Source organism: Argiope bruennichi, chromosome 4 (assembly GCF_947563725.1).
Source record: "Argiope bruennichi chromosome 4, qqArgBrue1.1, whole genome shotgun sequence".
Classification (NCBI taxonomy): Eukaryota; Metazoa; Arthropoda; class Arachnida; order Araneae; family Araneidae; genus Argiope; species Argiope bruennichi.
The window spans coordinates 127,257,834-127,536,551 of record NC_079154.1 but is presented as its reverse complement, the minus strand read 5'-3'; the positions used below and the strand labels follow the sequence as shown (position 1 = coordinate 127,536,551).

Sequence of the window (278,718 nt, the reverse complement as noted above, 5' to 3'; positions counted from 1 at the left end):
CACTCATGGTTGTATTTTAGTTTCTTTTTAATAAAAAAAGTTGCATTTGTTAGAATGAATGAAAAATTAGCATAACTAGGAATAAATTGAATTATGAAAATGAAACGAGTAAATTAGTTTCTTTTTTATTTTCAATTTAAAAATCATTAACAACTCTTCATTACATACTTTGCAGTATTTTCATAACTAACTTTGCATAATTATAATACTTTGATTGCAATCAATGGCTATGCAATTGCAAGAAATATTAGCAAAAATTTTTTTAACAAACTTAATAGCACATTAAGAAAAAAACTGTGTGTTATGAATTTTATCCGCAATATTGAATGGAAAAAATTCTCCTTATAATGCACAATAAAAAGCAACAAAGCAAATATTTAGTTTCTTCAAGTGAAAAAGAAATTTAAAATCTTCATTCTTAATTTTTTTTTCAAATTTAAGTTTTAATTTTCATAATTATTCAAATATTATATTTGTATTTCGTATTTATTTTCCAGACAAAAGATCTAAGAAGGTTTGTTTATCAGGTTAAAATCATTTATGTGTAAACGTTTAATCAGATTTTCTGTATACAATTCATTTGACTATAGATTCTGGAACGAGTAACAAAAAAGCTCTTAATCGACAAAAAGATCTTATAAGTAAAAAAAAAGACATTAGTTTTAAAAATTTAAATACATATTTACAGTTAATTCGACTTCTAAAAATTTATTAATTAAATCTTTTAATTTACTTTAAATACTAATACAAAAATAATACATCAAGCAATTAATAGCGATTATATAGTTGAGAAACAACAACAACAAAAAGAATTATTAACTATGGAAAACATGATCGTACAAGCAATTAGGCTGAATCTTTGCTTTGAATTGAAGAAAGTTTAAAACGAACATTTAAAATTTTTCTCAATGCTTCATAGATTATAAAGTATTTTAAATAAACATTAACAAATAACATTTCTTAATAACATTCTTAAACAACAAATGTAATAAACATTTCTTAAAACAACAAAAAAATAATTGCTCAAATTAAAAATACAAAACTTAGCATAGAAAAAACAATTTTGTTTACTTGATCGGTTTTTTTTTCGGGAACAAAGTATAAAACGAAGGAATATAAAAAAACATAAAAAACTTATGAAATAAATCTTATCCACAATCCTTTTTGCTATACACTATTATGTACCATCCCTCTGTCATAGCCCAGTGTAACACATTTCAAAAACTAATAACTTCGGTTGTTTTAGAGTAATGATTCATACTTGGAAATAAGGTCCATACAAGATTTTTTGTTTTGTTTTTTTTTTTGTTTAGTGGAATCCAAGATCTAGAAGTATCTATGGAAGTGGCATCACTTAAATCACTCACAGCTGTTCAAAATTGATGGAATTCGATTGCAAGAATCGCCTAAAGTTATACTTTTACAGCGACTTGAAGTAAAAGAATATATATACAAACTGTAATTATTTTCTAACATATTTCATATATGGGCGCACGTTGGTTTAATCAACATTAACTGCTGCAGAACGGCAGGAATTTTCCGAATAACCCAATAAAGTTTATAAGAACGTTTCAAATATTTCTGACTTGTACATGGATTTTCAAATGATACAAAAAATCTTCTTTAGGATATTCATAAACACTAACAGTTTAAATCTCAGTTAACAGTTATTACGCCTGGGTAAAACACGTGTAAATTTAAACTATACACGTGTTTTTTTTCAGTAGAATGTTATACTTGTGTCCCATTTTCCGATAAAACTTCGAATGCGAATAGACACTTCGTTTTCTCCACTGTACGAGAAATAGCATATTTAAAAAGAATAAAAAAAATTTTATTATTTTTCATGTCACATCAAAATATAAATATTTTTAATCACTGAATTTAGTTTTGTTCGTATAGATAATCCATCTAACAATGGAATATTATGGTAAAAAGTAATTATGGTATGGTAATTACAAAAGCATAATTACTTTATTGTACGCAAGTCAATCTGTTATAATTATTTTTTTATTGCTCTCAAGACAGTAATCGGCAGAGTATGGCACACAAAGTAGGAGTGGCCGATATAGGGTTTCTATCAAGTTTTCTTCAGAAGAAAAATTAGATTAAAACAATGGCCATGGTTAAAACCTGCTGATTTCTTGAAGAAAATTTTAAATAGAAATTTCGATGTACGAAAATTGCAACAAATATAAACACAAATTACAGATTTTTCATCATTTTCTTATTAAAAGCAAATAAGAACAGCTAATTTTTAAGGTATTTTAAAAAATTTATATTGCGAAGAAAATTATTTAAAAAAATCTGTAAAAAATAACTAATTTTCGAAGTTATTGATATAATGCTTATATCTTTTTTTTTGCAACTGTTTATTTCTTTTTCATTAATAACTTCAAATTAACTGAGAATATCTGTCGCAATGAAATTAATAATTTTTTTATTATTATTTTATTTATATTACTTCTTACGATCGAAATAAAAGCAAGGATTACCGAATTTTTTAAGTGAAAACTTTTGTATGATACATAGAAATTTTGTTTGATATACATGAACTATTTTTCATTGATTATAAGGATATATGTGTTATTTTACTAGTGGAAAAATGTCATCGTGATGCACTTTATCCATCATCAATTTGGAATAGCATGGTCAAACATGATTCTTGCAGTAATAAAATCTAATAATCCATTCAGCCATTACTGAAGAGGAATTAATTGACTTAAATTATGTTCATTAATTTAAAAACGATTTGTTAAATTTATTTTTTTTATTAAGATAATTCATAAAAAAAATTGAAATGCACCATGATGGATTATTAAGCAACATATTAAATACTTAAAATATTGTTTCAGACATAAATTTAATTTTATTATTTTTATAATAGTGTCAATGTCATTAAAGAATATTAAATTGAAAGAAAAAAGAAATGTTTTCAATTTTAATTGAAATTTTCAGCAATAAATTCACTTACTTTGAGAATTCTTCTATGCTTTTTTTTATTATTCGTATGGCTTTTAATGCTCTTTCAGAATTCTGATTGTTTGTATATTCTTATGCAACTTGACTTGTAGACTTGTCAATTTTAAGCCGAAATTAAAATATGATGCTTAACTATTATGAAAGTATGATAAATTGAAGGCTTGGAGGGAATTGCGTTTAGAAGAAATTTTTGCTAACAACTGTTTAAGAAAAATTAGGACAATCTTGATGTAGGTTAATTATCATAACATATTGCAACAACCTGGCATCTGACTGATCCATTTCAGAATTTGAAACATCTTTTCTAGATCTTCAAAGAAACAAAATGGAATGAATTTGCTGGGCAAAGGCAGTTCTTTATTTCTTCTTTAAATGTCAAATCCATCGAAGCGAATACCGTTTTACAATTGTTGAATAATTTAGAGTGGTCCATTCGTATATCATTACTCCATTTTCACAGGCTGCGAATCTAAATCAAATTACGCAGATACAAAAGATAGTAATAGTCGCATGTGAAATTTATTATTATTACTTTTTGTAAAATATCATGATCAGATAAACAGCTTAATTGCTTAAAAAATACAGTAAGTAGGTATTTACATTTCTTAAATAGAATTTCAACGTCTATATACAAACCCAATTTTTCCCATATAATAAATTATATTATACGGTTTAAAAATTAATGACATTATTTGTAAGCAATAGATTTCATGAGAGTGATACGTGTATAGTTTTATATCTTTATTAGTATAAAAAAATAAGGTTTAAAAATTTACCATATATTAAGCCTTCAAGTAAAATATATAAATTCAGATATCACATCAATAGCAATAAAAATCGTTCTAAAATAAACTTTTTTATTATTTCACTGAAAAGTAAATTATTCAGATTACATTTTGCAATCTTTAATTTATATTCCATAATTAAAAAAATATTACGGAATTTGCAATCACTGCTTCTGAAATTCGTCGCCATTTATTTATTTATTTATTTATTTTTTTTGTGTGAAGGCACTAGCTCGGAATAAAAAAATGTAAAGAAATCGATTATTGAAAACTTGTGATATTGTTCTGAAAATATTAAAATAGTGTATTGTGATCAAGAATACATAAATGAAACATCATTTCAAAACTTTAGCACATCAAGAAATGCGTTAAAATTCGATCGCAATTTTCCGTCAATAAAAATATGAAAGAAGATAAGTGTATGAAACAAATAATAGCTCTAATTGTCATGAAAAAAAAACATTTTAAGTTACGACTGAGAAAGCAATAGGGGAAAATTGTTTTCTTTGGAGGTTTCAGTTATAAGTTGTTACTTTTATCTTTGATTTAAACGATTGTTCTCAGTTGTTCAGAAGGATTAAAATGTACAGTATCACTGTGAAAACCTTTTAAAAACCGAAAGGGGAAACAATAATAATAATTTTAAAAAATGAAAATCACTTCACCTGATCATTGATTTCGCTATTTATAACGGTAATCTTAATATTAACAGTTGATCTTCGGTTTTTCGAGTAATTTGATTTCTTTTGGATGTATTATTAAAATGTCTTTTTTATACATTATGCCTAGTTGGATAAACTATTATTTAAATATAATCGAAATTATCATAGTATTTTAAAAAGAGATAACGCAAAAGTGTCATTTTGCCCGGATACCGGTGCAAGAAAATAATTTTTATAAACGTTGGATACATTTTTGTTCTTAGAAAATATAAAGCATTACACGAATTAATTATAATATTTAAAACTTCTTAAAAACTTTTTCTTGCATGATGTATGAAACTTTAATTCATAGTAAATTAATATAGTTAATCGGCAGGAGAGTTTCTCTCGTACTCTTTAACACGGATTTTATTCCAAAGAATATCCTGCATGGCATTAGCGTACAATAGTAAAGCAATAGTTACCTTTGGAGTGAATTTAGCATTGTTTTTCTAAATCTATCCTGTCATCCTTGGCGCGTTTATGGCTATTAATCCCTATTATGCTGTTAATAATATCCCTCGATCGAATATACTGTTTTAAACGCATTTTTAACAGACGACGGAAATTTAATTTTCAGGCAGAATTAGACTTGTTGTTACAAAATCCCATACCAAATTTGATATATTTAGGTCATGTGATAATTTGATATATTTAGGTTGCGTTTATGTTCTTTAGAAAGTACAAACTGTACACCCCTTGTTGGATTTGCTTCAACATTTGTTTGGTATCTACTCAATAGATGTTAAATTTGCGTACCGAATTTTATTTATCGAGCTCTCTTTGTTTTGAATGTATCATGTTAACTTATATTCGAACAGCCGGGCAGACAGATTTTCTCTGAGCGGACTTAGCTCAAAATTTGATAGGAACATACAAATTCGATGTAAATAATGCCACATTTCCTCTGTTTATATCAAAGCATTTTTGAGTTATCTTTATCATAGACAGATAGACGGACATTTTTCAAAGATGTGTTTTTCCAACTCAGGGAAATCTGAAGCTTGGAGATTTATCAAAATCTCAAGTTCGAATTTTCGACTATACATTCTTATACTACGTATAAGAGAAAAAAGAAAATGAATAAATAAAATTGTTTATTAACTTATTTGTTAAGCAATGAAGATTATGCCGGAAGGCCCGTTTTAATAGATTGCTTTTCGGTTCAACAGCATTTGTTAAGTCCAAAAGGCCAATTCTTTTCCCCTGAACAGATTTCATTCAAAATTTGACAGAAATCTAAAAGTTTATGTTCAACCGTCTAGCTTAAAGAATTTTTGAGTTATTTTTATCACAGACAGACAAGCACTTTCTAAAAAAATGTTTTTCCAACTCAGGAAAATCAGAAAAGTGGAGATTCGTCAAAATCTCGAGCTCGAATTTTTTGACAATTACTATACTTTCTCCTATACTACCTATACGAGAATGTAAAAAAGGGTTTTTAGAACGCCGGGAGATCTGAAAAATAGATACCTTTTTTGCGGGAAATTTGATTCTGAGCTTCTTCTTTTTTTATATGAAGAATATATTATAAATTTTACCCCTCAATCTCGTTCGTTTTCATTTATCGTGTGTATATATTTGCATACTTCCAATTAAGTTAATAAAACATATTTTTATAAACACTTTTATCGGAATGCTTAAGAGAAATTTTTTCCTATTTTTATTGAATAGTGTAAAGTTGTAAGAATATATAAAGGCACAAAATTTCCAGCCTCTGATTTATCAAGAAATATGTGTGAAACATATTACAAAATTCGACATACAACAAATAAAGTCAAGAGTGCACGAAAAGGCGTTTTTTCGAACTCAAGTAATTTAAAAGGATTCATCTAAATTAATATTTTTAATGATTGCAGCATTTTGCTTTTGAGAAAATTAAGCATCCATAGAAATCTGCACATTTCGAGGAAACTTCTACCTATCTGGACAGCAGAAGAAAAAATGTAATTTTCATAAGGAAGCCATTAAATTTTTAAACTATCACTCTAAGAAATTTCCTAGGATTATAATAAATAAACTGATTACTGTCTACCGAATGGTTCTAAAGAGAGTCATTACCTACTGATTTGAAAATGGCGTCTCTTTCCCAAAGACAGTTAAGCTATTTGAGAAAAGTTTTAAAATGCTGATTTTATTCGGTCTGGTTTGGAGGTTATTTTCGTCAACTAATTGCCTTAACCGTCATGCAACAAATGTTCGAGATGTTAACGCAAATTTAATGAGTTTAGCTTGAGTAGTAGTTTCTCTCTTTGTTGGGCACGGTTGGTCGGTTTTGGTGTGGGATTATTGGCATCCGAAAATGGGAGGCAACGCATCACTTGGTTAGACGGAGCTCCAGAAGTGATTGTAAAGAGGAAAGAAATAATCGAAAAACTATTAATATGAATAACTGAATTAAAACTCCCAACCACATGATTCTAAAAAGTTTCAGAAATTTTATAAAGTTTGATTAATTTTATGATATTCAATTTCAGAACAAATACTACTGTGATATTCTTGAAATTACGGATTGATTTCAAAAATGCTGTTTGTATCAGTGACTTTGTTATTTAAGATATTTGTTGATGTCTATGGCGCCAGAGATTTCACCAAATAAATCTGAATGCAAGCGTGCCATTCTAATTCTATTATGCGGTTTTAATTATCTGACATCTAAAATCTACTTTCTAACTCTCAAGAATCAAAGATATCATTATACGTAGAATGACATTTATTGACGAACACGAAAACCTACACGAATACTCAGATTCACTAATTAGACATTACAAATCTGAGTAACTAAGAATGAAAAAAACGTATCAACGTTCTAGAAAAACTGCGCATGCGCCGATTTCCATGGCAACCACAGCTAGAAAGGAAAAAAGGCATCTCTTAAGGCGGAACAATATTTTTGTGGTTGAAGGTTATGAATGGAAGAAAAAGGGTGATAAGTTTGTTTTATCCCTGGCTATGCTTCTTTCTAGTATTCTTACTTTTTTACATACGAACTATACAAAAAGGAAATATTGTAATCGTCAAAATGTTTGATCTCGAGATTGTGAAGGATCTCTATGTTTCAGACCTCCCAACCGTATTGTTATCATTACGTCTGTTTCTGCTTCTGTGTATACAATAATGCAAATAACAGGAGTGATTTGCCTGAAAGTTTCCAGTGGCGACCCTGAGCAAGGCGCGAATGCCTAGCATAGCATTGGCGAAAAATAGTTATGAAATTGAATTTCACATTTTCAGAGAATCTATTGAGTATATATGTATATTGAATGCCTTTTTTTTTTTTTACTTCCAAACTTTGACACGGAATTACAGATGTAGTCACAAGATCAAATCGAATCGATTGATCGATCGAATTTCATTGATTTAAGTCATTACGTTTTTGAATTCTTGCTTAGTTTAGTTATATTAACGTCCCGTTTACACTAGGGCTATTTTGGGACGGACCTCGTCGTTTTGAACCGCATTCAGATGACGAGGACGACACCTTTTCGTATGAAAAGTATGTTAAGAGAAAGTATTCTACTCGTTAAAAAATTGCATTGAGAGATTTTGATGAGCCTTCCTGTTTCGAACCTCCCTCCCTCACATTATATCTATCATTTTGTGAATAATTTAGTTAAAAAAGGCACAGATCCAAGTGAATAAAATGTGTTATATATGGTTGTTTCACCAAATTTGCAGATTTCTATCAAATTTTAAATAAATTAGTTCACGAGAAATCTGCCTATTAGTCTATTCATACCCTTGTGAACACGATAACAAAAAACACAAAAATTTACATAGATGAAATTAAGCAAACATCTATGCTAATAGTAAAGATGAATGTGCGTGTGTCTGTGTATGTGTGTTGGAGCTTTACAGGTTAGATAGTTTGACCTAGAGCGACAGATATATTTGAAGAATGAGAATGTGATTTCTTTTTGAAATTTTAATTAGTAAAAAATAAGAGAAATGTTATTGTTTTTTACCATTATAATTTCTAAAAATATTAGAAAAACAAATACATTACAAAAAATATTAGAAATATTAGCACAAAAATTAGTTTTAAATCTTCTTAAAGTTCAAAAGATTACTTTTTCAATGATACCAACATTTTTTATCGTATATTTTTTCTGTTTTTAATCAATTAAAAATCTTTTAAGAGTATTTTTTACTACAATATATACTGTTTCCATTGTTGCTACTAATATTTCATCCTCCCTTTTTTCCATTATTGATGATAAAGACATAAGCTTACAAGATTTAATTTCACGAGTAATTTTTATAAATTTTTTTTCATTTATGAATTTTTTAAAAAATTGCATCTGTATTTAAACCCTGATGCGCCTTAATGCAATAAAACTGGACGAATAAAATACATTATCTTCCTAATCACTTGAAATTTCTTTCTCATTTCAGTTCACCGAATTTTTTGTTGAATGAGGGAATTTTTATTGAATAATCTACTAAATTAATGAAAAAATTATGAAAAATATTCTGTAATATATACAAAATTTCAAATCTGAAACATTTCCCTATCTGTCCTTATATTTTAAACAAAACAAAAAAAAAATCTTTATTTTAACCAAGAAAATTCTTGTTTTAATTGAAGTTTAAATATTAAGTGCGGTAATTAGATGAGATGTAAGCAAGTTTATAGCAAATTAGGAAGATACATTGAACAACTAGAGGAATGGCATGAAGTAGTACTTAAGTAGCTTTTCATTCAATAGTATTTAAATAGTTTACAGGGCAAATAAATCTTAAATTTAAAAATACTTTGTAAAAGGAACCATCAAGAGCTAGCTAAAGAAAATGTTTGAATAAAATTGAAAAATTTAGCTATTATTCATCATGGCGAACCAAATGGTCGCCAAAGTTGACTAGTGTGTAATATTATATATGGTCTGGTCAGCAATATCATGAACCATTATTAAAACTTGAACCCAACTTTATTAAAATTCCAACCAAAATATTCACCAAGTTTTTTTTTTTCTTCTCTTTATTATGAAACAGAAAAGCGACTGCAGTATAAGAGAGTCGAGCAGGTTATGATAGTACAGGAGAAAGGCAACAGTGGAGCCAACAATACACCACTTTTGACCTTCAAATTTTAATAGCTTCACTATAATATAATAATATACCGTAGATTCTTATAGAACATCACTTTCATTTTTCTTGCATTTCATTATGAAAAACAGATTTTTAATGACATTTATTATTTTTTATTAAGTAACATTTGTAATTCATTAGAATACTTGCCTTTTTTCATAAAAACCTTACCATAACCTTTCTTTCACACTTTTTCTGAATACCATGTCTTTCTAAAAAATGCCTGGATATTATTCAAATGCCTTCAGAGAGTATCAACATATTCGAAGGAATATCAAATTTTAAATATGTCTAAAAATGGCCTGGCATTTTATGAAATGCCTGTGCATTACATATATTACCAATTCATTATTATTATTATTATATATATTACCAAAAACAAATACTTGAAATGAGAAAAAATATAATTTTCAGTAGTTTACAGAAGTAGCGTACTATTTACAATTAAAAATAACTAGTAATTCGAAACATCTAGTATCATTTCAAATAAACACATGAAACAAATTCATACTATAACCGTGGAGCAAATTCAGTTGACTATTGGCGACCATTTATAAAATTTTCAAACAGTCTTAAACACATTAAATATTATTTATTTCAGTTACTTGATATCATCAGAATTATTTTCAATCGTCTATTTGCAGCAAATAAAGAAATCATCCAAAATATCAATGAAAAAAATCGATATGGTTGAATGCTCGGTTTGATGAAGGTTAGCATTCAGAAAAACAAATTGATCCGCTTTAATAGGAAAGAATACTTTCAATATCATTGTCAACAAAAATAAATAGATTTTTTTTTCCTTTTTCTCTCTATTGTTTGTGAGGGAAATGACGCCTGCGCTATTTCTCTCTGTGTGTGTTTCTTCATTTTATTATTAGTAAAATACATTATTTATCTTGAGTGAGCTTTTTTTTAGCAGTTTTCTATTTGATGATCAAATAGACAGTTTGGTGTAAGGATCAAATATCAAATTTGAACCAAATAGCTTTACATTTTTGATTTAATAGGGTTCCTGTACATGAATAGAAAAATAAAAACTCTGCTCGCTGGAGGATATATTAGAATTTATATAAGTATTAGATTTTATATATGTAGTTCATGGTTTTGAAATGCTGCATTACAGTGTACTTGTAATGCAGTGTACAGTGTATTATGAAATGCTGCGTTACAGTGTACTTGTAATGCAGTGTACAGTGTATTATGAAATGCTGCGTTACAGGGCTTTACAGTCACAGTGTATAGTGTATTTCTCAACAGAAATTGACACTTCTGTTGAATACATTGACATAATTCTAAAAAATGATCTATCTAAAATGTAGAGATATAGAAATGAAATATTGAGGCATTGCAATAATATCATATTCTTTGAATGCGAATAATTGCTAATTACAATGCTAATAAGCGTGAGAGGTCCCCCCAAAACTTTCTCGCATACTTCTTAATAAACATACTATCCCCGCCCCTCTATATAAAGTTGTGATTGCGGTTAAGGCCTCGAATGCTTGAATGACATTGTTGAACAATAATTGCGAGATACTGATCTTTGGCGCGCATTTAGGATTTTTATTGTATTTATCGTGCGATCATTTGCGCTTTTTTTTATATTAATCCTTGTGGTTTTGCAAAAGGCACCCGAAAATCAAATTCGTATTTTAAACCCATAGTTTTGACTGATTAAAACCAAAATTAGACAGTTATAGTGGCACGATTACATATCAATTTTCATATAACTCATTTTGTGTTTTTGAGTTAACCTATTTACAGAATTATTTATAACGCATACATATAACGTACTAATGACAATAGAGATAGACAGAAAGTCTACTCTTTGATAGATTTCATTTCAGCTTGATAAATATCTACAGTTCGTGTATCAAATTTTATCCATGAAGCTTTCTACGTTTTGTATTTGTGGAGAAAAGCTTATAAGCCAGTTAACAGCTGCGCTACAGGAGCGATTGCTTTAGTTTCGTGGTCATGTTACTCGGCTGCGAACCGAAAGGTCCCAGGTTCTATCCTCTCTCAATCCGAATCGCCACATTGGTAACCTCGGACGTGATACCTTCAACCTTCGTACAGCTGTTGTGGCGCCATCTCCCCACAGCAAACCAAAGTCGTCAGATTCACTTGACGCAGCAACATAAACCCGTCAGACTCACTTGGCTGCAAGAGCAACCACTCAACCACACACGCTCGCCATAACACTTGGAGCTACTGAAATGCTCAAATGGGTACAGGCACATAAGATTCAACAGCTAATACATCACCACTTAACAGCCATATCGTTCGTCTCACCTCCGACTCACTGGAGGGAGAGTCTGGTGAATAGCTTTTAAGCAGTTAACAATTACGTTGCACGAGCAATTGCTTTCGTATTGTGGTCATGTTACTGGGTTGCGAACCATAAAGTCCCAGGTTCTATCCGCGCTCACATCACTTATCAGCCATATATTTATCGTCTTAATTTGTATTTCGATAGACGTATAGACTGATTTTTTCTAAGTGGATTTCACTCAAAACTCGATATAAATATACAAATTTGGTGTAAAGACTATATACCAAATTTCAATACGTTATTGAGTTATTTTTGTCGAGTTATTTATTATTGAGTTATTTTTGTCGAGACGAAGTGAGAAAATACCAAAAATATATTTTTCGAACTCAAAGAAGTCTAAAACGTGAATATTTGTTAAAATCTCGAGTTCGAACTTTTTGATAATTATGTGGTGAATACAATTAATTGTAACCTATGGGCCGATCCTGATCTAGTGCGACGTAACCGGAAACTAATCTCTTGCATCGTAATCTTAATCGTAAACGAATTCGTACGATACTCTCGTCACTCTAATCGTCGACATGCGATCAGGCTCAGCTCACAGGATATAAAAAGATGTATTTTAATACTAGAAAAAAAATTAACTTATTTTTGTGATTTTATTTTGGTATTGTGATTGGAGTCCGACACCCAACATGAGCATTCCAATCCCCACAATTACAATACTTTGTTTATTTTTCATATATGAGAAACTAAGAATGAAAGATTTTCCATTCATACATGTTTTAATGAGCATTGATATTAAAGTAAGTATTTTTTTTTTAAAAAACAATTGCGACTATATTTAGTGATCAAAATAAGTTCAAAGGCGTTATTTATTTCTCTTTTTTTATAAAACAAAAAAATGCGGGAAAATGATATAAAAAAAGGAAGGAAATAAATTTTCACATCGATAAAAAAAGACATCTGAATAGAGGAAATGGAATTTTTTATGATAAATCGGAAGATTTCCACTGTTAAGTTTTATTAATTCCTGCACGGAAATTTTTTTCCCTTTGAATTATGCATTTGCAAGATTTTAACTCGCTTCCATCCGAAAATTTCGCCTGCTTGAGTGAGTGGTGTTTACAGGTGTGGGTGTTTCCAACCTCTGCAAGAAAGCCATCAATCATTGTTGAGTTTTGCTGTTAATGATATGATTATCAATCATTATATTTATATCCTGGTAAAGGATATCGTTCACCTTTAATACCGTTTTTAAAGAAAAATAATTTTGAATAATTTCATTACCAAAATTTTCATTTTTTGGCCCAAAATGAAATCTTAAAAGTCTTTTAATTTCTACCAATAATAAAAATAAATGCGTGCATACCTGTGTATCTTTGTGCCTCTTCTACAAGCAGACAATTAGACTTATAGCTACTAATTTGGCGCAAATGTATTTTGGAATGTGGGAATTTGCATTTCAAAGCGGCTTTATTTGAATTTGTTAATTGAAAGTAAATGTAAAGGATATTCTTGTCGAATCAACTTATTCGCAAATGCGGTTAGTAATAATTCATAATACGTAGCGACTTTTAATGCGAATTTTCTATTTTAAAAACAAAGACATTTGATAAAGGAAAACCGGGTAAGAACCACAAAACAGACTGGACATAAAAGGGACCCCCATTTTATTCAGGGGTCTTATTTTTCTTGCAAACGCCCCCCAAAATAATGCATAAGCAAATTATTATTAAAGTCGGGTATGCACAAACATTCATGCATATGATGTAGGCTGAAAGATACCATAAAAATTTCTTTTTTACATTTGAAAAAAAATAACATCATTCACTCTAGACTTTCGAGCGTCTAGTATGAATTATAATAATTTCAACAGCGATAATTCTTTAAATACATGCTTAGTTTAGTTTAATTATAGTAACGTCCCGTTTCATAGGCGACACTAGGGTTATTTTGGGACGGACCTCATAATTTTGAACCGCGTTCAGATGACGAGGAAGACAACTGAACTGGCACCTCCTTCTTCTTCAAACTTCCACACCAGCGGGAGGATATTTGTCCCCGACGGATTTAACGTGCACCAGTTTTGCTTACACGACATTTCTTCGGTAGAATCGGGTCTCGAACCTAAAACCCTCCTGTTCCGAAGCCGAGACCTTACCACCTCGGCCGCTTATTTTATCCATATAACTGAGTGTAAATTTAATCCTATTTCTAGTGAGAAATTATTCCCTTTTAATGTTTTTATTTACGAATTAATTGTTCTGAAACTGGAAAATCCCCGAATTTTAGAAGCTTCTTAAATTTTCCCCAACTACTCTCTTTATATCTTTCATTTTTCCCTTGAAAGAAGTTGTTTTATTCAATGGAAAAATATATCAATGTTTCAATCAAGCGTAAAACTTTCCAAGTTTTCATTAAAATTTGTTTTTTAAAAGTGTCTTTTTGGTGGTCTTATCAGCTCAATCAGTCCATGACCCTAAATTGCAATGTTCAAAAGCTCTAGCACTTTTTCTGAAAGAAACATTGATTTGAGAACAACACGGCTATCATGGAGAATTTATAAACATAGTTGTATTTTAAGATAAGTAAAAAAATTATTTAGTTAACTGACTTTTTATGATATCAAGTGGCATAATGCTTTATTTTTAAGAAAAAGTACCTTAGTGGAGATTCATTACTGTTATTTTAAAATAAGTTTACTTTCTAAGGAAGAAAAATTGATTTTTATGTGTTGTTTCGCACATTTATTTTTAAAAAACTTATGCAAATAAATGAAAGATTTCGGTGTGTCATTGCTATATTGATGAAATTTGAAAATTGTATTTATATGTGTCGCAAAAATTTGAAATGACTTTTAAACAATATGCAGATATTAATAAAAATTTGTGTAAACAATTATGTCGCCCTGAAAAATTAATTTCTTTTGTTCTGATTTTCTTATATACATAGAAGAATACAGAAATAAAGTATTGTAATCATTAAAAAATTCGACCTAGAGATTTTGGAGAATATTCGAATTTCCTAAATTGTTGTCTGTCTGTAAGCATGCCATTTGAAAAACAATTGAAGCTAGATGAATGAAATGTTGTGTCTTAATACCAAACTTGTAGTTTTCTACGAAAATTTGTCGAAAGTATGTCTATTTGTCTGCCTTATTATAAGTAAACACAAAAACTACAAAAAGTAGAGTGCTGAAAATATAATTTTTTTTAGTAAATTTACCATTTATAGTATATAGATCCTTAAGAAAATTTGAGCTAAATCCGACAAGAAATTAGCCGTTTCATTTTTTGTGTACATGCATGCATGTAAACATGACAACATAAAATTGCAGGATTTAGGCGCAAAACAAGATTTGGCAAAAAGTTGGGATCAAAATTGAATTTCAATGACAAATTTTCATTTCATTCGGTCAAATAAGAGATCCAAATACATCCCGAACTGCAAAATATTCTTCTGCAGGATTCTGAAACTTAATATCTGAACACTGGTGGAGTTACACGATGTTGTCCAAAATACGTAATTTTATATGCGAGGGGAGAAAGAGGGCAGCCTATTTATTAGGAAGTAGGCGGAAAGTTTCTACGAAACCACTATCGTTGGTTTGAAAGTGAAACCGAAATAATTATGACTTTAAAAATAAAACATATTTGTGAAAAATTTGATTATTTAATAATAAAGAGAATGTTCTCACTTCAATCTTTCTTGTTTATAAATATCTCTCTAATATAGTTCTCTATAGTTTAATAGAAGTTCTTTATATCAGTTGAAGTTTAATTACTTCTTTTTGAAATTAATTTCAAATTTTAGATGAGATGATATAAAATTAGGCAAAACATAACATAATAAACAAAATGATACAAGGCTTCTAAAATAGTAATATTGCATTCCCTATCAATATTTAAAATTTAAAAATATTTTATTGAGGAAGCCATTAAAAGCAAGTTACAAAAAAAATTTAATTGAAATTATTTTTAATCAGCTGTTCGATAAAGTCGGCTGATACTTACTAACTCAGCATATCTATTGCATATTTTTGAATGAGATTTACATTTTTTTATATATATTCTTTAAATTAACAGAATAAAAATGCTGTTCTACTCTGATATGTTCGACTTAATCTCGCATAGTTTGGATATGTTTGTATTTTGATGATATTGTATTTTAATATTTTCGTTTTATATATTTTGTGTATTGTCCCAGTGTATTTTTTTATTATTTTGTATTATACTATTGTATTTGGCAACCATTTTTATTTCTGATGACATTGAATTTATCTCTTTAAGAAGGGCAACATTGTAGGTCGCACTGTTATTGTTGTAGGCATGTTTTTCTGTCTTTTTTTTATGTGTCTCCTCGTCTTAAATATGAAAATAAATTATTGTGTGTGCAAAAACTCTCGTTTTTTAGTCTAAGGCGGCTAGATACAATTTAACTTAACTCTTAACGACATGTTCTACTGAACATCGTAGAACACAAATAGAAAAGCAGCATTTTTCTAGAATTAGTAGTAATGTTTAATTTTCCGTGTGACATGGTTAAAAATAGTATAAACTTTCAATCAAATCACACGAAAATATGCAAATTAATCTAATTATATAAAAAAGATACAAAGTAAAAACATGCAATTTGAAATATTTTTTTACTTCGTTTATTTTTATATCATACCTTATCATCTGATAAAATTTTTGATGGATGTTAACTTTCTCTTTTATTTAATGAAACTCAGATGTTTTGAGTGATGCGTTCCATTTAGCACGACATTCGAAAAATGTAGGAAAATTCGAAACCGCTTCACTGCGTTAATGTATCAGCTTTGTTCGTAAGTTGCTTGAGGAACTAGGATTAGAGAGTTCTTTTTTTTTTAAATAAAAATCTTGAAGGAATTTTTTTTTCTAAAACTGGAACTCGGACATCCAAATATTAACAAGAAAAGAATTTATATTACATGTTAGTCATTTGCAGCATTTCGTGTTTTATATTGACCTTATTAATCATTTTTGACTACGGTGGTTGTAATGATAACATAAATATAACAATTATAAATAAATGTTTAATTATCTTTGAATTACACTGACATTGAAAAGTCTCGAAGAATTTTTTTTATTTATTTATCGCTTTCCTTATGATGTCAAAAGACTGGTTTTAATTTAAATTTTCTCAATTTCGACATTGACAGTTGACAAAGAATTTTATAAAAAGATTAGAAAAATTTTTACAATATTCAATATAACCATTTTTCAGAAAAAAAGAGAAAAAACTGCTCTTTATCCTTTACACTAGCAATTATGAAACATCAGATTAGTTTTCTATTTTAAAGGATATGTTTGTTTGTTTTTTTAAAAAATGGGGGAAGAAAGAGTCAGAAGATAAAAAAATTGAAATTGAAAAATTGAATTGAATAAAAAGAACATGTTTCTTTAAAAAAAAAAACTGGAGGGAAAATAGAGGTAGAAAATAAAAAAAGAGGCCGGGAATTGATACAATTTCGATTTTTCTTTTTCAAGCTAGTATTTTATTAAGTAGATTATTTTTCATTTATTATTAGATGTCCATTCAATTCAAACATTTCACGAGGGGATTTAGAACATGAAAAATAAATGAAAAATACTGAAAGGGTAAATAAAATTACAGTTATTAAGATTAAATATTGTTTAATTGATTACAATAAAACAAGATACTGTTAAAATGAAAAAAATTGCAAATGTATTTTTCGAAGCAACTAGGAAAAAGACATATGATCTAGCGCATGGTTTTATTTCAAATGTTAATAGTTTTTATTGAACTTTTGGATTATTTTTTAAGAAATATATTTCTTGTTAGGAGTATTATTTGTAAATGCGTTACAAAATCTTTTTTTTTTTAATTTTACAAAGATATTTAATTCAAGTTTTTCTCCATCTTAGCCTTTTTAGCATTACATCTTAGTCTGTTTAGCATTTTTCAATAATATTACTCATTTTTAGTAAAACAACAGTACAACTTATTTACGGTGCAGAAAGTAAGTCATATCACTGACTCTCCGACCCGCCCGAAGGCTTTCTGACTGAACGACCGGACCGCCGCAATAGCAACATTGGCGGGAACTGTAGTTGAGTCCTAAGGGCCAGCCATCACCGGCCACGCTACAACCCTTCCCGAAGGAAGTACGTCCCTTCATCGATGGAAGGAGCCAGATCTCCCACCTTTTTGTGTACCCTCCAGGGTAGCGAGATCCAACCACTATACCGGATGCATCTCATCCTCATTTTGAGGTGCCCCCCAGGAAGTTTGGTGCAGAAAGTAAATTTTAAAATGTTCCAAGGTTTAAAAAAAAATTGGAACCATATGATTTTTTTTTAAACTGACTGAAATCAAAATTTATGACAGAACAGCAATTGCAATCACAAAATCACATACCAAATTTGATATAGTTATGAAACTGCGTTTTTGAGATGACATTTACATGCTTCTGAAATTACAGACCGACAGACGGTCAGTTTCTTGTGCATCGAATTTTATCCATCCATCTCACTACCTTTTTTAGTTATCGTGTTAACTTATATTCGAACAGCCGGACGGACAGATTTTCTCAGAACGGATTTTGCTCAAAATTTAATAGTAATCTACTAATTTAGTGTAAGGACCGTAAACGAAATTTCATCCGTCTAGCTTAAAACATTTTTGAATTCCATTTGTTACCAACAGATATTTTCCAGAAATGTTTTTCGAACTCAGGGAGATATAAAACGATAAGATTCGTCAAAATTTTGAATTCCAATTTTTTGACGATTGCAATACTCTCTCTATACTTCGTATGTGAGAAAATAAAAGCATATCTTTCCTGATGAAATTATTTCCTTATTCCATCCTTCAGCCCAGAGTAAATGTAATATAGGGTAGGATTGTTTAAAATTTATGACTTAATATAAATGTTGCTAAATATTTTCGCCATATTGTTTTGAGAATTGGGTATTATTCTTCGAATTAGAATATTCACGAAACGTCCTGATACGTGATCCCTTCCTGGGGTTATTTTCGTTTCCTTACCTAAACACCCCATTTTAGAATAAGTGAGAGTAGTCTCTAAAAAAAGCGACTTGTGACCGAATAGCTTATTTCAAACGACTTAATGCAGCGGAAAAATGCAATTATGTGCCCCCAAATTTCCCTACTTGTCGATCGGGGGAAAGAAGGAAAAAAGAAGTTTCGAAGGCAATCGAGTCGAAAATCTTTCATCTGTCGTTCGTGTTGCACATTTCGAATGCGGAAATTTTTTTTTATCTCTCTCCAAAGCGGTTTTACTAATATTAATCCTTCTGTTTATGATGTTCAGACGATTTTCCTAAAGGGGAAGGTTGGGTACTGCCTTGAGGATAGTCGCGTTATCTTAAGGATCCCAAAGAGTTCGAACGCTTATAAAAAGGTAGCTACCGATCTCGAAATCATCATTCGCACTTGTCTCCCTTCTATTGGAACTACCTGTGGATTCCTTAATTTCAGTAAGTAGCGAATTTGGTTTCGAATTTAGAGATTTTATTTTTCCATTTAGCATTGCAGAATAGAGAGAGCCTTACCTACAAACTTGGATATAATTTTGTTCAGAAAAAAGAAGAAATCTTTTTAAACTGGAAGCTTGTAATGTCTAATTTGAACTTTTTTAGGATGGATTCAAAAATTAATTTCGAACTTCGGAGCAGAAAGAGTTGAAGAGTTTTGTTGCTGCTTTTCTATTATGTATTCTTCAACTAAAGATGTGACTTAGACCATAATATGCAAACTTTTTTCTTTCCGATTTATAGCAATTGTATTGTAGAAAAAGTGCTATTTTAAATAACCCAACTTTTCTGCGTCAGTTTTGAATTTTTCTGACGTTAGGCTTAATTTAAGCCATTCGATAATTATTTTTTAATTTTCAAATATCAGATTAGATATTGCGTTTTTAATTCGTAGGGGGGGAAACAGCCCTATGGATTTGCGATATTTGATTATTCTTTTCAATAAACACAACACATTAAAATATTCGTGTTAATCATTGAAAATCTCAATACATCTTGTGGAAATACCATGGCCTTGATCAGAGAATCGCAAAAACTCCATTCGACTCAGTGCAAATGCATTTTTGATTTATTTGATATAAAACCATTCTGGAAATTGTTTAAATTTTTAATTTTGATTTTTTTAGTGGAAATTTTTGTGCTTACTAAGTTAATTGTAAAATGTGGCATGTAAATTATTTAAAATAAATATTTTCGAATGTGATCAGTTTATTTTCTTCATTAGCTACATTTTTAATTCAGTCATCATAATTAATGGTATGATTTTTTATGAAGAATTTAAGCTTTTGGAATTTCTTATTTTTTATTCGATTTTACAAATATTTACATGCTTTATCAATTTTAAAAAAGTAATGTAAGAAAATATTGAAAAGTCATTAAAATCCATAACTGATTTTTAATTCTTTATATTTTATTTCGTATGTAACTCTTTACTTCAATTGCAAAACTGTATATTGTAACCATTTTCTTTATCATTTTAATCTTAAATATTGTTTGTATTTCTATTGTTCAAAATGGAAGCAAATAGATATTACATTACATTATTTTTTTAAATTCAATTTAATCATTGATCAAAATTTGGTATTTACTGAATCGATTCTTTTGGAAATTAAAGTGCATATTAATAGTATTACTTATAGGTTTTGATAATTCTTTTATTATTCATTGTATGGTATCTAAAAATAGAGTTTAGATAATAAAAGAGTAAAGCTTTGCAGTTTGTTCCTATATGTAATATATATCTGAGACATTTGTTTGATTGAAGAGGTCTTTTTATTTTCTATCTTAGGTATATGGATCCTATCATTTTTAGTATCCTAGTCCTTTGCCTTTCGATGTTTAATACAAAAATGTGGAAATATACGAGCAGTTTATTTTCACTCATTCTGCATGAATGAACGAACTTTTGCTCTAAATGCTTTCTGCTTATGAAATTATTTTAGTGAAACCATCCTTTTACATATCATCTAATTTGCAATTACTTCTGTTCAAATAAGCATCCATTTTTAAAAAAAACTTTTTGAGTCTTCAATCCATCAATTTTTAAAAAAAATTCTGATCTTATTCATGCATATACTAAAACATAGTCAATTTTCTTCAATTTCCCATATAATTTTTTTAACTGAAAAGAAAAATGAATATTAATTACTATTGTCATTAAATCAAATTTAGTTAGATATTTTAGAAAACAGAGAAAAAAAACAATATCTTTTTAAATTCTTGATTTACCGTTAAAAATCATTTTACTTAAAATAAGATGCCAATGTACATTTATAAAATACATAAAAATCGTATTTTATATATAGTTAAAATATATTTTATTATTACTTTTAACTTCTATTAATTAATCAATTTAAAATTATTTTTAATTTCAACTATTGCAAGTGAATTTCGAATTTAACACTTTTCAGACGGTTTTTAAAAGCAAGCGCATAATTTGTATTCATACAAAAAGATTATATTTTTCATTAAAATGCATAAACATTCTAAAATATTATATATTATTGAATATTTCTTTAATTTTTAAAGCTAGAAGGTAACTTTCTGTTCTACTATTTGACCTAAGTCATTTACCCTCTTTGCCCACTCTTTTCGTACCACTTTTACTATAGAAGGCTGAGACCTTAATTTTAATCAAATGCATACTGTAGTTGAAGAAACTTAAATTGCGAAATGTTCCTATTGAGCATTTATCTCACTTCGAATTTATCTTATTTCTGTCTCCCAACTGCCTGATGTTTTCTTCATATATTCCAGCTATCTGTTCTTGCCATCTTTCAATATCCTATTTCATTTCAGAGCTCCGCTTTCGTAAAATCTTAAACTCTCTTAAGATGAAGTTCTGCTTGCTTGCTCTTCTCTTGTTGGTCGGTGTGCTGGCCGTTCTGACCGGGTTGTCTTGGGGAATGCCCCACCATCACGACAATAACAGGCGAGAGGTTGTTGAGATGTTGGCAGCTGGCTTGGTTGCCAAACTGCTGTCCGAAATGCACGGATAAATCAATCCGATTCGGTGGTTGATAAAAAGTGGTAATTATGTTAGAATATTTTAAATAGTAGAATAAGTCCATCTACCCCAGCAGCACAAATATATTATAGAAAATATCAGAGAATATTGTGGAATACAGGACAATATTGTTAAGATTATAGAGCAATATTACATAATAATATACGGTATCGTTCCATATTTTCAGAAATATTGTGCTGTTTAAATATGGATCTCTATAATATTAGACTACATTCTGTTACCATTATTGCACATTTTTTAAATTAATGGCGCGAAATTAATTGCAAATGAAAAAATTAAGATTTATTAATGTGTAATTAATAATAATAAAGTATATGTAACCATCATACATTTTATTGTTGCCAAGTTCCTCTGAAATAAATAGAGACAAATTGAAATGCAACTTTAATTAATATCTGTGGCGATTGGTCAAAAAATGTTAGAGGCATGTGCTCATTTACATAAAACATTTTGAAATATTGTCTCTGACATTAAAAAATAGCAAAAGAAATATGGAGTAATCATGAAAGAACAAGACTTCTCAATCTTTATTCTTTTTTCCAATTCGACGAAATATCCCAATTTCCCAATTTTTTTTTCCCCATTCTGCTGGTTTTTAAATGAATTGTTTTATTATATTCTTTTATTTTTTTTTTTTCATTTTCTCTGTTTACAAGAATACAAATAAATGAAAAATAAAATTATTCACTGATTAGTCTTCATAATTCATAACTTTGTTTTATAATTGTAAGTTCTAATTGTAGTTAATATTGTTGGCATAATAAAAGTAACTTATTTAGATAAGCTAAATAAATAAAATTGTGCCTGCTTTTTTTAGCTTTTTTATTCTTTTTTTTTTCCTGACCCATATTAAAACGAGAAAAATCTTAGAATTCAGAATAAAATATTTATTTTAAATTAAATGACATACATATATATTTGTCAAAAAATTATGCTCCTGTTTTAAACAGAAAACTGGAATAAATCTTTTTCTTTTGTTGGATAAAAGAAAAATGTTTAATTTGTTTTTCAGAGAAATGTTGCGCTTTTAGTTGCATTTTTAAAGATATTGCTAAATTAGATAACTTCCATACAGACAGTTACTTTGTCTTATAACTCTTTTCTTTTTTTCTCTTTCTAGATTAATAAAATAACAGTGAAAATGGTGAGCTGCAAATCACTTGTTACTTTACTGCTAGTGGCCTGTCTATTGGGTACCTGCCTATCTGTGCCCCATTCCGACTATGGTGGTATGTTTGGCGGCGGTGGTGGAGGCGGAAAACACGGCGGCGGATCCCGAATTGTGGAGATGTTGGCTGCAGGACTCGTCGCCAAAATGCTGAGTGAGATGCACGGCCACCACGGTTGTCATCACCATGGCGGTTAAATCATAATCACTGGTTTTTTTTTAATACTGTTTTTATCGCCACACTTCTTGTATATAGCCAATGTATCATATCTCATATTCAGAAGCATTTGTTGTAGAACAAAATAAAATGTTTTATACATATTAGAATTTGTTGCACAACATTCTTTTTTCTTTTTTTTCGGATTTTTCTTTGAATGATTCTGAGTGCTATAAGACTTAGAAAATAGACATTTATAAAGATAAATATTGTCAAACTTGTTTAGATCGAAAACTTATAGACCACAATAAAAATACACAATTTAAAAATAAATAAAGGAAAAATTGTAGTTATTTAGCTAGAGAACTACACAAAACATTTATTTTTAATATTTAAATGTCTTAATACGTTATTAAGGATTAAAATGTAAATACTTTTAGTAATGAAATTATGAAAAATTGTAATTAAACAGTTTATAACTTTATTTTAAAACAATAATTTTAATAAGCAATTAGTTTTAGTAAACAAATAGTATAAGAGTAAAAAATGTAATAATTAAAAAAATAATTATTATTTATTGACAAAAAAAAAATAGAATTTTTGAAACGAAAACAACCATTACTTTCACACACAGGCAAAAGGAAAAACTTTTTTTAACTGAACTACTAGTTTTATTACAACTTATTTACAGTTTATATTAATAACCGTTTGCATTTTTATAAGGAAAATACTTATCTTAGAGATGACGTACAATAAATGCAAAATGAATTTTAAAGGAATTAAATGTTTTTACAATATAAACAAACAGTCTGTTAATAACAGCATCTCGTTAGATATTTTTACATTAGTTATACAGTAAAATTTCAAAATAAATAAACGAATTAATATCTAAATGTTCAAAATTTTCTTTAAGAATTAAAAATTATTAATCGCCTTTTGGATTGAATGTATTGAACTATTTTAAAGTCGTCAAGTGAATGAAGAGCAGTAAAAAATATTCACTTATGATCACTGAGCAACTACTTATGAAAGTACAAATTTAAGCCTTTTTCTATCTACAAACAATCAAGATAATTCAGGAATTAAAGTAACTTCGGCTTTCAAATCAACAGGGATAAATTCGAATTATAGACAAACGTTCACAGAATGTTAACTGTATATTTATGGGGCCATATAAAACGTTTGAATTATTCAATCCTACTGTAAAAATATATTCAATGATGTATTAATACTAACATTAAGAAACAACCAATTGCTAGAAATGAACAATGACATGAAAGCAGAGTTGTGTTCAGAATTATTTTTTCTTTCGAAAGTTTGAATTTCAGGATTTTTTTTTCTTTGAATTTACTCTATCGAGCATTGTTTTGTAAAGATTTCATTATGGTCGCCAAATTAGAATACATTTTTCAAACGATAATTTGCCAAAAGTTGCAATCCAGACAGTTTTAATTGCAGTCCTAAAAAATAAAAAGAAATTTGAATATTTCCTAAGCAATTTTTTTAATCATAAACCAAGATGGCGGACATTTCGCGCATATCAAAATTCCATCTGAAACAAATTATATCATCGTAATATTTAACTTAAATTTGAAGATACAAGTTCGGAATTTCGAAAATCATATATTTACTAATTCATTTTTTGAATTATTAGGATGAATACATTTATCGGATTTATTAGGAATCTTGTAAGATCAATTTATATAGAAAAGAAATTAATTGTATTTATAAATAGACATGCATTAAATAAACCGATTGCATTCTGGAAAAAAGTTACCCTTAAAGAAATATTTTCATCTAATTTGATAGTTTGAATACTGCAATACTTGGAGAAGCAACAACTTTTATTACTTTGATGAAACTGATAGATAAATTGTTAAATATAATTTCAATAGATGAAACGTTGTTAGACCAAGAAATCAAAAAGTGACAAATACTTGTTCAATTGTCTTAAACAGGTAGTATTCAAACTAAAAAGCAATGCGAAAATGAATGACCAAATCTTGGCGAAAAGAGTAAAATGTATCAAAATTTTGTTAATGAATTTGTTTTAAAAGTTCATTTAATTATTTGGGTAATATTATAATAAATGATTAACACTTTTTGAAAATGGATCGTCTATTATATAGAATGCAGTTCATAAAATGATATTTATTTTCTTTAAAAGATTGGACATGAAATTTGAGAGTATCTGCGTATGCACAGATGGTTTTCGTTATATCTCGTTAACTATATTTCTTAGAGACAATTGGTTTTCACCTTAGTTATCCTACGGGGCTGTAGAAGACCCACCATGGATTCATCTACTGCGCATGAGCAGATGGTTTTCGTTATATCTCGTTAACTATATTTCTTAGAGACATGGAGTTTTCACTTACAAGTACCCTGGGGGTCCTCTAAGCCCCCAAAATTTTGGAACCATTGAGCATACGCAGTACGCAGTTTGCTTAATATTGGACAAATCAATGTTTAATCGATACCATACAGTTCCTATGGGTCTCGGAATGTCGATGACGTCAACTTCCGGTCAGACCGGAAGTTGTTATATCTCGGCTTCTATGCAACGTAGAGATGAGTCCGACCCGTCAAAATACTCGTCTGAATGAATAGAGTCGAATGGCATTTTTATCGAAACTCGTGTCTCGATAGGGTTCGAGATCGGGTCTCGAAATTTACAAATTCGAGTTAAATTGCATTTGCTCGTATCGTTGATAGTACTCATCGAAATGCACGTCACGATACGACTTTCACGTTGCTGCTCGTTGGAAAATTTGAATTTTCCAACGAGGTTTTCGACCTCGTGTTTGCAAACACTCTCTTTACGACTGGCATCGATACACTCTACTCGATATCCTCTACCGAACGATACCACATTTACGTCACTTACATTGTTAGGAGCCAAGAAAAGGAAACGAGAACGGAAAAAGAGCATGGTTGGGGGGGGGGGTGAAGCTCGAAATCGCGTAGGAAATAATTAAATCGTAAATGGGGCTTCCTAAGTTTTCTCCCGATGAAGCCTTGCAACGAAAAAAAGAAAGGGAACGAAAGAACAAACAGAGGCCTGAACAAAACTTCAATCAAGCCTACAGAGACAAAACATTCAATCAACAAAAACGAATGATGAAAATTTAAAATTAGAAGCTGATCGAATTACACATGAACGTAAAATAGCTTTGCAATGGGAACGAAGAAGGAAGAAACGTATGCGGTGTGTTGCAGATTCTCAATCGCAACACTCAACTAACTTCAAACACAGAACGTGTCCATTTGGATTCTGAATCACAACCGTCAACGTTCAACGTAAAACGTCTACGTTTCGATTCTGAGTTTCAAATATTAGTTTCTAGCTTTAAGCAATTTATCGAAAAAAATGTTTTCACATGATAACTTGAAATTTCCGGTAGCAGATTTCAATTTCTTTTTTAAAATATTATTTAGAATTGTTCTTTATGCCTTTTTAAAAAAATTGTTTTAAAATACGCCTATATGTAAGTGTATCACACTAGCACAGAAATGTTCAAAAGTGTGTTGAATATTTATCTTGTTAGTTTTAAGGATTTTTGATGTGGAGTCACAATCATCGTTTCGGAAAGTATTTTTCAAGAAACGAATTACGAAGTAAAATGTTGTTTGTTTATTTTATTCTGAAAGTAAATGCAGTGCTTCGCGCATTTATTTACGTTTTTGTTTTTCTTTCCAGATTTTTATGGAAAAATTAATTTTCAACTTTTTAATGCACTAGTAAAAGCTGGTTCAGAAAAATGCTTTTAGTTTTAATTTTAAATCATTCAAGATTATGGAATCATTTAATCAATTTTCCCAAATTCGTTCTTAAATGGTGTTTAAATAGCGTCAAAATTTCATTTAAATTTGTGGATTAGCTGGCAAATAAGCTCAAAAATATAGAAAAATTAATTTACGCATTCTCATATAAAAGGAATAAAAGTACAAAGTTTCAAACTTTGTAAAGAAAGAAATCAATTAAAAATTCCATCTTTATAAATAAAAACTTAGACGCGTTAAAAAATGAATAGAAAATTTAAATATTTATATCAAACCATCTTAACATGATAAAATTTCATGTTTGATTTGTCTTTGTTAATTTTTTCAATGTTTACTCTTATTCTATTGATCTATAAGGACGTCCATCTTGAAGCAACAAAAACAGTGGCGGTTGTCGAATTAGACTGCTTCTCAGGGACACTGAACAGAGGAGGCATCTGAAAGCCAATAATAATAATAAAAAGGTGTCATTAACTTCCTTTCCAGTGCAATTAATTTATGAAAATTTCATTTCTATGCATTATAGAGTTTTATGGCAATATTAACATTATATGAGAGGGCCAGTCTCTATCTATTTCATTATGTTGACTGAATTATTTTGAAACAACCAGCATTCTGCTTAAATATTTATTAATAAATAATGAGCATTCTGCTTAAATAAAAGTCTAACAAATGTGGACCGTGCGCAGTCGTGAATCATAATAAATGATAAAAAAAAAATGTGATTTCACAGCTATTAAGCTACACACTTTGGAGCTAAATTTTCAAATATAAAGCTTCAAATAAAACGTATTTAGTTTCAAATAAAATATTAGAATAATATTAAATTAAAATGTGTCGTAATGCGAAATTAAATTCGAAAGTTATATAAGGTGTTCATTAATTATTGTCGGGGTTTCCGCACCTCATAACTTTCGAATAAAAAATATTACGCAAAAACCGATTACGTATTCGTAAATTAATATCATTAATAAAACTCTTTGAGCTGTAAAGTGTAAAGCTTGCACAATTTGCACTTTGTAGGCATTCAGCTGAAGGCGATTATGTATTCGTAAATTAGCTGAACAAATTTTGACTTTTGATAATCGTGCGGGTTCTCCGAGCCCCATATTCTACAGTTATGTTTATTCACTTTTTCTGACACATGAAAAGTGGATTCGTCACTGAAGAACCATTTCCGAAGGTAATTTTCATCATCCTCAATTCGAGTCAAAATTTGTTCAGCGAATTTACGAATACATAATCGCCTTCAGCTGAATGCCTACAAAGTGCAAATTGTGCAAGCTTTACACTTTAATATCATTAATAAAATTCTTTGAGTTGTAATTTACGAATACGCAATCGGTTTTTGCGTAATATTTTTTATTCGAAAGTTATGAGGTACGGAAACCCCGACAATAATTAATGAACACCCTGTATAAAGGACCTCATAGTAAGCACTGTATAAGGCCGCAAAATACCTAAAGGGCCATTGTACACAAGGGTTATTTTTAGATTTATCACACATTTTCAACCACAATCAGACGAGACTACGATACCTGATGCAATTTCCACCTCTCCAAGATAATGATCCCAATCAATTTAACATCCAAGAGTTCTTTGGCAGAATCCGGTTTTGAGTTCCATCAATCCCATAACAGTAGAATTATTTCGTCTTTAAAACTGTAGGTTAATCCAGTCGTAAATTCTGATTTAATGACAAAATATTTGGCCTCATTTTTATCTTTTTCTGTACAAACGCATCATTCTATCTTTATTCATTTGGTAATCATTGATTTTTTAAAATCTAATCCGGATTTTGGAATTTATAGATAAACCGCATTTCAATGACAAGTTGCTGTGTGATGATTACAAATTCTACAGCATATATAGTTGTAAATGAAATCATAACTCTATATGTAAACAATATTGCATATATAGTTGTGATTTCATTTGTATTTGTATAGACTATGAAGATACCGGACGGATTTTTGCCGGAAAAACCTATTATTATCTTTGGGAGTTGTAATTTTTAACAGCTAATGTTACAAGAGAGAGGTACAAGAACTTTAAATGTTCTAAAAACAAATAAAGTAAACCAATCTATTTTCGTCACATTTTAAGATATTTCCAGCCTATGCGGACCACAAAGATTTAAATCAAAGTTTCATTGTTTCGTTACTTATCAATAAATACTTTTCGTTTGAGTATCAACAAACAAAAATAAAATTTAAAGGAAATTCCATCATCTAGCACGAAATATCGCAGCACATTAATACTTTAAACTTGATTCGTCTGGATATTTTAAAAACATATTCTTAATTAATAGCATTTGTAATAACTGTGCAGAAAAAAAAATTAATATCTTATCAATGCCCGTAAGTACAATCCAACAGTCAAAATAACTAAAAATATTTCAGTAAAATAAGCTTAAAAATATTTCGGAAAAATGTATTAAAATTAGAAGAAAAAAAAGATAAAAAAAACAGATAAAAATTTGATACAACTAAAAGGACCTTTTTTGTAATTTTAAAGTGATGTAAAAGTGGGTGTAGTGCAAGAATTTTTCTTCACAATTATTGAGGAAAAAGGTTAAAATTTTATTTTTAATTACATTTTTGAAAAAAAATCTTTTATCTAGCTTATCTATTATGGATAATTATTTATGTATTAAAATTCAAATTTCTAGGTACAAGCATCTACAAGATGCCATGTCTAAATTTATAGTAATATACTAGCCAAAAAATGTTATCATGTCAAAAAAAAAAAAATTCCGGTAATCCTAATACACATGTGGTAGGACAGAATAGATAACAGATAAACAGATTATAAATAAACAGATAATAGATAACTTTAAACAGATAAACAGCTAAAATCTTTTATTTTACATGATTCTAAATTTTAAAAACGAATCTTACTATTTTAATCCCTTAATGCAAGGTATTTTGCAAGACGTTTTAGACTGCCTTTTACATTTTAAAACTCTTTCTGTTCACTAGTAAAACTATCCCAATATCATGCAATTCGAATATAACCGCAATATCATAAAAATAGACCGCAATTTTAACACAGGATAATATTATTTGTTTCCAAATTGAGTTAGGCATTCAAAAGCATATTTAATAGCCTCACATTTAGTAAGGGAAAGAAGTAAATAACACTAAAAAAGGGTAATATAAAAGAAATTTGCAAAATTTCAGCTAAATTACATAGCATATTCGTGGTTTCGAAAAATATAATTTTCAGTCTTTAATTTATGAAGCATATCTTCAAATAAAAAAAAAATACACACATGTTTAAATCATTTTTGCTCGCATTTTATGAGGCCAGTGAAAAACGACTGATCGTAAATTATAAGACTAAATATACCTATTTGTTCGCCAGATGACCTAAGACTCATTCGCCTGTCTTCAGTACCATATTTTCTTGTTGCTTCAGTGAATTTTATTACTGTAATTTCTCAAAGAAAAATAAGAGTACATATTATCCGAGTAAATAAGATCATGTTTCATATAAGTCCTTGGTACTCTACTGCTTTCTTGTTTATCTGTAGATGCATTCGATCAATCATAATTTTGGTAGGATTTATTCTATTTATTACTGACGTAATACTTTAATATAATAATATGGAGTCGATATAATAATATCTACTGTGTGTTCTCTATTAACTTCTGGACATGTGATTTAAAAAATCGTGAATCATTCATCGGAAAGAAAAAAAAAGAAAGGAATTGATAATATTAAAAAAGTACTGAGATATAAAGAAAGTATCTATAATAAATTGTAAAGTAAATATAAATATTCTAATTCTAAGTATAAAGATTCTAATTCTAAAGTAAATATAAAAGAAAAGTAAATATATAAGAAAAGTAAAAAGAGAATAAATACTATAATTTTATGCTGATTAATTTAGAATCATTAAAGTATAATAGGTATCAAATATTTTAGAAAATAAGCGTTAGTAATAACTATTAGAAAAATGTGTTTTCTTTCAGCTTCAAGGTCACACAATCCTTAAGATAATTATATAAAATTAATTTAGAAGTAGGCACATGCTTTTTTTATTTTCTTTACAATTCATCTTAAAGTGATTATGCAATATATTAATAAAAAATTTATAGTAAAGTATATGCAAATAATTTATTAAGAAAATACTAATATTTGAATATATAGCACAAATTATAATAATTTCAATTCAGCAGTTTTTGAAATACAGCAAAATATTCTCTATACACTGTTACTTAAATACAATTTTAATCTGTGTAGGTAAGTTAAAAAATTATTACTGGCAAAAGAAATAAGAATGAATAACAATTACATGAAAAAATTATTCATAATACCTAAAGGCATTTTATTTATTTTTTTATTTCTTCAAGTTTGCACTTACTTAATTTTTTCAGTTCCATTTTATTAAGCAAATCTAAGCATCTGAGATACTTTATTTCTCTGATCACTGTACAACGAAATGAAGTATCTTTTTTTTACAATTATTATATTTACTGACTTCAATATTTTATTTTATAAGTATTTTTCAGCAAAGTTTTTATCGTTTTATAGATTAGAAGGAAAGATAAAAAAAAACAGAAAAAGGATAACATGTTGACTTTTTTTAAGTAACTGCGTTAATCCCAATTAAGATTTTATCTTATTAGCAATTTGGTGTTAAACATTTTTTTAACATTTATTTCTCAGTTCATTTTTATTAGCTGATTTTAATTTCACTTGATAAATCAGCGTAATGAAATATTTCCTTGTGCAGGCTAAAAATTTATATTTTTTTATAATTTGATATTGAACATTTGCTATATATTTATATATTTTTATTACTATTAACATACTTTCTAATTGTATATTTTATAATTTCAAAATTATTATGATTCTCGTTTCTTTTTTTTCAGGCATCTTGAGTAAGGAAATTGAAAAGAAAGATTTGCTCTTCATCAAATTGATTACTTCCAACGTTCTGACAGTTAACTTTCTTCAAATAATAATTCGGGTACATTTAAAAACAAGGAAGGACCACCAAATTTGAATTTTTTTTCAAGCAACAAATTTTTAAATCTGGAATTAGGTTCAATATCTATTATTCAATATCTATTAATAAGTAACTCTTATCTAGATTATTCTTAGAAGTAAAGCTTGTTTCTTAACTCTTATTTAAACATGGGACCTCTTATTTAGCTTTTTAATGTTTTATTTTGAACGCAGGCATTATATTTTCAAATAAATGTCAATACATGCTATTCATTCTTATCAAATAGCAAAGGCACAATTTTAAGTTGAGTTAAGATTTATAAATAATTTAACAAGATAGAAAAAAATATTCCAGCCTAACTAGTTATTATTTAAATTAAGTTAATTTCATAACAAATTCAAATATGAAAGATTATAAAGAGTTGGATAAATATAGTTAATAACACTTTTTTGTCTACAAAATTGAGGAGAAGGATTTCTGAGTCACTAAGGGGCCACCCATAGGAATGACATATTATTTTTATATTTTTGAACATCAATTCCCTTTAATTCTGACCAAACTGTAGGAAACCTAGCAAAACATACGTTTTTATAGTTCAATTTAAAACGACCTATTTGTGAATGCAAATTTGATTCAAAATAAAAATATAATCCACACCTGTAACGTCATTTACATTACAATCTTATGTCACTTTTAAATGATAAGTATTTCAAATAAAGACTAGAGTTCCGCGTGTTTCTATTTTTATTTGAAATTAATCTTTAGATTTCTATTTTTAGAGAAATAAGTAAGTGATTAAGAGGATGATATTGAAAATTATCCATATTTGAGGATGATATTTTTTTAAAAAAAAACCTTTCTTTGAGATTGCTTACTAAGTAAATCCCGAGTCAACAAGTAACAATAACGAATTCGAACTCGTTAAACTTAAAGAGAAAAAAGTACGTTCAACCCCAATGACATGAAGTAGGAGGAGGAATTACATTCGTGGTTATTCGTCCATTAATAATCGTTTGCGGTTCGACGCTTCCATTCAGTGAAAGGGAAACTTCTCCATTTCTTATAAAAGAGTTTCTTTCTTCGTTTTGTCATTATTCTGTTAGCGAACAATCATCAGTTTGCAAACAATCCTTTTTATTATTACTGTGACCGTAAAAGGTAAGAAATCGTGGTTTCATATACTCTAAAATTAACCGCAATTCATTCTGATGTCTCAAATGTAACATAATAGAATATGAAAACATTTGCATTTTCTTATCTTTTTTATTTAATGATGTTAGTTTCTTTATATACCGTTTAAGAGGAATGATTTCTTTTAAAATATACTATTTTGCTACAAAAAAAAGTAATTTAAAGAGAACATTAATAATAAATAAAAGAATAATAAAAAAATAAAGTTAATAATAAAATAAATTTCTAAGAATAAATCTAATGAAATATTCGTAATGGAATAAATCTGAAAGAATTAATAATTTTGAGAAAAGTCATTTATGGACTATTTGGGAGGAATTATTTCTTATAAAATATGCTATTGTATTTCTTTTAAAACATGCAACAAAAAGTAAATTTAAAGAGAATTCTAAAAAGAATGAGAATAAAATGAATTTAATAATAAAATACATTTCTAAAAATAAGTCTAATAAATAATTCTAAAAAGAGTAAATCTAAAATAATTAATATTTTTTAAAAAAAATTATTTTAAATTAATTTAGAAATTGAGTAAAATCAATTTGATTAAATATACCAGAAAATACGGAGCTAACAGATTTTTAATTGTGTCTATATACCATTTATGTATAAAATAATAGCACCATATTTCTTAAAATCATTAGTAAAAAATACAAGTATTTATGTTTTGAAAATTTTATTTTTTTATTGAAATACCATTTCAATAAACTAAAGATTTGTAATTATTTCTTAAAAGTTTTTAGAATAATAATTTTCATTTATAATAAATTAAAAGCTTCCCAATTATTTGAACATTAGCTAATAACATTTAATAATTTATTTTTATCGTCGTTATTAAAAGAAGATATCATTTCGAGAAAAGAAACCTTCCATAGAGACACAAACATCTTCGCATTTTTGCTCGAATTCTGAATGCTGCACAAAGTCGTAAAAGTATCATAATGATAGCATTCTGTATTTTATGCTTTTTATGCTGATAGTCATATAATATAATTGGGTTAAATTTTTTCAGTTTTGAAAGTTTTTCCATTTTAAATTATTAGAATAATGAGAATAAAAGGTTAAACCGATCAAAAATGACTACTACCTCCAGCCCTTAATAATAATTAGGATCGGGTATAAAGGCTTAATAAGATTTACTTGTTAATTTATTTGAATTAGTTAATTTTGAGGAATAGATCTATAATTCTCGTCAACTTGATTTTAAATTTGGCCAGATTTGGTATTATTTGTGTACATTTTACGATTTTTTTTTAAATACAAATACTCTGCTACCGATATATCTTTTAATGTTGTATGAAGCAGGAAATTGTTCTTTTTTAAAGATTCTAAATAAAAAATAAATGATTTATATTACTTTTATTAAAGCAGGTTTCTTTCTAAAATGTATTTGATCATATATTCTGTGCAACATTAAAATAAATATTTTATAGTGTACTTCGAAAAAGAAAAAAAAATATTTCATCGAAAATATGAATGTCAAAGCAAATCTTGAAAGACTAAGATGCTGTTAGAAATATTCAAACCACACTGGAATTTTAATTACATTTATTCTGAATGTTTAATTTTACGTTACATTTAATATTACATTCTAATTTTTTAGGAATGTTTGCAAATTATAATGATGATAATTACTATAACTTAATAGATTTTTGTATTACTTTCAGAGCCTCATGCTTTTACAATTATAATTTGAAATAGATATATTTATCAAAGAATATTTTCTGTTTTTTAATATATTTATGAAAGCATGTTTTAAAACTTTTTTAATTTTATTACTCAGTAATTCATATTATTAATAATTGTAATATAAAATATTTTAATAATTGTTATAATAATTATAATATTTTGAAATCAGTTTTTCTCATATTCGCATCTACATTTACCCTGTCGTATGGAATCACAGTTTAACGGAAATTAATCGATTAAAAAAGGATTAGGCCTTGAAAAATATTAAAATTTAGTATCCTTATATAAATTTTGTGTCTTCGGTAATCATAAATAAATAAAATTTTATAGCAGTATAGTGTATTTAATAAAAAAAAAACAATAAAAAGTTACTCATTTACATTAAAAATGTTTTTGAACACGTTATCTATCATTCATACTGTCCATATAGAAATTTTATTATTCATTTATTTTATGCAGCATGTTGTATTTTTCTTTTTGTAATTAAAATTTTACGTTAATCATTCAAATTATCATTCGAATTCGTAATTTTCAATTATTTTATTTATTGAAATTAATTAATTTTTTGATTATGCATTATTTATTCAAACTTTTTAAATATAATCAAAATGTTTTGAACTATTTTTAGTTTAAAATTTACTTTTACTTTATTCATTTTTAGTTCTCATTTTTTAATTGGAATTTTTGTTTAAACTAGACTTCTGAAATAGGCCCGCAGACTCAAATTAAGAAAATTCTTTATTATTTTAAAAGATACATCTTGTACCAAACGTTTTTTATTTGAGAGTATCCAGTTGGTTTGCTTTTGTTCTTATTGTGTTTAACTCAAACATTCTCGATTCTAATAATACTTTATCGATCTTACTAGTATACTTTAATCATGTATTTAATATTGATTTAAACAGTTTTATAGCTTATCTCTTTCTAGACTACCCACAAAAATAATTCCTTGATACTGCCTTCTATGAGTTTCTTCTATGCCACATTATTAAATCGAATGAAAAGTAATCATTTGGAAGTAATTTTTAAAACATTAAAAAAACAACGAAAATATTGCTCTAAGCTTAAGATTCTTATAGTATCTTCTGATATAATCACCAACTTTTATCTAGGGTGATAGCAGGCATTTCGCTAGCACTCGCCATTTTAGTTTAGTTATATTAACGTCCCAGTTTAATGCAACATAATGGCTATTTAGGGGCGAACTTCGTAAAATTGAGCCGTAGTCAGATGACCAAGACGACACCTGAACTGGCACCACTGTCTGAAAACTTCCGCACTACATTAGTCGAAGGACATTTTAAAGGCATTCGATACATTTAGCGTGCACTAGAGCTTGCACGATGGTCCTTCGATAGAATCGGTTCTAAAATCTGGAATCCTGCGGTTCCGAAATCGGTACCTTTCCAATAGGTCATCGAGACCACCCAGCTGTCTGAGATAGCTGCTAATTTTCGGATTCGAAAGGCTAGTGCAGGTGTTGAGAGGGTGATAAAAATAAATCAAAAGAAAATCGCTGAGAAATAAAAAAGGTGCAGTACATATGAATGTGTTGAGAATAAATAAAATAGTGCAGTTTTTGGCTTGCTGGATTTGAAAATCAGTTCAAAAAGGTTCGTGTACAATGATGCTCTACAAAAAGAAGAATGTTTACGTCTAACATTATATCAGAAGTTGAAATCCAGAATATTGCCAGTAAATACCATCAAAGAAAACTCTTGAATTTTTTTCAGCGTTCAAAAAATTTTCTTAGAAAGTTTTTGATCTCCTAATACAATAAACTACGATAAGAATTATTATACTTCGAATTGAGTTGCATTGGTAAAGCATGCATTCTCTTTCGTTATTCGTATTATCTATTTCATTATTGATAAAGAATGCATTCTCTGTCCTTATTCAAATCGACTCAATCTTTTTATGGATAATTAACAAGTACATAAGAAATTAATAAAGGAATGCTAATTTATTCTATTAAGTGATATTTAAAAGAAAGGTTTTTTTTTCTTTTTCTAGGCCATTCCCTCTTCAGAAATGCAGTGCGGAAAACTGATCTTCGTCGCTCTCTTGGTCGCCATGCTCCTGGCAGTGGCCTTCGTGCCCGAAGCTGAGGCTCATCACCATCACAGGAGGGGTCACGGCTTGCCAGCTCTTTTGACTGCCGGAATCATCGCCAAGGTGCTCGAACACCAGCATCATGGCTGCCATCATCATCACGGTTGATGCAGCAAAAGCATTTTCTCTTAGAGTACTTGTATATAAAACATAATTGATCGCAATATAGAGGTTTCATTGTCAATAAACATTCATTTCACTTGTATGGCGAGCTTCTTATTTTTGTAAACAGTAAACTTCCATAACTATTATTACCTTTCGAATCCCAAGTCAGACTTTTTGTTTTCAGTATTTAGACGTTGCTATTTATTTAATCCTCAACTATGGTGCTGGAATAATCATCATATTGCATCATCCAAAATATACCCATGAATCAATTTACTATATCTTTAAACTATTTATGTTTAAAGTTATTCAGTAATCTAAAATTTAAAACAAAATTATCACATAATCTATAAAGATCCTATATATTACAAAGAATAAATAACTGTATCAATCAGTAGCAAATTTCCAAATCAGAAGGTGTATAAACAAAAGAATAGTTTTTTTTTTCTCTTTTATATCCAGTCGAAAATAGTTCGATAAGAACAAGTCGACAAACTTTTGCCAATTTGACGAACAAAATGAAATATCTTATCATAAATATATTTCTACTTTATTTTAAAAACCATTTATGGAAAACTAAAGCTTTTTTGGATGCATGAGGTTTAAAAAGTTATTTCCTTTTCAGAAACATGAATCAGATTATTAATGAAAGAGAAAAAATTTGAAAACAACAAGTATAATCTTAATAAGTGTTTATATGAAAATTATAGGACATATATTTTGGTAATTAAAATATATCGCATGGAGTTATTAACCTTGACAAATCGACCTTAAAAAAACGACCATAATGTGAAACTTCTGTTTAGGTACTGACGTAAAAACTTGTAAATGAAATATAATTCTTCCATTTAATCAATCAATTTTCTGATTACGACTACTATACTCCTTCGTTATTTTCATACCAGAATTCTTATCTTTCTTTTTTTTATTTCATTTTTCGCGAATAGATTCGCAACGCATATTTAAACTGAGATGAGCGTACTGAGAAAAACACAAAGAAAACATAAAAGCATATTATATTTCAGATATTTTTGACAACGACAAATATTTGTTACTTATTAGGATTTTATGATGAACATTTTTCTCAACCCCTAAACCATATCATATAGAAAATAAAAGTAAATTTTAGAATTTTTTTAAAAAAATTGGAATTTAGAATTTTAGATTGAAATAAAATAGAAATTGCAAATGTTCTTTTCAAGCATTCTCGGTTATTTTTTTCAAAACAAATTGATATCTCCAAAGGCGCCAAAGCACTTTTTGAGACATAAATTAGGTAAATGCACAAAGCTGATATAAGGTACAAAAAAACTTCATTTTTTAAGAATTAAACAATACTTTTTTCACTTTTTATATGAATCTTTTTGTAAAAGATAAGAAAATTTAATGAGACGAAGATGATGAAGCTTAATTTAATTTATGATTTTTTATTACGAATATTCGTATTTTTTTACTAATAATTAATAATATGTCAAATAACCAGTTTTTTTTTTATCACGCAGTAATTTTATCTTTTACTTATATATTTTCATTCAACTCAACTTCTTCATGTTTATAAATTTGGAATTTTCTAATTTATTCTCTTCTCATTTCTCTATGCACTATAATTTTGAGATCTTGTGCATTTATGTATTTTTGAAGATATTGCAATATTAAAACATTGTAAAATAATTAAGAAACATTCTTTTTTAATTGTAAGTTAAGAAATTAAATTAATTAAAATTTTATTCATTAATGAATGATAAATTACAAAACAGTGATAGATCAAAATTTAAAAAGAAATGTATCTTTATTTAGATAATAAAACTGTGTTTTTAAAAACCCCTTTCAATAAGGATTAAAATGATTGCATTTAAGTTGCTTTCAATCAATCGAAATTTAAATTGTGACTAATCAGCAATATTCTTATTTACTTATTATTTTATTATTCTTATCATTTATTTATTCTTATTACATTTGAATTTGAAATCGTTTCTAGAAGAAACGAAAATCAAGTTATTTCTGGAAAAAAAGGAAGACGATCATTTCTTTCCGAACGCTTGAATTATTTGTTAAAGGAATATAAGACATACAAGAACGCATCCTTATAAAAGCTTTACCTTAGGATTAAAATATCAAATAAATCACTCCTAAAATATTAAAAATAATTCATGTAAAATTTTTGACCAAATGGTCATGATCCAAACCCTTGAATTCACAATAATTCCTGAAATATATCCATAAAAAACATCAATAATTATTTTATTGTTTGGGAGTATCAAAAGTTTGTTCACTCGTTTTAACAAAGAATTCAAGAGTTGAGTAACTAAAAATAATTGACTTTTTTGTAACATGAAGAATTAAAATGATTAATCATGAATATTTCTGATTACAAACTTCATTGAAATGCTGAAGGATTAGTTGTGAACTTCAACAAAAAGTATCTGCATTTCAGACTTTGTGAAAAGTCAAGAAAACATAAAGCAGAAATTAAAAAATATTACAAATAATTTTAATTATATCATAAAATATATTATTAAAAATAAAAAGCATTAACGACATGTAGTAATTTATTTCTAAGAATAATTTTATTCTTTTTTATTTAAAACTAATTTTATTATTATTTTTAAAACAGTTTGCAGCCTAACTGATAATCTTTTATTTCCGTGCGGTGAAAGAAAAAGAAAATTATTAGAAATTTAATAAATATAAAAAAAAAATTATCTCTACAAATAATTCTTTTATGCGACTCTCAAAAAACGCCTTATTTAGCTAGAAGATTTGGCAACAACGACAAACTTGGTCACATGATTTCTCTTTTGAAACGTAAACACTCAAGTTTGGGTTTAAGCATTATTTGAACTGATAACCTCATTATTTAAATATGAATGTGTTGTGTTATCAAAAGATGAAAGAATTCGATTTGAAAATTAATCAATCAACTGAAGAAAGCTCGTTCGTGCAGAAAAAGCAGATTTTTTCAAGACTCTTAGCCTACTTGTCTATATGTGAATGTCAGAGCAAAGATGTTGAAGAGTCTTGGAACAAAAACAAAAGTTCGTGTGAACATTGATTTAATACTTGTGAGATAGCTTAGTATATAACTAGAATTTTGACCTGTTTCTCAATTAATTTTTTTAAATATCTATCAGCTATTTGCAAACATTTTAAAGGTTTTCAAGAATTGGTTATTGACAAAATAACAAACATATTGTTCATATGGAAATCAGCTATACACTATTTTCTTACATTTCGTAATTTTCTTAAATGTTTTCATTTGCCTGTTGAATTTGTCTACCCAATACTTTCATCAAACAAAAAAAATCCCTTTTTAAAGCCAAAGAAGGTGAAATTATTAAAAAGAAATTAGTGTCAGATTCTTGTCAATTCACAAAATTAAGCATTTATATAATTGTAAAATGTCAAATAAAAGTTCTTTATTTTTATAAATAAATAATTCGTTTACAGGGCAATTTTTAAATAACTTTAAAGCTCTTATTTAATTTAATATGTATTATAATAGTTTCCTTTGTTGCTTCATTCACTTTCTAAAGGCTAATAAAAATGAAGAAAATGAGCATTTTGAAGGCCAAAAACTATATTCAGTTTTACTTTGAGTTAAAAAGTTACAAGCAAATAAATTAAAACGGGTTTCTTACAATAATTGTTCTATTTATAGTAATATTCCTATTATAGCAAACGAAGCAAGCAGGATTTGTGTAATATATATGAGATGATTGCCTATGTAATCCGCTAAGGGGTTTGGAAGCAGGAGACTGTTTCTATCCTTTAATTTTTACCAGAATTCACACAGTTTTTTTTTTTTAATAAGAAAAATATTTTTAAAACTCTGTTTTTCTCTTTGCCTATTAAAGCATTTCTTTAATGTATTAAGTATTTAGCTTGCATTTATTATAAATTAGCCGCCTTTGGCGATCAGCCGGTTCGCCAATCTTAATGTTAATTAAAATTTTAATAATTAAATATTTTATGCAATTCCTACTTTGATAACTTCTTCATCAAAATATTTTAAAACTTCAAATTTTGATAGTCATATAATTTACTCATAATATTATAAAGGTCTTCAGTCATAACGTAATATGTATCTCTAAGTTTCTATTATCTCTTGTAGAATTTATGCTTTAAATTAAAGTGGAAAGGATGAATCTTATTAATATAATAATATTTTACTGAAACAAAGCATAATATAATATGATTACTGAAAACAGAGTCACTGAGCATATAAACTTTATGGGCACTAAAGAATATATATCTTAATTTATGTAATATCTCAAGAATTTGTCAACAAAATTTTCTCAGATTCATCATGAGCAGATCGATTCATTAACAATGTTTAATTTTAAATGCATCAAAAAACACTAAGAAAATAAACAGAATCGTTTAAAATAATCGGTCGAAAACAGGTTAAAATAAACTACTTAAAAAACGATATACTTAAAACTATAAGCATACAAAAAATATACAACTAACATAAATACAATTTAATTACAAAGCACACAACTAATCCGTTGAATTTGTTGTCAACAATCAGAACAGAATGCGCATGCGGGAATTTTCAACGCCAATTATGGTAACGCAAATGCGTGAATTTTCTACGCTAGTTGGGGTAACGCTATGCAGATTAGAAATTTTAAATTTCCTTTATTCTATTTTATTTTAATTCAAAAGTATTTCAGAATGAATATGAAAGACCGATTAACTAATAATGTTTAATTTTAAATGCATCAAACATTAAGAAAGTAAACAGAATCGTTTGAAATAATCGGGAAAAAATGTTAATCCTCGCCTCATTAGAGTGAGGGGGAAAAAGCAAACAAACTGAAGCCTTACTCATTTGACGGTGGGGAAAATGAAAGGATTTTTTTGGCGGGAAAGTTAGTTTTAATTAATAATTAAAATTTCAAAAAAAGGGACCCCATGTGCACATTCCCGACCTCCAAGGTATACACGTACCAAATTTGGTAGCTGTAGGTCAAATGGTCTTTTCTGTAGAGCGCCAACACACACACACACGCATTGAGCTTTATATATAAATATAGATTAAAACTCATAATCAATTTTCTCCTCAAATAATTCTAATATGTTTTGCTCACTCAAAAAGAAACATAAAAATAATATAAAACTGTCAATGAATGAACTGTCATCAGTTAAATAAGCCTTTAATGTGTGTTTTCAATAATTGTAGAAGAAAAGTTTTTTTAATTCCTTCTATTAGCTAGAAAATTTTATGACTGTGCCATTTATTCAAACAAAAATGTAATAAAAAATATATAACTTTTCAAACCTTGAACGCAAATGATACGAATTCTACCGTTGAAGTTTTATTGTACGATTATTAAAAAGAAAGGGCTCTATATATTGTGACCTATTTATTTACTTATTTAAAGAAATAATAAATTTAAAGAATATATATTTTTTATTTTAATATTTTTATATATATTTTATTAATAATAATATTTTTTAAATTTAATATTTAAGAAATTAATAAGATTTATTTTGGCTCTACTGAAATTACTTACTGTTTATTACTTATCGATCATTTACTGGAATTTTTAAAAAATTAGAAATGAATTATTAATATCGTTTTTAGCTTTAAATGTGTTGTTTTCTGTTGCTGTGGAAATGCTTCTTTGTTCAATTTTTCTCATTTCAAGATTTAAGATTAATCGAACTTTTATTCGTTTATCTGAAGTTCGAACAACATAAAAGAATTGGCCCAGTACCTCTGTACAGCAAATCTTCCATATTAAGAGCTTTACACACATGGACGCAAAAGTTGGCATTTAATTGAAAATGTATGAGGTCGGGATACAAAATAAAAAGATGGTTTGTCTCATCGCTTGAATAATAAATTTTTCCAAATCGAAACAAACTAAAAAAATTTCAAAGTAAATTATTCCAACCTATAATTGCAATAAATCCAGTGAAAAATTTATTTCCAACTATATATAAAACCCAGTGAATCTTCTTCAAAATCACATGACGCAAAATATAGCATCTAAGTAATTAGTGTAAAAAGACATCACTACGACTGATCTCAGAAGTTAAATACAGAAACCACAAATTGACAGTCCTTTTTAATTACTAAGTTGCGAAAGAGACCAACAAAAAGAAAAGATTTCTCGAAAATGACGACTGATTTAACGATTTGTTTACGTTCATTACTGACAATGGTTATGCCACCCGGAGATGCAAGATAGTGGCACAGAGGAAAGATCCTTGCAAATGGTAATGCATCAGTAGACAAAATATTATGCTTCACTTAATATAATCACACAATTTCATCTGTTTGTAAATCGATAATAATTTAAAATAATTTCGGTAAGAAGTTAAGATAATAAACTAAAATAGCTAGGGGAAAACTTGTTCACAAAGTGGAATGAATCAATAGAAAAATCGTAATGCTCTAAAACAAGTTTTTTTTAAAAATTTTTATTATCATTAATTAGAAATTTTAAAGATGTATTTTTATAAAATATCGATTTATTAAAGTTGCAATAGCAATATATATACAAATGTTTAAAATATCTAAGCTGATTACAATATGTAATAAAAATAAGGTAATTATCTAAAAGTTTTTAAAACAGTCATTTATTAGTATATTGGAAAGGAAGTTTCGATAAAGGAAATCTGTGAATCACAGACATGAAATGCGCATTAATGCTAACAAAGTGAAATGGTATTTTAATCACATGATAATACGCAATTCTGTATGACATTTTAGAATTTTCTGTTATATGATATTCGATAATAATTAGTTCCATTTTCATATAGTCTACATCATACAATGCTATACATTTTTGATGCCAAGAATTCTCCAATACATCGATGTATACATTTATTACTAACTTATCTTAACTTCTGGTAATTTATTCTTTATTTTTTCGAAATTTAAAAACGAGTCAAAATTACCCGAGTCTTTTACTATTGACTTAAAGTATCATTTTTAATATTTTGTTTGTTATAATGTAAACAGGAAATGGTATTATAAAAAACGAACTAATTAAAAAAATTACTAAATCTTTTGATATAAGTGACATAATTAACAAAAAAAATGAAGAATGCAAAATTATTTCAAACAGCAGCTCGAATGTACCAAATTCACTTCCGAAAGATGTACATATATGAATTATCTACTAAAAAACAATTCTCTTGGTCTTCTTCTTTATCTTTTTCTTCAGAGAAGGTCACCTTTTAATCATTTTGAACATTTATTAGTGTTTTTTTCGTAGTATTTAGACTATATGAATTTACATGTGTTTACTTATGTATATTTTACATATTATTTTTATTTAAAACATCTTATTTTGATCATATTTCCCCATTGTATAATTTTAATAATTGATTTTTTTTTCATTTGAATGTAAAAAATTTCGTTTTTGTTCTTTTGTTAATTTGTATCTCTGTATATATATATATTGCATTTTCATGCGCATTTGTACGTGCATCTTTCCTACTTGAAACTTTCCACCACTTTCCATTGAATATTGATTTTTTTATAAGCCTCGTGTTTTAATTGTTGGTACACAAAGTGTTTATACTTACAGCCTCAAAAAAAAAAAAAAAAATAATAATAATAATAATAATAATATGAGCCTTAGCTGCACAGCATAAAGCATGAGTTCAATAGATACGGGGTTGTAATGGATTATAAATATTAATTTATACAGGCTGCATGGTGTTTTAGATGTGGATATAAATTCATTAATTTCACAAATACTAACAAGCTTATCGGACAGTTTTAACAAAAGCATCTACTATTCGAAAAGATCGCATCAAATAAGAAATCTCTTTTCCAATGATTGATGTTAATAAATTTATAAAAAAATTATCATAAAATACTTGGTTATTGGATTTATGAAACAGTGGGATAATGAAGGCAGTAGCCACGAGCAACAGGCACTCAAGCATGGATTAAGTACTACTGAGTTAGAATAGCAAGCGATAAATATGAATTGAAAATCAATGGAATCTGCTTGAAGTAAAAATCAATAATCGTAAACGTAGTTGATGCAAAACGATTTAAAATATCTTCAGAAGATTTTCTCACGAGATAGTTTTCTAAATAAGAAGATTTATAGCCTTTTCATACTTTTTCAATGAAGTTTACCGCAATACAAGGATGTTCAAGGAATTTGGAATGAGATAGTTTTTGTAGTTGACATATTCTTTTGATTAAAATGTCTCTGGTATACATACATAAAACGGGAAAATATATTTATTATATGTATAAATAAAGAATGCAATAAAAGCTAAACAAAATAACGAAGAAAAATAAATCTTGACTAATTATAAAGAAGAATGTATGTTTGTATCTTTATGCATTAGTTCTCCCTATGGCAGACCATCTAGCAAAAAATAATCACATTTAAGAATATAGGAATGTGTAACTCGAAGCGATGTTTTAAAATTTTGAATTAGAATTTCAATAAATAAAAATGAGTCTTGAATTCGATGTTTTCTATGATAAGTTTCGAAAATATTATAATACAAAAAGGAAATTTTCAATAAATTAAAATTTAAAAAAAGTACTTTTTCTATGATACCAATTTTGTTGTTTAAAAATATTTTTATTTAAATTTAATAAACTTTCAATGACTTTTTAAGTATTTTTTGCAAAAATATTTTCATTCTTGTGAATGAAAGTATAATAATTTTCTTAGGTACTATAAATCTTTCAAACTGTTTTTTTTTTCCATTGACAATTATCATTTTATGAAAATCAGGCCTTTCCCTGATTTTTTGCTTATGTTTTTGTTCAAATTATGCTTTTAATAAAATTATTGAATAGGATGCAATTGCAGGTAATGCTTTATATCATAAGATTTTTTTAAGTTCACTTTTGTAAAAATATTTTATATTATTAGCCTTTTCATGAAATCATTTTTATTCAATAATCTTCTGATATTTACTCTATTATTTATATTACATTCTATAATAAACATAAAACTTCAATACTGAATGATTCTACTTATTGTCCTCATATCTTTAACGAATTTGCTTCACTTCAGCAGAATTGTTATTGGAGTAATTGAAGTTAATAAAAATTAAATTTCAAATTTTAAGTGAAATAACAAAAATTTAGAAAGGCGTATAGCACAATGACCAAAACTGTATGAGAAGCCTCAAATAGCTTTGCTGAACCAGCTTTTAAAACATACAAAATTTTCAGAAATTTTAATAAAACCGATAATCAAGAAGAACCAACTAAACTCAAATAGTAATGTGAATATGAGTGATTACTTAGGTCATGTGAATCATCATGTGAATATGTGCATTCGTTTTTATGCAATTTATCCTTTTCTAAAAATTACAAATGAACTCCATTAAGATATAATTCTATCATTGAATATTTATTGTTAATTCACAACCAAACATTTGTAAAAAAAAAAAAAAAAAAGATTTACTTTTTTAAATTGAAACTTTTTTAATAGATCATAGTTTAAAATTGATATTCGTATCATTTTTTATTGCAGCCATTATATATTTATGTAACCATTTTATATCAACCAATTTACATAAAAGCCTCTGTAATTCATTAGGATGTCTGTCTTAAAGAAATTCCTTTGTCTTTCAAGTAATGAGTTTCATATCACACATTTTACAATCTGACAACTTAAAACCATGAGAATTTAAAAACTGCGAAATTTTTGATTTTTAATTCTATAGCAAATAAAAAAAATTCGAAATTGAAGGTTCAATAAATTAGCGAACTTTTATTCATTTGATAATTTTTTTGACAAAATAATTTGGATTTTGATAAAAACATTTTTTTAAAAAAATATTATGTATCACAGAAACAGCAACTCTTAGGAACCACTCTATTCGTTTAAAAGATTATCTCTCTTGGTTTTTAAACCTTTAATATGGTTGTCATTCTTATTGTGGATTTTTTTGGCACAATAACCGGATCTAGCTGAGCTACGCCAATCATAAGTTTGCTTTATATGGACTGCATTAATTTAAAATTTTCCTTTTGTTGTAAAAGTCTGATAAATATGAATTTAATAGTAATTGAATGAATTATCTTTTTCTAAGCTTGCATTCAAAATAAAGAATTTTAATATGAAGCGAAAATTAGATGTTTGCTCAATGCCAAGATTCTAGGCAAAAATTTAAAAGATTAGAAAATATATCCAATATAGGTATATTCAGGAGGTAAGTTATCTATTTATTGCAAATTCCAAAGTCTCATATTTGGAAATTTTTAAGTAAACATGAACTCCAGTATACTGGGATAATACACATGAACCCCAGTATACAGGGATAGAGGGGTGATAATGTATGAATTTTAAATATTACTAAGTTAATAAGGGATCCAAATTCTATAATCAGAACGCAAAGCTAAAAATAAATGTAGAAGTTTTAAGATGAAAGACACTGAAACTAGTTAAAAAAATTACAAAAGGGTTACAAATTGGGTTCATTGAAGATTTAAAGTACTGAAATACAAGACAAATTAAACCATTCAGTACAATTGTGAAGTTAATGCTCAAAGAAAAAGGAATGCCCCTATTCCTTCACTTTAAAACAGGTTAAATTGGTACGCTATTGAATTATATGATAAAATAATGGAATTGGCTTCGATTCCATCATATTACTAAAATATCGTTTTAAATTCATGCAAGTTGAATTTCTAAAAAAATATTAAAATTAAAGAAAAATTGTATGAAAATAAAATTATTTTGATTTAAAAAAAAATTCTCAATTTTAAGATAAAGCAAAAATCACTTATGTGATACAATACTTCGGAACATACCAGAAAAACATCAAAATCGTGCTTAATTTTTTTTAAAAGAAGGCTTTCGAAAACATTTACATTGATTTTGCTCTTTCTTTTTCGAAAAATATATTTACCAAATTCCAACACGACTAGGGCAAAATTCTAGAGATATGAATAAAAATGTACACACACACACGCGCGCGCGCGCACGCACACGCTGCTTTATATACATTATTTCAGAGTATCCAACAAATTTTGAACGACTGAATCTGAATTTAAATACAAGAAATTCGAAATTTATCAGAGTTATTATTTGAGTTGCTATTCAAAAAAGAACAATGATATATTTATTAAATATTTTTAAAGTACTTTTATTAAACTAACTTTGCTGAAGAAAACCAGAATTCGCTTATTTCATTCTATTACATTTTATTACATCTTTTTTACATTAATATTCTTTTATCAGCTTCCAAATATTACTGATTTTTTTGTAATAAAATGTATAAAATAATTCTCTATAATAAATGTATAGAAACGACTGAATGAAGAGACTAGTGTTTCAAATATCTCATTTTGATAATATTATTAATACTTACACAAGAAATTTGTCTTTTTTACGAGTGTCATCTAAAAAAGTTTTTAGAAAATAAGATATAGTTTAGTCAAATTTTAATACAATTTGATACAGTTAATCTCCATTTTCAAAAAAAAGTGTTTGAATTCATTTCTTTTTTTAAAATAGTAGAGAACGTTAATATAAAAGAATATTCTTTTGCGGAAATTGTTCTTATGGAAAGGAACTATTCAATTTGAAATCGAAGATCAGTCTTCTAGAAGAATTTCTAATATCAAGCATCGTTTATTTTTCATTTCTTTAGATATTTTGCTTCTTCATGATAATTTTGTAATTTTCTTTTGCTTTTGCCTCTTTCTTCTAAACTCGATTTGGTTCTCGGGCAAAATTTCGCTCCTTAACCTATTTCGTGTCAATGTTTATAATTATTTCGAGATCAATAAAAACACAGGAAAGGAAAAAAATCCTAATTATAGTTTCCGAAAGTGCTGAAACAAATAAATCAAATCGACTTAAAATATGTTGACAGTTTTTACCTGCAAAAACTTCCTATCCGAGGTTTTAGCGGACAATAATAGATTTCTTCGAAATCTATAAAAATCCTATTCCGTTTCCGAACCTTTTAAAACGAAAGAGGAAGTCTTTCAGTTTCAAGTTTTCAGCATATCTTTGATGAAGTAGCAGAGCGTTTTATGTTAAGTTAGATTAGTTTCGAATGAATGAATAATGTTAACGATCCGGGTTCGTCACTTAAAGGGTAATTAAACAAAGCTGTTGAAACAAACGCACAATTGTTTTATTGTATATAATAACTGATATAGCGTCGCTTCGGATGAAGATATTTTTATGTTTAAGCGCATCTTTATTGCTTGAATCTGTATTAACCCATATTTTAATTATTTGGGAAAAGATTAAAAATTTATGACTATTTAATTCTTACCTCTATATTTCTTGGAAATATTTATTAATAATAAATCTAATTTTAGTTCAGTATTTAGAATTGAAAAATTGTTTATAACTTATTGATGACACGAACTTCTTTTTTGATAAGCTCGTATAATCTGGAATAATGGCGTAGTTAATTTAAATAAAAGTGGTTAATTTCAATTAACTATTTAAAATAAGTATCATTAAAAAGAACAATTTCATAATTTTGCATAACTTTATGCTTATGTAACCTTTATGCTCATGCTTCGTTCAAGATTTTGTTTTTAATAATCAAATTGTGAATGTCATTATAGCCATATTATTTTAATGGTTTTACACCTGTGCTATTTATCGTGTGTATGATTCTTCCGATTGGAATCGAGTACCATAATATTACAGACATCAAAAATTTTAGTGTCTGGGTAATCTATTCGAAACTGAATGTTGCCATTTCTGACAGACTAATTTCTCCTTTATTTATTTCTCTTGTTAAATTATCAAAATCTTTCTTCTTTACCCTTCGAAAAAGGAAGAAAATCACGAGATTAAATATTTGATGAAATGATGAAAACGATTTGAATTTAAATATAACAACTAAGCCTAGTGTTGAAAATTGTTCGAAACTATTTTTTAATTACCCGCAGAATTCAAGAAAACATTCAGGAAGTTATAAGGCATTTTAAATAGGAAATTAAAAAGAAAAAATTCATAATTTTAAAAGGATGTAGAAATTAGTTTTGTGCAGCAATATTTTCGGGAATTATATCGAGAAAATTCCAAAATCTACTTAATTTTTAATTAATTAAAATTTAAAAATACATTCCTCTTCTCCTTCCCCGTATTGTACATTCCCTTCTCCTTCACGCACAAATATAGAAACACAAATTTTGCTTTATTATTTGTAAAGATAATAATGGTTATCATATTTGAAATCAGATGTTTTCGGCTTCGTTTTACAAATGTCATACGCAAGACAGTGAAATATATTTAATATTAGATGTCAGTGGCATTCAATAAAAGTAAATAGATGCATTTCTTATTTATATCTCTAGTGTTTCTTAAAAATATACGTTTGAATAAAATACTATGAAAGTTTTATAAAATTCAAAGTGTTTTAAAAATACATATAAATAAAACTGAAAGATAGAAAGTTTCATACACAATTTTTGCTCACAAATATTGTAAAATATAAAGAAGAGTAAATGAAATTTCCATGATAATTACTTAGATGGTTAATTTTTTAGGTAATAAAAACGATCGTTTCATTGCTCAAGCAGACAATGCAGCGAGACAAACGATAGATAAATAAACCTAATTTAAGATTGTCATCACAAGCAAAAATAAATATTTTAAGAATACTATTTCTTTCTTTCACCGCTTTGATACTGAAAATTGTCTCGAAGTTGAGTCTGTTCTAAAGTTTCAAAATAAGACTACTGAAATTTAACTTTACATTTCATGCTTCATACTCTATCCTGTAAGCACAAATTTCAATTCCCATTTATAAAATTTGATTAAATTTTGTAGCATTATTTGAGTTTGTCAATAATTTATGAAGCCGGCGGAATGGTCTCCTCGAAATTTTCTCGGATACTCTCTAACAAATGAACTTGCGTTTTATTAATCCCATGCCATTGGTATATATATATATATATTTTATCCATCCAGTTCTCTTCGTTTTGTCGTTATCCTGCTAACTTATATTCGGACATTAGAACAGGCAGACTTCCTCTGGCTGGATTTCATTCAAAATTTGACAAAGACTTAAGCAAACTTTTCTCATTAACTATTATTACTACCAAAATTAATTTTGTTGCCAATTATCATAAGAATAAAAATAAAAACTATTTTGAAATACAACTGAAATAATAAACCGAACCGTAAACTATTATCTCAAATGAGACACTCTAAATAATTTGGAAAATTTCTTCAAAATAAGCATTATTGTTTCAAAATTCTTTCTTAATTTTATTCTGACAATGATTAGATTTTTCTTAAACAGCTTGTTTCAAAATTTAGGGCGAAATATCATTAGAGTACACACACACAGAGAGAGAGAGAGAGAGAGATACAAATACTTATATAGATATTACAATGTAATATGATAGTATATACAGTATAGTATGTCCGAAAGTGTATAAAAATAATTCATTTTCGAATATGTAAATGTAAATATCAGGTTCGATATTTGTTTAATTATTAATTTAAATTTTCTTTCTTTTTTTCAAGACGTTTGTAACTTTTCCCCTTAAAGAGTTTGAAAACTCTTTATTAAATATAGTACTTTTAATAAGAAATCATATCAAATTTTCTCATCAATTTAATTTTAGAAGACGGTTTTTAAAATGCTTTAAGTTGATATCGCTTCTACTTCAGGCGAGTATTAAAAGATATGAAAAATTATAATAATTTCCTGCCAAAATTATAGACTTTATTCATACACTTTATTTTTTCCTTCAGAAAATTCATCTGCATAATGTTATTAACAGCAAACATATTTTTTTTTCCTTTTTGATTAAAATATCTTGGAATAATCTGTTTAAAAAACCCTTTTAATTCTATAATCTTACTTTTTAAGCATTTCTGCCTATAAATCATAAAGATCCGTCTTGCTTCATTGCAATTAAAACTAAACATCAAGAGGTTTTTAAATCCAGATAATCTCATTTTGTCAATTTCTTTCAACTTGAGAACGATTTAAAAAAATCCATTTAATTGGAGAATTTCTTTCGTGTTTTCTTATTTTGACTTTGTATGTGAAACGTAAGAAATGAGAGATTAGTTTGTGGAATTTATATTTGAAAGATATTCCTGATTTTTCTTTCTATAATCAATAAGACATTTGATTTGCTAATATTATTTTGATTAGAATAAAATAATATAAATGAATGAATCATATTTTAAGAATTGCACTGAATTCATATTTTATCATTTTTCTTAAAAAGGAAATTTTGTTCGGAAAAAATTCATTTATGGCATGCTATATTTTTTATACAATGACTCTTAAATGTGTTCGTACACTTTTAAAATGCGAAAAAGAGCTGTAGCATAGAATTAAATTTGAATATGAAGTCCAGTTTTTGTTTCTCACTACGTATTTTTTTCATATACCTGGGTAAAAAATTCATTTTATTTAAACTAATTTTTTTTAACAAAAGTGGGAAAGCAAGAGGATTTTCGGCGTTACAAAACTGTTCGTATACCGAAATACTTTCGAATAAGTTCTTAAATAAAGTTATGTATTATTTTTATTATTTTTGCATTTTGGCGACATTTTAAAAATCGTTTGGTTTTAATCTTTCCTTTCTTAATTCTGTAGGTTCTATTAATTATTTTAAAATGACTCGTCATTGTAAAGAAACATAACCCTGCATTCGGAAAGTTATTATTTTTTATCATAAGAGTGGTAAATTAATTCAGCATATTGCTAAGTTATTCAATTTATCCAATTTTATATTATAGTATATAATAAAATACGTTAAAGAAGAAATTCAAATAAAAAATAAGGTGAACAAAGGTCGTTCAGCAAAGTTAATATGAGATTCATAGTTAAAAAAAATTGCGAAAAATCCACGTTTGAGAGCCGTAAAGAAATGTTTAACAAAATATTTTCTATTTCAATTTCACCTGAAGCTGTTTGAAGAGTACTCAGATCAGCTAAATTATATGTACATATGTTCAATCGGCAAAAAATTTTTGTCAGTGCAAAGCATATAAAACTTTCTTCTCCAAATCAATGATAAATATACTCGAAACGTTTTGGAAACATATTTTATTTGCAGATGAAAGCAAACTTAAGTTTTCAAGCTCTAATTGACATATAACTGACACATGGAGAAGAAAAAACGAAGAGCTTAATTTAAGGAATTTAATTTGAACAATAAAGCATGAAGGGGAAGATATTCTTGTGTGGGGGTGCATATTAGAATCAGAACTGAAAGTTTTTGGTATTTACCAGTTGAATAATAAATCAAACTTTTTATTAAAATATTTTAAAAGAAAATTTAAAGTTATTAGCACAAAATTTAAGAATTGGAAACAGTTTGTTTTGTCATGATAACGGCCCTAAGTGCTTTCAGCGTTTGCTTCTGATGTCTCCATAATTGCCCTCAAATTCTGAAAACACCTTTTCAGTCACCAAATTTATGTACTACAGGCAGTCGCTATAGTGCATATTTAGATGGACTGGAAATATGAAGACACAACATTAATATTAATATCAAATTAAAAATAGTAATAATGGAAAAACATTGATGGAAAAATAACAAATTAACTAGTGCACTAAAAACTGTTGTGGACGCTGCAGATTATACTACCAATTGATCGAAATACATCACTATTTATTAATATGTAAATATTTTTTTTAATGTATGAAGACGATACACTTTAAAGAAATATATAAGATATGTAAGGTTTTTTTTTTTTTTTTTTTTTCTTGAGTTTTAAATCTATTTTATTGTTTTTGTGTTTTCTTAAAATATTTATTAAAAATAAGTTTTGTTCAAAAAGAGTTTCAGATGTTATTAAACAATTTTTATTCTGAAATAATAATTTTTAGTAATGGGTAGAATAGTACATTATTAAAACTCGTATCAGAATGAAAACTTTTGGTAGCCGCTGTATAAAATGCTCAAAGCAAGAAATGCATACTTTCATATATAATGGAAAGAAAGGAAAGATAATTAAGCAGATGAAGTTTTAAAATAATTCAATTTCAGTTTTAATAAATAGAAAAGTGAACTAAGCTTTCCGTCTTTACAGAAACTGCTTCAAAGTTTCTGTGAAATTAGTAGAATTATCTTTGTTAAAAATCTAAGAATCGTAATCAAAACGCAGAATATGTATTGCCAAACAAATATATTTATACGTATAGGTTAATTAATTCTAAATTAGACTTATTAAAGTATATTTTTTCTTTGGCAATTTTTTTGCAGTGCATAGAAAAACGATAAAAACAACCAATCGAGGATTTTGCTATCTTCTTTCCGTTTCTAGGATAATGGCATAGTGATAGTCACGATTTTGAAGTCGAAAGGTCATGAAATTTGTCATAAATATAAAGTGGATGCATTCTAAATCTGTCGTGTTCAAACGTCTACTAATTCATTTGGGGTAGAATTAAAGGTAAGAGGTGTTGTCTCAAGCGTGGACTTTTTCCTTTCACAAACGTTCAAACAAAATCTGTCTGAAAATAGCCTTATTATCATGCTGATAGTTCAATAAATTAAATTTGAAAATAGCCTTATTATAGTTTAAAATTATGCTATTAGTTCAATAAATTAAATTATCTCCTTTTTACTCACTTCACCAAATTATGAATGATGTTCTAAATGTCATCTACATGCAAAGAAAATCTTAGAGAATTCATTCTAAGATTTTGAAACACCTACATATTTCAAAAAGTTAACCCACCCAAACGAAATTGAAGTTTCATCATCATCAGAATTATTTTACTTTCTCGTATTCGAAATATAACGAAAATACTGTGATCATCAAAAAATTCGAATACCAGATTTCGATAAATCCCCCACGTTTTTAGACCTCTTTGAGTTAAAAAAATTTTTTTTTTTGTAAAATGTCTGTCTGTCACAAATATAACTCAAAAATGTTTTGAGCTAGACGGATGAAATTTGGTATACGGTCTTTACACTAAATTTATAGATTTCTATCAAATTTTGAGCAAACTCCGTTCAGAGGAAGTCTGTTCGCCCGGCTGTTCGAAAACGATAACTACAGAACGAAGAGAGCAAGAATGAATGATATTCGGTGCACAAATTTAACATCTATAGTATAGACACTTACAAAATTTTGAGCCAAATCCAACTATGGGTTGACTGTCTGTCCAGTTGTACTTTCAGAAACATATAAACTCGATATCTCATAAACGCAATGACATAGATATATCAAAAATGATATGGGATTTTATGCTTGCAAAACAAATATTGTGTCAAATTTCAGTTTCTATCAGTTTAGAAAAGGGCTTCTAAAACACAAATTCAATTTTCGTACACTATTAACTTTATACAAGGGATTAATCGCCAAAAACATCGCCAAGGGTGACACGATAGATTCAGTAAAAATGCTAATGCCAAAGGTTAATATTTCATAACCATTGTTCGCCAGAGGTATTAACTGGTATAAATAACACCTGTGTTAGAGAATAGACGGGAAAGTTTTGAGCAGATCACTCCTGCAGTGTTTTTTTTTTTTTAATGGCAAACTTTATCCGAAATATATGTTATAGAAATCAAATCCCCCCACAACCATATGCTTTGTCCTTATCGCAAAAATAGTGGTTCTTAGTTACAATAGCATCTCTAATAACAAATTTTAGCGTAAGAGCATTGCCATTTGTACCTTGTCCATTTAGGTTTTTTTAAAAAAAAAAACATTCTCTTCCAAACAAGGGAACAATAACTTAACTATTTTCTTCATTAATTTACATAGACAAGTAATTAAGGTGATTGACATATAATTAATAAGAAAAAGTATATCCTTACCAGGAATAACTAACTTGGCCTATAATTACTGCTTTACACCAACCACGTGGGAAATATTTTTCAAATCAAATTCTACTAAAAACTAATTAAGGGTTAAATAAAGAAGCTTTATATTTTTTCCGAAAAAAATTGTACTGAATATTATTTGGTAATGTTGGATGCGTTCTGTTCAAACAAAGAAAAATGGTTGTAACGTGTCTTTTTGTCGCTGACGATCGAAAATTCAATAATTTTCTTTCTCCATTTTTTCCCTCTTTCAATTAGAAAGTGTTTTATAAATTATTTTGGGCAGGGCATTTCATCCGATATTTTGAAAAAAAGATTCATATTATATATAAATTTGCAAGTTTTCAGTTAGTTCCCGATATAATGCGCCATTATTTTTCAAGATCGATACGGATATAATTCTTTATATGTTCTTAACATTTTTTAAAACTTTTATCACATTACTTTAGATTTTGTATTGTTCTAATTAAACTTAACATAATTCACATAATTTTGAAAGCGTTTCTTTTATCTTAATGCTATTTTCTACAATATCTAGCTTGCTTAAACGTGACATACTTATTATTTTTGGGGTAACAATCAAAGCACTTCTAAGCATAATTAATTATTTTACTTATTACTCGTTGCGTAACGATCACAGCAATTCTAGGCTTAATTAAATAATTTTACTTATTGTTTATTGGGTAACGATCAAAGCAATTCCAGGCTTAATTAATTTATTTATTTTACTTATTATTTATTGGGTAACTATAACAGCAAGTCTTTGCTTAATTAATTTATTTATTTTACACATTTTTTTCTCAGTAACGATAAAAGAAATTCTAGGGTTAATTTATTTATTTATCTTTTCATATCGATATATATGCAATAATCCAGCAGCTTTCACTATTTGGAAAATTTGCCCGATATTTTGATAATTGCAACCATTCATGTCTTCCAGAAATATAAAGAGGATATGGTGTTCATTTAATTTTAAAGGTTATCGTCCTGATATTCTGTTTGGATAGGTGCTAAGTACATGATGTAAACTATAATAAGCATATTAATATGGATTTTAAATACATTTACTCGAATTGAGACATTTAAAGGAAGAAAGAAGGAAAATTATGAACATCAATTCAGTTAACTGCGCGATATAAATGTTGTCTTCATATATTATATCAGAGTTTTTTATGTTATTAGATATCTCCGAATATCTGGGTTGTATGTAGATCTTTTACATGCAAAATATTGATAGGGTGAGAATAATTGGAAAGTGGAGTGCTCTTTTGAGTGCTATTTTCTCCATGGGATAAAATAGGGACGATATACGTCCTTATATAAATCTCATATAATCAATGACCTAGAAAAGCAATACCTGCTACCCAGACATAATACCACATAAACAGGTATTAGGTTTTTACCTACTCATACAATTAAGATGTCATAAACGCATTAATATCTTCTCTTGATTCCGTCCCTAAGACCAGCACCTAGGGCGTCTATCTCCCTCTTTGCCTATCTCCCTATTTTACCCTACCCTTCGCTATGCCATTGTATGCTTTTTCAAATCGCAGCTTGAATTTGGATATAGTTTAGTTATATGGCTATGTTTGTAAAAGATAAATTGTACGACTAACAGTAAAATTAAAAGTATCAATTATATTAACAGCTCATGTCACAGAGGTAGATTATATTTCTGGATAAAAAAAATTAAGATGATATATAATACTCTTGTTTATATATATAATTTACTCTTAATATATCTTTACTTTTGTTTTTTGTTGTATTATAAAATTACAATATTAAATATTTCCTATGACATAAATATAGAATCTTATTTTCAAAAATGTAATGTATTTAAATTTGACTCAAATATAAAAATAAAAATGTCGTAGTGCAATTATTTAATCATATACAGATAAATATATAAAAATATATATTCTTCCATAAATATATGTAAAAAAAACTTTTCAAATATATTCTCCACTTCTTTTTAAAATATATTTAAGTTATACAAAATATTGACAAAAAAAAATTAATCCTCCCCGTGAAATTAATCTGTTTTGAAATAGGCGAGCATTTGAGAGGGGTTCAACTAACCCATGGTACATAATTCAAGGTATCCGACTAGGCTAGAAACATGAATTTGGATGAAAATTTGCATTTTTATCTTTTTGCAGTTTCAAAAAATAGGCATGTTTCTGTTTCCAGCGATATCTTTATTTTGTCTCAATGTCAATTAAAATCCAAGTTATAACAAACTATTGAAATGTGAGTAATGCTTATTTATAAGCATTCAAAAACTTTAAATGGATTTTCTGAAGAACGAGTTTTTTTTTCATAATTCTTCTTCTTCTATACGAGTATCGTCATATCTAAAAAAATAACCAAGATATATTAATGAAATTGATAATTAGTGCTCGTTATGTTATGCAGAATGAAACGAACCATGGATTTGATGTTGAAGGTTATATAAGTGGATTAATGGTTGTTTAACAAAAATATTGTTAAATTCTAATTCCAAAATTAATTTCATATATTGCCTACAAAAATTTTGTTTTTGAAAATAATTCTTAGACAGTAGTTAGTTGCACTGCAAGATATGTTACATATATAATGTTTCGAAGAAAAATTAAAGACTATAACAATTTTTTTCTCTAGAAAAATCCCAGTTTTGTAAAATAAATGCTAAAATTGATATCAGAATATGTTTTTTCTTCAAAAGCTACATATAGATTTAAATAATTTCACTTTTATTCATCATTTTATTCTTATACTAATAAAAAAGGCATTATATAAATATTAAAATATTTGTGTTTTTTTTTTTAATCTCTGAACCTAGTCGGATACCTTAATTCGAATTTTCTAACCCGAATTCCCATTCTGTCCCACCATTCGAGAACCCTAGTCCCAGCAGAAATGGAGGCCAATGCCTTTGTTATCTCTTACATCAAGAATTCAATCCGTCCAGTGAAAGAGTAACTGGTGTGAACAAGACGACAAAAGAACCCATCGACCCTTAATCCTATTACCGATTATAAATATTTCCTTTGTTTTCTTTTCTTCGTAATAAAACTATTATATTTCATTCCGTATTAAACTGCCAATTCCTGTTAAGTAGTCCTAAGCCGCCGGATTCAGTAAACGGAAAAGCAAACAGTTCCGTTCCGTTATGAACACTCTGTTTCTAAACGGTTCCGTTATTTCCTATTACTCTTTTTGGTATCTCTGGCATCAGGTGAAAGCCGTTGTTTGTTTCTTTTCAACTCTCATTTTCATCTTTTCCGTCAGAGCCGGTTGCCGTCGGCATTCTGACTCGCTTCCTTCAGAAACTATTTAAGTGTGCGGCGCTATGTGGCTGTTAAGTCAGAATTCACTGCGACAGCCAACAAAAACGTAAGCGCACAATTTCGTTTAGTTGAATTTGATTTTGATATTTATCGTTAATGATTTCAGTACCTGGATAAGTTGATTTGGTTGTTGGATATACCTTGGATATTACTTAAAAAATGAGATGTTATTGTTGGATATTATTTAAAATTTAGATACGTCTTGGTATATAGTAAAAATTAATTAATTTTCTTTTAAAAATCGTTTGATATTGATATATAACGACGTATTGGAATAGTTCAAAATTAATTAATTTTCTTTTAAAAATCGTTTGATATTGATATATAACGACGTCTTGGAATAGTTCAAAATTAATTAATTTTCTTTTAAAAATCGTTTGATATTGATATATAACGACGATTTTTAGTTGTAATTTATAGATAAATACATAATGGAAAACTTGATCTTCAAATTAATTCTAAATTCCAAAATTGCATTTTTTTTTTAGTTCTAGATTATGATATATTATAATTGAGACATTCGAAGAGCTATTAAATATTATACAAAATTAATATTTTAACTCTTCTTGGATTATTCATTAATAGCATGTATCGTCATGTAAAATTCAATAACAATAGACATCATTTGAAATAGTATCTAATTTTTCCAGAACTTATATGTATGAAATAAAAACTCTAGGCTTCAACTTAAGTAATTTGATACCACTTATTTAATTTTAATATCTTATCATAAAAAATTTAGTTATGGTTTATAACAAAATAAACACTAATTTAGTTTCACATGGACAGCATATGAATTAAAAAATTTATTTAAATTATATAAATTTTGGTTATTTATGATTTCTTGGTTATTTTTTATTGCTTTTTGATTATTGAATCATACTATTATGATTTCTTGGTTATTTTTGATCTATGCTTAATCTTATCAGAATTTTCAAATAAATAAGTTAGTAATAAATAAATAGCTTTGCTACTTCTGAACAAGATTTATTTCATGTATTCATTTGAGATATTATTTTAATTATTGTTATTTTTCATTTCTTATCTTTTAATTCTTTCCTAAAACATTCAATATCTTTATCGCATGCGCGAATCGACTATGTGTTTTGGGTCATAGTAACATTATCACACAAAATGTTTTTCATCTTGTTTTGTCAGCACTTTTGAAATGTTCCAAATAACGAAGTCCATTCACGTGACGATAACGTTACAAGACAAACAAAATTGCATATGGCGTATGACTCACATAGTTGACCGTTGCTTTCTGATATCCCGTACTTTACCCTCTTCTTAGATGCGTAATAATTTCAATATGGAGATGGTCCTGGCACGACTGATGTGTAATCATGTGAGCATGAGTAGTATTCAGAGTATACTGAGAAATGAATGCATTTACTAAATATTTTAATTTCATAAAAATAGAGTAGAGAATGTTGAAATGAAATGCTAGGTTTTAAATAGTTTGATATTAAGTAAAATGAAGTCGCTTATTATAAAGACTGAAAAATAATGCATTTTTTTAACTGAGTAGTTTTTAATTCTTCTGTTTAGAAATTAATATTACATTTGATAAAAATAGCTTGCATAAGAATATAAAAGTATTAATGGCTAAATGTTTACAGGGAATTATGGCTGTATGTTTATTAATTATTTGTATTCATTTAATTGTTTTTTTTTCTTCATCTAAAGGTGGGATTTGGTAATAGATGTTTCACTCATTTTTTTTTTCGTATGTGTATTTTGAAATTTTGTACAGTTGTGTATTTCCAATGATGATGCGTTACTTTAATATTTTCAGAAATTTATTATGTTTTAATAGATTAATTAAATTTCGATTCCATATGGGTGCTCGTAAATTTTCAATGAAAACTGATTTTAAGATTATATAATATTGATACCAATAAATAATAAAATGTATTAAAATTTGAAAAATAGAATATATTGATGTTTTTAAAAATATGCTTTTATTAGTTCATCTCTATTTTTCTACATTTTGTGATTTTTTGATAGATGGTTTTTTTTAGAGCGAAATTAAATGGTTTTGTCAAAAATAAGAACGTCAAAACACATTCTAAAAAATACTCGAAGCATTGAAAATGATACTGTAACTAAATTAATAAGTAAATTAATATTGTAACTAAATTAATTAAGTTACAATAAAAATAACAGAAAACTACAAAACGTTTCTCAAAAATTAAAATTTATTATAATAAAATTCCAATTATACCAGTAAAAGCATGATTTAAAAATTCTAATGTTTTGGCTATCACTTCGTTTTAAATATGATTTTATATTTATGAAATGCGTTTCAATATATTCTACAATTTAATACATTGTGGAAACATTATTTTTAGTTAAATCTTGATTGTTTGAGTAAGATTATTGTTAGTTAATCGTGTTTGGCCGTTATATGTCATATGTGCAGTAAAATATAAATCTTAAAATTTTATCAGCAATAAAAAACGATCGCTCTAGAGAATCACAAAGTATGGTTTAAATGTAAAATAGAAGTTTCACACAATACATAGAATAAAGAACAGGAAATATTCACAATAAATGTGTAAAATCAATTTTTCGTGAAAATGTGAAATAATTAAGTTTTTTGACTTTCTCACTAAGCTTAACAAAGTTAATTACAATAATTAAAATAAAAGTGTATGGAACTTAGTAGGAATAATATTTTAATGTCTTCGCATGTATAATTGTTTGGAAATGCCTTAACCCTAATAGCAATTAATCAAGCGAAATATGTAAAATTAAAAGTTTTAACTAAGAAATATGAATTGTCTAAATTTTTATGTATCCATTTTTTAAGCATTTTTTGTTCGTAGATTAAGTTTTTTGATGCTTCTCATTATGATTAAAACAAAATTTTATTATCATATTATCAACCAAACGAGCTTTTTTTTTCATTCCCAGGACCAAAATGTGGAACAGAAAACTTCAGAAAGCCCTCATCACGCTTTGCCTGGCAATTCTTTTCTTTAACCCCGCCGAGTCTTTACAAATCGGAGGTGGGTTAAAGGGTGGTTCCATCTCAGATCTACTTACCGTTAGTATAATTGGTCTGGCCCTAGGAGGGCTCCGGAATAGGGTAAAGCAGCATCAGTCTCATCACCATCAGCCCCAGGCCAGCGCCAACCATCAGCGCCCCATGTTCCTACCGTGGCAGGCTCCTCCTCCACCCCAGTATCCCATGATGCAGCCCACGCACGTCATCCCTTCCCTGCATCCCCAGCTTATCCAGCCTCAGCCTTTCTTTCAGGACATCTCCCCCATGTTGATGCAACTGCAAGGGGAGCAGATCTATGCACCCATGGCCACTCATCTTGCTCCTTCCGGTAAGTTAATTTGTGATGGACGCATGGAATTTTTTCTAAAATGCGTGAATCAGAGAACTCTTGTTGCAATGTCATAGCTAAGCGCAATATAACCCACCCCCTCACTCAACATCATCGGTTTAGTAAGTGTAAATGACCCTTCCCTAGTCATAATATTGTTTATTCCAACTATTTCTCACGTTTAGTCTAAAAAGTTATATGAACGCTTTAGTTTATATCCCCAAAGATTGACACCAGGAGTGTCTTTACCCTCCTTGTAACCCCCCCCCCCCTCCGGCAGCTGGGCCAGTGCTCCGTTAGAAGATTTTCTTTATGATTTATTGAATGATTCCATAGCTGACCATCCAGTTGATACACGACAGCTGATATGATTCGTAAAGCCAAAATACAAAAAATTAAAATCTCGACTATCCACATAATTCCCAAGTAATGCTAATCTATCGGGTCTCTAATCAACCTGTAGATGACAGTACTTCAGCGTTACCCACTGTAACAGGGCGTGTCAGATGGATACATGATCTACCATACAGAATTGATGGTGAAAGAGAAGTACAAATCATTTCTGTCAATTGCTAGAACACTTATGGAAGGGACGCCTTAACATTTCTCTTTTAAGAATTTTCTGTAATCCCTGAGTTTTTGTTTACTATTTATCTAAAACATCTGATCATAGGAAATGTCAAACTTGAAACTATTAAATTACTGTAAAGAGTCGAATTGAGAAATTACATTCTAAATATGAGAGCACAAAAGTATACGATAGTTTTTAAACTAAAAATAGTAAAGATTTAATTTTATATTTACAACGATTATTATAAATAATTCATAAAATATTTTAAAAAATAAGACTTAATAAGTAAATAATAAGCTATTTTATAAAAGTAATAACAATTTTAAAAGTATATATATAAGAGTGCAATTGTTATATAATATAATATATGATCTAATTATCTAATATACCATAATTATATGAATAATATGTTTATAAATAGTGTACAGTATTCTGAATGTAGAACTGTAAAGCTGTGAAATTAACTATATAATGCATAACTAAAGTATTCTAAATCCTTTTTGAAAATGAAAAAAAAAAAAAACCTTTTTGTTTTTTATTGAATATATTTTTTTATTTAAGATCATTGAGAATGCTGATGAATTGAACTACTTAAAATCCTTAAATTCGCCTCGAAAATGAAAGTATTTCTACGTTTTGACTACGAAATAATAAATTTGAATTATATATGGAATTTCACAATTATGCCAACAGGGGCCAAATAAAAATTTCGAATTAGCCTACAATTTAAAGCATGTGTACATGATGTTTTATATTATAAAAAGGGTATTGATTTCATTCAAGCAAGAATATTTTAATTTTCAAACTTGTAATTGTTTTAAATTTATTCGTTATGGAAAGCAAAAATTGATATAATGCAACAAAACTAAGTGAAAGCTTCAAGGAAATTAAAAAACTGTGACAAGAAAAATTTGAAAAATATTTCACTCGATTCACTTATTAATTTTAATACTCGAATTGATTTAATAAAATTTTGCAGGAACAATTAAACAATTAACGCAGTTGCAAGACAACCATATTTTGCATTTATTATTTATCTATTTCTGTGATAGTTTTTTTTTCCAAATATTTGTTTGAGAATATGCAAAGTGGATTGAAATTTTGCCTTTCGTTTTTCTTTGTTTATAACCTACAGCCACGTCAATTACTTTCTTTCACAGCGATAATTTGTTTTTAAATAATCCATGTGCTGTAAGGATGAGACAATTTTTAATTTGAAAGAATATTTTATATATATACGTTTTGAGAAATCGTTAGGTTATTATTCAGAAAAAAAATTCAAATCTATGTAATTTTAAATATTTCATACAAGTAAAAAAAAAAGTTCGAATTTTAATGGCAAAATTGAATTACCGAAAATCTTTCAATACTTTTCAAACAATTATTATTATTTTTTTTTTTTGGAAAAAATCCTCTAATTTTGTTATATTAACCAATAAATTTTCTACTCCAATATGATATTTTGACAAGTTTTAAGCATGAATAAATATTAAGACGATTTTTTAAATGTGTTTAATAACGAAACAAAATGCTTTTAAACAAAACAATTTTAATGCTCTCTTTCAACTGCGTGCTAGTCGCCACCTATCGAATAATATTCTAAGCATTTATATTTAAGAATGCTATTTTCATCGATAGATAGCAGCACAAGCAAAGTGAAAATTAGTTGAATAATTGTTAACTTATGTGGTGAAAATTGAAAAGGAAAATGTGTTTACACATAAATATTAATATTCACTGCCTATATTTTATTACAATAACATGCATGTTGATCATCTGAAAGATTTCTTAAAAAACTAGTTATAAAGTTCACTTCATTTGGATTATTTCACAAAATTTATTTACTTGTGGTGATGTTCATGTAGAGTGTAGTGTAAAGCATTTCATCGCTATTAGAAAAATAAACTCTTTATTACACTAACAACTATCGGAACATCGCTGCTTAGCGCACGTATACACAGAACGGGGATTCCCCGGGAGAAGTATATACATAGATTGTATTAGGGAAAGTAGATAGGTAGCACTTTAGAATGACATGAATAAAAGATGGCGCTACGATCACTACATGAGTATCCCCCTAGTGAACAAGGAGAACGACAAATGTGATAATACAAGATAATTATACGCGCATAAAAATAAAACATCACATAATACAATAAGTATAATATAGGATAATGGTTTCAATGGTAAATAGAAATTGAAGTAAATAGATGCAATAATATATGAAATACATAAAATTACAGTTACAATATATATATATATATGCATAACAATTTATATCTCAGTAATTAATCTCGTTGGAAAATGGACATGACGTCCACTACGAGTGGTAGTTGGTTTTGTCGGTAATTGTTCATTTTTAGAAGAAAGTTCACCTTGAGTTTTATGAATAGTTGCAGGTACAGAAGGTAACGAGTCATTAGATCCTGTCAACACATATGCAGGTTTGACACGGTCTATGGAAACTGTGACATTTTTATTATTAACTTTTAATACAAAAGTTTTATCTTTCCTGCTGATTACAAGGTGTGGACCAGTGTAAGGAGGTGAAAGAGGAGGTTTAACACTGTCCACTCTCAAAAATACATGAGAGCAAGTACTTAAGGATGGATGAATATAAATAGGTTTAACCGAGTGTCTAGACGTTGAGATAGGATTTATAGATTGCATTAGTGCTTTGAATTTTGATACATAAGTATCTGTTGGTACTGATAGATCTACTTTTGAGGTTAAAATGTCAGAAGGCAATCTGAGGGTTGTACCAAAGACTAATTCAGCACATGTGGCATTAATGTCCGGTTTAATTGCAGATCGAATTCCGAGTAAAACTATGGGAATAGTTTCAGTCCAGTTTGGTTGACAATGGGCTATAATAGAACTCTTAAGATCCCTGTGGAAACGTTCTACAAGTCCATTGGATTGGGGATGGCAGGACGTTGTGCGGATTCGATTTGTGCCCAAAATATTATTCAAATGTCTAAATAGATGTGAATCAAAATTTTTACCTTGATCTGTAGTTATAGTTACTGGACAACCGAAACGAGATATCCAATTATGAATTAGGGCTTTACATGTTGTTTCAGCAGTTATATCTGAAGTAGGAATAGCTTCCGGCCATCTGGTAAATCGGTCAACTATTGTCATACAATATTTATAACCATCAGATAGTGGGAGTGGTCCTATGAAATCAATGTTTATATGGGCAAATCGAGCATCTGGCAAAGCGAAAGTGCCTATAGGAGATTTTGTATGTTTTTGAATTTTAGAACGTTGGCAATTATGACAAGATTGAACAGAATTTTTAATAAATGAATTCATGTTTGGCCAAAAATAACGTTTAGTAATCAGCTTTCTTGTTGCTCGAATGCCAGGATGAGAAAGATTGTGAATATTTTCAAAAACTATTGAACGAAAAGAATTTGGAATGTACGGACGAGGTGAATTAGTAGATAAGTCACAATACAAGGTTACATCCTCTAAGGGAAAATATTGCTTTTCTATTTTGCAATTTGAAGACTTCAGATATTCTTTAAGTTCAGAATCATTTAACTGTGCAAGTGAGATGTCATTAAAATTTAAATTTTTCTTTGAAATTGAATTGATTTCAATGCGAGACAATGCATCTGCAACAATGTTTTCTGTACCCTTGACATAACGAATATCGGTAGAAAACTGGGATATGAAGTCTAGATGTCTCAGTTGACGAGGTGAGCATTTATCCGGCTTTTGCTTAAAGGATTCAGTAAGGGGTCTTTGATCAGTATAGATTGAAAATTCCCTACCTTCAAGCATGTGTCGAAATTTTTTTATGGAAGCATAAATAGCAAGAAGTTCTCTGTCGTATGTTGACCAATTAGTTTGACTTTTAGAAAGTTTCATTGAGAAGAATGCAATAGGTTCCCAAATTCCATTTGAAAGTTGATTTAAAGAGCTTCCGATAGCAAATAAGGATGCATCAGTCCACAGACTTAAAGGAGCTCCAGGAATCGGATGTTTGAGTAGGGTAGCTTCGGCAAGAGCTTTCTTAGCATTAGAAAATGCCTTATCAGCTTCCTCAGACCATTGCAGAGTAGTTTCAGATTTTTTTGCTGGCCGTGGTGATTTCTTTTTGTTAGTATGGCCTTCAAGAAACTTAATCAAAGGTGATAATATGTGAGCTGCCTTGGGAAGAAATCTGCGGTAAAAATTAAACATACCCAAAAATCTACGAAGTTGAGTAAGGGTAGTGGGTCGTGGGAATTCTTGAATTGCACTAACTCGATCAGGAATTGGAGAAATACCTTCTTTGGAAACTTTAAATCCTAAAAAATCTAGGGTAGGAACACCAAATGTACACTTAGAAGATTTAATTGTAAGTCCATAATGGTCTAATTTTGAAAAGAGAACTCTGAGATGTTGTCTATGCTCTTCGATTGATTTTGAAGCAATTAATAAATCGTCAATAAAAGCATACACACCATCTAAATCTCTAGTAACTTCATCAATAAATCTCTGAAAGGTACTTGATGCATTGCACAAACCAAATTGCATCCGAGTGCTCTCGAAGAGTCCGAATGGAGTACAAATAGCTGTTTTATGAACGTCCTCGGGAGCAATCGGAATTTGATGAAAAGCTTTTACTAAATCAATATGTGAAAAAATTGTGGTTCCATGTAGTTCGCTAGTAAAATCCAAAACACTGGGAATCGGATATTTGTCCTTTTTGGTCTGAGCATTAAGAGCTCTAAAATCACCAACAGGACGCCAATCGTCACTTCCCTTTTTCGGAACCATATGTAGTCACCATTTGTGGTGATGTTCATGTAGAGTGTAGTGTAAAGCATTTTATCGCTATTAGAAAAATAAACTCTTTATTACACTAACAACTATCGGAACATCGCTGCTTAGCGCACGTATACACAGAACGGGGATTCCCCGGGAGAAGTATATACATAGATTGTATTAGGGAAAGTAGATAGGTAGCACTTTAGAATGACATGAATAAAAGATGGCGCTACGATCACTACATACTATTATTAATTGGGAATGTAATGTCTCTTCACATCATACCTGACACAATAATTTATATTAAATAACTTTATGACCAAGCTTTACCTGGGGTACAGCAAAACTTGTCTTTCCATTAAAATTAATTTTATTCAATACGTTATAATGTATTCCACAACTTGACTTCATAAAGAAGTTTACCAATATATATTTAATATTAAGTCACAGAAAGTATTAATATCATAAATATATCAGAAATATAAATATTTGACACACTATTTTGAGTTCATTTAAATAATGATTTTATTTAAAAACTTCTAGTCATTTCCCTTATTTAATTAAATACCCTCAGAAATAATTTAATTTAAAAGCTGACAACAAATAAAGTTAATCCAAGAATCAAATATACAAAGTTAAAGCTATTTCTACTTGCCTTTTAAAGATATTCCTGGAATAAATAAATACATGTATTTTTTACTTTCTTGTATATTAAATATAGAGAAAATATTGTAATCGTTAAAAAAAATTCGAGATTTTGTCGAATCTCCGTTTTCAGTTCTCTCTAAGTTCCAAAAAACACATTTTTGGCATTATGTCTGTCTATTAATAAACACGATAACTCAAAAAATGTTTTGAACTGGACACGTAAAATTTAGTATATGGATTTATGACCAAATTTATAGATTTCTATCAATTTTTGAAAAGTGTTTAAGCGGAAGTCTGTCTGCCTTGATATTTAAGTGCCAATGAACTTGTGGCGGATTGATATGAACGAGGGTAGAACCTGGGACCTTATAGTTCGCAAGAGAGTAACATGACCATGATACAAAAGCAATTGCTCGGTTAGCGTAGCTGTTAACTGGCTTATAAGCTTTCACCACAAACTCTCCCTTCAGTGAGTCGGAGGTGAGACGAACGATATGGCTGTTGAGTGGTGATGTATTAGCTGTTGATTCTAATGCGTGCCCATTTCAGTAGCGCTAAGCGTTATTGCGAGCGTGTTTGGGCGAGTGGTTGCGTCAAGTGAGTCTGACGATTTTGCTTTGCTGCGTCAAATGAACATGACGACTTTGGTTTGCTGTGAGTAGATGGCGCCACAACAACTGTACGAAGGTTGAGGGTTTATCGTCCGAGGTCACCAATGTAGCAGATTATGATGCGCGAGGATAGAACCTGGGACCTTGTGGTTCACAGCCGAATAACAAGATCACGATACAAAAGCAATTGCTCGGGTAGTGTAGCTGTTAACTGGCTTATAAGCTTTCACCACAATAGCATTTAATACAGAGGTTCTTACCAAATTTTAAGCCCAAATCTGCCAAAGGGTTGGCTGTATGTCGGCATGTATTTTCGCATACACGTAAATGCTCATAAAGAAAACAACTCCATTCGGTATGTTGATAGTGAGACTACATCTGTAATTCAGTGACAAATTTCGGTTTCAAAAATTGACAAAAAAAAAGGGTCCAAAGAGAATATTTGCAAGATAGACACACTAAAAATTTTATATTCATGCCAAAGATTTATATTTTGTCACTTTCGTTCTTCAATACCATGTAAGGCATTCGAAACTTTATCCAAGATGCACCATTTCAGTCGGGGGGGGGATGGAGAGCATACGAGAAAGTTTTAGGAAAACCACTCCTACTGGTTGAAAATTGTCAACACAAACTGTAACGCGATTCAGATAACCATTTAAAGCAAATAAGGTAAGCAAAACAATGATAATAAAATAAAATTGGATATTTTTTAATATTTACTATTTTTAATAAATAATTGAGGAATAAAAACAAGTAAATTTTAGACAATAAAGTGATAATTCTTATAAATAAACTAATCAATTGAAAATGAATTATAAAATTTAAGTAAAAAGAAAGTATACATCATCTTGAATATAATAGTGAAAAAAAATTTTAAAAAATGAAAGGGGCACAAAATGTCTGGAATTCCCCGTGTTTTGGCCTGTGAATTGTTTACTTTTCCCTTCTTTCTCAGTGCTGTTCTGTAGCTTTCCCCAGTACCGAAAGTGGATTACTAAATTTTTATTTACTATCAAATACTTTTATCCTGAAAATTTAAAATTTAATCTTTATGACTGAAAGACGGACGTTTTCTCAAAATGTGTTTTTTGAACTCGGAGATGTCTAAAACGTGGAGATTCGTCGATATCTCGTGTTTGAATTTTTTGCTAATTACTTTACATTCTCTATACTTCGCATACGGGAAAGTAATGATTATTAACTTGTTATATCGAAATTTTATATGAAAAAGAAAGATTGTTCAGTCTTGAGATGAGTTAGTTAGGTTTCATAAAGTCGTGGAAATAACTCTGTTTGCGTAACATTTTTATATGAATATGTTGTATTTAAATATATAAAAATTAAAATTATATTGTTTAATTATTTATTTTTCTTTCAAATATTATTTCTCTAGCCATTACATTCTAATTAAATTTAGCATGTATTTATAAACAGAATCACATCCGACTTAAGTGAATCCGACATGTATGATTTTCCCCAAGTCCCGCCTATACCATAATTTTGAGGTATCACTGTATAAATATAATATTTGTGCAAGAGTTTCAATCAAAATATTACCTCAATAATTATTTTTTCACTGTGTAATAGCAAAATACCCACCTTATTAAATTTAAGAGTCACATTTTTATCTTTTTCTTTTGCAGTTCTCACTCATCAAGCTTTAGACAACCTGCACAAGTTGGATTCTTTGAACCTCCGGCTGTCGGATCAGGAATGGAAAGCGCTGGAAAGTAAAGCCATCGAAACTCTTCTGCGATATTCTCCGCAGTAGAAGAGGCCCGCACTTAATATGTATATATTTGTAAATAATTAGCTGGAAGAATCAAGTGTATATATATCTGTAAAAATGGATGAGTATCTCAAAATAAAAGGTTTTTCACTTTTTGTGAATTATTCATGTTTCTCATAAATTTTTAATTCCGACGAAATAGTAGTTATCTTCTATATATACTTATAATAAAGCTCAATGTGTGTGTGTGTGTGTGTGTGTGTGTGTGTGTGTTGGCGCTCCACAGGCCAGGTCATTTGACATACAGCTATCAAATTTGGTACATGTATACCTTAGAGGTCGGGAATGTGCACCTGGGGTCCCTTTTTTTGAAATTTTAATTAGAATTTTAATTATTAATTAAAAACTAACTTTCCCGCCAAAAAAATCTTCCATTTTCCCCACCGCCAACTTTTCCGCCAAAAAAATCTTCCATTTTCGCCACCGCCAAATGAATAAGGCTTCCGGGTTTTTTTTCTCCCAACAGTAATGAGGCTAGGGTTAGTATTTTTCGGCGGATTATTTCAAACGATTCTGTTTATTTTCTTAATGTTTGATGCATTTAAAATTAAACATTGTTAATGAATCGATCCTTCAGATTCATTCTGAAGAACTTTTGAATAAAAATAAAACAGAATAAAGGAAATTAAAAATTTCTAATCCGCATAGCGTTACCCCAACTGGCGTAAAAAAAAAATCACGTATTTGCGTTACGTAACTGGCGTTGAAAATTCACGCATGCGCTGTGTGTTCTGAATTCCGCATTGTGTTGAAGAATTATTATCAACCGATGCGGACTGGATTTAAATTTTTTTTAGGTTCGTTGCATGTTTTTGTAATTAAAATGTATTTATGTTAGTTATATATTTTTTGCATATGCTTATAGTTTTAAGTGCATCGTTTTTTAAGTAGTTTTTTTAAAACCTGTTTTAAACCGTCTATTTTAAACGATTCGTTTCATTTTCTTAGTGTTTGATGCATTTAAAAGTAAACATTGTTAATGAATCGATCTGCTCATGATGAATCTAAGAAAATTTTGTTGACAAATTCTTGAGATAATACGTAAATTGAAAAGGATATTCTTTAGTGCCCATAAAGTTTAAACGCTGAGTGACTCTATTTTCATTAATCAGATTATAAAAAAATTCTTTGTTTCAGTAAAAAATATTATTATATTAATTGCAGATTAATTCTTTCCACTTTAATTTAAAACATAAATTCTACGGGTGCTAACAGAAAATTAGAGAGATACATATTACGTTATGACTGAAGGCCTTTATAATATTATGAGTGACTTATATGACTATCAAAATTTGAAGTTTTAAAATATTTTGATGAAGAAGCTATTAAAGTAGGAATTGCATAAAATATTTAAATATAAAAATTTTAACGAGCACTAAGATTGGCGAACCGGTTGGTCGACAAATTCTTGAGATATTACATAAATTAAGAAAGATATTTTTTAGTTTCCATAAGGTTTAAATGCTCAGTGACTCTGTTTTCGTTAATCATGTTATTAAAAAAATTAACATTTATTGACGAACACGAACACACTGATATTCACCGTTACTCTGATTAGATATTATAAAATCTGAATAGATAAACATAAACGTGTAAACAGCTGTGCGCCGGTTTCTATGGCAACACAGCTGGAAAGGGAAAAGAAGTTTCCGAAGAAAATTTACGCATGCGCATTGTTCTGATTGTTGTCATGACAACCGCTTTCAACAGACGATTTAAATTATTTTTAGGTGAGTTACATGCTTTTGTAAGTAAATTGTATTTATGTTAGTTATATATTTTTTGTATATGCTTATAGTTTTAAGTACATCGTTTTTTAAGTAGTTTTTTTTAGACCTGTTTTCAAAGATTTAAATTATTTTTAGGTTAGTTGCATGCTTTTGTAATTAAATTGTTTTATGTTAGTTATATATTTTTTTGTATATGCTTATAGTTTTAAGTACATCGTTTTTTAAGTAGTTTTTTTAAACCTGTTTTAGACCGATTATTTTAAACGATTCATTTTATTTTCTTAGTGTTTAATGCATTTAAAATGAAATATTGTTCATTAATCGATCTGTTCATGATGAATCTGCGAAAATTTTGTTGACAAATTCTTGAAATATTACAAAAATTAAGAAAGATATTCTTTAGTGCCCATAAAGTTTAAACGCTCAGTGACTTTATTATCAGTAATCATATTATTAAAAAAAATGCTTTGTTTCAGTAAAAAATATTATTATATTAATTGCAGATGAATCATTTACACTTTAATTTAAAGCATAAATTCTACGAGGGGTAACAAAAAATGAGAGAGATACATATCACGTTATGACTGAAGGCCTTTATAATATTATGAGTGAATTATATGACTATCAAAATTTGAAGTTTTAAAATATTTTGCTGAAGAATCTATTAAAGTTGGAATTGCATAAAATATTTAATTATTAAAATTTTAACGAACATTAAGATTGGCGAACCGGCTGGTCGCCAAAGGCGGCTAGTAGACTATAAAAAAACATTTGAAATGAATTTAATAGATTGAATTTAATAGATTATTATTTTTTATTGTGTAAGAATAATAAATCGATATAAAAAATAAAAGCAACAAATGGCTAAAGATGAAACTGAGAAAAAATAATTATACTAAAGACTATCCCCTTTTGGAGACCAGCTAGTCCACCGAGATTAAAACTAGTTAAAATTTTCATGTAAATATTCTATGTAACTTGGTTTTGGATCTGTATTTCTTGAAATTTTTAAATTTAGATATTTATATAACTTATAATAGCATTACGCCGTTCTGTTCAGTGTACTAGACATCTCGTGAATTTTGTTTCAGCTCGAGCTAAATTTGAAATTTGAAATTTTCTTTTTGCTGAAACCAGGCATGTTTTTTTTAAAATATGAGAGAGAAAAATATTTTAACATTGACGTCTTATTTGCACTGCAGAATATTTTTTTGTAAATTAGGCAATATCTCAAATAATTATTAAATAAAAGTTCTTTTTCTGATTCATCCTCAATTTCAGTTTTTTTAAGTTTTACTTAAAAAAAATAGAAATGATGTAAATAATAATCTTTATTTTGTTTCAGTCAAAAAATGTATTTCTGAAAAACTGATGAAATCTAAATTTTATACAGCTCTTCAGTCTTCAATGGAATGGTCTTTTTCAGGAATCATATTCAATGAAATATTTTTAATACTCCAGCTTTTAAATAAAAAAATATATATTTTCTCTCTTCTGCAACAATTCTTAATCTCTCATTAATTTTTTTTAAAGCGAGCCTGAAAAGTGATATTTCTTTTTACTTGATAATTATGACAAGCATTCTTTTTTTTTTTTTTTTTTTTTTTTTTACGTGGCGGATATCATAATGTATACAATTTCATTTTTTCAAATCCATGCCTTCCAGCACGATATTTAACCTCAGAATAACTGGTACCTTCAGCGTTTCAAACGTGATTTGGAAAATCACTGTGATAATCATGGGACATTCAGTGTACCCATATTTCCGCTGAAATTCAAATTTAAATATCCAAATACCCACTAGACAATAATTTAAAGCGTTTCCAGAATATTATAAATAATTGCAGCATGCGGAAGATGAAAGTACTGTGAAAACAAATACCATGAAAATGTTTTGCCTAAGCCTAATAAATATAAAATAATGAACCACTAGTAAAAACGGAACAATAAGTCATAATTTCAATTTAAAAAAATTATTGAAAGGATTTTCTTTTTTTAACAAAATTGTTTATTCAAATTTAAATTAGATGGTATTTTCTAGAAAAATATAAGAGCAATAATTTCTTTTTGTAAAGTAGTGTATTAAGCATTTGTCCCGACGTATATAGTGATTTTAAAAATAAACAAATTAATTGTTAGATGATGTTGATCTAATCTTGCGACGTTTTGCTTTTTCGAATATGAAGTACATGAAGAAAAATACATTATAATCTTCAAAAAAATTCGGAATTTTATATTTTAACGAAATTTTATATTTCAGACTTTTCTGATTAAAAAAAACACAAGTTTGGACAATATCTGTTTGACTGACAGCATAATACCTTAAAATCTCTTTGTAAAATTGGATGAAGAGTTTAATAAATAGGATGAGCTTTGTAAATAGGATGAAAGTTTCTATGTAAACTTGACACCAAACTTCTAGATTTCTATCATATTTTGAATGAAATCCACTCGCAAAACGTTTGTGAAAGTATAAGAGAAGGCTTTAATTGCAAAATGTAAAGATCCAGATGAATAAAATTTAGTAAAAAAAAAATTTCTGAAAAAAAGAAGATTTAAAGATCGGAGGGAGCACTCACGCTAGCTTTCATTGTTTTTGATAACAGTCTGATGACTCGGCTTCCTTTACCGTGGTGAATGGTTTCCATTATGAGGCATATTTTTAACAATGTTTCAAATTTCTTTTGCTCCTACAATTCAGAGTTTAAGTTCATATTCAAGGAATGGTGAAACAAATTCTAATATTGTCTCCCCTTCTTGTGATATAATTCAACGTATAAATATATAGAAAAAAATTGGGGTTATACATAGCACAATGAACAGAACCGTGCAAGGCTTATGAAATAGTACGAGTTATGAGTTATACAGGGTGTTTATAAAGTCCCGGACCCATTTTGATGTTTAATAACTCATAAAATAATAAAGATAGATTTAAATTAATAACATAAATGGTTAAATAGACTCAAAAAGTTTCATGACCCTTGTCAATGAACTTCCACGTGTGCCCCCTTCGTCGCACGGAGAATATCAAGTCGATAGTCGATTTCACGCCAGGTAGCGACAAGCATGTCGGCATCCACAGAGCCATTTGCGCACTTTATGGCGATTAACAATGCCAGAAACATGAAAGGATGCTTCATCGGAGAACATTATGCTCTTCAGAAAATCAGCAGCATCTTCTATCCTCCTTAGCATATCTGTTGCAAAGGCCATCCTCCTAGGTCTATCGTTCGGTTCCAAAACTTGAACAATTTGAACTTTGTATGCATGCAGTCTTAATTTTTTCTTAATAACCTTGTACACCGTCGAAATTGGCATATCCAATTCTGTTGCCGCTGATCTCACAGATATTCTAGGATTGTGTAAAAATGTCTCTCTGACACGCTCAACATCAAAATCACTTGTACAAGGACGTCTGGAACGTTTCTTATCTTCGATACTTCCAATTTCTAGAAAATTCTTTTTCCACCGCAAGGTGCTGTTTTTGGATGGAGGATCTTTTTGGTAAATTCTTCTGAAATTTCTCTGTGCTTGCACTATCGATTTCATTTCTATGAACCACCATAAAATCTGTGCTTTCTCTTGTGGTGTATGCATTCTCCTTAATATCCGCTCGAATAAAACATCACATACAAAAGTACTACATAGAACAAACACATCAAAAGTAAACATAACATTGCAATAGTTGACAAAAACAAAAGAGAGAAAAATGCAATTAATAAGCAGACGATATTTAGAAAAGTACAGATATTTAGACTGGAAAATGAAATTATCTGAAATTAACCACACGCGCAGACGATATTTACAAAAGTAAAAATATTCAAACCTGAAAAGGAAAATATATGAGTTCTTTCATCAATAAATGTCATAAGTGTGTTTATATCTTTATTATTTTATGAGTTATTAAACATCAAAATGGGTCCGGGACTTTATAAACACCCTGTATTTCTATCAAAATTTCAAGCTAAAAATATATTTTGTGGGAAACCATGAAGATTGAGTTACAATAAATATTCAGTTTTACTTTTAATAACCATTATTTCAGGTGAACTAATTGGTTGCCAACAGCAGACAGCAGATGAATGAAAATTAATGCATCTTCAATATTAAATAAAAATGGCCAAAAAATAAAATCATTAAACTATTAAAAATGTAAAACTGATCCTTCTTTTAATAAATCCTTCTCCTGTGTTTTCTTTCTTTTAATAAAATTTATAATTTTATTAAAAGAAGGATTACATAATCAGCATTGCCTAGGATTGCAAAATATCCTAATATGACCTTGATTCATATACCAAGTTTATTATTTGATAAATGATTTTAGTCATTTTGTTGAATATTAAGATAACTTTAGAGTACAGAAATTTCATAAAAACTTAATATATTTTGAGAAAAGCAAATATATTGCTTTGAGTTCTAAATATTTACATACTCTGATATGGTGTTTAATTAATTCTCAATTTAAATGAAATATAATTTGGTAAAATATATTTTGAAATTCATAAATTATCTTAACTCTTTGAATAATGAAAAGCCCAAAGTGCTATTTCAAATAAATTACAAAAATCCTCAAAATAATAAAAATATCATGCAGAATTTTTTTATCTTTTTCTTTAGCTTAAACAGCCAAATAAATTGATTCCAATTTCGTTATAAAATAATTCAAGAGATTTTTGCGAATTCCATCTTAGAACACAAACATAGTGACTGTTAAAAAATATTTTAATAGCTGCTGCATTCAATAGAGAAATTCAGAAACCATTTAAAAAATTTATAGTAATTAGTTGATTAGCCATTATTGATTTGCCATACTTTTTAAATATTTTTTGTAATTTTATTTTTGTTTTTAAGCGATTGTATCTAATTAAATGGAGCAGATTGCATTGGATTAAATTGTCTACCGTACTTGTTTTACTAAGCCATTTAAAATATCAGTAGCTAATTGTTATGCAACAATATCTTTTCAAAAACTTAATCTTTATCGATGTATAGTCGGCCGAGGAATAACCATTTAATATGACATTTATTGATAGCTCAGGAAACAAAAATGACGTAATTCATCTTCATAACTCTTTGTTCTTCCCCGTCCTTTTCTTTCATAATTCTTCATTTCTTTTAAAAAGCTGACGTGTGGATAGAATAGTTAGGAAATCTTAACCGCAACATCGTTGTTTTCCTCAAATTATTGAAATTTATGAACACGCATCGTTACAAAGTTCGCTTGCAAGAATTAGAAAATAAATCTCGAGTTTAATCGTTCGTAAAAGGCAAAGACGCCCATTTTTTTAGAAAATTGACCATTTTTTTTTTCTTTTTTGCGTTATTATTATTATTATGTTTAACCTTGACCTTGTTGTTATTATTATTATGTTTAAAAAATTGAAAAACTTCTATGTAAATGGAATGCCAACAAATGAAAACTTATTTAATAGGATACGATTTAAGAATAATGATAATATTCTTCCGAGTGATAATTTAGTTTTGGTTCATTTTAGACCACAAAATTTATAGTTTCCAAAGGAAAATTTCGTTTATTTCCTTAAATCAGAAATTCTATTGTAAATTAATTGAAAGTTAAAGATTACAGCAGGTGAATGAATAGACCTTTCCTACACAATCAAAACGCAAAATATTTTCAAAGTTCGTTTTATAAAACTAGAATATATTATCCACCCTCGTTGCCCCTTTAAATACTTTCCATTTGCATAACATACTTGCCCGATTTCCTTCGTTGTGTCGTAAAACTTATCCGAAAGTCCTCATATTCATTGCTCTTCATTCATTCAAATTTTAGAATCCAATTAACCCTCAAGATAAAATAGAACTGACTCAGCCTAATGAATGCTGAGAATAATCTGTCATAATGATCCTAATATGGTCTGGAAACTTGAGGACAAGTTTTTATGAATGCTAATATATTTTTCTTTCACAATTTTTAGCTCAAAATGTACTGCCACAATCGTTTGACAAATTATGTTTCCTCATTAATTTCGTCAGAAATTATATGAACAATGAACCAGTGAAATAGAAAATAAAAATTTTTTGTTTTCATCCAGAAAATGGCGATCATTCTTGCTTCATGTTCCTGATTGAAAATTTTAGATTCGCATCAGAAAAAAAAAAGTTGATTTCTTTGGATTACAGTCCTCAAAACTTCATAATTTTCTAGAGAATCTTTTCAAGGACCAAAATTTATTTTTATAAAAATATATAAATAAAAAGGTTTTAAAAGGGAATAAAAGAAAAAAAATGCATTTCCGAAGAGGGCTAGATATGCGTACCAAACAGTCTACAACTAGCGGAAACACACGACTTTATATATTTGATTATACACTATATGATCAAAAGTATCTGGGTACTTTTGGCTTCAAACATGTTTTGGAATATCTCTAGTAAACTGAAAAATTCGCCTTTGAATTTTGACTATGTAAAAACTATTCCTATGTAAATTCCTATTTTATTTGAAGATTCGCTCTGGTGAACATTTAGGTTATCACTCAAAAATTGATGAAGAAGAAAAGTATTTTAGCTCAGTCCATTTCAGAAAGCAGATATTGATTTGAAATTCTTCAGCAATAACTTTATTTGTTGTGAGTAAAATGAACATGTATTTTTCTAAAAATAGTACATATAATAAAAGATATAAAATTTTAAAAAGCTCAAATTTTTGAGCAATTATTTTGCTTATGAAATACGCAGTTTTCAAGAAAACTATAAGAAATTTACTGAATTCCTAAACAATTTCACTTGTAAATTCATTTTCTTGTTCCTCATATAAACTACGCACAAATTAAACAATTTTTTTCCCTTAGTTTCAAAAATCCGGTAAGAAATCAGGTGTTTGAATAATGGAATTTTCGATGGAACAATGAAAACGGTTTGAACTTCTGTTCAACTATGTAGTCTATTAATGAAAATTATGTAAGAAGTATTTTTTAGAAATTTCAAACTTTAGAAAAAATTTTCAGAACAGTTGAATTGATATTATTAAAAATACTTTTAAATTTCAAAATGATGTAAAAATAAATTTTGAGCAATAAACTTTGAAGGAGTTATTATGAAAATTTGCCAAATCTCGTTGAATTTTTAATAAAATAAAATTCTAATTAAAATCTTAAAGAATCACTAACATGTACACCTAACAAAATATATCTAAGATGAACTTAACAGATCTAGGCACACACACGCACGCACGCACACACACACACACACACACACACACACGCACGCACGCACACACACACACACACACACACACACACACACACACACACACACAGTATACCGTCTAAAAGTGTGCAATTACTTTGAGTTGTTATTTGGGCTGCATTGGGGAAAAAAATAAGCAATTAAAGTATTTATTAAATACCTTTGAAGTTGTTTCATTCAATTTTGAAACACCGATCCTGTAACAAAAAAAAAATCCTTATTAATAAAGATTCCTCCTTAATTAGAATCCTTTTTTATTAGTAGAGATTGTGAAAAAATAAAGAGGAGCAGACAAATAGTTCTTTTTTTATTTAACCTCTACCTCCTAAATCAACCTCCGAAATTCTGAACTTCTGCCCTCAGAAATTCCTGTCATTGTGCTTTCATATTCGAAAAGAAGAAAAATCGAGACATTATAGCTGACTCCAAAGGAACTTGCCGTTGTTCTTTCGTCACAAATCAAGTACCATTTGTCCATTTAAGTGGCGATAAACCAAGGACAAAACCAATACACTGCTGCTTCGCCAAAAATATCCCCCATCTAAAAACAACAGCAGATCTGACACATATTTTATGTACTCGTTTTTTTAAACCAAACTTGCTTGCCTGGCAAAAGCACTTAAAACGATAAGGGGAGGTTATTAGAAAGTGTATGTGTTCCTCAAGCAGTGCTGTGGGTAGAAGGAGTTGTTTTCTCTTTCGGAAAACGATTCTTTCATCTTATGCAAACGGATCGTTTTCTCATTAACTTTGAGTGATACGGAGCTTTTGTTTTTATAAGAGAGGAAATGAGAAATATTGTAACAGATATCCCGTTCCACTAAACTTTTATGTGCTTTTAAGTTCAGATAGCATTATCTTTCATTTTAACGGAATTGGGGTCAATTCTGTGAAATATTCAATCTTTCATTTCTTGGATTAACCCTTTCTAGGGCCGTGCGAAGTATGCTTCCCACCAAATTTATAAATCTTCGTATAAATTTATGTAGGTTGGCATAAGTTCTAACAATTTTTAGAAAGACAGAAACTTAGATGTTTTATTTTATACAAAATAATGTGTCTTGATTTGATACTTAATTATTAATTAACCTAATTAATTAATCAAATTAAATTTATCTAATAAGCTAAATGAATCCCTTTTCTTATTTTAATTTCAAGCCTAAAAATATTTTAACATGATATGACTAGAAAAAAATGGCCCTTTAAACGGTTAACTCATGAATTACAAATTTTAGACAATTGGTTTTGGATTGAAAACTTCCAAAGAGCGAATTTGAAATGAACTTTCTGAAGGTTAAAATAAAGAGGTTTCGTGAACGTAATATAATCATAACAATTGTTTGTCAACAAATGAGTGTTTGAATTATGGAGGTTCTGATTGTGATAATGAATGAGTTTTCCGCATATTATTTTATATTTTTAGTGTTTTATTATTTTTTTTAAAGTCTTACAAATATATTTTTTAAAACTGAACATTAACAGAGCATAAATCATTTTACTATACGTTTGTATTTAATTTATAAGGAAAAATACGAAAATTCAAAAAAAGATTTTCAATCTTAAACGAAAGAAGGTTTTAAAAACAAGGAAATCGAAGCAATGCATAAAAACTTATATATTTTCTCAATTATTATTATTTTTTTTATTTTAAATGAAGATTGCCTAAAAAGTTTTCCTCAAAAATAGAAATCGTTTGATTTATAATCGATAAAAACAGCACAAAAACGAAGACTATTCATTATCAAATTTGAATTACAGATAAAAATACTTTTTTAATTGGATAATTTCTTCTTTTAAAAATCTAAAAAAATTATTAATAATTAACTCTTTTTTCATATTTTCTTTATATAACTGCTTTTTTTTTAAAAAAATATTTAGCGCACTGAACTTTATCTGAATTTAAATAACCAAGGGAATGAGCTTGCGTACAATTATTTATGTTGAATTATTTTGATATCAGAAATTTTAATATAGTTTTTCATTTTTCATTCTTTAATTGTCACTTAGGGGAATTGATTTCCAAAAATGACAATGTATTTTGAGTGTACATAGTAAGAAAAAGATACTTTGAAATAATAAAAAAATTAATTTAATGAAGCTTTGTTTAAACCATTTCTCTATTTCTTAAGTCATTTCTCCCGTTTTCGGAATTCAGTAAAGACTAAATACCAAGCAAATCTACTACGCTATCATTTTAACACCAAAAATATTTTATTTTAGAGATTAAAAGCCACCTGACTTTAATCCTAAAATATGCATCTATGAGAGAAATTCATAAATACAAATATGATAAACCAAGCAACTTACTATTTTAATAATTTAAGATTTGGGGTGCAATAAAAAATTGCCGATTCTGCTGTTTTGAAAGTCGAATACTTATCCAACTAGCGTAAAGATAATAAAAGGGAAAGTGATAGAAAATAATGATGAGGACATTGACGAAATAAAACTCATTAATTTTTCTATTTTAATACTCACAATTCTGATCTTTTACAGTTATCCTCTTTCATAATATCACATGTAAAATTTTTTCGTTAATATTTCGGTTCGCAATATATATAGCCATTAAATGGGAAATAATACTCTGCTTAAATTGTGTTATTATTCTCATTGGACAGCCGGTGCAAATGCCACTTTTCAATAGTCGTTTCTCATACATATGAAATACTTTTCGGTCAGTTCTCTGAACATTTTTTTATCATAGTCGCCCTCCCCCTCCCCAAAGTTTCAATCGGCTAGTAACCTATATATATCGCCAATATTGTGATAAAATCACTCAAAATTATAATATAGCTCTTAGCTGTGATCTTGGCCTAATCTTAAAATCGCCAAATAAACCACTGGATCTCTGCAAAAAGGAAATTCCATTTTCATTGATAACGAAAAATCTGATCTATTAGATAATAAAATCTGCTTGAAATCTGAATGAAATGGATCTCAATACACATACAGGTTCCATTACAAGAATCCGCATATTTTCGTTTCCTCTAATTAGAATTAATTCTGTATCACAGTAGAATAATTTGTTTTGTTTATATGCGAAAGCACATTGATAACTGACAGGATGTATTATGCTCAATCATAACATGAAAACTTAATTTTAATTATGATGATGTCGTGTCCGCGTTACCACGGAAAGGGAGTGCAGCAGTTTCTGAGGGTAAGGACCCCTGGGCATCCGAGGGCAGAAGTCTAACTTCTAGCTCATATGAAGATGAAACTCACACATTCGCTGGCACAACCCCTTTTTACGGGGGGGGGACATTCACACACCTCACACATAGAACACAGATGAAGAACAGCCATGCCCGAACCGGGATTCGAACCTGGGACGCCGAGATCAGGGGGAAGATGCGCTACCCCCGTGCAAGGACGCCGGCAGTTTTAATTATATTCTAGTTATATAAAGTCATTTATAGTTAGAGTTTAGCCTCAACAATGTACAGTCGTTTAAAATGCTCACTTTCACAGAAAATGAAACAGATTGCATTTCCATTGAGATGTTAAACACGAAAATTAATGATGCAAGTTTTTATGTTTAAAAATTGGGAATATGTTTTTGGAAATGCAACAACTATTTATATATATATTTAGCATTAACCCTATGATTTTTGTTCATTTAGATCCGATCATTTCAATCGACTGTATCAGTATAAAGCTAACATTCTTCTTTAAAAGGCTCGATTACCGTAGCATGTAATATTGTATGATATTGAAAAATATTAGCAAAATTCTACAATATTGTATATAATATAGCCACATTGCTCAGTGCCAAGAAGCATGGAAAAAGATATCCCACCAAATATATGTGTTCCTTGGGGATTTACCCCAGTTATTCTTGGGTGCTCCTTTTTTACCAGCGCAGGGGTCTCAACTTAGAAGAATTCTATCTACAATGAATGCTATTTCTATTTCGAGTAGGGACAGGGAGTGACTTTTCTTCTCAGTTTTCTCCATCGAACTGCGCAGATATTATGCAGAATCCTTCTTCGTTAGCTTTCAACAATGGAAGAAAATCATTCGATTAAGTATTGGATGAAACAATGTAAACGGTTTGAATTTCAGGGTGACAATGCAATAGAGTCGGAAATTAAGCAAGACAATATTTTTTTTAAAAAAATGCTAAAATTTAACGAAAGTTCAAAAAGCTTTTAAACTTGTATCAATAAATAGACAATTTTTAGGATTTTAAAACGGTGTAAAACTTATTTTTGTGCAATAATATTTTGAATAAATTTTGCAACAAAACACTAAATTCTTAATTAATACAAATTTTAATTAAAAATTCAAAAATATCGTTCCTATATGCTTATTCACGTTCTTCAAGGTAATAAATTTGAAAATTGTAGATCAAACGGTCTTGCCTGTAGTGTGCCAAAAAACACTCATACATTTATCCTTAATATAGATAAGCATATTTTTTTTTGTTAAGAATATCAAATGTATTTTAACGCATTAAGAATATCACTTAAAATAAACTTTTATTTCCTGTAAGCTTTGGAATCCAGTGAATGCACATATTGAATACATTTATTTTTTTCGCATCAGATTTTATGCGTTGTCGAAACTAACAGCTGACTTAATTTGATAAAATTTCCTTTTGTTATGTTACATGTACTTCAAATTTTGCACAAAAATATTAAAGCATTGGGAAATTTTTATGTTTTATTATAATCAACTAAATATTTTTTATTGATAAAAGAAATAAAGATATTTTCATACCAAGTAACAAAGAATACATTAACTAAAAGAAAAGAAAATACACGTAATTTAGTCGAAGTGATATTTAATTATAAAGGAATGACACTAATATTACTGATATATTTACTGATATTTTCGAATTTTTAAATTAGTATTCATCACTTTTCAAGAAAAGATACAAGGAAATTAATGTATGTAGTTTATATAAGCATTTTATTTTTTAAAAAGTTTTTTCTAAGTTTAATTAAAAAATACAAGCAATTTGCGATTTCAAAAACATGAACGTGTCTGGGACGATTCAGTGAAATTTTAGAAAGGCATTTACAGTTTAATAGATTCTTCAAAAGAAGAATATCAGTTCCAATTTAAATGCTAAATATGTTTTCGAAAGTGTGCCGCCTTCTTATATAAATTTATGAAAGTTCGAAACTGGTACTTTTCATGAATTTATATAAGATGGGGGGAAACAATTTTGTTTATTATCTTAATTACTTTCTCTTGAGAAATCTGAGCTTTGAATGAAGAATATAATATATATATATTTTATATTATTCGTTATATGCATTTGATAAAATATTAAAATTGATGCTTATGGCGGGAAATTTTGAAATTTAAGAGCAGAAAATGTGATTTTGCTGTGTAGCTATTGGTATTAATATTTTAGAAATGGCAATAATGGATACTTCAAGAACAACTTTTCCATTGATCTCTAAAATGTGGCGATTTAGGAATAATTTTTTTATTTATCGTATTTTTTTTACAATTTTAGTTCAGTTTTTCTATTCACACTTAATTTGAAACTGAAAATAGAATTGCAATTCTCAACATTTCTAAATTCTACTAGCAAAGTTATTTCAAAAGTAAATATGTAATTTTAAAACAATAGAGTAGTAAAATAGGCAGGCTCATACTTTTGACTGAAATTTTAAAGAAAAAAAGCCGAAAACCGTTTAATAACATTTATTCAATATATACATTTCTTATGAATAAATAAAAAAAAATTATCCATACATTTGAATGATATTCATTTTACAATATGAGAATGACTTACGAAAAAGAATGTTTGAATATCCGTTGTACCTTAATTAGATTAGATAGTTAGATTATCAAAAATGTAGAGTGTCTAGAAGAAATATGCCTTTTATTTCTTCTAGACACGATTCATATCAATTTCATTTTAACAGATGAAAAATCCGTTCGAACATCATATTCTTTGGTATGAAGTCTTCATTTCTCTGTTAAATATATACCCAGTCTTCAAGGATCATCAAAGATTTTTGAAAATTCATTCTTAACTCCACGAAAGTGGATAAAACATACCCAAATGTAATTGATGTCAACTAAAATGATTGGTGTTGACGAAAATGACTGGCATAATTGAAAATGACCAAGTGTAATTGGTGAAAAAGACGTTAATTTTTCACATTGTCAAATGATACTATGGTTCTGCCTTGACAACTTTTCTCACATGCCCATGATTAAAATCACTGCATTATTTTTTAAGAAACATATTTTGATATACTCTCAATCACACACATAATTTTCAATCGACTTTAAATTTCACATTTAATTTTGTCACCATCTGCCGACAGAAACAGGATTACTGCGAGCCCAGTTTGGAACAGTTGAAGGCACGCCGTTACTTGTTTTGCTTCTTTTGCTTCACTTGAACTGCGAGTTGAATTGAATTTACTCCTTCATACCACTGAAGGATTAGTACTGAACATACACTGAAGCACTGCGGAGAGTGCTTGTTCAATATTTATCTAGCTCCAAAGGACTCAACTTATTTAATTCAATCTTTAATAACAAAATATGTTTAATATGTATACTTTCTAAAATAAAATTAAATAAACATTAATACCATTAAGGAAAGAACAAAAGATGATAAGTGAATATACAACTGTAGTTGCTGAATTCGAGAAAAGACATCCTTTGAAATCTTAATAAGATTCGCATTTGCAATGAAGTTTGCATACTTCCATGCCTCCATCAAATGCCAGAACACCGTAACTGTCATCATGTACTGGGCGTATCTTCTAATTGCAATCGGTATACCCTCATAGACGCTCCGCCATTAATCGCGTTCAGAAGATTTATCTGAGCATAATCATCATATCTCAGAAAATATCAAAGTTCTGTCACTTCATATATTACCTCTAGAAATACATGTCCCTCTTCACTTGGCCATGCCTTACACGTCGAGTTCATCTGACTCCTTTATTAAAACTCGCCAACCTCCTGAAAGTGTGCCTGAATTCTTTGTTCTTCCATCCATATATGATAGGATTGATCGCTGATTTTCCAAAATAGAAACACACCGTGAAGGGTTTGAAGTACGCGATTTTTTCCTGGTTGACCCCATCCAGATATCTCATGGTTATAATCGTAAGATAAGGAAGGAACCCCATGAAGTTCACTCCCATTACCAGGGCCATCATTCTGGCTGTCTTTGTCTCCTGTCTGACCTTGTGGTTCCAGTCCAGCGCAACTACAGCTCTCTTTTGTCTCCAGGCAGCTTTGAAGATGATCGAATACAAGGTGGTCGTCACCGCGAACGTGAAGAGGACCAAAGACGCCACAGCGGCAAGGGCATATTCTTTAGTGTGCGCGTAATACAAGTCACATTCATTGGATGGGTTGAATCTCTCCCCTACGCCGAAAAGAGGAAGGGAACTGAGAAGCCCCATAGAAACCCACACCACCAACAGGTAGAGGGAAGCATAGCGAGTTCTCACGATACGGTGATAAGAAAGTGGGTGCACTATGGCAATGTATCTGTCTACGGCGACCCCCACCAAGCAGAGCATGGAGCACCCCGAAGCATAGATGGTAAACCAGTATCTTAGTAGGCAGCTGATGCGGTGGCAGGACACTGCAGGGAAATTGAAGTAAAACAGCACATAGTATGGGACGTTCAGACCGACCTGAAGATCGGCAGCAGCTAGGCCCAAGATGAATACACTAGTTACATTCCGCAGTCTGCGATTTCTAAAAGAAAATAATAATATGAAGCATCGAATAAGATTATCGGTATAAAAAGTAAAATCACATATTGACAAACATAATTGTCTGAACTTCGTGGTTTCATATAGATTGAGGCCTCATTTATTTGTAGTTGTTAATACCATAGTTTGACATGCATTAATTTTAAGAAATACTGTAAATTAACATGACTTGATTAATAATTTTTGTTGACCAGAATCGAAAATCTCAACAAAAGGATCAACAGTCAACAAAGTACTTAAATTTTTGGGACGCAAAATTCAATTTTAGTAGCTTGCAATTTTTAATTTGTGGATTTTTTTAGGCAGAACTTTTGTTGTCAAAGAAATTTCTTAGTTCCAAATGCCCTATTCTTTATTTGAAAACTGTGATTTACATTATTTAAATGCAACTATCAACGGAGACCAGCTTTTGGTAAGCAATTTGCTATTCAAAATTTTCTACCTGAAAGCAGATTAGCTTTTAACTATAAATGAGAATTTCAGTCATTCAAAAGGAATAGGTGTCTTAGAATAGGCATCCAGATGAAGATTGATGTGAAATATTGAATATAAAAATCATATCAATTAAACCGAATTTCCCATCTTCTCTTAAAAAACTTATAAAAAGGAATTGCAATTCTCTATAGTACAGTAATGCTATCAATTTAATTAAGAGGCAATAAAAATAATTGTCTACAGTAACAAATATTTCAATTTTAAAAGTAAGCAGATTAATTCTTTTCTCTTATGTGAAAAGAAGTATAAATAGAAATTTAAAAATCGGAATCGGAGTTGCTCTGTACTGTTTTATTGATTCAACCCTTATATAATTTTTGTTTAATCTATTGCACGATTTTAATAAAAATTTAAAACAATAAAAATTCTCATCACATTGTGATTAAATTCATTCTTTATTCCTTTTTGGATACAGGATAAAATCTAAATAATCAAACTTTCACAGAGATTGTGAAGATCTTTTCCTTAGAGATAACGTTTAAATTATTATGCGTGTGTGTATGTAGATAGTTTGGAAGGAAATTTCTTCTTCCGACAACTGAATAATAAGAATACTTATTAGGATTTTGTAAATTATCGAATACAATTTTACAGAGAGAGAAAGTATTGCAATCATCGAAAAATTCTACTCCCACGTTTTAATAAATTAGAATGTTTATAATATCTAGAATATAAGAAAAAAAACAACAGTTTTTTCAATTCTGCTTGTGTATGAACATATCATTAAAACGGAGAAGCGGAATGAGAAACGAATGAAACTTTTTAAGTGGTCTTTACGCAAAATGACAGATTTCTAACATATTTTGAATGAAAAATGTCAAAGGATTGATTGTTTGTCATTATGTATATCGATTTCTATGAGATCATGACTATATAAAAAGATTATAGGCTAAAGCAGGTGTCCCCAAACATTTGAACATTGCGATGTACTTTTTAGAAGACGAATTTATAGCGAAACTCTTCATCCTCAGTCCAATTCATTCTTTTTGAGACGAACAGCATGCGTTCTTTCTGAAAGATGTTTTAAGAGCCAAAAAGGGAGAGTTGTCAAAAAATAAGGATTTATTATTTATATATGATGAATGTTTACACAAATGAACAACTTTGAAAACAATGCGTCTGCAAATTGAATTGAGCGTTAGTGAATAAAATGAGTGTCTTATTAGGTAGGTGGAGCCTGAGTTTACCAGAGTCGCTTGTTTACGTATTGCGCGCTTTTGTCAAATTGCTGCTATGTGACGTGATAAAGATTTTAAACACACACCATATTTTTGCCATTTATAGAAATATAAATATATATATTCAAAATCTTGTCTTAATCCACTAAAATTTAGAACCTTGACTCACCAGTGGATCGTATCTCCTAATTTAGAAACCTGGAGTTGAAAGAATAAATTTTAATATTCTTTTTTTATTTAATAATTAATTGTAAATGTGCATCAAATTTTGCACTACACCAATAATATTTTGTTCTGTGTATAGGCGTAAAAACGATAATTTTAAAACTCAGCTAGCAAGCTAAAAGAATTTCTTTGCGATCTTAACTTCATTATTCAAAATATGTAAAAAAAATTTGAGTTTTTCAATTAAAGATACGAAATTCACAATGAATTATCTTTCCTTCGTTAATGAAGGTATACACAAAACTCGATAAAATTGTGGAAGAGTAAATACTGCAGCTTCTTCCTATGGAAATGGAGTTAAAAATTATTTATGAAGATTAGTTATGACAAAAACAATACAAATCTAGTTTAAGCTCTACACCCCATGTACATTTGAGCTCTGATTGTTGATTGAAATACTGATTAAGAGATTAAAGATAGATCACATCACCTGATGACAGCAGAGACGACAAGAACGTTCCCCACAATGGTGGCAACAGAGATAATGATGTCGATGAGAGCTACGATCAGGATAGTCCGGCTGAGGCGAGGTTGAAAACAGGTGTGCGAATTCGTAGCGTTTGATGACGTCAGGTTTTCGGATTCATTGTCTTCATCATTCCCTAGTGACGCATTTCGCATCTCACTGGATATTATCTGCAACACAATAGAAAGAAAAACCCCCATCAAATTGCTGTTTCTGTTTAAGCCTATTGACTCTGGCCAATATTTTGTACTATAAGGCGGCTTTAGATACTGCAACACTCCCGGAAATAAGAATTACTTTATATCGTTTGATCAAGTAATTTATTAATTTAATGCCGACGTCCTGGCATAAGGGCAGCGCGTTTATCCCGTGATCAGGGCGTCCCAGTTTGGGCATGGTTGTTCTATGTATGAATATGCCCTCCTGTAAAAAGGGGTTGTGCAAGCGAATGAGTGATGCGTGAGTGGCAAAGTCGTACTCTTGACCCTAGTTGGCGCTACTATAAAAACGAGAGACGCTCCCCCTCTGGCTTAAAATCGCTGTCTTCGTAACAGCGGGCTTGTCATGGCAAGTGACATATGAAACAACAACATCAATTTAATGGCAACTTTCTATTAGTGCAAATAATAGAAAGTTACCAAAAGTTGCTTTATAAAAAAATTTCTTGAAGAGCTCGCTGCTTTTATGCAGTTGAGATTTTTAAGCAGTTAATTATTTTGATTTTACAGAGCACTTCCCATAAAACCTATTTTTTTCATTTGGGGATTTTATTATGGCGCAAAAAAAGTTATGAAGTTAACTATGCTGAGACAAACAAAATGATAGATTCCTATTAATGCAAAAGTATAATACTTAGGTACATTGGAGATAAAGAAAGTTCATCTAAAGTACTAACATAATTTAAATAAGGGGATGAAACCTGATAAAATTTAAAAATTCAAAACGATGAGCTTCAGACGTTTGATCAAGCAAAGTTGATAGTGAAATTATAAGTGTCTGAAAACTCACCGCAGCTCAAAGAAATTTTAGAATTTTGATAGATATTTGACAATTATATATTAAACACATTAATGGTTGCCCAATCAGAATCAAATAAAGACGAGTAATGTGGTATGTTCAATGCTTAAACGAGTTAAAAAATGTTTTTTTTTTCCTGTTAGTGAGAGTCAAGGAATATTCACATAGAATTTATGCATCTCGATATATTTATTATAGAACTATAAAAATTTTTAGATACTAATAACTATAGTCAGCTTTAAAAGATGACTAGACAGCGCTGAGTGTTCAGGGTCGTCGGCGTTGGTCATCAGTGATTTCATCAAAAAAGTGCATCAAAATAAAGTCGTATATCTTGAAGATATACGAAATCCACAACATTCTGCAAATAAAATGACCATAGAATGAAACATGAGCCATAGAACAATGTAAGTTATTTTAAGAAAAGATCCGAGATTACGGCTTGAAAGAGGGAAGTTCATGTGTGCTAAATACACAAATAATAAAATGGTTACAAGGTTCCAAGAAGCTTTGCAACTTCGGCAAGGCGGCAAAAAATATTTTGAAACTAGTATTTTTTTATGATAATTCGTTTTGCTCTGAATAGTATTCTAATATTAAAAATGATGAAGCAAATTTTGGGGATATAGCTGAAAACGTTCGAAATCTTAAACGCTTTCAGAATTTTTCAATAATCTGGGCTGAAATAGCAAGCAAGCTTGAAATAGGAAATTGCTTTTGCAGTTCATCCATAAAGGAATAAAACATCATTCCGCCGGCGTCCTGGCATAGGGATAGCGCGTCTTCTCTGTGATCTGGGGGTTTCGGTTCGGGCATGGCTGTTCTTCTTCTGTGTTTTATCTGTGAGGTGTGTGAATGTGTCCCCAGTAAAAAGGTGTTGTGCAATTGAATGTGACGCCTGAAGTAGCTAAGTCGAACTCTTGGCCCCAGTTGGCGCAACTGAAAAAGCAAGAGACGCTCACTCGGCTTAAATCGCTGACAGATAACTAACTGTCAGTGGGCTTGTAAAGTGCCATAAGTCACAGAAACAAATATAATTGCATAGCATTACAAAAAATCTTCTTTGGCTACATATTTATTGTTACCATATCACGGGCTGTCCCCCTCTCCCCTCAAATAAAAGAATTGATTATTTTAATAAGATTCTGCACCGTCGCACCGATTTTATGCGAAATCCAAATTTTTTCAAACAAAAAAAGATCAGCCCGCTTTTAACACTGGATCTAAATCTTTTAGACTAGACCATTTATGATATTACAAAGGCTAAAGCAAATGTTAAATAAAAGTTTGGACAGTTTTAAAGCTTCCATGTTGTAGAAATGAGAATATTTTTCTCTTTAAATGATTCGTGTCACAATCATTTAATGAGGCGAATGAGCTATCTTCATCGATTTTCGTCTATCATCGATTTTTATGGCAACTGATTCGAAAAAAAATTATTTCATCAAAAATTTCATCTATGATGATCATTATATTATATATTTATCATTTTTGATTCATATTTAAGAAATAAAATGATCCAATTTTAATAAGCACTTTCTAAAATTATGAATTTCACTACCATTCTATTAAAACATAAACAAGGGCGGTCATTTTATGATTCAAGCTAAAAATGGTTTTTAAGATGCATTTTTGTAAGTGCATTAGAAAGCAGAATTTCTTAAATTTTAAACCTTTTCGTCTTTTTCTTAAAGAGTTTAATTTATAATTTATTTTCTTAGTTATGAAGGAATCGTCAGGTCAAATTTTTTAAAATTAACTACCACGTGAAGTCATGGAATAATAATTGAAATAAATCAATCTGTCAGTTGATTATTAAGTTCTGCAAATATTAAAAGAAAATCTGTTGTCATTGAATAAGCCAAACATACAAAAAGTGCAGCATAGAGTGCAGAACCAAACCAAAAACATGTAATACAAACAAAAGCATGCAAAAGTTATGAAAATCAGTATTTATAATATTGCTTGTAAGTACTAAAAGGTCCCGAAATTTTAGGCAAAATGTATGCTACTTGCACCATTTATTTTAATTAAAATTAAATTTAAAAATACATAAATAAATATTAATTTTAATTTATGCATTAAATAAAAATGCATAAATCTAATCTTAATGTTTTAGACTTTATGTTATACACTAAATTGGTCTTTGTGATAAATTCTGACTTCATGCTAAAATTCCAAAGCCTGATTTTAATATGTTAGCACTAAACACATTAAAAATTATTATTGGATCGTGACTTAGAAGTAATTTTACGTAAACTAGCTGCAAATCTTTTCGCGATTCGCTCTTGAAAACAATAAGAAAAGCATGTACTATAGAAAATAACAAATACCTACAATTACTTATTATCCATAGATACTGGATATTGCTTACATTAACTTTTTCTTTTTACAAATTTTTATTTAATTTGACTTATTTCATGTTCAATTTGGTTTGTCATTTTTGCTTTTTTTTACATGTGTGGTATTTGAAGTTTTGGTCAGTTCCGTGTTCCCGATCACAGAAAAATATTAAATATTTTCAGAATTTAATTATCACGAATCGATTAAAATATCGATTCTAAGAATCCATATTATTTATAACAAGATATTGCCAAATAGATCTTAAAAGTTAGAGAATAATAAATGCGAAGAAATTTCCCAAAACAAAAATATATACAAAAATATTTCTTTATCAAAATCATCACAAAATTTTAAAGGCATGAGATGCTGAAAAACTACCGAAAGGAAAGACATAATGATTATCATCAAACAGAAAATTTCGAAACTTTCCGAGAATTATTTTCCACTTTTCAAAACACTTTTATAATCGTTTTCTAAAAAAAATTTATTATTATTATATTTATCAACCTTTCTGCTCAGATTTCGACAACCTATTGAGAATACAGATAACGTCAATTTTTAATGCAAAGTTCAGCTAACGTAAGAAGTCCACATACATTTTAGTACAAAGTAATATGTAACTGATTTTACGCGAACATATTTCAATATGCAGTAAACAAATACGACTCTAGTTTTTGCTCTTCACTTCTTCTTTGTAAGATATGGCAACAGTTATTTGTTTTAATACATTAAATTAAACTAAAAGCATAGGCGATACATTAAGAATTCTTTTCCTTCATAACTTTTGAGATATATTAATTAATCGGGGAACATAGCAAAATGCCTTTGATTCTACAAAAGCTTAGTTAAAAATAAGATAAATAAAATAAAAACAAAAGGAAAAGATATTTTGCTACGCTTTAAAAGTTTCTTTTGCTTTGCATTCCGAATGAACTTTATTTACTAACAACTTCGTTATCTCTTTGTAGATTCCGGCAATAATTTGCCATCATATATCATCTATCTGCCTTTTCTTTGATAATTATAAATAGGCTCAATTTCTTTTCTTGCTTGGTTTTATGTTATTCAGAAAGGTGTTTTTTTTTTTGTTCTTTTTTCCTTACACTTACATAAGTATTAACAAAAATATTGTTAAAAATTTATTCTCTCAGTTAATGGCATAAGATAAATCCTTATTGCAAAAATGTTATAGAACATTTTTAAACTCGAAATTCAATATTGAAAAGCTGATTCTTGAGATTAGTCTTGGTGGCACTGACTTCAAGATTAATTTTTCTTCATATTACAAGATTAGATTTATATCAAAATACTGCTCACTTTTATTTGAAATGCAGATAGCTCAAGAGGTAAGTAGAAAATTTAAAATTAAAAGATGTACGTGTGTGTTGCGCCATCTAAAAATATCTTGTGCCCCACCGTTCTTTTCTGAGACTTAACTGGTGTGTCCTAAATAGAATAAAAATGTTTAATTATCTACAAATATGATGATAAATGCTCCAGTCAATGAAATGCTTTTAGACAACAATTTTTCCATCAACTTTTTTTTGATGTCAATAAACTCTTTTGGAATACTTCAGCATTAGTCAACATTTATAATTCACATCTCTGCCATTGTTATACATTATTAATGGCTGGAAAAAAAGCAATGTGCAATGTTATTTGACCCTTAAATGCCCTCAAACTAATTTTCAATCTATTAGTTCTAAATGCGTTCAGTGCATAATGCATATCATTTTTCTTTATTAGATAACTTCAAATGTAATATATAATCACTAGAAATGTCAATTTTAATTTGAAATCAACATTTATATTAACCAGTTTAAAATGCAAAATATAATGTAATAGAAAAGTTTCAAAATATCTGAAAATTCTGATATTTTTTTTCGCCCTTTTTTGAAACATTAAAATGAAGGGAAAAAATTATTGATATTACTTGTAACGAAGTATACAAAATGAAATTATTCTAATTGCCGAAATATTCTGTCTATAGATTTTGATAGAGCCTCTATAATATTTTATCTACCTAAATTTAAAAAAAAAGACATTTCTTCCGAATCTCTATCTATATATAAAGATGATAATTACCGCAAAACGTTTGATGGACAAAATTGCGCATGCAAACATAACGATAAATTTCTGCCAAATTTTGGTTGAAAAACGTCTTTGAAAATTCTATTTGTTTATCTGTTAGCCCGTGTGTGTTTGAATGTAATTCAAAACATTCATTATAGAATTTAACATTGATTGTAAAACTCAAGAGCAAGTCAGAATTCCGTAGGAGTATTTTATCGGAAACACTTGATGAACTAGAAGACATTCGAATATAATGATATAACAGGTCAGTAACGAATTTAAATGCAAAATTTTAGACTTGAGCTTTTTTCTTACATCCTCAAATTTACTGAATTTATATGACCATAAGGGTAGTCAAATTATCATTAACAACGGTGGCACATGGTTTGGCGATTCCAAGCGAAAATATTTGATCTTTCACGAGCATTTGTAAATGATGATGGAGTAAATTTTTGCTGCAAAGTCGATATGTTCATCATCTTAGCATGCTACGGTTACGTGTTCTCCGTATCCAAATAACAATGTTGGGAATGCAGCGCCTTATATCTCATCTGATAGACGTTTCTGGCCATTTTTTCCTGTTTGATTTTGGTCTCTTTTATATGTTGTTTTCCCAAAAACAGTTTGTACGTTGAAATTTATGTCAATTAGCAATTGTATGGAATATTAAATATGATTTTGTTTTGTTAAAATTAGGAAAAAAAAAGAAAAGAAAAGACACCACTGCTAACTTTTCACAAATGATTACTGAAATTTTTACTCGAACAAAAGGTACTATATCATACATTGAATCAAGTAGCAAAAGTACACCTGTATACTAACTTACTACATAAGTTCTTTCTTTGTGCAATAAATACTAAGTTTACTTCAAGAAAATTCACGAATAGTAGAAAGATTCTGAAATATATTATCTGGTATCCAGAAACACATTCACTGAAATATCTTTATATTTTCAACTATTCACATAAAAGTGAAAAATATTATCTTCTACTTTTAAGAAATAGAATAATTCCAAAAAGTAATTTCACAATTGGGAAGTAATGGAAAGTAGGCTTTTACAAAATTGTACGTATTGAAAGATTTCTCATGACGTTTCCTTTGAATTACAAAATAGAATGGAAGATTTTCTTACAACTCATTCTTTGGGTAAACTATTTCGAAAGAATTACTCGAGTATATTAGTTTTTCCTTTAAGAAGCATGGGATACAGTTGATAATTTTGTAATAAAATAGAGTTGAGCTCTTTTGCTTTTATAAAAGAAAGAGGCATTGCTTAAATGAAACCATTAGTAAACTATCAAAGAAAATACTTTTTAATTTTTTTAGTTGAGTTCGTGTGATTATATTTCTTATGCTTAGTTGTTTCATACTTGAAAAGTTACCATTATAATGCCTTTGAGACCAATGTTAAAACAATGAAATAATCGCAGAATTTCTTCCATTGTTGAAAGCTAAAGAAGAAAGATTTTGCTTAATATCTGTGTAGTTTATAAGAAAATAAAAAAAGTGAAACATCGTGAAAGTTGGAAAATAAACGAAGCGGATATCTACGTTTCTAAAACGCTACAATGTTATGGAATTGTCATCATTAGAAAAGTTCATGCACTCAACAAACAGAACTTAGCTTATACGATTAAAGTTATATAGTTTTAATATCGGATAATTTGGCGGAACCATGAATAAAAAAATATTTACCTAGAGTCCAATATTGTTGTTACTCTTGGCAGACGGGTCGCTTGAGGCGCTTAGTAAATAATAAAAAGAAGTAAGGAAAAAAGCAATATTCCTTTCATCTTCAATCTACTCAAGAAGGCGTTTAAAAGATGGAATGCTTTAGATTTCTCATTGAATCTTTAAAAGTTTTTTGCATATTTTATTTAAATGTTATTATCAGAGTAGCTGAACACATTTCAGCACGAAGTTCTGCTTGTTTTCGGTCTTTATAGATACATAATTTCATTTAAATGGCTTGAATTTCAGATCGGATACTTACCTCGAAATTGCTGACAGATATGAAAGAATCCAAATTCCAACATCCCTCGGTATTTAAAAAATAGAACCTCATTTAGTTAAAAAAAATTTCAAAAGATTTTACAAAAATTCAGTATTTTTCACTGCAAATAAGCATTATGAAAAATTTGGCTAGTTTAGCATAACCATGCTTTTCATTCTATACAAAGATAGAGATACACTGTTCGACTAATGCCAGCTATTCAAAAATTCGCAAAACATGACTCAATCAATGTTTAATTGCTTAATTAAGATGGCAACAAAATCGTATTTCCTGTCAGTCAGGCCAAAAGATTTCGACATCATTTTCGACTGTCGTTCGAATAGTCATCCGTGATGTGATCTGAGTTTCGTTTGGTGATTGTTAGGAGCATTGTAGTAGTAGAAATAGTAGTAGTAGTAGAAACTGATGACACGAAAATTTTTATATCTGCAGTCACAGTTACCTAAATAGAAATCAATATCAACTCTTTTTGGGACGAAAAAAAAATTGGACCTTTTGGATAGTTACGGTGTATTATTCCCCAGAGTTTTCACTAACTGACGATTCTGAAAAATTGTTTTTCGAAGGAAAATATTTGTCGCCGGATTTGAATGGAATGAATATACAGAGAAAAAAAATGACTTCAATGCGAAGGAAATCAGAAACAATTTTTTTTTTTTTTTTTAATATTGCAGCTTTTCTTTATACAGTTACTTTCTCGAATAGGAAACATTCAAAGCGAAAATATTGCAATTATCGAAAAATTTAATCTTGAGATTTTGGCAAATACAGTTTTAGACTTCTGTGAATCCGAAAACACAATTTTGGAGTTATTCTTTCTTTATATTGATGGACGCAATAAATAAAATAGCAACATAATTTACGGAAGAAATTTCTTATGTGGTCTTTATATCATAATTCTAAATTTCTGTCAAATTACTAAATCCACCCGTGGGAGTCACTGTTCATCAGAGTTCATAAGAATATAACTTGTGAACGCTATTATCTAGATAAATGAAATATGGCATATGAATTTATCACCCACTTGTGACAACAGTGGCCACTTGCCACTGTGTCAAATTATGGAACAAAACCATGAAAAGGTTAGATCTCTGTTAATATGCCTATTTTCGTGCTGGTGAATCTAGCCTCCCCCCCCCAAACAAAATTACTTAAATAAAGAAAATTCGGATTATAGATTTGTTATCAAAATTGTAGATCTGCTTTAAAGTTTGGTTAAACTAATCAAAGATAAGATGCCGTCTAGTTGCTTTTCTTCTGACAAAATGTGCGATGTGTAAGTAAACAAGAAAGTGTCTGGGAAAGGGGAGATGTTTACATTGATTTATTTCACAACTAGTTTAAGAAAGTGAATCCTTAAATTAATTTTCAATTAACTAATATATTCTTAAACCGGTCGTAAAATTATCTAATTAATACTTAAATTATTCTATTTCATCTCATATTTAACACTGAATAAATTAATGTTAAAGAAGGAATAAAAAAATTAGCTTTCAATAAAACATTTTTTTTTTTTTTTTTGCCAAAAATGTGGAAAATTCTCTGAAGTTTTTTATCATATTTCTCAAACTATGAATTTAGAAATTAAAATATTTTACCTAAAAAAATTAATAAAGTTATTTTTTCCATTATATAATTCAAAATTTCATTTCATTTCAAGCTGATAAAAAAAATGCAATCTAAACAAGAAAAATCTTTAGAATGATATATTACTTTTGATAATACCGCTTTTCAGATACGAAAGTCACAGTATTCATTTATTTTGTCGGCGTACCAGCAGCTTTTAAAAAGAACAGTCTTTCTTCTGAAGAATATATTAATATTTAGATATATCCAGGTAATTTTTTTAAACATATAAATTTTTGTAATAATTTTTTATTGTTTAAGGATTATAAAAGTTCTTTTAAATATGCAGGGGTTTATTGTCAGTAAATTTTCTTCTATTTAATACAGAAGCAAAAGATTTAAAGTAAACTAATGATTCCAATTATTCTTATAGATTTGAGGGGAAAAGCGATTCGCGAACAAAATCCTACAGCTTAAATATATGCAAAAATCTAGGTAACGAAAAATCTAACTTCGATTTTTATCTTCAAACAATGATAATTTGATACAGAATGTGAAAATACAAAATTAAAAAAAAATTTTTTTAGTCAATAAATTTATATGCTATAAGTGAATTTCAAGTTAAGAAAAGCTTTCTGGATTCGATTTGGTCCCAATTAATTTAGTTAGTTATAGTTCAACTGTATACAAAAAATTCTGACTTACTAAAATATTTTAAAATATTTATATTCTTAGAAAAATAAATTTTGTTTCATACATTCATATTTCCATGCTAAAAGATATTAAATAAATATTTTTTACATATTGAATACATTTTTCATTACATAGACTTGTATGCTAGAATTTTTTTTGCTAGCAGAAACAAAACATTTTTTTCGTATACATAATTTGGATTAACAAGCTGTTATGTTTTAAACAATATTTATTAAGAAATTATGCAAGACATATAAACTATGTATGAAGAAGAACTCCTGCTTCTTTTTCATCTTTTTTACTTTTTTCCAAAAATATCAATCATATGACTATTATCATATAATGCTTAACACTAATTTGAGTTTTAATCACATTCAGATTATATTTTAATTTTAAAGGAATTCTTAAGATTTTTCTTTCTTTTATATTCATTGTGGCTTAATATCTATACCGTATCGTTTTTATGCTCCATATTTTTAATTAATAAAATTATTTAACTATTTAAAATTATCAAATTCAATAAAATAATATTAAAAACACGTTTCTTTATTCAAAAAAAACTTTTTTCTTTTTATTATTTATTTTTTATTACTCTTTAATATTTTATATATCATTTTTATGAATCTTATGAGGAATTTATTTTCTGGAAATCAAAAATGAATTGACTCTATTATGAAATGAAAATATAATTAAAATCAAGTGAATAAATAACAATTATTAAGTTCCGAGAATTGTACATTAATGTATTATACATAAAAAAAACCACAACTGAAAATTCTGATACCCTTATATGCTAACATTAAAATCAGGAAGTCTTTATAAGAAAAATATAATTGAAAGATTTTCGGCAAATTTTAATTTTTAAATTTCTTTTTTGAATTCTTTTTAACATTTTTAAATAATACTTTTGTGGGTTCAAACTGCTTTTAAAGTTGTTGAAATATGTCACACGATATTGTATGGATTCTAAAATACTTTTTATATTCATTTAAATGTAATTTTTTTTACTCAAAAATAAGCATATATATTTCATTTCTTATATATAAAAAATTAATAAGCTGAATGCTTAATGCAGAGCTTTATTACACTAATTACCATAGTCTCTAACAAAAACTTAAAAAAAATCCTATAATAAATAAAAAGCACATAAACATTTTAATGCTTGAAAGTAAAATAAATGTAAATATAAAGATAAAAAATAAAAACATTTCAAGTATTCATTTGTAGATCGTTTCATTTATCATTATAAATAAAAGTTAAACTAACTTCTGAAACACTCAAGATACATTTTTGATTTTTGGATACGATTAATAGAAAGATGAGAGGAACTAAATACAATCGTACAGATATCAACATTATGTCCAAACTCTGGGCACTTAGCAAATTTATTATATATAAACTTAACTTTTTTAAATCATATGTAGCACTAAGAGACCTCTTCTCAGCAAACTATGCATCTTTTTTTTTAAGTATCTCGATTTGAATAATTTAAATGTTACAAAATCACAAGAAATTTCATATTAATATTACGGAAAAAAAAATCAATTTTGCAATTACAATTTTTCTTTTCGATTCAGATAAATAATCCCTTGTGGTCCGTAATTAATTATTTTTTTAGAGTACAAAAGAATAAAATAAAATTTGAAACTTTAAAAAATATCTTTTTAAAGAATTATTTAACATTACTAATAACTAAACAAAGCAAATGTTATCATTCATTTTTCCCCACCTGTAGATCGGCCCATGGGGTGCAAGTCACCCCTGTCCAGTTCGCAGTAGACATGTTGGAATAGAAGTGGAAGAAGATTCGCTGTCACAAAACCAAGCAAAGTTTCTCCATCTTGAGACCCGGCATAGAGCGACGGTTGTCTGACACCTGTTCGTCCCACCGGCTCTGGGGATTCTGGGAGGACCAAGAGCAGATGATGTGCGAGTGAGGAAGAGACCAATCAGAGGCCTTGTTGATTTTTTCCTACTTCTCCAGCCTCTCCCTCCCTCCATTACTATGTTGGTTCCACAGTTTACTCTTTATGATGAGCTTATGAACACTTGTTGATGAGTGGTTTGAGAGTGTAATTAAGATGAATCTAATTAACGCTGTAAGAAATTCGAGTCTGCTTTTCCTACTACCTTCACGTAATGACGTCCCTTATCACGTGTAACCATAATTGATTTTGTTGGTTTTGAGCAACAAAGAAGAATTTCACCCCAAAACCCATACAAAATATTCTATTTAACTAGCTATTGTTATCAATGCTTTTATTTTTAATATTTTTACATCATACTTATTTCTACACACATTTCTTTTATTAGAATGTTTTTAGAGAAAATAAAAACCGTAAAAAAATTTCAATATTTTTGGAATTTTTTTCCGCTTTAAAAATTATTTTTATATATGAAATGTAAAAAAAGAAATTATTTTAATTTTCAAAGAATTTGACCTCAAGATTTGAACGAATCTTGACGTTTCAGACCTTCTTGGATTTGAAAAACACATTTTTGGAATTATAATTAACTCGGCACATGATGAATCGAAAACACAGGATTTTATTCTAGGAAGATCAAATATATGGAATTTTATATTTTTTATATGGAATTTGTATCAAATTTGTAAGTTTCAATCACATTTTGAGAATCCGTATAGAGAAAATCTGTTTGCTTTAATGCTCAAATACAAATGAACTCGATTTCAAAACGAAAAGAGCTAGACAGATAAAATTTGCTAAAAAGTTTTAGCATAGTAAATGAAAACTTTTATTAAAATTTGAATCAAATCTGAGAGTTGAATTTGATTGAAGAATTTATCGTCTGTTGGCCGGTACTTTCGCAAACATGTGAAAGCATTAACTCATAAATGTAGTGACTTAAATCAATAGAATTAGGTAAGTGGTTTTCTTGTCTACAGAGTCAAATTTTGCTTACGATTGGTCAGAAGTAAAGGGATCCAAAATACATATTCACATGATAAATTCAATTGAAATGGTGATAGTTTTTTTTATAATACAAAAAATCATAAATGTATTCCAGCTAATAAAATAATTTTTTTCTCATTTTCTTTTAAATTCTATAATTTGTAATTTTCACCAAATCTATAATTCGTAACTATTGTTCTCCAATACCATGCAAGGTATTCGCGACCCTAAAGAAAGTAAGTATGTCTGTCCAATTGTATGAATACAAATGATCCTGATGGCTGTTAAACGTAAAAATTTAGATAAGTAAAATTTGATTCACATGTTTTGCATCTATATATTACAGTATAGATTGGTGTCAAATTTTGGGTTAAATCTGTCAACGAGTTCGTTATCTATTTATTTGTACTTTTTCATGCATATAAATGTGACAGCTCAAAATTTGAATGACATAAATAATTGATACGCGATTATGTTATTAAAATTTTAGATATGTGCCAAATTTTGGTTACAATTTGTTGAATAAAAAACAACTGAAATGCATATTCAATTTTCTTTACTACATTGAGAAGCAAAAATATTCCCATTTGTGGGACTCTGAAAACAAAACTCTAAATTCTCGCGGCATTCGCAGACTTTTCCAAGTTCCGAAATCATATGTTGAGGTAATAGAGGATGATTTCTTTATTTGAAAGTATGCAGTGAAGTTTCTAGGAGACCACTTCACTTCCGTTGGTTTATTCCCATACACGAAATACTAAAGATTTTAAATTGTATTCATGAAAAAACTTTGACATCGAAGGGATGAAGGATATGCACATTTCAGGACGCCATTTCTGAAATGCCTTTCTGTTATATGTATGTATGTTGTTGAGCAAGATAACTCAAAAGCATAAACACTTTGTATTAAATCTGGCATAAAATATCGCCACGACTGTAGATTTTTAGCACAATGAAATTCTCAGCTGGAAGTTTCTGCGCCCATTCAGTTGCACATGGAAACGATAATTTACTATTCTAATGAATTTACTAGTCTGTATAGATTAGGTATATCCAGAACTGCAGATCAATGAAATTTTAACCATTTGTCGGCTTTTACATTTGCTTATATGTCAAGTTATAACTTCAGAATACAATAAGCTAGAGAAACGAAAATGCTTTGTCATTAAAATTGCAGATAATTAAAATTTTTGAGCACACTCATTTAAAGGTAAGAGACTGAAAATGTGGATTCTTCATTCTATCATGATATTTGACTGAATATGTCGTGTAGAAGAACACACCAGTTGACCACTATAATCATTATGAGATTTCGATAGGTTGATCAACTGATTCGTTAAACATTATAATCATTATGAGATTCTGATACATTAAACATCATAGTCATTATGAGATTTTGATACATTAAACATCATAGTCATTATGAGATTTCGATATGTTGATCAATTGATTCGTTAAACATTATAATCATTATGAGATTTCGATACATTAAACATCATAATCATTATGAGATTTCGATACGTTGATCAATTGATTCGTTAAACATTATAATCATTATGAGATTTTGATACATTGATCAGTTGATGCGTTAAACATTATAACCATTATGAGATATTTATATGTTAATCAGATGAAAAGATTAAGACCATTAAGAGATTATCGAATATTTCATTAAGAAATTATATTCAATAACTTACATAAAATAGTAACTAAATAAAGACTTAGTCAAACCTTCTTCCTTTGCTTATGAAGCACCTGTAATATAAACGTATGTATTCGTCTTTTCTCATTCGATATTTTCTAATTTCGATACAAAGAAATCATTAGAGCTTAAGGGTGACTTAAGTCACAATAATAATTAAGTCACAATACTTCATTTCATACACACTCATTTGATTTTCGTATATACCATTACTTGTATAATACATTTATAATAGACGTTTTATAATAACCTCTCGTTTTCCTTAAAAAGTCATAAAATTAAAAATAAACGTTCTTGAATAATTTTGGAAAGAAAATGTATGAAAAAGAGAGGAAGAGAGAGAGCGTAATTCAAACCGCTAGCATGGAAATTCATAGTATTATCAGTATTGATTCATCTAGGCTGATTATTTCAATCGTTACATTCTGCGAGTAATATATCATTCAATTAAAATTATTCTGTAATAGTTCTTGAACACCTTATCAGATTTGATGCCTACCGGGTAAATATGGGATTAGACTCATTTGCATGGTAGTTGATTCTCACTTCCAGTAATGGCAATAGTATGGGGTCGAATTATCCCCTGCTCATAACGGGACATACCTCCTACGGAAGAGAATGTGGTGTAACCTGTGGCTGCACATTTAGGGTTTAACAATAGTTCCTTATCTTATTGCTGTTGGTAAGCTAATCATTTATTTAAATCCATCTACCTTTACTCGAGGCTAGTGAACTCTCATGTGGTTATCAAAATATAAAATATTTGATAATTTTTTTCATAATTTCAGTAGTAACGATTGTATTGCTTTTAGAAAAGCTGTTGCTAAATGCATTTCATTCAAAACATTGTCTTTGTATACTTCCTTGCACTAGATTTTTATTTTGTCAACCTATTTTTGTCTCTGTTTAAAAAAACGGACGATTTTAAAGTTTCAAATGAAATTCCTATGACTTTAAAGTTTAAAAATTATGCTTAACGTTCCCAAATTTCTTAATAAAAACTGCTCTTTGATTATTTAGTTAATGGATAACTGAAACTTCATGAAAATTTTGATGAGATATTGAATAGTCTTCTTGAAAATATTTTTTTTTTATCTTAATACAATTTAAGTCATTTTAATTAATGCATATAGTTATAGAAAGCTTTTAAGGCATGTCAGGGCATTTTATTCTATTTATTTTAACCACTTAAGATCGATATATAAACATTAATTTATATTAATATAAAAAGAGAACTTGTGCCCTTGTATTGCCCTTCAACAAGTCAGACCATTTGACTTAGAGTATCAAACTTTGCACATGCATACTTTGAACAGTAATAGTGTGCAACTTGGAGTAATTTTTAAGAATTTTTAAATTGGAATTTTAATGAATTAAAAATTAAGCTAAATGGTGGCGTTTTCCACTCTAACTTCGACAATAATATAATATAAAATTTATTCTTAAAACTCAAGAAATATTCCGCCCAATGTTCCTTTAGAGATCAATAATCTCTGTGAACCAGTCGATCGCTAAACTCGGCTAGTATTTAAAATAAAGTTCTTTATTTTTGAAGGAAAACCGAGACTATCCGCCCCCAACGAAATCCTGTCTCCTCGAATGTCGAAATCTTCATACAGAAAGTGGAAGGAATTCTTTTCCTTCAGTTGGCAATTACTTTAGTAACATACCCCGAATATTTTTCTTCCTTTCTTATTCATTTTCTCGACTTTTCTGTCTTTCTTTCTGACTTGCCTTTTTGGTGACACGATCTTCTTTCGTTCTATAAAGGGACAAAAAATGCAGTAACAGCTGGCTGGTTCTTTAGACATGGATTGACATCGTCGACGCATCTTAATTCACGCCACGTCTTTTCTTGTCTAAGAGTGGTTCGTGTCCTTTAATTAAATGAGTAGTGGATAATGTCCACCTGATACTGATAAAAGCTCTGAAGAAGAAAAAACATTTATTTTGTCGGTACTTATTTACATTAATCTAATTAGAAAGTAGTACAGTCCCACATATTCTTCCGAGGAATAGCTTCTTCCCATGTTAATTATTTCATAACTTAATTGTTTTATATATATATATATATATATATATATATATATATATATATATATATATATATATATATATATATATATATATACACCGTCAGCATGCTTAAATCCAGCTAACTTATTACTGGACGTGTTACAATAATGCGCATGAAAAAGTTAAACTGAAATACGGCATTAAGTAAAGCACAATTAAACAATTAAAAGCTAGTTGAAGGGACATATATGATATGACATGCCATTTAATTTATTAAGGCGGTTCATGTACACAGTGTACTGATCAGGTGGAGGCTATTAAAAACTACACTTCTTAAATATGAATCATAATTTGAAGTTACAAATATTTTTGAGAGTGATCTATAACTATTAAATTGTATTTAAGAAACTGGTTGAAACTAATTAAGATTTTGGGGGAAGAAGCTGCCACAGAATGCGGCTACTACAGAATATTGCTAGATTCAATATGTTCGATGATTTTCGAATGTTAGGGCTATGCATTTTGAAACACTTTGTATATGTTTGGCAATCTATAACAATAATAAAAGACTTACATAACCGAAAAAGTAAGCAATATTTGATGCATTATCTTTTCTTTACCAAATTAAACTACATTTATATATATAAGTAGTTGTGTTATTAAATTCTGGTATATTTAACTGTTTTAAATTCGTCTTTAAATTTAAAAGTAATTTTGAACATAAAAAAGAAATTAAATTATGAAAAAGGCTATATATATGAAACAAATAAGTACAAATACTTATCTAATATAAAACATGTAAAACGAATGAATTTTATGATAAGAGATACAGTGCTTTAAATATTATCGTCAACAATTTGAAACATACAAGTATTTTAAAACTACAGCATACAACAGAGGCATGATCTTTTTTATATCAAAATTTAAACTCAGCAGTAATTGCTATGGCATTATATACAAACAACTTTAAAACAAAATTTTGTTGAACAATGATGCATTAAAAAAATATTAGGTATTAAACTAATCTAGAAGCCAAAAGAAATAATATACTTTCAACGATGCGAAGTTTGGATGTTATATGTCGTATGCCATCAAGTTTCATGCTAAAGTTTAAAAAGAGTTTACATCTTGATTATTAATATTTCCACCAATTAATATTAGATGAAAAAGTTATTTACACAAAACCACGCAATCAGTAGAACTTATGGTATCATTAAAACAATTAACATTTCTGAAAAAAAAAAAAAAGGTGATGCAAAATCTAAGATATTTCTAATTATTTACAAATTTTATGGAAATATTTTTTCGTGTAATATTATAGATATTATTGTGTTATTTAAAATGATGACTTGTCAAACAACGTTAAAAACATTGATGCTGAACGCACGAAACTTCAGGAGAATGAATTTCTAATTAAAACTCAAGATAGAAGTCATAACTAATCTAAATAATGACATTTTTCTCCTCTACAGACGAACGCTTTAATTTATTTTACCTCTTGAAAGAGTGAAAATAACTCAAATGCTATTTTTATATTAAATGTAATTAATATAATAAGTCAAAGAAAAAATAAGATTTCAGCCATGAAATAATGTTCTTCTCCCTAAGAGAATATTGCTTCAACTGAAGTAAAAAAAAGGGATATCCACAAAAGAAATATGTTATTTTTTAATTATAATTGAATACAAGTTTTTTTTCTCTACAAACTTGCTTAAATCAAATAGCGAAAAAAGCGTACATACAATGGCGTAATAATGAAAAACTAATTAAAGTGTTTTTCATAATTTCCAGACATTAACGGAAATGAACTATTTAATTAATATTAAGTTGGGGTAAGTTCTTTTTTTCATTTGAAGAAGAGATTTTAAAGGAAAATAAAACAAAAATAATAAAAATTCATTCAATCGTACCCAACATAAATTCAGAATATATATATGTGTGTGTGATTTCTTAATTTAATTTAAATCTTAATTAAGTTAATTTTTAATCATAAATTAGCTCATATTACTTTATACTAAAATGTTCTCTGACTTCTTGATCCGAATCCTACATTTTATTTAATTACTTCTAACACGCTCTCTAAAAAAAATTGTCGATGCTTTTATTTCTCACTTACAAAGGAATAAAAGTCCCTGACACCTATGGCATAACTTTAAAGACACTTAAGATTCCCTTTTCAAAATTGAACACATGTTAAAGAAATCCCTGAAAGAATCTCCTAGTAAAAATCCCTAAGAGAAAAACTTCACTCACTTTGTTCTTGTGTCGCGATGTAGACAGTTGCGTCGTATTATCGCTCTTCCTTGTGTACAAACTATGCCTCCCGACGGAAAATTAAATGAAGTTTACACCAAAAGTGTTTCTTCTTCAACTGCTTAGATTCAAAATTATGTTACATATATATTTGATTGGTGTATACTTTGGGATGAAATTAATAATTATGTTGAATATTTATTTCTCAGTAATTGTTTTAAAAAGGGCAATGAAGTTAAATCTTTGAATAAGTGGATATTATAGAGATGAAATTAACCAATTATAAGTTTTTATCATAAATAAGTTTTTATCTCAATACATAAAACAAATTTCAAGTGGCATTTTTTTTCATATTCTGTATGCTCAAATACTTTTTTGTAGCCATTTTTCTAATATAATATATTTTAAAATGCCAAATTTATTAAAAATTAATTATAAATAACTTTTGCTATTTCTCCTAGTAACCGTTTAATGGATACTAAGGTAGAATTCTAAACTGAAAACATAACAGATTTTTTTTGTTTGTTTCTTACACATTTTCACTTTTTACTATTTCGCAGACGAAATATAGAGAAAATATTATATTCAACAAAAAATTCGTTCACAAGACTTTAACAAGACATCTTAGAAATAAAAAAAACACATTTTTGGCATTATGTCTGTGACAAATCAAAAATTCCTTTAAACTAAACGGTTGGAATAGCTAAACCCTATTTGTAGATTTCTGTTGAATTTTGAGCAAAATCTGTTCGAAAAAACTCTATCTATCCGGCTGTTCGAATATAAATTAATACAATAACTGCAAAATAAAGAGAGCTACATGGATGAAATTCGGTACACAGATCTAACATGTATAGTGTAGACAGGTATCGAATTCTGAGCCAAATCCAACATCGATTAATATTCTGTCAATCAGTACTTTCAGGAACATGTAAACACGATAATTCAAACATGTAATGACTTAAATATATTAAATTTGATGTGTGATTTTGTGACTACAAATGCAGTTCTGTGTCAAAATTTTACTTTAATTGATTGGGGAAAATGTGTCTTAAGCTGTATTTCGATTTTCGGATACTATTAACCAGATACAAGAGATAAATCGCCAAGGATCACAAGATAGATTCGATAAAAATACTAAATTCCGCCAAAGGTTAATATTTCGGAGTTATTATTCGCCAATCTCACGCAAGGCGTACTCTGCCTTACACCATGTGTTATCAGATGCAGTGGTTGGGGTGTGTTATCAATTGGTTGGGGCAGGCAGAGCAAGTGCGCTCAGAACCATTATATAAAATTGGGAAATAATTTAGTTGAATTTAATAAAAAATTCTTTTTATTATTCTTATTTTCCTGAACTAAAATAAAATTCTAATTTTTATCCCATTTCATTATTTCCATTTATTTAATTATCTTGATTGTTTCCCAAAATGAAACTATTAATAAAATTCCGTAAACAAACATTGTTTCTGCTCTGCAGGAGCGAGTCATGAACGTTTTTGAAGAAATACTTTAATAATAAATAGAAAGACTTTAATAAAATAATAATTAGCAAAGACAATTGTATCTCCATAGTATAAGCGAATCATGCGATTTATATTTGATCAACTAACTCAATTTTAACATAAATAAGCTCAGAAGATCATGCTTCTATTCACAAAAAGAAGCAAACAGATTAGTATTTTGAAAATCAGTGTAAATTGTTAAGAATTGCTCTAGCCGGCGTCCTGACAAAGGGGTAGCGCGTCTTCTCCATGATCTAGGCGACATAGGTTCGAGTCCCGGTTCGGGCATGGTTGTTCTTCATCTATTCTATCTGTGAGATGTGTGAATGTGCCCCCCTGTAAAAAGGGGTTGTGCAAGCGAATGTGATGCATGAGTAGCTTGGACGTACTCTTGGCCGTAGTTGGCGCTACTAAAACAAGAGACGCTCCCTTGGCTTGAAATCGCTAACTTCGTCGCGAGTTTGTCCATGGCAAGTGCCATTATAAACAGCAACAACAACAAGAATTGATCTGCCCTGTTACAGAAGAATGAGGAATAAATTTCATCAATAATAGAAATGCCAAACAGCGAACTTATTAACAACAGATAAAGCATTTATGTGATGTAAGAAACGTGGATAGAGTAAACATCTATTGTTTGGCTACTTTTTTGGGGTAGGAATGAATCTATTTCTTTATAAATTCGTATAAAAACAACCACAAGAGAATTCTGATTTTTTTTTCCTCCCGAAACATTAGCATTGTTCTGCTAAAACGAATCTTTCAAAACTGCTCTGAGATTCATTGATTTTGAACAAAATATACGGAATTTTTTTATATATATATAAAATTAAGTTTAAGAAAATAACTCAGAAATATAAATCAGAAATTGTAAATATTAAAAAAAAGTATAGAATACGGTTTAAAATCTTTAATGTTATAAAATATTAACTAAACTATCATTTTATAATAAAAAAATTCAAGAATTTTATTTTGAAAATAAATGAAAACAATTAAACAAGAACAAAAAATTAAACTAAGAATTCGACACTAAGCTTTAATAAATTAAAATATTTCAAATTTTTTTGGAGTTTACTGAGATTATGTTGTCGTCGAGGAGTTGGCTTGATTAATTATTGAATGTCAAACACTATGCCTATTTATTACGCCTCTAACTATGTAGGCTATGAAAATATCCTAAAACATTTATGTACACCTAACTAATATAACATGGAAAAAAATCTCATCCTGAAATAAAAGTCATCTTAAGCTTAATCTTATAGAGAGAGAATCTAATATTCGTAGGATATAAAATCATTTGCTATCCTTTTATTACATAAGAGTGAAGTAAAACTTTTGCTTTAAAATTTAATCGAGAAAAAATCTTGTTCAACGGACGAAAAATAAACTATTTAAAGGTTTAATGCGACGAGGGATTATATCTCGCAAAACATATCTAATTTTTTTAAATTGGTAAAATTGGGTAGATATTGCACAATTAAACACCCATTGAAACAATGAGTGTTTGTATTTTAATTTGGTGCAAATATTTTTGAAAATTTTAAGGTGACAAAGTTGATCACTATCTTATATTAATTCACAAGTTATTCTTAAAAGCATCCAAACTTTATTTCATTTTTGATTTTTCAAAACTAATTCAAGTGTTGACTAATTGCTTTGAGGTACATATTACCATCTAGTATACATAGTTCAAAGTATATATATGCCAAGTTTGGTGACTTTCAAATTGTAACTATATTGATAAATTTTATTGTCCCCACTTAAAATTAATATCCGATCGCCAAACTTGAATTTTTTTGGAGTCGATTTTTCGCTAAAAACTGTTTGTCTTCTGACCATCCAAAATGGCGGAATTTCGGGGAACTTTTGAAAAATTGGCATAGTTTCATCATAATAATAATTAATTCATTACAAGCAGATAAAAGATACATTTCCATTTTTAGTATTATTAATTTGATAAATTAACTTGATTAGTAAATCTCAATCTTCTCGAAAGGCATGGCAAAAAATGATCTTGATAAATTCCTAATTTTCAATATAAATTTTCTACATTTTAGGAAAAGCGCCATCTAGTTGCAAAAATTTAAACTGTTACATTTATTTATCTACTTTTTAATTTTTGAAGTTTTTCTATTGCTAATGGTCCATATAACGTATAAACCAAATTTCAATAAAGAATGTCGAACATAACGAGTTTTGCTTAAGTGTGGGTAGGCTCATTTTAAATATAACCATCCAGTATTTAATCAACAAAAAATACATAGATATTATAAATGCCGAAAATTACAAAAAGAACGAATTATAGTTAAAATATTCTTAAAAAGAAAACAAGAACATTTTCCTTATTAAAATTTTTCTCGAATTGGCGTCATTTCTTTCAAGAAATTTAAAAGTCTCGAAAATATTTCCGTTTTCCAATATTTCAAAGCATTTTTTTCTTCCTTTTCTGATGAAAATTTTAACAAGCTTATTATTTCAGCACAGAAAAAAATTTGCCATCTGGAATAATTGCAATAAAATAACTCTCTCTTTTCTACTACGGACCTAAAATAAAATGAATAAAACTAACAAAAAGTATTCATGAAATGAGATGAAAACTTAAAATTTTATATATGAAAATTGAACTGTTCGAATGTTAAAATAATTTGATTGGAACTGGATTAATTTTTTTTAAAGCAAATTTGAAAATATACCTTTTGATTGAGATAATTCACTTTTCTTCTGAAATATATACTATACAAAAGGAAATATATGATAAGCATTTCAAAATGGCATATGGATTTTTTAAATAAAATTATACTTCATCAAAAAAAAATGGATTGTTGAAAAATTCTATGTCCGAATTTCTGAAATGAATATAAAGCATTATAAAAGAGCTGTTCTACGATTTCAGATAATAGTATAATGGCCGATTTTGAGAAAAAAAGTGTAGAAAATTAAATTTAACAACAAAAAAAAATTTACTCTGTGGTGATTGTTGCCTAATGATATCAAAGTGTTTTAACAAAAAATAAACTTCACACTTAATTTTCTCCACTTTTTCCTGTAACTTATTCATTTCAATATTATTTTAAATTGAAGATCAGCACATTTAAAATATTTTTTGGTCTGTGAATTTGGACAGAAAAAAAAGTATTAACATAAACATGCTATAAGCATACTTTTGTCGAAGTATAAACATCTTTTGATAATTTTTTTTCTTCGAATAATAATTCTGACATCGATCTGAAATCAAATCATTCCATCATCAAGTTTTTTTTTTTTTTTTTTTTTTTCTGTTATCCGTATTTAAGTGGAAATGGGATTTCTACTTGTCCAAATTAAGCAAAATAATTAAAAAATTTATTTCTAAATATACTTCTGACTTAAATAAGCCATCTTAAACTTCAAGGCCACGTTTTAATGAATTTTATATATATATATCTGTAATTTCTTATATTTTCCTTGTAAGATAAGCAATCTTTTATTTAAACATGAAAAAAATCAATGTTTCAACCTTCCTAATCCCATATCCTCCTATATGATCTGTAGTCAACGTATAATTCTGTTATGTTTTGCCAATCCCCAAAGCAATGAATTCTATGAATTCAATTCCAAATTTATTCTATTCCTTATGAATTCTATTCCAAAATTATATCATTTTTTCCAGCTGTAAATACAATTCGACTGGATTATTTTCAATACCACAAATTTTATTGAACGCTTGTATATAAAGGAAACGCCTTGTCACAAGATCGTGTTTTGAACTAATTTTTAAAATATTGAATTTTAAAAAAATTACGCTGAAATAAAATTGGTATCGCTGGAAAGCTAACTTTTAATTTTAAAATGTTGCAAATATGGTTTTTGCATGATAAGACGTTGCGAAATCATTGGGAAAATATTCAAAATTTAGATTAATTTATTATAAATGTAAAAATTAGTAAAAATATTGAAAAATACTTTCTTAGTGAGAGCCTACTTCAGAAGATATAACTATATGCAGAATCTAGTATTTCCAAATATAACAGTCTGCCTTGTCTAGCTTTGCTACTCGATTTTTAACCACATGTATCACAATTTATAGAAAATTTGACCTACCAGCATCGCAATATAAAAATGAAATAAAACAGTTTTGAAATCAATAAATTATTTCTTAGTCCTAAGACATAAAACAAAACACAATTTTAGAAACATTTTTCAAATGGTGTATTCAAGAAAAAAAAAGTTTTAAAAAATCAATCAGTTAAAATCAATGTGAGAAAAATTCGGGGATTTAAGGGTCAAAATGAAAAATAATCCACTTATCGCACTGTAGTAAAAATATATTTAAACAAATTCTTTTTGATTTCTCTTATATGAAATATAGAAAAATTAGTATAATCGTCACCTATTCGAACTCCAGTGATTTTAACGATCGGCACATTTAGACTTCCCTGGGTTCGAAAAACACGTATTTGGAAAGTGTTTCCCTGCCAGTTTGTCTACGACAAAGATAGCTCTAAAATACTTTGAGCTAGACGCATGAAATTTGGTATATGGTTTACACAAAATTTGAGTATTTCTTTCAAATGTTGAGCAAACTGTACTTAGAGAAATATGAAGAAGAATTCAAATATAAATTAGACGGTAACTACAAAATAAAAAGAGCTGGATGCATAAACTTTGGTATATAGATTTAACATCTACAGTGTAGATAAATGTCAAATTTTGTTCCAAATCCAGTAAGGGGTTGATCGTCTGTCGATTTGTACTTTCAGAAGCATGTAAACACGATAGCTCAAAAATGCATTTACTTAAATAGATCAAAATTTGGGATGTGATTTTCTAATGACAATCGCAGTATCAAATTTTGATTTCAATTTATTGGGAAAAAGGCGTCTAAAACACTAATTCTCCTTTATAAGAGAATATGCGAGAAAGTTTTAGGGGGACCATTCCCGCTGATAATTAAATACTTCTCCACAAGTATGACCTTTCCAAGAATTTAAATAGAGAGGAGTTCAAAGTTTCTTTAAAACATTTAAACTGTTGTTACTGTAGTAAAAGCAGATAAAACTGATATTTTATCTAGGAATCGAGAGGGAAAAAAATCCCTTATGACACGATTATTCCGCAAATTTGCGTGCTTAGGTTTGAATCATTGAACTCCAATCCTTGTCTTGTCCATACAAAAAAAGGGTAATAAATTGCATCATTTCAGATTAGATTTGCATCGGAGTTCCCATCTATTAATTCCTGTCTACAAATGCTTGTAAAACATCACTAAATGATAGGATTTTTCCCTAGGGTACTGAACTCTGTGTCCCCCATCTGTACGAATTATTCTGTCGATTTATACGAAGAAATTTTTTTTCCTTTTTATCGTTTCCACTTCCGCATCGTTGCCATTTAAGTATACGTAATTCTGTGTAATGAGTTCGGACATGCTCCAAAAGAAAAAAAAAGAGAGATGTTTGACACTAATTACCGTGTTGGTCATCTCCTCTTCTGAATATTGATTTCTAATGAAAAAAAGTATCCTACGTTGAGTGATAACAGCTAAATTATTTCTAACAAATGCATTTCGGTTTTGAGGCTGTTTTTCCCCACTTACTTTGAACTGAAACTGTTTGTCGTAACCGATTTCACTTTCTAACAGTACGATAATTTCAATCTGTTAATTTGAAAAACTCTGGGAATAAATTCTGGTTTTTATTTGAGTGTTAGGCCTATTTTAATGCATCATTATGATTTATATAGATATAAATAAAGGTTAATTAATAGTTTTTGTTCCTTATGGAAAACAAAACTATAGAATAGATTTTCTTCAAAAATTGCACATAAATATTAGGAAATATAAAAAAACTATTCGTGCATGTGACATGATAAACAATTAAAGAAAACTCACTAAAACCTATGCTTCTATGTATAGAGATGATTATAATCTTTTTCATGTTGCCATTCCAATTGAATGAAAAATTTCAAAATATTTCAAATCATTTATTTATTTTGTTTGTTACTTTATTTATTTACTTTACTCGAATAAATTTTGTATCTTTTTAAGAATTATTAATAATTTCTGGAAAAAAATAGGTAATTTGTAGTTTTCAAGAACATAAGAGTTTTAAAAATTGCAAATTGTAATTAACACGATAAAATGTTTTTTTACACTGTAAATATATCTTGTTAGATTTTAAATTGGCAACTCCAAAAAATTATACCGAATGCTCACTTTAATCATGAGGTAACATTTAGTAAGACCATTAAAGATATATCTATACTACTAATTGCAAAGAATTTTTTATCTAATATAATTAATTGGGCAGGGCGGAATAAAAATTTAGATTTCGCGTATTTTCAACATTACATGCGTATGTTAGGAATCCCACACATGTTTTATTATGTATAATTATACATGTATGTACAAATGCTTTCAAGTAGAGAAGTAATTTAAACGATGTCTACATTATTTTTCATATCGTTCATATTGTTTCAGTAATTTAGATATTAGCAACTAGTGGACAGTTTATACGCACATTTTGTAAAAATAAATAAATGAAAAGAAAAAATATTGTATTTAAAAATGTTTCGGTAAGTTGTATTTTATTTTTATCAAAGTGAACCAAAATGATTTTTATTAAATTTTGATACGAAACTCACTTGTAATCACAAGATAACATACCAAATTTCATTTATTTAAGTCATTGCATTTTTTGAGTTATTATGTTTATAAGCATTCAAAAATAAAGACCGAAATCCGTCAATCATTTGACAGATTTAATAAAAATCTTAGTATCTATTTAGTTTTAGATTCTAAGTTTGTGTACTATTTTTTTCAACCTAACTCTTAGCGTTTTGTAGTTAACGAGTTGCATTCGAACACCCAAACAAACAAATTAATTTCCTATGAATGGATTTCTTTTGAATTTTGTCAGAAATCTAGGAATTCGGCCTTAATTCCATATACCAAATTGCACCCATCTAGCTCAAAGCGTTATTGAATTATCGTGTCTGGGAGGTATTAGGACACCGAAGAGCATATTTTCAACCTATAAAATATATATGTGTCAAATCTGGAAGATTTATGTCAAATAATTTGATCCAAAGATATATATCCACATCTCGTTATTATAAATAGAGATAAGCTGTATATTTACTGCTAAATGTATAATCAAAACATTTTACTGAGTTAACCGTTAGATTTACAGCAACTAAACTCGGCTTATAATTTTTCTTGATTATTAGATATTCAATAAAAAAAGACTATTTAAAATTATTATTAGATTTTTATTTGCAAATTAATTGAGATGTTAATGTTTTTCCTCGTTAGTTTTAAAGCGTTACCTAAAAATGATAATGACAGTACTCTCGATTTTCTCTTCGCTTTACTCTCTCACTTCATAGGTATAATAAATATAGGATTTCCTATAGGATCCTATAATAAATATAGGATAATCTAGAACAGTAAAACTTTAGATTTTAGCAAAATCTTCCTCTCGAATTTTTTGACATATTAACATTTTGCATCTGTTTGCGGAATTGAAAAATTATGCTTTAAAGTAGATAAATAAATTTTCATCTGACTATTATGGAATGAATTGATAAAAATAGTTAATACAAAATAATTCATTTTTATCGCGAGAATTTGATGAAAATATTTGCTCTTCCCTATTTACAAATTCGAAGATTTTTCACGGATTCCAGAATGTGAAAAATATTTTTCAGAATATAATTCTGAGTCTAAAATTCCGGCACTTGGTCTATATAAATAAACAAATTTTGTTGGCAACGACTTTGCTTGAGTTTGTCAAATATAAATATTCCTTCAAATAAGCACTGAACGAATCGAATAAAAAATATCAGCCAAAATGAACCAGCTCACAAGCTAAAATTGAGGTTTATTTTATTTTGCTTATAATTACAACATTTTGAATTCACTGCATTTCACTTTTTCATTTCCTCGTATTGTAAACAGAACAAATTCATTGCACATGGCAATGTAAACAAAGAGAAAGTCATCATCTAAAGATATGACTTTGAATTATTAAGGAATATCGATATTTTAGACCTCTCTAAATCCTAAAGAAACATTTTTGGAATAATAGACGTCTCTCTATAATCTGGAACAGCAATTAATCTAGTCTTCCTGTAATCTAGCTTTTCAGAACGGTTAATGGAAGGCAAGAAAGGGAAAACAAAACATTACGTTTTATATTTTGCAATGAGTTTTACATTTTGTGAATAAGCTTTTTCGCTCTCACTTGGCACCTACTTGGGCAAAATTTCGGAGAATTAGCCTTACTTAGAACTTATTCTTTTTATTCGCATAAAAAATGAAAAGTAAAAGATTTGGAAAAAAAATCCTTGTCATAAGACTTTAATATGTTTACAGCTTTAAATAAACTGATTTTTTAAATTTTTTTTTATCATAATAGTAAATCATATCACTGACTTCCCGACCCGCCTCAAAGATAAACGGATAAAAAACTGAATGAACGAACCACTGCTACAGCAGCACTGGCGGGAACTGTGGTTGAGTCCTAAGGGCCATCACCGGCCATGGTACAACACTTCCCTAAGAAAGTACGTCCCATCATCGATGGGAGGAGCCAGACCCCCACTTTTTTGTTACCCTCCAGGTTGGCGAGAACCAACCACTATGCCGGAAGTTTCTCGTCCTCAATTACGAGGTGCCCTCGAGGAGTTTATTACAATAGCAACTTTTTTTTTTTTTTTGAAATGCCTTTAAAATTGAGAAACAAAACTTTCAGATGTTTATATATATATGTGATCAATACATAATGTCATTTTTGCAATTTAAAGACTATAATTTCAATAAAATTTATTTTGGAAGTTAAATTACTGCATACAATAACTTTTTAAGGATCTCTAACCTTTAATCATCTTCCAATTAATTTATATATTATATTATTTATTCAAATCTTTTGAATGATAAACTCATGAATCGGAAACATCGAAAGAGCGCCATGATGTCCAAAACACAATTTACAGAAATAAACCCACGAAACGCCAATCGACCGAACCTATCAAGCAATCTTTATATTTGTCCCAAGGTTAAATGCAGAGGTCTTCAAAGAGTCCGTTTTATTAGTTTTTCTAGCTAACAAAAAAGGGTGTTTTCCGTTCGGAACTGTCGCCGAGAGATAAAAAAACATCGATTCAAACGCGAGAATCACCTTACCAGATATTCATTTCTTTTCGCAGCAAAAATGTTTTTCTTGTATTGATTTCTTTTGTTTGGAGTTCATCTTCTGTCAGCTGTCGAGTGTCGGAGATCAATAATGACAACGAAGCTGGAAGTAATGAATTATAATATTTAATACTTTTTGAAAATGACTTTCTTTAGCTTCGAGTTAAAAAAATATATTTTCTTTGTTCGGAATAAAAAAAAGAAAATTGTTGAATACATGAAGCACAGGTACTTTTTATTTACTCGGTTGTAGACTGAAAAATTTGAAAGTTCGTCCCTACTTCATTTGTTGATTACGTTTTCACAGTTTTCTTTTCAGAAATTTCTTAAGGCCGGGATAGCCTGGTTGGTAAAGAGCGTCGGATTCGCGTCCCTTACGTTGCGAGTTCGAACCCCGCCGGCCGAAGATTCCCCGCTTTCTTGTTGGCGTTAAATCTGTCGTGGTCACAAAGTATTCCATGTCGAGAGTAATACAACTGGGGGTACTGGATCAGGGGTGATCTTTCTCTGATTCAGGTCTAAATTACGATCTGTGGTTGAGGGAATGAAATGTGTGAATGAAGTCCGTCGCGTAAAAAGGGTTGTGACGTGTGTGTAGCTAAGTCGTTCTCTTGGCCCTAGATGGCTTATAATAGAAACAAGAGGCGCTCCCCCTCAGGCTTAAATCGGCTGTCCTCGAACAGCGGGCTTGTCCATGGCAAGTGCCATAAGAAACAACAACAGAAATGTACTGTTTTTCTTTTATAAAGCAGTGTAGTCCCCCGGAGGGCACCTCGTAATTGAAGAAGAGAAGCTTCCGGCATAGTGGCTGGTTCTCGCCATTTCTGTGGGTACCCAAAAAGGTGGGTGTCTGGTTACTCCCATCGATGACGGGATGTACTTTCTTAGGGAAGGGTTGTACCATGGCCGGTGACAGCCCTTAGGATTCAACGATAGTTCCCGACAGTGTTGCTGCTGATACGGTCCAGTCATTCAAATTATTCTGTGTGCCTTCCGGCGAGTCCGAGTAGCCAGTTTGTGATTATAGAGAAGATATTATTATCAGTAACTTCAAACCATGATGATCGGGGGGGGGGGGAAATACAACGCAGTTTTTGTCATTAAGAATATGAAAGGAAAAAAAGAGAGCAAAAGAAGATATTCACAACGATTTAACCGTTTAAAAAGCGGACTTCTCTATTTCATGTGTGAAGCTTGAGCCCAAATGAAAGGATTGTTCGGATAATAAATTAAGACAGATGAAATTGCCAGTATTACAACTCGAGAGGCATGAGAAACCCGCGCTAAGTAGGAATTAAAATAATTTCTTAACTTTGAATTGAAGTGAGCAGAAAATAATTTTATGAATTCAGTCAAAATGAAATCATTACATTATTTTGCTGCAGTTTAAATTTATTAATGAATGTTCATGAATATATTATAAATAATATATGTTTAAAAATTGTATTTCAAATCATAAAATCTCTTTCGGAAAAACTGTGTGCTGTTCATTTCTGAGAAAATTCGATGTGGTGTGGATGAAATAGATCACAATAGATTCGGTATTCAAAAAGTGATTCAGAATGTTTTAAAGTTTCGGGACCTGTGATCTACAAAATTATTAAATGATAGATTAGTTCGGTAGGAGTGAAATCATAGTGGCTAACTGATATAACATTCACGCTACGTGGAAATGTTACAGTAACACAAAATCTGTATCACATATTGTAAGACCATAAGATAGCATTTTCACAAACTTCATAAAACCGGAAAAACCGTTTTCTTAATCAGAAACAGTATTTTCATAAATCTCGCCAAATCAGAAAATAGTGTAATATGGTAGCGTGGATTATTCCAAAGAAACAGGCCGATTTTTAAACCGAATTGGTTTATTTCTTTTTTGACACAAAGGGACGATCACTACATTATACAACTTTACAAAGACTAACATTTTAAACATGAAACATTTTAAATTTTAATAAACTATTCCTTCCGGTGTTCTTTTTTCATGCACACCACATCATTACGTTCCACGCTTCATTACGCTTCTTTTTCCACGTTGCCACCCGGTTCCAACTAAATTTAGTTTCTGTCGCCATCTCACCAAAGTGTCTAGTCCTTCAGTACTTTACAATAGTATTTTCATAAATCTTATATAACTTAAAAAAAAAAAAAGAATTTTTATAAATTTAATAAAACCATGAAAAATGTTTTCAAAGCCTCATGAAAATAGAAAATAGTATTTTTATAAATCTCTTGAAACGAAAAAAAAATAGCATTTTCATTCACTTTATAAAATCAGGAATTAATATTTCCATAATTTTCTTAAAACCAGAAAATAATATTTTCATAACCTCAAGGAACTAAAAAAGTATTTCCATAAAACGTCATGAAACCAGGAAATAGTATTTTCATAAATCTTATGAAATCACAAAAGTTTATTTTCTTAAAATTCATGAAATAAGAGCATAGCATTTTCATAAACAAAGGACACCCTATATAAAAATCCACCTACGAAACTGTAATAAAATACTTTCCACCCGACAAAAAAATTAGAACAAACCATAAAACATCATTATGAGTGTAGAATAACTCAACGACAAGCGTTCTGTTGACATACAACATCTGCATTTGGACGAACGAATATCCCTAAATGAGGTTTGCGGTGTTTAATGTTTGTTTTGCTGCGATCATAAAAAGGTCTCGATGCTGAAAAGTTTTCCCCTTCACATATTAGCATTTTTACGTCATAAACGGTTATGCACCGTTTGACCAATCAACTAATGCATAGCTGCCTTTCTCCCCAGGGCTTCCCGTAAATGCCAGTGGTCAACGACGACATATTGCTTAACTTCCGGTCAATCCACGGGTGTTCGCTAATTTATGTGGCCAGGGCACGAGCTAATTTGTAGCGGGAAAGGAATCGATGAGTTTTTGTCTTTCCTCAGCATCATCGTTTGTCTTTCTATAGATAGTTTCGTAATAAACGATGAGTTTACGATGTTTCATCATTTTTGTACTCGGGGAATTCCTGCGTGGAGGCTAATCGGCCATAACAGACTCGGTTTGCGCTTGTGAATGATAAGAAATGAGTTTGGAAAATGAAATAAACGTGGGTTTTGAAATATAGTATGTTGTTCTTGTCCTTTTAAAGGATAAGCATTAATTGGTAAATACACTCTGGCTCATATGATGACAGTTTGAAGGAAAAATTAAGCGACATAATGCAAACAATAAATATTTACGTTTAACAGAGAATCTCTCATTTCTGCATTAAAAAAAGAAATGCGATGAGAAATTTCATCTTTAGACTTCTTCTATTATTTCGACCAGATGACACTTTTTATTACTTTCTCCTACACGCAATAGAGAAAAAACATAGTTATCGCCAAAAACATTTGATCTCGCGATTTTGATGAACCTTCCTGAGGCGGAAACACACATTTTTGAAAAATGTCCGTCTGTTTGTGACAGAAGGATATCTCGTCTGTTTGTGACAGAAGGATATCTGTTTGTGTTCAAGAAGGATGAAATTGATATTCAGTCTTTATAACAAATTTGTTGATTTTTAGTCAAATTTTGAGCAGGATTTGCTTAGATGAAAAATATCTGCCCGGCTGTTAGTCAAAACAAATGTGATAGTCAAAACATTTGACCTCAAGATTTTGACGAATCCAGTTTCAGATCTCCAAAAAAAAAGGGAAATTTTTTTTAATCAAAAAAATGAAATCTACGATCACAAATTTCAAGTTACCATATGTGAACATTATTATTTTTTAAGTCATTATTTGTCTTAATTAATTTAAGTCATTAACCAGTTTAAACCGGTTTGAAACAATCTCTTTCTCTTTCTCTCTCTATTATATATATGTATAGTGAGAATTTTTTTTAACTTTCATTTTCAATTTTTCTAGTTGGCAAACAATGTTTTGGTGATGGGGGAAAAAAACCCCATCGTTTTTCTAAATATCGACGCATGCGTAATCTGATAGTCTTGTGATTGTTTCAAACCAGTTTAAACATTCGCGTGCATGTAAGCAAAATAACTCAGAAAATGCAAGAACTGAGTACATTAAATTCTGTATGCTATACTGTTACTGAAATTGTAGTTCTGTGTCTAATTTTGGTTTCAATAAGTCGAAAAAAATGCGTTTTAAATGTTGTGATTTATGGCCCTTTACAAGCCCACTGACAGTTATCTGTCAACGATTTAAGCCGAGTGAACGTCTCTTGTTTTTTTCAGTAACGCCAACTAGAGCCAAGAGTAGGACTTAGCTACTTCATGTGCCACATTCGCTTGCACAACCCCTTTTTACAGAGGGGCACATTCACACACCTCACAGAGGGAACACAGGAGAAGAACAACTATCCCCGAACCGGGACTCCAACTTGGGACGCCCAGATCACGGGGAAGACACGCTACCCCTCTGCCAGGTCGCACAGGACGCTCAGAACATTCAGGTCAATTCTTTATATAACGATACATTAAACCCTCAAACACGGAAATTTTGAAAATGAAAACTTGAGCACTCACGGCGTTCTTGGCCTTTTCCAAGGTACAGAATATTTATTCGGGATGAAAGTGGTGGGGGTGTAATTCCTTTGTTAAGCACCACACGAAACATGTTGGGTGTTCACTCTTATTAGCTTACTTAGGATTCGTCGCATAATAAAATGTTGGAACATCAAAAATTCATGAACCAGTTGAAACAAAATGTGATACAGATGCTACAAATGTTGCAAAATGTCATACATACCTGATGTTAAGTAACAATTGATACAGTTGTAAATTTGACCAGAAACTTAATAGTTATTTATGAACCAAGCAATAATATGCTATATTTCATTCAACTAGCTCATCCCGTTTCTGACTTATGAAATGATGATGATGATGATGATTTCAAATGATTTCAAAAACAATTTTTTCAGATTTAGGCAATTTTTACAGATATGGATTCATTAAATAAACCAAATAGGCAATTGCCTATAGGCACCAGAGTTTTAGGGGAGCTCGAAACCTCTAGATATTGTTGGTTATTATTTAAGCTATTTAATTTTGCGGTTTTCCTTAATTCTAAAGACCGTGCAATATAGAATATGCATAAGGAATTTAATCGAAACTAAGCATTTCCAAAATTGCTGGCTAACCAGCTGGTCTTCAAAGGCGGCTGATAGTTACATTTTATTCGTGAATTTGGAAAACTTTCAAATTTTTCATAACGGTAGTGTACTATGACATTTATCCATTTTATTATTAGCTATTTATGCTCCAGAAATTACTGCAAATATTATCCTTGAAATTTCTTGTTCATTCTTCTAGTTTTTTAATTAAATTAGATTCATTCTACTTAATGCATCTTTCAAATCTCATACGATTTATTATCTCCACGACAGCAACAAAACACCCATCAATTTCTATGCTCTCGCCACCCCCAAAAAAGAAAAGTGGTGGATATTACGGGACAAAACAAAATTTATCCTATTACATTGCCTCTTTTTTTTCTTTCTCTTCCTCCGGGGATATGAGAAGTAAGATTATTAGAATTTTTTTTCTCGACACGGTGAAGGTCGGCTCTTAATTGCGATGCATTAGTTATTTTTAGCTATATCGTCGTCTGCAGGGATTTCTCAGTGTTCTGGAAAGAAAAAAAAATAATAATGGATCAGACAAAACAATGGTGATTAGCATAATTGCTACGGAAAAAAATGAAGGAAAAGATAATAGGCAATAAATGTTTTTGGATAGTATTGGATCGTACCTCTCTGCTATATCATCACCATTGGTGTTTTTTTTCTCGTATGCTAAGTATAAAGTATTGTAAGCGTTAAAAAATATTCGAACTTGAGATTTTAATAAATCTCCACTTTTCAGATCTCCTTGAATCTCCTTGATATCGAAAAACACATTTTTGGAAAATGTCTATCCGTGCGTCTCTCTGTCTCTGACAAACATAATTCAAAAATGCTTTGAGCTGGACAGATGAAATTTGGTATATGATCTCTTCATTAAATATGCAGATTTCTATCATGCGGCAGAGGACAAAAAAGCTTCGATATCTAGGAACGATGTGGCTATAGTACTGCAAGGAGTACTAATCATTACTTTGGAAACGTCCAGTGCCTGGAGAATTTTCCAAACTTCAAACATGTTTATCAGGGAGGTTCGTGAAATTTAATGAAACATCCTGCAAAGATATCCATTCAAAATTGCGCATGTTCTAGATTTTCTTTCTGCTGACTAGCAGAAATGAGAAACTTTTGCCCAGCAATTACTTATTCGTTTTGAAGTGGTCAATACACGGCCATGAAACATTTTATGGACAGACGAAACCTATTTCCATCTGCAAGGTAGTTTAATACTCAAAATTGCAAATTAGGGACATAAGATAATTCTTTATAGATGCATACGTTGTCTCTTCATATTCAAAAGGTTAGTGTGTGGTGCGAGTTTATAGCAGCATTCATCGTTGAAACTTTTCTTTTTCGAGGATATTAATCTTTCGGATCCTATAAGCTGTACAATGGGGTGGAACGAAAAAAAATCAATTTTTTATTTTTAATTTATAATATTGTGGAAAAGTTGCCTTTTGGTGTAGATAAAATAAATTATTTGAAAAATATTATAACAAGCCTTGAAGTGCCGCAAGGACGTTAAAGTTTCATAAAATTGGAATTTTTTGCAACATTTTAAAGTTGTTTTTTTACTAAGTAATCAACTTTTGATTTTAAATTTGTAATAGCGTGGAAAAGTTACCTTTTGGTATAGATAAGATAAATAAAAATTATAAAAAAATATTAGAGTAGGAGAAAAGTGTGGACAGCATATTAACATTCCACGAGAAAGGACCTACTTCATTTTCTTGATATATATATATATATATATATATATATATATATATATATATATATATATATATATATATATATATATATTACGTTTTGCTTTTTCTATGGTTTTTGGCATAAGGACAATTAAAAACGTATTTGATTTTTGCTTTTTCTATGGTTTTTACTTATTTTTTTTTCTTATCTGCTGTGACACCACCCTATCGAGGTGAATGGGCTTTGAACAAGGTGTCACAACATATACTATATGATACCCCGACATAATCAGAGGCCATGCGGCATTTAATTAGCATTTTATGACAAATACAGCACCATCTATAGGTCAATCTTAAAACTTTTTTTTTTTTTTTTTTTTTGTTCTCAAAACAAGTTCTCATTGCTTCACATATACTTAGATGAAATACCGAATTATTTCGACGAGTAGTTTCTTTTTACAGCCTTTTGAAAGGGCAATTTTAATTATAATTGCCCTGTATATGAAAAGAATAAGCTGTTTTCATTATAAATAAGCAGAAAAAATATTTGTTTCTTAAAGTATTTGTTTTCTAGTAGCAAATTGGATATCAATCTGAATAAAATGAATTAAGATTACTTCAGCGACCATCTATCATAAAATATTGGTTTCATAAGGATAATCTTTCTATTTCCTGAAAGTAATAACTAAGGCCTGCGTGAAAACTTTTATCTTTGAATAATCTCGTTTGATGGATTGTTGCTCAGTAACCGGAATTCCACTCGTATTTTCATGCAACGGAAAGTATAAAATGGAGCTATTGTATTGAACGGTTCAGAAATTTGTCTCAAAGGTAGTTATAAATGTAAGTACAGAAAATTGATCTTCAATTCAAGCAATACTGTTGGGTATGGATTTCTCAAAAATATCTATTACTAACCGCCTATTATTAACGAATGGGATTCGAAATACACGAAGTAGAATATAAGCAACAATGGGATATTCCTGATTCTAAAATTCATTGAATACTGTTACATTAGTTCAGAACTCAGTAAAAGAATGGAAAGTAATCAGTATGAAAAAAATCACCAAGTTTTTATGTTTTATGAGCAAAATTCCATTTGGAAAGTATTCTTTGCACCTTACCACACATGATATTGATTTATAGAAATTCGGTGTAAACAATCCTAAAAATATTTGTTGTTGTTATTTGTCTTACCTAGAAAACCACTGGGATCTAATGATTCCAGTTAATAGTACCAGTGGGAAACATATGTCCTAACTTTATAGATTTCCCCCTCACATAGTATGAGGAATTTCAATAGAAACTGTAAAACAGTTTAGTTGCTTTACCGCAACAGCAAAGTTGCTTTACTGAAAATATTGGTTATGCTTATTTTCCATTTATATATTATTATTTTATAGTTTCAGATTCAACATTATTTATAAATGTTGGATATATGGAGACAATCTTTTTTTTTTGTAATAATAATAATTAGTTGTTAAATACATATTTGTTTTTATTATTGGCCTCTTCCCGAATATAGTGTACCTTATTAATCTTGTGATCTTATTGATTTCCTATTGCGTACAATTTAGATTAATGAAGATCGTCAAACAAAAAATTATAGACATCTCTGATGCCAGTAAATATAAAAAAATATAATGAAAGAAAATAATTTTCTAGTGGTAATAAAGAATATTAAAGTTTCTGTTTACTGACGTTAATGATCTCTAAAGTCATTTTCGCGAATAAAATGCTTTCTTATTAATTTCTTTCTGGCTTCTTTTATTTATTATATCAGAGGAAAAAAATAAATTTATATCGATTAATCCCGACCTCCATCTTCAAAATCGAAAGGTATAATTTCTTTTCCACCGCTCTTAATAAATTGATTCACATGCAGAATTGACATTTATGTGCAAAAGGGGTAAAGCAATCTATAATACATAATCGATATTCTGTAAAAGAAGATAAATTTCTATAGCTTCTGTAATACCGAAAATCATAAAAGATGGCATATTTTTTAAAACATAGTCATATATTGCTTTATTATATAGGGTGTTCATTAATTATTGTCGGGGTTTCCGTACCTCATAACTTTCGAATAAAAAATATTACTCAAAAACCGATTACGTATTCGTAAATTACAACTCAAAGAATTTTATTAATGATATTAAAGTGTAAAGCTTGCACAATTTGCACTTTGTAGGCATTCAGCTGAAGGCGATTATGTATTCGTAAATTCGCTGAACAAATTTTGACTCGAATTGAGGATGATGAAAATTACCTTCGGAAATGGTTCTTCAGTGACAAATCCACTTTTCATGTGTCAGAAAAAGTGAATAAACATAACTGTAGAATATGGGGCTCGGAGAACCCGCACGATTATCAAAAGTCAAAATTTGTTCAGCTAATTTACGAATACATAATCGCCTTCAGCTGAATGCCTACAAAGCGCAAATTGTGCAAGCTTTACACTTTAATATCATTAATAAAATTCTTTGAGTTGTAATTTATGAATACGTAATCAGTTTTTGCGTAATATTTTTTATTCGAAAGTTATGAGGTACGGAAACCACGACAATAATTAATGAACACCCTGTATATATTATAGTTATTATATATATATTATAGTCATTATTGCTTTATTATATATATAATATCACTCAAATCTTAAATCTCTATACAACTAGTATCATTATAGATACAGCTATAGAGAAAGAAAAATGAGAGAGAGGCTGTACTCTAAATGCATCCACATATTTTCTCTGGGGTTCAGTTCTAAACAGTTCATTTTTTGGTATAATAACAGTTCATTTTTTGGTATAATACTTATTACTAGTTTGGTATAGCTTCTGTAATACCGAACTAGTAATACTCATATTTGGTATAATACTTATTACCAGTTCTAAACAGTTCATTTTTTGGTATAATACTTATTACTAGTTTTCAAGAATCAACAATTAAATGACAGTTCGTTTCTTCATTATTCAAAAGCCATGGTGCAAACAGATTGTCATTGTCTCCAATTATATTTCCATTTATTCCCTTTCCATTATTATCTGTTCTATTTCTAATTATTTAAAAATGTATCGCCTTGATTTTATTAAGAATCTACGGAATATTTAAGATGTCTATGGATGCCGTATAATTTTTTTTTTAATTATCAGATACCATGTAATTTTGGTATCTAAATATGGAATACAATATAGTTTTTGTATCGAATTATATATTAGCACAGACTTTCTATCGAATGATCGGATTTCACATAATTTTTGTATCGATTTGTATCAGTTGAAGGCTTAATTATTTATATTTTAAATTAAAATAAAATTTATAGGTGAGATAACAAAAGATTAGGGAGATGCATTGCACTATGAAATAACATTGCACTATGAATAACAAATTTGTTCAAAAATAATTTATCAAGGAAGCCACTAAGATGCCACAACCAGTATCGCCAAAGAACGGTTAATAACACATAAATTAACATCCATGAAATGAAAAGAATTTTATAAATAACTATCTGCATTGATGAGGATGATGATGTCGTGTCCGCGTTACCATGGAAAGGGGGTGCAGTAGCTTCTGAGGGTAAAGCCCCCTGAGCACCCGAGGGCAGAAGTCTGACTTCTGGCTCATATGAAGATGAAACTCACACATTTGCGTGCACAACTCTTTTTACAGGGGGGTACATTCACACACCTCACAGATAGAACACAGATGAAGATCAACCAGGCCCGAACCGGGATTCGAACCCGAAACGTCCAGATCACGGGGAAGATGCGCTACCCCTTTGCAAGGACATCGGCAATTATCTGTATTAAAAATGTTTAAAGAAAAATGTATATTCTTATCTTAAGGATTCTGGTTGTTTATATTTTTAAAAGTTAACCTAAGAAAATTTGGCTCTTGAAGCTTCCACAAACGGTAAACATAATCAAAAATTGATTAAATGACCCAAATTTTATGAGACTAAAATTTTAAAAATCGAAATTTTTGACTATACAAAACTTCTTAAGGTTCTTTTAATAACAAACTAATTCTTTGTATGGAATGTTTTACATGAGAGTAGTAATAGTACTAAAAGATAATCAGTATTGCACATTGAAAGAAAGGAAGTAAAGAGAGTTCTAAGGTAAGGACTTCTTGTGTACAGCCGATTATTACAATCCCTCCACACCATTGACCGATTCCCTGAACTGGCATTCTCTTCGAAGCAGTTGACGCCCTAGCCACAAGGTAGTCATTCTTTGATCCTCGCCCTCATCTTCATCTACACCTGTCATCCTGTGAAATAAGGAGGAGGCCACAACTTTAAGAAAATATTAAAATTTTCCAAATTCCTCCAAATGTGCTTTTGAGGGAAGGAACTATTGGAAAAACGTGGTTGCATGTTCCATCGCTTGGCTCCAAAATCGTAATCGGTGATTACTTCTCTCTTCTCTGTTTTATTTTTCTTGCTTTAAAGGCAAGAACAGGTCAGCAAACAAGAACTTATAATTAGCATGTATTTTTCAGCTTGGGTAGGGATAGCTTGGTTGGTAGGGCGGTGGATTCGTGTCCCTTTAGTTGCTAGTTCGAGTCCCGTCAGCCGAAGACTCTCCGCGTGCGTGGTGACTGACGTGCGTATAAATCTGTCGTGGTCACAAAGTCCTCCATGTCGAGAGTAATACCACTGGGAGTACTGGATCAGGGGTAATCGTTATCTGATTCAGGTCTAAATTATGATCTGTGGGTGAGTGAATGAAATGCGTGAATGAAGTACGCCACGTAAAACGGGTTGTGGCGTGTGTGTAGCTAAGGCTTTCTCTTGGCCCTAGTTGGTGCTAATGTAAAAACAAGAGACGTACCATTGGCTTAAACCACAAATGACTTTGAAGTCAGTGGGCTTGTTTAGACAATAGCCATTCGAAACAACAGCATATTTCAGATTTCTTTGCTGAAACGTATGAGCAATATATTTCAATGCGGAAGAGTTTATAGTCCTGAAATTTGATAGAAATAAACTTTGATAATTGAAACAGAGGAATTAATTTAATATTTAATCGCTATAGAAAAAACTCGGTACCGTATTTGAAGGAAAATGCGACAGAATTAAAATAGATGAAAGTGCAAGATTCGAAAAAAGCATATAAGCGCCCCTTTTACCTTGCTCCATTACAGAATTTTATCTTCCAGTCAATAAGAAGATATAGCACACTAAATTAATGGTGTTTTGAAACTCGTTTAGATTTAGTTTATCTCGTGTTGAAATAAGTTATATTAACTCAATTGTTTATATTATGTCCTTATTTAAGGAATATGAAACATTCGTTTTTCAATTCAATGTTATAATAACATTAACAACAACTAGGTGTAAGGATGACAAAAAAAAAAAAAAAATGTGTCTCCACATGCAGTAAATCAGTTTTGTTTTCTATCAAAATAAAAATTGCATTATTAAACTAAAAATGTCAGAATCTTACAGAAATTATCTGACTTTTATAGTTTAAAAGAAATGGATTTCAGTTTCTATCAAGCAATTTCGTAATACTTATCTGGATGTTTTTTTTTATTAATAATAGTTCTTTAAATTTTTTTCTCAAGTTTCCCAGGGTCTCAAAAGTTAATAATTTATAAAAAAAACCTTCAAAAATTCTACTGATATTTTAAAATAAAAAATACCCTTAAAATAAAATTTGTCTGATAGTTAATTTTGTTTTATTTCTAACATTTATAATAGTTCTTAAATGATTATAATTAAGGAAAATAAATGTTAAGGCCTCTCAAAAAATTAAACAATTTCCTAGATATATTACGAATGTCGAATGAATACCATTTAAGTTTAAAGTGAACATGTTTTTAAGACTCACATTATGACATTCTTTACAAACACTTGAAGGATTTCAAATTTTATAGAGGCTTCTGTTGAAGATATTTGAAATCATCTCAATTACTAATTTTTGAGGATAAATTATTGTAAACAAGGTTTTATAACTTGAGAATTGTGTGTCATTCTTAAAAACATTTTGAAGAAAATTTTCCTAATTTCTTGACCTTGTAAACACAGCTGTAGAAAACTCTTGAAAAGTTATCACTAAAGAATTATAACTGCCTTTAAAAGTTTAATTCACATTGTGCTTTATTCGAATATATTCCTGATTTTGTTATATTTAGATTAATTTCTAACGATTTAAGCCATTTGACGTTCATTTCTTAATTATGCATTTTAGATTACTATATCACCGATATTTTTTTTTTTAATTTTCTACTTCGATATTTTTTTTTTAATTTTCTACTTCGATATTTTTTTTTATTTTCTACTTCCGATATTTTTCAAATAAAATAATGAATTGAATTTTCGAATAAATTTGATATTTTTTATGGTTGATTTCTTCACAAAAAAAAAGAATAGAATGATAATATTAATTACAAATACTGTTTGCATGTTATATAATTATATTTTGGCAATTAAATTTTATTAATTCGCAAAGCATCATCATTTCAATTGTATTCGAAAATACCCGAATATTTCTCGGAGCCAATTAATATAGTTGGCTAATTAAATACATAAAGAATTAATTAATTAAGAAGTTCTTCATTCTTGTCCAAGTTTAACCATTAAGGATATCAATAAGCAACAAAGTGCATCAAATAAAAAAAAGAGCCTAAGCTTATGAGTATAATAGAAAGGAAAAACTTTAGTCTTTCGAACTCAAAAAAAGATGAGCTATCATTAACGAGAATCGTTTGCAAGTTACTATGGTGACGCGCTGTATAAAAAGCCACGTGATCAAAAAAGCCTACTCGCTTAATAATACCGCGAAACGTATTGGACAATCACACAGCTCACGGTGTGTGTTATAGGCGAACGCCTTTCTTACGGATAGAAGAACGAGATTTTGCAGACGAAAAAGAAAAAAACTAAATAACAGACGATAATAAATGAAAAGGAAACGCAAAAGACTGTCAGCGAAAGCGCGCTCATGTGAAGACGATTTCTAAATAAAAGATGAATTTCCTGTAGAGTAAATGAGGCTTGACCTATTTCGAATGGGTTATTCTTTATACAATATTCACAAATTTGTGCTGGAAAGGTATGTAAGCGAATAATTATTCTACATATTTTTCTATTAATTATTTATTTCTAAGGGGTAACTTCCGACTTTATTTATTATTATTTCATTATTTAGGATTTAAAAAACAGTAGTTTTATTTTCTGCTGTTGGAATTTTTAAAAATAATGCAAAACTAGGATTTTTTTTAATTCTTTTATCACTATTCATTTTTTCGAATAAAATTTTTTCTTGTTCTATGATATTTAACTCAGTAACTTTATTATTCAATAATTCATGTAAAAAATATAATATAGTTTTTACGATTGTAATAATGAAAACTGAATTGTTCCAAAAAGATTATGCTATTACATTCTACATAAAAATGCCCCGAAGTATTTTCATTTATTATATAATTTTGAATTCTGATTAATAAATTTAGTTTGACTTAATTGAATATGATTTATCATATTTGAAATTTTCTATTAAAAGTTGTATGAATAACTTCACGTTTGCTTTTTAAATGTTTATTTAATTAAAAAAAAATGTTTTTATTAATTTTTTCTTTTAGTAATTTATTATTATTTTAGACAGTCTAAACGCATTTTTGTTTGATTCGTTGTCTGAATACAAATTTTGCTGTCACAAAATAGTTTTAAAATTTGTAATACAGGAAAATAAAATTTTGCTCTACTTTCTATTCAATAAAATTGAAAAAATAATAATTTTCATTTAATTGTGTTCCTCGTTATTTTTTTCAACAATTCAGAAAGAAAATTTAAAAATTAGATAACGGTTTTTAAATAAAATATGAAAATTAAAATTCTTACGAAATTTACTGAATTTGATTAATATTGCAATAAGCAAACATTTTTATAAATTAGCCAACGATTTATTTTGTTTGTCACTTTTTGGTTCAAATTATGTTACAGAAATAAATAATTTAATAAGCTAAAAAAGAAATAAAAATTTTAAATAAAAGAAATAATAATTTTAAAAAATAGTTGAACTACACCAAGCATAGATATTAGATTGTAATAGATTATTTTATTTTAAAACTGAATGAGCAAACTTTCAAAGGCGATTGAAAATTTTATCAAAATATCGAAAATTTGTGTTTGCGTGTATTTTTTTTTTAATTTTTTATCGACTGAATAATAATTTACGCTTAGTGATTTCATCATCATTTATGAAACTCTATGAGAAAGAAATTCAATTAAAGAAAGCATTGCATGTTATTATATTTAAAAAGGAGGATGTTTATTAAAGGAATTAATTATTAAATACATACTCTAATATCTAAACATTTGCTCATGTTTAAATTATTTTTTAAAGATAAGCATACGCACCCTATACATAAAAAAGAAAATTGTTTATATTTAGAAAGATATGTTAATTAGCAATTAATAATTATATTAAAAGAAAATTTGAGCTGGTAAATAAATTTCATCAAACATTTTCGTAGTTTTCTCAATAACATAAACTTATTCATTTTTAGAGCTATATTTGATTGCAATCATTTTGTTTTGTTCTTTATTTTAATTTTAAGGAATTTTTTTTAAGAAATTATATTTGGAAATGTAAGGAAATAAAAGTATGCTATAAAACTCTTATCAAAGTTACGAATGATTTTTATGAAATATTTTAAAATTTATTAAATCTTTCCATATAGCATGGCAAATGGCATGTGCAAATTATAGGTAGCATCTTTTATTTTCCCGAAGATGTTTTTATGACATATAAACGCTTGAATCTTTTGCCTTAAGCATTAAAGATTTTACTTTTGGAATATAAAACTAAAATTATTTGATATAGATTTATTATATAAAAGAGAGGAGTTTTATAATAATTTTAAAACAATAGATGTTGAGTAGAAACACATTTTATTGAACATTTTTATATAGATTTATATATTATTATATATATTTTATGATTATATATATCATTATATATATTTTTTATATTCTAAATAACTCTCAAATAAAATTAATGAATTTTACCTCATAATAAGAGGCTTTATTATTAATTGATAAAGATGATGATTTTCATTTTTTTTTTCATGAAATAAAATTCAATTATTTTTTTCCGATTATTAATTTTGCGAAATCAATTCAAATTCCCAGAAAAGATAAATTAATTTCCCTAACAATCGACTATACCATTAAGAAATTCAAATTTTCTTTTTTACAGGCCAACAGCTAATAGATAATTGTTTATAGATAATTGTTTTACAAAATTTAATCGAAAAAGTTTTTTAAATGTAAATTAGACTTAATGAATTCGCATTCGCTAATTGAACTTTTTTCTCAAATAAACACTTAAAAAATAACTAGTTTTATCATTGCCATAAGAAAAAAAAAATATTTTATTCGAAGATTTTGTATTTGATTAATTTTACGAAGTAGTTTTTAGGAAGTTTGAAGTTACAAATATGTTTTATGAATCAAAAGTCAGAACGAAAATTTTATTAATAACTTCATGACATTGTTCTGAAAGTTTAATGAAAATGTAATTAAATAAATATATATTAGTCGATTTTTTTAAGTGATCAAAATTAAAATTAACACTTTGTTTCAATTATTAAACCCGAACACATTTTCCGATGGTTTGATGTTTGCGAAGTATTTAACATTTTTTTTTATATATATATAATCCTGAGAATCTGTAGTCACAACTACTGAAAATTTCTTTTTTAATTTTAATCTTCCGTTCTCTCTCTCTTTTTCACACTTTTTTTTAAATACATTATTATAATGCCGCAGAATAATAGTTTAAGAATAAGTTTTCTTCTTTCTCCACAAATTTGGACGATAAAAAGGTATTTATATGCATATCTCCAAGACCTCGTGTTTCTTTTTAAGAAAATTGAATTTTTCAACAAGAAATGAAGTTATCGATCTGAACGCTTACCAGATATTCCTGCGTGGACAGTATATTTTTAAGTATAATTACAAAAATTTCACTTGGATTGAAAAAATTAAAAATATTTTTCCAAATTTAAAAATTTGTAACATATATTCATGACATTCATACGTTTGACAATTCACTGCACAGCCTTTTTTTTCAGTACCTATAATATACTTATAACTACTTTTCTAGTCGATTAATATAACCTTTTCTAGTCAGGATTCATCGATATAAACTTTTCTAGTCAGGTTAATAGTTTCTTTTATTGAAACGTGAAAAACCAATTTACACCCTCACTATCCTGCCACACATACAATTATTTGTTTTCATGGCGAGGAACAAATATAGTGAGGGTTTTGGATGGTCAATTCGACAATTTAAACCAAAAAAATTGCTGTTATGTTTTTTTCCACGTCAATCAAATGAATTATAAGAACAAATACGCTAAAAAATTTCTTTGATACAGGGAAAAGTTCATGTTTTTATTTCATATAGCTATCATCAGGACGCGTAGACTAACAATAGAGTTCTGTTAATGGGCAAATATAATAGAAAATGCATCCTTTTATGTCTGCAAAATTTTGTTATATAACGAAAGAATCAAAGCTATACACTTTTTCAAAAGTCTAAGTGTTTCAGCACTTTATAGAAAATTACGATGTTAATTAATTAAAAATTAAGCTGAATTTTGATGTTTTTCCTAAATAATTTTCAAAATATTATTGCACAAATATAAAATTTACACAATTCCAAAATTTTGAAAAATTGCCTTTTTAATGGTACAATTTAAGACTAAAGCAAAATTTTCCTGAATTTCAGCAATTTTTAAAAAGTATCTTTTGCCTGATTTTTTACAACAGATTACATTGTTGCCCCTGAAATTGAAACTGTTTTCATTGTTTCATCAAATGTTTAATCGTGCGATCTTTTCCCTAAGTTAGAAACTAAACAAGAAAAACTTTGCATAATATCTGTATAGTTTACGAAATGGAAAAAAATGTGAAATTACTACAATACCACGAAATTTAGAAGATAGATTAGCCGAAAATTTAAGCTTTTAATAGCACTTTGTTGTATGGGATTTTCACCATTAGAAAGGTTCTTTAAAAAATGAACAACATATGTAAGAGAATTAAACTAACACAGCTTTAATATATGAAAATCTGACGAAATTACGGGCATGAAATTATATCTAAACGAATTAACTGACATTAAACATAAGCAATATCCTCAGCGAACCAGATGGTCGTCAAAGGCAATTAGTACATGATGGAATGGAGCTTCTATGCAGAAGGTTATTATAATACAGACAGAAGAATATTGCTAGCTATAATAATAGCCCGGTGACCTCAGTCAAAATTATGTTTTTTCGTAATAATTATAAAATAATTTTTTTCTCTGAAACTTTATTCATGTGATTACAAATGAAATTTTGTAAGCCCCCGACATTCTCTTCTGTGAATCATACATTTTTTGGGCGGGAAAGGAAGAGAGAAATGAAATTGGCAACTTAGAAATCTGGGTGTAGTCTGAGGAGTTTGAATGAGAAAAAAAATTATTGCTAAATTTTTTACTTAATCACTTCATGCTAAAGACTAATATGACTTGCTCAATTTTTTTTTCTCCTTTGGCGAGCAGAACTTGGCTTCCAGATAGAAAAGGTAAAGTTTTCAGTTTTTAAAAAATAAATAAAGTTTTCATTATTTTTCTAGATTATATGAAAGAATATATTTAATAGTAAAAACGATAAGATAAACTTGTAAAGCATAAAAGAATATGTGTACAATGAATGCCAACATTACATATTTTATTGCAGAAGAGTAAATATTAATTTTTAAAAAAATTTTATGGTTTCTTTTAATTTTCAGAAGAAAAATCATCTTTCTTCTTAAAGATGGGGCATGAAGTTTTTTAAATAAAAATTCGAGGAAATTAGTTACTTAATGATTAAATAATATTTGAATTTTAAAATCAAAATTTTTGACGATTACAATATTTTTTTCTGCATTACCTTTAATAGAATATAAAATATTTAATATGATTTGGTGAAATTTAATTTAATGTTTTACTTTACTATTAATAAATTATTCAAAAGCAAATACGTTACTAACGTTTTGCATTTATTTTCTTTTTATTAATTTATACATTCAAGAGGAAAATAAATATATAATGAATTATAAATTGGAGAAAGCGAACGAGGGCCCAGGAACTATCATAAAATTTAATGAAAAATTAACTTTTTGGGAAAAAAGATTCCAGAAATTAAACCTTAATTATTCTTTTACACTTCTTTGTCATCTAAAAATTTATTAAACGCTTTTAATATTTCTCTGGTCACATTCGCCAGTTTAATTCCATTGAAGACAGCGCAATTATTTTAATAAGCAACGGGTCGTCGTGGGGTAGACTAAGAACAAGTTTGAGTATAATGTCAGCTGGTTTAGGTGTAAGGAATTTGAACTAGGTAAAATTCAAAAAGGTGATGAGCAAAAGTAATAGTGTCCAAGCTCATTCATCATATATGACAATATGTGCAGTATCGAAAACTTCTGTCGATTGCCGTATTAATGTGGGAAAAAGATTGTACACGAACTCAACACCTACTTTAGCAATGTACTAAATATATGCAAAAAAATTAGTTTACGGAAGTTGTGTTTTTATTGGGTATTACGGCAATTCAAACGATAAAAAAACACACAAATGAGATTGTCTCTTCAGAATTTAATGCAATATCAGGCTGAAAGTGTTTCTTTCTTGCACTGTATCATTGGGGTGGGGGCTAAAACGTGGGTACATCATATGGAATTTGAAAAAAAAAAGTATTTCAGGTCCGAAGCCGAAATTCAGGAAGTCATTAATAACCTGATTTCTTCTTTGCCGGCTTGGATAGGTTCATCGATGGCCCAGATGTTTCAACAATCATAATGCAATGTAGAAAAATGATATGTACCAATGCTTTTTTACCGTAGTATTTATTTCTTTGATTTTGTGATAAATCTTTTCTTTCAAAGGACTTCCTTTGTTTTCTTACACCATACGTATAAAAAACACTAACTAAAAAATTAAGTTTCAACTACTTACATACAAAACTCCTTTATGAGCGATCAATGTCAATTCAAAGCATACTGAATGGAAAACCTAAATGATACGACTAGGGATATATCTCAGAAGTATTAAAAACATTTTCATTCCAAAATTCAGATGATTTGGAATTTTAAAAACTTTCTAAAGGTCAAATTTCTACTTCTACCAACTGTCTGTCCTGTTTCTGAACTTCGTTTGAAACCCTCCTGTACTCAGAAATCATAATCTAATAATGACCGTGTCCTTGCGATAGAATAATTACGCAATTATAATTCTGCGACGGTATCGATGTATTTTACAGCACAAAACTTGTACCTCTATTGTCCAACTATTGATTCCTGTTGATTTTTTACTCAAATGAATACAAATCACGCCATTCTGAACCACGAATAGAGATGCCTAACTTCCAATGATAATAATAAACAAATTCTGAAATATTTTATTTTTCTGATAATTTTCAAACAAAAAAAAAAGATTTTTTCAAAATGGAAAATAAATATTTGTTCAGTAAAAAGTCAATGTCGAAAGCAATAGTGAAGTAAATTTTTCTTTCATTAAGAATTTTGAAAAATGCAGTAAAATTGCTGTATTTGTGAATTTTTGTGTAAAATCCATTGTAAAAACATCTAAGAAACAGAAATATATAAGCTAAACGCCAAAAGTATTTAAAAAATTGAGAAAATGTTTTTTATTCTTGTCTCGAAAGAGGTATTGACCAAAAATCTTTATCAAATGATTTTGCTCAAAATATTGGAAATAGCTGAAGAAATATATTATTTAGTTTTTTAGCTAAAAAATAAGCTGCATTTTTACCCATTCTTTAAATATCGGGATTCAAATCACATATAACTTGATATTTATAAATTTTTTTGGCATTGTGAAACATTTAAACTACTATAGAGTACTTTTAAATGAAAAGGTTATTTATTCTCTAATTCAAGAATTCTATAGAATATATTGAGAAGTTATTATACTAAATTTCAACAAAAAATATGCATGCATTTTAATTTATGAGGTTCCTTTGTAAAAAAAAACTCTACCAGGGTCTAGAATTTGAGAAAATAGGATTTAAAAATATAAAATATTATTTAATAATAAAATAAAAATAAAAATAACATTATAAAATTGCATTTTACTTTGCAAATATAAAAATCATTGTAATTTGTCAAAGGGCGAACTAAAACATCTAAACATTTCATCTAAAATAAAGAACTAAAACAAATTTTAAACAATTTTATGAAGAACATTGTTCAGAAATTAAGATTATTGAATAAAAAATATTTCATATTTTTACAAAAAATTAATTTTTTAATGTAGCCACCATAAATGTCTCTGTGTGAAAAACAGAGGTTTTTTCGATCCTTTTTTTAGATCTATATAATTGGAAATTGCATTGTTGTTTGGAAATTTACTTCTTCCATGATAATATTCAACAAAATATATTATCTTAATTAAACATGTTTATCATTGATAAGAGATTTTATAAATTTGTATATTATCTACATACTTGATTACAAACTGCAAATTTTATTGTCTTGATGCAAAAAAGTTTCATTTTCAAAACAGTAAGTTTAAAAAAGTTGATTATTTAAGAATGAAATTAAATTTTCGAACAGATTTTAGATATGCATAAATGGCAATTATGGCAACGAAAAATGTGCAAAAAAGTTGTTAAAAAATAAGATGTAGAGCTCTGTTGACAGTTATCCACCAAATTAAATAGTTCGGATGAAAAAAGAAAAGAATATGTAACAGGAAAGAAACCATCGTATTGTGATCGAATTTGCTATGACGGAGGTTTTATTGCGTATGTATAGATGAGAGAGGGCATATGTAATGTGAATGTGTAATTCGAACACATTATAATATATAAATTAGTATAATAAGAAACCAATTGTAAGATATTTGAAATGGAATTCGGTATATAGTCTGTAAAAATCATCAGCTGTCACAAGAGTTATATGAGTTTCGCTCAATGAAATGTATCTCGACAGCATCTCGGATGGCAAGAAAAGCTGTTGCTTGTTTTTAAATTTAGAGCGATTATGAAAGATGACATGACGGTATTTTATCATTGGTATAAATATAATTATGGTTTATTAAAATTTATTGAATTTATCCTCAAAAAATATTTTTATTTTAATAATCCTTAACATAAATTTAATTTCAATTGCTGCTGGCTTCTGGCCTAGGGGTAGTGCGTTTTCCCCATGATCTGTGCGTCCTGCTTCGGGCATGGTTGTTCTTTACCCTATGTTCTATCTGTGAGGTGTGTGAAAGAGCCCCCCCCCCATGAGCTAGAAGTCAGACTTCTGCCCTCGTGTGCTCAGGGGTCTTTACCCTCAAGAGTTATTGCACTACCGCGGACACGATTTCATCAACAACTTCAACTTCCATTGCTGATTTCTTTCAAATTGCCTAAGTAATATCTGTTTCTCTCTCTCTCTCTCTCTCTCTTTCTTTCCGAATGTCTTTCAAAATTTCGGTGATATGTTTTTCTACATAGAAGTGAAAATGCAGTAACTTGACCCCATGAAATTTCGCACATAATTTTATCTCCAGAATATGTCGAACTTTAAGCCAAAGTCATCTGAATCATTTGTTTATTTTTGTGCATGTAAAGGCGAAAACATAAAAATGTATAAAGTAGACTGATGAGTTTAAATGTGTGTTTCTATGTCACTACTTACAGAAAATTGTGTCTACCCGTACGTATGCGTGCGCTATAGCAACGAGCTATGCAAAAGTAACTTGATATATTTTTTTTTTCGTAATCATAATTATAAATCACTGCCAAATGTCAGTTCCAAAAGATACACAAATTTCTTTGCACTGATGCATAAGATGCGTAATCGGTTTTCTTTATTATACGACGAAGCTGAACACAAAACACGTCACATTTATTAAGTATTTTAGACAGTCGAGTAGAGATTACTGCCTCTGGGAATTGTAATTTAAAAAGTGAAAGAAAAAAATGCTTCTTTTATTACTGATATTTATTATTTTCTAAACAGCATTAATCACTACCAAAATTCGTAATTTCCTTCAAATAAAAAGATTCGAAGGATTATATTCCGTAAAATCATTCATTTTTCGAAATAAAGAAGAATATTTTTAATATTTCATCTTTTAGCAGAAACATAAAATATTTTGAAATTTATTTAATGTCTTTCGTTATTTTTTCCGTATTAAAACCAGCAGAAGTAGTCACCCCAAAACTTTCTCTAATAAAATTGTCGCGCCAGAGAATGTCTCGCATAGCTTTGGCGTACAATAGTTATGAAATATTAACATTGGCGTGAATTTAGCATTTTTACTGAATCTGTCGTGCCATTCTTGGCGAGATTTTTTACGATTAATCCTTGGGATGTGGTTAATAGTATCCGAGAATCGAATTTGTGCTTTAGGCACGTTTTTTTCCGATTGAAACAAAAATTTGACACAAAACTGCAGTCACAGAATCCCATACCAAATTTGACATATTTGAGTCATTTGCGTTTTTGAGTTATCGCGTTTTCTCGTTTGTGAAAGTAAAAACTGAAAGACAGTCAATCCTTTATTGTATTTACTTCAATATTCGACAAATGTCTGCACTAAAGATGTTAAATCTGTTATTTACTAGCTCTCTTCGTTTTTTAATTATCGTCTTGACTTATATTCGAACAGCGAAACAGACGAACTTCCTCTAAACAGATTTTATTCAAAACTTGCTAGAAATCTTCAAATTTAGTGTAAAGACAGTATACCAGATTTCAAATGTCTAGCTCAAATCATTTTTGAGTTATATTGTCACAAACAGACAGACGGACAGGATTTTTGAACTCAGAGAGGTTTAAAACTTGGAGATTCGTTGAAATCTCGAGTTCGAATTTTTTGACGATTAGTATACTTTCTCGAAACTGCGTATACTGGAAAGTAAAAATGCTTATTTCTCAACCTATTTTAAAACTTCGTCATCTGCCATACTAATTCCTTTATCCAGAAAGCCAAAACTTGTTAACTAATGCACGACCACACCTAAGCATTTCATGAGTAATGGTCAGGTATAACTAAAATGAATGGACTGTGTAAAAACTAAAACATCGACGGTTTCTGAAGATCTCGCGTCGTAATTAACCTAAAAACCCAACAGCATTGATTCTTATTTCAGAGAATCCTCAATTCCATTTTCGTATTATTCTTAAATTTCATTGATTTACGCTTGTTTGATGAAATTTGTGAACATGCAGTCTATATGCGATGAAAGTAGACAATATGTTTAGTCAATATTTTGTGGCAAGTAAATGTTATGAGGGAAAAAATAAAAGAAATTTACGAAACATGGTAGCATTATCATGTTTAAAAATGACTATTTAATTTCATCTTCTACTTTTTTTATAATAATGTTTCACTGCCATTTCTAAATCAAATTTCTATAAATCCATAAAATTTTATTGAAACATTATAAAATGAGATGTACTTTTACCTAGTATATGAACATAGTACTGAAATATTTTAAAAGGTTAGTTAACTTATTTTTACTTTCTCGTAAACGAAATACATAAAGAAAGAGTTCTGTAAGCGTCGAAAAATTAGAACTCTAAATTTCGTCGAATCTCTACATTTTGGACTTTTCTGAGTCTGTCTGTCAGTAAGCACAAAAGCTTAAAAGGTATTTTTAGAATTATGTTATTCTACCGATGGATATGATAGTTTTGAACCTAGAAGGATGAAATTTGGTACACTGCATTTATACCATGTTTGTAGTTTTTATCGAATTCTGAACAAAATCTATTCCATTCAGAGAAATTATGTCTCTTCGACTGTTCGAATGGAAATTAACGCAATAACTTAGAAACGAAGAAAGCTAGATGAATAAAATCTGTGGCACAGATTTAACATATTAAGAGTAAATATGCATCAAATGTGGAATCAAATCCATCCAGGAAATGATCATCTGTACGCAATAATTCAAAAACCTAAAAAATTAGGTAAAGAAAATTTTGTTCACAATTTTAACATTTAAAGCGTAGATTTTTATCAAATTTTGAATAATATCTATCAAATATTTGATCGCCTATCGGTCTGTGCTTTCACAAACATGTGAAAGTGATAGCTCAAAAATACAATAACTTAAATATATGAAATCGGCTATATAATCTTGGGACTAATGGTAGTTCTATGTCATTGTCAATTCAGTCGAACAGAGAAAATATGTCTGAAAGGCATATTCATTTTTTTGGCGTTTGTGTATTAACCTCGACGTAGAGATTAATCGTTAAGAAAATCATAACCAAATATAGATAAAATTATTGTACTTTTGCAAATATTATTCGCCAATAGCATGCGATTAATAATACATAAGTACAATTATTAACAAGTATGCGAAAATATTTCGAGGAGGATACTCCCTCTGGTTTGAATGGGAGATTATTCTGTGATACTAATTCCATTTGATGATTAATGGATGGTAAAAAATAACTGCAAAGGCACTGAGTAGTAGGTTTTGAATAAATTATTAAATTATAAGAAAAACATTGCACCGAAATGAAATTTGTCTCCTTGAAAAATTATTTATTAAATACTTAAATGATACAGAAATGAATGTTGTATAATATCATTTAAAATAATTGAGTAATAATCTAAAAATTTCGAAAAAATTTTGATGAAATTCTAATTGAAATTTTTTTTAAAAATTTGAATGCTTCTTTTTTATTTTGGACTTGAAAATGATGCTAAAAATTCAAATGATATGTAAAATATTTGGTTAGAAGAGAAAACCAGCTCATTGGCTCCTAGAGAAATGTGCTATCCATCTCTTTCTAATAACCTTCCCTTTCTGAACTTTTTGAAACATTCTGAACTTTGAACATGGCTTGAGTGTCACAAATGTTCAGAATTTTATTTTCAAAGTCTTGCTAATGAAAGTTTTCTTCTTCATAATATAGAAAAAAAACTTAGTATGCACTTTGGAAAACTTTATTTTGGAAGCCTTATTTCTGCTGAAGCCAAAATCAAGTAAAGAACTGCAATATTAGTCATTAGATGACATAACCAAATTTTATTCATCTACAGCATTGCGTTTTTGAATGGCCGAATTAATATGCATGCAAAATTGCAGGTCGATTGTCGATCAATCACACAGCTCAACAATTATTAAGGATCTACGCAGTAATTACTACATTTTTATTAGATTCAGACAGACAGACAAACCTTCTTTGAGTGGATTTCGTTCAATATGTGGTAGAGATCTATAAAATAGGATTGCAAACCTTATACTAATTTGAATCCGCTTATTCACAGAAAGAAAGAAATACAAAAATGTAATTTTGCTTTAACAGAGGTTTAAAATATGGAAATAAGTCAAAATTTAGAGTTGGAAATTTCCAATACATTCTCTTTTTATGCTTCGTGTAAGAGAAATTAATAAATTTTTGAGTATTAATAGAAGTCAAAGAATGAAATTATCACATGATCACATCAACAGTATCGTCAATTTAATATTTTTATTTTTAAGATCGCAATATACGTCATGAAAAATATTTAATATAATACTTGTGAAAAATATTTTTCTTCTACTTTCAGAAAAGTACTATTTGTTATAAATGTATGAAAGTAATTTCATTAAAAAAGGAAAATTTTTTATACAAATGTTTAAAGTCCGCTTATTGTTCTTTTTTTACTAGTGATTCATTATTTGGGATTTTTAAGCTGAGACAAAGTATTGTCACTATATTTCGTAATCATTCCTTTTTACTTATATTCTGCATGCTATAGTCATTTATATTATTCTGGAAAAGTTTTGAATTATTATCCGACGCAGATTTTAATACTTAAATTTCATTTTGAATTTTAGGTAAAACATAGATATATTGAATAATATTATTAAATATTCTCAAATAATATTAAATGGCATAATTCACGTTTGAATTACAGAAATTATTAATATTCTGGATTCAGACATAAAACAAAAAGTTAGATTTTCTGAATGAAATTTTATATATAATAATATTTTTTATGCCAGAAAAAAATTCATCGAAAGCGCCATTTAGAAGAAAAACAAATCTTTGTCTTTGAAATCCGTGAACAACACTTCCATGAAAGATGAGAATTAAAAATCAAGATACTTTCGAAAGCAATATTCAGAAGAGATTCAAACATTAACAAACGCACGAAATATTTAAACAATGAAAAGAAAAAAAGCAGCAGGAAATTCGGAAGAAAACAGAGAGGAATAAAAAAAAAAAATACAAATCAAAGAAGGAGAATGATTAAGGATTCTTATTTCTGCCAATTTTTTTCTCATACCTGGATGGTTTGGTGTTAGATTAGTGTAATTGGTGGAAGAAACCAAAGTACTTTTCTAAGCACAAAGATAACAGGAGATCAATAATAATTTTGTAAGAATTTTCTCTTTGTTCGCTTCATAAGAGTACAATAAAAATGAAGGATTCTTTTTTTTCTGTGATATGAATTTTATTGTTGGAGCAATTGTAGTGACAGAAAATTTACTATTTAATATGCAATATAAGTTCTGCTCATTTCTTCAATCCAGTTTAATCAATGGTCTACCGATATGAAAGCACACAGATAAAACGATATTACCTCGAAATAAAAAGAAATGGATATGTGGTGATTTATCAGAAAGATTTAACATAATAAAAGTTATTGAAATGATTTTTTCTGTCTGATTATGTATTGATGATTCATCTTAACTCATGTTTCGTTATTAATAATATATTCACGCACATTCAGAAGAAAGGATATATGATTTTAGCTGAACAAAGATATCACAACTGTTAAAGCAAATGTTGAAAACCAAAATGATGCGTTAGAATTAAAATACAATTGCAATAAATCCGATGTTTATCAATTCCCTACTATTAAATGAGAGCATTTATACTGAGTAAGTAAGAAACAATCATAAAATAAAATATTCATTTGGAGAGATAGCTTTTTTTCAAAAAATTTTTATATAAAAAAAAGCTAAGGCTAAATTTTTAAAAATTGATTACTACATTGTGAATAGTATTCTATAAATAGATAGGAATAGTTAAAATTGGTACAAAATTTTGTACCTTTACACACTGATGTTCAATTTGCACTGACAAACTTGAAATATGTGAAACTGGCTGTTCCCCCAAATGAAAATCTTTTTTAAATGCAGAGTGAATTAAAAGTCCTTACACAAACATGAAGACAGAAGACTCTTTATATATTTGAATATGTGGCACAAATTACAAAATATATCTTTAGTGGCGTCACAGTGACAGTAAAAAAAAATCATATTGCAATTCAAGCTAATTATAACGCCAGTGTTTCTTTCATGAAGGAAGTTAATTTTCAGTAGGCAAAATGGTGAGTGCTATTAAATATTACTTACAAGCATTTTAAATCTATGAGGAGCAGAGAAACAACAATTGAGCACAACAATGTCTCAACACTAATGGACCAACTCTGTGTTTTCCTATGTCTATTTGTGGCACCAGTGATGCTCAAGACAGCTATCGGACATCCTTTGAGAAAATACTCCCTTAGTAACATCCTGGTCGACATTTTAAGCAGCATTATGTCAGAAAACATCTGGTCTGTTTTTCTTTTCTTTTGTTTTTCCATTACTGAACTGTCGTAGCATGACGTCTAGATGTCATATTTTCTTTTAAGATTGTCTGTTCTTATGCAAAAGGACTATTTTATTAAAACTTGTGAAAAGACATTTGATTTACGCTGTATATCTAAGTTACAGCTTCTGAATAACAGCTTCTTAAATTGTATATAATTTGATACTATTTTCCAGGTTTTGACAGTGAACACGTCACAGCAATGGGAGTTGGCGGATCGACAAGCCGGCCAAACTCAGCAACGATAATCATGAGTAACAAGCGACCCCAGACATCATCTTCAGACCACTCCATCACACGAGAATCGTCTGGAGCCCACTCCTCGCCTCCGGACAACAGACCCACGAACTCTTGCTGCTCCCACTACAGGGAGAATCACACGGGGGTCACCAGAACTGTCACACCAGCGGACCCTGCGCAAAAAGACGACAGTATCGACGACGAGATCGAAGAAATAGTTGCCAATACTCTAGATCTGGTGTCGAACCAGAGGACTTCTAGGCAACCGACCCCGCATCTCAGAGACACCGACAGAGGTGGTGGTGGTGGTGGGATGGTGATGAGAAGGGATGTGACCAGTAGTGCTGCCAGTAGCGGCAGTGGACAGCGAAGACTGCTACAACGCTCAGAGAGTACAAGGATATTGCAGAAGCGACCGAGTGATGAAGATAGCGATAGCCAATATGATGCCAAAGTAAGTACAAATGGTTCTATTTCTGTGTTTAGAAAACAGACTGTTAGAAATCTGTGTTTTGACGCTTCTCTATTTTGCTACTCAGACAGCTTTACAGCATTTCTGTTAAAAATAACGACAACATCAAGATATTTTTGGAATTAATGTATTTAAACAAAGAATTTAAACCCAAGTGAAGAAGAGAACATAAAGCTAGGTTCTTTGAAAACACTAACACTGTGTGTATTTCCCTTAGACTTTTCTTCATAAGATAATGGGAGGATTTTTTATGATATTTATAAAAAGCACAGATTACATCAATGAATGGAAAGTTTTTCCGTTTGTTTTCTCCTATTTCTTATTTCAATGTAGTTAAAATTACATCCGTTTATACAGAGATTCTGCTCATTATTAAGATTTAATAAAAGCTTCTTTTATACTTTTTCTACAAGCGACAAAAAAACAAAAAAAAAAACAATGGGAATATTTTCCCCCGTATTGCTAGCCAATCACAGCTGTAGTTCGTATTACTCTTGGTGGTCGCAATTAGGAACATTTATTGTGATTATTGTATTGCTGCAAACAAGCACTTTGTGTTGATTTGAAAATAAACACATTTTACCTCCCGTGTCATTTTTTGGATTCATGCATTAACATGTCCTCTCAGACCCTACATTCCTATACAAAAAAAAATATATGCTTTAATATTCTCAACCACCCCTCAAAGTTTGTTCCATGACTGCAAAATCACCCTGTACAATCTTATAAGTCTATTGTTATGTTTGATTTTAAAAGGTTACAAATGAAGTGGCATCTCCTTGGTTTATTTGAATAGATGCGAAAGCGGTGAGCAATTTTATGATGCCACTGGAGATAAAAATCTAAAAATGCTGTTTTTTTTTTCCTGTTTCTTCCTTTTGCAGCATTTCCCATTTATCAAAAGCTGTTAATCCATCCGCTATAGGCGTGGAAAGAATCAAAATTGCATTTTTAAGTGTGAGACTGTAATGGGATCGAAATGAACTAAGTGCGACCAGATACCCATCATTAATTTTGAAAGAAGTCTTCGAAGCGAATGCTCGTTACTCATCAATCTCAGTATCCACATCTTGATGTGATTAAGCGCTTCTCTGACGTAAACAGAAGAGTTTTATCTTTAAGATGGCATCATCCCATTTCTTCTTCCATCACACTTTCCAGACTGGATTTATTTGAAAAAATACTTATAAAAATTTGCGAGTTCTTGAACTTGTGGCGAATTAGAATGAGCGAGGATAGAACCTCGGACCTTGTGGTCCGCAGTCTAGTAACATGACCATGATACAAAAGCAATTGCTCTGGTAGCGTAGCTGTTAACTGGCTTATAAGCTTTCACCACAAACTCTAGTTTCCTAACTTCTGGGATGAACAGGTGATATGAGTATTAAATTGGCAAGTGGTCGTGCTTTCTGAAGGTGATATTTTTCATGAAACAGTGAACTAGTTATAACTAATATTTCGAAGGAAAGAGAAACAGAGAGAAAACAGCGGGATTGGTCATCCTAAAACTATTTCGTATACTTTCTAATAAAGATGCTATTTTAGAGAGCGCCTTGCATGACATTTCCATACAATAATAATGAAATAATAGCTTTTGGCGTGAATTTAGCATTTTTACTGAATCTATCGTGTAATCCTTGGCGAGTTTTTTTTTCACGATTACTCCCTGGCATGTGGTTAATAGTATCCGAAAATCGAATTTTTGTTTTAAACAAATTTTTATCTACCGATTGAAACAACGATTTTATTCTGATCTTTACTTTTTTTAGCCAGAAGGTCACATATCAAATTTTATGTATTTAAGTGCCTGCGTTTTTTAGTTACCGTGTTTACATGTTTCTGAAAGTATAGACCGACATACGATCAACCCGCAATTGGATTTGGCTCAAAATTTGATAAATGTTTACGCTATAGATGATAATTCTATGTACTAAATTTTATCTACATAACTTTCTTCGTTTTGTAGTTATAGTGTTAACTTTTATTTAGACAGCCAGACAGATAGATCTCCTCCGAATAGATTTTGCTGGAAATTTGATAGGACAGTATACCAAATTTCATCCTTCTAGCTGAAAGTGTTTTTCAGTTATCTTTGTCGCAGACAGACAGATGGACGGATATTTTTCGAAAATGTGTTTTTGAACTCGGAGAGGTCTAAAGCGTGGAGATTCGTGTGGAGTAAACAATAAAAAGTAAAATGAGATTAAAAAAAAGGGTTAAATTTTTCATTAGTGTAAAATATGTTATTATGAACTTGAAGATATCAACTATCAATTGCATATAGGCTCTAAGTGCCATTTTTACCGTTATGCGTTACATCTTTTTGGACTTTTTTTTTCAGAAATAATGTTTCTAGGAATAATACTGTCTTATTTCGTGAAAGTGTTTAGTTAAAATTTTAATTTTCATTTAATTGATAAATAGAAAAACGAAAGTAAATTTTTATTACTTATTATTTATTCTTCATTTTTAAAACTGTTGCTGAATTATTTCAGATAAAGAGTTCAATGCAATTGTAATATTGAATACACGCGAATGAAAATAATTTTAGTAATATAAATAAGGGCGAAATGTAGCTTTTGTTCCTAAATTGTCTATCATATTAAGATAAATTTAACCATGGATGAATAAAACTGGAGAAAGGATGTTAATTTGTGACAGAATCAAAAAATGCATGCATATGTATTAAACAAAAGGCTTCTTTTATTTGTCCTTAAATTACATAAAACAAATTTTTTTGGGAGAAAAGTTATTTAAAAAAAATGTAATAAGAATTTCAAAATAGAGAGTGAAAATTCTTCAACATCTAATGAATCAGTTATCCAATTAAACTTGCAAAAGAACTCTAATCAAAGTTTTCATAAATAACCTTAGCGTTGCTTCCAAACGGAATGTTAACGTAATATGACTAAACAGATATTGTTTTTGTTCAAACATAAATCAATTCATGGTTCAAACAAAGTAAAAATTGAATATTGGAATTCGGAGTTACATTAAGTCAAAACTTTTTGTCCATGTGTTCAAAAATCGGTTTCAAGTTCAACGATATTGATAGAATCTTTAAAAAATAGAATTTCGACATTTTTGGCGAAATAATCAAGCCTCGCTCATTTACAATGTATTTTCGTCTTCACTAATTAAGATTGTCTTTAAACACACGAAATCCTTGAATTAAAGCAGACAATTCGTTCGTTTTCATCACAATATTTTCTGCATTTTCTTTCGCTATGAAATATCAAACTTGTATCAAAACAAATATCAATTAATTGTAAAACTATAGTAATTTCATTTCAGTCACAAAGTAAATAGCTTCTAATTTTTTTTTCTGAAATTCATCAGATTTTTAAATTTCTAAAATATTATATTGTGAAAAAAAATCTTGGCTCTATTTTAGAAAAATCACAACTCGATGGCGAAAGTTGCGTGTGGTGACTCATGTCTTTGTCTTATACTGCATTCATATGCGATAGTCATTCCTCACGTAGTTGGAAACCCAGTTATTTTCTTTTATACAGGACGGATATAGTAACTTTTTCTCTAAAAACTAGGACGCAGAAATAAATGACTCCTTACTAGGATATCATTTAGTATGTGACCTCATAATGTTGATTCACAGAATTTAATTATTTTTGACTTCTTTCTATACGAAGTTATATAGAGAGAAATGTTTCCAATTTTCAAAAACTTAGATTTCGAGATGTTGATGAATTATCGTATTATAACTTCCTGACCCAAATCCCATTTTTTTTATTTAGCTATTTCTAATACGTGCTCTAAAAAATTGCTGACTTTTTGGTTCTCAAGTTCCAGGCGAAGGGATAAAAAAATCCCTAACGCTACGACATTTGTTTAAAAATACCTAAGATTCTCTTTCCTGAGCCCATACTTATTAAAAAAATCCCTATCAGAATCTGATAGTAAAACCGCTGAAAGGAAACATTTCTGTTCATTTTGCTCTTGTGTCACGGTGTGGAAAGCCTTTCCCGAGAAAAAATGATGCCTCCCATGTAAAATAAATTGGAGTTCATTCGAAAAGTTTTTTTTTCTTCCTATTCAACCAAGCATCCGCAAAATTATGCGCGCACACACATGTATGCTGACAAAGACATATAAATGCTTCAGCCAGTCTCTTCGTTTACATGAACACGTATGTGTAAAAAAAGAAAAGGAAAAAATTAGATAGAGGAATCTTAGCATGTGATCTGTGTTGTAGATGTGTGTCTATTTTTAAATACAAATTGTTGGTCGATTGAATGTCTTATTAAAATCTCAGAGAAGTAAAGTAAGAGTGAATTAACTCTATGTTCTTTCCACTTTAATTGCTAAATCTATGCTATTATTGCGAGAACTATCTCTAACTTTAGAAACACTTTAATTGACGTGCATCTTAATTGTCATATCCTTGCGTCATACATGTATCGAATAACCTCTTCTCAAATTTATAAACCAATGTTAAGTCATGTTAAGACAATGCCCAAGCTCCTCAAATATTCTATGCATTCTTAATTGAATCAGTTAGATAGCGCATTGCCTAAACGGAAAGTGAAATCCTATCAAAAATGTAAAAAAATTCAAAGAAAGACGTCAAAATGTAATCTCAATTCACTTTACTTGAGCTTTTATTATTTTATTTTAATATCTTTCTGTCCCATATTTTGGATTCTATAAATAAAAATAAATATTTTGTCTATACGTAAATAAAACGTCCAGTTTACTGATTAAATCTCAAAAGAAACGATTTTATTTCTTCAGTAGTTGAAACACAATTTTTAGTTAATAAAAGAATTAATTATTTAATTAATTCACATGGGACCTCGCTCAAACATCCTTATGTCTCATACTATTTATGAGCAAAATTTGGAGACCTATTTTATTTTATTTGCCATAGGTCACGAAAAAAATTAAGCAATTCATCATTTTATTTATGTGTATTTAAACATACCTAATATTAAATATATTTATATATATAGGAAAGAATTGTCAAAAGATGGTATTTTGTATCTCTAATGTAGTTGTAATGTGCATTTAAATGCCAAATTGAAACAGTCAGAAACAAGATCAAAATATTTCATAATTAATTAGCAGTTACGACTGAAGTTTTTATTTGATACTTTTCTCTTCAAGTCTCAAAATTACATTTTTCAAATTATGTCTGTCTGTCTATTGATTCGTTATGTTTTGAACACAATATTACGAAAAGATCTAGATTAATGATGCTTTGGTGAGTTTTTTCAACAAAAAAACGGGGATAGTTATACAAATTTGGAAAAATGTGTTAATGGGAATGTATATCCTAAACAGTTATTTTTTTCCTCTTTTTTTAGTTACGAGGTTTATTTAAGTCTGACAGTGAAAATTTTCAGTGATCCAATCACTTAATGGTTGCCATAGCAACATGAGCATTTAAAAATATTATAGTACTTAGAAAAACAGTGGATCGATTAATAAACAAATAATTCTTTGAATTTTCCGATGAAAAAAAAAATAGATATTCATTTTTACAAGTCCCCACTTTTCAGACTTCTCTGAATCCGAAAAAAAGCATTTTTATAACTACACCTGTCTGTGAATGCAATAACTCACAAATGCCCTGAGTTAGACAAATGAAAAATTTAATATGTACTCATAACACTAAATTTTTAGAGTTCTATCGAATTTTGAGCGAAATTCATTAGGAGGAAGTCTGTCTGTCTGGCTGTACGAATATAGATAAACAGTTAATTAATAAATCAGAGAGAGTTAGATTGACGAAAATGGATGTGTCAATTAAGTGTAACATCTAAAATTTAGATTTGCAACAAATTTGTAACCAAATCCGCAGAGAGATGTATATCTGTCTGTCTGTACTTTCGCAAGAATATAAATGCGATACCCAAAAGCTTGATGATATAAATATCTGAAATTATTTAGGCTATTTTGTAACTACAATTGTAATTTTGTGTCAGATTTTGATTTTAATTCAAAATACTCATTCGGGTGTTTTTGGTACTTGCATATTGACCGCATCCCAGCAATTAATCGACAAATATTGCACTCTTAATACGCTGTTTTGTATATGTTATGGTCAATGTGTATAATCAGTTATTATTAACACTAAGCGGTTTAGTTATTATTTATAATGACCGGTTAGTATTAATAATAACCGATTATTCATACTGACCATAACATATATACGGTTCGCCAACATCGTACAGTTAATAGTATACAAATACATTTATTAAGGAGTATGCGAGAAAACTTCGAAGAGACCACTCCCTCTAGTTCAGATATTAATTTGAGAAGTTATTACAGGAAAATATAAAAATTTAATATTAAAATCAATGACGCTCTTTAGAAGGACAAACTAGCGAAAGTCAAACCTCGAAATTCTAACATACTAGCACAAGATGAAGCGCATTGGGATTCAAAAAACAATGACAGTAACCGATAATGAATTTTGATCTTCCTTTTCTTAGATTGGTGCAAAAATTAAATTCTGAGATACAATTTTGATGATAAAATCATATATCGGATTTCATTTGTGTATGCCACTGTATTTTCAGATTTTTGCTTTCACATATCTGCTAACATAAATATTGGCAGTTATCTCTTGTACACTTTGGGTCAGAAATGTTTTAAATCTACAGTATTAAAGATAAATTCATATGCCTAATTTCAATCATTTACTTATTAGCAATTTTGAGTTATGTCATGAGTTTTGAACATGTCACAGACGGACGAACAAACAGATTTTCCACTCATGAATTTCTCCTTAAATGTGATATATATTTTCAAATTTGGCAGAAAGGGTGTACGATAAATTTTATGCCTGTAACTAGTTGTATTTTTAATTATCATGCTCAAAATAGGCAGACATTATTCCAGAAATGCGTTTTGAGGAGTATGAGATACCTGAAATGCTTAAAATAGTAAAATATTCCGCATCGAATAATTATGGATATGATTGTATTTTCTCTTTCTAAATTTCGTATATAATAAAGCAAAAGCAGCGCTCAATTTTTTGAAATATTTTAGATACCTTTCATAGAAACCAAAGTAAAATAATACATAAGTAAAGCGTTGAAAATATATAAATAAAGTAACTCGTAATCACACATAATAAGTGATTATTCTAATTTGAAATGAGATAGTACCACTAGTAGATTGAAGTATGATTAGGAAATACAATTTTATTTACTCATCTATTGCACACGCCATCGCCTATGACATTTTCTGTTAAAGCCAGTTCAAGCCCCGTATCCCATAACTTTCTTGCTTATTTCCACATCATAGTACGTAGCATAATAAAGAATGTTAAGCATTTTGGTCAGTATTTTTTTATTGACAACTTCGTACAAAATCTGATGCAGATACGATATTTGGTCTGGAGATGGCTGTCTAAATCAAATCTATCTATTTTGTTGTGCTTTTACTTATCGCTTTCGCTTGCGAACGAATCGACAAACCGGTAGATAATCAAACCATTGACGATTTTACCAAAAAAACACATTTGACTGCAATTTTGGTAACAATATCATGTACGTTGCGATCTAAATTTAGGCTGTTCTTATACACTCGAACAAACAGACAGACAGACAGACAATCAAAATTCTTGTACAAGTAATTTGCCCAAAACTTGATGCTCATCAACAGTTTTTGTATGAGGACTATATATTAAATTTCACTTATCTAAATCCCCCACTTTTTGAAATATCCTACTGTCGAATAAATAGGCATTATCCCAATAAAGTATTTTTCAAACTCAGGAAAGGTCTAAAATTTGGGAATTTTCCAAACTTTCTTGGCAGGACTTTTCAATGATTCGATTCTTTTTCTTTCTATAGTTCTTATACGAGAAAATGAAAGCGATATCATATTTGACCACCATAAAAATATATAAAAGTTCAATCATAAAATTTTTAAGACAGAAATCTCCTTTTTTATATATATTTTATAGGCATATATAATTTATGCAATCTAATCTCCGGCGAGATAATGATACGCCTATGCCGCGACATTAGACCTTTGACATTTCATATTAAATATGAGAAAGGAGACATGAAAGCAGTTCTGAAGAAATCGATGGGCGATACATACATTACGTGGGCCTTCCATAAAGTAATCTGTCATCGTCAGTCGCCCTCTTAACATGTTTTTCGTGTTATCTAACATTTTTAAAAATAAATATATGTTAAGTAAATCAATTTAATGGATTCAGATTTTAAAAACATACTTTTAGCAATACACTAAAATGAATTTTTCTTTTTTCTCCTATGTTTATTACTTTTTATTTTCTTGTATACAAAGAGACAGTATTGTAACCTTCAAAAAATTCTAACTGTAGAATTTGGCCTGTTTCCTTGTTTCAAACGTCGCTGAATCTGAAAAACATATTTTTGGAATTATGTCTGTCTGAAAGCAAATCAAAACGATGCATAAAGAGTAAGATATATAAAATTAGTATATTGCTAACATCTTATCTTAGAGTATTGCTTAAATCTTTTAACAAGCTTATTTCTACCAGTCTTGCTTGCATATGATCGCTTTAATTGGAAAATGCAATGAATGAAATAATTGAAATTCGGTATACTAGTCGCATTTGGAGACCAGTTTGATTTTGCCCAGATTAATGACATTACCTAGATGTCTTTTTTTCGTAAAATCGTAAATAAAATCATATCCTTTGGCTTGCTTAAAATTATAAGCGAAATGTAAGCGAAGAGCAAACGTGTGATCGAAGCATGAGAAAAATGCATTGCAACCCAAAGCTCTAATCACCACTCTATCGATGATACACTTATGCATATCATGCATAGCCACATGCCAAAATTTAGTTATGAAAAATTTGTGTGAAATCACATTTTTTTCGGTAAGACGCCTATATCGATAAACTTACAAAGTAAAACCTTATCTAAATGAAAAATTTGATCCAAATCAGTAGAGCCGTTTCCGAAATACACGAAATAAATTTATATATAAATACAAAAATTGCTCCTTTAAAGTTATAATATTTTAGATTGTCGAAATGAATAATATGGAATGCATTTTTTTCAAAAAAAAAAAAAAAAAAAAAAAACATTTTATTTGAAATGATGGAAAGACATGAATGTAAGTGAATCAGTCAGTTATAAATTACCGGGACGGGAATTTAAAAAAAAATGCATATATTACGAAATAGAAGTGAAATCCTACTTAGAAAGTTATTACCAAATAAGGCAATTTTTTAATCTTGATTTTAGCACATGCAAAATAAAACAATTGAGTATTGTAACTGATGAATTTGTATGTCATATAACATTGTTTCAGACTAAAACCAAAATAAATTTAAAATATATATATATTAAAATTTTAAAAAAATTGTACAGAAATAAAACTAATATCATTAAAGAGATAATTTTTTAATTTTAAAATAACGCAAACATTATTTTGGGGATATAATAGGTTTGGAAGATATGAAAATCAGCTTTCATTGGCAAGCCTAGTGATTGATTGTACATCTAGTGACGTTTAAGGTTTTTGTTGCGCTCGATTAAACTGTCTTTAACGCTTATTTCTAACTTCTTGACTTCTTTTAGATATTCTCTCCTCTGACTGGATGGAGTTTTTAGTGACACGGAAAGTCTATACCCGAGATATTCTAATAATTTTGCGTAGTTCCTTTAATTATCGAAATGTTAAATTAAGTGCAATCATAAAAACATTCAGTTCAATGAAGCAGTCTCTCTCTCTCTCTCTATATATATATATATATAGATGATCTTGTTACTAATATTGTAATTCTGTGTCAAACTTTTTGCCAAATCAGTCTACAAAAAGATATCCTTCAAAATTTATACTCTGTTCCTCGTCAATACATACACAAACGCTGCATTGTAAACACCAAAACCTGATATGTTGGATTCTGAAAATAAAAGGTGTGTCCGAGCATTCACAAATACTCCAAATGTATAATTTTTTTTATTGAAGAATGGGGGAAGGGGCAACATCTTTATTAGGGATTATGCGGCATACCACTCTCGCTAGTTTTAGTTCTTAATTTATAATTCATATTATAATAAATATTATGTAATCTTGAAATCGTTTTATCATAAATTGTACAAGGATGCATCAAACGATGGATCATATTTTATCAAAATAATCCATTAAATGGTAATTTTGAACATATTTTAATACTAGACTGCTAACGGGAAAAATTTCAGATTTCTAGAACATTAAGATGAGACCCAAAGAGTGAATTTGGAAATTTCGTCTAATAAACATGAAACATGAAATCGAGAGAATGAAAGTGTATAAATGTATTAAAAAATGAAGACGAATTGATGAAATTAGCTTCAAAATATTCATATAACGTGTTAGTCTTTTAAAAAAAGCATTATATTTCAAGATGTGATGGGTGCTCCAGATCTTCCCAACTAAATCATTGCGGTTTTCACACATTCGATCTGTTGTTGTTTTTGTTTCTAATGGCACTTGTCTTAGACAAGCCCACTGACTTTAAGAAGTCATTTGTGGATTAAGCCAAGGATATGTCTCTTTTTCAGTAGCACCATCTAGGACCAAGAGAACGACTTAGTTACATACACATCACAACCCTTTTTACGAGGCGGACTTCATTCACGCATTTCATTCACTCAACCACAGATCGTAATTTAATCTGAATCAGAGAACAATCACCCCTGATACAGTACCCCCAGTGGTATTACTCTCTACATGGAGGACTTTGTGATCACGACAGATTTATACATGTATCAGCCACCACACACGCGGAGAGTCTTCGGCCGGTGGGGTTCGAAACACATTCGATCTAAATTACAAGTATTTGGTGGGACGTTTTGTGGCTTTCATCCTGCAAACCGGACTTGGCAACTTCTAATTTTCAACTGTTTAGATCCATGAAAAATTTTATATTTAATCAGAAGTTACACTCCGACGTCCACCTCATGCAAGCCAACAATGTTGAAAGAGACCGGGATATTCAAACTGGTCCAGCGCTGGCAGTTATTCAAATAGTAATAAATTATTGACACAATAATTTCGTTTTCATATTGTTATGCATTACATTTTTTATTATTCTCAAAATCCTGAGGATACATATTGATATCGTTTCTTAGTAAAGATTGGGTTTATTTTTAACATTGTATTTTGTAGCGAAATGAAATAAACCTGTATAAGCAAAATTCTTAATTCTGATACTTTCTTCCATTATTTTAGGACTCTACTCCAGAAGTTGATTTTGCTAAGTTTAAGAAAGTCAACCATCAGGTAAGAAAGATTATGTCACTTCTGTTATTATATTTTAACAATCTTATTCAAGCATAACTTTAATTTAGATTAAAGAATTTGAATTTTATATATATTTTAAGAAGCTAATTCATTTTGTACAATTATTTCATGCTATTTATCTACATTCTATTGGCATCGATATAAAAATCTAAGTGTGAAATAATTTACTAAATTTCATGCTTCTAGCTCCTACTAATTTTGAGATATCTTTTTCACGTACTTAGTCATTCAAGATGCCTAGGTTGATAATTCTTTGGTTAATTTATCTATTATGTAGATTTTAAAGAAATACTTTTACAAAATACTAGCTAAAAATATTATTAATATTATTTTTACTTATCTTGTTTCATGTTTCATTTTCTAATAGATTTTAATTTATATCTTGATCTTGAATTCTAAAATTTTGCGTCATGCTTATATTCTCGAAACAATACATTATTTGATTATTTTTAGAGTTTTTTTCCAAGATAAGAGATTGAATTATAATTTATTCTGATTTCATATGATCGACTCATGTGATAATTGAGAGTAAACTCATTTGAATATTGCATATTATTTATAAAGATGAACTGTAAAATATCTAAAGATTAAAACGCAAAAATATCAAGATTGAAAAAAATATTAAGGTGTTTTTATTATTGCAATAAAGAATAGAAAAGTTATTATTTTTTTTAAAATTAAAACTTTAAAAAAAAATCCTGGATACACGAGGTGCTGATAAAAAGACTCTCAGAAAATTTGAATTTTAATCACATTTATGATATATTTGAATTTTTAAAGCATTTATAGGAATTTTCTGTCATAAAATATTGACTGAAGTTCAATTTTTATATAATTTTTTACGTCTCACCATTTTACGATTTTTTGACATCATTATTGTTTTTTATATTTAAAACAATTATTACTTTTAATACTCTAAAAAAAGCTTTTAATGTTGATCGTTACAGATCAAATTAAAAAGATTCTAAAGGTACAAACACTTTTAATTTCACATTTAGAATAAAGTGTTACAGAACGCCTGCAGCAGAGTGCGGCTCAATCCAATAAAACCATATAACAGCCGTTGCCAAGATCATAATATAAATTGAACATTAAATTGGTTGCCAGATACAATGTCATATATTTAAATGATAATAATAAAAAAACACAGAGACAACACAGAGAAAACAAAAACACACGAGAACAGAACTAAAAAGATAAATACAATTGTAATTAAAATTAAAATTACAAATACATCCAACAAATGTTTTATTTCAAAAATAAATAGCTATTAAAGCTATTAAAATATATTTTTGAATACTTTTGTTAAATATCATTCACACGATTCTAAAATTAGAAACTGAACACAAAACTGCGCTTTTGAACAAAGTTCCGTCATTACTCAAATATGCCCATCTGTTATTTCTTAATTATCCCAGGAAGGATCATATTTTTTTCTTGATAACCGAAAAGTGATTTTGGCAAGACCAGCCATTTTTTGACGTCTTCCGGTATTTTCCCCTTGTGATGTTCAACCCAAGTTGCTATATGAAATCTCTAATCGATCTCATCTGTGTATTAAATAGAATATTTTTGAAACCACTATCAGTCATTTTTAAGGCACTTTGACGCTAATGGGACGATCCGCTAACTCTTTGACGGCGGATTTGAAAAGCTGCCAACTACAAGCTGAGGTTTTGTTGCTTGTTATTTAATAAGCTTCATCTGGTACGAGGATTTCGTGACGATACCAAATTCGATATCATCTTTCAAAATACTCTGCCGTTGCTATTTGTCTTAGCTAAGAAAAACTTGCAGAAACACTAGAACTAACGAGCAACTCGTGAATAATTTTGTACTTAATTGCAATCAATGCGTTACAAGCAACATAGGTGGCACCAATGACGCAAAAACAACGGGTTTAAAATATCTTTTATGTATGAAAAACATTACTATTTTTTCCTCTTTTACGCTTGTTTATATAATGTCTGTGGTGTGCTTTTTCAGTACATAATATCAATCGCCAGAAGTTATAAAAGAAAACTTTTTTGGTACATATGACCCTCGCTAAGATAAGTTTCGTGACACGGTGCCATATATAAAAATAAAAAGAGACGAAACATTTGTAGAAACATCATTGCGTGATAATGAATTCAATAGAGAATGTGTAGTGTGTAACAAAGCAATATTTTAGACGATTTGAATGTCTTGTCTTCATCTGGCTAGATTGCATCAGCCATTGCCTTCCGTCTATAAGGGTTTTTGCAGAAAGAAATAATGCCTGCTTAAAAACAACTTAATTTCCGAAAAAAAAATAATTTTTTATCATAGCTTTATTATTGGCAAAAGGATGGGATTGAAAAATTTGATGAAACAATACAGTTTGTCTGAATTTCATTAAAACTATAAAAAGCGTTGTTTCAAATTGCGTTGAAAAATTGGGAAAAATTTATTAATATAATAGAATAAATTGAGATCAAATTAGTACTACTAAAAGGCTAATATTTTGAATTTTAGAATGATGTAAAAGTGGTTTCTGAGATTAATGCACTTTGATGCGCTTGAGTAAAAATTTTAAAATTTCTATTAATTTTAAAATAATAAAAGATTTTTCTTAAATTTTGAAAAAAACTTTTATTTATGGCCACTTACTTCGTGAAAAGTAATTAAAATGAAATTAGGTAGATTTCTAGACGTAACGGTTTACCCTGTAAAGGGCTTTGAAAAAAAATATTATTTATCACACAATATACAGAAAATATGTCAGCCCAAAAATATTATCAAGTTAAATGAAAAGTGGGAAGGAGAAGAGGGTGTGAAAGGTGAGAAAGCAGAAATGAAAAGTTAATGTATGGTGTCAAAATTGCTTTCAGGCTGGGATAGCCTGGTAGAGCACTGGATTCGCGTCCCTTAGGTTACGAGTTCGAACCCCACCGGCCGAAGATTTCCCGCGTGCTTGGTGGCTGACGCACGTGTAAATCTGTCGTGGTCACAAAGTCTTCCATGTCCAGAGTAATACCACTGGGGGTACTGGATCAGGGGTGATCGTTCTCTGATGCAGGACTAAATTACGATCTGTGAATGTGGAGCGTGAAGTCCACTCTGTAAAAAGGGTTATAACGTGCTTCTAGCTAAGTCATTCTCTTGGCCCTAGATGGCGCTACTGAAAAAAAAGAGACGCTCCCCCACCGGCTTAAATTCGCAGTCTTCGCAACAGCGGGCTTGTCCATGGCAAGTTCCATAAGAAACAACAATAAGGTTGCTTTCTCAATTCCAAGATTACCTCCTCGGTTTTCCGTTTTTCAACTATTAATCGAACCAAAGTGCATCACAATTTAAAAATTATAATATCAAAAAAAAATTGAGCAAAAACTGTTAATTGAACATATTTAGTAATAAAGTTAACAATGATCATGGCGCGCGCAGATACTGATTATGCCGCAACACCGATATTTTTGTAAAAACAAGAAACAATGTGGAGCAATTTAAACATTAAAGGTTAAACTCTCAACTGATGGTAAAATTATCTAATGAAATTGAGACTCTCCTGGAAGAAAAATTTGAAGAATTTGCTGTATCGCAAAACATGAGCAGACAGTTGTTTTTTAATAGTGGTATGACGTCATGAGCCTCATCTCCATAAGGAAAGTTCATTTACTCAATCTCTCTATTGGAAGACTCATCTCCATAAGGAAAGTTCATTTACTCAATCTCTCTATTGGAAGACTCATCTCCATAAGGAAAGTTCATTTACTTAATCTCTCTCCTGGAAGAAAAAACATCTCCATAAGGAAAGTTCATTTACTCAATCTCTCTCCTGGAAGAAAAAACATCTCCATAAGGAAAGTTCATTTACTCAATCTCTCTCCTGGAAGAAAAAACATCTCCATAAGGAAAGTTCATTTACTCAATCTCTCTCCTGGAAGAAAAAACATCTCCATAAGGAAAGTTCATTTACTCAATCTCTCTCCTGGAAGAAAAAACATCTCCATAAGGAAAGTTCATTTACTCAATCTCTCTATTGGAAGACTCATCTCCATAAGGAAAGTTCATTTACTCAATCTCTCTCCTGGAAGAAAAAACATCTCCATAAGGAAAGTTCATCTACTCAATCTCACTCCTGGAAGACTCATCTCCATAAGAAAAGTTCATTTACTCAATCTCTCTCCTGGAAGAAAAAACATCTCCATAAGGAAAGTTCATTTACTCAATCTCTCTCCTGGAAGAAAAAACATCTGCATAAGGAAAGTTCATTTACTCAATCTCTCTCCTGGAAGAAAAAACATTAATTGTGATTCCGCTAGATCTCAAGATGGTTTCACCATTTATATCAAGATGGATTTGCTCCAAGAGTGAAAATAACTTGGAAATTTTTTCTCTATTTTTGTGGGGGGGAGGGGGGGATACAGTTTTTGAAAAGTTGAATGAACAATATAGTGGTATAGAAGATTAAAATAGCGTAAACACATGCACTAATAGTTTGTGTGTGTGTCTCTGTTTGTGTGTATGTGTTGGCGCTCCACCCACAAACCTTTTGAGCTACAGTTACCACATTTGGCCCATACATACTTTGAAGGGTGGGAATGTGCATCTCGAAGCGATTTTTTAAAACTTTTAATTAGAATTTTAACTACCTACAAATATAAAAATTTCGTCGTTTCCCCGAATATATTATTATATATTATTTCCGGTAATTTTATTACAAAAAAGTAATTTTTGCACTGTTTCAAAATCTTAAAACGGTATCTCTTTAATGATATGAATTTAAAAATCGTACAAATTTTTCCTGATTATTAAATTTTTTTGTTTTTTTGAAAATTTTGTTAAAAATATTTTTTGTCAAATTTTTAACAATAGTTGTCATTGTTGATCTGAAATTCAAAGTACTTTCAATACTTCTTCCAATATTTATTTAATCGTGGGATTTTCTTCCATTGTTGAAAGCTATGAAAAATAAGAATTCTTTTTAATATCTGTGTTATTTGAAAGACAAATAAAAAGTGAATTTCCTATATCGCAAAACATGAACAGACAGTTGTTTTCTAATAGTGTTATGACGTTATGAGCCTCATCTCCTTAAGGAAAGTTCATTTACTCAATAAACAGAATATACGTAAGACAATTAAAATAATAGTGGTTTAATGTCTTGCAATTTGTTGGAACAATGGGCATAATGTCACGTCTTAGCTATTTAACTGGGATGGAATGTAAAAAATATCCCCAGAAAGCCAGCTGGTCACCAAAGGTGAATAGTATTACATAACACTATGTCCTTTAGTATGATATTACAGAACTACCTGAGGTGATTCGAGGTTGGCTTTTTTAGCTCTTGTTATAAAAGGACCAAAAATTAGGATATTAAAGATGTTAGTTGCGAATATAAGATGTGTTTCATCATTTTCACAATGGTAAGGTAAAGAACATGGGCCAAAACTGATTTATGTATTAGTTGAATTATGCTTTATATAAGTTTTTACATGAAAGCTCAACTTTTCACAAGTAGGTTTCGTTTGATTTGGTCGAGGTTTATGGCGAATTAATATGAAGGTTATACTGCACCAAATAAATTTATTTCTAATTCAAGATTTAAAAAAAAAAGAAGTTTCTGCTAATGGCGCAAAACCAAAAAGTTGTATAAAAGTAGCCGTTGGTAAAACGATGATAAATTACAAAAATCATAACAAAATTAAGACGGTGAGTCTAAATTAAGGAATAAAATCTTACAAATTTTAAAAAGACAAAAATAGGTTCTCAATAAGGGTGCCAAGCAATAATGGCAAAGTCGCTATAGTTATTTTGAAGAAAAACAAGCGCTGAGAATTAAAATATGGACATACAATAAGGATATAATAAACTGTTGTCAATATGTCCACAGTCACTATGCGGACGCATGGTTAGTTTAGTTATATTAACGTTTAGTTATTTTAAAGCAAGGTTATTGGTGTTTTGGGACTTATCCAGTAATTTTGAATGCGGTCAGAAGACGAGGGTGACACCTGAGCTGGCACCCCCTCTTCAAACTTCGAAGCCAAGACCTTATCATTAGGCTACCGCAACCGACGTGGACACAGGCAATTGATGATTTAGTAACAAATGCTTATGCTTGAATCTAGTGTGAGCGATTCTCAGAAGCGTTATAACTGTTGGTAACTAAGCCGTTGTGCAGATATGCATGGACCAGAAAAAGGAGGAGACTTATAAAAAAATTCTATTTAAATGTCTATCACAATCTGAAATTCCAAATGCTGTCTTCGGCTGACATTAAAACGAATGGACAACATAGACAATTATAATAAATACATCCAATATTCCTGACAAGTGAGTTGATTACCGAGTGTAGCTAGTTTTGAAAATAAGTATTTCTTTTACTTCTCCGCATATTCAATAAGAATAAAAAAAGAAAAAACTGGTTTATGATGCATTCACTAATAAATTAGATTGAAAATTTACTGTGACCTTTACGATTAATCATAATAATACATTCACAAGTTTTGTTCACGCTCAGAGAAAGAACCTGCTTCTCCATATTAGACATTAATCGATATCAACATAAATCGATATATTTCTCTGTATCTGAATTGAATTCACTGAAGGTGATGGATCGTCCGATACTCCATCTTTTGGTGAGAGCTCGACATACAAAAGACTTGATGGGGGGAAAATCCATTAAATAATTGATCAAGTTCGTATTCGCAAACAATCTTTGTACATCCACTTCGTGTATCTCTTGTGACAATGCAGTGTTTTCAAGCATGCAGTTTTCACCCATTTGTGTGCTTTAACGCCTCTTCATTTAATATTTCTACCCTCATATGATGAGATATTGTTTTTTTACAGTTTATATTATGTACATGTATTTGTATTTCCCAATTAAAACAAATTCAAGATCTAGGGCGTTCTGTACATACAACTTTCGATTGAAATCTGCTAAAAGGAAATTGTTAAAAATGAAGTGATAGCAAATATTTACTATTGATATTTTGTTCTTATATATTATACTAGAATAAGGTTCGCGTCACTTTTGAAAACCTAAATTATGAATGATGCATTCGCTAAAAATGTATTTTAGAATAAATTGCGAACATTGTCTTTACATTAAACTGTTGATTACTATCAAATTTTATACAAAATACAACAACCGAAATCCTATTTATTGCCCGCTCCAGAGCATATAAATTAATTTCTCAAACCATTAGAAGCTAGATGCATGATGTTTGGCTTCATTACCAAAATAATAGTAAAATCAAGCCGTTGTAACAAAGTATGGGCCAAATCCGTGAACGAATTGAGGGCCTGTCGACTTGTTTTTTCGTGTGTCTATTAACAAGATGATTTAAAAATGCAGCTGTTGAAGTAAAGAAATAAAGAAAATGTCCAATATATATATATACAAAAGTATTAAAATCAAGTTAATAGGAAAATCAAATAAACCAAATAAAAAAAGAATCCGGCCTGAAGACTTTTTCAAGGGTCACCCTCAGGCAGGGATTCAAAAAAAGGGATTTTCTCTGTGAGGGAATGCAGACAAGAAAGTCTAATAATGATTCCTCGTGACCCGAAAATCCCCTGAAATTAGGCCTAAGAGATATACCATTTTAACAGAAAGGACAATACAAAAAACAAATTAGAAGAAAATAACCACTAAAAAGTAAAAATACAATAACAATAAACAATAAAAATACTTAAACCATTAAAGGAAACAAAAAGGAAAGCACATACTAGCAGCAGCAAGGAAATTTTAAGCTATCGATTGTGATTCCCGCTTTTTAAAAACACAAAGCTAACGTATTAAAGGTAAATAATAATTGCAATCTCCCAGCGCCATCTATTGAGTGATCTAATATGCAAGGAAAGTTCTATTTTTATTTTAGTTAAAGGATTAATCCCAAACCATACCTTGTTTAATTAAAAAGTTGACATTACAGTAATTCTTAGGAAATTCATTTTTAATTAAATGTTTAATGAGGTTATTTGACGCTTCAATATAGGAATTTTTGTTATTGCAAACCCTTTTGATCCTGTTAACTTGTGAGAAAATTAGATTTTTGAAAATTTTAGAGTTTAGATTGGAATGATAGTTACATAGTTTTGTAATTTTAAAGTTGAATTCATCCCTTTTTTCGAAGATACCAACTACTGTTTTATCATTAGCAATTTCGATTTTTAAATCTAGAAAGGTAGCGTCAAGTTGATTTTTATTTGTTTCTGTTAGAATTAAATGTTTTGTATAGCAATTAGTAACAATATTAGTATTGTCGAAGTTTATCAAAAGTAGGTCATCAATATACCTCCACCCGTTTATTAAATAGAACTTTCCTTACATATTAGATCACTCAATAGATGGCGCTGGGAGATTGCAATTATTATTTACCTTTAATACGTTAGCTATGTGTTTTTTAAAAAGCGGGAATCTCAATCGATAGCTTAAAATTTCCTTGCTGCTGCTGGTATGTGCTTTTCCTTTTTGTTTTTCCTTAATGGTTTAAGTATTTTTAGTTTTTATTGTTATTTTGTTATTGTATTTTTACTTTTTAGTGGTTATTTTCTTCTAATTTGTTTTTTGAATTGTTCTTTCTGTTAAAATGGTATATCTCTTAGGCCTAATTTCAGGGTATTTTCGGGTGACGAGGAATCATTATTAGATTTTCTTATCTGCATTCCCTCACAGAAAAAAATCCCTTTTTTGAATCCCTGCCTGAGGGTGACCCTTGAAAAAGTCTTCAGGCCGGATTCTTTTTTTATTTGGTTTATTTGATTTTCCTATTAACTTGATTTAAATACTTTTGTATCAACTCATCTGTGTTTTAGAAGTAGCTGCATTTGCGCTCTCTAAATACTATGAAGTTTTTCCTGTTCCTTTTTTGGTTTTAGTTTGAATAAGAAATAATTTTTGGTTAGGATTCCGAAACTATTTTGTTTCGTTTTCATTTTTGTTTTATTTTCAAAATATTTCTTACTTTAGATCGGTTACTTATATATATATATATATATATATATATATCAAATTATTGACACACTCAATCAAAGAAAAAACACCCAAAATGCATTCTTATTTTTATTACTAAGAAACTGTACCGAGAAACTCCAGAAGTATAATCTGGCGTTTAGGTCTGTGAGAAAGACTGTCGAAAGTAAGACTGTTGTTGATTTTCATAAATATTTCAATACTATCAAAGTGTGTTAAATTATATTTTGCATGTATGGTTCGAATGATAATTTTTTGATAAAAGTGATAAATGAATGAATTTACGAGAGAGAAATTAATTGAATTGATGAATGAATGTCTTTGTATGGCACAAGAACCAATATTAGCAGAGTTGCACCAATCCCAAATTAATTTAAAGCATAGATTTTAAGACAATATTGAAATAAATGAGCAGTAAATCAATAAAAGAAGTAAAATAAAGTGACCGACTGCAATAAGAAATCAGATACTATGCGTGCAACTAATATCACGAACAAATGAGAAAACGTAGGGTTCAACCAGCTCTTCTCTAAAAATGAGATAAACATTTCGGAAATATTTTATTCTTAATTGTTATTTAAGGTATTTAATAAAGGTCAATTTATTATTTAATTGTGAATACTATGAGCGTTTTTATATTAAAAATTAGTTTTGATTTAGAACATCGCATATATCATGAAAAGGAAAACGTTTCAATGTTAGAGCTAACTGCTACTGTTACAGCATCGGCTTAGTTATTTCCAGGGATAAAAACATGCCCTGAAATCCAACAGAATAAAAAGTAAAAATTACGATCTAATAATTTAAAATATAATTTTACCATGCAGAAAACCAAAATGTGGTTCTTAGCACAATGGATGTATTTAAAATGGCTTCAATCCAATTTTTGGAATCCGTATAGATTATTTGCTTCTTATATGATAAAAGATTTATTGCTTTTAAAATTGTATAATTTAGAAAAATTTCCGATGTAAAAAGCCTAGTAATTTTTGCATTGTTTCCTAGAAATGAAAGAGAAAACAATAGTGAGCCAATAACTGAGCCAACATGATAATCGAATTGAAACCGTTAATAAAAGTTCTAGAGTTTATTTCAAAATATTGTCTGTGATGGCAGACAGTTGGATGTAAACAGATAGTGAGTAGTTGATTTTGAAAGTTTGTTAAAGGTTCAGGTTACAGTTCTTTAAAAGAGGCAGCATTCTTAAGCCAAAACATGGGACAAATGAAACCTTTATCTCATAAAATTGATCCTAAATGGGATTCACGATTCTATAATACGAATGAAGGAATTGATTTTGATTTATTTTAAAATAATATTTATTTCAAAATCGCTCTCTTCGTAACGGTAACATAGTTCTTTAGTAATTACATATATGAACTGGAGAAGCTTTTAAAGTCCGTGATGAGTGAGGATGTCCTGTTGATGGTCAGTGTCCAGTTGTTAAACGACAGATTTTGATGCCAACCATAAATCATGCTGAAAAGTTCAAGTTAGATAAAATCACACATCTGTAAAATTTTTTAAAAAAATAGAACAATAATATCACCCATGTTCTATTTGTTAAAGCTTTTTAAATGAAAATATTTTTTCTTTAATTGGGAAATAAAAAGGGAGAATGTTAGTTTAGAATCAAATAGAATATCTAAAAATTTAATAATTGGCACAACGGGAATGGCTGTATGTTTAAGCCGAAATTCTGGCTCAGGATGTATGCCATAAATTTTATTCCATCCTGAGAACTTTGAGATGAAATGTTTTCATGCAAAAATCTTCCCCTTAGACTTCCTCAACAAGAATTCCAACCTACAAACAAGACGGATATTTTTAAAGATGGGTACAAAATCGATGGAAAAATCGGCTTTGCCTTCTGCGTCTTCCAAAACGAACAAATCACTCATCAGTGGCTCGGCAGACTGAACGAAAAGAATTCTGTCTTTCAGGCAGAGCTACTGGCCATTAAGGAAGCATGTAAATAGGCTAGCAAATTCGATCATAATTAAAAATATGGAGCATAGTGAGTCCAATTTAAAAGCGATCAGCTGATTTTCCACCTCAAGCCCAATTGTTCAGGAAATTCAAGCCATTCTGCTCCCCCAACCTTCTATTAAGTTAGGATGGGTTAAAGCACATGTGGACCATAGCGGAAACGAGGTTGCAGATTTCCTAGCCAAACAGGCCATTTCTGCAGGTAAGCCCGTTCAATACCCAGCTCCTAAAAGCCATCTGAAAAGTATTCTAAATAAATTGAGCCTACAGTGATGGCAAGAAGAATGGGACAATGGTTCAACTGACAGAAACATCTGTCAAATCATCTCAAAAATGCCCTTTAACCCATTATCATTTAACAGGCTTGACATTATCTTTGAAACTGGCCATGGCCTTTACCCTTCATATTTCAAGAGATTCAATATTAAAGAGTCGGATCAATGTGGCTACGGCGAAGTAGGCGATCCCCTTCATTATGCCACTAGCTGCCCTCTCACCACATCTTTTCATCTCAAAAAACCCACTCACGACCTAGAAAATATCTGGTGGACCAACGTTATGAGAAACAAGATGTCCAAGGTCAAAAATTAGAAAGCTTGTGCGGTTCCTACAAGAGAACGAGGAATTGATTTCTCCAGACCCAAGCCCAGTATAAATTTTAGTTTCATTTCTCAACCAAGCTCTTCTCCAGAATATATTAACTTCAATAGATTTCATCTACTCACACTCCCCACCGAACACCTCCTTCATCATTATAATATTCTATATAGTTACTTTTTCTGTGCATTGTATATGTAAACTAAAAAAAAAATTTTCTTAATAAATACTCCCACGTATATCCTTTTAACTGACAGGGAATCCTAGAGATTCCAAGTTCGGGGATATTCTGTGGCGAAAGAAAGAAAAGGAATAAAAAAATCATCTTAATCAGTCAATTTATTATGGAATTTTCCGGTAGCTTGCAACTGTTGCTCGATAAAAACCCTGTTTGCATCTGAACAATGGATTTGACAATCATCAACAAATAATGGCCCATGAAAATAAGAGTAAATTTCTGCATAATACCATCAATTTTAATGATAAGCAAAATAATGCTTAAAAATGCTACCTTGCAATACCTCTTCATTTTGAATAAAATCGCCATATAAAACGTTATTAACACGAGCATTAAAAGTTCTATTACGTAAAAAGTTTTGAATAAAAATTGGTAATTTTCCACTGAAATCCATATTATGTAAATTCTTTAAAACCCCATGACGCCGTGTGCTATTATACGCCTTTTCAATGTCGAAAAATATTGACAATGCCTTTTGGGATAAACGCTTCTCTTATTGATGTTTCTAAGATTAAAATACTATACAACCTTCCTCGACCGGTTTGGAATTCGGAGATCAGCTTTTTCTCTTCAAAAATATGTATTAACCACACATTGGTGACTTTTTCTAGGACCTTACACAGGCAATCAGTCAGTGAGATTTAGATCATCGAGGATTGAGGCAGACAACCAGTCATTGAGGTTCCTTTTCCCGGTTTTAATGTGGGGATTTAAGTGGCTTTGTTGGGTTTAATTTAGTTACATATTCACTCCGTTTTAGAACAACACTATGGATATTTTGAGTCGGACCCAGTAATTTTAAGCCGCGGTCAGATGATGAGGACATACCTGAGCTGGCACCTCATCTCCAGGCTTCCACACGATACCAGCGGGAGGATGTTTGGGCCTCGGTGGTTTCGAAGCTGAGATCTTACTAGCTAGCCATCATGGCCCTCCCTGTCCGTTGGAAAAAAAATGTTTTTTTTACATATTCTGTTAAAAAGAATTAAAGGCGAACTTTAAAAAAAATGTGTACTTAGATTTTTGAAATTGTTATGACGAGTGCAATTGTTATGACGAAAGTCTGCAACACTCGCATGAGTTCACGCAAATGAATATCAGCATAGTAAGCATGTGATGCTAAGGCATTAAAATATTTTTTTAATATTATTTTCTTGTTATTTCTTATATTTGATGTTATTTTGAGAGTATGAGTCTTCACTACATATATTGCCAAAAATTGAATCCACGGTCTTAGTTATACTTTGATAAGGCTGTTTATTTACAAAAATAAAAATGTGTAATAAGATTTGTTATTGCGCAAAATTTTTTCTTCGCGGTTCCATTTATGATTAATGTCTTTAGAAAGAACTAACATGTTTTTGAAAAGATTCAGTTAGACGAATTCGAAGAGTGAGTTAGAAATAATTTAGCATTTTAGAAGGCAATATGGTTTGCAGTGGCAGGCATTTTTTTAATTTCTTTCAAACCCTTTTGAAACTCTTTTAGCAATAGTAAAAATTTCATTCCACCAAGATGTGTTTTTCAAAAAAAAAAAAAAAAAAAAAAACTTCAAAGGCGTGTTTTAAAACATTTTTATACAAATTTGTCGAATTAGCGATTAATATCATCATTATACCATAAGTTATTCATTAATGACATGTTAATACAGATGCTGTTATTTTATACGACCCTATTGATTGTGTTGTATATAACTGATCAATGTAAGGTAAAATCACTAATTACATATTCATTTTTTTTACTACAAACTAAGTACTTTTTGCTGTAAAAAATCATTTCTTTTTCTGGCATATGATGTATAGAAAGTGAAAGTATTAAAAACTTTTTAAATGTTGACCTCGAAATTTTGGCAAATCTCCCAGTTTCAGACTTTCCAGAATCCGAAACACACATTTTTGAAATTGTGTCTTGTTTTGAAATTGTGTGCGAAATATCTCAAAAATATTTTGAGCTATATGGATGAAATATAATATGCTGGCTTTACTTATAATTTGTAGACTCCTCTTAAATTGTAAACGAAATCCATAATAGGAATCTGGTTTCTCTCTGGGAGCAATTGAAAAGATAAATTCAAAGCATGAAGAGCTAGATAAATAAAATTTGGCACACAGCTTCATCATTTAAAGTGTTGATTCATATGAAATATTTAATCAAATCCGTCAAAGAGTTGTTTGTCTGTATATGCATGTATACGTAATAGCTCAGAAACGAAACCTTTCATATAAATAAAAATTACTATGAGATTTTAAATCAAAAATCTGCATCAAATTTTGATGTCAATTAATTAAAAGAAAGGCTTCCCAAATTCATATTCGCTTTTAATCATTAGATTACGAAGTGCAAAATGTTTTTATATGGAACTCTAAAAATAAAAACCTGGGCACTCATGACATTCATGGCCTTGCTAAGAATCCACAATTATTGTGCAAGGTGGGGGGGGGAGGATAATTTTTACTATTAAGCATGAAAGAAAATTTTAAGGAGACCATTATCGCCAGCTTTCTCTAATAGCCAAATTTTTAAATTGTATTGGATGCATTGTTTGGCGATTGTGGCGATTTAGAACGAACTAGGCGATTGGCGATTTTGACTGCTGCCGGCTTAAAAATTTAAGAAAAGATCAATTTACTTATTTATCGACAAATTTAAAGATTTCTATAATGTTCCATTCGTAATAATAAATAACAATTAGAAAATTAAATTCTGAGCAGTCATACCCTTGTCTGAGGAAATTATTATTTTTTTTTTATATTGGAGGGAGGTATATAAAATCTCCTTCAGGATGTATGCGTGGATATAACGGTTTTATTTATGATTGAAATTTCTTAAAAGCATTAAAGGATTAACAATTATTATAAATGCTTTCAATTCTGCTTTTATCAGTGATTACCAAACGCGAACACATTTGCAATATTGCCACAATCAGATCCTTTAAAAGACTTCCAATTGCGCTCATTGCGTGTTTCAACCCATACGCCACTCGCCTTTAAATGGCGAACACCTTCATTCCAAACGTAATACTTCGTTTTTTTATTCTTCATGTTTTGTACATTGTCACGCTATTTGGCGAGGAACGAGACCAGAGTTCCGGCAAGCAAGAACAAAACAAACTCAAAAGAGTGCCACTAATACGGGGCGGCACGTACGCGCCAGGGCGGTGGCCTACAACCACTTCAGGAATTAAAGGTCAAGTTCTCCCAGAGAATGTAATAGATATTTTATTTTTAAAATGGCTCCACCCAAGGGGGTGAGATCAATAGTAATGACATTTAGATGACACATTGCCATACCTTTTATTATTTAATTTCATACTCCCTCCCACAAAAAAAGTTTTAAAACCTTTAAAACTGATTAAAAACCTTTTGATCGTATGAGGTATTTATTTTTGTTGATTTATAAAAATAGACGCTTCTCCTAAGTGTTAAATTACACAGGTTTTTTTAGCTTATTATATTTTTGTAAATTAAAATTAATTAAAAGTTTTTAACAGTAGAAACTAAAAATTCTCTTTATTTCAAATATCCCCCCCTTTTGAACTATTATTTATTTATTTGTTATTACAAATATTATGGGATTTTGAATTCATGTCTCAACCAGGTAGAACCAAGACTTAATTTAATTAATTGTTTGATAGATACTGAAGTTTTAGAAAAGATTAAATTGTGCATCGATAACTCACATATAGTATACAAAATTTCAAAACTCTGGCCCATTCGAGAGGGTGGAAAATGGATTACGAAACTCATTTCTGCAAACATTGAGAAAAGTTTTTTCTGTCTCTACTAATAATAAAGTAAAATGTGTGTAGGTTGGTGGTTCACAGCACAGGTCATTTGACCTAGAGCTTCTAAATTTGACGCAGATATACTTTAGAAGAATGGAATATGCACCTCTGAACGATTTTTTAAAAATCTTAATTAGAATTTTCATTAATAAAAAATTAAACAAGATTTTAGCATTTTTTCCTAAATTTCCAAAAAATATTACAGCACAAAAGCGATTTTATGTTATCTTAAAAATTCATGAAATTATCTTTTCAGTGAATTATTTGCCGTATAACTGTTTTTATTGTTTGCTATAAAACACTTAATCTTGGTAATTTTTGCCATTGTTTATGAGCTGGATATAAAGTTTTGACTTATTTTTTCATGTTGATTCCAGTATAAAATTAAATTACCATTTGCAATTAAAGTTTAAATCAAACGATTGTGAAAAGTGAGCTCATTTTTAAAATTAAGGAAATTTATGAAATGCTAGCACAATGAACAGAGCTTAGGCTTTCTAAAATAATATGAATTATGTGTCTATAAAAATTTGAACTTCGAAAATATTTTGCTGAAGAAACTTTTATGGCATAGTTACACAAAATATTTAATAAAAATTTTCACTAATTAATTGCCAAAGGTGATTATTACTAAATAAATAATTGAAAAATAACTCAAAAATACAAAGAATGATACATTCGAACCATCATATCTCTTATATCTTCAGGTGTTCTACTTTACATATGGTCTGTCCAAAATTGAAGACAATTTAAAAACTTTTTCATCCATTCCTAAAAGTACTTTATAAAGTTACTTGTCTCTCCCTCTCCTTGAAAATGCCTTTTCCTTTGCAGTGTGTCTTCCACTGACGGATTGGCTCAAGCAGGGCCGCCGCGTGAGAATGGCAAAATTGTTCACCGCACAAGGGCGTCAGGGTCAGGGGGCGCCAAAATTTATATTACTTAGTTTTTTAATTTAATGCTACTTAAATAAAAATTGTTAATTATACGCTTGCAAAAAATCGCTTTTAAAATCTAATAATTTGTAACATGTAACAACAGGAATTGGGAATGTTTTGTATCGGCATATATTTATTCTTTATATGTTGTGAAGCTGTTGCGGCTCAACGTCGTTGTTTAGTTTGCTTTTTTTTTTTTTTTTGAATGATGGTGGCTGCGCCACCGTGCGTGTGTGCCTTTGAATTAACAGGGAATACCTTTATTTTTAATCATATACGTAGTTGCTGCTCATAAAGTGCGTATATTCTGTGAATTGCAAGCAAAGTACTGTGATTAATTGTTTTCAAATCTTTTTTGTTTATAATTGCTCTAAAAAATAGGATTATTATTTAGAAGTAAGTGAACAATCTAAATATAGTATTAATATTATTTTTATATCAGTAAAGATTCATAAAAAGAAACAATTCATTAAGAAAAACTTTTAGCTTTCAAATTAACAAAATAATTCAAAAAGCAACTTTTTATTTATCTCTATAAAACCCAGATAAATCTTACCCTTAATTGAGCAAAATTTGATTCATCAATTTTTGATATACAATTACAATTTCCAAATAATCGAAAAAGAAATTCTAAAATTATTACTAATGATTATAGCTCTTTTTCATTAAAAGTTTATATTTATTATGTACCCGAGATGTTTTCACTATTTCAATTGCTTTTAACAAATTCTTTTTAGTAATTTGTATTAATATTGGTTTAATTTACTTAAATATTTTGAATCAGCAGAAAAAAGAAAAAATTTCACACTAAATTCTCAGAAATAAATTTTCAGCAAAAAAAAAAAAAAAAAAAATCTAAATTTTCAGTCAAATTAGTTTTTTTTATCTGAATCTTTATTTAGTAGCAAATGACATAAATGGGCTTTCGACTTTCAAATAGTATATTGAGAGAAAATCATATGATGCATTTTGTATATGGAATGAAAATTAAATTTTTTTATTTAGTGCAATAAATATTTTTTTTAGAAACATGCTCTCGAAAAAAAAAAAAAAGTCTGGAGCACAAAATAGAAAAAGGAAATTGCAACGAGAGGAACCTAATCAGAAACTGGCGGGATCTCTAAATAAATATTTCATAAACACAATAGGATTAGACGGACAAGCAATTGAACAGGACCATCAACAACATCTGGTTTGGAATTTCATAATGACAATTTATCAGAATATGATCAAGAAGAAGCCACGATTGTACCAATAGAAAATTTTGATGTTGACGTAGAAAATTCGCCTGGTAATAACGTAATATCTCAAAACGAAGATTTTGACTTTGAATTAAACGATCCAGCTGCCTGGTCTGATACAATTTCTATAAAAATTAGAGATTATTGAATTGAAAATGGCCCTCCCCGCTTGATAACCAAACATTTTCCGAGAGATAATTCTGGCAGAAAATTTTCAGAATCGTTCTATTATAGAACATTACCGAGTGGAGAAAGAGTATTTAGAAATTATTTAGTATATTCAAATTCCCGAAACGCAATTTTTTGCTTCCCATGTAAACTATTCAGAGAGAAGCATTAGCAGCTTATTAAGGATCGGGCACATTTAACCCACATTTTGAAAACTCATGAAAGCAGTGCATCTCACCTTAAACATAGTTCAAAATGCAGTGAACTCAAAATGTCTTTGCGTCATTTATGTACCATGGATGCAGCTGAATAAAGAGTTTATGATGCAGAAAAGGTTTACTGGCAATAGGTTATTGAACGGCTTATTTATTTAAAACAATTTTTAGACCGGCAATACCTTGCATTTGGAAGTTATTCGAAAAAGTTGTATCATGGTGATAATGGACATTTTTTGAAGTTGGTTGAAACCATAGCAAAATTTGATCCAATAATCGCTGAACATCTCCACAAAATTCAAACATCTCAAAAGAAGAACATTTCTCATTACTTAGGAGATCAGAATGAAATGATAGGCATTATTTCAGAAGGAATTAAAAAGCATTTATTACATATGATTAAATCGTCAAAATATTACTCACTAATTCTGGATACTACGCCTGATGTCAGTCATACCGAACAGTTGACTGTTATAATTTGATTTGTTTATAAGAACGAGGAAACCAATAAAGCCCAAATTGGAGAACATTTTTGAGAATTTCAATCTGTCGACGACACTACTGGACTAGGGCCTGTTTGAATTCATAAATGGATATTTTAAGTCGTTAGAACTAAATTTATCGGATTTACGAGGCTAATCGTACGATAATGGTGCTAATATGAGAGGAAAGCACAAAGGTTTGAAACAAAAAATTATTGCAAATAATTCGAGAGCACTCCATATCCCCTGCTCTGCCCATTCTCTAAATTTGCAGAGAGAATTTTGCTAAAGGATACAGCTAAAATTTCCTTCGAAACAGTTAATTTCTTCGGAGTAGTGCAGGAGCTTTACAACTACTTTTCTACATCCGTTAAACGTTGATCTATTTTGCAACAGTATCTTGAAAATCTAACTTTACAACCACTCTCCAACACCATTTATGTACGGAGTTACCACCCCAACACCGTGCGCGAAGCACATCGTTGGTGCTCTCCAACACCAGATGGGAAAATACAATTCAAGCTTTAAGACCGTTGAAAAACGATTTGAAGGGAATTTTGAGAGGGTTAATAAATATTTAAGAAGATCAAACAATAGACATGGAGTTAAGAACTAAAGCAAAAAATTTGATTTAGAAGTTTAAATTAGAAGAAAAAAATTGATTTTTTTCCTTGTTTAAATTTATTTCCATTAACATCTGGCATGATATTTCAAATTTAGTAAATATGGTAAATAAAATAATGCAAAATTCTAAATGTCTAAATCTTATACCCGAGCTAAATAATCGCATGTCAGAAGAAGCGTATGAACATGCAATTGCCATTGCAAGTATCGTTGCTGATGTTTGGGGGTGGACACTGATTTTACACAAAGTCGAAACAGGTTTAAAAAGAAACTATTTCAAGATGAACAAACCGACGAACCAATCAACAATCTAAGACAAAAATTTAAGGTTGAATTTTACAATATAATATTAGATACTGCTATTTCAATTACTGACAGATTCAGTCAATTAAAAGAATATTACAATTACTTCAAGGTAGTATACTATATACCTAATTTAAAAAACTGGAGTGACAATGAAATTTTAAAACATTGTAAAGAATTAGAACAAAAATTAACGGATACTAAAAATGTTAATGAAAAGCACATTGATAGATTAAATTTGTTCGAAGAAATAAAATCTTTGCGATGTTTTACCAAACAGGATATGTCACCTATTGATGTTTTAAGCCTTTAAAGGGCCATTTTTTTCTAGTCATATTATGTTAAAATATTTTTAGGCTTGAAATTAGAATAGGAAAAGGGATTCCTTTAGCTTATTAGATAAATTTAATTTGATTAATTAATTAATTTGGTTAATTAATAATTAAGTAACAAATCAAGACACATCATTTTGTGTAAGATAAAGAACCGAAACATCTAAGTTTCTGTCTTTTTAAAAAAAATTGTCAGAACTGATGCCAACCTACATAATTTCATACAAAGATTGATCAATTTGGTGGAAAGCATACTTCCCACGGCCCTAGAAAGGGTTAAATTATATTTATGAAAACAATCTTACCGATACATTTCCAAATATTGCAATAGCTTTACGGATTTCTTTAACCCTGCTAGTTTCGGTGGCTACTGGAAAAGGAAGTTTTTCAAAACTTAAAATTATAAAAAACTACATACGATCTACCATGGCGCAGGAGAGATTATCGGAGTTATTATATCCATAAAGGGCGAAATTTTGGATAAATTAAATATAAAGGAGTTGATACGAGTGTTGGTAGCTGCTAAAGCTAGGAGAATCAATATTTGAATATATTTTCTAATTTTTATATTTTATTTAAAAATGTTTTATCATTGTTTTGTTTTTAAAATTTATGAAATAATACAAACAATCAGACAAACGTATTTCAATATTATAATTTTAAAGCTTTTCAGTTCGAAAGTCAAATTTTGAATACTATAAAAGAGTATTTCACATATAACTTGCAGCACTTTATAAGAGTGCAACAGAACAGAATTAAGGGGCGACAAATTTCAATTTGAACAAGGGCGCCTAATACCCACGCGGCGGCACTGGGCTCAAGAAGATCCCTATTAGATCTTTCAAGAAATTTTCTTCTATTTTTTGAAACCTTCAATATTTCAATGTAGAATGTATGAAATAGCCTTCGATATTTCTACGTGGAGTTGAAATCAAAACCAACCAGCCGAAGAAAATCCTGTATTGTCAAATATTGGGAATTAAGACTTGGTTTAGTTTAGTTTAGTTTTATTAACGTCTCATTTTAAAGCATCACTAGGGTTATTTCAGGATGAACCTCGTAATTTTGAACCGTGGTCAGATGACAAGTACGACACTTGAGCTAGACCCTACTTTCCAAACTTCCACACCATACAGACGGGAGGACGTTTGGACAAAGGATTTAACGTGAACAAGACCCACTTACACGACATTTTTTCGATGGAATTGGGTCTCGAACCAGATACCCTCCGGTTCCGAAGCCGGAACCTTACCACCAGACCACCGCGACTCTTAAGACTTAGTATGACATGTTTTAGGAAGTTTTGATCCGTATTTGTGAGATCCGTGCAGTTGCAAGCTCAAGTTTAATTATATTTACCTCCCTTTTCAAAGCAATATAAGACTATTTTGAGACAGACCTCGTAATTTTGAGCCATGTCCAGATAATGCGAACATCTTGAAGGGTACAAATCCTCTTCCCCCTCTAAATTTTTGCACTACTACGATGGAAGGACATGTGGCCTCGATCTATCCATTTAATATGCACCAAACCCATATACTCGGCGATCCATCTGTGATATAGAATCTCGAACCTTGAACGTTCCAATTAGGACTTTAACACCAGGTCACAGTGGCCTTTGATGTCAATGTAAGATTAATGACACTTAACGTCTTTATGAATAATAGTATTTTAAGTAAATGTTTATAGAATACTTGAAAAATTTGACGAATGTGGAAAGGCTTTTCTTTGAGGACCGATATGGATAAAGAACTGGTTGGTCTAATCATTTCATTTACCACTTGGACATTCTACTTCCGAAAATTTGAAAACTTTTTTTTGGCAACGTTTATTATATTTTCTCTAACCAGATTGCATTTATAAGCAGCATTCGTTGCGGCTGATATATTTTTATTGAAGATTTTAAACAACATTTTCCAGACAAGGAAATTGAAATTTCTGTCCTTATTTTAGCTATTGGATTCACAGAAGTGCCAATCATTTGCGCAACATTTTACATATTAGTTTGTTCCTTTGTTATATAATTTTGCTTGTGGACATTTTTTAATCTATTTCCTTTTGTTTCTGTTGCCCATTAACCAATTAGTCGGATTGGACTTGATTCAGGCCAAAGAGAGGAACCTCATAGGATACCACTTCCTTCATATAAAAAATTGGAATACCATGGATAAATCTGTACTGGAGCAAAAGAAAACTAACAGCGGATTTGGACAAGAGCAAGATCAAACTAACAGCGGATCTGGACAAGAGCAAGATCAAACTAACAGCGGATCTGGACAAGAGCAAGACCAAACTAACAGCGGATCTGGACAAGCGCAAGACCAAACTAACGGCGGATGTGTACCAGAGCAAGACAAAACTAACGGCGGATGTGTACCAGAGCAAGACAAAACTAACGGCGGATGTGTACCAGAGCAAGACAAAACTAACGGCGGATGTGTACCAGAGCAAGACAAAACTAACGGCGGATGTGTACCAGAGCAAGACAAAACTAACGGCGGTTGTGTACCAGAGCAAGACCAAACTAACGGCGGTTGTGTACCAGAGCAAGACCAAACTAACGGCGGTTGTGTACCAGAGCAAGACCAAACTAACGGCGGTTGTGTACCAGAGCAAGACCAAACTAACGGCGGTTGTGTACCAGAGCAAGACCAAACTAACGGCGGTTGTGTACCAGAGCAAGACCAAACTAACGGCGGTTGTGTACCAGAGCAAGACCAAACTAACGGCGGTTGTGTACCAGAGCAAGACCAAACTAACGGCGGTTGTGTACCAGAGCAAGACCAAACTAACGGCGGTTGTGTACCAGAGCAAGACCAAACTAACGGCGGTTGTGTACCAGAGCAAGACCAAACTAACGGCGGTTGTGTACCAGAGCAAGACCAAACTAACGGCGGATCTGATATAGATTCGGCTACGGCGTATGGACACACGATTTTACACTACGCAGTCTCGAATCGGAACCGCAGTGATGTTGCTGATCTCATTGCAGCTGGCGCTAATGTTAACTCTAAGGATTTCTTGGGAAGGACCGCGTTGCATTTCGCTATCGGTGTGGGATTGACGCATCCTCCGAGCCCTGTTCTCGATACTCCCTGTGATATGCTGATTGTGGAATGGCTGCTAAGTCAGTCGGCTATAGACCTCAATCCAGTGGATCATGACGGAGAAACTCCTCTGATGTGGGCAGTCAAGATGAGAAATTTGAAGGCCGTCAAAGCATTGCTGAGAAAACATGTCAATCCGGAAATTTCTAACAAAGACAATCGAACTCCTCTACATGAAGCATTATCAGCTCAACATCCAGATAATGAGATTGTACTTTCACTTCTCAGGCATGGAGCTGGCATATATGGAGTAGACAACTTGCAACAAACTCCGGTAGATATCCTTTTTCGGAAAGTTTTCAAAGGTAAAAACATCTTATTTGCAAAACAGTGCTTGTATATAATTGCTGCTCGATATCGTATTAAGAAAAATCTTAAACTTCGGCTAGAAAGTATACCTGAATTGTCCAATTTTTTTAATCAATGTTGTGAAGAAGTGAGACAAATGGAAAGATACATAATTTATGACAATGTTACCATCCATGATTTTGCTTTAAAGTGCGTTCATTGTCGAGATGGAGACCCGTTGGAAAAGATTTATATACCAGTGGTTGAATTTCTGTTAACGAAGGGGATCGTCCAATATTTCAATCTGATATTATATCTCGTACCAAAAAGGGAGTTACGAAAGATATTGATAAAAATGCTAAACCTTTCGGTAGTTATACTGCCTTCTAATATAACGCATTTAGATATATTCCCTGCGATTAAATATTTTTATGAAAAAACATTGCGTGAAAAAGGCCTCTATTTTAAGTGAACATGTTTTATTATCATATATTTAGGTTTCATTTTGTAAGAAATGAATACGAATAAATGACAAATTTTAGAAAAGGCATTACTTCAATAAGAAATCGGAAGATTACGAGTATTTTCTTTTATGCATTTTTTGATCATTTTCTTTTAAGCATTCGCCAATTCTATTGTATTTTGACAAGACAGATTATTTCGTGGATAGTCTGTTCCTTACTTAGCTGTTTTAAAATTCCTTATATTTATTTACAAAATACTTTTTGTACAATATGCGTTTTAATGCTTGCTCTTATTAAAATTTCTCATCCATGAAATAATTTTTCCCAAAAGTGTATTACTACACTTCGTGTATAGAAATAAATCGTGGAAGAATTATAGAATTAAAGTAATTTTAGTTCCGATTTCCTTAAAATATAATACTCCGAATATTGTTCGATATCTTTTCATAAAAACACGTTAAATGTTTGAATTATAAATGTTTCATTGGTAAATTTTAATCAATGCATAGTAATATTTTGGAATTTTCCTCGTATGAATAAATAATACAGCAAAATAAAACTTGCAATTTTAAATTTGAAGAGATGCATTTTTTTCCCAATATTAAAACCTTGTAAATTGGTCATAAATGCAAATATATTAAATAAATTTGCCTCTAAGTCGTCAGCTTCTTTTATTAAGCAGTATTTCTTTCAAATAAAATTTATTTTGAAGTCGAATTTTGATCTTGAATCTTTCTTCATAAATAATGTTTTGCTAATATATCTAGGTTTTAAATTTTCTATTTTTAGATTGAGCTCGCGTTATAAAAAAAAATACTTGGGAGTTTCGCTTTGTTGTCTAGTCTATATTCACTTAACATGTTGCTATACGTAAATACCAGATCTTTCATGTATGTTGTAATTCAAAATGAATTAACAAGGCAACCAAAAGCAAAGTCAAATCACCCTGCCAATATATCCAACGCTTCCCCTATTTCTCCTCTGTTTCCTTGTCCTCCCACCGGTGTGTTGCGGAAGAATGGAGAAAGGGTGCCAGCTCAGGTGTCATCCTTGTCATCTGACCGTGGTTCAAAATTACGAGGTTCGTCCCAAAACAGCCCTAGTGTTTCTTTAAAACAGCACTATAATATAACTAAATTATACTAAAATAAACTGTTTCCTTATCTTGTCAAGTACTTCCGTGAGGGGATCATACCAAAGATCTGCCCCTCTTGACGGCTTGGATATGAATATTATAACATTTATATTTATATGCAGCATTATCATGCATCCTAATATCAATACTTAAGTTTTTTAATTAATACATTCTTTTAAGTGGAGTGCGCTCTGTATAATCCGAGCACTTCGCCAATCAGCCCTTTCTATCAGTGCAGAGTTTTCAGGAAAACATTTTACTGCATGCCTATGCCAGAGCAGGACTACTGTTCATATTTTATAATATAGGGTAATTATAAAGGCATATCGCAACTTTACGGGGCTATTAACCCTTTCGCTGCAGAACGCTCAGAAATAAATTGCACACTAGGCAGCCGATGTGCTGTCCTGCTCATCAAAATCAAAAACTTTTGGAGGCAAATTTTGTGCGCTCCAAAACAATTGCCACGGATCGATGTCTGGTAATTCCTCCTTGTTTTCAAAATCAGATTCCGACTTACTTGGCAGTAGGTGTCTCTTGTTATATGTATTTTAAATTTTACCTTTGCATCCAATTTCAGACAGGTCAAAATCCGATGACAATTCCATACTATTACAGCTTGTATTCGCCGCCCATTTGTCCATGATCGGAGCAAAATTTGTAGATAATTATATTTGATTATGTTTAAAAATCTCTGCTCAATAAGCTGTGCTGCTAGGGCATCGAAAACAAACGATTTAATGAACTTTATTGGGCAATAACTCATAACAAATTGTTTATGAATTAATTTTAGGTAGTAATTTATCATTGTTTTGATTTTTTTTTTAATTTAATTATTTTTTTTTAATTTACAGAAAAATTTATAAATAAACCAAATGATAATTATCCAATGAAAAGAAATCCAGAACAGATTAATCGACATCGTAACATACTAGAACGAAATAAAAACTATGAAAACATTTTAGAAACTTGCATCAGGGTAGGATAGGTCACAAATATACGACGCCAAAAGGCGCTATTCGTTCAGAGAGAGCAACATTGCCTGAGCGCTTATAGGTGTTGTTCGCTCAGAGTGAGCGTCTGTAAGTGAATGCCTAAAGACGCTGTTCGACGCGAAAGGGTTAAAAAAATGCAAAGCAAAGTACAACCTTGTTGTTCGTCGGAAATTATAAGTAACAGTTGAAAGTTGAATTTAATAATTATGTGTTCATTGTAAGCTCCTCCAAAAAATACAACCCGTATTGAGACGGTATAATAGCTAATTCCATACTTTTTCAGAGCATTTTTTTAAATTTAAATTCGTCCGTAATTCGGATTTTTCTCAGGAAAAACCTGATCATAAAGGAAATTCTAATTAAAATTTCTTCTGAATTCAAATTTTTTTGCTTAGAAATTCAGGCCTCAGGATCATATATACTTATTGTGTTACCAGAGATAACCAACTGATATTATCAGTAATTCAGATTTTTCTCTAGACACTTGAATCTAATAACAAAAAAAATTATTATTGTTAAAAAATTTTCTAATTTCTTTACTTCGAAATCCAAGCCTTGGAAGCATATCTTCTTATTGTATTATCGGAGGTACCCAAATGATATTATCTGTCCAAATCTACCTTTCCCTTCTTCCAATTTCTGCTTTCAACTTTCCTCTTTCACTCCCTTTGACAGAAAGCGAGAGATTCTCCTTGAGATGTTGCTGTGCTTGCTTTTTTCTACTCTTGAACTTCGAATGCCCCCCCCCCCCCGTACTGACCAAGGTGAAGACACAGACGAGTTATGTACTGTTGATCTGCTGTTTATTAATTTTGCAGGTATCCTTATTATTTGGTCAAGTGTATGCGCCCTACTTCTAGGACTTGGTCAATGTTCCCGAAATGGTCTTGAGAACATAACTTTTGGTTTGTAATAAGGTGGATATAAAGTTCGGAATCCACAGATAATTTCCTTATTATGTTCTATATAGGACTGTACCGTCGATATCCGAATCATTATTCAACTCGTATGAGCAATCACAAACTCATTCTGAATCGATCTCCAGCCATGTTCCCTTTGCCATTCTTTCAGTTTCTGGTGATAAAGTTCCAATGGTCCCTCCATTCACAGTTGAAATGGGGTTAAATGCTTTGGCCAAAGTCTAAAAATTCATTAAAAAATTATAATTCGACAACTTATTTATCGAAACAAACTCTTTTATAAAAATAAAATCGTTTTTGTAAGTCGGACCTTTTCTTAGTTGTCCTATCTCTGTTACATTCCATCGCACACTAAATTGCTGCAGTAGCTTTATAACTAAAGTGTTGTTTGAAATGTAGTGAAAAGTAAATCCTTGATGAACTAACATATAAAGGTAGTTATTATTGCCGAGTAGCAAATACACGTTATATAGGGAAATATTCTTATTCAAACAATAAAATTATTTTAACTCTTATTACTAGGAAACTTCAGTCTACCATCATAATTGCCATATTTCAACCATATAATTCCCCTTCATTTGTACCAAATCTTATCAAGAGCTTTAAATGCCAATGTTTGGCCAGTCCCAAGCAGTGTGAAGATAGAAAAGCAAATATGCGGTTGTTGTACATCAGTCAGTTATCTACCCATTGTTGTAGTCTTGAACCTTTTGTTGAACTTATAAACTCCCTTAGCCATGAAAAAATGAAAGTTAGAGAAAAGAGTTTTAAAACTTAGTTTGTTAAAATATATTGTATTACAAAGTCAAAAAACTCATTTCTGAAAAGAAAAAAAAAAAGAATATCTTTCTTACTGTAAAGCAATTAAATCAGTGATATACTAATCCATATTCATTAATCAAATAGTTTCGACTTATAGGTGACCTCCATTAGCGCAAATAAGACCTAAAGTGAGAGTCAAAAGAAAGTAAACATCTATGACTGATTTAGGAAATGTGTTATTACAAATATATTATTGACTTATAATATAAAATAGATATATACAACTATTAACTGATTTAAGCAGAATAAAAAAATCTTATGAACATTCAATTAAAATAAAATACATAAAGAAATAACTCAACTTAAACCTAAGAACATCCAATTTTTTGCATAAAAAAAATTAAACACTCATAACTCTTTCTCCTTCAAATGTTTTAATCTTAGTGATATTAACACTTTTTTCTCAGAGGATCTTGATATAAGTTAAAGTCGTATATTCTGCCTCAATTGATGTAAATTTCTTGGAAAATCTGGGAGATCTTGCGATGGGGAAAAAATAGCACTAGAAACGAGAAAATTTATAGTAAATTTAAATGAAAATAGTAAAGCCTTATATAAAATAGAAAAAAATTGTTTGAAGTAACGTCTGCACAGTCAAGAAAATCCTTGACAAATATTTCAAATACAAACAGATTAAAGATTTTCAGAGAACAGGGAGGCCAAGAGGACTTATTAATACAGAAGTGAGAGCAGTAGTACGAAAGATCAAATCTAATCCAGCTGCAAATGCTGTTAAAATATTCAAAGCATCTCACTAAGATCAGCGAAGACAGTGAGTGCAAGCACTGTAAGGAGGATTATTCATGAATATGGGTTACAAAGCAGGATTGCATGTAAGAAATCATTCATCATGAAATCGAGTCAGAAAAAACGTCTGCTGTTTGCCAAAAAGAACCTTAATAAGGATTTAGATTTTTGTAATATTTTATTTAGTGATGTGAAAAAAAAATGAATTATTTGGTACAAAGAAGCTAGCAAAAATATGGAAACCAAAAAATAAAGAGTACATTTGTAAGTATTCAGTTAAGACAATTATACATGGCGGGGGGGGGGGGTATGGTGGCACCAGGTATCTGTAATTTAGTGTTTGTCGAATCTACAATGAACAAAATGGACAACCTAAATATTTTAAAACATAATGTTGCCCCTAGTGTTGTGAATTTGGTATTGTTACGAAGCTAGATCTTCCAACTTAATAATGATTCCAAACACACATTAAAGATTTTGAAAGAATAGTAACTCGATTGTGTTGCAAAGACTTTGGAACATCTTCTACAGTCACCCGATCTATATCCCATTTAAAATCTAGGGACTATCTTAAGAAAAATATACGCCAAAGAACCATTTCTAATAAGGAAGAGTGTTGAAACAAATTGTCATAGAAAAAAAATGGCAAAAAATCCCTCATAAACTAACAAAAAAAAACTTGCCACAGATATGTCTAGATAATTCAGGGCAGAGATAAAATCTGAAATACTGCAGACAAAATATTAAAAAGCTACACAGCTATTACAGCTTTACAGCTACAAAGCTATTACAGCTTTTATTGTTCTTTCGATGCCAATGTTCTCTGTTAACTTTTTTTGACGCATGAAATTTGATGCTTTTCTTTTTTAGTTGAATTATTTCTTTTTGCATGTTCATTTAATTAAACATATACAAATTGTTACATCCTACATGAATAAGTTAATAATTGTATAAATCTACTTTATATTATAAGTCAATAATATATTTGAAATAAAACATATATATCAATCATAGGTGTTTACTTTCTTTTGATTCTCACTATATTTACCCTTCACTGGAAAGCTTTTTTACATCTACTAAGCGTTCTAAACCTCGCTCAAATTCTAATCAGAAAGTTGAAAATCAAAAACAAACTAAAAGTTTTGATCAGTAAGAACAAGTAAAAGAGTTTAAAACTACTAAAAGAGCCAAACGTTTTGAACGTCGAACATCTTCCACAAAAAACATTCTAAGAAAAGGGATTACTTGAAGATCAGAGGAGGAAAATCAAAAAGCAAGGATTATAACAATAATCCTCTTGCCTTTTAGTGGTATTGAGGTTCCAATATCTTTAACAAAAAAGTCTCGGGGAGTTCTTTTTTTTTTTTTTTCCACTTCTTATTTAAGAAAGGGCTTCTTTCATCTGTAGGAATTGCCATCATTTCTAAAAACTACAAACAAAGTCGCTAGTTTGGAAAATCTTAACATTTATGAACATTTTTTACACCTCTTTACAGAAACGGTTTTAAAAAGTATAGAAACATCTGTTAAGAATTTTGAATAAAATCAGACGGTAAGAATTCTGGAGGAATTTAATGACCGAAATCCATGTCAGATCTTTCAGTAAGACGAAGATCCAAATCTTCTATCTTCTTTTAATTTGTATTGATTTTCTAATAATTTTGAAATGGTCCATTCATTTATTTACATAAATAGTATTAAACTTTCAAATTTTCCAAAGGAAAAATGGAAATACAGATCTTTCTGTTTTTGAGCGCATGAAACGAATTTCCATGGATATAAGGTAACTAAAAAGGATAAAAAAAATTGATTCAAGAGAATTTTAAAAAGCGCATCGGCAGTTTGAAATATTTCAATAATATATGCATCTAATTACCAGCTTCCCGAACTTATAAATTAAAATTAAATTGCTTAATGACACTTCAATTTGAAGCTAAAATTACACATAATGCGCGAATTTTAGAAATATATTTGCCGACTGAAACAAAATATTTTATTATTATTGACGTTCATTTAAATCTCTTTGAAAGTAAAGTTGAAAATTGAATTGTACGATGTTTCATAAAAATGTATGACTCACCGTACAGAAATTGCATACCTTTGAAAAACTGCATAAATTTTAGGAAAGCGTTGCAGTACACATAATATTTCATTTTAATTTCTCATAATAAAAAAATTCAGCAAAACAATTATTAGTTGAAGTTTGATTACTTCCTTTCCAAATTTAGGCTCAAATTTTAAATTAGATGATAAAAAAGTAAGGAAATTTAGAGTGCAATGAACAGAGCATTGTAAGGCTTCTAAAATAGTAAGAATTATATCACTATCAAAATGTGAAACTTAAAAATAATCTGCTGACGAAATCATGAATATCGAGTTACATGAAATATTTAACTGAAAATTTTAGAGACCAGCTGAGCGCGATAGGTGGCTAGTAAGTAAATAAATAGATAAAAAAAATTTAAAAAATTACATCTCTTTAAAATTCTGAAATTTAAATTTTAAGTGATACCGATTTAATTTCCGTATAATGTTTTCTTTATTATTTTTTTAATTATTACATAATGTCTGGTGTAAAAAAATTTCATATATTCTCTACTCAAATGCCCTTTGATTTATCTCATTTGCGAATAAACTTTCGCAATATAACCTTTGATTCGAAAAACAACTCATCTTTATATTTGAAATACTTTGTGTCTCTTTTCGGAAGATAAATATTGAGAGATAAAGAAAATTTTAGTGAAGTTCCGATGACAATTAACTAATTTATTAATTTTTTAATGTAATATTTTCATTTCAAGTAAAGTCAGATATAAGACCTAGAATTTTAATTTTATAACTTGATATTACTAGGGCTGGGGACAGTAATTATCTCTGACAATATTTGCAGTTTGCTTATTACTTTGGAGCAATGATTGCTCCAGAAATGTACGTAAACATGCTAACATCATTCTCGCTTTTAAAGCAAAACTATAAAAAAAATTGTGTTTCCATCCACTGTATCCATGTCTTAATGTTTAAATGCATAATATAACAGATTTATTTTATGTCAGTATTCAATTAATGATACTGGTAGAAGACTGAATTCTATGGCTTATCATTTGAGACTCCTATTGACTTATTTTTTTAAATAAAAAGCCACTTTGAAGTTCTAAAACAGAAAATCAATTTGAGTACAATCTGTTCTTTGACTGCGAAACGATATAAACCAATTCGTTACTCGGTAAATAAAATTCGATCGAAAAAAGACTTTCCTTCCCTTGCGTGTTCGAAGTGGTCATCAGATATTCCCTTTTATTTATTTATTTATTTTTCAAACAGAAAAATTGTCAGAGATTGATTTTTGCCTGCTGCGGCAAATTGAAGTGTTAGGCATTTGATGTAGTTTTCGATGCAGTGATTGGTTTTTATGTGACCTTCTAGAAATGAAAACCACTAAATGACGTCATTAGCCTCAGTGATACATTACCACCTGCCGATTGGTTTTTCATTTCTTAAACTATATTCGATAGGCAGTGCTTAATAATTTACACGCGTGAGAATATTTCTAAAGAAGAACAGGTGGTTGTTCTTATTTGGGGTGGAAAAGACTTTTTTAAACCCTTCGGTTGCTTGGATTTCGCAGATTAATACAAATGGAATTGATATATTCATTTCGTTTTAGTTGTTGTAAATACTGCTGTTGAATCAATGGATCTCAATTTTTTTACTTTGGTAAGTTTTAAATATAGTTTTTGTTTAATATCCTATAATAGTTTGAATTGTCACCCTGAAATTCAAAAAGTTTTCATTATTTCATCAAATATTTAATTGTATGATTTTCTTTCATTGATGGAAGTTGAAGTAGAAAGTTTCTGTTTAATACCTGTGTAGTTTTTAACATGAATAAAACAAGTAAAGTTACAATATTGCGAAATTTAAAAGATAGATGAACCGAACATTCACCTTTTTAATGGCATTATGATATTTTGGGACTATTCTAAATTAAAAAGATTCATTTACAACATTTCATTGCAAACTCAATAAATAGAACTTAAGTAAAACAATTAAAATAGAAGGCTTTAATGTCTGTCAATTGGGTGGAATCATAGATATGAATTCAAGCGATTTATGTAAAATTAAATCTAACCAATATTCCTGTCAAACCAGCTGATCCGCCAGAGGTGTCTTGTAAATGCATAATTCAAAGTCCCAATGTTTGAACCTTATATAATTCCACACCCCTTGACGTATTCGATCGAAATAAATAAAATAAAAATTACTTAAATACTATAAAGCAAACGTCCGCATATAAAATAAATTAAATTATATAAATACTAGCAGTACCCGCACAGCGTTGCCCGTGGCATAACATTCAAGAGAGAAAAATTAGTTTTTAACTAAGTCTAGCCTCCACTCGATATGACATGGGCATGTCACGCAACATCAAACAAACGTAAAAATATATTTAGAAATCATCAAAAATAACTACAAAACAATTTTTATACCACGCATTCAGAAATAGTTAGACTGTTGAAAAGGTAAAAATATGATATGTTCATAGACAAAACAATTCACTGAAAATATACAATAGAAAAGCTGTTTTAAAATTTTAAAATATACAAATAAGTCATGGTACCAACTGTTCCACACTAGTTTATGAATTCTGTATAATCTGATATGAAAATAAAATTCAGCTTGCTTCATAATATTTTTTTGTAAACTATATTGGCTGTTTTTCCTCCTAGTGCCAGACAAAAAGATTTTGTTTGTATATTTCTGTCTAAAGAGGACAAGTGAAATTTTTATATGGATATAGAAATGGGTACAAAAAATTTACATTTTTCCGTCATTATTTCAGAACATACCATCACAGAAAAATCATTTTTAAGCCATGTTAAAAATTTTCAAAAACTAGTTTTTCAGTATCATCTATTTTATTGCCATTCGTTTTTTCTGTGATTTTTAGCCAGTTTTTCAAAGTTAATTTGAGAAAATTTCTATCATTTCCATTTATAAATTTCTCTTATGCATAGTATAGAAAAACTATTGCAATAATCCAAAAATATGAAATCGGGATTTTGGCTGATTTCCATGTTTTAGACTTCCTAAGTTCAAAAAATACGTTTGTAGAAAATGCCTATGAAGAAAACAATTCAAAAACTCTTTTGAGCTAGACGGATGAAATTTGGTATGCAGTCTTTACACCAAATTTGTAGATTTCTATCAAATTTTGTGAAAATCCATTGTGAGGAAGTCTGTCTGATTATAAGTGAACACGATAACTACAAAACGAAGAGAACTAGATAGATGAAATATTGCTCATAAATTTATCATCTAAAGTAAATACCATTCAAATCCATCAAGGGGATAACTTTTTGTCAGCCTGTGCTTTCACAAGCATGTAAACGCGATAATTTTAAAACTCAATGGATTAAATATGTGATATTTAATATTAGTTTTATGTCTATAAATATAGTTATTAGATTTAACTAGTATTTAGATGTATAGATGCCAAATGTGAGACTAAAAATATCCTTTATCTAAAATCTTTAGATTTGTAATCAATCACAGGTGAGAGTTTTAAAGATTCCAAGACGTAAAACTATATATGTCTTGCTTTTTCTTGCCTATATATTTAGAACATATAAATACAGACGAAGTCGCGTGTATAGTAAACAAATAAATTAAAGTTAAATAGATGCATTGACATTGTTTCTAATCGCGCATTATTTGCGTCACGCAGTTGGCTGAAATCTCATTTGCATGATAACCAAGTCAAATTCTGGAGTCTATGCATTTATTTTTGCGCTTTATGCTTTCTTTAGTTAATTATAGTTCTTTTATTAGAACTTTAAATAAATAGGTAGAATTTTTTTTAATTCTTAAACTTTATCATTTTAATTACTATCCTTTTTTGTTGACATTAGAATCTTTCGTGTCTTTTAATATTTTTGGAGCAAATATTGTTACAAAAATTTTTTCTACAAATACTGCCACTCAATTGTAATAACCCAGCGCATTTAATCGCTAGTTCAGCAACTTGCTTGCTGTCTAATCCTCTAAAATCTTTTACTTGTTGGCGACTCCGACTCTTCTCACACACGACTTCTTTGGAGAACCAGAGTGCCTGTCTTTTATAGCTCTGGGAGGCGGGGCCAGAATCCTTCAGACCAATCAGGGCGTATCTGAGTGTATCTTGGTTCCTACTGGATGGATCGTGAAACTTCTCGAACTTCCCAGTATGATCCATTTTGTCGCCAAATTCATAGCCAAGCCGATAAATGCTCGCCAAGTTTGTCGCCAAGCTCTGAGTTCATTGAGCTCAGCACGCACAGGACAGATCTTACAAAGGTTTTAACGGTTTTTCCAGGATGACACTATTTGTGCCGGGCAGCAAAATTACAGATTTGTAACAATATGTTTTTTTATAAAGAGAATTGAAAAGTCTTAAATTTATAAATCATTTGTTTGGTTTCACTTACACCTTTAGTAACTTTTTTACTTATTTGGTTTATAGTAAGTATACAGAAAGAAAATTTGGAAATCTAACTTGAGATTACGAAGAATGTTCTCCTTTCCGACAACCTTAAGCTTAAGAAAACACTTCTTTTGAATTTTATCTGTTTGAAAACATGTTAACTTAAAAATCCTTTGAGTCAGAAAGACAAAGTTTGGTATATGATTTTTCTCATCAAGTTTCTAAATTTCTGTCAAGTTTGGAACGAGATACATTCACCAGAAGTATGTCTGTATATGAATACGATAACTACAAATCATAAAATCTAAATGAATAAAATTTTGCAACGCAATTTTATCACCTAAAGTACAGATCTTCGGAGGGGGGATGTCAACTATTCATACTTGACAGTGATGAATTGCTTCTCCTCGGGGGTTAGCTTCAGATGTTTATGGAAAGATTTAAGCATTAAATTTGTATTTATTTCAAAACAGCATCTTTACTAAATTATTTCTCAAAATACAATAGAAAAAATATTTTTTAAATACATATTTTTATTTAATAAATTCTGCATTGATTCGAATAAGAGAAATATTGATACATAAGAATACTGCACATAAATAATGTATTTATGTGAAGTATTTTTTTTGAGAAGTTAATTTACTAAAGTTTATTTTGTAGATAGCTGAAATTGAGATTGCATCAATCGATTGATGACTCTATTGTGGCTTCGGCTTCCCCACCATAGAGAGAGTGATAGCGCAGGAGACGAGCGTATCCATTTCATTTCAATATAAGAAAAATATCCTTTTGCAACTACATTCAGGTCTTGATTATCTTCCGGAGTCAGAGGGTTAAATCACAGCGCAATCAACAGCGCTCAACAGCATAAACTTACAATATGAACAACACTCCCAAGCTCGTTCCTCTTGCACCGAAGGCACTAGCTGCTTCTTTTGTGATTCCCTTGCCTTGTATAATTTACCGACGAGGCTTGACATCACATGTAAATTTCTAGAAGAATCTTCAGATCTCGGTTCCTAGTAAGATAGGGCTATATTTCATACATTTTTTAAGATCTTTATTTTTGTTACAAATTTGCTAAATTCGTTGCCAATTCGTTGCAGTATTCGTTATGCATGAAGCATGAAAATGTCTAACAAAATCATCTATTTTAGAACGATATATTATTAATTCAGAAAAATAATTATGTAACATTCCTTAAATATAATTTGAGAAGATATAATGTCTCATTATTTTAGTTTGAATTTAAAAAGTTTCTTGATTTTTTTTCTGTTTATTTTGCTTTTCTGTACAAAAAAAATATGAAATTTATCTGAATTATTCATATTTTTTTTAAGTTTTAAATTTTTAAAATATTTAAGAATTTCTTTTCCTCTTTTAGGGTGCTACAGTGCAAAGTAATGGTAAGTAAATTTCTCTAAGCATATATATTGTTATGTCAATATGCATTCTGATCATAAACTATTTATCCGTATAAACATTTTAACTTTATATTTACGTTTATTGTATTAAACATTATCATTTTTATTATTGTGTTCTCATGAAAATGCAACTTACATAATAAATTTGAAAGAAAAAATATCTATTTTCTGTATTACAGATATTCTATGGTCTCAAATCTGGCTTCTAATATAATAAAAAAATTATTTTAAAATTGACACTTTCTTCACAAAAAGTAGAGACTGAATATCATCTTTTAGATTTTTCGAACTCAAATATCTCGCGAAACAGAAACGACGATAATAATCAAAGCCCTTAATGACATATATTTTAATAAACTTACATGAAATAAATGCATTTTGATTTCAAGAGATTACTGTCAAATCCATAAACATCTATTTCAATGGGGGGGTTTTTTTGCACTTTTTTCTTCAAAATTAAATAACTGTAATTTTATTATTTTATCAAACTATGCATAACCAATTCGAAATCTCTGGGAACTAAAAAAGGTAAACAGTGTAATAAAAGATTTCATTATTTATTGATAATTTACTATGTAATTTAAAACTCATTTCATTTATTATAATGCATTTACTTTTAATGTAGGCAATTATGCTACTGCAAACTATTTATGTAGTTATTTATTTTATTCAATTTGAGTGACATCGGCATGAACCATTTTAATTCTAAAGAATATTCGTGTTTTGTACTCAAAAATTGTGAGAAAGTATTTATAACACTTTATACAGACTAAAGAATACTGAGAGACAAAATACAATCTTTCCTGACTGTTATCTGCAGTTTTAATATTTTCCTAAATATTTCATAATTATGCTAAAATTGTCAAAGTAAGACTCTAATTAAAAAAAATTACATGTTGCCATTTCCCCCGTCTTACTTTGTTTTCCTGATTAAAAAAAGAGCAAAAAACATAAGATATTACTTAATAATTTATCCTTGCTAATATTTTCTGTAGCAAACACTGATGCCACCCGATCAATTTTTTAAATGATTCAGACCTTGACTCGATTCTAAATCCTCCGTAATACTCAAATATTATTATTATTGATTTAACACTTAAAAAAAGAGAGGTGTACTTTCGTATTGATTTATGAAATCTTTTGGCTTTTAAGCTAATTGCAGGTTTCCGCAAAGGCAATACATTCATTCAAGAAGATATTTTATTTTTTATACCATTTTCCTCATCTTGCTTAGCAATATAAGTTTTAAATGGACAACTATCGATTTCATAGTTGGTGGGTATGCTGAAACATTTATACCACGTAATACTAAAGCAACAGATTTAAGAAAGAAAATGTTTATGTTAAAGAAATGATGATGAGTTTGGAAAACAGCCTTAGAATGAATTCATATCTTTTGTGCTAAAGTTCAATATTTAATTTATTTACAATGCTTTTATGCTATCTATTATTATACCTTTACAGCATATATTACTGCTTTTCCAAAATAATAATTCTTGCAAAATTTATTATGAAATATCATAAATGTATACAAGCATAAATATATTTCATAAGCATTTTTTATATTCTCATTCAAAGCAATTCGAAATGATGATCATTGAAAAAATACTATGTTTGAATTGCCATTCTTCTTTGTGCCTTTTTAAATATTCTTTACACTTTTAATTCATTTTACAAAAAGATTCGAAAGCTATAGAATATATATATGTGTGTGTGTGTCGTCAGAGAACTCCATTTGGAACTGAAGTAAGCCACATGTAATTCTAGATGTGAAATGGCGTTTTTCTAATGCATAACTGCTATTTTTATTCATGCTAAATTTTGTAGTCTTATTAATGATTGGTGATAACTGATGTTCCAGTGAGAAAAGTATTCTAAATAATTCATATCTATTGAAGTGCATCATAGATAAATTAAAATATTTATTGTATTAAATATATATATATATATATATATATATATATATATATATATATATATATATATATATATATATATATATATATATATATATATATATATATATATATATATATATATATATGTGGGAAAAGGCAACGACCAGCATTAATATTTGAAATATATTTATTAAGATTAAAGTACAAAGGACAAAACATTACTACATAGAACATAAAAGATACATGAGCGTGAGCTGCACGTCTTGCAGTCTCTCTGCCTAACTCTCGTCTGCCAATAATGGCGGGAAAGCATCACGTGATTAATGACGTGACGCAACATGGCCAGCATGGCGCCATACAGGATACGGGATCTGTCAGCGCTTCCCACATCGGCCATCATGACAGGATAGGCGACCTCGCCTTATGGTATACAGTACAATGAAGTAAATATATAAAACAAACAGCAAATACAGGAAAATAATTTGTAAAATTGAAATATTCACAAGATAAAACAAATAAAATAGTCATACCATCCGTGACAGCATAAGTATATAGCAATACAATAGCGTGCACTGGAAATATCGAATAACTAACTAAAAATAAAAATAATATTAGTGTTGAACATAAACAGAGAAAAAAAATCAAAGTCTATATCGTCCAAATATACACACACAAAAAGAAGGAAAATAGTTCTCTTTCTCTTTAAGTAGTGTTCAGTGTTTTCTTTTGAAACAAAATTTAAGTGATATGTTCTATATTGCTGGACCATGGTTTCATATATTCTGCACAAGTTGAAGTTTTTGATGGTCCATCGAAGAAATCATACTTTTCAACATCGTATGTGTCGTTTGCTTTAATTTTGATCACTTTATATGGTCCGAGAAATTTTTGTTTCAATTTCAGACCAGGGCCAAATTGAGTGCGCTTGATTGCGACGAGATCATTCAATTGAAATTTTTGAGCATGTTTCCTACGCAGATTGTAGGTACGGCGATTTTCTTCTTGGATTTTGAGGATTTGTTGTTTTGCATCTTTACGGAGCTCATCACGCTGTTGGAGAAATGCAGACTGGATCTCTTCGTTGACGATTTAGAGGATTTTTATATCATGCTCAGATTTCATTTTAGTTCCAAACAGAATTTCGAATAGAGTAGAATTGATACTTCGTTGAAATGTAGAATTAATAATTTGCTGAACGGAAGCAACATGGCTATACCATTTCTCAGGGTTTTCTATGGATAGCTTGGAGAGTACAGATATGATAGTAGAATTAAGTCTTTCTACCTGACCGTTTGATCTAGGAAGTCCAGCTGTAATAGCAATGTGGGTGATATGCTGATGTTCACAATATTCTTTGAATGACGTAGATGTGAAAGCGGTACCTCTGTCCGTAATAATCCTTGAAGGATTACCGAAAACTGATCTTTGGCATTCGAGCTTATTGAGAACTTCAGCGGTGTCGGTGGACTTGGTCGGGTAAAGCCACACAAACTTCGTAAAGGAATCGATGATCGCCAGAATATGCTTATATTTCTTAGAAGTGCTGGGAAGAGGACCCAAATGATCAATATGATATGTATGAAAGGGAGTATCGTCTTTGTCAAGTGGATGCAAAGTGCCATCTAATTTGCCACGTTTTCTGTTATTTAGAATGCATGTTACACAGTTGCGTATGCATCGTTCAATTTTCTCTTTCAAGTTCGGAATAAAGAATTCTTTGTTTAACATTTCCTGCGTGCGTTTTACTGCAAAATGGCCTCGTTCATGACAGGATTTAATAATGTTGGCCTGCATATCATCAGGTACGACAAATAAATCGATTCCGTCTAAGTTCTTATATAAAATGTTGTTTTTGACTATGTAGTTCTCGTAAGGTGCATTTTGAAGTAATGCTTTTATAGCTGTAATATGCTCATCTGTCTGTTGAGCTTTGAAAATTTGAAGATTGACACAGTCTTGAATGATCATGCAGCATGGGCTTCGGCTAAGAGCGTCGACATGAGTCATCTTTGAACCGGTTCGATGCTCTATTTCGTAGTCAAAATCCTGAAGGTATAATGCCCATCGCGAAATGCGGGAATTCATTTCTTTTTTATTTAACGTTTTGACGAATGCATTACAGTCAGTGGTAATTTTAAAGTGTGATCCGAGGATGTAAATTCGGAATTTTTTAAGAGCTTCTACAATGGCGAGTACCTCCAGTTCATAGCTGGTGTATTTTCTTTCGCTGTCAGACGTTTTCTTGGACATATAATACACTGGATGGAATTTGTTATCTTTGGATTTTTGTAGTAGGACTGCCCCCAAGCCATCAATTGACGCGTCTGTATGAATTTCAATGGGACTGCCTTGATTAAAAATAGTTAAAACGGGTTTATCAGAAAGTAACTGTTTTAAGCGTAAAAACGCAATTTTTTGCTGAGCTTGAAATAGAAAGGGGCTGTCCTTACGAAGAAGATCACTAAGTGGTTTTGCTATAGTAGAGTATGAGGGAATAAATTTTCTAAAGTATCCCGTAAGACCTAGAAAACGTTGTACGTCTTTTGCATTTTTTAACTCAGGATAATTAAGAACGGCTTTAGTTTTGGAGGGTGAAGGGAGCAATTTGCCGTGTTCTACTACGTGACCCAAAAATTCAATCTGACTATGCAAAAATTGACATTTTTTAAAGTTTATATCTAGTCCATAATCGCGAGCTACTTTTAGAACAGTGTTAAGGCGTTCGAGAGCCTCAGATTCATTATTTGCGGGAATGACGATGTCATCCATATACGGGAGGACAATGCCTTTTGCAATAAGATCACGAAAAACGGCATTTATGTATCGCATAAAGACAGGAGGACATGAACTTAAACCGAATGGCATATAACGGAATTGAAATTGACCTGTATTTGTGACGAAACTGGTGTAACAACGACTTTTTTCTTTTACCGGCACATGAAAAAATCCGTTACGCAAATCGAGAGTACTGAAAATTTTAGCATTTTGAAGACGATCTAAAATGTCATAAATTAATGGTAGTGGATAATGGTCTTTAACTAATTTACGATTTAATTTTCTATAATCTATACAGACTCTATGCTTTCCATCTTTCTTACGAACTACGACAACTTGACTAGCATAGGGTGAAGAACATGGTTCTATAATTCCATTTTTTAACCACTCGTCTATCTGCGCATTTACTATATCACGTTCGGCAAAGGGTAAACGTCGAGGAGAGTGGAAAATTGGCTCATCGTCAGTAAGCGTTATATCAAGTGCGATGTTCGTGGTTTTAGTTTTGTTAGGTTTATAGGCTAACAAAATCTGTTCAACCTCATTGCGAGTTTGTTTAGAAATATTCGGACCTATATCAAACGTGGGAGTTTCGGCAGAAATAGCCATTATAAAACTGTCAGTTTCAACAGGATCATCAGATTTAGAAATTTTGGAAAATACAACACCGTCAGGTTTAATTGTCAAATTTGCCTGATTTATTACGTCGCAACCTATTATTAGGTCATAAGTAGTACAATTATTAGGTACCACAGAAATAAAAACAGGAAAACTTTGTTTGTCAATAATAATTTCAGATTCAAAGGAACCTATTATTTTAGTTTGGGAAAAACCGAATCCAGTTAGTGTCATCTTGTTATTCGTCAACGGCGGCGGTCCTAGTTTAATCCATGCAGAATGTTTGAGAAGTGTCGAAAAACTACCAGTATCGACTAATCCGGAAAGTGTATTATTAAGAATAACAACCTCTTTATGCATATTCGACGGAGAATGCAATAAATGTAAAGTGTTGACATTATCCCGTGGGGTAGAACTGTCATTCCGAGTAGTACGATGACAATCGGAAGATTTATGTCCGAAAAAATTACAAGAAAGACATTTAGGACCACGATTACGATTAGGGCAAGACTTTGCGATATGTCCAAAATCGTTACAGTTAAAACAACGCGTCTTACTGTTAGTCGGATTACTAAGATTCAATTTTGATTCTCTTTGTTGGACAGGGATTTTATGTATTGTATCACGTCTTTGGCCGTCATTAGCATATCTAGAATACGACATCTTTGAATTATTTGCGTTCATTGCACTTACGATAGTTTCGAAAATTCGTAATTTTTCTTTAAACTCAGAATAATTTTTTGCACCATAAAGAATAATTTTATCAGAAGGAGAACCCTGTATTCCATTTATTGTGTATTGAATAACAGAACATTCATCAATAAGGGTTTCAGACTGATTCGCAATTTCACGCATGGCAATAAAATATTGCATAAAAGTTTCATTCGAGCGCATTTTACGTCTTTCTAGTTGTTTATGTATTTCAATCGAAGTTACTTTATCGGAAAATTCATTAATGAATGCACTTTTAAAAGCATGATAGGAATTTAGATTTCTTTGAGAGAATAAAAAAGATTTAGCTGCGCCGGAAACTAATCTCTTTACAAAGATTAATTTTTGTTGTTCGCTTAAAGAAGGAAAAAGAGAAAAATTCTCTTCAACATCATAAAAAAAACTTTTAATCGAATAGGAATCATTTCCTGTGAAGTTTCTGCTACTACCACAGAGATCGCGTAATAAAAAACAAAACTGAAGGTTTATTTCATTCATCGTTTGTTTATTCGAGGGATCATTTTCGAGTGATTCCCTTTTGGCGCCAGTAATTAATGCCTGACTGTTATTTATTAATGTTTCGTCTGAAGTTACGGGGATGGGGAAGGAAGAATTATTACCCGTATTACTCATAGAGCTGTTATTAATAGATGAAGTTTCGGTTTGAGAAACCTTTTGAGGAGACAAAGGTTTTTCAGTTTCCGATAAAAAACTAATATCTAGCGAGTTCTGAAATTCATCTAAATTATTTAGGGCTTTTAAAATATTTTCACACAAATCATTTTTGTTACTTTCGTTTACTTCTAAATGTAATAAATCAGAAATGGAGATAAAATCAGATAAAGAAAAATTATTCAACAACTCTTGTTTATGTTTTTCTACATCTAAATTTTCAAATCTTTCAAAATTTCTCATTCTTTTTCGAGAAGAATGGTCAAAATTACTGTAACCTAACACAGAGTTAAGCAATTTTACTGAATTAGTTTTTGCATATTTAAGGGAGTTAGCGATTAATTGAATATCGCCTAGTTTTAAAGACATTGTAATGAATTAAAACAGAACTAATGCACATTCACTCGGGATTAAAATTTAAAGGGAGAATTAAATAAAGGGAGAATGAAAAATGTACTATAAATTACAAACTTGGGAAAAAATTGCGCCTACCTGGTTGGGAGCAGTCGAATTATTCACTCTTAAAAGTTCCTTTTTTTTTAAAGCAGCCAGTATATGTCAGCACAGTTGCACTAACGTCCATTAAAATATCCACGGCAAAAATCCACTCTTATCAAAATTCTTAGCATCAATTTAACGTCTTAAATTGTACTAACGTCCACAGCTTTTCAACAATTTGGCGGGATTTGCTAGGGGTATTCACGAGAAAGGCCGAGCCCCCAAAAATGTGGGAAAAGGCAACGACCAGCATTAATATTTGAAATATATTTATTAAGATTAAAGTACAAAGGACAAAACATTACTACATAGAACATAAAAGATACATGAGCGTGAGCTGCACGTCTTGCAGTCTCTCTGCCTAACTCTCGTCTGCCAATAATGGCGGGAAAGCATCACGTGATTAATGACGTGACGCAACATGGCCAGCATGGCGCCATACAGGATACGGGATCTGTCAGCGCTTCCCACATATATATATATATATATATATATATATATATATATATATATATATATATATATATTATGTATTTGTTGTTGTAATATTTGTTGCATATTAAATATTAATTAAACTTTTGTTATAATTAAAATATTGGCAAGAGAATGATTGTAAAATAATAGGAGTAGGTAGAATACTAGATATATCTGCATATTTTTTTTAGTGATACGAAAGCAATCGCAGATGCAATATACATACCCCCCCCCCACATCAAATTAACGGTTGTGTCACTCCCTTTCATTATAATTAAGTAAGAGTTACAAAACAAAATCCAACTCCTTTTATTCATTTTATGCTTTCTTTCAGAAATTTTTCCTGAAGGTTGTTTATGTTCCAATATATTTTACTATGGATTCACAACAAAAATGAGAAAAACAAAATGAGTCTATCAAACAGAGGGAAACATATAATTTCTTTAAATGACAAAAATAATACGAATCATGCTGTCAGAAATGAAAAATAGAATGAATCCTGGCTTAAAAGTTTAATATTATCTCTTTAATTATTGTCTGATTTCTCTTTTTTTCCCCAAGTTAAGAAAAGAACATGGTATAATTTGCAGAAATCCAATTTTATTTTGTCAGTCCAATTTTATAAGCTGCTACTTACTAATGTATGATTGAGTCTGATTTAAATTTTTTCAAACGAGTTATTTACAGATAATAAAAGCTTTTGTAATGCTAATTGTATAAATAGTGAAAGATGTTAGAAAAACGAACCAGTGAAAACTGATGGAAATTAACACATACTGCGTGTGGAAATAGTTTGTGAAATATACGGTCAGCTCCTTGAAGAAATATTTTATGATATTAAATTGGTTTAAGAGACTCAATTAACCATCGTATATTTAACTATCATGCTTCGAATGGTACATGAATTTAATTTTATATGTTTCCATAAATTTTTAATTAATGAGCTATTGATTTTTTTTATTTTATTACAATTTTTATTCTATTTTATACATTTATAATTATCATTATTTTGAAAAGTGACTTTCCAGTTTCTGATATAAAAAAAGCGAATTTGACACTGAAATTGGGCTAAAAAAGGTATTTATATTTGATTTCAGACAGAAATAATCCCGTTATTGTTTCTAATTCCAGATCTTTCTCTATCGCTCAGTCCTACTTTTCTTTAAATGTAGTCATATTGTCTGTATGAATAAACGAATAAAAGATCGAAATTATTGCGTAATACACGTGAGCAAAATCCATGTTTCTCTTTCTTTATAGTGTCACCCCCATATTACCCGAAAAATGATGCATCAACATCAATAAATTATACTTTACTTAATCTATGTCGTCATAAAATTTGATTTTTAAAATCGATCTGTATATTTTATACGCAGGCAGAATCCTCCACCATCAAGAAAGCGACCTCTTGTGGAGATTCGGTCTCATAAGCCCTGAAGCTTATAAAATCACGACGGGAACCAGGTAATTCATCATTCCTTTCTTTACATACTTTCATACTTTACATACTAAATACCTCAACATTTAAAGTCCAATGTGGATAAAAATCACATGAAACTAGAAGTTTTGTTAAATAATTTGTGTTATTTCATTTTTTTTTTTTTTTTTTTTTTTTTTTTTTGTATTTCCAGTCTGTAATGAACATCGTATTTGAACTGAATTAAAATTTCATTCAATTGTTTTCTTAAAATTGCTCCTGCTTTCATTGTTCATGAAATGAGGAAAATAAACATTTTTAATCTTAAAAACTTATGAGTTCACAAAACATTTTATATAATTGATTTTTGAAAGTCCTTATTATCTTTACATAAATTAATTCTTGATTTACTTTCAAGCAAAGAGTCGGAATTAGCCCCGAAATCCATGAGAAGCAAGTATGAAATTGTTAGACATGTAGCATTCCAGTAGTGCTGTTCTCTTAGAAATAGCGAATTATTTTTTTAATTTAGAAATGATGTTTTCCGATCATTATAGAAATGATAAACTTTGTAACGTTAGTTTCGAATATCAAAGAATTTTATAAAATTCTTTTTAATAACATATATCTTTTTATTTATGTATTTCTTTTTAATAACATTTTAAATATTTCCTTTGCTTATAGCAGCTGTTTTTCAGATTCTTTGTCTTTAGCTCTTAATAGTTTAGGCCTTATGTTTTTAAATGTACATGATTAGTTATTTATCACCTATGAATTTTAATTACTTCAGAAATATCAAAAAATATTAATTAATATGTTTATCACATAATGAAGTCACAACAATAATTGACTAAATTTTATTATTAGAAAAAGTATTTTGAGGTAGAAATGTATCAACACTTATTGCTAGTAAAGATTAGCATTAATTCTTGCTAAATTTATCGATGAAACAAAAATACAGATATCGATACAAAAAAAATATCGATAAAAATATAATATCGATGAAACAAAAATACAAAAATACAGATATTTCAGTTTCTTATCTCAAACTTTGGTGAAACGTCCAGAATTGTTAATTAATCAAATAAATTTTATATAACAAGTTAAATGAATTTAACTTCTTATATCCATTATTTAAAAATTATTTCAGTATTCCATTACAAAGAAAAAATAGCTCATTAAAAAGTAAATGGATTTGAAGATTAAAAGATAAAAATTTTCTTATCTTCCAAAAGCGAAAATGGAGGAAAATAGTAAGAAAATGTTCAAATTTGTCTCAAAAATGTTCACACTATTGGCCTTTTAATATGCTCTCGAACTAAATAGATTTCACTAATCTGGTAGACATTAAAAATTAAGAAAATTCCTATCGATACTGAATTCATCCTGTCGATACTGAATGTATCCTGTCGATACATTCAGTGGTGGTAGGATGGTCGACTGTACACTACAAGAAGAAGAAGATTCATTAAGAAATGTTAATAGCTTTGTTTCCAAAAACAAACATTGCAAATTCTCTGAATTGTAAAATATTAGGGCTACAGTGCACGTTTATATTGAATTTTTAAAATCATTATTAAATACATTTACAATTAATTGTTTATTTAGATAGTTATTTATTTTCCATAACCAATGATATAGATAAATTGGAAATCTTATAAAGTATAAATTATGATATTTTATTTGTTTGGAGCTAAGTATTTCTTTAGATCTATAAAGATTAGCATTAAAATGATTAAATACTTTTACTTGTAAATAATAATTTATTTAATTTTTCAAGAATTTTATTAATCTAGTCATTTTTCTCGTGATATACATATTAAAATATAAATAAAAACATGAAAAATTAAACTAAACTCAATTATTAGCATACTGATTAAATTAAAAATGCGTTGAAGTGAAAAACTAAATTGATCGGTTAGTCAAAGAAAGGCCACGTAATATGCACCGGCTGGATCTAAATCCACTATTCTCTAAAAAATTTAATTGCAAAACCTATGTTTATTGCTCAAGGTATGTAAATTTGTACTTTTATTACAAAGATTGCAAAAGCAAAATTCAAAATCTGAACAGAAATCAGTTGTTTACTCTTCCCAAGGTCATTGGCATCGACTTGTAGTTATTTGTTTTCCTTTTTTTCTACTCCTTTCCCTAGAAATGCTGAAATAAATCGATGTCATTGACATCAATTTGTAGTTTTATCAGAGGAGTTTAAGATAGGCAAAGTGCCGAATGATGGAGAAGCTTTTGTGCCAAGAGGATAATATGCTATTTTTTTACTTTTACCACATTCTAAAGCACTATTCATTTGATAACTGCCATTGACATCGATTTGTAGTTACTTGATTTAATTTCTCCGTATCTTTTCCTAAAAATGATAGAAAAGTCAGATAAGCGAAGTGTCGGAGTTCGGCGAAACTTTTGTGATGCAACCTGGAATTTTTTCACTTTTACCACATTTTAAAGCATTATCCAATTGATCATTGTGACTGACATTGGCATGTAGTTATTTATTTTCCATTTTCTGCTTCTTTCCCAAAAATTGCTGCCCTTTTAGAGGAGTCAGATATATTAATTCTTCAATAATGCAATAAACAAAAAAAAGTGATTAAAGATTCTAGATAACATTTAACTTGATTTTATGTAAAATTTTTCATGCCTTGAAAAAGAATACATATTCGCTACAATAATCAAATAGCGTCTGTAGCAGGTAACATTTCATACATTTTTTAGGAACCAGTAGGTTGAAAAGCGTCTTTCTGTAAGAACAAACTATTTATTTAATACATTTTTTTCATAGATTTGTGCACATATTTTCTTTTGCCATTACTGTGCGCGGATCTATAAAACCAATTCACAATAAAACTCTTCAACAATGTAACCGTCTTTTGTTGCAGGCAAAAATTTTTAAATTCTTGAAACAAACGAAGATCAATGTTCATTGCCTTTGTTCAAAGCGCAGAAAAAGTCATGATACGGAAAATAAGGCCAGATCTATCGAAAGTTTTCGTGGAAAAATATTACAAATTTTACTTCTAAACATATAAGTAATACTTAATTTCCTATTGTCGCTACAAGCAAATATTTTTAAAAATGTATTTCTATGCACGATTTTAAAATTAAATGAAATGGGCAATGGGTCTAGCACCTAATCTTTATCAGACAGAACATTTTTGGAAAACACTGAGAAAAATACATTCCTTTTATTGATGAAAAACCTAGAAATAACATTGAGTTCAGGAACAAACTCATCAGACCACCTGTTTCTATTTTTAGTTCGTCCTTGATCCACTTCGGCACGTTGGCGAAACCCATAACAACGGCACTCTGGGGTCACCACGACAAATAAGCTGGACAGATTAATAAATGTTGAGAATAGCAAGAGGCCAATCACCTTGCTCCTATAAATATTGTTTTCTCAAGCCTACTAAATTTATCCGGGTGGCGCGATCAAAAGATGAGTTATCGCTTCTCATGTTGATCCGCATCGCAATCGAATGTGATTACGTCGCCCCTTCAAGCAAGAGATATAAATCTTCATGAATTCTTAATTAAATCAATAATTTTATCGCAATATATTCCGAAGATTATTTTTTATCTCTTGATTAGACGTCACTGTTTTGTGTCTTCTTTATTCGCGGCACTCTCTTTGTTCATTTTATTACTTTCCCGTATACGTATTATAGAGAAGGTTTAGTTATCATCAAAAAAAATTCAAACTCGAGATTTTGACGAATCTCCACGTTTTAGACCTTACTGAGCTCGAAATGTCTCTACCTGCGACAAAAATTACTCAAAAGCGCTTTGAGCTGGAAGGATAAAATTTGGTATACGGTTTTTGTACCAAATTTCAAATTTGTGTAATTTTATCAAATTTTGTGCAAAATCCGTCTTGGGGAGGGGGGATAAGTCTGTAGTGAATAGCTTATAAGCCAGTTAACAGCTACGCTACTCGAGCAATTGCTTTTGTATCGTGGTCATGTTACTGGGCTACGAATCACAAGGTCCCAGGTTCTATCCTCGCACATCACAATCGTTTAAGTCTGTCTGATCGGCTGTCTAAATATAAGTTGAAACGATAACTATAAAACGAAGAGAAATTGATGAATAAAAATCGGTGCACAGATTTAACTGCTATAGTATAAACCCTTATCAAATTGTGAGATAAATCCAATGAGGAATCAACCGTCTGTCAGTTTGTACTTTCAAAAGCATGTAAACGAGATAGCTGAAAAATACAGTGGCTTAAATATAACAAACTGTGTATGTGACTGCAATTGAAGTTCGTATTAAATTTTGGTTTCAATTAATTGGAGAAAAAAAAAACGCGTTCTAAAACACAAATTCGAGTTTCAGATACTATTAACCGCATGCAAGTGATGAATCACCTAAACACTCTCTAAGGATCACCCAATACATTCAATGAAGATTTTAACCCTTAACTGGGGACGTGCGGTCTGTGAGACCGCTAGCGATGGATTTTCTATCACCCCTATTCTATTTTTAGCTCAGTTGAATGGATTGACCCTGTAGCTTCCTGTTTTGTGACCTTCAATACACGTGCACTTTTTCAACCGATTTCAGCAGATGCTTTTTAAAATAATTCAGTTATTTCTTCGAGCGCGGTCTCTAAGACCACATCTCCCTGTGAGTGTCCCAGTGATTAAACAAGGCTTAGCAGATGGCGCTAAAACTTGGGGCCCGAAATATCAGTTTACTGATCCTATTATGAAGCAGTGCTCCAGACACTTTTAAATGAAGCAGAAAGTGATTTTAATGATAAAGATAATTGTACAGAAGGGTTTTTCGATGAAAGTTCACATTAAACTGAATTGGATATGTATGTTCAAACATAATCAATTTTTCTAGTGATAATGTATTTTGAAAAATTTATAAAAAATATTAATATACCAAGATATATATATAGAGAGAATTTATAGGTTGATTTTTATACTAGTTCTTAATCTGTATGTTTAAAATGCCCTAGAAAACCGTGCTATGAAAGTCACACAAGCCGATAAAAAAAGGGCCAATTTTACCCATTGTCATTTTTTTTCATATAATTGTTGAATTTTGCATTATATTGTCTTCTATATACCTTCATATACTGTAAAAATAAATATTGTGTCTGTAAAATAAATATATCGAGTCTGTGCTGAAAGCTTATAAGCCAGTTAACAGCTACGCTGCCGGATCAATTGCTTTTGTAATGTGGTCATGTTAATGGGCTGCGAGCCACAAGGTCCCAGGTTCTATCCTCGCTCATACCAATTCGCCACAACTTACAGCTTTAACACGTAAACTTATAATAATACACGCTTCATAAGAAATCGCAATAACCCACATTTATATTGTTGTTTCTTCTCCTGGTTTATTGTTTAAATTTTAAATAAATTAAAGTTGCCATAAAAGTTAATTCAAGGCGATAGGCGAAATACTGTAACCCTCCCCTACCTGAAATATAATTTATTTCTGTATGTTTTATTTTTGCGTTTATAATTTTACAGAGTGGCCATTATATAATTTTGTTTGGCGGCATCTGCAGCTAAAACGAATGAACGAAATTAAACCACTTTTCATATATAGAATTGGAAGGCATGGGAAAATGAATTTCGCAGAAAAAAAAATTTGTACCAAAAGTTGCCGATAGAAAAAGTGCTGGCGCTTTGAAGTACAATTATTAATAAGTTCATGAAACTTCCAGAAAATAATTTTTTATTCCTCAATATTAAGTTCCCCTGGATGCCGTACGACATTTTTAATATTCTGACCCTCTCTGCTTACAACCTATTGCATACGGTGTATGAGGTTCTCCAGAGCTGAGTGTAAACTGTCGGTTTCGATGCTCATAACAGATCTTCTAATTTTCTGCTTCCAAGCATGCAAGTTTGTTTAAGAGTAGCCACGGCATGACACTGCCTAGTGCAGAACAGTTTTACCAGTAAAGCATGCTGCCTAAGGTAGGGTCCGTATTAAGCACACATCAGCAGTCAATCACGGACAACAGTCAAGAATTCATCAATAGTCAAGAATAAACTGCTAACAAGTTGTTTGCTCTTGCTTTTTTACAAGGGATGAATAGCGCTGCTGTCACGCATGCACTAGGGATTTTACATAATCCATCTCGATATCCAAATTTCCTCGTTCTTACGTCACAGAAGCGCCAATATTTCTCCTTCGGCAACCGTTGGTACTAATTTTTTTTCTGTGGATTTCATTTTCCAATGCTTTTCACAGACTTCATATGAAATATTTTAGCTGTAGAAGCCGCCAAACAGGGAAAGTTATTTAATGACAACTCTGTATTTCCGCGCCGTTCCAAAAGTATTCTCCAAATTTCTTGTAAATCGGTCTCATTACTTAACTTTACAATTGATTTTCCCCCGCAATGAGGTTGATCTAAAATGCACACATTCATTAAAATATTAAGGTAAAATTTTTTGGCAGTCATCATGCTTTCTTTTCTTTTACTTCATATAAGAGAAATGAAAAAGATTACAATTTTACAAAAACGTAACGTAACATTTATAATTATAAATTGCAAACAATCCGAAAATTAGTAATTTTCTAGATTTTAAGAACCACAGATTTACCTGAATCAAAATACACTTGTAAAGAAATTTTTTTAACGAAATACTTTTAAACAATTTTTAACCTTAATGGGAATAATTTTATTTTCATTCTTTTCAGATCAGCTCCCACCAACCAAAGTCCTTACTTGAAGACTCCAAGCTACGACCTAACCGAAGAGCAATTGATGGCCAACATCGAAAAAGAATTCGAATGCACCATATGACATTCTGTGATGTATCGCCACCAGACAAAAAATAAGCCCGGTCAGACGTATCACCATTATAGGGAATCAGCTACCGATGTAATAACTACTGTTTATCCTTGTATAAAGAAATGAAGGAAAACAAATGGGTCTGATAAATAAATAGCCATGCGTGATGATATTCAAAGATGTCTTTATGCCCTGGAACCGTATTTTCACTGTGGGTTTCAAGAGAAAAAAACATTACTGGCTCTTTTATGAGACACAGAGACCTATGGGATTCTATTGAGTGGAATTACTAAAACCGTGAAATGATCGTCTTCATTCCTACGTAAACAGCTGAAAAATAATTAAAGTAAACAGCATAACAATAATGAAAGTAAACAGCATAAAATTTTTTGTTCTCGTTGTTTAAGTTTTTATCGACATGAATTGTTTCTTGGATCACTTATTTTTCTCTGTTTAATTAGTTTTTAGCTATAAATTATATTTTTTTGAAGTATTATTCTTTTTTCTGGACAGCATATTGTTCACTTGGAAAAAGAGTGCCACAATACGAAATTTTCCATCGCTTTTTTCTACCTCCTTTTACCAGGCTTCAAATTATGTAAATTTGAGTCATTTCACAGAATCACTGTCACTGTTTTAGTTTCGATATTTACCGCTGGTTGGTTGGTTGGTTGTTATATTAACTTCCGGTTTTAAAGGAGCACTTGGGCTATTTTGAGTTACAATTGTGAGCCACGGTCAGGTAATGAGGACGACACCTGAGCTGGCACCCCCTCTTCAAACTTCCACACCAGCGGGAGGATGATATTTACCGCTGGAGAGAACAATCTGAATTTGTCTGATCATAGTGATCTGTTCTCTTATGGGAAGAAGGCCTAAACGGGCAAATTTCAAATACTTTTGTTGCAAAATTTCAGTTGTTCGAATTTAACAGGTATGCCAGGGAAAAAAAAATACCAAGTAGGAAAGAACACAATTAACATTTATTACGGTACAAAATATTAATGAAGTACAAACATATGGAATTTAACTATTTCTATAGTTCTAAACATTTTGAAGTCATTAATACAATTGTTGCTAATACAGATATTGAAACTTTTCTTTTAAAACTGGGAAAAAAAGTTGGAAAACAGTCCATAACAGTGACAAGCTTCATCTCAGGTTTTTTTTTAAAGTTAAATTTATGCCCTGGTTTGAAGCAAGCGAGGCTATTTTGGAAAGGATCTGAGTCATTAGATACCGAGTATATATTCGATGCAATCTACTTTCGAATCCTCTAACCACCGAAGCCGAGGTCACTTTTTCGTCAATCTTCTTCCAAGCGAACATGTTTATTTAAAACAAACAGTGATATAGTGTTTGACAAACTGTCTTTGTACAATAAAACGGAATCCATTTGGAATTTTTTTCCTTTCTCTAATTTGGGGGATTTTTTCAAAAAGCAAGATTCATTAAACTTAGACATTTAATCTAAAATCATACCTTGTTTGAACTGAAATGGTAGGAATATATTTATTATAGGAAAGAATACTGTGGGTGCGCCTCTAAGAGTGCGAAGAACTTTTTGTAAATAAAATGTGCAGTTGTATATAGAGCAAATGTAGATGTTGCATGTCGCCTTGATACGAAAGAATATATCGTCTTCCTGTATTTAGCGGACCTCTGTGTAAAAATGTGTCAGCTTTGTTCTGTGCCAATTAGATTCGCATGTATTGTAAAAGGAATAAAAATTGTGTGTTGAATAGGATTTGTGTCTTTCTTAGATGATTATTATGATACACAAAAGTAGCGAGACTTCTGGAATTAACCAGGACCAATAATAATCAAAGGAAATGGTTTAAATGAAGTTTTTTGATAAATCTATACAAATAATAAAGACGTGTGTGTGTGTGTGTGTGTGTGTGTGTGTGTGTGTGCTGGCGCATTAAAAGCCAGGTTGTTTGACCTGCAGTTACCAAATTGGCCCATTTATACTTTAGATATCGAAAATGTGTACCCCAGAGGGATTTAAAAAAAAATTTAATTACAATTTCAATTAATTAAAAATTCAACCCTGAATTTCGGCGTTTTTCCACAATAACTTCAGAAAATATTATTGCAAAAAAAAGCATATTTATACCGATAATTTAAAAAATCATCTTTTCATGATATCAATTTAATAATCATGCGAATTTTTTATGAGTTTTGGCAAGTATTTTTTAAAAATATTTTAAAATCTGATTTTTAACATAAATTATATCGTTTGCCTGTATTTCTAATTGTTTTATTAACTATTTTTTTTCCATTGTTGAAAAAAATTCCATTGTTGGTAGGTGTTTATTTTATAGATGTTAATTAAATCTGTGTAACCGAATTTTTTACGTCTATCTCTTATCATTTTGTAGTTATAGTGTTAACTGATTTCGAACAGCCGGACAGACAGACTTCATCAGAAAATAATTTTGCTCAAAATTTGTCAGAAATTTACAAATTTGGAATTGAGACCATACACATATACCAAATTTCATTCGTCTAGCTCAAAGCGTTTTTGAGTTATCTTTGTCATAGACAGACATTTTCCAAAAATAGGTTTTTCAAACTCAGGAAGATCTAAAACGTGGAGATTCATCGAAATCTCATGTTTGAATGTTTTGACGATTACAAAACTTTCTTTACGCTTCATATACGAGAGAAATAATTTAAGGATTTCTAGCTCGTTTCGTCGTTCCAGCTGATGATCATTTTACATTTTGCTGTATCCAACTGATGATCCTTTCGTTGTATGTTAATGTGACATCTTATAGATGAATTAGACGCTTATAACGGAATGCCGAATACAAGGATTATAACCACCATATTATTAATTGTGGTTGTAGTGAATAGCTTATAAGCCAGTTAACTGCTACGCAACCTGAGCAATTGCTTTTGTATCGTGGTCATGTTACTGGGCTGCGAGCCACAAGGTCCTAGGTTCTATCCTCGCTCATCTCAATTCGCCACATTGGTGACCTCGAACGATGAACCTTCGTACAGCTGTTGTGGCGCCATCTACCCACAGCAAACCAAAGCCGTCAGATTCACTTGACGCAGCAAAACCAAAGTCGTCAGACTCACTAGACACAGCAACCACTCACCCTCGCCATAACGCTTGGAGCTACTCAAATGGGTACAAGCGCATTAGAATCAACAGCTAATACATCACCACTCAACAGCCATATCGTTCGTCTCACCTTCGACTCACTGGAGGGATAGTCTGTAGTGAATAGCTTATAAGCCAGTTAACTGCAACGCTACCCGAGCAATTGCTTTTGTATTGTGGTCAAGTTACTGGGCTGCGGACCACAAGGTCCCAGGTTCTATCCCCGCTCATACCAATCGCCACAAGGTATTCCACTTTACCGAATACGCAGATAATGGGACGAGTTATTCCTTGTGATTATCTGACCACAGCAAGTTCCATGAACTCCTCCCAAACAGTTCAAGGTTAACTTCCAAACAGGAATTTTAATTTAAGTAATTTAAACTTTACACTCTCTTTGCCTCCATGATATCTGTTGTTAAAAAACAAATCAAATTTATTATTCTTGATATATCCCAGGATTAGTGACCGGTGTAGACATACCTCTTGCCCCCCTCCCTTTATTGTATCTCAGAGACGTCATCGAACGTCAGAAAAGTTCAATAACTACAATTGTTATTTCTCTCATCAAACACGCAATTGGAATTTCATCTATTGACGTTCTTCGAACTTTATACCCCTCAATAATTCGCATTTACTGCCCTTTCGGACTGTAATACTAAGTTATTTCTGTTCCCATAATACTGTTATGGATCGCACTGAGGGCCAAAGTTTTCAGCAAGAGCATACCACACGCAATTCACATAATCGATTATGTTACTTTTAGTCAATAGAACAACTGTTCTACGATACCCTACACAAATACTTCGACTAATCATTTTCGTCTGAAGGATTTTTCCATTACAGAGTTCTGATAAAAATGACATATTTTCTTCTTCTTTTTTTGTGTCCACACATCGCCATGAATAATTTATTTCTTGCGTAGGTGTTGTAATGTTGTGGAATAAAATGTTAGTGATGTACCGATAAGAAATGGAATAAAACCCCAATGGAATAAAAAATATCACGTGATTGATTCTTTGAAAGAGATAAAACAATTTTTATGGAATAAACAAATAATATCGCATCTACCCGATTGCTGTACAATATGCCTTGAATCGTGAAATATTCGTTTGTATAAAATAAACTCTTTTACGAATATTAAAGATCGTTTGATTAATTTTTTTCATGCATAATTTCTTGCAAACGATAATTATTATTCAGATTTATATTTATTTTGATAAATTAAACTTCAGATTAATTTAGATTAATTTTCGATGAATATTGTAAACTTACTATGCAGACGATAAAGCCAGAAAGGACGGAATCGTTCTAGTTAATATAAAATGAAGTATCGGAAGATGTAACTATTTAAAAACAAAACTTCTTATCTCTTTAAGTACTGCTTAAGTAAGTACTAATTAAGCTTGCAGTACTGACTAAACAAATAAAAAAAACTTATCTAAAGAGTCAATACCATTTTTAATTGATTCTACAAATTATTAAGTATATCCTGCGTATAACATCCTCCCTCAGTTATTCATTAAATAAAAGGCAGACTTTGTATCCTATTTACAGGACGTAAATGTTAGTGTTTTCAGTCTTCTAATATCACTGTATTTTAGTAGCATAGCAATTAATTTATACTATTAGTTTGAGAATTAATTTTTTACTAACCGATTATTCCTCAGAATTCGATGGAGCGGTAATCACGAATCAGCATATTTCACTGATTATCAACAAAATAGCCTAATAAAAGTACAGAAATCATCATGAAAATGCTTTTTAACTATTTTTATTTACTGTTAGAGCCAAGACATGCAAATATTATTTCACAAAAGCAGTTTATATTTCTGTATTAACAAATTTATTAGTTTTCTTTCTTGTAAGTAATAATAATAATGGTCAGTCTTTTTATTAGCACATTTGTTAAGCTCTCTTTACTTTCTCGTATTCGGAGAGAATGTACTGTAACCGTCGAACTCAGGATTTTGACTAATTTCCACACTTTAGACATTCCTGAATAAGAGAAAAACATTTTCGGAATTATGTGTGCTGTCTATAAATACGATAACACACAGGCGTATGAAATTTGGTACATTGTCTTTACACAGCATTTCTATCAAATTCAGAACGAAATAATTTCTGAAGAAGTATGTCTGTCCGGTTGTCCGAATATGTGAACACGATCAGCACAAACGTAAAGAAGTAGATGCCTAAATTTGGTCCGTAAAATTCCACGTAGATTTAGTGTCTATAATGTATATCTGAATCAAATTTGAAACCAAAACTGTCAAGATATCGACCTTCTGTCGGTTTGTAATATATCACGTATGTAAATGCAATAAAATTTTATTCACAGCGTTAGGATAAAAATTGTGAAGCCGTGTTAAATTTTGAACATTAGTCGATAGAACATACACAAACAGATGGAATGTTCTTTCAGAAACTTTCTAGCATATCTTTCAATAAAAGTTTTGTTTTCCATTTTGTACACCTTTTTTTTAAAAAAAATATTTCTTTTGTTTTTTGTTATTGTCTTTTATATTTTTTGGAGGGAAGGAAGGCTATTGTCCTTTGATTTTGTTTTATCTTTTAAAAATAATTATTCTTTTTTACAAGACAATAAACTTCTGAGCATTTCCTTTTTCTGTCATTTGATATCGAATTAATAACTAAATAGAAAAGCTGAATTAGAAGAAGAAAATTACTATAATAATTTAGCAAAAAGTAAATATTCGGTACATTAAAATATTAAAAATCTAATCGAGTTTTTTTTTAATTGTTGTTAATACTTTCTTCTCTTATTTCTGATTCTTTCATCTTCTTTCTTTTTCTCCTTTCTTTCAGTTTTCATATTTAGTAGTTTTGTAACCAGAATTTATTCTCATCTTACAGTTTTGTCCATTTCCTGTTTATATTTTGTGATTTTTTTTTTTTTTTTTTTTTTTTTTTTTTTGTCATGTGCATTTTTATAATTTTGCGTCTTCAAAGTCCATGCTGTTATGAAATATTTATTAACCCATGAATCTATTTTCGAATTACCTTCGGATCTTAATTTATATTCCATAATTAGCTAATTCTAATTTTAAATTACTAATGATAGTACACGTAAACAACCAATAAAGCAAGCTCCTTCTCTCCAAATAATGAATCGCTTTTTTTAACTGTTTCATTTTTCTATTATTTTCATAATCGCACTAAATCATTTGGAATGAATTATGAAAATAATAGAAATAAAATTACTATGCGAACTGAATTTTTATCGCATAATTAACAGTTTATGAAAACATTAAATAATATTCTTTATTCCAAAGCTTAGTTTTTAATGTTCTGACTCTCTCCTTTTAATAAAGAATATTTTTTGCGCTTAAAAAGTATTGCCAATAGTATTCAATTTTATACTCTGCAAATTAAAATGCATCGTCTTGGTGTGAAGAGATAAGTGTATGGATGCCTCAAATCATTTGGTGACAAAATTACAGAACATTTCAGTAGAATCGTGATCAATGTCGTAGAAACACAGAAAGGAGGGCGCTAAACGCAGCTGCGAACTTTGAAGGTTACTGCATTGATTAAAACTCTAGCACGTTCTTGAAGACAAAAGCCTTCGTTGTCATGACAACTGAATAGAAAGTGACACTGTCTTCGGGGAATAGCTAGCAGTCTGTATGACACCTTTCATTTATGTGAACACGTGTGAAATGGTTTTGAAATTTACAAGTGTTTTAATCTATTCATTTACGAGTACTTAATACAGTTAAAATATGCTTCGATTTCTCAATTGTGTTTCGAGGTCAAACTCTTAATTGTAGTATTATAAATTCAAAAATTTACATATCAGTGAATTTAAAGTAAAGAGAATATGTCAGTACACAAGTAATTTGCATTTTCACATCATTTCATATGAATGAAATTCGGTTTTCGCATTTCGTTTTATTTTCGGAATCCAGCGTTTAGGAATTCTTATTAGCGTTTCTGGATGATATTTAAAAAATAAAATTCCTATTAGTAATTAATTTTGACAAATAATATGCCTTGTAGATGGGTCACCTGACAGAAAAAAGAATGAAAAAAATTACTTTTAACAAATCAGTCAACCTCTACCAATATCATTGCCATCCATTAATATAGTAAAAATGTCAAAAATCGGCTCCAATGTTTAAGCAAATTCATTAATAAAAAATAATTTCTTCTTCTTCATTAATAAAAAAACTAACTTCTTTATTTGTTGTCAGTTGGCATCTATAAAAATATTTAAAAATTATTAAAGCTAAGTCATACTATCGTTCCAACATTTCTTTCTTTTTTTTTTTTAAATTATTATTTCTGAATTACTTTAATTCTCACAACTTAAATTAAAGGAAATTTAAATTACGCACTTGATTAATTCTGTATAAGCTAAATTATCTATCCTTTTTTAAATTCATATGAATGATATTTTGGGATGAACTTCATTATTTTAAACCATGGCCTAAGACTAAGATGATATCTTATTTCATCCAAACTTTTACACGAAACCAACAGGAAGAACGTCTGATTCCAACAAATTTAACGTTCATCTTCTATGAATTAGGTTTCTAATACTTGACCTATATTTAAAAAAAAAATAGTTTATTGAAAAAAAAAGAACAAGAATTAGTTAAAATAAATCCTTTTAATTTGAATATTATAATTTTTTCCCTAACAAAAAATTTACCTTATTCTGAAAATAAAATTAATATTATAATAAAAACTCAGAAATTTTAATAAACCAAACTGCTTTCTTTACCACACTGGCAACCATATTACTGATGTATACCTTATGCCAACATTTAGATTTCTTCAAATATCTATGATGAGAAATTTATCAGTGACAATTTATTTAAAATATCACTTTTATTTTTAAAAGGATTTAAAACATCTGTCATACATCTATTAAAAAAAACTGGGCATTCTTTCGGGGGCAGCGGAATCCTCATACTAACCGGGCACAAACAATTTAATTATTTGAATATTAAATCGTTTCAGTCCTGGAAAAATATTAAATATATGACAGTAATTATGGCTTTACATCCATTTAAGGGATGTCACATATGGGATTTATTTGCAGCATTGAGTATATGCAGAAACCTTTTAAATAAATAAATATTTTTATATGAAAGTTTGAGTGCGAAAAAAATCTGTTTGATGCACAATGAGATAAGCAGCTTATTGTTTGCAGTAATAGTCATCATCAAGCATGGTTTCAGGAGAGCTTCGGTTTAAAGTCCCGTTCCGACGGCAGTTGCTTTTACGGATACGGTCGTAAACTTGCCCTCTAACCCAATGTAAGACCATTCTCGCCGGTAGAGATCGATTGGAAGTGTTGCGATTAGTTATAAGCGAAGATCGAACTTAGAACCTTATGGTTCGTAGCCAAGTAACAGGACCATAAGACAAAAGTAATTACTCATGTCTCGTAGCTGTTATCCGGCTTATAAAGCGTCACCACATTACTCCCCCTCCACCACAGAAGCTTTCGGCAAATTGTCGGTAAAATGAATAGACATGAAAGAACCTCGAAAAATTAAGTGCGGGGAAAGAGGGAGAAATGCTCCAGACTGAAAGCGCTCACAGGGCTCTTTGTGAAATGAGAAACTCTCTGCTTGTTACCAGTAACTCCCACAACAACAATTGGGGGAGAGGGAGACTTTTCCTGAAACGTGCGTCAGTGTGTAAATGTCTTTCCCTGTGCATGACTGAATTCTTGTTCCTTAGCTTTAATTGGGCAGACCATGTCGATTGTTATTTTCTATCGTGATTCAGGACCTGTAATCGAAATATCACCAGGAAAAATCATATCAAGAATTTGAAGCACACCTCTCTTTGAAAAGTATTGATCACTGGTATTTGTAATTTTTTGATAGTGCTTACATAATACTCGTTCGTAAAATATTTGTCATCTCTATCAACTGGAAGAAAGTCATCTGCCCATTGATTAATGTAGTCATAATTCGCAAGAGGAGACAAGATTTTAAGTCATGATAAGCATATTTAATAAATTAATTGCTCAGCTATAAACATGTACACTCACGGATGGTCGTTGATCAATAAGCTGCCTAATTTACTGTTTATAAGTAGTTATTTTTATGTGTGTGTAGGGAGGTGACTAGGTTTGCGCCTAAATTAGGTGCCTGATCCCATGAAGTCCTATATATAAATAAAAAATAATTTCATTTTACATCTCTGCTCTCTACCATCATTTATCATTTATCCTAATTCACTGTTTATATTTGAATTATACAGCAGATTGTACATTTTTCTTTGGATATCAGACTATGCATCTGCCGAAAGTCACGGGTAAGAGAATTAAGCGAAATGCTATCATCGTAATTGTCAAAAATATTACAAGTTTGTAAAAAATCTATCTATTTATTTACAAAATATTAGGATTATCACGTATATACACATAGAATTATCATTAATTTAAGTATGATCAATCACTTATATATGTTATAATGGAATTTTAATTATCCATTAGCCGATTATACCAATATTCCACTTGACAGGTTCGGTAAAACAATAATTTTTAATGTTATACCAGCTGCCTTTGGTGACCAGCTGTTAACTCATCATATATATATTTAAAATAATTGACAAACTCAAGGGAGCATTCCTTCAGCCATAAATATTGTTATGAATTTGTAATGTTGAATAGATAGATCCATTGTAAGAAACACCGTTTTACAATCAGCTCTATTCGATGCTGATCGGATGCCAGATTTATTGACCCCAAGCTTGGCGATAATTTTGGTGATTTCGACGACAAAATAGATACTTCAAGAATTTTGGCGATAAAAGTCATAGGAACCAAGATATGCTTGGTTATTCCAGAACATTCTCTGCACTGTTCCGGAGACTATAAAAGGCCGACAGTTTAAGCCGAAGGCAGTCGTGTATAGAGTCGTCGAGAGGTTTAGAGTCGCATAGCGAATCAATGGCGGAATAGTTGGATCAGTCCAGCGAAGTGCAGACGTTGTGTGAAGCTCAAGCGTTTGCTGCATTGAGTTGTGTGCCGAATTCTGGCGTTTATTATAGAAACAGCACCGGATCGTGTGTCACGTAGCCAGTCGTGTAGTAGTGAGTCGGCAGTTGGATACAGCTAAAGCAAGGAGACAGTAGAGAATCGCAGGCGTCTGGAGTGACATAGAGAGTAGCTACGTAGATTCTCTCTTTCTGCTGAATTCTGTCAAGCCGCTTTGTATGCTGTTGTGATTATTGTTCGCTTCCGATTACAACTTGTGGGCTGCAGTTTGTTGTATTGTACTACTGTGTGTTGTTTGTGTACTTCTCGGTTGTGTATTTGTTATTTGTGTATTCGTTTCTTCGTGTTAATAAAATCGTTGTTTGTTAATGAGGCCTGTTGATTGTGTTATACCATACCCCTACTACAAGCGATCCCGTTGACTTTACGGACCTAGTGGAGGAAGTTCCGTAACAATATTGTAGCGGATTCCAAGAATTTTGTTTTCATATAAGATCTATCCCACTAACTGCCACATGAATTTCTTATGAAATCAAAGTTTCTTTTTTCTCAACCATATCCATTTTCAAGCATTACTTAAATGTGTATCGTCTTTTTATTTTTTTACAGCATGTTACCTTGTCACCACAGAACTAAACCATATAAACAAGGCTATAGTGTATTTTGATATGCCAACAATCAATTTTTAAGACTATGACCGTCTCTTTGGTAAGAGCAGATCCTCCCTCTCCTCTAAGGACACACTATGTCAAAATAATCATATGCCCGTTGTCATTATTCTCTGTTTTGCCGATTTTTTTTTTCACGAAGCTCGGCCATCCACCACAAATTGTACGTCGTCTATTGAGAAAAACTTTGACAGAATTCGCCAATTGCAACTTCTAAATAAAATATCTAACCTACCGATATCGGCCAATTTTATTTCGTATGAATGCTCACAATCTCTAGCTATGCCACCAAGATCATCTGCATCCTCCACCTCTATTTTCGAGAGATATTAGAAAATAAAACAGACCCCCCCCCCAACTTCAATAACGGTACCAATTTCGCCAATTTTAATTTCACTTACTTTCACCACTTTGTAAGCACAACCAAACAATCTGAGCGAATATAACTAAAATTCACGGGAATTGTCTCTCTAAATTTTCTTCAAGACTCTTTAATAAATTCGATATCCTAGTGAGCAACTTCCATGGCATTGGTGTACAATAATTACGAAATCATAACTTTTGAAGTGAATTTAACATTTTTACGAATTTATCGCTTCATCCTTGGCGAGTTAGTTGGCGATTCATCCCTGGCACGCCGTTAGCAGTAACCGGAAATCGAATTTATGTTTTAGACAAGTTTCTCTCAACCTACTGAAACAACGATTTGACACAAAACTGCACTTGCCACAAAATCCCATAATAAATTTCATATATTTAAGTCATTGCGTTTTTGAACTATTACGTTTATGTGTTTCTGAAAGTACAGACCGGCAGACAATCAACCTATAGTAGAATTTGTCTCAAAATTTGACATGTGTCGTCTATATTATAGATGTTAAACCTGTGTAACGAATCTTTATCTACCTAGCTCTCTTCGTTTTGTAGTTATCGTGTTAAATATATTCGAACAGCCGGACAGCCGAGCTTCCTTTGAACAGATTTTACTCAAAATTTTATAGAAATCTGCAAATTTGGTGTAAAGACCGTAAATCGATTTTCAACCGTCTAGCTCAAAGCGTCTATGAGTTATCTTTGTCTCAGAGAGACAGGACATTTTCCCAAAATGTGTTTTTCGAATACGATGGGAAGGGGGAGGGTCTGAAACGTAGAGATCTATCACAATCTCGAGTACAAATTTTTTAACGATTACAATACTTTCTGCATAGTTATGATTGAAAGTAATTGTACTTTTGTTTTGATTTCATCAAAATTAGTCAACATAACTAAATTAGTTGTGCCGTGCAATTGAACGCTGTATCAAAGTTTATTTTATAATATCTTTCGAAATGGAGAGGAAATGGGTAGATGACCATTGATGGCGTTTTGCTTCATATCAGCATCCATACAAAACAAAACTATTAGAAATAGGTGCATTCGTTGTGATTGGAAATTCTATTGAGGTTTTTATCCATAGGAATGCGCAGTGAAGTAACGTGTTTTCAATTTTTCTTGAAAATGGGAGGTGTGAATTACAGTCAACCTTCGATAATATACCTAGAGGCCACTAAGTTTCCTATAAAACAAAAATTAGCAAAATCCGACAAGCGATTTAATTCATCCTGGTTCATTGTTTTTCCTAATTATTTTAAATACATAGATTTTTTACTATTTCTTTAAAATCTTTCATAACAATTTAATGCTTATATTTGTAAGTATGGAAATCGTTAATTAATAATTAGGTGAATTTCACAAGTATATTATTATGTTACTCATTTTCTTCACATTATACATATTAAAACACACACTCTCACACACACATATATTACTAAAATAAATAAATCTTTGATATGTTGATTAATTCTTTCTAGGGCCGTGGGAAGTATGCTTCCCACCAAATTTATCAATCTTTGTATAAAATTATGTAGGTTGGCATAAGTTCTGACACACTTTTTTAGAAAGACAGAAACTTAAATGCTTCAGTTCTTTATCTCAGACAAAATGATGTGTCTTGATTTGTTACTTAATTATTAATTAACCAAATTAATTAATGAATCAAATTAAATTTATCTTATAAGCTAAATGAATCCCTTTTCTTATTCTAATTTCACGCCTAAAAATATTTTAACATAATATGACTAGAAAAAAATAGCCCTTTAAAGGGTTAAGTTAAAAATATGTTGAAATATAAAAATAGATTGCTCACTTATTAAAAAAAGAACATTTTTAAGTAAACTGGCAAGGATTACAAAATGCCTAAACATGTTGTTATAAATTTTGTTATTAGTATCATCTCTGGATATTATTCATGATTATCAAAGGTATCTTGTGGTCGCCGATTTACTTTTTCGGCAGTCTCTTACAAATATGATATTATTCAAATCGGGGAGTGATCAGGTTATACAATTGGAATTAAAGTAAACAATTTCAAAAATTCACCAAAAAAAGTTAATTCTTGAAAATCTTAAAAAATGTGTTTAATGTAGTAATGTACAAGATTGCTTGAAAGCAATCTGTTGGTGCTTCATTTTGAATGAATCAGCAATGATTTTTGGTTAACTTTTATTCCACACATACATTTACAAATACAGGACACACAGAAATAATCTTTGGAAGTACCAGAATAATCTTTCCATAACAATAGAAAATAACAAGATAGTTACACAAATATTTGTCTCAACAAAACAGGGCTTTTTCTTTTGTGTGTATTTTTCAGTTTGAATTATGTATTCTAATAATCCAAAAATATTAATACATATTTACACTCAGAATACATCATTTTTAAAATGTTGAAGCTCAACCATACAGAAAAATAATAGAACATTCATGTTTGAGCATCTTAGACTTTCTCTCATAAATTATGGAAATTTTATAAGAATGAATGAATGGTAAACATTGAAAATCTCAAGAAAATGGATCTTTTTAGACCCGTTTTTTGCCTTTTCAGAATAAAAAAAATATATAAATAAATAAATAAAGCATATAATAAAAAATGAATATAGCAAAAGGATTTAATTTGAGAATTATTTTAATCTTAATACTTACTACAGAAACAAGACGTACTAAAAATTGAAACAAATGCAATTTATTGAATTATTTAGTTTATGAGTTACTTTCTATTTTGAAACATCATCTGTCCCTTAACATTTAACAATTTTTTCAGAAATCTTAAACTTTTAACAGAAAAAAGTTCTTTTTCCTTATAATGAATATAATTTCTATATATAGAATTTTAAAAAATGCATACAAATTTATGTATAACTATTGATGATAACAGCAAATATTCTTATGAAATATAAATAAATATGAAAGAAAGCTGTTTACAGAAAAGTGATAAAAGTTAAATGTCCTTTTTAGTTTCTGTTGCACAAGTCTTTCTGAATTTGAATTAAAATTTTTACTCTAAATTAAGTTTAGTTTTATATTTCTTCTATTTAATGTTTTCAAAAAGCAGAAATCTTAAAAGCATGAAAGAAAAATTCAGTTTAACAAACAATGTAAAAAAAAGGTGGGAGGGGATAAATAACGACATAGTCAAAAAAGTATGAAATTTCGACAAATACAATACAAAAAATTATTGATATATAGTATGTTATTAAATGAAAAATTATTGTATGTTCCTATAAATAAATCTATTCTTATAATAATTCAATTCTTTCATATTGTCTTCACCCCCAAAAATTACTAAGCATATTTGTTTTTACTAATAATAAACTCAACTTTGAAATATTTATTTAAGCATATTATGGTTTTAATATAACTAAATTTATAAATAACGAATTTTTTCCAAGAAATCTTTAAGTTTAATATATAGAGATCTGACTGCATATTGTCTGCAAGTACAAATAATATTATAAACTTAAAAAGAAATTTTTCTTTCCAGAAATGTACTTAATGGGGGGGGGGGATTCATAAAAATAAAAAATATGCATAATTTTTCACTTATGTCTCTGAAATAATTTCATTTGCCTTACATAAATAATAAAATAATTTATCATTAGTTATATCTTGATGACAAAGATCTTGAAAATATTTTACATTAGGAAAGAAACACAAGCAAGTGTTGGCTTTATTTCTTTTAATAAGAAATTGAGTAACAACTACCAACAAAATTGAGGAAAAAAAATAATTGAGCAAATAAAAATGAAAGAAGCAAAATGCAGAATAATTTTCAATAAGTAAAGAATAATAAAGTGTCAATGAAATATTTTAAGAAACAATTATATAACAATTTAAATAATCACTGTTCATTACCATCTATACTTTGTATATAAGTTGTGAAACAGAAATAGAAGAGTAGAACTATAATTAAAACATAAATAAAATCAATGGAGCATATAAAGTAAAAGTATACAATTCTTTAAATACATCCTGGTCAAAGCATTAATACTGAAAAACATAATAGTTACATTATAAGCTCATTATGTATAATAAGGAAGAAAAAAAATTATTAGTATGAAATGCAATCCAAATAGCAAATCATATGAAATGGCATTCGAAATAATTTTATTAGACAGAATATCTAAGCTTTAAAGAGAAAGTAATGGCATTCAAAATTTGATAAATTGAATAGTGAATTCTTTTGATTATATATTAACAAAAAAGAACACATTAATACACAAATCCACATAATAGACATTACATCATATAAATCACACAGCATTATAAATAAGAATCAAATTTAAATCCAAAAAGATTTTTTTAATAAATTTATAAAAAAAAAAAAAGGCAAGAAAATTATTTTTGAAGATTTTTATTTGATCAAACAGGAACAAAAACATTTATAAATCACCGAGATTAGTAAACAGTTGCAGTGAATTTAAATTTTACATTTTAATTCAAAAATTTCATGGCTGAAAACAAAAATAATTATTATAATTGGACATATTTTGATATTACACATATACTGCTTTATTTTGGTTTAAGAAAACAATCACACAAAGAAAAAAGTTAATTACAACATAGCATTTAACTGAGTTCTTTTTTTTAACATTATTTTCACAATGAAAAACCATACAAACCTAATTTTTTTACATAAAAAAAATATTGTATACACAGTTTAAAAAAAAAAAAAAAAAAAAAAAAAAAAAAAAACTTATTTAGAAAGAAGCAAAAATGCAAACAATTTTTATATTGTCTGTTAGAACAAATATAATTTTGGGATATTTAGAAGGCAACAAATAAATATATATAAATATTATTCCTTGTTACAATTTGAGAAGAGTTTAAAAAAAAATCCAAATTCAGTAAATAAAAATCACCAAGAACAAAGCACATGCAATGAGGGGAAAGAAGGGAAATAAAGAAAGATGTTGCCATGATAAAATTGGACAAATAATTATTTCAATGTATTGGAGAAAGTGTATCACGAAACAAATAGTAACCAACACAGTTTTCATTTTTTAAACATGGTGGGAAAGTTAGCAGAATTTTTTTAAACAAAATTATTGGGCGCTAAATTAATAATAATGGAAGAACAGAGCTCATCTTCACCATTATCAAATGACAACAACATAAAGGGAAATATATATATTTTTTTTAAGATATGACAAAACAGGAAAGAAAAAATAAATGAAACTTAAATCCAAAATCTTTAATGAAGTAATAAACTGTCCCTAATCAATATTCTTGTTTCTTTTTATCACAAAATTTTTAATAATATAAACAAAATTGCTTATTTTGAGAAGTCTATAAATAACTCAAAATTCACAACTTATGTCCTCTGAACACATAACTCAAAAAGGAAACTAAATATATTACATAAGCATTTCATTTCAAAATTACAAATATGAAATTAATAAAAGTAAAAACAGTTGTCCGTTTTTTTTACATTTACTAGCGATTTTCAATGATTGTTCATGAGATGGCAAACAGACAAAAAAGAGCAATGTATGATTAAAACACAAGCTTGCAAAACATAAATATCTTTCCTGAGTCAGAAATGATTTGAGTCACTTTTATTATTATTTTTTTTTATCATCTGCTGCCTTTCAAATCTTCCTTCACCTTCCACAGCATCAATTCCATACAAGAAACTGCATCCTCACAACTGTCATGGCCGCCCACTGAAAGCAAATACAACAAAACTTACAATTTACATATTGATTATTAACACACTCTCTATTCAAAGCTCCATATTGATGTAAAACATACTTTTATTTGGGAATTAAAACATAAGACACTTTTAATTATCATCTGTTCTTTTTAATCTTTAATTTATAATTCATTTTCATAAAAAATAATGGAAATTTTCTTTTAAATTCACTGCATTAAGACAAAATGGAATCAGGAACTAAAATTCAATTAAACAATTCAATTACAATTATTTAATCAAATTCTGAAAACATTAAGGAATAGAGAATTTTCATTGATAACATGCAAATACACTAAATATCACCTATACAAAAACATAGAGAAGGATTATCAAATAGGCAAATTACACATTTATCAAAGGGGTCCCTCTGAGCTTTCAAGATTATTTTTACAGTATTTTAAACATTATTTAATTTTCTGCTTTCTTTTCAACTATAAAAGCTATAGTTTAATTCAATTTCGGAACATTATTTTCATAATATTCCTAATTAATCAGCATTTTCAAGTTTTATATTAAGTTATTTTATAATTCTAAAATAATGAGGTGCTTCATAATTTAAAAAAAAATTGTCCTATCCAATTATTAAATATTGGATAGGACATTGATTGTACTTTGTCATTTTTTTATTATTTTGTTTAAAATTAATTATAATATTACAGTTTTGGGTTATCTGCATACACATCAAACCGAAACCAATTTTTTAGACAATGATCAGCAATTAAACATTTTGAAAGCAATTAAGCTTACTGAAAAATTAAAAGTTATTCACATTCTTAGAGTACATCCCTTCAAAATTCATGGTATCAACTAAGAAACAATATATTTTTTCCAATAAAGTAAATGCATTTGCCAAATTTTAGAATGGCAACTCTAAGAAATATTTTCTTATCTGTTCCAAATGATCAAAGTGCTGTTGATTTGAAAATACTGGAGAAATTTAGTGGATGCAATTCTAAACAACAATCAAAGAATATAACCGTACAACAAATTACAGATCCCCCTGCTTTTAGAACCATTCAATATTCTTTAGAGTTTAATCTTATTCATAATGTGAAATCCTTGACCTATTGTTCACAGTTAATAATATACATAGTTCTTTCCTCTCTTTTATATGTATGAAATCAAGATATATTAAACAAAAGGACACTAAGAGCTTATAATCATGGTCAGCAAACAATGTAAAACTTACCATCATTTTGTATTATTTTATTCAACTTTTCTACAGTCAATGTTCTTAATGCTCTTTTAAATGGCAAGCCCATTTTATGAGGGAACACAACTGAGGTGTCAACAACAGTCTTATGAAATATCTAAAGGAAATAGAAAACAGTTTTAGAAAAACCTTAGCCAAATTATTGACAATTTTTAATAAATCCCACTTTATTGATAATTAAGTAAACAAAACTGATGTCATTTTTACCTTTAAAGCTTTCAAATCACTTTCCAAACTGTGGCCTATTAGTATAGTTTTATCATTGAACATACATAGAAGAACAGCTTGAACATCACGAATGGTAGTTCTGACATTCTTCAAGTTATCTTCAGTGATACCACTAAACCTGGATTAGGAAAAATGCAGATTTCAACATAAATTGTGATGATTTAACTTTACAACTATGCAGTTTAAAATGATTTTTTTTTTGAGAAAAATAAAATTTTAACATGTTGGGTGAATAAAAATTTATCAGCACATCATTAATCCTCTAACCAGAATATTGCCATCATGATTGCTAAGTCAATCAAACAGTCAGATATTTCTCTGAAATATACTGAAGTAAAAAATTTTCATTCTTTCTGAGGTAATCTATTCAATTGATTCCAAATTATAAACCTTTTTTCTTAGTTAAAAAAAAAAGATCCTGCTTCCTAAGAAGTTATAAAAATGAGTGTTCTTTCTATGCAATCAGATTTTGAGGGATGTCTAAAACAGGAATTTAAGAAGTCAACTTTAAGCTTGTGAAGTTTCAATTAATAAATGTAGAACATTATAAATAAACAAAATTAATAAATAATAAACTGCATAATTTTATTTCAGAAATGCTGTCAGACCAAATGCAGATTTATTAATTTTTAATTTGCATTACTTATCAGTATATATATATGTATGCAACATGGTTACTTTTCAGTATACATTACTTAAAATTGTTATATAAATTTAGATTTAAAAATATTCATATAAAAAACTTTCTGGTTAATCAAAAATATTGTCAGAAATTTTGGTATTTTTCACTCACAAAATTTTTTTCATAGCAAAATAGTTTTACTTCAAAGAAATTTTCTGTTTACATTCTAGTCAATTTGTAAATTAATAAGTGCATATTTTTGTATATTTCTTGGTACAGTAATTTTTTTTTGTTGCAAATAATAATTGTAAAAAATTATTCTAATTTCAATATGATTCCTTTATTTATTTTACCAGAAAACAGTAAAGGAGAACTGAACACTTATCAGCTACTTGATGTCCAAGAAAAAGTTTATTTTCGAATTAATAATTAATTTCTTGAAGCATGAATGTGTCATAAAATTAAAATTTTGTGATAAATATATTCAGGAAGAACTGAAGTTTCTCTTTCTCAGCATGAAAAGAAAATAATTTAATCAATTTGTATATGATTCCATATATTGTGTAATCTATATTTAAGGAGTGCATTAACAACTGAAATAAGAACTTAAAAGAGAAAAATAAATTAATTTTAATATATAGTTTTGGACATTAATATTAAACACTATCTTAAATCTCTTAGATATCTAGCACATAAAAAAGTTTTAACAAAGGTTTGAAACAATCAAATAAAAAATTTTAAGATAATGTGAAATATACATTCTCTAATAAAATTTGCAGATTTTTTTTCCCCTTAAGGTTTCAAAACTGTGTGATCAAATGATGATTTTAATGAATTCTGTCAAATTTACAATTTATTAAAAAAGCATAATATGTTACATGTTACTGGTCTCATCTTTTTAACGTGATATTTCGGACAATTTCTTTTACTTAACTGAATCAAATCACTAAATTTCAGCACATTTAAGATTTGTAGGCATTTTATTATATAGACATTGTGCTCTAATCTTAAATTTCTAGATTAATCAAATGTCACTTTCCTTTACAAATAAGTTAGATGTAAAGTTTTTTTAAAGGTAACTGTCTGAAAAATAAAAAAATAAAATAGTTAAAATTTGTAACATATTCAAGACTAAAAACATGTTTCAACAAATGCTCTATTATTTCTTTCAAATTATTATTTTGTCTAAGATCTAAGTAAATTCTTTATACTTTCAAGTAATTTGAAAATAAAACCAATTATCTTTTTAAAACTTCATATTCAATTATGTGTTTTTGTCATCATTCAATGGCAATAAACTTAATCCTCATGTATGTGATGATATAAAAGGAAAAACAGTATGTGTTCTATAAGATGATTTCAAAACAAAAAAGATTAAGAAAAAAAGAAAAGAAAAAAAAAACCTTAATGAGGTGCAGCTCTAAAGCATCATATGCATCTACTGATGAATGCACATTTGTATAATAAATTATTAATACAATAATGTATTAATACACAGTTGTTCTTAAACTAAAAGCAATAGTTGAATTCTTGTTTCTAAACTATTCATAAATTAATTCATCTCTCAATACTTGTTTGGCCAAGTTAAATGGTTTACAATTTAGAAACCTATAATTAATAATTTATATTAAATATCCTTTAATAGTGATGAGAAACAAAACAAATTTAATACAAAAGTAATAAAATCACAAATAAATGATGAAATTAAAACATTAGTAGAATGACTTTTAATGAAATCCAATCCAAGAATCAGAAATAATGACATGTCAAAGTAATATACCTTGTATTATAATCAAGAACTTTATTATGAGGTTTCACAAAGGTTTCATATACTGTTTTCAGATCTGGATCGATAACAGAGACTCTTGTTAATTCTACACCAGCAGTTGTATAACACTGAAATTAAATTTAAACAAATCAAGCCACACAGTCATAAAAATTAATTTAAATAAAAATGTGTGATAATAAAAATTTATGCACTAGAAATTAAAATATCAATTTTTTTATACACACGAAAAAGTATACAATTACTCACCATTTCACAATCTAAAGCATAAATTCCATAATATTTATCTGCAGGTGGAGTTTTTGGTAGAGTTTTTACAAACCCCTTCAGTGCATGCGTTTCTGAGCCTTCAAATACATGACCCTAATAGGAATTGGAGAAAAAGAATATACAAATTGAAACATCTAACATTAATTAAAGGCTAAAGGTGGTAAATTATGCAAGGGCTGAAAAAAATTATAAGACATCCTTTTTTCAATGTAAAGTGTCAAATAGACAAGTTGAAAATTGCTGGTAGTTGTAAAAGTGGTTCAATGTCCATGTAAAGAAGTTAAAAGTGTGTTGCTCTACTACCTAGGAAAACAGAATATTATTTATTTATTTACAAATCTCCAACACTTTCAATTATGGCATTTACTATGCTTGCCACGTTTAATTTTTAAATTTAAAAATTTCAGAAATTTGAGGATTCTTACTGTCCCAACACAGCAACCATCTGATTCAGAATCTCCTTGACAACATGTGTAGCGACTCTCAAGATTGCCAGCAACTACAAATTAAAAATAAAAATACAGTATTACAATTTTTAAATCTTAATAAATGTACATGCATGAATTGTTAAATTAAAAAAGAAATAATAGAAAATTAATTATTCAAATTTAGAATTAATTTCACATTTTATAATAATTTTTCATTTTAAGTTTTACTCAGAAGTATACTTATTATGTATAACTTTAATTGAATCTTTTATGATTAATTTTATATTTATGGTTCCCTTAACAAAATAAGTACATAATGAACATGAAACATTTTGATTGGTTATTTAAACAAACTAATCAATGTCTGACTTTCTGTCATTTTATGATGATTACTTGTGAATGGGTCCAAATGAACAACCTTATGTCGTCATTCAAAGAACATGAGAAACAGAGAGTTAACACAAACTGAGCCCCATTTCCACACACATATGCATACATTTGAGGCAAAATGGATGATATATCAGTTTTCTGTTTTCTTTTAAAATTTAGGAGAAAGGGCTAAAATGTGGTTGGTTGAATTTTGGATTTGAAGGAGATGAATTGGAAGGTAAAAGTGAAGGTCACTGCAAATGAGATATTAAATGATACCAAAGTCAGATTACAGTAAAATGTTAGGCACTAAGGTCCACTACAGAGAGAAAGCAAATCCCATCAGAAAGGAATTTCAACAGCACTGAGTCTTGAAAGGAAATTTCAAATATTAAGTTTAAGAATATAAAATTATGCTTATCATACAGATAAGCATAATTTTAATGAACATTCATTCATCTGCATCCAAATCTCATAATTGTATACAAAATACTTTTTGAACCAATATTTTAACTATGCACTTAAGCAAGAATAAAGAGTAATTTACAATAAACAGTTGAGAACTTCATTCACTGCATTTGAAGAAAAATCTTATTTATCTTGTTAAAAAGACATCATACTCTGCACGAAAAATGACAAAATAAATTAGGGTTTAAAAAAAATCGGTGGAAAAAAATTAAGGTAATGTTGTTGAGAAAGCATTCATTGGTGATGTATTTAGGGGTCATACAAAAAAAAAATTGGTGAAAACAGCACAGTAAGACTGTTAACATTTCTTTTTAACCCATACAATGTAGTAACTTTGGGGAAGAAAATTCTTTCAAAAATTAAAGATTGGAGGAAAGTGCATCACTGACAATGTGCCTGGAAATTATGAGTTTTTATATAAAATAAAAAGTGGTGAGAACACTAAAGTGGTTGAAATTGGAAAATGATCATTGTTTTTCTCCATATAGAATATACAGTACAGTAAGTAATATCTTAGAGATTTCTTTTAAAAACAGAGGAAGACAGATGGCAGGCAACAAATGAATATATATCTTTATGTTATGAGCATTCATATGAAATAAAAAGTGATACAATGAGTATAATATTTGGGGCTGGAGGGCTGTTAATTTTGTTTTGCTAATTATTTTAAATATATAGAAAGCAGTTTCATTTTATGTAAAGTTACTTACCTCGCCTTTTCCACAAACGACCCCAATGAAAGTCACATTCTTCATCTCGTACATAATCTCCATCCACATTTACATAATAGGTCTTTTGGCATCGACAACATGTGCGCTTGAAAGCTGCAAAATGTCAGGATAAATAATTCACATAAATGTAGGAAAAAGATATCTCATTTAGAGCATTCTAATACTAATTTTTATTTAATGACTATGTCTAATTGTAATTATATATATATTTATATGGAAAGAACTAAAATAAATGAAATAAAATTTTGATGGTTTATTCACAATAATATACATTAATAGTAGCATTTATTTATTTACTTTCTTGACCACAAAATGGCAATTTTTTTAATGAGCAATTTACCTTGAGAAATTATTTTTTCTATGATCAAAAATTCCATTTATTGTAAAAGTCTGTTTCAAGACACTTAAATGTGAATGAGTAACTGAGCAAATTTTATGGTCTTAAGATACATTTTTACATATTTCAACTAGTTTGGGGCCTTGATTATAAATGTGTGTATATACCAATTTAGCAAATGGAGAAACTTTTAGGGATTTGTTTGATTTTTTAATTTTAAATATTAAAATCTCTTAAGTTATGAACTCTGAAAGATTAATTTTTTTTCTAAAAGTTTCTAACAATCCCATAATATTGCAAATTGAATGAGAAAAAATTAATTTGGCACTTGATTTTTTTAGCATTTCTTATAAAATTATAACACAATTTTTTTTTGAAATTTAATGAACAAAACTATTTCACACTGATATAAACTTAAAGAATTTTTGAATTCAAAAATTTTCTATCTGAGCAAAAAATTTAAAGTTAAGATAAATTTTCCTCTTTATTGATACTAATAAGACTCATTGGGGGGGGGGGAGTATTCATCTAATGAAACGCTCTCCTTGTAAATTGAGCATTTTAGCTTCCATCATTCAGCTAAACAGCTTCATCAAATAATAATAATAATTTTTAAAAAAATTGAGCTTTTTTAAAATAATAATAATAATAATTTTCACTTTCTCCTATGAAAAAGGAATGAAATATTCCACAATCAGAACTCGGAAACTTAAAATTCATTTATGATCAAAACATTTATTCCTGATTTTTTTGGTATTTTGCCAGAAACACTTCTAAGAACCATATAACAAATAATTTATAATGTAAAATACAAAAAACCAACCAAATACAAGAAAGAAAGAAAAAAAACACCACCAACATTTCAAAACTACTGATTACTTCCTTGTTAGGAAATAATTTAAATCTGTTTTATACTAAATAATAAAATTTTAAGATATTAAAGGAAGAAAAATTGCTGCTGTCAAGATAAAGGAACAGCAATCATAGGATTTTAACAAGCACCAGCATTTAATTTTAAATTGATTTTCTGCAAGAAATAATAAATTTTCAAAGTAAACATAAGTTTTACATCTCCCCACTACCACCATCTTTTTTCTGAAACTGGTAAATATGATGAGAAAATTCACAACATTCTGTTATACTTACGATCATTGCAAAACTGGGTTTTACTTGCATAAACTCCCTCAATGACAGCTCTTCCCAATTCTGTGGGATGGGGGAGAGGAAAACCATTTTCTCGTAACTGGTCTTCAGTTAAAACATAAGATAAGAGATGTTCATATAAGGCAACACCTATTTAGAAAGGAAAGGAAAGTACAACAGTCTTTAGTCTTAGCAATCTTTAGTTAACAGTCTTTAGTCTTAACAACAGTCAGTTTTTTTGCAATATTTTTCATATTTTAAAAAACGTAATTTTACTTAAAAACAAAACATTGTCTTTTTTAGGAAAGTAACAAAACTTTAATATTTCATCAAAATGATACTTCATTTATGTATTTTTCAGAAAGTATCACATACAAAAATTAAATCATAATGGCTTGTGTTTAAAATAATGTTTTGGACTACTTTTCTCATTTCATCATTAGCAGAATTTTATAATAAAGACAATAAAAAACAACCCAAAGACTTTGCTACTCTCAATCAAATTGATGGTCCCAATACTGATTAATAAACAATGTAAATAATGCTTATGTTATATTTTGAAATATATATTTTTTTGTATTTAAAGAAATGCAAATTATTGAATAACTTTTCTTCAAATTTTGATCAAAATACGATGAAGCATTTTTTTAAGGGGAGGAGGGGGGTTGTCTTTTAATAAGCAAGCAGTTTTAAAATTTTTAAAAAAATCAACATTCATTCCAAGGTACTTTGATCTTGATTTAAATTTGCAAATATTAGCTAAATTTGCTGATATTGACTTTGTTTGAAAAATTTGAAATGCTTTTTACAGTTGTTTATCTTTCAAAGATCACATTTTTAATGCCACTGAAAGTTTTCAAACAGCCAGTAATCATCTTCTTCATATCCTGTGAGATAAATGACAAAAACCAATGGTATTTGTGTCCTCAAAACATTCTTGCATACTCCAAAATAAAAGTATTCCTTCCTTCTATATGAATTTATGAAGGCCGTGAATGCCACAAGTACTCACTTTTATTTTAACACATGAGAGTTGTATGCTAGTAAAGAAAACTGTCACTGATGAATTAACTGATGTCTTTGGCAAACAATAGTTATAAAAGATCAATTTTTGGAGACTGACTCTAGAGCACAACTTTTGATAACTAACCTACAACATGTAATTAATATAAAAACACCAGACATTTCAGAATTTGTCTTGGAAACCTCTTTTTTTATCACCTAAAACCAAAATTTGATATAAAACTGCAATTGTAGTCACAAGATCACATATCAAGTTTTAGTAAAAATTGATTGTAGAATGAATGACCCATGCAAATTGAAATGATATACATAATTTGGACTTCCTTGTTTTTTGTTCACTTTTCATTAATAGATAATCCAATTATTTTATTATTTGAATGCTTCATCAAACATTAGATTACGCATATTAAAATCAGTCTGACATTTTAATAAAACACTCTTGATGCATGGGACAAAGCTGAATGAAATACAAGCTTTTAGTTCCACAAGAGAACATATTGGCAATCTTATTGTTTGGGAATGTTTCTCAGAACAAATACAAAATCCTTTTATAAATATTATATGAAGTCCAGCATTCATACCAAAATTTCAAAGATCAATTCTGCATTTAAAGCATTTGAAGACACAATGAATGGTGTAATAGTATTATAACCAACTGCTGAGCTTGTTGAAGATTGTTTGGCAGAATTAGTAATAAACCTGCTTGCTCCATCTATGCCTACTTCACTCATACATCTAGAGAAATGATTGTTGACTATACTCTGTTTCACCCTAATTTGGCAGTATTGTAAAAGGTAGAAAATGTGACTCTCCGCGTTGGGAAAGAGTTCCCCATCAATTCCAACTTTAAAATAGTTAAAATGCTCAGAAATTTATCAAATAATATCATAAATTACAGAAATCCTTTTTCTATCAATATGTATTTAAAATTATTCTCAAGTTAAAAGTGCTTATATGTTAAGTATTTTGTAAATAAAGCGAATAAATAAAACTAAAAGATTGACATAATGAATTCCACTTTGGCTAGAACCGGTCTTCAAGGTCAAATATTTGGCGCGCTTTTCTTTTACGTCTCCGCCAACTCAGCTTCATTCAGTTCGCAACCATTATCATCTTTCGTACTTTTTTATTCTCGCTTTTTTAGCACCTGATATTTTTGATACTATTAATCGCATTAGTAGTTATTAGTTTTGTTTGGTGAATATTTATTCGATTCGTCATTTCTATTAACTTCTACAATGTTTGAAAAAGAGAAAGTGTTATCACCGACTACGCTGTGCACACCTTCAAGACGAGTGAAACCAACAAAAAGTGTAGCACGCAGAAACATATTAAATGTTTATTCTCGACTCCGAGAAAATCCTTAAGATTCTATCAATCAAATCGTCAATAAAGTTTCGCATCTTACAGATGTTTCGCAATGAACAGTTTTCCTTTTGAAAAAAGAAATAAAGGCATCCTTTAAGTACCCCTGGAAAGAAGCGACCAGGCTCAGTAGATAAACATTCAGGTCTTGTAAAAATATGATGATTTTACATTATTCTGTATTTGACGAAAAATCCATGCATTTTTTTTGCAGAAATGAGATCCCAACATTAGATAAAGTTTTAAAAGATGTGAACGATGATACAGATATCTTTTCGTTAAACATTAGCTGAACTACGTTTTACAGAATATTGAAAGATATAGTGTTTTCTTTTGAGAAACGGTGAAATGAAATGAAATAACTTTAATGATTTATTGAAATAACGTGTCAATAACATTGAAAAAATAATGAAAATAAGGAAACAATTAATTCTTCGATAAAGTGATAATATTATAAAGTAAATAGATATTTACTATTTGGCGAAAAATTTGAGAGATAAAGTTTCGCCAGCGATCTGCATTTCTAGTAACTTTGTACTTTAAAGTAACCCTGTTCCCCTGACGACGACTGCGATTCGGCATGCCTAGAATATACACTACTGCCAAGTTAGGGTGAAACAGAGTATAACAATATTCAATATTATTACTCCCCTCCCCCATTGATAAATTTCTCAAGGCGAAAAAAATGCAAACTGATCTCCATATCCCTGTTAAGAAATAACAGATTCATATTTCACCTTTTTTTTTTTTTTTTCCCAAAGACTTTTGAAGTCCTGAGAACAGCAAAATAAAATTCAAGGACTTACAAGAGCCATGGAAAGCTGAAATTTCTTTGTTTTAGGGTTATGAGTTAGATTAAATGCATGCCTATGTAGTATAAAAAGTTCTACAATACTGAAACAGACAGTACAATACTAATTTTCTTTACAAATAAACTTAATTTTTAATTTTTATTTTGCAAACATAGAGCCATATAAAGTTATTCATGCCTTATTTTCCTAAAATTATTATATCAAATTTGTGAATAAATAAATTAAAATGAATTTTGAAATGATTAATTGTAAAAATGTAATACAAGTAAACAATGCAGATAAGGTAAATAAGATTAATAACAATTTTCTTTTGTTTATTTAGTGATTATTATATTATTAGTTTATTAGTTTGCAAATACATTAAAGATACAAACATGAAATAACATTCATAAAATTATATTATCCATCTTTGACGCATTACTTAATAATAAATTACATAAGATTTTTTGTTTTCATCTATGCTTTTTCTTTCCTCACTACATCAAATAAGACACCTGTCTTAATTAGCATTTAAACATCTTTAAAGTACTACCATTATCACCTTAGAAAAGTTAGTTTTAAAAATAATGCAGCTGCAATCAACAGTTGCATTATTAATTTGACAAATAATGAAATTTATTTAGAAGGAAATATCTACATTAGTTGGCAAAGAATACTTTGAGTAAAGAATTCACAAAGCTAGTCGATAAAAAGAAGATACTATTTACCTTTAAGGTCAGCAACAGGTTGAGCTTTCTTTCTTTCAATACTGAAGCTCGCACGTTGTGACATAGGTCCATTCAGCATTGCTTCATGACTAACAGTTTTAGCATTCGTTGTTGATGACACTCCATCACCTTTTTTATCTGAAGCATTTTCATCTTTCCTATGCCGCAATCTATTCAATGCATTGGATGCAACATTCATATATATTGCTTTGCTGGAGCTCCTCTGATATGCTTTCTTCTCTTCTTCTAATGCCTAAGAATATCACACAAAATATTCATTTCATAAGTTAAGGCACGACCAAATTTAAATTTCACAAAGGAATAAAATCTCAAAACAACTAATGCACAGAGCTTGCATGAACAAATAATTTTCAAATAAAATGATTTTGATTAATAAATTTTGATAATTCTCTCTGAAACTAATTTTATTATTACTGCTTAATGGACTGAAAAACACCTTACCCCATCTCCTTACATTTACTGCAATTACTTTATTTTTTTTAAGTCTGAAAATTAAATATATTAGACTGTGCAATAATCCATGAATTCCTTCTTTTCCTTTTTAAATTTGCAAATGCATTTAGAAATAATATATACTGGGAAAAAATCTTTCAATTATTTTAAAAAAGAATTTAAATCTTTACAAAATAGTAAAAAATTTGATTTGCAATTTTGATTGGATTTGTGATTTTTAGTGATTTCATTTTTTTAAATTTATTAATTTTAATCATGGGATTTCAAATCATTAAATGAAATGAATGTCAGGGGGATAAAATTTATTAATTATGATAGAATCATTTTTTGTATTTAATTAAAGTATTGAGACAGGACTGCTGAAGTTATGCATGAAACTAATACTGAGATCTAAAAAGCTGTAAAACTCCTAAATATTGCCTACTGATAATCTTGGTATTTCAAATGATAATAATAATAATAATGTAGAAATAAGGGTTTAGCTAAAGTCTATCATCAAATAACCAGGGTATTTTTTTTATAAATTAAATTTGATAATTTAAAACAAATCTGAAAAACTAACGAGTTTTTATTCAAACTAATAATTGCTCAACTCCAAAAATTACTTACTAATTATATTACTTTATTGTTCATTTACATAAATTTATTGCAATTGGAAAAAGAATCTTGGAACACTAATAAAATTTTGATAATATGAATGAATGATAAAACAAATAATAAGAAATAGAAAGGAGTTCAATTTATTTCTATGTAAAGATGATAAACATTGTCAATTCACAATTATTGGCATTCTAATTCAGCAGTTTTTTTTAAATTCAATATTAGATTCACTTTAGTATCTCTATCAGCAGTTGGTTAATTACTTTTTAAACTCAGTTCACTAAATATTATAAAATGGTAGCCTCATAAATTTGTGTGATAGAAACAAAGTGATAGTTTTGTAATAAATATATATGATCTCATAAAGCACTCTCATAATTAAATAAAAAGTTTATTTTTTTTTTCTTTTAAATTATATCACTGGGTAATTTTTAATTCAGAAACAAGCCATAGCTAATTAAGTATAGAAAAATTGACCAAGAAATTACAAAAATGTAAATAAAATATTAGGGGGTGAAACGTACACTTTCAAAGGCTTCCTCTTCAGTAGCAGAAAACTTTATGTACTCATCAATAAAAGCATTCAAAAATTTTTGGCGCACTACAGTAGGAACTTTACTGCCATAATCCATGGGAATCACAGGTCTAGGTTTCTTTACCTAATTAAAAGCAGAAATGAAACATAAAGACAAAATTTAAACATTAATTCTAATGACAAAATTATTTAAATTTTTAAAATAGCAATTAGATTTTAAAAGTAAATTTGAATCAATCTCAAGTAAAAAGAGTCTACTTCTTTCAAGATAATACAGAAAATTCTTGAATTAAGAAGAACTTTTAGTCAAGATAATTAAATATTTATAAAGTAAAAAAAGAGAATGAAAATTTATAAAGTATATCAGAAAAAAGGCAATTATTTAACCTTGTTTTAAGATGTGCTTTCACTAAAAATATGTAATTTTAAAATCATTATTTATACTATTTTGAAAACTTGTCTAGTAACAAAAAAAAAAAAAAAAGATACATTTCAAAATGTTCAATTTTTAACTATATCAAAAATAGAATGAAACACACTATAAATAATATATAATATGCCAACTTATACTATTATCAATTATTAGTGACATGAAATAAATAAAGAAATGAAATAATAGAAGATAAATTCAAATATAACAAAAAAAAACTTGTATTGATTATCTAAAATAACACTGACAAGTTTTAGAATAAAAACTTTAAATTACTTTAATTACATGTAAAAAGTTATGTATATTTCCATATGAAATAAGTATATTTATAACAAATATTGGAAATTATACATATATTATTATTATATTATAATGAATAATATATTATATAAATTTATAATGAATAATGGAAATCAGATGAAATGAAATTTTAACTTTTGATTAGAAATGAAATTTTAATTTTTGATGCAAAATAAAAATGGAAAAATGAATATTATGAAACTTTTCTATAGTATCTATATTTTCTGTAATACAAAATGAGTTTAAAAAAAATCTCAACCAAATAAAAGCCAGAATTATAATTAATTAATTAATTATATTTGACTGTTAGTAAGATTTGACAATAAATGAAATATAAACCAATTCATTCATCAACCCAGTGAAAAAAAGTATACAAATTCCAAAGCTTTAAAAAAAAATTACAAAGAAAAAACTTTTTTTTAATATAGAGGTTTGAAAAAATAATTATAATTGAAGCAATAAAAAAAGTGGATTCAAACTTTTAATTCACTTTGAAAATACTTTTCTATCTGAAACAATAATATTTAACAGTAGTGTCAAACACAATCAAATAAATCTATTTGAGGAATAGCTCATCGTGCTTTTTGTTTGATTACATCATAGATAAAGGAAGAGGTAGATTAGATATAAAATGTGTTCCTATGACAACAAGCACCACAGAATCTAATTTAATTTATAATTGTTATATCTTCATGCATTTACATTCAAGTCAGAATTTTTCAACAGATTAAATCATTTTTTAAAAAAAGCAATAAATGGGCACATTTTTGAAGTATATGTTTTAAAAGTTTATCTAAAGAAAGGTGAAAGTTATTAACTGTTTGATACAATACATTTCAAAGTTTTTAAAACTAGGTATTCATGAAGATTAAGATTTCAATACATATATATAGTTTGCTAAATTACAAACTTGTTGCTTTCATAAAATCCAGTTAAATAATTTTATTTATTAAATAATAAAAAAAGAAGAAATTCATAACTAACCTTTTTTTAAAAAGAAGAAATAATTAATTTTTCAGGTGATTCAATAAATTTCTACATTTAAAATTTATTTTTATTTTATCTTGATAATGTCAATAGAAAAAACTTCGTTCTGCTTTTTATAAAGTGGCTTAGAGTACTTTTAAGCATCAAATTATGTAACACTGTAAAACAAATTATAATTTGTTTTTCCTTTTCTTGAAGAAATACATCAATTAATATAATGGATAAAAATACAAAAGTAAACATAAACTCAAATTTAAATACTAATTGCAGAAGTATTGAACTCCAGTAGTTCAAAAGCTTTGAACAAATAAAAACCATATCACCTTCTATACAAACTTGCATAATATACAAAAAATAATATAAATAATTGTGTTTCAATTATATGGTAAAAATTGTCTTGAAAACTAATATACAAAGCAAGGTAAAAAATAAAAGATGGTTAAAAATCCATCAGATTGTTTCAACCATTGACAAATTAAGTACAATTACATAAAATATTATAAAAATCAAAGAATTTTAAAAGTAAAAGTAAATATTGTTGAATTAAAATTATACATAAAATAAAAATTATCTGAACCAATAGCATTGACTTTTAAAGGAATATATAAAACCACTTTAAATACTAGAAAATTACTAAAAATTCACATGAATTGATTAAACTATTTGTACAAATTACATAGTCAAATAGTGAGAGTCAATATTCATACAATGTATCGTGTATCTTAATAATAATAATAATAATAATAATAATAATAATAATATATATATATATATATATATATATATATATATATATATACTGGGTGAGTTTGGCCTAATCTGTCAAACAATAGAAGAGCCCTGGTGGATCATAAAACACTATAGTAATCCCATCCTATCTCTTACCGTTCACAAGTTCTAGCAGATAAAGTCATTTTGCTATCAATCGGGACGAAGGTCTAAATTGAAAAAGTTTTTGACAAACCTACAAATAAAAAAAAGCACCTACTTTGAAAGAAAGGAAAAATCCAATAAGATGACCTTATTTTCATCAGGATATCTGATTCTAAAACTAAGTTACAAGCACCTTAACCTTTAAAGTTGATTTACAAGCATTGTAACCAAATGCAAAATCAAATTGTAACTAAAATTTTAAATGTTGAACATTGCAAATACTGTTCTAGCTACAATATGTGAAATTTATCAAAACCTTGCCTATTCCATCAGTTTTCAAATGAGTTTACAATGAAATATACCAATGTTTTTAGTTCAGGAGAAATTTAGTCTTAAATCAATAAAATATATTTTAGTGATATATAAATATATCAATAAAACATATGCTAAAAAATATTTTTTTTTTTAAATTTATAACATAAAAAATTGTTATCATTAAAAAGATAATTTTTTTTTTAAATTTTAAGATGATGTAAAAATATGTTAAGCATTTTTGAAAGTTGTCACAGAAAAATGATAAAATTTAGCTAAATTTTTAATCAGTATTATAATTAAAATTTTAAAAAAATTCTGTAATTGTACACATTTTCACCCTCTAAACTATATATATATATATATATATATATATATATATATATATATATATATATATATATATATATGTATGTCTTTGTTTAGTAGCTCTAAGGTTAAATAGCATGGCCCGAAGAGACCAAAACACACACTTACACCTTCATCTTTGTTATAAATAGATAGTGATTACATGATTAATGATGTAAAATATCTTCACAAAACATAAGAAATTACCAATAAAATTGTAAAGTTTTATTTGAAAATGTAATTAGTCAATTGCAGTTGCTGTTGACTAATCTCTTCTTGTCTAGAATAACTTATTAAGTTAATACAAAAAGAATAAAGGGGAAAAGTAGAAGCTTCTAGTAGTCTAAACAGACTTGGAACATCTACATTTCACATGTGGTATAAGTTTGATTTATCTCTTAAACATTTGTACCAACTTGAAGGATTTCTGTTTATTTATGATTCATTGGAGGAATGTATGAATTAAAAATTATTCTACTCATATTTTATTCCATTTATTATGAAAGTGATATTAGTAAATTTATAGCAATAAAAAGACCAGTTAATTCTTTTTTACCAATTTTATTAATTCTACTTTGATTAAAAATTAACCCATCATAGCTTCAAAAACAATACTTATTTGAAACATTAAAGTTTACTAGTATTTTTTTTAGTTCATTCAAACTTTAAAAATCTCAATGTATGAATGAAAAATAAATATATATAATAGTTTATTTAAAAATATAATAGTTATTATAAATCTTAGTAAATATTATAGAATTTCAGTTACCACTTTGTGCCTGAATTAAGAAAAAAATCAGAAAACTATAGAAAGAAAATAATATTCACCTAATATAACCTGCACCTCCTTTAAATGTTCAATCTAAATGTTTGTTAATTAACATGAGAAAAACGAATAAATTATACTCACAGCATCAGGAACATGTGCAACTCTTTTTGTCACTTTTAATGTTTTAGATACTGTAGATGGTAAAGGTGAAAAATCAGAGATTGTAGAAGATTGGTTCAATCTATTTTTCTTTGCTATTGCAGCTAAAAGACTGTGATTTGTTACAGCTGAAATACGCTTCTTTTCCGGGAATCTTCCAGGAGAATTTAAATTGGCATGTTTAGCCTGAAATAAGAGAATCATATCATCAATAAAATGAATATTTTATAAATTGACATATAAATATATTTATAAAGTCAAAGCAAACGAACTTTAAAGGTAGGTCAGGCAGGCAAAAATGAATCATCCTGACAATAGAATACAGAATAAATTAAGAATTGGAAAAATATATCAGTTAAAATGCACAATATGGGTTTAATGGAACAGATATTTATTATAGAAAAATTTAGAGTACAAAAAGAGTAACAGATTTAGGCATTTTGAGGCAGTGCTCATTAAAAGGTATCTTAATTTAATATTGGAACTCAGCACATTTTTAATTTAATGAATATGTTTTTAATTTATATTAATTTTTTTTTAAATTTTAATAGTGTGAAAATTTGTTTTTATTTTTTAATATTTATACCATGAAAAAAAGAATAACTAAAATAATAAATTTCTTCCAAAATTATTAGTTAATGATTTCCTTACTTACAAGTAAAAGCATTTAATTATTATAATAAATAATGAAGAAATAATAAATATTACACAAATATAACATAAAAAACAATATTACAGAATCTGACAATTGCAATGTAACACAAGCAGCTGATGAATAATTAATAGTTCCAATACATTATAATTACATTTTAACTAATGATTTTAATAATTCTTCGAAATTACTTATTTTACAAACTTACTTATTTGACAATCAAGTTAATATCTTAAAAAACTGCCTGTGGGTTTCTCCCTTAGCCCAGCAGCCCAATCAAAAATCTGTCAATTTTGAACATTTAAATTAAGTACCTCAAATGTTTAGTGTTGATACTGTGCCCTACTTGATATAACTTTATCTATCACACTACTTATTACTTCTAATGTTATTCTTCATGAAAATGGATTGTTGAACTATTGAAATCTTGTATTCCATTAGATCTGTCATCTGGTATATCTTTTCTTCCACTTGATTCAAAGATAAAAGGTTCCCTGAGATATTTTGTATTTGGAACCCAATGTTATATCATAAAAATTAATGTTTCCACATACTTTAGCTTTAAAATTTGCCTCACGATTTTAGAATAGGGGGGAAAACATCATATACATAGTTAGATTTTTTTATTCAACTTCCAATAGATATTGATAAGGTTTTATATCAAATGATTCTTATCTTTCTACTGGCACAGTATTTGGCATCACTTAGTCTTCCTTTATTCAAAAATTTGTGGACCACAAGAAACAAAGTAATGTTATTTAATATTATTTCATTGATGGGACAATGCTAAGCAATAAATTAAAAATAAAATAATTTTCTTTCACCTGATTATACAACATTCTGTATTGTATCTATTTCTTACAATTTAGGTTAATTTTTTAAGAACTATTAATTTCAAAAATCAAGTCATCAACAATCAAGTTATTTTGTCCATTTGTTAAATGACTTTCAATGGTTCATTCACAGTTGTGAGTTGATTTACTATTTAATATTTTTAAATTTCAAATATTTAACAATGCACTATTTTCAAAATGTGAATAATGTTTATTATGTTAGAATAAAAAGATTTTTTTTCCCCCTCCAAAGTTTATCAGGAAAGAATATAGTTTCATAATAAAACCCCAGATAAAAACCATTCAGTTTTTCTGGAATTTTTTGTTAGTGCAATATCAAAGTAATACAAAATTCAAGCTTGTAGATAAATGCGATTCCAGTGACAGCAAATATCCACTAATGTTAAAAGAACTTTTTTCTCTTACACTATTTCATATTTCAACTTAAATGAAATTGAACACTTTGTACAACACTTTTAAAAATAAAAATAGTAATCAGTTACAAATGCAAGCAGTTAGATGTTTCTTAATAGATTCTTATATAAACAGATCAACTTAATCAACTGTCGAAAAGTAAACAGAAAAATTATCTGTTTTCTGACATAAAATAGATTTATAAAAAATTCTTTAGAATTTATCAACTTTACAAAACAACTAGTAAATTACATTTGAAAAAATGATTTAATTTTATTTTTATTGAGAAATTATTTTAAATTAAATGGCAGCAATATATTTTCAAGTGACTATTAAAAACAGAACAAAAACAAATAAAATATATTTATTTCCACAATTTGCCATTGTAAAGATATGTTCTTTAAAAATAACAGTTTTTTAAACATGGCCCTATCAATGTCAGTAATAAAACTTTTTCATTTTACAAGATATACCTTCATTATAACATTATTTAAAGGTGACTTCTGAAAAGATTTACAGTATAAAGGAATTGTAAAATTTCTGTCAAAGCAAATATTTGCAATGCACTCTTTATAAACTGGGCTAACTGAAATGAAAATGCAAGATTGCAAATTGTGCCTAAAGAATAATCACATCAATCATCAATATTCTTTAAGTTGAATAAAATTAATATTGAATGGCAACAATATTTTAGTATGCCAGTATTAAAGATAGAAAGTCTTGGAATAATTAATTGTGATTTGTTTTAGGTTAAGTGATTAGTGTTGTATTAACAATTATTTTCATTGCAAGCCATTAAATGGAAATGGAATGTTAATTGTCTTCTTATACTGCCTTCCCATAAGTAGTTCTCTCTGAAGATGGCATCTAATATCTGATGAATCAAAGGAGATGGGAAATACATATTACAAGTGCATGTGACAGAAATCTGGGATTATTCTGAATTATTTAATTAGAGCATGTTGTCACATATTAATATTATTCTTCAATTACTCTGGCTAAAGGACATTTATGAGTGGATACTCAGCAATAAGACTCTCAATAATATAATTGAAATATTTATAATTAAATCTGCATTTGGGATATTCAATTAGCATTTTTGTAATATATATAATTTCTTTAGATATATAATTTAGCTAATAATATTTCATTACTGAATGCTACATAAAGAAGGTTCAAAGCATTTTTCATCTTTGAAGGGGAAAATCTCCACAGATAAAGATAACAGAAATATAAAATTGTAACATTCTTACTTTTTGTTCATTCTCGGCTCTCAATTCTTCAGCTCGTTTTTGTGCTTCTCTTATTTTAGTGAATCGATCAAGCATTACTTGCCCGGGATTCATTGGTTGCCTCATACTTAGTTTTTTCACAACAGGCTACAACAGAATTCAAAAGGAAAAGAAACATTAAAATATTTGAAAACAATAATTATCATAGCACAATATGAAGTATGCAATTAAGATATAAAATTTAATATATAAATTTTAAATAACAATTACGAAAATTACTCTAGAATTTTAAGGTATATAAACTAAAGAAAATACCTTTATATTGGCAGCTCCAGCATGGGCTAAACGTTTCTTCTGCATTGCAGTGATGTCTCTAAAAGCAGCTTTAGCTTCTGCCGGTAAGCTCTAGATGAAAAAAATAAATAAGTAAAAGAGAGAGGAAAAGAAAGAACTTTATTATTTAAAAAATAAAATATCTGAATAAGATGCAGCAACTTTTGAAAAATCTTTTTTTTATAACATTTTTTAAATAAATTTTTCTACTTTTTATTTATTTATTTTTTCTTTTTACTTACAACAATAATAACTCATTGAAATACAATGGAACTAAGTTAATTTGGATGTTTGTAATTTGAATTTGCTTCTAATTGAACACATCCCCCCCCCCTCCCTCAAAACTCTTGAATATCCAACTAACATAATACTGATATACTTACTTCCTATTATTTTGTTTTATTTGAAGAGAAAACTGGAAACCTTTTTCTTTACTGAATTGATTTATTAAATTAAATATTTCCAAACCTTACACCATCAGGTCTTTTTTGTGAGAGATCTATTTAATCAAAAGTAATATAAAAAATCTAAGTTTTCAGAAATTTTGAACATAGATGTGAATTGGACTGATTATTTACTACTTATCAGTTAAAATTATTGCTTTTAATTATATGAGAACCATAGGTAATATATTGAAATTACTCATTATTTATCTATCATATACTGATTCTCAAACTGTAAAATATTAAAAATAAATCCTTACTATCATTTTCAATCTAAAAATTGTCTAAGTTACATTTATTCCTTTTATATTTTTATATGCAAATTTTTGGATAAAATAAATTTTTTTATGATCCTGTTACTTTTTATGGGACAAGTTCTATCAGACAAATAAGGTAACATTTCATAGGTTGGATATATTCTCCAAGCAACAAGCACTAAGTGTAATAGTATTTAATAAATTTACTAAAAGCTACAAATAAAGCAGATATAAAAAGACTAAAAACATATTTTCTATTTTATCTTGTAGCATGTAAAATCTGTTTTGAATTTTTTAAAAGCATATATTTAAAATAATTAGGTAAACCAAAAATCCAGCAGCCCATACACAACCATTGTTCCAAATTTTATTTCATATTACTAATGCCTATAACATGAAAATATATCATCAATGACAGTCCACTAGGATGGAATGACTGTCCGCTTTTATTTTCAATTTGTAATAGCGCAGAAAAATTGCTTTTTGGTATAGGTAAGATAAATTAAAAATATTAAAAATATTGGAATATGTCTTGAGGTGTGAGGTGCAGGAAGGATGTTAAAGTTCAATAAAACAATACTTTTTGGAACTTTTCCAAATATTTTTATGTGTCTCGATTACGAAATAAAAAGTTTTAAATAGGTGTCATAATATGAAAGAAATATTAAAACGGTTTTACTATTGCATTGACATGGCATCCAGGACACTGAGTCATCACTGGAGTGGATATTATTGAGAAGAGACAGAGATTTGTCTGCATATGGTGATCAGTGCAGAGCTGATGTCAGATCATTAGCTTTGCCAAATTCACCTGAGCTGGCATCTCCACTCCATCTATTGTATAACTGAATTGTTAGTTTGTGCTTTTTGTTGTGAGTAAAAATAGCTCAGTCTAAATTAGTGAAGATAAGACAAATGCTGCTATGTCCTATTTTGGGAAATTTAGTGATTTTCTTGAACTACCTACTTACAAATCTGTTATGAAGTACTTATTTTTATGAAGTGCTATTGCTATATTAGACATAATTCAAAATTGCTTCAAAAAAGGATCCTTCTGTGAAGGAAATATATGACACTTTAGTTCCCAAAACGCTCTAACAGAAAAATGGTTATAGGTAGTGACGATATTGCTACCAAAAGCGCTTTGAGGAAGAAAGAAGCAAGAATAAGTAAAGAACTACAGATTTCTTTTGGAGGACAAAAATGATTTAAGTACAGATCAAAATATTTACTGGATATGTGTATTGCTGCGTCAAGTGCAAATTGCTCACTAGAAACCTTGGAAAACTTGCTTAAATTGTATGTATCTTAAATCTCTGGCTAAACACATTGTGAAAGGTATACACCTGTGTGATTTTATATTAAGTCAAAACCTTCATGTACTTATGGTTCCAAACATCTGTTTAATCTTATCTCATATTCACGCAATCTCTCTGACGGCCTCAAGAACATTATAGACCCGATAATTCAAAGAAATGGGCACTTTGTTCTTCCAGAACATATCCTCTTGTCCATGCTAAGTGATGAAGGTAAAATTCAAAGAAAATTTCATCTACGACGTCTTTTAAAAGCAAGAAAAGAAAGTAGAAAAAAAATTAGTAAGTTTAAAACTCCAAAAATAAACTTTGATGCAAAGGATTACATCAACATGATCTCATGGCTTGAAAAAGGCATAATCCCCCCCCCTCCCTGTTACAAAATGTTTTCAGAGACTCCTCAAAGACTTCATACGGAAGGCATCTGAAGCTGGACTAAATAGTATAGTGGATCCAGTTACCAACATACCCCCGACTTCAATGTCCCACACAAACAGTGGAAAGAGCTGTGAACTGGTTATCGAATTGGTTCAAAATCTCTGTGGTTCAATCACCAGAAAAGGATACATAAAATCAAAAATTGATTTACAAGTGAATATGCCAAAATTTAACACACACACACACACACAAAAAAAAAAAAATTAATGTGGCAATGAAGTAGAAATGAACATTTTGTAGCTGTAACATTTGTTGTTATTAAGGATACAGAAGCAAGAAACAAAATTTGACATTAAAAATATTTTATTATTGTTATTATATTTTGTAATTAATAATTTTCCCAATTGTAATGCTTATATATGTATTTAAAACCATCTTTTGTAACATTATATATACAAAAAATTTATAAAAAATATTTTATTCAACTTTATAACCTTTCCATTTTTTTTTTTTTTTTTTTTTTACAAATTTTAAGTTTTTTTGCTTTACCTCAAGTTGTTATAGCATTGAATACAATTATTTAAAAATTCTTTTTGAACCTAAAATGCAACTTTTCCCAACTATTACTAAACTGAAATTTAAACAAATTTTTGTTATATTGAAGATGTTGTTATATTGAAATCAATTTTTATTACTTTATTTTTTGTAATCTAAAAAGCAACTTTTCCCCATTATTACCAAAATAATAAAAAATTTTTTTTTTAAGACCATTTTTATTTTACCCTATTGTTTGCCCTCTATTACCCTTGATTATTGAGAGACATTTTAAAAAAACTACTGTACTGCACAGCATATCCTTTATGGGAGAATACATTGACCGAGTTCTCAAACCACAATCATTATAGCAATTTTGCATTTCATATGAAAACCCATGATTTTTAAATATCCATGTCATAAATGGTTGCCTACCACTACTCAGTTTCAAAAGATATTGGAAAATAAAAATACGGCAGAACTCCTAGCCTTAACTACTAAAATGATTCTGCTTATTTTACTCCTCACTTTGGAAACATAACTAACCAACCAAATTGCTCTTTGTTTATGCAAACATAATTAAAAATAAAAAACTGGCATATATATATATATATTATAATTTATTCTACAGGATTCAAAATCTTTACATATATATATATATATATATTTCTTCTATATAATATTCAAACAATCTTACCATAAATAGTCATGACTGTTACCTTTATTATGACATGAGTACTTAAAATTTTGTTTATAAATACTAAAACATATGAAAAATCTTAGCAAAGATTTTGTGACAATTTAATAGATAATTTTACATTTTAAAAAAATCATGCTTCCATAAAAATAAATAAATAAAAAAATTGTGCACTTGTGTATTAACTGCATATCATTAATGAACATAATCAATGTCAATTTAGAAAGAAACTATTAGTGTGCAAACATTGGCAATTAATCACTGACATGCAGAAATACTTAAATTCAAAAAATTGAGATGCACATTAAATGATTTTATACAACTTTTAATTTTTAAACAAATAGTTAAAATTTACTTAAAGTAAACATATAACAGACATGTAAAGATTTTTACCCCAAGCAGTGATAGATATACTGTTAATAACAAATAATATAATATTGCATCGAATATTCTTAAGGCAATTAATCACTGACATGCAGAAATACTTAAATTCAAAAAATTGAGATGCACATTAAATGATTTTATACAACTTTTAATTTTTAAACAAATAGTTAAAACTTAAGTAAACATATAACAGACATGTAAAGATTTTTACCCCAAGCAGTGATAGATATACTGTTAATAACAAATAATATAATATTGCATCGAATATTCTTAAGGTAGGCAAGATGCTTTCTGCATAACAAAATTTTTTAATGAATAGCAATAAAACAAACCTCTTTATCAGGTGTTAGGGGGTCTTGTTTGAATTCTGGATATGTTTCATTAAAAATTTTCCAGCACTCTTCAGTTACATCAGAATCAGAATCAGATGACAAACTAATTACATCATCACTCACATCCATGGTATTATCATCATTATCACTATCATCATCAGTTCTTTGTTTCTTAGAAGAAGATGATTTATTTTTAGAAATTTGTTTTTCACTATTTGTCTCCTCCAGTTTCCTTTTGGATGTTTTACTTTTTGTATCCTCATCTTTGTTAACAGTTTTATCCTTATTTTTTTGTGTTAAATCAGAAGATTTGGAAGAATGTTTTGTGACATGGTCATGCTTGCTTTTTTTCACAATACTGCTACTTGTCACTTTTTCATCCTGAAGTTTAACTTCTTTCGATTCTTTAGAAGACGATTTACCTTTTTCTTGTTTACTACTTTTGTCAGTAGAAGATTTTTCATTCTTAGAAGGCACAGGTTTATTCTTCTCACTTTTATTGTCTTTATTAGAGGCTTTATCAGATTTATGTTTTTCAGTTTTATTTGTTTTACTACCTTTTTCAACATGTTTATCATGCTTAATTTTAGATTCCTCCTTTTTAGAAGATTCTTTTGATACATCTTTAGACTTTGATTTATTAGAACTATTTTTATTAGTTTTATCACTAACTTTATGTTTTTCTTTTGATAATGAATCTTTTGCACTATCAGAAATTTTTAGTTTCTTGGCAGGATCAATAACTTTGTTTTTCTTTGATTCATCAGAATTGGCAGATGAATCAAAAATGTCTGCTTCAAAAGGTGCCGAAGCATTTCTATCTGCATCACAATCATACACACTATTTACACTTGTTCTGACTTTTTCTTTGTTTGATGAAGAGAGATGTTTATTTCCTCCAGCTTGAGCATCATTTTTAGTTTCAACCTTAGTAACTTTTGGAGTTTTAGATTTACTTTTGATAGTCTTTTCAGGCTGCTTTTTAGAAAGTGATTGTTTTAAAGTTGATACAGGTTTTTGGAAATTAGCCAAAAGTTTTTCATTTTTCTTACTATCTACCAAAATTTTATCAACAATCGAAAACTCATCAATTTTCTTTTCATCAATTTCATCTTCCTCCACTTTGCCCTTAGAAAGTTTTTTATTGTCAACACTAGTTCTAGGATGGTCTAAAATAACACAATCATTTTCATCATCATCACTGAATTTCGGCACATTTTCCGAATTATCTGTTTCCTCCTCCGAACTACTAAAAGCAGGTGCATAGCCTTCATCTAAAGCAATATCAGACTGGTCAACAAAAGTCACACACCGTTTAGATACAACTTTCACTTCTGTTGGATCATATTCTTCAATTTTCTTATTCTTTTTAGATGGATATGAGTATTCTGGAGTATATTTAGGAGAATAAGTTGCAGTATTATCAAAATGAGAATTGGAAGAATTAAGCTCTTTTAATTTAGATATTGGAGTTGGATTGTAAACTGGTATTGCAGAGCTTGGAATAGAATTGCTAGTCTTCAAAATTCCAGCAGGTTGAATGCCTTTTCCATAAGAAGGCACATAACTAGAAGAAACATCATGATAAGTAGATAGATTTGAATGGTGCAAGGCTGCAGGAGAATTAACATCCGATAAGTACTCAGTTTCAACAAGATTTAGGCAATTATCATCTACAAAAAAATATAACACAATATTAGTAAGTCAGAATATAGTAAATCAGATAGAAGAAATAATAAATAAAAACAATTTTGTTTAATTCCATTAATATAGCACTAAATATCACTAAGCTGAAATGTCAGCACTATACCATTAGTAAGTTATCACAAAAATAGGTAAATTTTGTCAGGGTAATGGAACAGCACCAACAATTTAAGAAAAATACTTTGAACAAATTTAATATTTTTTTCATTTTAATACATAATTCATTATTATAATTATTACAGAAATCTTGTAATTTTCTCTCAAATTTACTACTAATATATAATGAAAATTAAATTAAATTGGATATTAACTCATGGAAATATTAAAATGGCCTAATGCCATAGAGAACACACAAGTATACAAAATTTCAAATTTTTAGCATGTTAAATGAAAATTTATTAACACATTTTTATATTTAAAAACATGAAAAGTGAAGCTAGATAAAATAGTGCAAAAAAAAAAAAAAAAATCCAGATTTGTAAAAGAATAGAAAAAAGAGAAAATAGTTATAAAATGAACTACATTCAATTATTTTTTATGAAAATTTTTGCATGTCAATTCTATGTGCTCATTTCATTCAATTGTAATTCATTTTTCACTGTAATTAATCAATCTATAAAATTTGTATATCTATAAAATCATCTTAAGTAAACTTATTTACATGAAAAGAAGTCTTTTAGTAAAAGAAACTAATTGTTAAAAACTTATTCTTTGCCTTATTTTGTTCTTAACTTTGGTTACACATATTGGTTATTGTTAGGACACGTTTCCATATATATATATATATATATATATTATTGATTTTACGTAATTTTCAATGCTGATTTCAAAAAATAATGTTTTTTCTTCTATCACTTAAAACTTTTTCATAAACAATTATCTTATGAAAAATAACAAAATAAATATTTTAAAATTTTTATTTTATCACCTTATAAATATATACTTTACATTTACATCCTAATTTTGTCAGAATTTAAAGGCTAAATAAATTAATGAAAAACGGTAACAACAATCCCTTACAATAACATTTACCAGAAGCTTTTTTTCTCACTTAAAACATTTACCATAGTAAGCCAAATAATGGAAAAAAAAAATTTCTATAAACTTCAATGTAATGAATAATTTTTAATAAAATCACTTGATTTTTTTGACATCGCTTATATGCTAAATTATACAGGATTCAAGCATAAAACAAAGACAGCAAAATCTAAACATCTGCATACTAGTATGAAAAATGATTCATAAATGCATAACAAAAAGTTTCATTGCTGAAAAGGGAAGTCTAAAAATAAGATCATTAAAATGTCCAGGCTCATGCTTGTTTGATCTTCCTTTTATTTCTTTTCCTAGTGTGTACAATGAGTAGTACCCAACTTGAGATTTGCATTTTTTTTAAAGTCTGACAATATTAATCTACTACGGGAACCAAAATCATAAAAATCTATCTAACTGCAGGCACTCAATGAGAAAAACTCAAAAAGGCCTTTCCTTTCTTTTAACTGCATTTGTTGGAAATGACCCCTTTGATTTCGACCACCTGTAACATTAATAGGTTATATTTCTCCACTGTAGTAAGCAGGTTAACTCTTTTGCAGTTTTGTCTTTATCAGGACCCTAGATATGGCTTTGTATCACAGTTTTATTTCATTTTCACTCTAATGTGGTAATTCAATAAGTGTGTAAAAGATACTATCAAATTAAATATTAAGATACTGAATAAATTAAATGAAACTTTATGCTGTACAATTGTTTGACAAAATTTCATCATTTTTATAATCTTTATTTATAGAGATAATACAAATAGAAAATTTTAATTATGATTATTTTAGATTCTGGAAAAATAATTGAAATTTATTAAATTTCAAAATTATTGCTGAAACTATGAATTTAGTTCATTTAAAGGCTTGAACATTGCAATGTGAACTTTATTTAATTTTTATATTTATAGTAAACCAATTGTTTTATAAACAAAGCAAAATTTATATATAACATTTTAAGATTAATTGCTTGTATTTTGTACTTGAAAGTGATCATTTCTTTCTTTGTGTATCACACTTTTCTTCTATTCCACAAACTAAAAGCAATATGGAACATTTTAATATAAATCTAATGTGCATAATATGGAGGATACTTTTTACTTAACGTAGTTCAAAACTTTTATAATATAAATAAATAGTAGCATTTCTCACTACATTTTTAGAGCTTAGTAGACCACTGAAAATTTAATTTTTTAATGAGAATTTAAATTTATAACATATATCACTTTTACAAAAAATATATTTAGAGTTTAATATAATCGGGAATTGAATTTAAAAATATATTTTCTACCCAAAAATTTTCTAAAATGCAAATAATTATCAAATTTTAAAATATAATTCAATAAAATAAAATTGGATATGGTTTACTTAGAATTTGATGTACAGGTGTTAATAATCACCTATAAATTAATTCATGCATATGAGTTGATATAATTAGTAATTTGTCTATAAGTTACTACTTTTCAATGTAATATTATAATTGTGATTATATTATGTTGAATAATAAATTGCTTAATTTCTGAAAGGTTTTCAGCTATTTTTCTGAAAACATAGTCATAAGGTTTGAACCTGCATGAATTCTTGATATAGGACGGCATTCGCTATTAAAGGTTAGTATTACGAAAAAGTGACATCACAAAATTATGGAACAGATAAAAAAAGCAATACGATTCCATCTAGTATAATTCATGATGAAATTAAAGTTACTCATTCCATAAATCTTAAGACTGTTTCTTGTGAGAAAGAAAGTTGCCAAGACCTGGTTCTGAAAACTCACCAGCGCCAACATTAATTTTAAACTTCTCCCAGCTGAAATCTCCTGACCTAAGGGGGTATGACACAATAACAAGAGAATTCAATGGGGCAATTAGAGTATTGCTGAAAAGTTTATTTGGGGGAAGGAAATCTTAACTCGTCACTGGTACAGCAGTTGTACTGCTTATAAGCAAAGGTAAAAAGAATTCTGGTACAGCAGGTGTACTGCCTGTAAGCTAAAGGTTAAAAAAAGTTTGAAACATGATAATCAGATTCATCTTAATAGGTCAAACTTTTTAAATAATTCTTCTTCAAACTAACTGGGCTGGAAGAGATAAGAGGACATTCTAAGGATTTTATCATTACTGAATTATTTATTTTTATATGAATGATCTACAAATACCAAGGTTTTGGCATTTTCTACTGCTTCAATCAATGTATTTATTGTATATTTCACTAACAAGTTTCTTAAGAATTCTATTAATAAAATCAAAAATTAAAACATCAAGCCTTTGAAAAATATTATTATACTTTTAAGATATATATATATAGAAAATATCAGAAACTATCCAAGCTAAACAACCTATTTGTTCACTTGAAATATTAGTTTCCTAGCTGTTAAATTATTGATACAATATGCAGAATTATTTAAAACTGTACTTTTGTTGTTTGATAAGACTAACAAATAAGAGTGTAAAAGAAACCAAAATTTCTGCAAAAATAAACTAAACGCCATCACAATAACTGGTAGATATTAATCATCTTAATTATAATGCCACATTTTGTAAAATCAAAGTTATAAAAAAAAGAAACTATGATTATAATAATGGCCAAACTGCAATAAAACTAAAAATTTGTAATTAGAAACAAACCAGTAAAAATTACTACTCCAAACATACATATTTTTATCACATTATTTAAAAAGTATCAGTTTGGTTGCAGCAACAACACTATAACACTATTTCACTATAAAAAATTAGCAAATGATATTAAAATCATTTCAGTTAATGAGATTTAATTGAGGAACAAGTTTTAAAAGTATCTAATATCAAACTGTGAGCAAATACAAATCTATTCTGGAATAAAGATATCAAAGGAAGAAAATTTTATTTCTTTATTTTATTTATTTTGTAATTATTATATATTAATAACTTTTATTATTACCAAAAATATTTGCAAATAAAACATCTTAAGGAGAGAGAAAAGGTACTTGTATTTTAACTATATACTAAGCATTCATCACCAAAGATCATATATTATTCTTTTGTGACTAAAATTTGATTCACTTCATAAATAGTATGGAATTAGATTTATAAAAAAAATTATGAGAAAATAATAAGTTAAAACACAATAGCATAAAATTCATCTTAAGATAATACAGGGGATAAAATCACTTTGATGCATCACGATTAAAACCATTAAATGAAATTACTTTTCTTTACTAAGAATTGTTGATAATCATATACGAATTGCTTTTGAAAATTTATCAAAATTAAAGGAAAAAAACTGCAATACAATTAACCTATGATCATTAAATGGCTAATTTATAAATTCTATAATGATGCAAAAGAAAAAAAAACATTTCTGCAAGATATTTTCAGAACATATCCTTATAAAAACACAAAAATTTACTTAATTAACAGAAATTTTATTAAATTTATAAAAATGGAAATGTTAAAACTGATTTTGCTCCTGTTATGAAGAACACGAGTACAAAAATTTTCTTAGATAAACATTGCAGAATTATTATATACAAACATGAAGCATCACAACAAGAGTGGTATAAAACCTAAACCCCTGCAAAACAAGTCATTATTACAGCACATCTTAAGCAGGAAGCCTATCCTAACTTCTTTTATGCAATTTTCTGAAGCAAGATCTTTTCTTTATAGTATGTTTTTATATAGTATTAAGAAATACTCTAATTTATGCAACAATATATGGTTGTTTTACTTTATATTATCTTCTTCTACTAGCAGGGAAGGCATGCAGTAGAAGGTTTAAAATAACATTCAGAATCTAAGGCATTTAGAGTTTTACAGAGTTTATTACAGCATACATTGCCAAAAACCTCTTCTCTCTCTCAAAAAAAAAAAAAAAAAAAAAGTTAAGATATGTATTTCAATATGACATTATTTTTCAAGTGACTATCATCATACTGTCTAAAGTTTCTTCATTACACTAATGATTCAATTACAATTAACAAACATTTATTAGAAATTTGTAAAATAAATTTTCAGCTTATTCTAGAGAAAATAAAAATTGTTATAAATGTAAGAACATAACTCCTTCTTCACCTCCCCCAAAATTTAACATTATTAGATCGGTTTCTTTTCTATACGGTTGCAATACTTAATTTACTACAGCATAGAAATAAATTAATATCCCCAAGAAGATCAATTTTATTTTCTTGGCGTAAGAATCAATCATCCTATATTATTCTAGATATATGAATTAATCTAAACTGTTAATAATATAGGAATCAATATACACTATTAAAGCTTTGAAATTTATTCAGACTTCTTTAAAATTGGACATTTTTATAATACTTAAATCAACATTATAAATACTTCATAATAAAAAAAAATTAAGCATTTTTTTCTTCAATTACAGAAGTATTTCTATGCGGATAGTTAAAATATGTCAATATAATATTAATATTTTGACTGCAAAACACAAACCTGTTTCTACATGCTTGAAGTGACAGTAAGGACGAAGACAAAGGTTTGCTTTGTCATATGGACATATTATGTCCTTAAAATATCCTTTCGAAGGCAACATCTTTAAATCGGCATAACCTGCTCAAAACTGGAAATTTTTTTCACTTCTTCAATAAAATAGACCATTTTGTTTCTTTGTTCGCCCACAATACATATTAAAACCAAAGCTGAGAGAAATTTTTTCAAAAATTAAGTAAACAAAAAGTTAATAATTTAAAGTGTTCATCAATAAAAAGTTTATTTAAAATCTTTTTTTTGATGTGAAAAATTTTATTTTTAGATGGAATAACATAATCTTATTTTATGTGGTAACATGTGAAAATACGAGTCGCCATCTAAAAAATTTTATTCCATGTTGTGTTGTACAACAACAAAAGACCTGTTGCCATATCTTTCGGCGCATTTATGGCTCTGAATTGACGAGATTTGAAACACAATTTCCCGTTTCGTTTGTATACGGAAATGACTATTATTTCAAAGACCAAGTTCAAATTAATTCTGTCATTTCAAATTAGGATTTTATCATTGTGAAATCAAATTCTTTTTATAATCAAATATCTTTAGATAATAAAATTAAAACACAATGACCTATTATGATTGAGATTCAAATGAATAAAAGACGAAAAATTAGCAATTTAAGTTTTCACTTATAAAAATCACGAAGCATGTATGGGAACAATCCATCCAAATTGATACTCAAATTTTAGAAATCATAGGTATAAGGATATATAAAGACCAATTCATTATTTTTAAAATATCCCCAAAGATGACAATAAAAAAAATCTTCAAATTTTCAGAAAGTATAAAATTTGCAGTTCTTCCCTGCCTAAGAATAGAACCGCAAGATTAGATCTTTTGGAAAATTTGAAGAACATGGAAGCATATATCGGGTTAGAAAATTCAGTTTTGGGTGATATTGTTGTTGTGACTATGACCCTTTACAAGTCCGCTGTCAGTTATCTGTCAGCGATTTAAGCCGAGTGAGCGTCTCTTATTTTTTCAGTAGCGCCAACTAGGGCCAAGAATACGACTTACCTACTTCATGCGTCACATTTGCTTGCACAACCACTTTTTACAGGTGGACAAATTCAAACATCTCACAGATGGAACCCAACCATGCCCGAACCGGATCCCGAACCCTGGATGTCCGGATCACGGGGAAGATGCGCTACCTCTATACCAGGCTGCTGGCGTTTGAGATGATATTTAATATAACGGTAATATACCTTCAGGATGTTCTTCATTAAAATATTAAAGCGCGATAGCCAGCCAATGCCAGAAAATAGCCACTGATTTTTTTATTTTTTTTTGCATTGTTTATATAATAAGAATTTATTACGTATTCAGCAACTCAACAGCATGGTTGTCAAGGCCATCATTACATAAACAGAAAGATTTTGATCCTAGGTGGGTCTTCTCTTCCTTTAATTTTTATCAAAATTTTTCAAATTAAATTTACAATTTACAAATAGTTTGAATTATTTTTTTTTCGTTTTTTTATGAAAAAATAAATGCCTTTCTTCTTATAATTGAATTACTGTTTAATTTTTAATACAACGGTAATCATAAATGTAAGTTTAAGGGTTATCAATCATTTAAATTATCATCTTAAAAAAACTAAAAAGTTTTAAATCTTAGGGTTTTAATAAAGACTTATTATTTGTTCTAACGAAACCGTATTTATATCGGAAATTCAAGACAGTAGCTGATAATTATTTAAATTTGTAAGCACAAATTTCAGATATTAATAATAAAAAAGAAATAATAGAAATCAAGTGTTAATTCTATTAAAATAAGATCTCTACGATCTGGCGTATCTACGGCACCTCTGCGTTGTTGATAATCTGAATGCTGGACAATTTTGTAAAGATATAATAACATTGTTGTAAGGCAGTTGGGATGTTATTGATCTTATAGGCAGATTTTTTATTCATGTGATATGGTATACTTGGAGCGATCTCCACCTTTCTGATGAAAGACAAATGTTTCTGAATGAAAAGAAAGTTTGTCTCTAACAGATTTCTTCAAGAAATTTTGCTTTTGTGAAAAATCAAAAGTTATCAATTGTATCAGATGTCAAAATGAATTTTGTTTCCAATTTTTTATAATAATTACCAATCTTATTTTTGCATGTAATTGAAAATAAATGTAAGTAGAAGAAATTTCAAGAAACATTGACAAAAACCTTTTATGGAGAGAGTAATTATAATTGATAATTATCATCATTTAAATTATGTTTATAATTATTTTTGTTTAAAAATTAAATCATAATTCAAATATTAGCTAATATACATTTATTCTTGCAAAAAAAAGGAATAGCATATTAATTAAAATTGTATTCAAGTTATTAATTTAATTTAAATAAATTTAAATTAAAAAATATATCCAAGATTTTTTTTATAAATCAAATTATGATTGAAGCATTATAAAACAAAATATTTATTTTTGCATAAAAATGAATAACATATTAATTAAAACTATCTTTAAATTGTTAATTCAATTGAAATCATTTTGCATTTTTTTAAAATGGCATTTAAATTTTAATTATTTTTTTAAAAATATTAAATTATAATTGAAATATTAGGAGATTCATTTTTGCATAAAAATGAAAACATATTAATAGCAACTAATTGCAAGTTGTTAATTTAATTTGAATAATTTCAAAGAAATTAAAACACACTCTCTAAGACAGAACTCCGATCTCCCATTTACGAAGCAATCCCTCCGAGGGCACCATAAAAGGAGGATGGGAAGCTTCCGGCATGGTGATGGTTCTCTCCATCCTGAAGGGTACACGAAAAGATGGAAGTCTGGTTCCTCCCATCGATGACGGGATGTACTTCTTTAGGGAAGGGTTTTACCGTGGCTGGTGATGACTCTTAGGACTCAACCACTCAACCAGTTTTGTTGTTGCTGCGGTCCGGTCATTCAGTATTATTTTATCCGTGTGTCTTCGGATGAGTCGGAGCGTCAGTGATATGATTTTCGAAACAATTGTCTATACATATTAATAACAACAATGGACAATGGAGCCGAATCATTACTAGTTATTAGTAAGTGATTACTTTGACACTATGTAGTTGGGATGCTCAAAATGGAGATGAGTTATTAATATATAAGCTAAGTTAAAAATTTGAATGCTATTTCCTTAGAATTAACAGCATGTTGCACTTTAATATTTTAATGGATGAACATCCTAAAGATATACTATCGTTATACTAAATCTCATCCTGAACTCAATTTTCCAACCAGTACCCTCTCCTTGTATGTTTATCATAAAACTTTGTATAAAACCGGCAATAATCTAGATCTCGAAAATCCAGAAAGTGTACAAATTGTGCAGATATTTTGTAGCAAATTTCATTTTTACAAATTATAAACAGTGGAACATATTAAAAACTTTAGAAAACACATTGCCAATGAAACGTAAAACATAAAACATAAGAGAAAAATGGTGAAAGATTAGTCAATTCAAGTAGCATGGTATATAACAGGGATGGCGAACCAGTGGCACGCGTGCCATTGATGCACGCGACACAATATTTTGGGCACGCCGCCGATCAAAACGGTTTGCATTTTAGTTCAAAATAACAAAATTCACTATAAAGTATTACGAACAAACGCGAGTGTTCCCATTCCATTTAAAATTTTCCATTCCATTTTTTTTAAAAAAAACATATATATTTGTACGGCTGTTTAAAATTTGCTTGCTGAGAAAAAAAATTGATTTGAAAAGAATTGTTTCGGTAACTGATGGTGCTCCAAATATAGTGGGGGAAAATGTTATTAGTTTATTTCAAACAGACGTAGGGCATTCGATTCTTGAACTCCACTGCATTATTAACCAACAAGCCTTGTGTTCTAAGAGCGGTTTAATATCTTTTGATAATATAATGGCCACAATATAATGATATATAATGGATCTCTTATATCAAGATATATAATCATCTCTTGATAATATAATGGACTATGATTAGTCACACAAATAGTCAACCTCATATCGTTGTAAGCTTGAAATAAGAGAAATTAATAATAATAGAATAGGTTTAAAGTAAGCGAAAAGACTGAGGCTTTGATTGAAGTTGAGGCTTTGTGCATGAAATCAACTCAGTGTATAATGGCTTACTAATGTATAATAATGTTCGCTGGTTGAGCCGCGGGAACATACTTCGTTGATACAACATAAGATTTGTTGACTGCTTGGAAGAAATCAGACTGTTTCTGCAAAACGAGAGGAAAATTGAACAATACTCACAGTTGTTGAATGTTATGTGGCTCTCAAAATTGATGTTTTTTACAGACATATGCCAACATTTCAATGAATTGAAAGTAAAGCTTAAGGCACAAATAAAAAGGTTATTGTCATGATGGATCTCATTCACGCTTTTGACGCTGGACTGCAGTTTTCAGAAACGATATTATTACAAGAAACTACAAGTACTTCCTAAATTTGGAAAAAATATATATATCAAATATTTAGATGTACATGAGAAACCAGACGAAGAAAAAGTTATTGAAGAATTTATTTCCGAAATTGATTCTTCAATCAAGGAATTTTCAATGAGATTTTCTTAGTTCAAAGAATTATCGGAAACACTCAAGTTTATTATGTACCCTCATGTGACTTCATTTGCTAAATTCAATTTGTCCCAATTCGATTAGTTGGAAATTAAAGAATTTGAAATGCAACCGATTGATTTCCAGTCTAGTTCAATATAGATTCAAAAAATTATTGAAGTAAGGAAAAGGAATTGATTGAAACAAAACGATTGACAAGCAATATAAATAAAAATACCAGTAACGAAATTTTGGAAACATGAAACTCGATTCCAGATACATTTAACTGTTTTGGAAAGCTGACTCATGCTATTTTAACCATATTTTCATCTACCTATGCCTGCGAGTGATTATTGTCAGAGGTGAGTAACATTTGGAAGATGATTACAATTCAGCATGCATTCTGCTAAAAGTCTTACAATCCTAATATAAGTTATTTGTTATCTAATCTGCAACCACATAAATCACACTAACGTTACTTTAATTTGAATTACTCGTATAACTAAAATCTTTAGTTTTATACAATGCGAAATGTATTTTTTTGTAGTAAATAAAGAGTTTTGAGTTGTTATTATTTAATTTTATGACTATCCCAATAATCCTAGTCAAAATAATTTGACGGCACGATATACCTCATTAAGCACTTCTTTAGAAAAAATGGCAACTTGATACATAAAGTTCGACAACCCAGCTATATAATATAGAAAAATTTAGAAAAATGTTATTGGATAATATTGCTTCACAATTTAAAGAATGTAAAATATAAGACTGTTTTGTTATATTAATTAATATTGGATTCTGAAATTGTACAATATAATTCTTTTGATATTCATTAAGTGGTTTCCAAGGCTATAAATATTTACAAAATTAATTCTAAATAATTCTAAATTTGAGTATGAAAAAAATAAAGAATAAAGGATAACTTAACATATTTCTTGATAAATTTTAACCTATTTGCCATATTTTTTTCTTTTCAGTTACTTTGAGATTCGAACACGATACCTTTTGTTCTTTGTATGGAGAAAAATAATAATAAAAAAATAAATAAAAAAATTTTCTTCGGCTTCCAGACTTGAACATAGGTTTACCAAAAAGAAGTAGAAAGCAAGATATCCTACACACCTGGAAACGCATCTCTCGAGCAACTCAGCAGTCTAAGATTCCGGATACCACTAATCAACTTCACAAATGTGATGGAAATTTCGATCTAAATGCACAATACTAAGTAGAAAGACCGATTGTCTCTGCGCATGAGCAAGACACTAAAAATTTCAATTAAATGTAGAGATATTTTGTGAGTCAAATTTATTTTATGAAGTATGAAAATTGATCGAATTCGTAGTAAATATAGAATAAGTAAAAAGAAAAATAATAATAAAAAAATAAAAAAAAAATTTCTTCGGCATCAAGAGTCGAACTTAGGTTCACCAAAAAGAAGTAGAAAGCAATAAGTCATTCTATCCAACCAGGCCACGCATTCCTCGAGCAGCTTAGCAGTCTAAGATTCCGAATACCACTAATCAAATTCCAAATGCGATGGAAATCTCGATCTAAATGCACAATGCTAAGCTTACGGATGGTATCTGCGCATGAGCAACACATAAAAAATTTCAATTAAATTAAGAGATATTTTGAAGTGAAATTTTATTTTATGAAGTATGAAAATTGATCGAATTCGTAGTAACTATAGAATAAGTATGGAGCAAAATAATAATAAAAAAATTTTCTTCGGCTTCGAGACTCGAACTTAGGTTCTCCAAAAAGAATTAAAAAGCAAGATGTGATTCTACACACCAGGCCACGTATCCCTCGAGCAGCTCAACAGTCTAAGACAGCGATTCTCAACCTGTGGGGGGGAGCCCTAGGGGGGCGCGAGAATATCCAAGAGAAAATATTATTTAAAAAAATTTGATTAACTGACTGAAAGGAAAGCACACATACACATAGAAAATAAAATACATTTCGATATATTTAATAACTTATTAAAGTAAAACAACTTTAATAAGTAAGTTAACTTATTAAAGTAAAACAACTTTAAGTAACTTATTAAAGTAAAACAACTTAATCAAAACATACTAAATCAAAACAAATTTAATAATTATTAGTGATTTCCTGGGACATGTCTTGCAGAGCAAAGTTTTTCGAAGGAAGGCAAAGTATTAGAAATAGCCACTCTCAGTTCTGCCGAGATCTATATTTTGTCTTCAGATTAGCCACATCAGAAAATCCAGTTTCACAAAGGTACGATGTTAAAAATGGTAATAGAATGCGAAATGCCCTTGTTTTTAGTGCAGAAAAATCCTCCTCTACTCTTGCCCAAAATTCAAATAGTGATTTATTACTGAATTGTCTTTTAGTTTCGTAACTTGTCGTGAAGTCTTTGAATTTTTCTTCCTCATCAATTGGGAGTCCTTCAGGAGTCTTATGAAATGGATCTCTAATTCACTCGTAACTTGCTATCAGTTTGTCGTCAGCAAGAAAATACTTTTTAAAATTCTTTGCTAGCATGGCTGAATGATTTTTAGTGGTTACACAAACAACTTTTACATATTCTTCTTCAGCCTTATAAGTTTTAGTACAATCATCCACAGTTGAAACATTGTTAGATTTTTTGCTTTAAATTTCTGCTCCACAATTCCAATTTTCTACAAAAAGAATTAACTTTATCACTCGTATCCAACATAAGTGCATTTGTTCTGTGGAATTGAAAATTCAAATTATTTAATTTCTCGAATATGCCAACCAAGCAGTTCAATATCATCACAAATAAATCATCGCGAAAATTCTCGGCTTTCGATCTGTTTTCTTCTTTTAGGAAAATGGCGATGTCTTCTCTTAACCCTTTCTAGGGCCATGGGAAGTATGCTTCCCACCAAATTTATCAATCTTTGTATGAAATTATGTAGGTTGGCATAAGTTCTGACAAATTTTTTTAGAAAGACAGAAACTTAGATGCTTCAGTTCTTTATCTTACACAAAAGCATGTGTCTTGATTTATTACTTAATTATTAATGAACCAAATTAATTAATTAATCAAATTAAATTTATTTAATAAGCTAAATGAATCCCTTTTCTTATTCTAATTTCAAGCCTAAAAATATTTTAACATAATATGACTAGAAAAAAATGGTCCTTTAAAGGGTTAATTCATAAACACGTTGCAAAAATTTCCCACGTGATAAGCATCTTGCATCGCAATAAAATAGCAACGGTGAATGTACTTAACCCATGTCTTTACAAAGTGCGAAAAAGATTCTCGATTTCAGGGGGTCTCATTTTTATATAACTACGGTTACAACCGTAGTTAACAAAATATTCAGACCAGAACTAATTTCTTTCGAAGCCAAAGCTTCTCTGTGGATCATGCAATGTGTCCAGACGCACTGAGGCGATTTTTGTTTTACAAGTGCTTGTATACCTTGGAATCTTCCGGACATTGAACGAGCACCATCGGTGCATATTGCGAAGCAATTTTTCCATTCTATATTTGCCTCGTTCATAAAATCCTTTAAAATAGCAAATAATGCGATGGACGTTATTTTGAGCTATTGGTTTGCATTAAAATAGTTCTTCTACTACTGACATATTATCACAAAATCGAACATAGGCAATTAAATGAGCATCTTTATTGCTATCTGTTGCTTCATCAAGCTGTTTTGAAAACATTTTGTCACGCAACTTCGAGAAAAGCTGACACTGTACATCTTCAGCTATATCACCAATTCGACGAGCATCATTATTATTTAAAACAGGTACGGACTGCAATTGTTCTGAAAAATTATCTCCAAACATAGTTTCTACAATCCCAACTGTTGCTGGCAAACTAAGCTCTTCACCAATGGTGTGAGATTTTTTACATCTGGCTATTTTATATGAACTTTGTAAGATGCAATTAAAGCTTTTTTATTCAGAGACAAAGTTTCTTTCTTTTTGCTTTTTATATGATTTTAATTCGAAAAATTCTCTGGGTTTGTTGACGTACTCACTATGAAGCGTTTCCAAATGTCGCTTAAGTTTATTAGGTTTCATGCTGTCTGCGGCCAACATTTTTGAGCAAATGATACACAGGGGCCTTTGTTCATTTACTTCAGCACTGGTAAACCCAAAATTTAAGTATTCTTGAGAATATTTTCTTGATTTTATTTTAGGAACCACGCTCGTCTGTGTACTTGTTGATGCTTGACTATCGTCTAAAGCTTACTTACTTCCGCTTAAAAATGTATCCATGAGTCTGCATAAATCTACTGCCGTGAATATTTAATATGGTGAATTACAATTAACACGAAAACATATATAACATACACATTCACTATAGATTCGATACCGATAAAAGGATCGACTCGAATGAGACTGGCTGGAATTGAAACTTGTGTTATCGAACATTTTCCTTCTTCCTATGAGAAAACATCTGCGCATTGTCAAGACGGCATCAATCGTGTGGATTCTCTTCCACAAACATTACTTATTTTTTCTCTTTTGTTTAGTCATGCTTCTGTTTTATTTCTTTTATTATACGAAAAAATGTATTCCTAGTTTATAAATTTAGCTCTCCCCGTATAGGTTAACTTTCATTAAGGAATTTTTCTACTTTCATATTCTTTTAACGTTATCACCCTGTTTGGCTTTCATTTCAAATATAATATTTAAATTTTCCTCGCTTTCATTCGCTTCATCTGTTCACTGCCCGCTTTGCAAAATGCCAGATGTGGTTTCTCGCCAATGTTGGCTCGCTTTTACTCTTTTTTTTGGCAGTTAGTTAAAAATAATTTAAAAACAGAATACAAAATACTCAATATACATTATTATTGTATACATTTTATTGTAAGCGGGAGGGGGAGGGGCGAGATGAAAATTATGATTGGAAACTGGGCCGCAAATACTGAAAGGTTGAGAAACGCTGGTCTAAGATTCAGGATACCACTAATCAATTTCAAAATTTGATGGAAATCTCGATATAAATGCACAATGCTAAGCTAACGGATGGTATCTGCGCATGAGCAACACATTAAAAATTTCAATTAAATTAACAGATATTTTGAAGTCAAATATTATTTTATGAAGTATGAAAATTGATCGAATTCGTAGTAACTATAGAATAAGTATGGAGAAAGATAATAATAAAAAAATAAATAAAAAAAATTCTTCGGCTTCCAGACTCGGACTTAGGTTCACCAAAAAGAAGCAGAAAGCAAGATGTCATCCTACACACCTGGAAACGCATTCCTCGAGCAAATCAGCAGTCTAAGATTTCGGATACCACTAATCAATTTCCAAATTTGATGGTAATCTTGAACTAAATGCACAATGCTAAGCTTACGGATAGTATCTGAGCATCAGCAAGACACAAAAATTTCAATTATATTAAGAGATATTTTGACGTCAAATGTTATTTTAGGAAGTATGAAAATTGATCGAATTCGTAGTAAGTATAGAATAAGTATGGTGAAAAATAATAATAAAAAAATAAATACAAAAAAATTCTTCGGCTTCCAGACTCGGACTTAGGTTCACCAAAAAGAAGTAGAAAGCAAGATGTCATTCTATCCAACCAGGCCACGCATCCTTCGAGCAGCTCAGCAGTCTAAGATTCTGGATATAACTAATCGAGTTCCAAATTTGAAGGAAATCTCGATCTAAATGCACAATGCTAAGCTTACGGATGGTATCTGCGCATGAGCAAGACGCTAAAAATTTCAATTAAATTAAGAGATATTTTGAAATCAAATTTTATTTTAGGAAGTATGAAAATTGAAAGTAAAATGAAAATTGAATTCCTAGTAACTATAGAATATGTATGGAGGAAAAAAAAATAATGAATAAATAAATTATTCTATGGTTTCCAGACCCGAACTTAGGTTCACCAAAAAAAAAAGAAGTGGAAATCAGCAGGTCAATCTTCCTGCCCGGTCACGCATCCCTCAAACAGCGCAGTAGTCAACGATTCTGAAAACCTTTAATCAAGTTCCAAATGTGATGGGAATCTCTATCTAAATGCCCAATGGTACGCGGTTGGATGTACTTCTCGCATGTGGAAGGCACTTAAAATTTCAATTAACTTTAGCGATATTTTGATGTCGGATTTTATTTTATGAAGAATGAAAATTGAACGAATTTGGTCGTAACTATGGAATAAGTATGGAGAAAAATAATAAATAAAAATGAATAAAAAGATTTAAAAAAAAATGTTCTTCGGCTTAAAGACTCGAACTGAAGACCACCATAACGGGGTGGAAATCAGCATGCAATTCTATCCACCAGGCGCCACATTCCTCGAACAATACAGCAGTTGAAATTTCTGAATACAATTTATCATGTTCCGGGTATGATGGAAAACGATCGGAATCAGACAAATATTTTTTTTTTCATTATATTTATTCATTATTTTTTCCACACTTATTCTATAGTTACTACGAATTCCTTGAATTTTCATACTTCTTAAAATAAAATATGACATTAAAATATGTATGTATTTAATTGAAATTTTAAATGTCGATGTTTTGCACATGCTCAGAGATCACCCGGACGCTAAGCATTGTGCATTTCGATTCAGATGAAACTTGATTAATAATAATTCGAAAGTTAGAGTGCTTTGTTGTTCGAGGGATGCGCTGCCTGGTAGATTGAATGAAATGTCGTTTTCTCCTTCTTTTTGGTGGTCGTAAGTTCGAGTCTGAAAACCGACGAAAAAAGATTTTTTTTTTTCATTTTTATTTTTTTTATTCATTATTTTCCTTCATACTTATTCTATAGTTAGTACAAATTCGATCAATTTTCATACTTCAAAAAAAAAAAAAAAAATTTGACTTCAAAATATGTATAAATTTAAACGAAATTTTATGTACCTATACCTTGCATATGCGCAGTGATCATCCGAACGCATAGCTTTGTGCATTTCGATCCACATTTCCATCACATATGAAACTTGATAAACGGTATTCAGAATGTTAGCTGTTCAAATTCAGCGCGGTTTGAGGGATGTATGGCCTGGTGGGTAGAATTACATGTTGAATTCCCATCCTTTTTTTTTTTCCTTCTTGGTCTTCAGTTAGAGTCTGGAAGCCTACTATTAATTTTTTTTTATTCATTAAGTTTATATATTATTTTTCTCCATACTTATTCTATAGTTACTACGAATTCGGTCAATTTTCATAATTCCTAAAATAAAATTTGCCTTCAACATATCTGTAAATTTAATTGAAGTTTTAAGTGTCTTGCACATGCTCAGAGATCATTCGTAAGCTTAGCATTTTGCATTTAGGTCCAGATTTTCATCACATTTGAAAGCTGATTAATGTTATTCAGATTCTTAGACTGCTGCGCTGTTCGGCGGATGTAATGTGTGTAATGGCATAATTTTTCATTCATTATTTTTATATATTTTATTGCTCCATACTTATTTTATATTTACTACGAATTCGGTCGATTTTCATAGTTCCTAAACTAAAATTTTACTTCAAAAGATCTATAAATTTAATTGAAATTTTAAGTGTCGATGTCTTGCACATGCGTCGAGATCATCCGTACTCTTAGCATTTTGCATTTACATCCAGTGTTCCATCATATTTGAAACTTGATTAATGATATTTAGAATCTTAGGCTGCTGTGTTGTTCGTGGGGTGCGTGGTCTGCTGCATAGAATGAAGTTTTGATTTCTACTCCTTTTTGGTGCTCTGAAGTTCGACTCCAGCAGCCAACAAATAATTTTTTTTTTCATTATTTTTCTCTGTACTTATTCTATAGTTACTACGAATTCGATCCATTCATACTTCCTAAAATAATATTTGACGTCAAAATATGTATAAATTTTATTAGAATTTTAAGTGCCGATGTCTTGCACATGCTCAGAGATCATCCATACGCTTAGCATTGTGCATTTTATTAATCGCATACCAGGGATTAATTACCGAAAAACGCGTCCATTGCATATTTTGCCGACCAATTAGGGGCAGTTTGTCGATTTGTAGGCGAATTTAGCAACTATGTTTGCAAAATGAAAGAATTGGTGCGCCTATTTTTGGAGCTAATTAAGAGGTGGGCTGTCTTGTGACCAGCTTTATTTACACCATCGCTTGTATTTATAGGAGATGCTAAGCAAAAACCCATCTGATTAAGTATTAAATTAGTTTTTAGATGGTAGGTGCGTATAGAATATCCGGGTGCACATAAGTCCTGCCATTTGTGAAAATTAATCGAATATGCCTTTTGCCCACATTTGCGACTTACTTTCTCAGGTTCGTTATGTCTGTGACAGAACATTAATCTATAAAAAATTGCTTCTAAAAAATATTTTTCGTTTTACCGAACGCAAAGTAGGAACTTCTCGGCCTAGTACCGAATCATTGCTCAAAATAAAAGATCTGTATCACTACTAGTCAAGATTACGAATTTTTTACAAGAAGCTAATATCGTCATTGAGAATGAGTCTAAATAAATCGCACCAGAGAAAATTGCTATATATTATATATCCGTTTTATTAAGTATTAACTTCCAAATTATGATGAACCACACAATGGATATACTATAACCAAATCTGTTTTGTGCAAATTAAATTAATCAAACTAGCTTTTATTAAATTATTCTTTAATGCATTTGTATTCATAAAAATATTCAAATCTTCCTAACTGCAACGATATGTGCATTATTTTTTAAATAGCACTATTCTAGTACAAAATGCCCTATAACAATGTTAAGATATCTTCGGTATTGTCTGGCATTTAGAATGTTGAATAATATGGCTATATCTTAAAATCGAAAGCATCTATACTAAATAAGTACAAAATATTTTGCCTTTTCATATTAAAATATTCTCATCCGTAATTAATTACTCAATTAAATGAGAAATGGAAATTTTCATTTTCCATTATTTCTTTCTTCATTTGAAGTATTTGTAGAAACGATATCAGTGCTTTCTAACTAAAGAAACTTTATAATTTTCCCGACGGATGGCGACACAACTTCACTTCTTCGCACATGTGGTAGTCGGTCTTTTGCTGGGAATGCCGTGCTATGGCATCGATAACGATGCCAGCAAGATTTCCAACAAGTCTGGCCTCCTTTTTTCCTAGCTCCTCCTCCTTATCTTTACCGCCATGATGTCAACTGTCCTCACATGTGAGTAAAGTCTTTGTATTCTATTCTATCAGATAAGTTGAGCTAAAATCTATGATTCAAATGATTTGTTTGTAAAGATATATAATTGCTTATAAGTGCCCGTTTACCACAAGACTTTATATATATAATTTATGTATATAAAATTATATATATAAAGTATATAAAATTATATATATAATTATGTATATATTTTATGTATATAAAAACGCCTATCTGGGATACTGATATCGGTAGAGAATTCTTGACCAGGGATATAAATGTAATCGACGTTTCTTTGATGTAATGCCACATTAGAGGGCGCTGCCATCTACTATCCGAGCGTCACCTTCGGATAATTAATTCGTTAACTGCCACAAACCCCAATTGGAAGCTTTGGAATTTTATGTACATCACTCGGCGCCCTACTATTTCATTCTTTATAAGAGCAGTTTATTTTGAAAGTAGGGCAAGTCCATTTTTGGAAAATATGGGGATAGTGGCAGTTATAGATAAAACTTGTTATGATCTTTATCTCTCTAAAATTTCCTTTATATTTCTTAATATTTCTCCCCATTTTCGCTAGCATTTTACCAATTTTTCCCTAAAATTTTCAAAATTTTTTCCTATTTCATTGTAAATTTTCTCCTATTCCTGTTTAATATTTTCTCTATGTTTCTTAAGGTTTCTCACTATTTTCCCATGCATTTCTCCTATTTTTCCTTAAATTTCCAATATTTTTTCGTAAATATTTCACAGTTTTTCATATTTTGCAGTAAAATTTCCGCTATTTCTCTCAAAAATTTTCTCACGAGATTTAAAAGTTCATTTCGGAATGAGATTTAGTACAAAGATGGTATACATTTTGAATGTTCATACACGAAAATATGAAAGCGCAATGGCGAGTCAATTTGGGGCATATTTATAGACTTACTGCTGTATTATTATCCAATAATTGTAACTATAGTACGAGTGGTAATTTGCTAGCAAAATCTTTTTTTGAGGTCTAAGGTGATTTTCTTGACTAAGAATAGCAACGGGGTTATAATAGTTCAACTTACACAAACAACATCAAAGAGGGCGCTGCCGTTTTTTCTAGTCGAACTGGAACGCAATGATGAAACCATTACTATTTGCAATGTCAGTAGCATCAATTATCTTCGCGTTTCCACTGAGCCATATCGTGCTCGTAATTTGATAAGGCAGTGTTTTAAATGTAATTATTGTCTTAAATGCCTCGATACTCATGAGACCAATGTTTGCGAAATCAAGGAGCGCATTGAAATCCCGAAATGTATCAACTGTGGCAAAAGGGGGCATGTTGCTTCTTACAGAGGATGCGAAGCGTTTTCCAAGACGAATACCTCCCAACAAAATCGCAACAATATGACTAACCAGCATAGAGCTACCTTCAATAATAACCAGGCTACTATTCGTGAAAATGCATCTTTCGCTGACTATTTTAAACTGTTAAAGCACGGCAGATGGCACCACTCGACAAGCCAAATGTTGACAAGGATGAAACTTCTACCATCAATTTCATGAATTCTACTGATTTTAAGGAACTTTTTGAGAGCATGAAGGAAATTAAAAAGTTTTTTAATTAATTTCCTAACCTCTTTATTCAAATTCGTAAACTTAAAAATGCTAATAAATCAATCTACAAAGTTTTAATTCTTTCTTTTATTTTGCTATTCTGGTCAACCCCTCTGAAAAATAAAATTTAAGTGCAACGGCCTGCGTATTGTTTTCTGGAATGCAAATGGCATTTCAAACAAAATTAATTATTTTCGCTCCTTTGTAAATAAGTAGAACCCCGATATAATTATTTCTGAAGAAACTCACCTTAGACGGGAAAGAAAGATTTTTCTGGCAAATTACCACTCATTCTATAGTTACAGTTTTGACAATACTGGTAGTGATACTGTAATTCTGGTTAAAAATGGTATCCCTCCCCCATCATGAGATCATTCCTCCTACGTTGTATTTTGTTGAAGCCATGGGGGTTGCCTTAGACATTAAAAATGATCCAATTACTCTTACTTCTATTTACACCCCCCCGCCCCCCGATTTTGATAATTCTCTCTTTGCTTTTGAGATTGAAAACTTGCTACAAATTAGTTCTAACCAAGTTATTTGTGACGATTTTAACGCCCATCATATCAGTTGGGGTTTTCAAAATAATAATGCACATAGTAACTCATTATATTCTTTTGCACTGCATACAGGTTAAGAAATTTTAGCTCCTTGCTCCCCCACTAGATATGGTGTTTATTCTGCTTGTACAATAGATCTTGCAATAGTGAAAGACTTTCTTTTCCCATACGAAATAGTTTCTATCCCTGAACTCAGCTCGTATCATAATCCAGTTCTTCTTAGCTTTTTTGTTAAATACTCACTGCCAGGCAGCAATAGAAAAGTTGCCACTAATTGGACCAATTTTAAACATATACTGCTAGCTGCGATCACAATTTGGATCCACAAATTCCTGAGCAACTTGGCGAAATTGTTGACTATTTTGAAAAAATAATTATTGATGCCTAAGTTGCTGCCTCGAAACCACTGAAATTTAATCAAAATTATATAGACCCAAAAATTCGTTATCTCCGAAGAGAAAGAAATTATACCAGAAAGGTCTTTCAAAACACTAGAAACGCAGTCTTCAAGAGAATTATGAATAAACTCAATAAAACTATCCAAATACTTAACTAAAAAACTTTATTAATATTTTTAATTAATAAACTTATTAATACTAACACATATTAGTATTAATAAACTTATTAATACTAACACATATTAGTATTAATAAACTTATTAATACTAACACATATGATGGCACCTTATGGAATTTTGTCTCATTCTTTACAAAGAAAAACGCAAAAAACTTCCGCACTTAAAGGCCGGGCTAGTATTTTGAATACTGACATTGATAAATCAAACTGCTTGGCTAACAGCCTTGAGACCCAGTATCATTAAATTATCTTAAGCATGATGATACAGAGACGCTTGTAAATAACACAGTCAAAGACTTTCAGAATATTCTTCCTAATTACTTTCATGATGTTATTCTACCATCTATCACTGAAATTTCTGACTGCATTAAAAATCTTAAAATCAAAAAAGCCCCTGGCTTAGATGGTATTAATAACTAAGTTATTCGTAATCTCACTCCAAATTTAATTTCTATGCTTCAACTTATCATTTTTAAAATCATGGCCATTGGTCACTTTCCTAAAAATGGAAGACAGCTGTTGTTGCTCCCATTCTCAAACCGGACAAAGATCCCACAGAACCGGTCAGTTATAGACTCATTTCGCTACTCCCCTCCATGAGTAAAATTGCTGAGCACATCATTTTAAACAGGCTAAACAAATTTCTAGAAGACAACAGCATCCTCTGTCCAGAACAATTTGGGTTTAGGAATAACCTCTCGACGACTCATCAACTTGTCAGGGTAGTTGAATATGTCGAAGAGGGTTTTGCTACTAATTAAAAGTCTGCCGCTGTTTTCCTAGATATTCAGAAAACCTTTGACAGATTTTGGCAAGAAGGCCTTATTTACATGCTTATTACTTATAATATCTCACATTATATTATCAAAATTATTATCTTCTATTTAAACAACAGATTCTTTTGTGTTCGTGTTAACAATAATCTTTCAGACATAAAACATATTAAAGCAGGTGTTGCCCAATGCTCGAAAATTGGTCCTATCCTTTTTTCAATCTACATTAACGATATTCCAAAACAATTTAATACTATGCTTTGCATGTATGCCGACGACACTGCAATACTAGCCAGAAATAAAAATCCAAATTTCATCTCAGTAGCTCTTACAAGACATCTTAAAACCGTTGAAGACTGGTTCACTAAATGGAAATCAATCCGAGTAAAACTGAAGCAATTATGTTCACCAAAAATCAGGTTTACAAGGATTTCCGTCCAGTTAAAATTAAAAATTAAATTATCCCGTGTTCTAAGGAATGTAAATATTTAGGAGTTATTTTAGACAATAAACTTACTTGGAAACCCCAGTTTATTTATGTTAAAATCAAGTTTCGATACCTAACTCGTAAATTTTATCCCCTAATTTCTCGAAACTCTAAAAAAGGAATAGGGACAAAATACTTATTTACACAGCTTATCTGCGTCCACTTCAAAGTCAAACTTAAGAATTATTGAAATTCAACAAAACAATCTTATTAGAAGATTCTGTAATTGTCACTAGTATATGCCTAACACAAACACGTACGAAGCTCTGGATTACCCACCACTTAAGAAATTTATTAAAAAACTTGCCACAAATTTTTTTAAGAATTTTTTTTCAAGATAATGAAGCAGTTC

At 29.4% G+C, this 278,718-nt stretch overlaps 4 protein-coding genes and 1 long non-coding RNA gene across 7 annotated transcripts; 3 read left to right on the top strand and 2 right to left on the bottom strand.

Annotated features, from left to right (window-relative positions):
- The first annotated feature begins 19,234 nt into the window (after positions 1-19,234).
- LOC129965355 (uncharacterized) lies at positions 19,235-23,352 on the top strand. The gene is made up of 3 exons (XR_008784204.1): positions 19,235-19,321; positions 21,677-21,907; positions 23,026-23,352. It is a non-coding gene; the product is annotated as an uncharacterized LOC129965355 (long non-coding RNA).
- A 35,715-nt stretch (positions 23,353-59,067) lies between these two features.
- LOC129965408 (uncharacterized) lies at positions 59,068-70,954 on the top strand. Of its 3 annotated transcripts, none has more exons than XM_056079258.1 (3): positions 59,068-59,169; positions 62,043-62,464; positions 70,705-70,954. In XM_056079258.1, the coding sequence occupies exons 1-3, from the start codon at positions 59,126-59,128 to the stop codon at positions 70,830-70,832; spliced, it is 594 nt and encodes a 197-aa protein (XP_055935233.1). In that variant the 5' UTR covers positions 59,068-59,125; the 3' UTR covers positions 70,833-70,954. The 3 variants fall into 3 exon arrangements, with proteins under 3 accessions (XP_055935233.1, XP_055935234.1, XP_055935236.1); XM_056079259.1 differs by lacking the exon at positions 59,068-59,169 and adding an exon at positions 60,447-60,471; XM_056079261.1 differs by lacking the exon at positions 59,068-59,169 and adding an exon at positions 60,700-60,757.
- A 15,327-nt stretch (positions 70,955-86,281) lies between these two features.
- On the bottom strand, positions 86,282-101,436 carry LOC129966649 (octopamine receptor 1-like). Its single transcript, XM_056081148.1, has 3 exons — positions 101,298-101,436; positions 89,827-90,032; positions 86,282-87,481 (listed from the first exon to the last, which is right to left on the bottom strand). Exons 1-3 carry the CDS (start codon positions 101,349-101,351, stop codon positions 86,698-86,700), a joined length of 1,044 nt encoding a protein of 347 aa, XP_055937123.1. The 5' UTR covers positions 101,352-101,436; the 3' UTR covers positions 86,282-86,697.
- A 31,332-nt stretch (positions 101,437-132,768) lies between these two features.
- Positions 132,769-213,291, top strand: LOC129966838 (uncharacterized). The gene is made up of 6 exons (XM_056081426.1): positions 132,769-132,989; positions 147,715-148,232; positions 159,441-159,491; positions 195,690-195,711; positions 204,752-204,839; positions 211,483-213,291. The coding sequence occupies exons 2-6, from the start codon at positions 147,741-147,743 to the stop codon at positions 211,586-211,588; spliced, it is 759 nt and encodes a 252-aa protein (XP_055937401.1). The 5' UTR covers positions 132,769-132,989; positions 147,715-147,740; the 3' UTR covers positions 211,589-213,291.
- Positions 213,292-227,471: 14,180 nt separating this feature from the next.
- On the bottom strand, positions 227,472-261,089 carry LOC129966641 (RNA exonuclease 1 homolog). The gene is made up of 15 exons (XM_056081141.1): positions 260,692-261,089; positions 253,515-255,187; positions 249,156-249,245; positions 248,862-248,987; positions 245,692-245,895; positions 241,521-241,655; positions 239,923-240,175; positions 236,019-236,165; positions 234,515-234,628; positions 232,965-233,038; positions 232,519-232,632; positions 232,264-232,379; positions 229,841-229,979; positions 229,610-229,730; positions 227,472-228,391 (listed from the first exon to the last, which is right to left on the bottom strand). The coding sequence occupies exons 1-15, from the start codon at positions 260,789-260,791 to the stop codon at positions 228,303-228,305; spliced, it is 3,495 nt and encodes a 1,164-aa protein (XP_055937116.1). The 5' UTR covers positions 260,792-261,089; the 3' UTR covers positions 227,472-228,302.
- Between the last annotated feature and the right edge of the window lie 17,629 nt (positions 261,090-278,718).

Bases quoted from the DNA above. Each gene is read 5' to 3' on its own strand.
- LOC129966649 (XM_056081148.1), bottom strand. From the start codon at position 101,351: ATGTCTACTGCGAACTGGACAGGGGTGACTTGCACCCCATGGGCCGAT. The intron at 90,033-101,297 runs GTGGGGAAAAAT...ATTGTGTTGCAG, and splicing joins CCCCATGGGCCGATCTACAG to ATAATATCCAGTGAGATGCG. The intron at 87,482-89,826 runs GTGATGTGATCT...ATTTTCTTTTAG, and splicing joins GTCGTCTCTGCTGTCATCAG to AAATCGCAGACTGCGGAATG.
- LOC129965408 (XM_056079258.1), top strand. From the start codon at position 59,126: ATGTGGCTGTTAAGTCAGAATTCACTGCGACAGCCAACAAAAAC. The intron at 59,170-62,042 runs GTAAGCGCACAA...TTTCATTCCCAG, and splicing joins CTGCGACAGCCAACAAAAAC to GACCAAAATGTGGAACAGAA. The intron at 62,465-70,704 runs GTAAGTTAATTT...TTTCTTTTGCAG, and splicing joins CACTCATCTTGCTCCTTCCG to TTCTCACTCATCAAGCTTTA.
- LOC129966838 (XM_056081426.1), top strand. From the start codon at position 147,741: ATGGGAGTTGGCGGATCGACAAGCCGGCCAAACTCAGCAACGATAATC. The intron at 148,233-159,440 runs GTAAGTACAAAT...CCATTATTTTAG, and splicing joins ATAGCCAATATGATGCCAAA to GACTCTACTCCAGAAGTTGA. The intron at 159,492-195,689 runs GTAAGAAAGATT...TTCCTCTTTTAG, and splicing joins TTAAGAAAGTCAACCATCAG to GGTGCTACAGTGCAAAGTAA.
- LOC129966641 (XM_056081141.1), bottom strand. From the start codon at position 260,791: ATGTTGCCTTCGAAAGGATATTTTAAGGACATAATATGTCCATATGAC. The intron at 255,188-260,691 runs GTTTGTGTTTTG...ATTTTTTTGTAG, and splicing joins CTTCAAGCATGTAGAAACAG to ATGATAATTGCCTAAATCTT. The intron at 232,380-232,518 runs GTGAGTAATTGT...ATTTAATTTCAG, and splicing joins ATGCTTTAGATTGTGAAATG to TGTTATACAACTGCTGGTGT.